Here is a 288,358-nt window from a genome sequence, read left to right on the forward strand (position 1 = left end):
CTTAAAATATGCTTGTGTGTGGATGGAGCTTAAACAGCATCAATTTGATAAATAATAGAACCTCAGTGTGTCAGAAATATGGGGGGAACAGAATCCGACGGCAAAAAAACAGCTGTCGGAATCCGTTCCCCCACTCCCATTATGAGAGGTGTTGATGTAATGGCTTAAAAAATGCTGATTTTAATTTTGTGTGAGGATGGAGCTTAACTTGCATCAGTTTAGAGAATTTTATTTTTTTGCCTTTTATTATGATAGGACAGTATAGTATCAAGACAGTTTGACAAAGCGGGACTTGAACTCGGGTCGCAATAAGCTGAAAAGCATCTAATGTCAGTGCAGAGTGTACTGCCCACTAGGCTATTGGGTATAGTAACTTGCTGCAATGTGATACTTATTAGAACCTCATTGTGTAAGAAACATAGGGGGAACAGAATCCGACGGCAAATAGTTCAGCTGTCGAAATCCGTTCCCCCACCCCAATGATGAGAGATGTTGATGTATCGGCTTAAAATATGCTTATTCTATTCTGTGTGTGGATGGAGCTTAAACAGCATCAATTTGATAAATATTAGAACCTCAGTCTGTCAGAAATATGGGGGGAACAGAATCCGACGGCAAAAAAACAGCTGTCGGAATCCATTCCCCCACTCTCATTATGAGAGGTGTTGATGTAATGGCTTAAAAAATGCTGATTTTAATTTTGTGTGAGGATGGAGCTTAACTTGCATCAGTTTAGAGAATTTTATTTTTTTGCCTTTAATTATGATAGGACAGTATAGTATCAAGACAGTTTGACAAAGCGGGACTTGAACTCGGGTCGCAATAAGCTGAAAAGCATCTAATGTCAGTGCAGAGTGTACTGACCACTAGGCTATTGGGTATAGTAACTTGCTGCAATGTGATACATATTAGAACCTCATTGTGTAAGAAACATAGGGGGAACAGAATCCGACGGCAAATAGTTCAGCTGTCGAAATCCGTTCCCCCACCCCAATGATGAGAGATGTTGATGTATCGGCTTAAAATATGCTTATTCTATTCTGTGTGTGGATGGAGCTTAAACAGCATCAATTTGATAAATATTAGAACCTCAGTCTGTCAGAAATATGGGGGGAACAGAATCCGACGGCAAAAAAAACAGCTGTCGGAATCCGTTCCCCCACTCCCATTATGAGAGGTGTTGATGTAATGGCTTAAAAAATGCTGATTTTATTATTGTGTGTGGATGGAGCTTAACTTGCATCAGTTTAAAGAATTTTTTTTTTTTTTCCTTTTATTATGATAGGACCGTATAGTATAAAGAAAGTTTGACGAACCGGGACTTGAACTCGGGTCGCAATAAGCTGAAAAACATCTATTGTCAGTGTAGAGTGTACTGACTACTAGGCTATTGGGTACAGTAAATAGCTGCAATGTGATACATATTAGAACCTCATTGTCTAAGAAACATAGGGGGAACAGAATCCGACGGCAAATAGTTCAGCTGTCGAAATCCGTTCCCCCACCCCAATGATGAGAGATGTTGATGTATCGGCTTAAAATATGCTTGTGTGTGGATGGAGCTTAAACAGCATCAATTTGATAAATATTAGAACCTCAGTGTGTCAGAAATATGGGGGGAACAGAATCCGACGGCAAAAAAACAGCTGTCGGAATCCGTTCCCCCACTCCCATTATGAGAGGTGTTGATATAATGGCTTAAAAAATGCTGATTTTAATTTTGTGTGAGGATGGAGCTTAACTTGCATCAGTTTAGAGAATTTTATTTTTTTGCCTTTAATTATGATAGGACAGTATAGTATCAAGACAGTTTGACAAAGCGGGACTTGAATTCGGGTCGCAATAAGCTGAAAAGCATCTAATGTCAGTGCAGAGTGTACTGACCACTAGGCTATTGGGTATAGTAACTCGCTGCAATGTGATACATATTAGAACCTCATTGTGTAAGAAACATAGGGGGAACAGAATCCGACGGCAAATAGTTCAGCTGTCGAAATCCGTTCCCCCACCCCAATGATGAGAGATGTTGATGTATCGGCTTAAAATATGCTTATTCTATTCTGTGTGTGGATGGAGCTTAAACAGCATCAATTTGATAAATATTAGAACCTCAGTCTGTCAGAAATATGGGGGGAACAGAATCCGACGGCAAAAAAACAGCTGTCGGAATCCGTTCCCCCACTCTCATTATGAGAGGTGTTGATGTAATGGCTTAAAAAATGCTGATTTTAATTTTGTGTGAGGATGGAGCTTAACTTGCATCAGTTTAGAGAATTTTTTTTTTTGCCTTTTATTATGATAGGACCGTATAGTATAAAGAAAGTTTGACGAACCGGGACTTGAACTCGGGTCGCAATAAGCTGAAAAACATCTATTGTCAGTGTAGAGTGTACTGACTACTAGGCTATTGGGTACAGTAAATAGCTGCAATGTGATACATATTAGAACCTCATTGTCTAAGAAACATAGGGGGAACAGAATCCGACGGCAAATAGTTCAGCTGTCGAAATCCGTTCCCCCACCCCAATGATGAGAGATGTTGATGTATCGGCTTAAAATATGCTTATTCTATTCTGTGTGTGGATGGAGCTTAAACAGCATCAATTTGATAAATATTAGAACCTCAGTGTGTCAGAAATATGGGGGGAACAGAATCCGACGGCAAAAAAACAGCTGTCGGAATCCGTTCCCCCACTCCCATTATGAGAGGTGTTGATGTAATGGCTTAAAAAATGCTGATTTTAATTTTGTGTGAGGATGGAGCTTAACTTGCATCAGTTTAGAGAATATATATTTTTTGACTTTAATTATGATAGGACAGTATAGTATCAAGACAGTTTGACAAAGCGGGACTTGAACTCGGGTCGCAATAAGCTGAAAAGCATCTAATGTCAGTGCAGAGTGTAGTGACCACTAGGCTATTGGGTATAGTAACTTGCTGCAATGTGATACATATTAGAACCTCATTGTGTAAGAAACATAGGGGGAACAGAATCCGACGGCAAATAGTTCAGCTGTCGAAATCCGTTCCCCCACCCCAATGATGAGAGATGTTGATGTATCGGCTTAAAATATGCTTATTCTATTCTGTGTGTGGATGGAGCTTAAACAGCATCAATTTGATAAATATTAGAACCTCAGTCTGTCAGAAATATGGGGGGAACAGAATCCGACGGCAAAAAAAACAGCTGTCAGAATCCGTTCCCCCACTCCCATTATGAGAGGTGTTGATGTAATGGCTTAAAAAATGCTGATTTTATTATTGTGTGTGGATGGAGCTTAACTTGCATCAGTTTAAAGAATTTTTTTTTTTTTGCCTTTTATTATGATAGGACCGTATAGTATAAAGAAAGTTTGACGAACCGGGACTTGAACTCGGGTCGCAAAAAGCTGAAAAGCAATGAATGTCAGTCCAGAGTGTACTGACCACTATGCTATTGGGTACAATAATTAGCTGCAATGTGATACATATTAGAACCTCATTGTCTAAGAAACATAGGGGGAACAGAATCCGACGGCAAATAGTTCAGCTGTCGAAATCCGTTCCCCCACCCCAATGATGAGAGATGTTGATGTATCGGCTTAAAATATGCTTATTCTATTCTGTGTGTGGATGGAGCTTAAACAGCATCAATTTGATAAATATTAGAACCTCAGTGTGTCAGAAATATGGGGGGAACAGAATCCGACGGCAAAAAACAGCTGTCGGAATCCGTTCCCCCACTCTCATTATGAGAGGTGTTGATGTAATGGCTTAAAAAATGCTGATTTTAATTTTGTGTGAGGATGGAGCTTAACTTGCATCAGTTTAGAGAATTTTTTTTTTGCCTTTTATTATGATAGGACCGTATAGTATAAAGAAAGTTTGACGAACCGGGACTTGAACTCGGGTCGCAATAAGCTGAAAATCATCTATTGTCAGTGTAGAGTGTACTGACTACTAGGCTATTGGGTACAGTAAATAGCTGCAATGTGATACATATTAGAACCTCATTGTCTAAGAAACATAGGGGGAACAGAATCCGACGGCAAATAGTTCAGCTGTCGAAATCCGTTCCCCCACCCCAATGATGAGAGATGTTGATGTATCGGCTTAAAATATGCTTTTTCTATTCTGTGTGTGGATGGAGCTTAAACAGCATCAATTTGATAAATATTAGAACCTCAGTGTGTCAGAAATATGGGGGGAACAGAATCCGACGGCAAAAAAACAGCTGTCGGAATCCGTTCCCCCACTCCCATTATGAGAGGTGTTGATGTAATGGCTTAAAAAATGCTGATTTTAATTTTGTGTGAGGATGGAGCTTAACTTGCATCAGTTTAGAGAATATATATTTTTTGCCTTTGATTATGATAGGACAGTATAGTATCAAGACAGTTTGACAAAGCGGGACTTGAACTCGGGTCGCAATAAGCTGAAAAGCATCTAATGTCAGTGTAGAGTGTACTGACCACTAGGCTATTGGGTTTTGTAACTAATTGCAATGTGATACATATTAGAACCTCATTGTCTAAGAAACATAGGGGGAACAGAATCCGACGGCAAATAGTTCAGCTGTCGAAATCCGTTCCCCCACCCCAATGATGAGAGATGTTGATGTATCGGCTTAAAATATGCTTATTCTATTCTGTGTGTGGATGGAGCTTAAACAGCATCAATTTGATAAATATTAGAACCTCAGTGTGTCAGAAATATGGGGGGAACAGAATCCGACGGCAAAAAAAACAGCTGTCGGAATCCGTTCCCCCACTCCCATTATGAGAGGTGTTGATGTAATGGCTTAAAAAGTGCTGATTTTAATTTTGTGTGAGGATGGAGCTTAACTTGCATCAGTTTAGAGAATATTTTGTTTTGCCTTTTATTATGATAGGACCGTATAGTATAAAGAAAGTTTGACGAACCGGGACTTGAACTCGGGTCGCAATAAGCTGAAAAGCATCTATTGTCAGTGTAGAGTGTACTGACCACTAGGCTATTGGGTACAGTAACTAGATGCAATGTGATACATATTATAACCTCATTGTCTAAGAAACATAGGGGGAACAGAATCCGACGGCAAATAGTTCAGCTGTCGAAATCCGTTCCCCCACCCCAATGATGAGAGATGTTGATGTATCGGCTTAAAATATGCTTGTGTGTGGATGGAGCTTAAACAGCATCAATTTGATAAATAATAGAACCTCAGTGTGTCAGAAATATGGGGGGAACAGAATCCGACGGCAAAAAAACAGCTGTCGGAATCCGTTCCCCCACTCCCATTATGAGAGGTGTTGATGTAATGGCTTAAAAAATGCTGATTTTAATTTTGTGTGAGGATGGAGCTTAACTTGCATCAGTTTAGAGAATTTTATTTTTTTGCCTTTTATTATGATAGGACAGTATAGTATCAAGACAGTTTGACAAAGCGGGACTTGAACTCGGGTCGCAATAAGCTGAAAAGCATCTAATGTCAGTGCAGAGTGTACTGCCCACTAGGCTATTGGGTATAGTAACTTGCTGCAATGTGATACTTATTAGAACCTCATTGTGTAAGAAACATAGGGGGAACAGAATCCGACGGCAAATAGTTCAGCTGTCGAAATCCGTTCCCCCACCCCAATGATGAGAGATGTTGATGTATCGGCTTAAAATATGCTTATTCTATTCTGTGTGTGGATGGAGCTTAAACAGCATCAATTTGATAAATATTAGAACCTCAGTCTGTCAGAAATATGGGGGGAACAGAATCCGACGGCAAAAAAACAGCTGTCGGAATCCATTCCCCCACTCTCATTATGAGAGGTGTTGATGTAATGGCTTAAAAAATGCTGATTTTAATTTTGTGTGAGGATGGAGCTTAACTTGCATCAGTTTAGAGAATTTTATTTTTTTGCCTTTAATTATGATAGGACAGTATAGTATCAAGACAGTTTGACAAAGCGGGACTTGAACTCGGGTCGCAATAAGCTGAAAAGCATCTAATGTCAGTGCAGAGTGTACTGACCACTAGGCTATTGGGTATAGTAACTTGCTGCAATGTGATACATATTAGAACCTCATTGTGTAAGAAACATAGGGGGAACAGAATCCGACGGCAAATAGTTCAGCTGTCGAAATCCGTTCCCCCACCCCAATGATGAGAGATGTTGATGTATCGGCTTAAAATATGCTTATTCTATTCTGTGTGTGGATGGAGCTTAAACAGCATCAATTTGATAAATATTAGAACCTCAGTCTGTCAGAAATATGGGGGGAACAGAATCCGACGGCAAAAAAAACAGCTGTCGGAATCCGTTCCCCCACTCCCATTATGAGAGGTGTTGATGTAATGGCTTAAAAAATGCTGATTTTATTATTGTGTGTGGATGGAGCTTAACTTGCATCAGTTTAAAGAATTTTTTTTTTTTTTCCTTTTATTATGATAGGACCGTATAGTATAAAGAAAGTTTGACGAACCGGGACTTGAACTCGGGTCGCAATAAGCTAAAAAGCAATGAATGTCAGTCCAGAGTGTACTGACCACTATGCTATTGGGTACAATAATTAGCTGCAATGTGATACATATTAGAACCTCATTGTCTAAGAAACATAGGGGGAACAGAATCCGACGGCAAATAGTTCAGCTGTCGAAATCCTTTCCCCCACCCCAATGATGAGAGATGTTGATGTATCGGCTTAAAATATGCTTATTCTATTCTGTGTGTGGATGGAGCTTAAACAGCATCAATTTGATAAATATTAGAACCTCAGTGTGTCAGAAATATGGGGGGAACAGAATCCGACGGCAAAAAAACAGCTGTCGGAATCCGTTCCCCCACTCTCATTATGAGAGGTGTTGATGTAATGGCTTAAAAAATGCTGATTTTAATTTTGTGTGAGGATGGAGCTTAACTTGCATCAGTTTAGAGAATTTTTTTTTTGCCTTTTATTATGATAGGACCGTATAGTATAAAGAAAGTTTGACGAACCGGGACTTGAACTCGGGTCGCAATAAGCTGAAAAGCATCTATTGTCAGTGTAGAGTGTACTGACTACTAGGCTATTGGGTACAGTAAATAGCTGCAATGTGATACATATTAGAACCTCATTGTCTAAGAAACATAGGGGGAACAGAATCCGACGGCAAATAGTTCAGCTGTCGAAATCCGTTCCCCCACCCCAATGATGAGAGATGTTGATGTATCGGCTTAAAATATGCTTTTTCTATTCTGTGTGTGGATGGAGCTTAAACAGCATCAATTTGATAAATATTAGAACCTCAGTGTGTCAGAAATATGGGGGGAACAGAATCCGACGGCAAAAAAACAGCTGTCGGAATCCTTTCCCCCACTCCCATTATGAGAGGTGTTGATGTAATGGCTTAAAAAATGCTGATTTTAATTTTGTTTGAGGATGGAGCTTAACTTGCATCAGTTTAGAGAATATATATTTTTTGCCTTTAATTATGATAGGACAGTATAGTATCAAGACAGTTTGACAAAGCGGGACTTGAACTCGGGTCGCAATAAGCTGAAAAGCATCTAATGTCAGTGTAGAGTGTACTGACCACTAGGCTATTGGGTACAGTAACTAGTTGCAATGTGATACATATTAGAACCTCATTGTCTAAGAAACATAGGGGGAACAGAATCCGACGGCAAATAGTTCAGCTGTCGAAATCCGTTCCCCCACCCCAATGATGAGAGATGTTGATGTATCGGCTTAAAATATGCTTATTCTATTCTGTGTGTGGATGGAGCTTAAACAGCATCAATTTGATAAATATTAGAACCTCAGTGTGTCAGAAATATGGGGGGAACAGAATCCGACGGCAAAAAAACAGCTGTCGGAATCCTTTCCCCCACTCCCATTATGAGAGGTGTTGATGTAATGGCTTAAAAAATGCTGATTTTAATTTTGTTTGAGGATGGAGCTTAACTTGCATCAGTTTAGAGAATATATATTTTTTGCCTTTAATTATGATAGGACAGTATAGTATCAAGACAGTTTGACAAAGCGGGACTTGAACTCGGGTCGCAATAAGCTGAAAAGCATCTAATGTCAGTGTAGAGTGTACTGACCACTAGGCTATTGGGTACAGTAACTAGTTGCAATGTGATACATATTAGAACCTCATTGTCTAAGAAACATAGGGGGAACAGAATCCGACGGCAAATAGTTCAGCTGTCGAAATCCGTTCCCCCACCCCAATGATGAGAGATGTTGATGTATCGGCTTAAAATATGCTTATTCTATTCTGTGTGTGGATGGAGCTTAAACAGCATCAATTTGATAAATATTAGAACCTCAGTGTGTCAGAAATATGGGGGGAACAGAATCCGACGGCAAAAAAACAGCTGTCGGAATCCGTTCCCCCACTCCCATTATGAGAGGTGTTGATGTAATGGCTTAAAAAGTGCTGATTTTAATTTTGTGTGAGGATGGAGCTTAACTTGCATCAGTTTAGAGAATATTTTGTTTTGCCTTTTATTATGATAGGACCGTATAGTATAAAGAAAGTTTGACGAACCGGGACTTGAACTGGGGTCGCAATAAGCTGAAAAGCATCTATTGTCAGTGTAGAGTGTACTGACCACTAGGCTATTGGGTACAGTAACTAAATGCAATGTGATACATATTAGAACCTCATTGTCTAAGAAACATAGGGGGAACAGAATCCGACGGCAAATAGTTCAGCTGTCGAAATCCGTTCCCCCACCCCAATGATGAAAGATGTTGATGTATCGGCTTAAAATATGCTTATTTTATTCTGTGTGTGGATGGAGCTTAAACAGCATCAATTTGATAAATATTAGAACCTCAGTCTGTCAGAAATATGGGGGGAACAGAATCCGACGGCAAAAAAAACAGCTGTCGGAATCCGTTCCCCCACTCCCATTATGAGAGGTGTTGATGTAATGGCTTAAAAAATGCTGATTTTATTATTGTGTGTGGATGGAGCTTAACTTGCATCAGTTTAAAGAATTTTTTTTTTTCCTTTTATTATTATAGGACCGTATAGTATAAAGAAAGTTTGACGAACCGGGACTTGAACTCGGGTCGCAATAAGCTGAAAAGCAATGAATGTCAGTGCAGAGTGTACTGACCACTATGCTATTGGGTACAATTATTAGCTGCAATGTGATACATATTAGAACCTCATTGTCTAAGAAACATAGGGGGAACAGAATCCGACGGCAAATAGTTCAGCTGTCGAAATCCGTTCCCCCACCCCAATGATGAAAGATGTTGATGTATCGGCTTAAAATATGCTTATTTTATTCTGTGTGTGGATGGAGCTTAAACAGCATCAATTTGATAAATATTAGAACCTCAGTCTGTCAGAAATATGGGGGGAACAGAATCCGACGGCAAAAAAAACAGCTGTCGGAATCCGTTCCCCCACTCCCATTATGAGAGGTGTTGATGTAATGGCTTAAAAAATGCTGATTTTATTATTGTGTGTGGATGGAGCTTAACTTGCATCAGTTTAAAGAATTTTTTTTTTTTCCTTTTATTATTATAGGACCGTATAGTATAAAGAAAGTTTGACGAACCGGGACTTGAACTCGGGTCGCAATAAGCTGAAAAGCAATGAATGTCAGTGCAGAGTGTACTGACCACTATGCTATTGGGTACAATTATTAGCTGCAATGTGATACATATTAGAACCTCATTGTCTAAGAAACATGGGGGAACAGAATCCGACGGCAAATAGTTCAGCTGTCGAAATCCGTTCCCCCACCCCAATGATGAGAGATGTTGATGTATCGGCTTAAAATATGCTTATTCTATTCTGTGTGTGGATGGAGCTTAAACAGCATCAATTTGATAAATATTAGAACCTCAGTGTGTCAGAAATATGGGGGGAACAGAATCCGACGGCAAAAAAACAGCTGTCGGAATCCGTTCCCCCACTCCCATTATGAGAGATGTTGATTTATTGGCTTAAAATATGCTTGTGTGTGGATGGAGCTTAAACAGCATCAATTTGATAAATAGTAGAACCTCAGTGTGTCAGAAATATGGGGGGAACAGAATCCGACGGCAAAAACAAAACAGCTGTTGGAATCCGTTCCCCCACTCCCATTAAGAGAGGTGTTGATGTAATGGCTTAAAAAATGCTGATTTTATTTTTGTGTGAGGATGGAGCTTAACTTGCATCAGTTTAGAAAATATATTTATTTTGCCTTTAATTATGATAGGACAGTATAGTATCAAGACAGTTTGACGAAGCGGGACTTGAACTCGGGTCGCAATAAGCTGAAAAGCATCTAATGTCAGTGCAGAGTGTACTGACCACTAGGCTATTGGGTTTTGTAACTCACTGCAATGTGATAAATATTAGAACCCCATTGTGTAAGAAACATAGGGGGAACAGAATCCGACGGCAAATAGTTCAGCTGTCGAAATCCGTTCCCCCACCCCAATGATGAGAGATGTTGATGTATCGGCTTAAAATATGCTTATTCAATTCTGTGTGTGGATGGAGCTTAAAAAGCATCAATTTGATAAATATTAGAACCTCAGTGTGTCAGAAATATGGGGGGAACAGAATCCGACGGCAAAAAAAACAGCTGTCGGAATCCGTTCCCCCACTCCCATTATGAGAGGTGTTGATGTAATGGCTTAAAAAATGCTGATTTTATTTTTGTGTGAGGATGGAGCTTTACTTGCATCAGTTTAAAGAATTTTTTTTTTTTTTTGCCTTTAATTATGATAGGACAGTATAGCATCAAGACAGTTTGACGAACCGGGACTTGAACTCGGGTCGCAATAAGCTGAAAAGCATCTAATGTCAGTGCAGAGTGTACTGACCACTAGGCTATTGGGTATAGTAACTTGCTGCAATGTGATACATATTAGAACCTCATTGTGTAAGAAACATAGGGGGAACAGAATCCGACGGCAAATAGTTCAGCTGTCGAAATCCGTTCCCCCACCCCAATGATGAGAGATGTTGATGTATCGGCTTAAAATATGCTTATTCTATTCTGTGTGTGGATGGAGCTTAAACAGCATCAATTTGATAAATATTAGAACCTCAGTCTGTCAGAAATATGGGGGGAACAGAATCCGACGGCAAAAAAAAAAAAACAGCTGCAATAATTAGCTGCAATGTGATACATATTAGAACCTCATTGTCTAAGAAACATAGGGGGAACAGAATCCGACGGCAAATAGTTCAGCTGTCGAAATCCGTTCCCCCACCCCAATGATGAGAGATGTTGATGTATCGGCTTAAAATATGCTTATTCTATTCTGTGTGTGGCTGGAGCTTAAACAGCATCAATTTGATAAATATTAGAACCTCAGTGTGTCAGAAATATGGGGGGAACAGAATCCGACGGCCAAAAAACAGCTGTCGGAATCCGTTCCCCCACTCTCATTATGAGAGGTGTTGATGTAATGGCTTAAAAAATGCTGATTTTAATTTTGTGTGAGTATGGAGCTTAACTTGCATCAGTTTAGAGAATTGTATTTTTTTGCCTTTAATTATGATAGGACAGTATAGTATCAAGACAGTTTGACAAAGCGGGACTTGAACTCGGGTCGCAATAAGCTGAAAAGCATCTAATGTCAGTGCAGAGTGTACTGACCACTAGGCTATTGGGTATAATAACTTGCTGCAATGTGATACATATTAGAACCTCATTGTGTAAGAAACATAGGGGGAACAGAATCCGACGGCAAATAGTTCAGCTGTCGAAATCCGTTCCCCCACCCCAATGATGAGAGATGTTGATGTATCGGCTTAAAATATGCTTATTCAATTCTGTGTGTGGATGGAGCTTAAAAAGCATCAATTTGATAAATATTAGAACCTCAGTGTGTCAGAAATATGGGGGGAACAGAATCCGACGGCAAAAAAAACAGCTGTCGGAATCCGTTCCCCCACTCCCATTATGAGAGGTGTTGATGTAATGGCTTAAAAAATGCTGATTTTATTTTTGTGTGAGGATGGAGCTTTACTTGCATCAGTTTAAAGAATTTTTTTTTTTTTTTTGCCTTTAATTATGATAGGACAGTATAGCATCAAGACAGTTTGACGAACCGGGACTTGAACTCGGGTCGCAATAAGCTGAAAAGCAATGAATGTCTGTGCAGAGTGTACTGACCATATGCACCCAGGATTGAATATAAATGTACGATTAGTCCTAATTGCTTAAATGAATGACTACTAGTCTAGAAAAATCTTTAGTCTATGGCAACTCTAATCAATAGCCTACATTTCATATTTGACATTATTTAATTAGTAATTAGTATCCAGCTCATTGCATTAAATTAGTTGAGTTAGCATTAATAGTTAATGAACTAATAAAATAATAAAATACATTTTAAATTAAGATACTAACCATATATTTCTATATAGCATTGCTTATTCCACCACACAAAGGACTGTTTATAAGGTGACAATCCGTTGTGAAGAATGTGAAGATTGTAGGCTTTATCTTAAAGATTTTTGTATTGTATTGTATCTTCTGTTATAAAGACGAAGATTGACATTTCGTTAATTAAACAAAATAAGAACACAATGTTGTAAAAAATAAACAACTTAGGCTATGTTCTGTTAGATGTGTTTTGACCACTTTTTGTTTAATTATATCTCTAGGTAATGAAGATATAGCCTATTAACAAAAATCATACAATATATAATATATTATATGTAAAAAAAAAACGTATAGGCCTATATAAAATATATTTTAAAAAAAGGGCCTCATTGATTAATTTTTCCTGATTGGGGGCTGCTACTATTTGCTTAAGCTTTTTGAATGTAGAAGTGTGATAAAGGCGTGATAGGCTATCAATTTTATGTGGATAAAGGCAAATTTTGTACATGACTGCACATGTCCTTATAAGGCCAAGAAAATATGTCGTTTTAACGACATAACATCTCGTTATAACGATAAAAAGATGTCGTTCTAACGACATAAGATCATGTTATTACGAGAAAATATGTCGTTTTAACGACATAAGATCTCGTTATTACGACATAATTGAGGGGAAAAAAATAATATGTATGTAGCAGCAATGCGTCACCGTACTTCTGTAAGTTGTGCAGAAAAAAAGAAGAAAAAGAAACCTTTTTTTATTTTTTAATGCTGAAAATAGCTACTGTCACAGTTGTTAGTTGTAATACGTCACTTTGAGAGGTATGGAAAATTAAATTTAAAGCACTTTGGGAATGATGTCACAAGGGGAATTATGTCAGTAACTACACCCCTGTCATCAGTAATCCAAACTCAGGATGTGTTTTTTTGTTTTGTTTTGTTTTTTAACTACACCACATTTGACAATCAAATGTGATCCATGGCATCTTGTTACACCACTGAGGTAAATAAGGCACATTTGTCTGTCTCACATAATAGATGTCCATACAGCCTGACACTGTCAGTGATTAATCATATATATTCATTTACAAAGTCATCTTTATTACTGTCCATTAAGTGCAACAAAATTCAGCAAAACACATTCAACTTAGTCTGTTAGTTTAGACCCCAGTATCAAACAGATTCATAAGTGCAGCAAACTTTACATTCAGATGCTCAACATATGCTGAGATATCACAAGATGAGATCCTTTATACCAGCATTCATCAGTATTCAGATGCTGCACAACATCCCATTTCAATTCTGCTTCCTCTCAAAGCCAAAGTAACAATCATCATCCAAGTCAGCCACATAATTACATACAACGTCCAACTGTAGGCCATAAATATAACAAACCAAACCCAACTCCTATAACAACCTGCATTTACAGGCCTAAAGCATTGACGTACTGCACGTTTTGCCTGACATTGTATTGCACAGTATGGACAGATATGTTTGTATATGGTTATATAACTTTGTTTGGTTCTATGTGTTGCATTAAAGCATGTGATCTTATGCCTGTTGCAGTACTGATGGTTCTCTCAGTCGTGGTGAAGCTGCTGGGTTTGTTTGGAGAAGAGAGGCAGAGGTGCAGCTATTGACGGGTTTACTTCTGTGCTGGTGGCTTCTCATCACAGGTGATGTCCTGCACGCGGCGAGATGTGCTGACGGTCAGAAAGCCATCAGAGGACAGAGAGGAGGTGATGGACCCTGGATCCACACCGGATGGGATCTTAAACTTCCGGTAAAACACCTCTGCCACAACGCCATGTTCATCCTGTAACAGATACAGTTTCTTTGAAGTGATGTAAATCAGTCATTGCACAATGACACGTCACTGAGAATAAAGTTGAATTGACTTTAAGTTGAGGTAGCAAACAAAAAACTAGAATTGACATTCAAAATTTTTAATTTTAGAGAAGGACACAATAAATAGATCAAAAGTCACAGTAAAGACATTTATAATGTTACAAATGATTTCTGTTCCAAATAAATGCGGCTCTTTTGAACATTCTATTCAACAAAGAATCTTAGTTGATCATAAGGATCATAATTTCTACAAAAAATATGAACTGTTTTCAACATTGATAATAATAAGAAATGTTTCTTGAGCAGCAAATCAGCATATTAATTATTTCTGATGAATCATGTGACACTGAAGACTGGAGTAAGACAATTATGAAATTAAATTATAATAAAATATATTTAAAAATGGGGAAATTTGACTTTTAAAAATATATTTAACACATTAAAACAGTATATATTGTAATAATATTTCTTATGTTACTGTGTATTTTTGATCATATAAATGCAGCATCGGTGAGAAGAAAGAAAGAGATTTCTTTCAAAAATATTTAAACGTCTTTCCAACCCCAAACTTTTGAATGATAGTGTGAATGATAGTGCCATTTTAATAAGAAAAGGGAAAGTTTGTCAAGAAAAACATTGGATGTTGATTGAAAGTTTAAAAAGGTTTTTAAAGTCTTTAGTCTTTCACTTCCTGTCCTCCCCAACAACCAGTGAGTGTGACCAGTTCAGTTTAATTGAAATTCATGAACTGAAAGTGAGAAAGTTCTTCACATGTTGCCTTTGGAATATGTCTTGAATATGTCTAACCTTGCTTTTTATAACACAATACTACAATAAACTTAATTTATGCAATTAATTAATCCAGAACAGCCAAGTTCAAAATGGTGAATAAAATGAAGGTGAGTTTGAATACTTGTTTTGTTACCTGCCCTTCTTCATCACGTTTCGCATGAACCTCAATATAATCATCATTGGCCTTGACAGTCAGTTCGTCTGGAGAGTAGTGCCTCACATCCAGGATGACTACAAAGCGATCTCTGTCCATTCTCACCTGTGTAAGGGAAAATGGCAAACTGAATACTGCAAAAGACTGAAAACCTGCAGTTCTAATAATGTGACTAGCTCATAAAGAACATTCTGTTAATCTAATTTAAGGGAACGTCTTTACTATGAATCAATTTGTTAGCAATAATTAATGCATCATCATGCTGTAACAAAAGCAATACTTTTACAGTAGTTGTTCATTTAATAATCTAATTGTTAATTATAAATACACTACCATCAATAGTTTGAGCTCTGTAAGATTTTTCAGTGTTTCAGAGACTCTTATGCTCACCAAGACTATATTTATTTAATTGAAAATACAGTAAAAAACAGTAATATTGTAAAATATTATTACAATTGAAAATAACAGGTTTCTTTGTTAATATATTTTAGAATGTAATTCATTCATGTGATGCAAAGCTGGATTTTCAGAAGCATTACTCCAGTCTTTAGTGTCACATGATCCTTCAGAAATCATTCTCTGCTGATTTGCTGCTCAAGATACGTTTCTTATTATTATCAATGTTGAAAATGTTGGTGCTGCTTAATGTTTTTGTGGAAACTTTAAAGCATTTTCACAGTATGTGTTTGATAGAACAGCATGTTTGAAATAGAAATCTTTTGTAACATTAAAAGTCTTTACTGTTACTTTTTTATCAAGTTAAGGTGTCCTTGCTAAAAAAAAAATCCGGTAGTGTATGCTGATACATTTTTAACATTAATCATATAGCCTAAATTAACATTATTATTAACTAACATGGGGTCATATAATGGTACATGCACTTTTACAAGTTGATTATACTGAAATGTGTGTTGGCAGTGCCTATACACAACCATCATAAAATGATAAAAATACATCCAGTGTTTTTTTTTTTAATCTTCTTATATGTTTTCCCCTCTCTCAAATCAAGCCGTTCGACCATGTGACGTCACACGGTCGGACGCCCCTCCCACGATTGTTGATTGACAGCAGCGTTTCAACACAGACCCGCCCTCGCTCGTGAGCGAGCTGTCAATCATAGTCCGCACATCATTGTTGATACGCTGAAGCACTGTCTATGAGCAGAATGGCTTCTAAGCGATTGTGGTGTTCTGTTCTTGGGTGTAATAACGAACACAGCATAATTTTGATGTTCCTTAATCCGAACCGCTGAAGACGCAGTGGCTGAGTTTGTTTTCGAAGGGAATATTCCCCACGATCAACGTCAATGCTTTCATGTTTGCGCAAATCATTTCACACACCAGACAGCTTTACAAACGAGGGTCAGTAACGTTATAAAGCTGGTTTTGCTAAGAAGCTGCTCCTGAAATAAGTATCGGTACCAACTATTCGTGTTCCTGCTGCACCTCCAGAAGAAGAAGTGAGTGTAACGTTTTATTAATCTTTATATTAAACTTTGAAAATCGCTAGCACGCTTCACGATGAATGCGTCTAAGGTTTACACTCAGGGTACATTACGGCATGTTTTCTATGTACGACGTTCTCAATATAATTCATAATCCCACGTTTATAATGAACAACGCGTTATGGTTATTGTGTTATTATTACAAACGATTTAAAAACGAATTGAATCTTTAAAAAAGTAAAGTAGCTATTTGGGTAATGGCTAATTTGTAGCAACATCAGAAGTTTAACTCACCTCTGACATGTCACCCTCCCACCAGTTTGGAAAGCGCCAGAAATAAGGACGATAGTAAACCGGCTTAGATAGCGTGATCGGCTCAATAAAAGGTATTGGCAACCGGCAGATAACCGGATCAATAAAACGACAAGATGGCCTAAAGTCCATTGTCTTAGCGAAGCGGCTGGAGTTGACAGCGGATCTGCTGCATGTTCTACTGTGGCCCTGTATTTATGGCCCATCCATAAACCTTACATCAGCCGCTGATCTGTCTCCAATTATGAGGTAAAGTGTTTTTTGCTGCCCTCTTCCCGCTCTGGCTCATTCAAACAAAAAACCTATTTAATCACCCTTCACTCATTCAGTCTCAAACACTGGGGTCTGAATAGTGTTAATGCTGCTCTGCTCACAAGCCTGGAAAAATATTTGCCTGGCTAAGTTAGAATGGTTCTGAGTGAAGCCTCCATGTCAGCTGGCCACATCCCAGTAAGCTCTTGTGCCAGGAAAGGGTTTGTGGATTGTGACGCCAGATACTATCTGCTCCCTCCTGGCTGCTATCAGAGGAGAACTCAGGCAGAAAGATAATATTATGCCCTAAAATGACGGGACTGGACGAATCAGCAAGATTGGTGATCTGCTGTAAATCAGACGTGATAAATGAGCTGCTGTCCCATCTGAGAGAGTTGGACAGGTGTTGTGGAATGGGGCTGGAAACATAATGTCAGATGTGGTGCTCCATGCATGTGAAGTCAAGCCTGTGGAGGTATCATCTACCAAGTGTGATTCAAATATATAGGCTACACCGTACACATAGTTGCATTCATGTGCTGGTTTGGGACCAGTTACACCAGCTCGGTTTTGCTTGAGAAGAGCATGACTATGTTGTATGTCTTGGAACTGCTATGGTGTATGGAACTGCTCCCTCTGGAGCGGGCTCTGGAATTTCATTTAATGGAACAGACTTTGGGATTTCTTTCACTGGAACGGACTCAGAAATGTCAATGTTGGTCCACCATTAGACTAGCACTATGTCACACCTGCTGACTGGTTGATCCAGAATGATGAGGCTTGAAGAGCAGTTAAGTAGGACTAGTATTTTAATAGAAACCAAAAAAAAAAAAAACAGGGATAATCCAGTAAACAAATGAGGCTAACATCCAGGTAATGCTAACACAAGACAAAGACCAGCAGCTAACAGGTGAGACTCTAATCAATTAGACAATGAAACTATGGCTGAATCCGAAATCGCCCCCTAAACCATCTATCGCTATTCCCTTGTAGCCTACGTTAGTCCACTATACAGTTCACTCAAAGGAGTGAATGAAAACGAGTGAGCGAATTCGTACAGCTGTTGAGCGTACATCGGTACATCGTAACAAAACAAATGGCTGTCCCCTCAAATGATCAACGCCACAACACTGCATGTTCAACTTGGTTTTATATTATATTTACATGTATCATATTCATGTACACCTTTATCTGAATGTATTGGCAAGATGGAGGAAATTCAAATGTAAATAGTCAGACAATGAACAAAATGGTGTACTTGTATATTTTGACTCACAATTGCAGTTTGACTTTGGCTTAACTTCTTTGAATTATAAGTAGCTTGTAGCTTTACTAAGCTTCATTTAGATACATTGTAGCTTTCCCAACGCTGTCCTTGACTGTCTGAGTAATCTCTTCCAGTAATACTGAGGTTTTTCTAATTCCATTCCAAATCCACTGCCAATATCACCCTGCTCTGCACAAATTGGGAATGTAGCCATTATGGGATATGGGTTGTTCATGCATAACATATCCATGGACCATTATTTTTGTTTAAGTAATGTATAATGTAAAAATAAAACAAAGATAATTGGAAAATTATTATGTTTTAAATACCATTTCAGTTTTTCACTTTAAAATTGGATGTTAAATTCAGTGTGTTAATTGCTGTTTCTTTGTAATTATTTGCGAATTTCTGAGTGAACATTGCTTCAAAGTAAATGCACCAATTTCTTTGTCAGTGTTCCCGAATATCATTGACAGCTCTATTAACACATTCTCCACTGATCACTAATAAAAATGTAACACAAATAAAAAACAAACCAAAACAGCTAACTAGTGTCATAACATATTGTCAATAAAATTCCACAAAAAAAGAAAGAAGGCTGATCTGCGGTATACGTTTTTGCAAAAATATGGCCATTCCCTTTCAGAATGTCAGAAAAATAAAATAGGTTTATTATTTATAAAAGTCTGGCTTGATTTCAATGATTTCATCAATGGAGACAGAGTTGTTGAACAGTATGCTTTTCTCTGATTTTAAGCTGACGTGGTCTTACTCAAAGTCCTCTTTCTCCCTCGCTCTCCCTCTCTCTCACGCATGCACACACACAAATTCGCTCTCTCATTTCGACATAATACGACAATATAAGATTGTGTGTAATTCACACAGTGAAATCAAACACTTATCAGAACCTACATGCTTTTAGTTTAACGGAGCTGGTTATTTAAAGCGTGTCATCCTCACACAGACACAACCATTTTTTCATCCTGTCCACACCCACCAACCCCCCTCCATTCTGGAGCCCACCGCTGAAAGGGAGGGGTGAAGATGGAGGAGGGGAGGGTAAACAGAGCCGGGCTGAACCATGTCTGACTCCTAAAAAAGGAACAAGGGAGGGGGAAGACAAGGAGCGAAGAGAAACAGAAAGGCAGAGGAAAAATCCCTCAGAACTGCCTCGAGAGAGGCACAAAAACAGGGAGAATGAGAAACAGGAGTCGTACAAGTCGCAGAAGACAACGTGGACATTCAAGAAGGGGGACTGCAGCCCATTCAAAAGCCTTTTTCTCCACTGTTATGGCTCAGAACTGATAAACAGGATTACCTCATGCTTATCATAGAAACACATGCTGCCTCTGATTGGGATTTTCAATGCTGAATCTATGGGAATAGCCAAAAGGTCATTTAACCTGGGTTTACAGCACGAGTGTTAAGGATGTCCAAAGGAAGACCTGCCAGACAAGCAGGTAGGTAGGGTACGCACGGACCGGGACATTTGCATGGTCTGGGATCTGTTCTTTATCATCATCTCCAACAGACTAGACTGGTAGCTACGTGGATACTGGGATTTGTGTGGTGCGGTTTCTGATGTGCACACCCTTTGGACCGGCGCTGTGCCGTCTGCTATGTTGATGACACACTGATGCTTCCTCGAACCCCAGGGGATGGGCTGGATCAGAATGGGAGGTTAGAAGGGCAAATAGCATCATGGGAGCCAAACAAATGAAATGGTATGAATGAAATTCTACAGCTCCCTCTATAATTATTTCCTTCCTGTTTCCATCTTCCATTCCATTTCGGATATCCCAGGATATAAGAGCCATACTGCTTATTGTCTAAGTTGGACAGCAATACTGTGATATTGTGTACTGTATATGCTGAGGTTTAATAATGAGTGAAAGTGGCTGGCACATCACTGTTTTCTCACTCTGAATGTATGTCAATTGTGAACATAAGAGATTGATGTGTGGGTGTTGCCTGCTATTGTGAAATCACCTAGCAACCGGGAATCACGGGCTTCAATATTGTGAGTGCCATCTGTGTGCTTGGTAAATGCTCAGGTAAATGAATCCACTATTTGGTCCATAAATGTGTTGACAGTTATGGGATTTTGATACACAATAAAGAGGTCATAAAAGTGGAGCAAATGACTAGGGAGAATATTTGTCCTCGCATGCAAATGTTTCATTATGTTAGACTCATAAATCTGTTATGCAACAGGCTACTTGGTCTGTCTGGACCAGCCTTGAAAAGACAGAATATGGAATGTGTGATTTATTGTATAGTAGCAGTTATTTAAGCAATATCACACAAGCAAGTTCATATCAGCATGGCTAAGACGCTATTCATACAGAATGCGTTTTTGATTTGAAAAAAACGCACGGTCTGGAGTTGAGCGCCGTGTTATTAGAACAGCGTGTTGTGTGAAAAATGCAAAAGACATAAGATGTGAGCACAACAGTTAAACACGTCAGTCTGGTGCATGTTAACATAGAAAAACTATTAAAAAGCAACTCAGTGGAACAGAAAAACAACCCTTAAGTGCTGACACATTTAACTTTGTTCATACAATTTTCAATAGCTAAATCCAGTCATTTCAATAGGAAACCACCCGATCAGGAACTTCGAGTGGTGAGTAATTCTGGTTACACTTTATTTTAAGATGACGTAGTTACATTGTACATTACAATGATGACATTAATGACATGTACTTACTAGAGTTACGGTTAGGGTTTGGTTTAGGCGGGTTAGTTACTTATAATTATGCTTAATTTACTGTTATTACTATGGTAAGGACATGTAGTAACCTGTAACTACGTCACTTTAAAATAGTGTTACCAATTCTTTGTAAGCTAATGTAACCGCACCTAAACACTACTGCTAATCAAGCGCTGATATCGAGAATCGGACTAACAGCACATGATATTGCTTTTATGTCAGTTCAATAAATATAACTTACATTTTAAATACAGTATTGCCTATTGATTTGTCTATGTTTGCACCGCCAATGAAAATAGTTCCAAATGAAGTAACAATGTCTCGTAGCAAAACACACAATACTGGCCTTACTGAAAAAATCGGTAAATGAAGAGGTTGAGTGAATGATTCAATGATACACTCATAAAGATATTCGGCAGTTTAGTTCCTAAACGAAACAGTGTTTTAAACGAATCAGTTGAGTAAATGATTCAATGACTCACCCGTAAAGATATTTAGCCGTTTTGTTCCTTAATGAATCAATGTTTTGAATGATTCAGTTGAGTGAATAATATAATATTTTTCTCCACAAAGGCAGTAGCTTGTCACTTCCCTACTGGCGTATAATCACTTTTTTTTTTTACCCCTACAGCTTGGAAGGAAATAGATATAAAATTGGTTATGAAACATGTCCATTAAATAGCGTCTGTTGCAAATAAACAAAACAACCCTATTGTTCATAATGCATTAGAGTAAATAATGTACAGTGAAATATAAATGGTCTTAGATGAGCCGATCAGATTATGTTTTGTATCTGGAGTGGCATGTTCCTCTTTGTAAATATAATCAACATTCAGTAATATGACACCTCTCAGAGAAGCATTCTGCTGTAATTTCATGCATGTGTACACAACGCTTTATGTAATCATTCTCAAAAGCTTAATCAAGATGTAATCCTGACTAATAGTCCTTATCAAAATGATGATGCTAATCAACTGGGAGAGCTGCTTTGTCTTTTATTCAGTGCGACAGACTTCATTCTGTCTTTATTTCTTTGTTAGAGAGATCTCAATTTCGATATCATATTCCCGTGCCAGAGGAACAGCTATAGGGGTGTTTGAAATAGAGTCTCTCATTTCATCTTTACTAAAAACGGATGAATGACTTAGGAATGCTCGGGAACTTTGTATTAGTGTGGTTTGAAACGGAAAACCTGGGTTAGAAAGATAACGTCTATTGTAACAGGAATTTCCCTAGATTTTTAGCTCAGTTATGTAATTAAAGTGAACACATTAGACCTTATGTACACAAAAGGCTTTCATTGTCATCAAATTACTCCAGCTGGTTACATATGACTGAAAATTAGGACCATACAAATACATGGTTATCTTGCTCACTGATTCTTTGCAACATCTCCCCAGCCTCAGTTCATCCAGTCCAGCACACACACCTAAGGAGGAGTATATTATTGCCAAATCTGAAGATTCGGGAGAGCTATTGGGGAACCATACGGAGCAACCACAAAGCCTAGGTAGGATGTATCCCCTGCTTGGTCCTACACAACATATTTTTCTATACTTTTCTTATATTTTGTTGTTTGTTTCTTTTGAAGATGATGTAGTGAAATCCTCAGCCACCGAGCCGTCTCCTGGCCCAGAGCATGCTGGGAAAGAGGAAAGCAGCACATGGGAGGAACAGCTATGTGCCCAACAGGAACAGCTGGAGAAGGAGATGCAGGAGACCAGGAAAATGGTGTCAAGGCTTCAGGCGAGTTATTATTCATACACATTTATAAATGGTTGTTTCTTCAACATCTTTTATGTCAAATTTTGCAAAAAGATAATAATACCTTTCAAAAGTAAGTATTTAATCAATTTATTCAGCAAGGATGCATTCAAATTGATAAATAGAATGATTTCCGAAGGATCATGTGACTGAAGACTATGTAACGATGCTGAAAATTCACCTTTGCCATCACAGGAATAAAAAAAAAAAAAGCAGTTTCTTAAATTGTCATAACACTACAATATTACTGTATTTTTTAAAAATAAATGCAGGTAAGCAAAAGTGACTTTTTTCAAAAATCTTACAGACCCCAAACTTTTGATTGGTGTATATCATGTGAAAATATTAGGATGCTTGTGAATTTAGGATACATAAAATGCCATAGCTTTAGCAAGACAAAGTCAGCCATTTTTTTGCAAAATATTTAAAAACTGTATTTCCACCAATATCATTTGAGATGTGGTGGAAAGGATCATGACATCTTTCACAAATAAAAAATATATAATATGAAAAAATGATTAAAAATGATTAAAAATGACAGAATGCTACAGTTAATTAGTGAGTCCACAGGGTCAACATTTTGGAAACACCCATGTGTAATACCTTCACTACTACATTTTAAGCAAAGAATTAGTGCTTGTAAAAGTAAAGCAGTTCGTTCAGTCGGATTAAGATTATTACTTTGTACAGATTGGCAGACTTTCCTAATCCATCATGATTAATGTCACTCTTCTAAACAGAACCAATGACCAAGCATTTCAAGCTCATCAATCCAGCATTTCAAAGCCTCTTTTTATTTGCCGGGTATCAGCATTACTGTAGAAGGCATCTTTAATTCTCTAATGCAAGAGTTATACGAGAGAAATACAGCTTTAATTGAGAAGCTGCTAGTCTTATCAATAAACAGCATCCAAGGTTGATCACGTGATGACTGTTGTTAGGAACACTGTTGGTGAAATAGCATGACTAGTTTTACTCACATTACCTCAGTGCTTTAGAAACCTCATGCTCACATGTCTTCATTCAGGCCTTACTGCTGCATGGGTCACTACCTGAGGACGAGCAGACATCTACTCTGAGCTTTGGAGAAAGTACCAGCTCAGAGCAGCAGCTGGTAACACTTAATTATGCTTTTGTGCATGTCTCATATACAGTCTATTATGGTAATGACATATCCTTTTTATTCTGCCATTGAAGATTTTAATCCGCAGTCGCCTGGACCAGAGTATGGAGGAGTCTTTAGATCTGAAGGTAACTTAAATTGCTGAAAAGAAACACTGGCTGATGTGCAGTATACTGTATATATAAGCTGAATATACTACAATTTGTATATTGAATGAGGGTTTTAATGTGTTTTTCAGAGAGAACTTTTAAGATACAAGCAGGAGGCACGTAATCTGCAGGCTATTAAGGTGAGACCAGGTGAAATTAAGTGTAGAACGTGTACAGTTAATATAAAATACAATATATAATAACAAATTGTGTGTTAATTTCTAATATTATAAATTGCAGAAGTATGAATAATTATTCAATTCTTTAATTTTAACATTATCTTTTGCACTGTACAATAGATTTGTTGCCATTTGGTATAATTAGGGGTTGCTTCTGTGTCCATCTGTTTACCCAGGATGCCTTGCAGCAGAGAATGTCTGTGCAGGAGGACTCAGTTCTGCAGCTCAAACAGGAGCTCCTCAGATCCAGCATGACCAGAGAGGAACTGGAGGGACATAATGTGAGTCTGACAACAACACTAATAAAAAAAAATAAATAAATAATAATTGTAATTGCATTATGTTCTTCCTTGTATCAGATATATAAAGGTTTATTTGCAAACTTTTGCTTTATTTTGTTCTTTAGGTGGAACTGGAAAGAAAGTTGAGCGAACGGAACAGATTGCTGAGTGAATACAAAGTAGGCAAATTCATCCTACCAATATACTTGAATCCTTTCTAGTGTTCTTTAATCATCTTTAGTGTTTTAATTAATTGTATAGGGCTGTGTTGGTTCTTCTTTTGGAGGGGGAGGGGGAGGGGGAGGGGGGGGGGGTGGTGTAGACGCTCCTGTCGTCATTGAACGGTCTGGATAGTAAATCCATAAAAATCCCATTTGTCACATGCACTTATCTTTGTAGAAAGAAATTGGGCAGAAAGACAGACTTCTTCAGCAGCAGCAAGCAAAACTGGACGATGCCCTGCACAGGATCAGTGAAAGCTATCATAGGGTAACTAAAACTACCATGGCAAAATGGACCCATTTCTGCAGTAATTGTATGTCCTATTAAAGGGATAGTTGTTTTGAACACAAAATAAGATATTTAGAAGAATGTTGGTAACCAGACAGTTGAGGTAGCCATTGACTTCTATAGTATTTTTTTACCTACTATATGGAAGTCAATGGCTACCGTCAGCTGTCGGGTTACTGACATTCTTCTAAATATATTTTGTGTCCAACATAAGAAAGAAACTCATACAGGTTTGGAACAACTTCAGTGTGTGTACATGCTGACAAAATTTTCATTTTTGGGTGAACTATCCCTTTAACATTTATATTATGATATTGTTTAAACTCTCTGTAGCTCTCATTTATTACACTAGAGGGAGCCATAGCACACAATAATCTCAGACGGACATTTACTTCCAAATTGTTTTAGCTTTGTATCACACAGATATTCCCATAAGATGCAGATACAAATAGCATATAAATAAAAACAGCTTTAATATAAACTATAATATGACTTTTACGCAAATGTGTGATGCTCTCCATTAATACAAAATTGTTTGCTCCAGTTGTCAGGCTGTGAGAATAATGGCTACAGTCACATGATGGACACATCGTCCACTGTTTTCCAGCACAGATTGGTGAGTCATGTCATTCTTCACTTAAGAAAAGTATTCGCGTAATTTCTACTAAATGTGTGTATTTTGTGGTCTTTGGTTCTGGCTGAATGTGTGCATCAGGGGGACGAGCTACATCTGGTGCGAGATGCTCTGCGCAGCCTGAGGGACAGTTTCAGCGGTCATGACCCACAGCATCATATGCTGGACACGCTGGAGCAGGGGGTGGCCAGTCTGGTGGACCGCCTTCACACCACAGAATTCAAGAAAAGGCAGGAGAGAAAGGCAAGGTCAACCATTAACTGTATCCAATATTCTGGATAATAGGAAATGTGGGGAGAAGTAGGGCAGGGATTTGGTTCAATGTATCGGTTGTTGATTGGGTTTTGAGATGTAGGGTGAATTCATGTTAATTTGGGACACTTTTCCCTAGTCGTCTCAATGGCAAAAAGTGTCCCGATCAACCTGAATTCACCCCTAGATGCAGGGGCGGAGTTTAAGTAGACCAAATGATTGGAGAAGTCCTGCATACATCACCAGAGAGAAGTCTGCCGTTTTCTCCAAAAGGTCTAGTTAGTATTTATGTGAGAAACAAAGCTTTTGGATACTTTGAATCAACTGAACAGCAAAATGATTCGAAGTGCTTGAATTCCAGATGTTGATGGTAAGAATGGTGTAAATGCAACGAAAACTCAGCAATTGGTTTGTAAAAGGTGTTTTTATGCTGAGTTTTCTTGAGTTTAGCAAATCATCTGTCTGTATAATGTTATTTAGTTTATTTAATGGAGAGCTTGGCTAATTAGGCCAATAAGAGACTATTAACCACATCTCTTCCTTTTTATTAGCTATGACAAATGCGTCATTAAAAATGTCTACAAATTTATGAAGTTGATTCAATATCAGGTAAACCGTATAAACACTGGTTAATGGGTTCACAGAGATCACAGCCTAGCAGCGAACCATTGAAATTCTGAAACATTTACTTGAAATCCGTGACTTTGGCAGTTTAATACGGGTTTTGAAGCTTCACGAACCATGCGTTTCGAAAGTGCCCATATCTACCGGTTATGATGTTTTGATTTAACATTATGAGGTTAAAATATAACAAATGAAACATGCACAAATGAAAAGTTCACAGTAAGATCTATAACAGGCATTTAGAAAGTAGACAGTGAATTTTCATTTCATGCCGACTTTAAAACGATTTGTTGCACCACCACAGGGTTCAACCAGGTCTCCTGGACGAAAAGCCAATCACACGGACCGAGAATCATGGCCATCAAGCTCAAGTAGGTCACTTCAATGCTATTCAGCAAGAAATTCATGCAGGGTTGCCACTTTTTTGACCAATGAATGCATTTTTTATAAGCTTCCAAGTCATTTGTGATTGACGTAAAAATCATTCAAATTCCAACCTATTTATTTAGATCTATCTGTGAAACGATTCATTGAAAAGAACCAACTCAAAAGAACGGTCTGCTCACAAATTTAACATGCAAGTTTTAACCTATACAAGATCAATATCTAACAATTGAAATATTTTAGAGCAAAAGCGTAACTAGAAAAAAAGAATACAGGCTATACATGTTTTCTTTTTTCCAGAGATGGCTCATTCTCACAGTAGCCCTGTTCTTAGTGCGGCTGCCTCAACCAAAGTACTCTACTACACAGATCGCTCTCTCACGCCCTTCCTAGTCAACATCCCTAAGAGGTGACTGCAAGAGTGACATCATATCATCGTCATATAGTAGTCTCGTGATCTAAATATAAACTATTTTTTGGTAGGCTGGGGGAGGTCACGCTACAGGACTTCAAGGCAGCTGTGGATAGACATGGCTGTTTCCGATATCACTTCAAATCGCTGGATCCAGAGTTTGGAACGGTGAAGGAAGAGGTGAACATCACACCCCATGTTCTGAATTAGTGAATGCTCAGTGTCTTTCTCTAAATGTGTTTTGAGTATTTGAGAAGTAACACCGAATGCCGTCTTTCAGGTGTTTCAGGACGATGCTGTTATACCTGGCTGGGAAGGGAAAATCGTTGCATGGGTGGAAGAGGATCGTGGAGAGGGGAGATAGAACATGAGGGTTCCGATCCGTTCAGAATGTATGTTTGACCCCACATATACCTCATCATCCCAGCAACCCTGTGCTAACTGTGAATCTCACCTGTTCACTATGTCATTACATCAGGAAAGTGTTTGTAAAATAGAGTATATGCATTTTGAAGACTGAAAGAAAAATGAAATTGTAATATTATTAAAAAACAGTTTACAAGTAAATACTGATTTAAAGTGTATTAAAGTTATGGTACATTTTGTTTTCCAATAAACTAGTGTTTCAGCAATGCCATTGTGATAAGTTAGCAAGAAAAGATTATTTACTGAGTTTTTGTCTTGTGCAGTGACAAATATGTCGCGTTAGTTGCCAAACTGTGACAAGGACATCACACATTGTGTGCATGTATTGTCCTGCCAGAAAAATGCCATTTCAAGAGAACATATCATATTAACATATGCACACATTCTCTGTAATATATTTTTCACTTACAGTAATGTATGTCAACCTTTCTTGACTATCCTTCAAAAATAAAGGGTGGTAAAAGCAGGGACCACTTTGTTTGTAAAAAATTTGTAACATTTGAACATATTGAAGTATTCCCTTTGAAAATGATTGTACTTTTCCTATCAAGTTTGCATGTCTGTTCATAGTGTTTGTGTTGTAAATGCAAATGCAGTTGACACTTGTCCACCCTTTTATTAAAGACATTCTGTGCACTGGTGAAGGCTTATTGTATATGCAATTATCTAAAATCACGGCGATGCACAATATATCATTGGTTATCTGCCAATATTAGAGTTTTTTTTTTTTTTTCTCTTTCTTGGTATTGGGCATTTAATTGTTTATGCTCATTTTCCATACTTAAACATTTCAATTACATTTGCAGTCATGTAACATTCACTTAAAGTTAAATAATTGAATAACAGTTAAATGTAATCTTCAGCAAATCTCAAAATGAGCTTCCAATTTTCATACTATACTTTCTAATGTTGTGATGCCTAAATTCACTTTTTAAAAAAAATAAAATATATTTAAAAATATACTTATAAAACCACTCATTTTAGTGTTCTATTTATTTATTTAATCATCAAACAATCAGGTAACTGTAATAACAAAATAATTATTGTCTTTTAAGGTTCTTATACATTTAAGAATAGATGGTTCTGTCTGAATAGAATATGCCTCTTGAGATGGGCCTGAAATTGGGACAACAAATAATAATACAACAATATATTTCTCAGAAAATGATTCGGAAGGTGTTTATATCCTCGGTTTATTGATTAATAAGAGTGAAAAGTTTTCATAACACAGTCACTAAAACATTTAAAGTCTGTTTCTTCTTACTAAACGTTGCAATGCATGTCTCCTCTTTGACCAACTCAGGAAATGGAAGATGGAGATAATAAATGTCCTCAACTTCCAGGAGAATATCATCCTAAAGAATAAAAACCAACCCTTTATTGAGTCAACATCATGAATAAAAACCTATAAAAATATGTACAATATTAGGGCTGTAGAAAGGTTAAATCAGAACTATGGGAAATTTAATTTAGTCCCAACAGAATAACAGAAAAACTGATAATGAAACATTATATAAGATAAAAATAAACTTGACCCCACACAGCTGCCATACCGGGACTACTGACCTGAGAGATGCTGAGCTGGCACTGTGACACAGATCTCACTCCAGGAAGCTCAACACTCAGCTTCAGGCTCCTAGTTGAGCCGCTGCTGTCAGGACAGACTGTGAGATGATGCCGGGGTTGTTGTGGCTGAGACTGGTCTGATTCTGTGCTGGAGATCACCTCAATGAGACCTGATCGGGCTGGTTTTTCCTCCCGCTCCATGCTCAGTTGGATGGATGAATCCTCATTACTCTCAGCGATTCGCAGTGAGGAGATCTGCTGCAGGAGTGATGGGGCTATAAAAAAGCGGTAGAATCACTTAAAGGGTTAATTCACTTAAAAATGAAAATTCTGTTATTAATTACTCACCCTCATGTCATTTCAAACCCTTAAGACTCTAGTTCATCTTCTTAAGACAACATAAAAGTAATCCATGTGACCCGAGTGGTTTAACCTCAATTTTATGAAGCGACACAAGTGCTTTGTTTGCACAAAACACTTAATTTACCACTTTATTTACAAAATATTAATCTCCCACGCACATTCACGAGAGCATCTTTTGTGAATGGTTGTTGCGCATACAAGAACAGATGCTGTTGTATGAACTAATGTTTTAGTAAATAAACTGGTAAATTATGTTTTTCTGCACAAACAAAGCACTCGCATCGCTTCATAAAATTATAGGGTTAAACCACTTGGGTCACATGAATTACTTTTATGATGTCTTTTACTACCTTTCTGGGGCCCGAAAGTGGTAGATGCGTTCGCTGTCAATGGCGGGACAGAAAGCTCTCAGATTTCATTAAAAAGATCTTCATTTCTGTTCTGAAGAGAGTTTGGAATGACATGAGGGTGAGTAATCAGTGACAGAATTAACTCTTTAATATTGCAAAATCACATAATTTGCATTCCAGCATGTTCATAATGAGGTTCTATACAATTAGTTAGTTAACCTCTGTAGCTCTTAAAACCTGTAAGATGAAGCTCAAACATTTCTAAAGCATGTGCATTTAACCTGGTTCAGATTGTGGGTTATTGGATTCGGATGTATGTGGTGACATGAGACGCTGCTTCATATCCTGAATGCTGCCTTTGATTTTGTCTTTGGTGAGTTTGTAGCGTTGGGACAGACTCAGATTGTGCTGTTGTTGGATGAAGTTCACAGCAAGCAGATGGAGCTGCTCTTTCTCATGTTTCTCTTTCTCTGTCGTTTCCAGAATCTCAGGGTTGAAGGCCACATCAACAACACTGTATCGCTCTGCAAAACACAAAGGAAATCAGACTCTCTCAAGATAAAAAGGTGTTTAAGAATCCAGTCTAAGGAGATAGGAAGTTAATCAAGGACAAAATAAAGTAGGTTAACAAGCAAGTTACTTGGAATACAAGACTACGAACCGATGCAAAACGGAACAAATGCCACCTAAAAGTGAGTCTTTTGGTTAAAGAAAATCTTTTGAAAGCAGCAATGAGATGGAGTTTTTGTACCTTTCTCCTCTGTTACTTTCTCCATTTGTCCTCCAAACACAGGAACAGGATCACTGTAAGAAGTGGACGCTGGTATGCGTTTCCAACCGCAAATGTTAATGTACAATACATCCTCCTTTGGTCCCTGAAAAGTAATCAGACATAAATTCTTTCTCATTTCACTTCATAATTTAATGATTATTTGTAAAGTTACATGCCATCCATTTTTAACTTTTACAGTGGCACCATGATTCAATAAAGGTATCAGATGCAAATGCCATACTAAATTATTATCACATTCATAGCGTTTGATGAAATTAAATAAAGTTACAACTTCTTTATTGACAGTAACGTCCAAAAACATGGTAATACCATGTATGCATGTTTACACCATCAATCAAATCAAATGATAAGGCCTCTAAACTGCTCTCATATAACTGCAGTGGTATATTTGTTTGACAAGATCTATAAAATCAGACAAAGCAGAGTTTCGTTAAAGGTTAATGGTGGTTTACCAGTACATAAGTGCGGATGCAGGCGTGCGGCTCCGGCGGGGAGTGAAACTGCTCTCCCTCCCGTAAGTGGCGTTCGATGAAGGTCCTGTAGGCCTCCGGATCATTCTGAGACATGTCATCTAACATCGACCAAAACTGATTCACCTGCTGCAGAGCTCCTTTATTATCATAGCCAGGAATTGCCATACTTAAAATGTATCAAAGCTCTACTGTAACAACTAAAAGAAAAGTTAATATGACTAATAGCCAACGAAAACTGTTTGGAACAAAACGGACGTTTCGCAGATAATATATTTAGAAACAAATACTTGGAAAAACGATAATATTTTGAAGAAGAGCTAGCAAATTATCAGTCCCGGACAGTTTTTTTTTTTTTTCTTCACCTTGTTGGAACTCAAATGTTACCATAGAAACTAATCTAACAGATACACTGTTCTTCCGATAGATGGCGTTGTTTAGTCAAAATAACTGTTTCCATTCAGGGGCGCAGGGGACACCAGTAAGCCGAATCCCCAACTGAAGCTCCTTTAAATAGCCTAGGGTTTTGTCTTATTAAAGATGTTTGTACTCTAAATTGTTTTTTTTACAAAAATATTATTAAGTTACCACAAGAAACTGTGATTGGACGAGGCTTAACAGTTACAGTTGACGTTCTCTCTTTTCTTGATGAAATCAATAGACCTTATTCACAGCAGCGCCATCTTTGAACTAAGCGAGGCTGTGAGGGATACACATACATCTCTTCAGTGGGTTGTATTGTTCTGCAGACGAAACACTGCAACAAATATATTTCCGAGAAATCGGAGGACAAACTCGGTGGACAAAAGTTCTCTGTTGTAAATATCAAACGTTTATTTTAAAACCACAATTTTCTTAATAAGGCTAACACAACATTAAACATGTAATGTACAAACATCTAAATGTAATCTTTACCTTGTTGTGTAAATGTTGAGGCTTTACATAATAAAAATATAATAAATAAAATAAAAAGGCCACAGGATATTCTTCTCTTCTCTTCTCCTATCAAACATCAGTCTTTAGTAGCTCTAGGACAGGAATCAGGATGCAAGAGCACAAAAGAAAGTTAATGGCAGAGTTTGTATTTCAAGTGTCATTGTCTCTTCATTTACTTACCTCTATAATCTCATATATCCACCCTAAAAACTCAGCCACTTTGGTATAAACCCCTGGATGGTTTGGCTCAGCACAGCCTGTTCCCCAGCTAACAACACCAACCAGCCTCCAAACATTTTCATCCTGGCAAACCAGAGGGCCTCCACTGTCCCCCTAAGAAAATGAAGATCCATAATAATTTCAATATCATATATTTGTGAAAAACATTCTACACATGGCATGTATTTTGAGTAACATACATGGAGCTCACCTGACATGCATCCACTTTTCCCTCTGTATACCCTGCACAAAGCATTCGAGGAGTGATCTCTCCATTGTACATGCAAGAGCTATTGCATTTCTTTGTACTTATTAAAGGTACAGGTGCCTCTTTGAGAACCTCTGGTATATGAACTTCAAAAAAGAATGGACATAATTTACATTTACAAACAGTACAATGTCTTATGACAGCTTTTAAATCCTAAATCATAAAATTAACTTAAATAGGAAGTATTTATGTCAGGATTATGGACTTGTTTTGGCCGCTAGAGGCCCTCATTGAGTTTCATTTGAAGAATAACAGTACCGTCATCTGGCTGTGTATATCCCCAACCAGAGATCCAGCACTGGGTCCCACCTGGGAGATCATGGTCATACTGCGGTAGACACACAGGTCTGATGGTGTCTAAATGTGTAAAGAAAAAAATAGCAGATATGCATAATGAGATGCATGACATACAGTAGACATACACTATACATGAGATTAATAAAGTATCGGTCACCTGAGAAGTTCAAAGGAGTTCTTAATTTAACCAAAGCGATATCATTGTCATGTGTCCTGTGGTTGTAATTCTTGTTGTAGATGATCCTCTCCACAGCAAAGCCTTGGTATTCAGCCAGTTTAGCTGAATTACTGGTTATAATACCAGCATAAACCACCCAACTGGACACTTGAGGTAGCCTGTAGCTTCAATAAGCAAATCAGACCATAAACACACTTAAAGGGTTAGTTCACTCAAGAATGAAAATTCTGTCATCATTTACTCACCCTCATGTCGTTCCAAACCCGTAAAACTTTCATCCATATTCGCTACACAAATGAAGATCTTTTTAATGAAATCTGAGGGATTTCTGTCCCTCCATTGACAGCCTACGCAACTACCACTCTGACGCTTCAAAAAGTTCATAAAGAGATTGTAAAACTAATCCTTATGAATTGAGCAGTTTAGTCCAAATTATCTGAAGAGACATGATCGCTTTATGAACAGATTGAATTTACACTTTTATTCACATAAACATTGATCAGCGAACATAAACAGAATCTCAACCGAACCAGCTTGACAGGCAGAAACAAACCTCATTGGCTCTTGCTGAAGCTCAAGCGTGCTGCGTAACATGAGAATGAACCTCATTGGTTCTTGCACGTCAAGCGAACATGTTTGAGCTTCCGTTTACCACAACTGATGTGTGAGTTGCTGAATGTTTTTATGTGAATAAAAGCCTAAATTCAATCTGTTCATCATATAAAGTGATCGAATCTCTTTAGAAAATGTGGACTAAACCACTCAATTCATATAGATTATCTCTTTAAGAACTTTTTGAAACGTCAAAGAGGCAGTTGTGTAGCTGTCAATGGAGGGACAGAAATCTCTCAAATTTCATCAAAAAGATCTTCATTTGTGTTCCGAAGATGAATGAAAGTCTTATGGCTTTGGAACGACATGAGGGTGAGTAATTAATGACAGAATTTTCATTTTTGGGTGAACTATTTGCTCATAATAAATTCCTTTGCAGAGCCCTACATGTAACTGTTAAAACACTTTCCTGGCATTATGTATTATGTTGCAGTGCCTGTCATCTATTTAATCCTGTACCTTTTGTATTCACTGCACCACATTCCAACACTACTGTCAACAACTACATTGTTCCAGTGGGCGAGTCTCACAAAAAAACATGTCCTTTTGGGGTTTAAACATACTTAACCCAAATATTAAAACTTTTTTCATGTTTTTATTTTTATTTTTTATTTTTTTCTTTTGGTTTTGGGGTTCTTGTTTAGGTTTATGACAGGTTTTGTGAGATTCACCAAAACAATCATGAAATCAAAATTGATCATTTTATTATAGATTTATTATAAAATATTTATCCGTCCACATCATTATTAAAAAAAAAACAGTTCCCTTTAATCATCAATCAAAATAACTTATCGTCCCTCTTGCAGCAACATCTCTTCTCTGATGACGTTTACACTGGGGTGAGGGTGGAACAACCTGTCCCTCATTAGTGCAGCAATGGTAACCTAAACAATCCATTCCCAATGGACAAAATCAAGTCCCGTCCTAAATTCTTTTTTTGTTTTGTTCGAGAAGCCGTTTGACTTTGATATACCTCGTAATAGGGAAGAAAAGACTATTGAAACTTCCATTTCATGCCGATTTTAATGTAAATGTAGAATCTTACTTGTGGACACAATGAGCAGCTGTAACTATCCACTGGTGGGTGATGATGGATCCTCCACAGATGTGGCGGTTGCTGTAGTAGAGACTCACTTGCCAGGGCCATCTGCCCAGAGTGGCTTCCACTCCTCCAATAATCCTGGGTAACTTTGCTCTGGTCCCACACTCTATAATGAAACAAATTACGAGCAAACAGACTCAGACAGATAGCGTATGTGGATAGTATTATTTCAGACTTATGTATTAAGTTAAGACTCACCAAAACATTTTAATGCTATAACCTTTCCTGTATTACAGCTTCCTCTAGAGTAAAAAAAGAAAAATACTTATTAAATTTATGACAGTTGTTGTTCTGGAAACTCATCCATTAAAAGGATTTCTTGATCACCTGAAACGCCATAAACTCTCCAAATTGCTTTGGTGTTCTGAGGTGATTTGTACAAATCCATCCGTGTAGTTCGGCCCAATATCAGTCAGATTCACCCCTTTGTGCTTCGATAATCTGAAAGAAGAGGTTGTTTGACAAAACTCAGATTGCCACATTCCATCATCAACATCATTAACTAATTCTAATGTCATTCCAAATGTCTTGCTGTTCACTGTAGCCATCAGATCATGATTACGTTTATGCATATTTAAACAGTTGTATGCTCTACTACATTACAGAACTTTCATTGTGCTTTTTTATCCTTTTTGGAACACTTTTCACTTTCATTACAGATTCTACTAAATATTTCCTATTGGCTTAGATTAAGACAGGAGTAGGCCTTGGTTAAATTAGGATATTTATGTAACTTTTATAAAAATGCCTTAGAAAAAAAAAACATTACTGGTGTGCATATTGAGACAAAACAATGCAGCACTGATAAATGTCAGTGAAAAGATATTTCAGTGCAAGTTGACTGCTCAAACATGCATTTTAGTCTGAGGTTAGGCTTAAGCCTCGTCTGTGGAACCGGGCAATTGAGTTCCACAGAAGTAGTAAAGTCATACATCTCTGGAGTGACATAAAGGTGAGCAAATGATGACAGAATTTTCATTTGTAGGTGAACTATCTCTTTAATATTCTTTGAAATGCCTGTACTCGGCACATGTCATGCTTTGAATTAGAACGGACTTCAAAGTACATTTCAACACTGCTGTCACTGTATGAATGGTTGACCTACAGAAAACATCCACAGCTGGCACTCAAGTGAAAGGTGCTGAGAGCTGTAAGTGTGTGTGTGTGTGATTCAGCTGTCAGCACGCTCACCTTAGATAGCCCAGCTGTCGACATACGAGCGTTCCCAGAGAAGAGTTCCACCTCTCGTAACATACGGGCAGCCACGTCTGTAGCTTCTCCAGCTGGATCTCCAGAAGAGAGTTCTCCACACTAATCCTGTAAAACACTGAGCCCCATTCAGTCAAAATCACTCCTAAAACAACAAACTGTAGCGCTGCGGATGGGACTGCTGTCATGAGATATGATGTTTTAATTGAATTTGTTTAAAGGATATATTTCAAATAAAAAGGATTGTGTTGAAATTTTTGTATTTGGAAACCTCATTAAGGTACATCAGACTTGAACAGGTACATTTATATTAAATACAACAAAAACACCATAATTTATATTTATTTTCGATTCTTTTCTTCCCTCTCTCTAGCACTCCAGACACAAATAACCATCCACAGCAACACCAGCAGGGTTATTATAGTTAACTAAAACTAAACGTAAAACCATTAAAAAAGATGTGTGATGATGACTTAAAATAAAAGGAACATTAACTGAAATAAAATATGAAAAAACAAAAACGTTTTCTATTACGGCTAGTTGCTACAGCAACATTTTCCATTTACATTTGGAAAAGTAAATTATTAAAACATTACAAAAAATAATAAAAAATGACAAAAACTCACTAAATTGAACTGAAAACGAAAAATATAAAAATAAAAAAAAGAATGATTTTTATTTTTTAAACAAAAATCATTCAATCCACAGTGTTACACAGGCGACTGGAATGGGTGGATATTTTTTTCTAATCTGTTCATTTACATGAACTGTGATCAGAGGTGTAAAGTCCAGGGGTCAGAAAGTAAAAGTCCTGCCATATGTTTATTCCACCCATGAACTCAGACAGCTGATTTCACTAATTAGTTCAATCTCCTGGCTGAAAAACTGCTAATTAGCAAATCCAGGTGATTGGAACAAAATACTGAGGAGGACTTTTACTTTCTGAACCTGGACTTTACAACTCTGACTGTGATGAACATGAACTGTTATCACTTACACCAAAATTTTCACTAGAATAAATTGTACATTCCAACACTCACTACAGAGTGTTTAGGATAGAAGTTTCACTATGAATCACATTTTTGAAGGATTTCATATTAAGGAGAGGGTCAATTTAGGACTATCCATCGCTATTTATGGGAGTACCGTTTTAAGATAAACCAATTTACTAAAGCATCAGACTTTTCAGGGCTTTCATATAAAAGCATACTGTAAAAGTTACACTGAACCACTGAACTATCACTCTACAATGAACTCATAGTTATTAGCGTTGCTTCTTTCAGTTAGTTACAACACTAGTTGGATAGCCCACTTATTTTTCACTTCCTCTCCCTTTAGTGTGCTTCTCTTGTTTATGTGTTTGTTACAGCTTTCACAGGGCATTGTTTATGTCACTTTGTTTGTAATGCCAGTGAGTATGGATGAACGCCCACTGTGCTGTTTACCTGCTTTATCTCTGTTGTTGTCATAAAAAGCATGGGACAAATACCTTTCCTGGGGTCTGTCACAGAGATGTCCTCGGTTATGTTGCAGAAGGACGTGTCTTTGGTGTCTCCCAGGCTTGCAGGGCTCTGAGCTGAATTAGGCCTTAAGAGAAATTTCACTGGACAAAGACATTAAATGTTCACTGCAGAAATATTTCATTTACCCCTGGTTTCACAGACAAGGCTTAAGCCTAGTCCCAGACTAAAATGCATTATTGAGCTGTTTTAACTGACATGACATCACATGTAAGCTGAATAAATAAGCTTTCCATTGATGTATGGTTTGTTAGGATAGGACAATATTTGGCCGAGATACAACTATTGGAAAATCTGGAATCTGAGGGTACAAAAAAATCAAAACATTGAGCAAATCGCCTTTGAAGTTGTCCATTTATGTTCGTGATTGTGCTGCATTCACTCACAGAATAAATATTTTATATATTTACGGTAGGTAACTAACAAAATATCTTCATGGAACATGATCTTTACTTAATATCCTAATGATTTTTGGCATAAAAGAAAAATCGATAATTTTGACCATATGGCTACTGCCACAAATATACCTGTGCGACTTGTGACTGGTTTTGTGATCCAGGGTCATATTCATTAAACTATGTCAGTGCCATTGTTTTGGAACTAAGGCCTAATCCTGGCTAAATCTAAACCCTGTCTGTGAAACCAAGCCTTGATTGCACAACATTTGAACAATGCTTTTAAATAATTTAACTTCTTACCTATAAACCAAACTCCAATGACAACACCTCCCAGCAGACACAGTACACACAGAGCTGCAAACACTTTCACCAGTTTATGGGCCGACACTTTGCCAGACACTGAATGAAATAATAGCCATAAATGCTCATATGATGTCCAAAAGCAAATGACAATACTGAAAACCATGCAGTTATATGATTTTATGAAGAGCATTTTTTTTTTTTTAATAAATAAAGTAACAGATGCCTGTGTGTTAGTAACAGACTTGCCTGGATGGAGAAACCAGGTGGGATTATTCTGTCCCGTCTCAATCCTGTCCACCTGCAGATGTTCTGTATGGAAAGACTGACTGACCACCACAGGGTTCTCAATCACTGCCACAGCATCTCTACTGAGACTCTGTAAGATATGATCAATCGCAGTGTCAATATACATACATACATACAGTACATACATACAGTTATATGTATAAGGCAGCCAATAAAAGAGATCTGGTGTCACATTGACTTGTGTTCAGAATAAAACCTCTGTTTGTACTGCTTTTCTAAATGCAAATTAAATCCTGATGACATACTTTGTCAAAATCTGTACAGTACTACAGCAACAACAACAAAAAAAAACTACTCAAAGCTAAAGTCCCATTTCTCATAATGTAATGCAACATTTCATCCATCCCAGCTTTTGGAAAAATCATGGACATTTTTGTCTAATTGTATGTCTTCTGAAAATAGATTTCAATAGATTTCTTTATGAATATACTGTGTACTTTATATTTCAGAACCGTTTAAAGAATAAACTATCGAGGAGCACAAGACATTACATGCAAATGTTTTGTTCTGATTTAGTGCGCTGATTTTGTGATCTTATAATTAGAAGTGTTAGAAATACATTAGAAGAAGGATGGTAAGTGTTAGATGAGCATGTCAAATCGATAATTTTCCTTTAAGTCATCCCATGTTACTGAAAAAGATAGGAACAGTAGAAATGCATTGATAACATTATGAAGTTTGTAGTGTTTTTTCAGCTGATAGGCCTACAGTATTAATGAAACAACAACAAACACAATTTGTTTTTCTAGGTAGCAATATTGTAAATATAATCAGTAATGTTATTTGACACTATCCAACATCACTAAATTAAATTAACTTAATTCACTAAAATAATATAGCTAGTTATTTTAAGTAAACAGCAAACAAATTAATGTATATATTTACATAATTATAAAAAATGAAATTCTATAAATTACAATACATTATTTTCTTCATAAAATGGCACCGTTTTCATAAAGCATAAAAAAAAAAAAACTTTTTAGAAAGACTTTCACTTTTAATATTGCACAAAAATCAAACAGATACTACACAATCTCATACTGACGCACCAAATAAACATCATCTTTCCAAATAATAGAATAAACATATGCCTGTGAATTTCAGTACACTGGGACTCACCATGTTTTGGTTGTTTGGATCCAGGGGTTTCCTGGCGGCAGCTGCTCGGACTCTCTCTCATCCACTCACCTCCATCACAGCAGAGATGCTACACACACCAGCAGCTGTCTGACCATTGAGCAGAATGCAACTCTGGATTTTCACTTCACAAAGAGACAATGAGGTCAGCAGCGGAGTAAATAATGAACCCGTTGTTTTACCAAGGGGGTCATGGGGCCTATGACTGCCTGAACCAGCCAAACATCTCCAAAGATATCCCCCCGTCACTGATAGGATACAGGCTGCTTAGCACCTCCCAGACCTGTGCCAGTGGAGTGTGTACGGTGTCACAGACCTGATACTTCTGGGGAAAGGGTTGTAATTACAATATGTTGAAAAGTCTCACTGTAGCAAATTTGGTGTCTCTGATTTGGAGGTCTCAGTTATCTCAGTTATCAACATTAGGTTAACAGTTTGAATGGAAAACATTACTGCCGTTATTTTGTTTAACACTTCGGTTGTGGAAGAATGCATTTATATCTTTCCCAATATGTTCAATAAACTTCTTTATAAAATGTCCTTAAGTTAGAAACAAACATAGCTCTTTATTTAGATGTTTGTTCAGATAAGATATTTTACATGTAATTTCACTTTCACAGGTAAAAAAAAGAAAAAAGAAAATGGACTGAGCAAACATTTTAGCCTTCAGAAAACAACAACAATTTATTAACATAATAATCCTTTACACAAATTAAGCACACTTTTATCAAGAGTTTCAGCAGATTTTCAAAGTTGGAAAACAAATACTAAAAGAAAAATGTATGCAATATCTCATCATTTGAAAACAGCAAATATACATTGCAATAAAACCTTATTTTCTGACATGTGAGATGATCAGGGGTGCTGCATTTTTACCTTTTTTAAAACCAGGGCTAAAGAATGGAAGGAGTTTCTCAGTGAAAGACTGACCAGTGAAAGAATAAATATGAGATCTGGACTTCACATCATAAAAGGAAACCAGACCCTCCTCATAATCCACAAACACACCCACTACCTGAGGCTTCACTCTCAGAGACAGAGAGACAGAAGGAGATTCAGGAGCCTGATAGTGATTCCGGTTCCTCAGGACTATAATCCAGTATCCATCCTCAGGAGCTCCTGTGATCATTCCCTTCCTGTTACTGGATTCTCTGGCCACTCCTAAATCCCACTCAGTCTTTCCCTTGACCTGCACCTCAAAATAAAATCTCCCTGAGCCGAATCCTTCTTTTGCCAGGACACATGTAGCAGCGTCAAACCTCTTTGGGTTGTGTGGGAGTTTAAGCATAATGTCTCCATGCTTCACTTGTTTTCTGTCATCAGACAAGACGAGTAATGGATAAGCTGTATCAGGATCCAGAGTCACATCCACTGAGAGAGAGATCAGATATGATATGCTATGATTTGGATGTGTATAATGTCAAAAAGAAAGTATTGTGTAGATTTTGGGACATGACTTTAAATTATGACTAATTTATTGAGTGATATGAACATGGACATCACAGATTACCTGTATATCGCTGCATCCTCTTTAGCACTGTGGGAACAAACAACAATAAAACAACTGTTCTCTGATGGATATGAAAATGGATTTTGAGACATTGTGAATTTTATATATTTACATTGCATGCTTGATTATTGATCTCCTTAAACTGAAGATGCCCTATTTTTCTAATAAGAGCATTCCTGACAAAATTCTGTTACCAGTTTTGCTGAGTTTCTCATCTAGAGTCTCCTGCAGCTGAGTCAAAGCTTTCCTCAGATTCGTCTCACTGATAGTGATCTCAGTCCAGCTGCTGGTGTGTGCAGGTCTGCTCATCGACGGGTAAATCTACAGCAGGAGAGAGCAGAAATCTCTCAGCATGGGGAGTGTTGTGCTGTGAGCAGACAGAAGGATCTACACTGACCTGTAGGAGGTGCAGGTGATCCTCAGTGTGTGAGAGATGCTCCAGCTCAGTGTCTCTCCTCTTCAGCTCAGTGATCTCCTGCTCCAGCTCTTTAATAAACTCTTCAGTCTGCTTCTCTGTTGCTCTCTGCTTCTGGTCCATCATCTCCAGCAACTCAGACTGACATCTCTCAATGGAGCGGATCAGATCAGTGAAGACCTCAATACTCTCTGCTTTCTCTTTCTCTGATGTTTCCTGATAAATCAAGGAATAAATTATATTTTATAGCTACTTCAGCACCTTTTTTACAAAGCAAATTATAACATGATAATACACAGAATATTTAACTTCATCAATTTTATTTTCACAAATGCAATTGTTTATTTCCAATGTCCCCTAGACAGCAATAAAAATAAAATAAAGACTTAAATAATTTGCTTCTCTGATATATTTTCCCTTAAAGGTGACATATTATGCCCCTTTTCACAAGATGTAATGTAAATCTATGGTATCCCTACAATGTGTCTGTGAAATGTCAGCTCAAAATACCCCCCGGATGATTTATTATAGCTTCTCAAAGTTGCCCCTTTTTGGGTGTGAGCAAAACGCGTGTCCCTTTAAATGCGAATGAGCTGCTGAAACCCACCCCCATTCAAAAGACGGACGATCCTTTACAGGAGCTAAATTCGGATGCAATAACAAAACACACAAATAATCTCACTCATCCAAAATCTGAGAAATAACCAGTAGCGGACTGCAGCCTTACAGAAAGACTCAGGAAGAGGTTGCAACTTTTAGATGCACCAGGACGTTTCTGAATGCTTAGTGGATACATTTATGTAGTTGTTGTGGAGTTACATTGATTCACTTGGTACACTTTTTTGGTAGTACCAGTTTGCAACAATTATTAGTTACATCATAGGATACAAGATACATCATAGGATCCATTAGCGTCTGCACTAAGCCATCCAGCTGAAATCTCTAAAAAAGCTCTAACTTTAATAATGTTGAACCAAGGGAAAAAAGGCTTCTGGGGGGGGGGGGGGGGGGGGGGGGGTGCAAGGTGCAAAGGACCCTAGGTTGATTTTACTCCGAACTATCCCTTTAAACACGGGAAAAAGTCCGCTTTTCATGATATGTCACCTTTAAAAAACACCCCAGTAATCTCACATTTATATCCTTTCAGAAAAGATCTCAACAATGTCTCAATTGTACTCAGATTAGCCAAGAAAACAAAGTCTGCAATAAAAAGTTAGAGATTTTTATATAAGAACTCATTGGTTAACATTGGTTAATCTTGGATAACAATATTCTGGTCACCAATGTTTTTGTTTTTATTTTTCTAAAGAAACTGAAGATTTATCCAAAAGAATTTCACAAAACACATCATGAGATTTTTTTTTTAATTAAAACATTCTGGTAAGTACTCACTTTTCTGAGTTCTTCTAAGTGTTTGAGGTCTTGAATCCTCTTCATTCTGTCCTGGATCATCTGCTGCATGTCAGTATGCATCTTCATCAGCTGAGACTACAGACAGAACAGAAAAACACAGACACTCGACAGATTTAACACCATCTAACACAAATGTCATGTTACAGTACATTGTGTATTTATGTTGTTACCTTCATTTCTTTGCTCTCCTCCTCTATAGAAACAGTGTTGTGATTCCTGTGGTCTGTTACAGCACAGAGGAAACACACACATGTCTGATCATCTCTACAGAACAGCTCCAGAGGTTTCTCATGTTTCTGACAGATATAGACTTCAAGATTCTCCACAGGATCGATCAGTTTGTGTTTCTTTAGCTTTGGGACTCTCTGATGAGGCTCCAGGTGAGTGTGACAGTAAGAGCTCTGACACACCAGGCACATCTTCAGAGCTTTCATCTTTATATCATCACAGATGTCACAGAGAACCTCAGATTTACTCTGGCCAGACTTTTCCTTAATGAGCAGCACAACCTCTCTGAGTGTCGTGTTGATCTTGAGGTCGGGTCTTTTACTGAAAGTTTCTTTACATAATGGACAGTTGTAGGTCTGACTGTTGTCCCAGCACTGGTTAAGGCAGCTCTTACAGAAGTTGTGTCCACATGGAGTGCTGACTGGATCAGTGAACGCATCCAGACAGATCGAGCACTGGAGCTCCTCTGCTAGAGGACCACTTGAGGATGAAGGAGCTGGAGACAAAGATGAAAAACACCATTAAACACCAACATTTAGAACTGATTTATACATGAAAATTGTTTGCAAAAAAAAAAATTAACTCATCAACAATCAACAGTTAGCGATTAGCATTTCATTAAGGGAAGAATAAAGCATAGATCTGGTTCATTAGATGTGAGTTATTTTAATTACTGACTTGTTAGAGGTCTATCCAGACTCCTGGCCTCGCTTTGTTTTGGTGATGTTGGTAAAGCTTCTGCCATTGCCCTTTTCTACTTCTAAGCATGTGTAGGGCAAAATCACAACACACAACACACGATCAGCACTTTTATCTTATACAACAGTTGTAATATGAAGTTTAATATGTATCTTCTTTTTTAAAGTTATAAGAATGTTCACCTTCAGATTTCACTTCTGTTTCTTCGACTGCAGACTGCAGAACATGTACTTCCTGGTTCCTTAGTCTTGACGAGACACGCCACTTTTCTTTACAACCAATCAAATGACACTCTCACTCTTAATACAATTCTAAATAATTTCAGTTAAACAATCTATTTAATAATAATAATAATAATAATTAGCAAACTAGTTGTGCATTTGACTAATGCATAAACCTGGTTAAACTTATTCCATGAAGATCAATAACATTAAAAACTTTTTCAGTAAAATCTTAAATAGGTTACTACTATAACTTACCTATTAGTGAGTATCAGCTTTGGTGTGATCATAGATTATCTGAATAAATCGTCTGTTGTTTAAGAGTAAAATAGGTTTCAGGCTGTTGTCGATCAGTTTAGTTTCACTTTCACTAAAGCTCTCACTCGATGATATCATATAGTACCTCTCATCAATGTTAGATAGAAAAACCTTATAAGAAAAATATAAGTCCTTAATTTAAATTAAAAAAATCATTTGGTGGGCATAACTTTTTTGACATTATTATGACTCACCACAAGTGTGTCGCAAATCACTACATTGTTTCCTGCATTCAGTAGCACCACTACACACAAAAACAAACAGACAAATCGACCCGTAGCAAGCATACGATTCACAAACAAATAACTCTATTCTTTAAACGAATATTGAATTCGTGAGTTTTAATGGTTTGATATATATCTTGAATGAATGAACTCTCTAAAATTCATCAGAGCAGTTTCTGCAGCAACATATAGCATCTTATTTATCAAACGATAAGTTTCACTATACATCAGTATAAGATATCTTATTTCATGTCATGTCACAGGCCATTAGAATTCTTAACTCTCATTAACAATACACAGATATGCTGGCTGATGGACTGCCGATATGTGTAACTGACTGAATCACATTTGCTATTATTCCTTTGAGCAACAATTCAGTGCCTTCACCAATGAGCACCTTTCACCATCCACTGGTGCCTGTTTACATTAATGTTTACATCAATGTTACATCCAGTGCCTGTTGACATGAAATGTTACATTGAGAAATACACTTACAGTGTAACTATGTGCAATAACACTTGACTTAGGGCTACACTGTAAAAAATAAAAACAGAAAATGTACTGGTAATTTAATTCAAAATACAGGTAAAACACCTGTAAAAAACAACAACAGAAAATTCCTTCAAATTAATACAGTACATTATTATTTTTTTACAGTGTACTATGTGCACTACACCCATGTATAGTAAATAGTTCTTGTATAGTTTCAGTATATACAGGTATTTAGTTTTTACTGTTGTATATGCTGATATGTTAGTTTGTCTGTCGTGTCAATGGTATATTACGTTCACTTGTTGTTGTCCTGCTCGTATAGTTTTATGTTCCAAGAAAGTTGCCTTAATTCTGAATTACAGTATTGTTTATGTCATGTACAGAGATCGCATGACAATGGAGAATTGAACAAAAACAGTTTATTCAAAAATCCAACAATAGAGCACACAGGAGAAAGCTTAATAAAACAACCATGTATAACCTAGATGACAATCAGTAACCAAGGAAACTAACTAGGGGAAGATGGGAAACAAAAAAGAAGAGAACATATGCGTGACAGTTAACAGATGCTTAAGCTTAATAAAATGGGTCAAGCATTTATGATACTTTATTAATTTTATTATGTTGTTGATTAAAGAAATACAAAGTGCTAAAACTATTTACATAGGCATACAGATGAATCAGATATAAAGCAGATGGCTTGAGCAAAATTTCTGACCACTCTTTTTTGTTATTGAATAACATAAAAACTGAAAAGCAGGTTTTTAAAGGGGTGGTTGATTATGATTTCACTTTTCTAACTTTAGTTAGTGTGTAATGTTGCTGTTTGAGCATAAAAAACATCTGCAAAGTTACAATGCTCAAAGTTCAAAGTTCAAAGTTAAAGAAATAACTTTTTAAGGACTACAACAAACGGCTGGTAGGGACTACACGACATTCCTCCCGGGTTAGTGACATCACCAACCCTAAAATTTACATAAACCCCACCCCCGGAACACCATTTATAGATTATCAAGACAGAATATGCTAATCAATGATTAGAAGATAACTACACACAAGTAAATTCATCAACTAACCATTCAAAAACGTCCTGTTGCATTCTTCACTTCACTTCTTTTTGAGTCTCTCTATCTTTGTCTGAATCCGGTTTGAACATAAAAGGCTAAAAGTTTTTGAAATTTTCAGTGCATGTCTGTGTGAGTGCAAGCTGTTGTAGCTCCACCCCCTTTGCTGGGAGCAGCAGCTCATTTGCATTTAAAGGAACAGACACAAAACGGTGCGTTTTTGCTCACCCTCAAAAAGTGACAATTTTAACATGCTATATAAAAATATCTGTGGGGTATTTTGAGCTAAAACTTCACATACACCCTCTGGGGACATCAAAAACTTATTTTACATCTTGTGAAAAGGGTATTATACCACTCCTTTAAAAGGAACACGCAGACTTTTTGGGACTTTAGCTTATTCACCGTATCCCCCAGAGTTAGATATGTATGGACTTATCTAACTCTGCGGGATACGGTGAATAAGCTAAAGTCCCAAAAAGTCAGTGTGTTCCTTTAATAGTCAAAAACAATAGGCTACTAAAGGACAAAATGTGATGATGATGATGATGATGATGATGACATATCCGATCATTTAAAAACAGCAAGTTTGCATACAGTAGCACTAAAACTTAAAGGGATAGTTCAGCCAAAAATGAAAATTAGCCCATGATTTATACCCTGAAGCCATCCTAGGTCCATATGACATAGGTGTCTTCTTTCAAACAAACACAATCAGAGTTATATTAAAAAATGTCCTGGCTCTTCCAAGCTTTATTATGGCAGTGAATAGCTGTTTGTCTTTGGAAGTCCATCAAAGCGCATCTATTCATGATTAAAGTGCTCCACGCATCTCCAGGGGATTAATAAAGGCCTTCTGAAGTGAAGCGATGTGTTCGTGTAAGAACAATATCCATATTTAAAACTTAGGTTGACAAAAACACCTATGATGGCTTCAGTGTGAGTAAATCATGGGTTAACTTTCATTTTTGGGTGAACTATCCCTTTAAGCCCCGTCCAGACTGTTAGTCCAAATCGGCAAACAACGCCTGAACCAAGGCTTTCAGTCCAAATCCGATTTTTGTGCATATCCGAATTAAATCCGATCAGATTTAGCAAGTGTGGCAAAAAAAAAAAAAAAAATTCACATGAAATGCTATTTTTACAACTCCGTGCCTCTGAGCTACATTTATGTGGTTTGAAATCCTATTTAAAATCGCATGAAAATCCACTTCAGTCTGACCGCTCTGATCGGATTTTTCGTGGTTTATGTTAATCACTTTCTCACGCCACGTAGCCTAGAAATCATAAACATCAGATGTTGTTATAGGAAACATACTGAAAGTCGCTGCAGAAACAAGGATGTGTCGTTGCAAAGTGCTGGACGAGCAGAAAATGTCAATAGCCTATATAAAGGAGACGTGTTTTGAAAACTGCGGAGACGATAGCACGGAATAGCTAAGCCACGCATAGGCTACCAGCCTCACTACGTTTCTGCCACTGCCACAGAAGATGCATTATCATGTTGTAACACATTGCTATGTTGTAAATAAGACAACATCTATATTGCAAACCCCTCCATGCTGCGGTTGTTGTTATTTTTGGCGTAGGGCCTATAGGGCATAGTTACAACTACCAACGCTACATCATAGAAACCAATTCAGAAATCACGGAAAATGAGCGGCATGGGAGATAGATCAGATTCCAATTGGATACACAAATAATCGGATTTGTACTGACAGTGTGAATAGCCTTATTTTATATTTGGGATGTAAATTCATTCACTGATCTGATGATCAGTGGTGCTACATTTCTACCTTCTTTTTTAATATTAGGGCTAAAGTATGGAAAGAGTTTCTCAGTGAAAGACTGACCAGCAAAAGAATACATTTGAGACCTGGACTCCTCGTCATAAAAGGAAACCAGACCCTCCTCATAATCCACAAACACACCCACTACCTGAGGCTTCACTCTCAGAGACAGAGAGACAGGAGTAGACTCTAATGCAAGATACTGATTCTCATTACTTAAGACTATAATCCAGTATCCATTCTCAGGAGCTGCTGTGATCATTCCCTTCCTGTTAATGGATTCTCTGGCCACTCCTAAATCCCAATCCGTCTTTCCCTTTACCTCCACCTCAAAATAAAATCTCCCTGAGCCGAATCCTTCTTTTGCCAGGACACAGGGACAAAAATCAAACCTCTTTGGATTGTCTGGGAGTTCAAGCATAATGTCTCTATATTCCACTTGTTTTCTGTCATCCGACAGGAAGAGATGCGGATGAGCTGTATCAGGATCCAGAGTCACATCCACTAAAAGAGAGATCAGATTTGTATCACAACTTACAACATTTTCGTGCGTTTAATATAAAAATATTATACAGACTTTGTCATATGAATTTGAACAAACAGTAAATACAAACAGCACATAGAACGTAGCACGTGTTTTAAACTTTAAAATGATTCCTTTTCTTTATTTTGAACACTATAATTTGTCATTGACCCTTGTACCTGCATATTGCTGCTTTGTCTTCTGAACTGTGGAGACAAACAACAGTTAAAGATTACATGAGGCATATTATATATGGTAGACTTGTAGGTTTAGGATGGAAATAATGTTGTGTACAGCACTGTAAATATAAACTTACTAATAACTGAAAAACTCAAAGATAAACTGTCACATAATAAAGTGTTGTATAAAGGTATTGATATCCCCCTAGTGTTGTTGAGTTTCTCATCTATTCCACTACTAGTTTTGTTGAGTTTCTCATCTATTCCACTACTAGTTTTGTTGAATTTCTCATCTATTCCACTACCAGTTTTGCTGAGTTTCTCATCTAGAGTCTCCTGCAGCTGAATCAAAGCTTTCCTCAGATTCGTCTCACTCTCATGCAGTGGCGGCGCCAGGGGGGAGCTAGGTGGTGCTGTAGCTCCCCCTATAATAGCCATAGCACCTGCCCAGCACCCCCAAGAAATGTCTGTAATTTTTTTATATTTATATTTTTATGTCATGTTTGAATAGTCTTTTTCATGTTGTTAAAAATAGGAATTAAATAATCATTTAAAAATCGCGAGCGGACGCGCGCGGGCGGGCACGGGCGCGGTCGCCATGAGCGCTGAGCGAGCAGGAACGAGTAACGTTAGTGAGTTGTCGTCGAAAAAGATGGATAAAGCAAAAAAGCTGTCGGGGACTAAAAATAAAAAAAGAAAGAGGAAAAGGAGATGGCATGTCAATTGATGTGACAGCAGCTACTGTAAATAAGTGGATTATTTACAGCAACAGGTAGGATTTAAAGTGTGACGTCCAGGCATGTAGGCTACTTGCCATCGGTACTACCGGGAGATTCCCGGTGGGCCGACGTGCTTTTTGGGCCGATACATCTCATACTTTTTTTTTTGTCTTAACGGCCCATAAAACTAGTAGGCTACATCGGCGGCCCATTCGTTTTGTTTTGCTTAATTGGCGGCGCATGGGTTTGTGCCGGTGTAATGCATTGGTTAAAAAAAGTCAGCGTTAGTTTTTTTTTTTTTTCTGACACCCCATGAAACACATAGCTCAGCGGCCCATTGGTTCTTTTCTTGATTGACACTGGGCTGGCCCAATCACATCTTTAATGTGAAGTATAGAAATATACTCTTTCAAATATATAAATTAGTACAAAATTAATTATGGAAGTTTCCTTTATTTTTCAGTGCATTTACAATATATGGCTATTACTATCATGGGATTAATATTATAACTATTATTATGTAGTAGTGTAATGTAGACACTGTAACTAAAAGAGGTTTGAATTTTTCTTTGTTTAATTTGCACACTGAATATGGGTTGGAGCTTTTAATTTTTAACTCTCAAAGTGCACCAGATTGATGATTGCCAAAATTGTTGCTGCATACCCCTCTGGGTAGTTGCGTCCCTGTTTATATCCCTTGCGTTTAATACTTTTACATATATATACAGTATATATATATATACTACTTATAGTCGCAGAACGAGTACAGTTAATGCGGGCATGTACGCATGTGTATACTTTCATTATGGTGTTGTTCATGATGGCGTTTCATTATGGTGGTCCAATGCGACCTCCAAAATGAAACGCCCCAAAATTCAAAGCACCTTCTTTTAAGTGTTGAGCATCCCCATAGCACCTGCAACAGAAAATCTCTGGAGCCGCCACTGCTCTCATGAGTGTCACTGATACTGATCTCAGTCCAGCTGCTGGTGTGTGCAGGTCTGCTCATCGACGGGTAAATCTACAGCAGGAGTGAGCAGAAATCTCTCAGCATGGGGAGTGTTGTGCTGTGAGCAGACAGAAGGATCTACACTGACCTGTAGGAGGTGCAGGTGATCCTCAGTGTGTGAGAGACGCTCCAGCTCAGTGTCTCTCTTCTTTAGCTCAGTGATCTCCTGCTCCAGCTCTTTAATAAACTCTTCAGTCTGCTTCTCTGCTGCTCTCTGCTTCTGCTCCATCATCTCCAGCAGCTCAGACTGACATCTCTCAATGGAGCGGATCAGATCAGTGAAGAGCTCAATACTCTCTGCTTTCTCTTTCTCTGATGTTTCATGATAAATCAATAACCAAACACTATTTGTTATATTCTATATTTTCAAAAATAGCTCACCCAAAAATGGTAATTAAGTCATCATGTACTGTAAGTAGTCAGACGATTGGGGCATTATTTCAAGTTTTCCAAGGACATGCATGAGTGAGAAGAAACATATCAAAACCTTTAATGGGATTTGAAAAATTTAACTTGATTTCATTCTGTTCCTCACAAAAAGCTATTTTATGACTCAAGACTTGAAAAAAGTGCATATGGATCCCTTTTATCAACAAAAAAAAAATTAGTAGCCTGTACTTTTGGAGGTTTACAGCCCCATTTTTAGATATTTTTGTTGTTTGGAAAAGAGCAGATGATGAAAAAATAAAATGACAAAATTTAGCACCTTTACCAAAGGTGAATCATTAAACAATCTAGACTCACTTTTCTGAGTTCTTCTAAGTGTTTGAGGTCTTGAATCCTCTTCATTCTGTCCTGGATCATCTGCTTCATGCCTGCCTGTATCTTCATCAGTTGAGGCTACAGACAGAACAGAACAAACAGACAATAAACACCATCTAACTCAAATGTATTGTTAAATACTTACAACATGGTCATGTATAAAATATATGTGTATAAAATTCACTGCAGTTTACAGCAGGAATAAACGCTATTGTGCAAACTCATTCCTTTCCTTTAATGATTACACACATAAGACAAGCAATAAAGCCATAGCTACTACTACACACGCTGAGACACAACAATACTATCATGACCTCAAATTACCTTGACCTTTATAGTGCATGATTTGTAAGCTAACACATCTTAACATTTGCAAAACATAACATACAACACTAGTTATGTCCAGTAACCTAGTTTAGTCCTGTAAAACAGTTTACTCAGCATGAGCTCTAAGCAGTCTTTTGTTGTTGTTTATTCAATCTCACATGTGCTTTAGCTCGATAGAGCATTAACTTTATGTTTATTAATATTAATGTAGCCTATTGTTTATCGACATTCAACTTTTTTTCGACAGTCTATGCAATACACGTCCCTTATCTCAGGGAACCGAGGTTACGTTAGTAACCGAGTCGTTCCCTTTCAAACGGTCACTTCGTATTGCATCTGCTAGATGCGATGGGGTGTTCAAGCAGAACGACATATGGCCCCAGCCTGGGATACATGGACAAGGGCCTCGAGGGCAGAAGGGTTAATGGGGCAATCGTGCCCTGATGAGAGTTAAGAGATTAGTCAGACCCTCCAAGAGCAATAGTGGGCCAGGCTAGTTCAGAGGCTAGCTCCAACTATACAGAGAGGATATGTGCCTGCAGCGCAAGGACTTCCATGTTATAAAATCTTGCGAAGGTGTACGGCCAGCTGCCGCACATATATCACCAATAGACACCCCACTGGAGCGAGGAAGGCTCTCAGGAGTTATCTACGAAGTCCGAAGATCGTCACTGAAGGAGATTCAATCCTAATCATATGCCGAAATGAGCTGTTTTTATAAGGCAGATGCCCCGCCCCTTTTGGCGCCTCTGCGCTCGGATCGGCGGGCTGTGCACCGATTGGCTCGCGCAGTTGCTCCGCTAGGTTCGTGCAGTTCCCACTGACCAGCCAATAAGCGTGCGTGTATCACTGCACTGTTATGGCTGTGCAGTAGCACTGTAGCCTTTTATAAAAGGCTTCAGTAATCGGAGAAAAAGGAGTTTCCCCCCATCGCGTCTAGCAGATGTAAGTGACCGTTCGAAAGGGAACGCCACAATCACGTTCTGTTTAGGAGAAAATTGAACTCGCTTTTAGCGCCACCCATTGGACGTTGCACTGCAAAACTGACGCGTCACCTGCAAGATGCAAAGACGTGATTTTATTTTCCAAAATCATATGGTAACTTTGTTGTTACCTTCCTCTCTCTACTCTCCTCCTCTATAGAAACAGTGTTGTGAGTCTTGTGGTCTGTCATAGCGCACTGGAAGCACACACATGTCTGATCATCTCTACAGAACAGCTCCAGAGGTTTCTCATGTTTCTGACAGATATAGACTTCAAGATTCTCCACAGGATCGATCAGTTTGTGTTTCTTTAGCTTTGGGACTCTCTGATGAGGCTCCAGGTGAGTTTGACAGTAAGAGCTCTGACACACCACGCACATCTTCAGAGCTTTCATCTTTATATCATCACAGATGTCACAGAGAACCTCAGATTTACTCTGGCCAGACTTTCTTTTAATGAGCAGCACAACCTCTCTGAGTGCTGTGTTGATCTTGAGGTCGGGTCTTTTACTGAAAGGTTCTTTACATAATGGACATTTGTAGGTCTGACTGATGTCCCAGCTCTGGTTCAGGCAGCTCTTACAGAAGTTGTGTCCACATGGAGTGCTGACTGGATCAGTGAACGGATCCAGACAGATCGAGCACTGGAGCTCGGATGACAGAGCTGAAGATGGGAAAACACCATTTATCATATAGAACTGATTTATAAATTTCAAAGTAAATCAACAATCAGCAATTAGTATTTTAGAAGAATAAAGCCTATATCAATGTCATCTGATGTGCTTTTATAACACTTTTCACATTGTTATTGTTCTTTCTTTCATTCTTTCCTTAGTGTACTGACATAATGGAGGTGCGTCCAGACTCCCTCTCCTGGTCCTAGTTGGTTTTGGTGATGATGATGAAGATTCTGCCATCACTCTTTCCCTCTTTAAGTTTATTCACTGCAAACACAAAAACACATCTCATTTCACAGCATGAAATGACGATTTCATGTGAAACTGGTTTGATTCATCTGTTAGCCGTTAAACATGTTCAGGTACAAAGTACACACGAGTACAAAGTACACATATTTATGTTACCACATAAAGGACTAGTTTTCAGAGTGTAGACTGAAATTGATCTCAAACCTGGAATCATTTTACTGATGAACTGTTCATACAAAAGTTTACAGATTATTGCAAACTGGGGGAAAAAAAATCAAGTAACAAAACCACAAAATTAATATCAGATCATTGAAAAATATTACGCAAAGAATATCTTTTCATTCAAAACAGTTGTAACTAAGACCACATGGAAAGTAAAGTTTTACCTTCAGCTTTCAGTTTGCCTGCAGTTCATTTACTTTCTGTTTCTGACGTGTGATACAATTTCAGCTCACATCAAACTTTGATTCGCAATCCATCAAATGACATTCTCTTAATAAAATGTTTATATCATTTCAGTGAAGCAAACCCAAAAATACTGAACATTTGACTAACACTTAAACCTGCTTTTACCCAACTTTACTCCAGTTAAATATGGCAAATAGAGACGGACCAATAACTTGTTCAGTAAAATATCTTTAATATTTCCATCACTTACCTGTGTATGAGTTTTCAGCGGTGCATACATGCCCTATTCGGACGGGATTAAATATACAATGGTAGATGGAGTAATGTAATTTTACCACAGGACGTCTGTAATATTAATGGCCAATTTGCACAGGATATCTCAGTAAAACTATAGCAGAAGTGGGAGGCGTAACTCGATTTGCGCATTACCCGTAGTATATGGCAAGCCATTTTAACTTTTATTAATTTCCAGGATATGAATCCTTGATATCAACAATTCAGTATTCACAAGTTAAAATTATAGTTATTGATATCAGGAATTAGATTTCTACTAGTAACAATGGCAATTTTTGATTTCAGAAATTACATTTCCACTAGTAACAATGCTAATTCTTGATATCCACAATTAAATTTTCACTAGTTAAAATGATAATTCTTGGTTATCAACAATTGAATTTCAACTAGTAAATACTATAATTCTTGATATCTGTAATTGTAATTGTATTTTCACTAGTGAAATGTCACCATAGGCTGCCATTCAAAATCAATTGTTGATATCAAGAATTGATTTCTTATAGTTGAAATTCCAATTTCACATATCAAAAATACAATTCTTACTAGAACAGAACAATTGTTGTTGTGCTATCAAGAACAGACATTTCAACTAGTGACAATTGAATTCTTGATATCAAAAATAAAGGTGTTTACCTTTATTTTTGATATCAAGAATTCAATTGTCACTAGTTGAAATGTCTGTTCTTGATATCAACAATTGAATTGCTACTAGTAATATGTTTACTATGTTCATTTTTGATATCAATAATTCCATTTTCACTAGTGACAATGTTAATTTCTGATATCATGAAGTGATTGTTACTAGTAAGAAAGCCATTTTAGATATCTGAAATTATACTGATATCAGAAATACATGTTCAGATATCAAACATTTACATTTTTACTTAATTGTTGATATCTAGAATAGACTTTTTTTACTAGTAACCACGTAACTCTTGATATCAACATATATATTGTTGTATATATAATTAACTTATAGGATCATTTATTTAAAAACTGTGGCAAAAATCTGCTTTATATTTATCAGAACTTTTCAGAACTTTTTTTTTTTCTGAAATCACAAACTCCACCTCTTCGGGCTTGTGGTAAATATTGACACAAAATGTATGTAATGTATGTATGCATACTTCAAAACTATAATCATCATAAATTCACTGGAAACAGACCGTATACAATCCAGGCTAATTTAATCCTATTTCATCAAGTTGGGATGCAATAATCTTCATCTTGTATATTGCATGGGACAGATATTATAGAAATTGTGATGCATGTATGTCCTGAATCTAAATATTACATATACTGTAGTTATATTTCCTCCAACAAAACATGTTACACTGTTTCAGTGCTCTCCAGCAATGAAGTCAAATTTGAAGTCTGTCTCACTCTGAAATTTCCACAGTTTTATAAAAGATGCTTAAAGCAATATACAAATCATCAACAAAAAATAAAAATTAAAAATTAAATAAAATCACGTTTAGTTAAATATTACTGATAGTTTTATGTCTGACACCTGTAAAAGAATATATTTTATGTCCTTCCTGTTACATTGAATTAACTCCTGGAACTTAGTCAATGTACACAACAACTTTTTTTAATAGACATCCAATCTTTTGAGTTATAATTTATCTTTGCTGTCAGTCATTGAAAATGTCTTTCCAAAACAATTCCTGGTGAAAAGAACAGGGAAGACAGTAAAACCCTTTGAACAGACTGTGAATCGATATCGTAGTCTTGTTTTCATACTATTTATTGTTTATAAAATGACCTTCCTGTGTGATGGTTCCTTCATCAGTTATAGAAATAAGCACAGGACTTTATTCAGGCTTAACATGTAATTTAAATTTCACAGCGACAGGAGAAAGAAAATGGTTTGACGAATGTTTTAACATTCAGAAAAACAATTAAAAAAAAGTAAAAATTGGAATAAAAAAAGACTTTACATGTCTCATCATTTAATAACAGCAGGTATTCATAGAACTAAAAATATATTATTTTGTATGCTATTGGTGTCAATTTATTCATTGTATCTGACATGTGAGATGATCAGTGGTGCTGTATTTTTACCTTCTTCATTATTGCAAGGGCAAAAGTATGGGAAGAGTTTCTCAGTGAAAGACTGACCAGTGAAAGAATAAATATGAGATCTGGACTCCACGTCATAAAAGGAAACCAGACCCTCCTCATAATCCACAAACACACCCACTACCTGAGGCTTCACTCTCAGAGACAGAGAGACAGGAGGACATTCATAAGCCTGATAGTGATTCCCATCCCTCAGAAATACAATCCAGTATCCATCCTCAGGAGCTGCTGTGATCATTCCCTTCCTGTTAATGGATTCTCTGGCCACTCCTAAATCCCAATCCGTCTTTCCCTTTACCTGCACCTCAAAATAAAATCTCCCTGAGCTGAATCCCTCTTTTGCCAAAACACAGCAACAATAATCAAACCTTTTTGGGTTGTGTGGGAGTTCAAGCTCAATGTCTCTATATTCCACTTGTTTACCATCATCAGACAGGGTGAGTTTTGGATGAGATGTGTCAGGATCCAGAGTCACATCCACTGAAAGAGATCATATAAATCACAACTTCTCAAGAAAGCAATTTTCATGTCTTTAATATCTTGAAAAAAGTATTGTTTAGACTTTGGTATATAAATTTAAACTCTTATTTTATGTCAGTTTGAACATAGACATCACAAGTTTTACCTGCATGTTGCTGCATCCTCTTCAGCACTTTGGAGACAAAAGACAATAAATGATTATGACTCAAGAACATTGTGGGAGTTCAACTGTTTTACGAGTAAAATGATGATAATATATAATACTATATAATAACATTTTATTATAAGTTTACATATGTAAAAGAATTAAGCATAAGAAAAGTGTGTAGGACAGTCAAAGTTGTATTGGTCAGAAATAAGCTATATATGTCACAAAAAGTTCTGACATTTTGTTACCAGTTTTGCTGAGTTTCTCATCTAGAGTCTCCTGCAGCTGAATCAAAGCTTTCCTCAGATTCCCCACACTCTCATGAGTGTCACTGATACTGATCTCAGTCCAGCTGCTGGTGTGTGCAGGTCTGCTCATCGACGGGTAAATCTACAGCAGGAGAGAGCAGAAATCTCTCAGCATGGGGAGTGTTGTGCTGTGAGCAGACAGAAGGATCTACACTGACCTGTAGGAGGTGCAGGTGATCCTCAGTGTGTGAGAGATGCTCCAGCTCAGTGTCTCTCCTCTTCAGCTCAGTGATCTCCTGCTCCAGCTCTTTAATAAACTCTTCAGTCTGCTTCTCTGCTGCTCTCTGCTTCTGCTCCATCATCTCCAGCAACTCAGACTGACATCTCTCAATGGAGCGGATCAGATCGGTGAAGAGCTCAATACTCTCTGCTTTCTCTTTCTCTGATGTTTCCTGAGACATCAACAAACAAACTTTCAGGTTTTATTTTTAATGTGTTTTTACTCGTCCTAAATTTTGTTTAAAAAAAAGTTAGTGAATACTGCCATGAAACACAACTGCATAAAGCCTCCTGCAATGATGAAAGTAATTGATCTTCTCGGTGAGCCGAGCCTCTAGTGGCCCACAGGAATCCCTATATTTGAAACAATGAAATCCAAAACTCTGGGCACAACTAACTCACGTTATTTGGTCTTGGTTTATGTGATGCATGAAACAGGCATTTAGTAGCCATGTGCATCTATATATGTCACATGAGCAGTAATATTTTCCTGAACTCACTTTTTTGAGTTTTGCTGAGCGTTTGAGGTCTTGAATCCTCTTCATTCTGTCCTGGATCATCTGCTGCACATCTGATTGTATCTTCATCAGCTGAGGCTACATATTCAAATCAATTTCATCAATGAACATTGAATTTATATATCAGACTTGACAAATATTTATTTGTTTATTGTTTGAATAAAGTTAAAGCATGTGCCCTACCCTTCTCTCTCTACTCTCCTCCTCTAAAGCAACAGTGTTGTGATTCCTGTGGTCTGTTACAGCACAGAGGAAACACACACATGTCTGATCATCTCTACAGAACAGCTCCAGAGGTTTATCATGTTTCTGACAGATATGGTCTACAAGATTCTCCACAGGATCGATCAGTTTGTGTTTCTTTAGCTTTGGGACTCTCTGATGAGGCTCCAGGTGAGTGTGACAGTAAGAGCTCTGACACACCAGGCACATCTTCAGAGCTTTCATCTTTATATCATCACAGATGTCACAGAGAACCTCAGATTTACTCTGGCCAGACTTTTCCTTAATGAGCAGCACAACCTCTCTGAGTGCCGTGTTGATCTTGAGGTCGGGTCTTCTTCTGAAAGTTTCTTTACATAATGGACATTTGTAGGTCAGACTGATGTCCCAGCTCTGGTTCAGGCAGCTCTTACAGAAGTTGTGTCCACATGGAGTGCTGACTGGATCAGTGAACGCATCCAGACAGATCGAGCACTGGAGCTCCTCTGCTAGAGGACCACTGGAGGATGACGGAGCTGGAGACGATGATGAAAAACACCATTAAACACCAACATTTAGATCTGATTTGTACATGAAAATGATTTGCAAAAAAACAACAACAACAATAAGCAATTAGTATTTCACGAAATCAAGAATAAAGCCTAGATCTGGTCCATTAGATGTGAGTTCTTATAAGTCGGTCACGTTCAGCATTAACGTCAGTGACTGACGAATTGGGATCCCTATAGAAAGACGCCACAACTGCTGCCCCTTCCAGCACCCTGAGCAAGCCATCAGGTTGCCCAGCACCAGGGGACGGAAGTAGGACAGGGCAGTGCACAGAGAATGTCAATCACTTATGCTCCATTCACCTTGAACAGTGAGACTAGGATAACACTGGAAAAGCATGGCTTTTCCAACTGGAAAGGAACGCTACGGAGACCACATCCTGGAGGAATAGCAGAGGAGACTCCACCTGTTTCCAGGCATCTTGATCTCAACATCGTGATGATCGTCTTCCCGCAGTGGGTGCATGACTCATCAGCGAACGCCACTTCAGCATGCTTACGGCCCAGACATGTGAGGCAGACATCGTGGCTGTCAGACGGGGGAACGACCGAATCCAGAAACACACATTGAATTGCATCTTTAAAAGATGCAACGTCACACCCGGTGTTTACTCTTTTAGGGAAACTGCTCTTTAGATTTTGAAGCGCCAAGGGGAACAGCCACTGCTCCAGACTGTGCACTCTCAGCAACCGCAACCTCCACTGGAATGCGCCGACACACCAACACCGGAACAGGAACAGTCTCTCGTTCTGATACTCTCTAGAGCGATGATTGAAGAGCAGAGTGAAAACCAGGTCTGCTCAGCTCCGAAGCGAAAGCTTATTGTGAGTATTTGCACGTTGCCTTTTATACCTGGAAGCGGGGGAGCGCGGCTTGCAATGCAAATCTCACTCGCCAATGTGCATTGGCTTGCTCTCTTACCAGTTGACGGTGATTGGGCTGTCAGGCGAGATCCCAATTCGACAGCCATGTTCAACGTGACTGACTGATAGGGAACACCATTTATCGCCTATTTTAAAATGATGTATGCATAAACTGGAATATTACTAAATCAAGAAAAAAACTCTCTCATAAGCAATCAGCTATGTGTTACATGTTAGAAAGAATGAAGCCTATATCAGTATCACTTTGCTTTTGTTCTTTCTTTATTTCAATTACTGAATTACTGGAGGTTCTTCCATACTTTTTCTCCTGTCCTCACTTTGTTTTCGTGATGTTGATGAAGCCATTGCTCGTCCCCTCTTTAAACCTGTTCAGGAGAAATTCACCGCAACACATTTCTCATTAGTTGCATGAAATAAGACCGGTGTCTAACATAGAGTTAGAGTTATAGGGCCCTATTTCAACGATCTGAAACGCAAGTATCAAGCGCGAAACGCAAGTAACTTTGTGGGCGGGTCTTGGGCGCTGTTGCTATTATACCGGCGGGATAAATGACTCTTGCGCCCGACGCAAATCTAAAATGGGTTGGTCTGAAGTAGCTTCATTATTCATAGGTGTGGTTTGGGTGTAACGTGAAATAAACCAATCAGAGCGACATCTCACATTCCCTTTAAGAGCAGGCACGCTTGTTCCATGGAGGATTGCTATTATAACGGCGGATTTGCCCAATATTAACCCCAGGAGCGGTTCACAGCCGAGGAGACCGACGTTCTCGTCAGGGCCGTAAAAGACAGAGAAGTTACATTGGGGATGGGAGAAACCCACCCAAATTAGCTCCGGTTAAACAGGCAGATAATAATTTGGGTAAATGTGTAAGCTAGATTTATGCCTATTTTTTCACATCTTCATGGACACCACAATGATTTCCCTCGTGTGTTAATATTTTTCCTTGTAATAATGTATGGTTTTCTAAAAATGAGAACTGCTGCGTCTGTGTGTAGATGAGAGAAGCAAAGTGTATGCGCGTTGTGCGCACGCTACATTGATTATGGCCAAGCATGCGCCCTTAAAATAGCATAAGAATAACATGCGCAACGCGCCACTGACTTTAAACTAGGTTTTTCCTGGTCTGTGGCGGAATTGTTTTCTAAACCTGCAAAATAGCACCAGGGAACGTTTGCGCCAGAACACGCCTCCTCTTTGCGCTGAACCTCCCCCGGGAGCGCAAGTTCATTTCCTAACTTACCGACGTGCGTCTGTGGAGGGAAAAGTCCGCTGTGCGGCGGGTGCAAAATAGGAATGATACATGCGTCGGTGGACTAAGTCAATTGCGCTGGGTGCAAGATAGGGCCCATAGAGTTTAAAGGTGAATTATGTAATATTGGCCATGTTAAAATACTTTTACATATCTAATAATGTATGAAGATGGAGTCTACCAGCCTGACAACAGCAACTCTGACTCAACCAGTTATGCAGGTTTGGAGTGTGACGATCTGGGCCAATGGTATATATAGAAAAAGTTCATCAAATAAACACATCTTAAACAAGTCTAAGTTGGTTTACTGGTCTAAACTGGTCTCCCAACCTGGCAAGGTTGGTCTGTTTCTGGTTTTGGAGCTAGGGGTCTGAGCACAAATCTTCCAGCCAGGTTGGTAGACCAGCTAGACCAGGAAGCCAGTCTACCAAGCAAGTTGTGTATTTGGCTTTTGCAAAAACCTGGTTTTGCCGAACTTATTCCAGTTAATTACACAGTGCACTAACATTTAAAACCTGTTTAGTAAAATCTCTTACAGTAGCCTACATCACTTACCTGTGAGAGAATATCAGCTGTGACTTTAGATCACCTGAAGACTATCACCTTATAGCTTCTGTGGCTTAACAAGAAAATTCTGCAGTTTTCAGAGTGATAGTCATCAGTTTTGTTTCTCTTTCACTGCAAGGTTTCACTCACCAGCAGTGATGTCAAAGCTCCTCCCATCTTGGAATGCAACAGAATTCCTATACATTCTGTTGTGAAGGAAACTGACAGAACATGTGTTGACATTAAACTTGCGTAACAGAATAGTAATGAAAGTTTGTTCTACAACATATTAAAATGTGACTATATCACATACTGAATGAGTATTAACTGAATAAGTGTTTAACTTGTTTTTAACTTTTAAAGTGTTTCAGGGGTGTGTACAGATATTCTTGGGGGCAGGGGCCATACAGGCCACCCATCTCATAGTTATTTATAAAAATAAAAATAAACTAAAATTTACATCGTGTAGAACATATTTTAATTAATTACACTTATTAACACTAGAAAAAAATAAAATAAAATAATGCTAAAACCATTAGTCTTTCATTTTACAGATTAAATCACTAATTTAACAGATTTGTTTAAACCGGTTGATCATTTATAAATGGGTCATTGAATCATCGACTCACCCAAGTCATCCAGTCAAAAACACTCAAGAACAAAACACATTTTTGAAAGATGCAACTATTCTGCTTTGTTTGGAACTATTCACATTGGCAAAATAGAGCAAAAACAGTCAAAATTGAAAATATTATGTCTAAAAATGAACTTATAGAGAATGTGAAGTTGATGTCACGCTGCATTGAATTTTGGGTGTTTTGTTTACGAGCGAAATGATTAACAACGCAGATTAATTTTTACAGCCCTCTTTGATCATATTAATCAGGGGTGTCAATAATTCTGACCAATTATGGCTTTACATCTAAAAAAAACAAACAAACAAAAAAAAAAAGGTCTTAATTCCTGAGGTGGAAAAATATGACTTGTTGGAGGTTTGAGGCTGAGAACCACAGGAGTAGAAGAGATCAGAAACATTTAGTATAGTTATTTAGACGGTGGACCGTGACATCTTGTGGTGAGTAAGAGATACTGCAGGAGCAGATATGACACTAACTACTGATGCTGGTGACCGCGTTGTAATCTACTACTTGGTCACTGGTTCCCCATCTAACTATGGAGTTACTTTAGAACAATTATAGTTTCCTTTATTTTCCTCATTTAGATAAATTATTTCCTTAATGCACGCATTTAATGTGCATATCTAAGATCATATTCAATAGGAACAGGAATTCGGAAAGGCAGTTTAAAAGTTACCTGAGTATTTTATTATTTTAAAACCTTGTGGTCGAACAAGATAAAAGATATATATACAATTTGTCTTATAATAGCAGGTTCATTCTGAACAGATACAAAGTTAATAAATAACTCTTGGGTTATCACAAAAAAAAAAAAAAAAAAAAAATTGATTCCAAGCACAACTATGCAATATGCTTACAAAATTGACACATTTTTAATAATAAAGTTTGAATAAAGGGTGAAAATGTAAGTTTTCCTAGGCTGGACATCAATTTTGTATTTGTCAATAACATTTGACAGGTTTATTTAAAGTAAGATTATTAAATATTACAAAGTTAAACTTTAAACATTAAATTATATAATTATATTTATACATTAGATGTAAACATCAAATATATTTTGACATAAATAGCATACCCACTGCCAGCCAAAATATTTTATAAATAAGTTATTTTATATGATTGTTAAACATTGGTGCAGTTTATTTTAATGAAACAATCCACTATATGGTGTGAGGTTTAATTGTGTATAGAAATGCTTAGGACACCTCTAACAGTTTTACCACCATCTCTTATTTTGCGCTGATTACCAACCAAACAAATGCTAAAGAGCATTATAAAACTTTTTGTCTCGTAATCCATAGATGAAGGGACTCATACCTCGAGGCAAGATCACAAATAAGAGGAAATTTGAGTACCTTACATTCACAAATATCATGACATCTACTTTCCATAAAGGCATTTCTAAAGGGTTATAAGCTGCGCCATACACAGAAGCAGCTGAATGCCAAATCGACGTGAACGTCACTTCAGGTTCCAGACTCACAACGAATGTGTGTTGTGCTTGGGCCAAACACACGCCGAAGCAGTGCTAGGGCCCACTGGCTTCTGCGCCTCCCCCTCCCGCCGCTGTTGAGCCACGGGCAGAGAAGCCGCGAACAACTACACCCTCAGACCTTGAAACTGATATGGAGCTTCTTCAGCAAAGCGGAGGTCGACCTCTTCGCCTCGGAGAAGAATGTGCACTGCCTGTGCCTGCTATTTTTCTGTCGGACGAGCGCTCTCCTTTCGGGGGATGTGCTGTCGAGCCACTGACCCAAGAAGCAAAAAACAAATGTTCCCCCAGTCAAAATAATCCCACTAGTGCTAAAGAAAATCAGGAAGGAGAGAGGCAAGGAGTGCGGAGACAGGAGCCCCATCAAAAAGATGTCTTTACACTTTTAAGTGGAAGGTGTTCGCAAACAGCTTGCACTCTACGCTGAAAGTTTATGTAGTCGCTATTGCTGCTTTTCATAACACTTTAGAGAAGAGGTCACTAAACTCGGTCCTGGAGGGCCGTTGTGTCAGGGTTCTGTCACTTCTGTCTAGTTTTTATCTTGGTTTGGCGGCGACAGAGCTTTGACACTCCCGGTTTGTCATGTGCTTGTGTTATAGTCCTGTTTGTTGTGAGCACATGGCTTGTCATGCGTTTCCTTGTGCCCTGTGCTCTCCTGACGATTGTCTAGCCCCTCCCATCTTGTTACCTGATTATTGATTCATTTGCCCCACCTGCCTTCCCTCGTTACCCTCTTTTGTTTGCTTCCCTATTTAGTCTCCCTGTGTTTGCAGTCCTGCGCTGGTTCGTCGTCTATGTTCCCTGCCGTAGTTCTGTTGATTTTGATGCTGGCCTTGTTTTCCCCCACGGGGAGTTTTTGGTTTGTATTTTTGTTTTATTTTTACCACTTAATAAATACCCATTGTTCCTGCACTTGAGTCCTCGCTCCTTTCATCAACCCAGACCATGACACGTTGTCCTGCAGAGTTTAGCTCCGAAACAGCTGCTTGAAAGTTTCTAGTATGCCTAGTCAGACCTTGATTAGCTGGTTCAGGTGTGTTTAATTGGGGTTGGAGCTAAACTCTGAAGGACAGCGGCCCTCCAGGACCGAGTTTGGTGACCCCTGCTTTAGAGGGTCGCGCAGTAGGTAAACACCCCCTAATAATGAGCTTTATTTGAGGCATGAGATGATTGAATCCTCCCTGCCGTCGTCTAATGCCAGTATGGGACTTATCATTAGTGCTCAGTGCGCTGCCAAACCCCCCCCCCTTTGAGCCAGCTAAGATGAGTGGCTTGAGAGTGCTCTCAATCAAGGCGGTGCTACTGCTCGCTTTAACATGTTGGAAGCGAGTCGGGGATTTGCAAGCTCTCGCCGTCAATAGTGCTTGTATGCAATTTGGACCAAACGATTGTATGGTGAGGCTTACGTCTAGGCTTAGTTATACATCTAAAGTGCTCTCAATGCCATTCAGAGCCTGGCTTATAAAGCTGGAAGCATTTCATTCCCCTGACCCAACTTCTGACGAGGAGTCTCAGAGGTGCGCCCTTTGCCCTGTTCATGCATTGCATAGGCCTACTTGCGCTACCTATATAACGGCTGAGCCCACCCACAGAGTGAGCACTCGAGCGCCATTGGCTATAGCAAGTGCAATAGCGTGATTCAATCAGGCTTCAGGAATTTCGAAGAAAGGAGGTAAGCTATTACGCAATGTCTCTTTTCTTCCTCTCAACCATTACGTTGAGTAAACCGAGAATACTCCGTCCATTGCACATAGATGTGCGGATGCAGAGAGAACTTAGTAAAACTGAGATGATAAATTGTTTTAAATAATACAATTTTGTTAAATGCCCGACATAGCTTAAAAGAATTTGGGTCTTCTTGGGTCCATTCAGAAATAAACACAATTTATTTTTAACTAGCAAAGACCCGACCCGTATCCAAGGCACTCGTCGAAGTTTTGGACCCGAACCCACTCGAGTCTCAGGTCGGACCTTGGGTTTTCTGATCCAAGTGGACCCGTGAAGACCTCTAATGCTTGTAGACAGTAACCGAGCACCGCAAACAAACAGCAGCCACCTTTTGCAGTTCCTCCCGAACCAAAACAAGCGTTCATGCCATGTCGTATTTATAATAATTAAGAGATGGCAACCCGTGATGTTCTGCTCGGAGCTGTTCGCATCCTCAGAATTAAGCGTTTTTATGGCAACACGATCAATGGCGAAATGAGTCAGTCAGGTGGTACAAGTCAGAGCTCTTTAAGTTGTTTACATTCATTATTGTGTTATGTAAAGTACATTACACAAGGTAATTTAACGCCATCATAGTAACGCTTTGCAGACTCTGCTCTGGCTGTTCGCGTTCATGTTTTAAAGGAGCCGTGGCTTTGGAGACTCTGAAGGGAGGGTGGGATCTTATGCTTTCAATGCTAGTTTGTTATTGCTAACCTCTCTGAAATCGCCTAGTAACTTATCTTTTAGAAATCAAACAATGTGCTATTAATATTGTAGTTTAGCTTTATATAGGCCCTACTGTAAATAAAAATTCAGCCCTTAAATATGTCATAGAAAATAAAAGGCTGAAATGTTGTAGCCTGGCTGATGTATTTTTGTAGGCTAAAACCTGGAAACTAGTTAGGACATTTTACCACCTCCGGTCAGTGTCAAACGAGTCAGTGTTTTTTTTTTTTTTTTTATGGGTTTTTGGTTAAATGCCTGAAATAATGTGGACCGTTGAAAAAAAAAAAAAGGTGTAATCAATGGGACTGCAGAGGTTGTCCTAGACATTAAACATCATTAGACCGAACAAGAAATCTCACTGTAGTCTGCTTTTACAGCCTCAGTATTTATAATCGCTCTTGCAAACCATTCTAACTCAAATTTTAGGATCAAGCCCTCGGTTCACACATGCTCGTAGTAGTAGCTGCCAAGTGGTTCTTCACAGACATTTGAGTTCTAACCGTATTCTAACCTATAACTGATTCGAGACCCATTAACCCGACAGCTCCTGTCACAACAGTGTACTACTGTTGATTCGAGAACTACAGGCATCATATATTTCCAATACAGTGACTGTCAGGCACATCCAAACGTGAGTTTTGATTGAGTAACATGTGGATCAGTGCTATCTTAAGCCTGAAAAACTGGTTCATCCAGCTCACTAAAAAGAACCAGTTCAAAACAACAACTTGTTCACTAATCGAACATCACTAAGCTGATCCAGACCTGGTGGATGAAAGCTTTTTCAAAGGTCGCCTTGCACAAAAGCAAAGTATTCTGTGACGAAGGAAAAGCAGGTACAAGTGAAACACTGTCTTTCGGGACTAATCATCTGTTTTCACTGTAGACCTCATTACAGCTCACAGGTCATTACAACATGTCATTTGTTCAGTCTTTCTCCTGTTAACAGTTAGCAGTTAGTTAATGCCTCAGTCACACTGATTGCTTTCCAAACAAACATGCTTATTAGCAATTAAAAGGCTAAATAGGGTCTGTTTAAATAATTAATGACAGTTTTAATTACTTTCATCAAACCTAATGAGCCACTAAGGATTTAAAGCCATTCCACAGGTAAACAGCAAAGTGAATCACATGGGATGAGGTTGCAATTTGATTGGCGTGTTAAAAAAAACCAATACTTTGTAGAGTTGTTCTGAGTGTTTTCTTTTCATACTTCAACAGTCAATATCGTATTTGTATCAGTCTAAAACTTTTAATGCATTTACAAACATCAATACAAACACAGATGAACACTGATTAACAGAACACAGGTGATACAAATGACGATGATGACTAAACAGGTGACAAAACTGATATGATGACAGTAACCATGGATACAAAGGAGTGGCGGGAAAACAGAACAAAGGAAGACATGTGACTAATGAAAACAAGACTCATACAGAAACACAACTGTGACAGTAGGTAGCTACATTTTATATAAATGTGACCCTGGATCACAAAACCAGTCATAAGTAGCACATGTTTTTGTGGCAATAGCCAGCAATACATTGTATGGGTCAAAATTATCGTTTTTTTCTTTTATGCCAAAAATCATTAGGATATTAAGTAAAGATCATGTTCCATTAAGAAGTTTCCTACCGTAAATATATAAAACATTTATTTTTGTGAGTGAATGCAGCACAATCGCAAACGTAAATGGACAACTTTAAAGGCGATTTTCTCAATGTTTCGATTTTTTTTGCACCCTCAGATTCCAGATATTCAAATATCTCGGCCAAATACTTACTTATCATAACATATCATATCATAGCTTTCAGATGATGTATAAATCTCAATTTCATAAAATTTACCCATGTGACTGGTTTTGTCGCCCAGGGTCATAAATCTGTAAGTTGAATTTTTTATTTATCTAACATGTATAATAGTTCTTACAATACAAAACAAAAAATTAGCCTATTAATACTTTAAAAAAATATATTTATGGGACAACACAATGTTCCATATTTATAAGTGTCACTTGCACTTTCAGGTCCTTCATTTAATTTCTTTATCTATCATCTTATAGGTCACATTTGTGTTATTTGAATGATCTTGCTTTCTATTGACAAATTGCTTTAGATGGGCAAGTCTACGTTAATGTTGGTTTCTGCCACTAGAGGACTCAATCGCCAAATACAAACCCAACATTCCTGAACTAGCGCTCAAGTCAAACAAAAATGATCATATCATCCCCCTCACACAATTCTCACACAGACAGCTTAGAACGGTGGGAAAAAAAAAAACCTCTCAATCGCATGGCATTTCTGTTACAAGTTTATTTTAGAACACTGACGTATACAGAGATGTGTCTGAACCCACATAGAGAAGGGGAAAGGAATCTACACCTCTATCTGCAGCATCAAAAACACCACACAGTGCTTCAAAACAGCATCTCTATGCTGAAATAAAGAGAAGAACAAAAACCCTACAAGGCTATAATACAAAATTTATGCACAAAACAAAGTAACAATAATTGGGCACCTTTTAAAAGTTACACAAAGAACTGGTGCTGAGGTAGACAATACAAAAAAGTAAAACATGACGAATGTAAAACCATTTCGACACCAAGAACACGGTCTTGTCACTGGAACAAGGCAAATGGAGCGAAATGGCCGTTTGGTCCCACGTGGATCCTCAGTCCGAGTATTAATTTGTGTAACAATGGCACAAATATGGGAGCACTGAGTGACATGGCTACTTCCTGTCTGAAAGCAAAGTAAAACACAGTGATACAGTGGCAGGGATGCCAAGTTTTCACTTACATGCTGACCTGTAGATTTATTGCTTGCAATGACTGAAAAAGGTAGCTGAAAGGGGTTACAAACCTAAACACAGTATCCATAAAGACGGAGAAAGTAGGGTGTTTATCCTGAAATCTATATTTCTGATGTTCTGTGGGTAAAACGAAGGCATCCCTGATTGCCTAAGAGCACAGTTCATATCAAGGTGACTTTGCATAAAGACACAAATACAAAGGGCAGAAGATGTTTCAAATCATTTACAGGGTGTCTGTGACAGCACCTCTCGGTGCATGTATTTAACACTGAATAAATCGACCACATTGACTCACACTGCACACACGAGGACCAGTACAGACCTTATAGGTGACTCTAATCTTACAGTGATCGGTGAACACAATACAAACACACAGATACAGCTTTACTTTTCATGTCTTACATGTTGCTTGTGCTCCTTGACGCTGTCGTAGACCTACAGCTCTTGGCATTAGTTCACTCAATGTCATTTTATACTTAAAATGTGGAATCATCATCATCATCATCATCATTATCATCATATGAACTGACACCCAGCAGCAATGACTACAATATGTTTTTACAAACATCTACTACTTGTATGTTTAACATTGTAAAATAAGCACAAGAAAACAATTTTCCACTCAAATCAAGAACAAGCACAGATGCAAAAGATACTGTAAAAATATTCGCCTCACTAAAAACGAACAAAAGAACAAGGGTCGCACGATACCCCGTACAAAAATACAACATATTCCCTTATCAAAGTGCCGCGTTTGGCTCTTGTCGAGAGATTTATTTTCACAGAAAATCACCTATTCGTTTGTTTTCTCTAGCGAATATCCCCACGTAACTGCACGCATCAGTACCGCATCTCTGATGACTTACCGCTTGAATAATTTTCACATAAAAAGATCATTTTTATTCACATTGTTTCAAGTTTATCCCCTCAAGTATCTAATAACTAAACATTTTTTCAATGCTATTCTAAAATTATCTAGAATGTATGCGTCTACTCTTTTAGTCTGATTATGTTTCATCATAAGGAGTGTAAATATAATGACGAATGAACCGGGATTTTTTAGCGAATTGAAATATGAGAGTGGGTGTAAATGAAAATGCTAGTTACAAGCAAAACAAAAGTGTGCTTTTGCTTTAGTGCAAAACTGAGAAGGTAGTCCTGAAACAGATGGCCGAGAGACAAGATATGCACACTTGTACTACGCTTAACGCTAAAATACCACTGAATAATGCACAGACCCAGACGGAACCCGCATGTAAGGTGTGGTCACATTAGTGAATTTTTTTTTTTTTTTTTTTAGGGGGGAAGCTTGTCCATTGTCAATACTGTGGCGATGAAGCACCACTCACAAAAAAACACTTTCGAACGCAGCGAATTTGCATGTCCAACTTGCGTTGCGAAATCTGCTTTGGTGAAAAATGTTCGTCCTCACATGAAAATCGGAATTACGTTGATTCCTATTTTACGAGATGGTGATTACGTATGAATTCGTACGATGTGTTTTGTAATGAAATGTAATTTTTTTTTAAACAAAGTAAGCATGAAGCTCAAACCCCACCCCTAAACATAACCGTCACTGGTAAGCAGATCGTACGAAACCATGCAAATGTTATAACGAATTAAACATAAAATAGTTGCCATGGGATTGTGTTGGTATTTCCAACCCGAACTAATGAGAAAACGTAACTATTTTATGAGGTGGCGATTTTGTATGAATTCGTACAATGTGATTTGTAAGGAAACGTACAATTTGTAGAAAAAAGTAAGCACGAAGCCCAAACCCCACCCCTAAACATAACCTGGGGTGTAAGCAGATCGTACGAAAACGTACAAATGAGATTACGAATTAAATGTAAAATAGTTACGAATTGTCATGAGATTGTGTTGGTATTTCCAACCCGAACTAATGAGAAAACGTAACTATTTTATGAGGTGGTGATTTTGTATAAATTCGTACGATGTGATTCGTACGGTCGATTACATAAGAATTTGTACAATGTGATTTGTAAGGAAACATAAAATTTGTAGAAAAAAGTGAGAAGAAGCCCTAACCCCACCCCTAAACATAACCATCTCTGGGGTGTAAGAAGATCGTACAAAAAAACACAAATGAGATTACGAATTAAATGAAAGTAGTCGAATTGTCATGAGATTGTGATGGTATTTCCAACCCGACCTCATGGGAAAACATAACTATTTTATGAAGTGGTGATTTTGTATGAATTCGTACAATGTGATTCGTACAGTAAAGTACGATTTGTAGAAAAACTTAAGCATGAAGGTCCACCCTGAAATCTAACCGTCAGTTGGCCGTAAACAGGTCGTACTAAAACATACAAATGAGATCTTTCAAATTAATACGAATTAGCCATCAATTCAATATTGCCACGAGAGTGTATTAGGAAATTTCCTGAACACCACCTTTATTCCACAGATTTTTTGGAGAATACTCCAATAGTGTGGAATACATTTAAACATAGTAAAACGCTTTAAATGTAAAGAGCTACAGTTTTAACTCCAACTAAATCATTTGCCAATTAATCAAAACATAAACACATACGGGACGACAGAAATATATACTGTACTGATATAATGTATGCCTTGAATACAATGTAAGTCACTTTGGATAAAAGCGTCTGCTAAACGTATATGCAACGCAAATGTAACGCAAATGTATAGAACGTTGTGAATGGCCATTCCAATTCTGCTTAAATGTCTCGGATCTCTTGGCTTCCGTGTGGGTCTGATGATGTGTTTTTCTGATACCGATGAATTCTGTTGCATTGTGCGGTTTTTAGCAGCTCAGCAGGAAATGAGAAACAAAGACTAGTACAAAAAAAAAAGTAGCATGTGAGGTAACAAAATTAGGCAATTCAAGTAAAACGTTTGAACAGAGATGCCAGAATTCAAAAAATAACGGCTAGCTAACTAGCTAAGTATCTTAAGCAAAACATATATTGACATGTCCACAGAAACATATACTGCATTTCGGTATTTGATTCTAAAAAATAATCTCTTTTTAATTCATAAACTGATTTATGGGTACGATAGTAACAATTCATTAGACTAAAATGCCTGCAATAGCAAAATGTTGCCGTGTGAACGTAAAAATGCAATCAACTCTCATACTGTTTTATTTGGTGTGCAAGAGACTGAAATGAAAGCAAATTACATAGAATAACCTCTCTGTAGTGCTGAAAACAACAACAAAAAAGGGCCTCTGAAACTCTGAAAGTGCACAGTGTAGTTATTTAAGGTTGAATACATGTCCCTGAACATCCACTACGGTTGCTTGGCAGCATAATTTGGATGTACCTCTGAGAAAAGCTGTTTTGTTAAGCACTTTATTACGCTTTAAAGAAAATGACTAATGGGTCCAACCCTGTGCATTTCCTCACACTTACTTATAATAAAAAAATCACTAAAATTGAGGCCTAGAAAGCCTAAAAATGACCTTAAGGGAGCAATTTACTAAAAAGGGTATAATTTCATCCGCTAATGTGTTTAGCTCCTCTGTTTGATCATGTATGCGAGTTTTAAGCTTTGGTCCATGTTTTTATTTGACTCAGAATAGCTCTGTTAAGACCACCAGAAATCTAAATTTGAGGCTTTGAGTTTGTCTGTTAGCTTTGAGAGGTTGCTAGCGTAGCCCCAAACGTTGACATTTAAAGCCCAAAGTATACTTCGGCCGCCTGCGTTCTGTGATTTGAGCACTTGGAGTCAAAATCAACTAGTGCGCATGCGACGAACGTGTCTTTCTGCGCTCACGGCCAAAGGAGTATACTTTGAAAGGCTTGCGCGCACAACTGTGCGTGAGACGGAGCGGAACGCAGAAAATAAGTATACCTGGGCCTTAGCAGACCATGACCATTTAAAATCATGCTTTCGATGTAACTAAAGCCTATTGGATGATCCCTATGATACGCCCCACCTCTAAACGTCAACACAAGTGATTTTTTAGGGTCTTGAAAATCTATGGCTTATGGGTTTCATCCATGGAGGAAAAGTGCAGGAATCCTTATTTGAATAAAACAAGTATGATCATGCAGTGAATTTTTCCAATCAACAGGGTGGAATGCAGACAAACGGATTCTCGTCATAGTGGTGGACTGTACTAACACTTTCTGATAATTCACATCCCTTTATCGCATATCACATTTCCATTTCATAAACATTTTTGAGTGCAGTTACATCCTAAAAATGTGCACAAATGCATATCACAAACAAAACGTCAAAAAAAATTCCACATCACATTTCATCAGTTTGACCACGCGCCCTACTGTCTTTGGCCTGGACCAAAAGCAAACCTTCAGGTGAATTGTCCTTGGGCGCATCTTGCCATTTTCCGTTCCTTTTTGTGGCTCCGTCTCACACGTAGCAGAGGTACAGGTACGTCTTCTCTATCCTCCAGTCTGGGGGCACGTCCTCGGGCTTGTGGGCCTTCATGTGCTTCTGCATGGATGAGAGGCTGGGGCAGTACTCCTGGCAGATGGTGCACTGGTAGGGCGAAGCGCCGTTGTGGGTACGCAGGTGTTTGATCATGGCGGAGTAGTCCCTTGAGCGCTGGTGGCATAGCTTGCACTCAAACGGCTTCTCACCTGTGGAGAACAAGCACAGAACGTTTCAAACCACCAATAATGTGTAAATGACAGAAACAGCTGTGTTGATTAAAGTCAGCATTAAATGGGAATCACAATGCATTTTACCTCCATAATGTGATAGATGTCTGGATCTATGAATGTATTCCAGGGTAATTATCATTCAAATATAACAAGACCTTAAAGGTATAGCGGAGGATTTTCCCGAATTTTAGAAAAGAACCGCCCTCTCCACTTTTTGAAAAAATGCACATGCGCAACACTCTACCTGCTTCCGAGAGGAAACGCCTATTAAACGTATGCACGAGCTAATCATAGCTTACATTAACTTTTACTAGCAGTGATTTTAAATGGATTTCTCCAAATAGCATGCCAAACTTTACCTGTCAAGTAGAAACTTCGCGACTGAGGCATCAGTGGGAAGCCCAACCTGTGTTTTGAGCGCACGCCATCGTGTGAATCGTGTGCATGAGCACGTACAACGGCCTTACGTAAACATATCACCAGAATGATTGACACTTAGGAGGACCAATAGTCTTGATGATCCACCCGGAAAAAGAAAATCCTCCGCTATACCTTTAAACTTACTTCATTTCAGCATTTCTCATTCTCATTACTCTTTTTATTTAAAATAATTGATGATATTTCTAATGCATACTTTTTTTATCCTGAAAAACATATTTAAAAACTTTTTTGGAAAATAATCACGTTCACTGGAAAAGAAAATGATGGCTGGGACTTTAGATGAAAGGTTATCAAGACAGCAACAGGCACCAGATTTCCCACACTAGCTCTGCTTCCTGGCTAGTAAGGTGGAGTTAAGATGCCACCTGGTGTCCAGGACGGGAACAACAGATCTGTGGGTGTGCTGCCTGTCACTGAGCAGAGCAAACAGAGTATTGATCCGCCACTGACAGCAAGGGTAAATGTCAGTGATTCTCCGGCTGGTTGTGTGAAGGAGCAGTGGCCTTTCAGCTGAGAGTTTCTGCTCTTGTTATCTTCACCTGTCCAGTCCCGTGTCTGCAGCCCCGCTTGACACAAAGACAGCAATTATTTGACGGGCCTCCTGATAGGTTAGCTTAGCAGCTGCCTTATTGAGGGCCAGAGAGCAACAGCAATCAGCCTGTAATTCCAGCTCAGCTGAAAGATTTAATATGCCACCATAGTGAGACCATGACCGAACAAAATAGATACAAGGAATTTAATCTAGCGTGGACCCGAAAATGTCAAGATCTGAATTCTTCAGCGTAAAACTGGGGCCTTAAAATGTAATACAATTCATTTATCATTTTACAAAGCTGTTGTCTTGTTTTATTATATCATATTTGCTTGAAGGCACCACGCTGGGTCAAATATCTCCAACTGCAAAGCATGCTGGAAGAGCAGGTCAGTGTGTTCCCAGTGTGTGACTATTAACCTGTGAGCTTCTATGGCTTTTGAAATCACTTGTAAAGTAAAGCAGTCATCAGCTGGACCGCAGGGCTGGGAAGATGAGGTGAATTGCTCTAAAACCTTTGGAATGAAAGTGTCTGACCTGTGTGGACACGGTAGTGGGTCTCCAGCTGGTGCTTCAGGCTGAACCTCTTTCCGCAGCCGTTACATTCATAAGGCTTCTCTCCGGTGTGGATGCGCTTGTGACCCTTCAGCGTGCTCTCGTCACGGAAGCAGCTCCCGCAGAACTCGCACTCGAACGGGTGGTCACCTGTCGTGCAGAGAGACAACGATTAAGTCTTTCACCTGTTTTAATTAAGGAAAGTGGCTTTTTTTAAATTCATTTTACACATTTTTTTCATGGTTTCTAGCACCACTTTTCAGCAGTGCTGCAGGGAATAAATAACACATAAAACACGAGACCAGTGTAGTGTTATGACTCTATTGACTAATGAGCCAGATCTTTTTAGTGAGTCAAAGCCTTAGGCTGTGTCCAAAATCGCATACTCTCTTGAGTGGGTACCCTATTACTTCAAGACCGTTAAAAATGTATGTTCTATATAGTATGTATGTGTGTAGTATGAATGTCATCAGTTGCGTCGCTTCACTGGCATTCACAAATCCTCTCCCCGTGGCCTCATGGGATAGTAAAGTGTCCATCAAACACACACACACAGAATCTCGACACGAAGAGGTTGGCTCCGTAAAGTGCATTGTAATCATTTAATGCACAGTTAGCCGTGGATTATCGCACTTATACCAGGGTAATTTGCTAGCTTAAAGCTGTTATAGCTGAAGGGTAAAATTGACGGTTATTTTCATCAGTTACAGCTTATAGATCTAGCATTCTGTTTGCTTTGAATCAGACACAGACATAAAGTAGTGCGGTAAGATTACATTTATTTGAATGGATGAATTATAGCATTTATTTGAATTAATTAGAGAGAGAGAGAGAGAGAGAGAGAGAGATGAGAGATTTGTACCTGTGTCTTTTCATAGTCTCTCTCTCTATTCACATTGAAGCTGTGAGCTTAAAGGAGAACTCCGGTCAATTTTAACATTGAGCTCATTTTTTTGTACATTTGGAGTGTTGTCAATACAGAGAACAACGACAAAAATCGGTGTTGCCTACACCGTGTTATCCTCTTTTTAAAATTTGCACCCTGTTGACTTCAATGGGGCAAGTTTTAAACCTGCTTTTAGCCTCTTAACATCCTTGATGTGTCATTACAAGTGCACAGGTCATGTGAGTGATTCCTTCGGAGTGAACGCGGGTCAATCTGACTGCAGTAGATGTGAAAGATATGAATAAAAATGATGTTTATTCAGCCAGCGCACATACCTGTATTTACATCCTGTTTTCGGTCAAAGTCCATAGTAATCGATTGTCGAGTTCACGCGCATTGGTTTAGTACCTATGATCATGCGCGTGAACTCAACAATCGATTACTGAGAGACAGGAGAGACAGGTCGCTGTCTCAGACTGAGTACAGAAGCGAAATGAAATTGAGCGGAAGTACGAAGTCTGACGTCGTCAGGCTAATGTAACCCCTTCGTTGCTGAGAAATATAATGTAGCGATTCAGTAGCGAAGCTATTTTAATAGTAAAAGTCGCGGGGCAGCGTTGATAAGTTTCTGTGCTCTTGAATGTTGACTCGCTGTGTGCGAGTGACGTATGTGTATGTGCGCTTCAATAAAAACAGCGCATTAATATAGAACGGTGATTAAACTGACATGGAACTATCTGTGCATAAAACGGTTATATTACACCTTCCAGCCAATCAGAATCGAGTATTCAGAAAGACCATGCAATAAACGTAAATAATACCCACATGAATCGGAACTTATCAAATCAAATTAGCGTTATTTTAACATTATTTACATGCTATTATAGTGTTTATTAATATTTTGAATTAGCTTTTATTTTTCATTTAAATTGTATTAATTGTATGTGATTTGATCATTTTTATTAGCTTTTTAATATTTCTATTTAGCTTACATTTATTTTTATTTCAATTTCAGTTTTTGTTTTAATCATTTTAGTACTTCAAATTCAACTTATTTTATTTCAGTTATTTATTTCATTTAAGTTTTTTAAGTTTAAGGTTTTTATATGAAAACTATTTTTTATAATGAATATTACCAACACTGAATTGAATAGGAATCAAATTAAACTGAATCAACTCAAGAGCTTCATATGAACTAGAATTTAATCAAATATCAATACCCGGCTCTCTTTGTACATGGTTTCTACGCTGGTTGAAGATGGTCATCAGTTCTTCCAAACTGGTTTAGTCGACAGACAGAGGACTAAGGCTGACCTGTTAGAGCTGGTTAACAATGCTTCAAAACATAGCTTGAACTAGCTGACCACCTTAGGCTAGTATGACCTGGATTTTTCAGTCAATCTATATTAAACAACAAGACTAACATTTCCTTAGTGATCACAAAGAACTGTTATTTTTATACATTTTTTTCACATGTATTGATGCAGCTTGCAAAGTTATTAATATCGAGTAAGGTGTTGAAAGGGAATTATCCAGCACATTTCTCTCCGCTGGCTTTTCTAATGTCAGTGATCAGTACGAGTCTGATATGTGGTGATTTCGAACGTCGGCCGATTACTAATTGCTTTCCCGTTCTGACTAACAGCCCCTCATATCATTTCCTCAGACAGCAGCGGCATATAACGCTCGTAATATTTAATACATTTCAGCCCGGGCGGCATGGATTTAAAGTCATCGGCGGCGACCTATGCTCTTCATTATCTCCCTGTCCAAGTGTTAGCCGTGCGCAGGAATAAATTGCATCTCTTGTTATGTTCCGTCATGCTCTGACTTAAACCCTCCTCTTAAGAGACAATGCAGAAATTCCCAGAGCACGTTCTCTAAGCCAATCACGGCCCGCCATTCACATTTAAATACACTTCTGGCTGAGATGAATGGGTTTCTATCTGGGTTGAGAGAAAAAAAAACAGGCTGGGACAGATGAGATCCCTAGTGAACAGATATGAGATGATAGATAGAGTGGCAGTCTTTATGCATCTGTATCAACTTATCCGATGCACCTTCTGAAAGCCCTTCAGCCTGTCTGTCATTAAAGTTAATTGCCCAGAGGCGGGCAGCAGGCAGGCCAGACTCACAACACCACAGGCATGCTAATGCGCTAACCCCATCTACTGTGTGCGCATTCTGAACAAGTCACTGGCATCAACTACCCATTGGAGGAAATATCCACAGGTATCAGCTTCAGTGTGTTTCCAAGTCTATTGTTGTGCTGACAATGTCATACAAGTTAAATGCGGCGTCAATACACATTAAAGTGTTTTATTGATGCCGGCACGTTTTAGGTTATTCACTACTGGTGCATAATAAATAAAAAGGAGTGCATTTTACATTCTTAAATATTGAATAAGCTTTGCCCTGCCTGACAAAATGGCTTGAAAGTCATGGCCGACCGACCTGAAGAGACTGTCTGTGCCATGAGCAATGTGAGCTTTGTGCTCTGTACCATCAAACACAGCTGTGAACATAGACAGCCGCCACTGTCTGCAAATGGTCTGGCAGTGAAATGGAGAGCGAACAGGAATGGCATATTAATGAGAACAGGCTGCATGTTCAGAATAAAGAGAGGAGCAACTGGAGATGCACGGAGCCCATTGTTTGATTTGCCCCTCGCATTGTAAATACAATGCGGATCATATGAAATATACAGGTGGATGTTGTCAAATGTCCACCTACCTGTTATGTTGTGAGTAATTTTGTATTTGTTGGTTATGATTTTGTTATTGCATCCTAAAAACATGCTACTATACTATATTACTATAAGACAGGATTTATGAAAAGACCAGATGATTTATTCTGGTTAGTGTTGGTGGACCAATATCTCTCGTTGTTCATTAGCAAAAATGCTGGTTAACCAGCATGCTTTTTTTTATGACAATGGTTGACCAAGGCAGGCTTGCTGATTTAACTAGTTAGGAGGCCTGGTAGTGACACTACCATAGCATCCAAAACACAACATATACTGGTGACCATGTAGCCTAGTGGGCAAAGATGTGAATTCAGATCTCTTATAGACCCCCAAAGGAAAGACTAATTTCTTGGTTGTTTCCTGTAGATACATTAGCATGATTGATTTAATAAAGATGAAATTGAGTCTTAAAAAATGTCCAAGTCAGCAATTAAAAGTCAGAGATTTCAACAGAAATTATCCATAATCCTCCATTTATCCATAATTAAACACAAAAAAAAAAACAGAAAGAAATGAGAAAACTGATTTGATTTTGAAGAAGAAAGAATTTAGTTATGTCCTGAGACTACATTTGTTTAATCAAGTGCACCTGAGACCTAGATAAGTCTCCTTAGTTTTGAAAGTGCAACCTTTAAAAAAAAAAAAAAAAACAATCCTCCAATTTTGTGAACAGCTACTGACCGCTTATTATACCCTTGATATGTGGTATAAAACACAAAAAAATCTGAATTAATTACGCTTAGCACAGTTTATGTTGTTTAAAAATGCTGCAATTCCACTAAAGAAAAACAGATTTTGCTTGGTGAAATATCTATAGTAGTTGACATTTACTCAGACTCCGTTAGGAGTGTCGAAATGTCCTTTCAGATGTTGTTCTGGAAAAACCATGTACCCGGCGGTCTGTGGCGAGATGGAGCGCATACTTAATGCCTCTTTAAAAAAACAACCTCGCTTCATTTCTGGCCTGTCTTATCAAAAATTTACATGTTGAGTCTAGACTTCAACTGTCTCTGACAATCTTACTGGTATTTCAGGTCAGACAGAGAGAGCGAAAGCAAGAGAAAGATGCACTCTTGCAAGCAAATGGAGTAGGTCCTTTCTGTTCACTGTTAAACCTTACAGATCTGCTCGTTGTTTTGAAGGAAAGAACAGAGATAACTGTATAAATCTGTTTAAAGTCTGTTCTAACTAAATTTAAAGGATGCTGATTTATATTTACTGAGTTTCTAACTAATGTTTGAAGGAGCATATTTACACTCACCTAAAGGATTATTAGGAACACCTGTTCAATTTCTCATTAATGCAATTATCTAATCAACCAATCACATGGCAGTTGCTTCAATGCATTTAGGGGTGTGGCCCTGGTCAAGACAATCTCCTGAACTCCAAACTGAATGTCAGAATGGGAAAGAAAGGTGATTTAAGCAATTTTGAGCACGGCATGGTTGTTGGTGCCAGACGGGCCGGTCTGAGTATTTCACACTCTGCTCAGTTACTGGGATTTTCATGCACAACCATTTCTAGGGTTTACAAAGAATGGTGTGAAAAGGGAAAAACATCCAGTATGCGGCAGTCCTGTGGGCGAAAATGCCTTGTTGATGCTAGAGGTCAGAGGAGAATGGGCCGACTGATTCAAGCTGATAGAAGAGCAACTTTGACTGAAATAACCACTCGTTACAACCGAGGTATGCAGCAAAGCATTTGTGAAGCCACAACACGCACAACCTTGAGGCGGATGGGCTACAACAGCAGAAGACCCCACTGGGTACCACTCATCTCCACTACAAATAGGAAAAAGAGGCAATTTGCACGAGCAATTTGCACGAGCTCACCAAAATTGGACAGTTGAAGACTGAAAAAATGTTGCCTGGTCTGATGAGTCTCGATTTCTGTTGAGACATTCAGATGGTAGAGTCAGAATTTGGCGTAAACAGAATGAGAACATGGATCCATCATGCCTTGTTACCACTGTGCAGGCTGGTGGTGGTGGTGTAATGGTGTGGGGGATGTTTTCTTGGCACACTTTAGGCCCCTTAGTGCCAATTGGGCATCGTTTAAATGCCACGGCCTACCTGAGCATTGTTTCTGACCATGTCCATCCCTTTATGACCACCATGTACCCATCCTCTGATGGCTACTTCCAGCAGAATAATGCACCATGTCACAAAGCTCGAATCATTTCAAATTGGTTTCTTGAACATGACAATGAGTTCACTGTACTAAAATGGCCCCCACAGTCACCAGATCTCAACCCAATAGAGCATCTTTGGGATATGGTGGAACGGGAGCTTCGTGCCCTGGATGTGCATCCCACAAATCTCCATCAACTGCAAGATGCTATCCTATCAATATGGGCCAACATTTCTAAAGAATGCTTTCAGCACCTTGTTGAATCAATGCCACGTAGAATTAAGGCAGTTCTGAAGGCGAAAGGGGGTCAAACACAGTATTAGTATGGTGTTCCTAATAATCCTTTAGGTGAGTGTATATTCATATATTGCAATCCTACCTGTTGCAATGACAAGAGTTTCTCAACGCTTCTCCCTACCTCATTATAATTCAATTACAATTTTTGTTGTCAATTTCGGGTCATTTGATAATGTAGAATGGTAAAAAAAAATGGAGGGGTTTGACTTAAGCGTCGAGGTACCCTGAAGGAAACTGTCGAGAGAAAGGGGGATGTGAGGTAGAGTGAGAGACAAAAGGCTGTCAGAAAACAGTCTAAGCCTCAGATGGGCCGCCCACAGACTGTAGGGAGATAAAGTTTTGTTTACAATTTCCATTGCTGGAAGAAGTCACTGGATGATAAAGTTCGATATGTTCTTGGCATTGAATCTTTATTCAAAAAAGGTTTGACATACTAGCCATTATTAGAGTAAGTTTTCACTCAGTTTGTTGCATAACGGTCATGATAGCATTGCCTTCAGTGTTAGCATTAACTTTTTTTGTTGTTGCAGAAATTAAGCTGCTTCCTGCCTAGGTGGGTGGTTGGTTCTTGGGCATAAATGTGATAACATGTACCTGACTCTGTCGATACTCACCTGGCTTGTCTGAGGACAAGTAAGAGGTTTATATAACCTTAGCAAGACTATATGAACATGCTCCTTCTGAACTCTTTTTAAAACTTTGCCACATATCAGCTAGTGGCCCGCTTGCCCTTTTCTGCATTACACAGAGGTGTGAAGTTATTAATGTGCTTTTAGATGACTCAGATATCGGCAGTGTGAGTGATGTTCAGGTAAAGCTCACCTGTGTGCGAGCGGAGATGGCGTTTGAGCGCCGTGTGGCTCGGGAAAGTGCGTTCACACTCGCTGCAGATGTAGCTGCGCATGCCGGCGTGAATCTCCATGTGCTGCTGCAAAGCCTTCTGGGTCTGGAAACGCTTCCCACACAGAAGACAAAACACTGCCATATCTGAGCCTTAAGAAAAAAGACAAAACAGGAGGGGGTTTAGGAGTAATGCAGAGAATGCAGAATTTGGACTTCATCCATTTTGTAGCTAAGTACAATGTGGCAAAATGAATGAATAAGTCTATATGTTTAGTAATGGATGGGGTAAAAGAGACTTAGACGTATTGCCTTAGTTTCTCTTCTCTCCACAACAGAAACAGTGCTTTCAGTATCTATGGCCAATCAATAATGTATCTTTCAAGTAAAGCTGTCCCTAATTTAAAATCTTTGTGAATGCCCAGTGGTGGGTTCGTGAACAGCAGGCTGGGATTGACTTCTCACTCAATCAATCAGCATTTACAAAAGAGCTCAGAGTTAAAAAAAAAGAAAAAAAAAGCATTAGTGCTTCAGACACATAAAAATGAACCTCTACACTTCACTGACAGCTCGTCTGTAATGCGAGTTTTGTGTAAATGTACTCAGAGAAGTTGCCCGATGTCTGCTATTTCCATTCTTTAAAAGTTTAAGGGCCGACATTGATTACGAAGGGCCATTTAGGGGCCGGGAGTGGATATTCACCCATGAAAACTTTGTTGTCTAAGGTCAAAGATCTAAAAGTAGAAAGTTTTTAAACAAAGAAGAAATATGAAAAAAATTTAAAATGTTTAAGAACCATTTAGGTAATCAAATCAAATCCAATGTATTGTCATTGATCAGGAATAAAATAAAATAAATGGTATTATTACAAATATTTATTAATATTTTAATATTAGAAATTCATGAAAATTTTTCAGGTCAGTTGTCCTTTCAGACTGTTATGCTGAAAACAAAAGTTCTTTTGGAAGCCACCGTAGCTCCGAGGCTCACAAAAAAAGCAGAAGAAAAAACATTCAAGGCAAATCTCGCTGTGAATGCTGCAGAAACACAAATGATGACACATTCTTGAGCTTCATTATATCAGACACATAACAGATATTTGTGTTGTCAGCCCTTTTCAGAAAAAGAAGGGGAAAAAAACGAGGCAATCCAGCACAGGCATAAATATACGAGGTGACTGTGGTAAAGAAAAAGAAAGCACGAGGGGAAGAGAGAGAGGGAGCTTAGCTTCACTACTGTTTAATGTCTTTAGGAATAATTTACCTCTACAACTCCAACTATTTATACCATCACTCAGTTCCACTGAGAGCATCCCCTGCTTCTATTTTTCCTCATTCTTCTCTCCTTCTGTCTCCCTCGTTCGTCTGTGTCTAGCTCCCAGCAGAGCTTTAATGGTTCTGAAGTGGCTGACAGAGTAGCTTAAGCCGAGTGAATAGGGCTGTTAATGGAGCCAGCTCCTCTCTCAGAGTGAGTGTCAGAGACTCGGCTCTCCTCAGCAGCTGCTGTTAGTGGCGCTCCAGAGCTGCCCATTACCCACAGTACACCTCACTGAGACATACAACAGCAGAAAGAGGTGTGTCACCAGCTACTCCTGCAAAAAAATGTGTTTCCTAACACAAAGGGCAAAATATAGAATTTAAGATTTTCAATTCAGTTGGAATATGAATTGCAATGCTCACAAGCTACAAGGCACTGAATTGGAATCTGCATTGGAATTATTAATGAATTGCAATTAAAACAATCATACAGTCACAACAGAGGAATTTAGTCTTAACATAAGTGTTGTGATAAAACAAAATAAACTATTTAATGATATAATTTTCTGTTCATCAAAGAATCTTGAAAAAAATCTATCACGGTTTCCACAATAAAATTTAGCAGCACAACTGTGTTCAACACTCATAATTATAAGACATATTTTTGAGCTGCAAATCAGCATATTAGAATGATTTCTGAAGGATCGTGCGACAATGAAGACTGTAATTATGCTGAGAGTTTAACTTTGCCATCACAGGAATAAATTAGTTAAACATATATTCAAATATTAAACAGCTATTTTGAATTGTAATAATATTTTACAATATTACTGTTTGTTTCTGTATTTTAATTAAATAAATGCATGCGGCTTTTGTGAGACACCTCTTTAAATAATAATAATAATAATAATAATAATAATAATAATAATCAAGTATTCCAGAATTCAATCTGAGTAATAATTCATGAAACTATTTTTATATCTCTGTCTTAGTATTTAAATCAAAAACATAAGCTTAGTAAAACATATAATTAAGACAAATATATTGAATGCTATCACATGACACATGGGCTATCATCAGAGATGAAGAAGGGATGGAATAGAGAGGAAAAGTTGAATTTGGGTGGTTTGGCTCATTGTATGGTATGCATAAGTGGGGACAAAGATCAGGATCGCAGGAGGCAGATGTGGGAATAATTAATAAATATGAATAAGAAAACAAAAATATCACTGAACACAGTAAAATAATCTCCAGAAGGGAGTGAGTTAAGATGCTTCTTAAAGGAGAACTCCTTTGACCTGTGATCTTTGATCACTCACATGACCTGTGCACTTGTAATGACACATCAAGGATGTTAAGAGGCTAAAAGCAGGTTTAAAACTTGCCCCATTGAAGTCAACAGGGTGCAAATTTTAAAAAGAGGATAACACGGTGTAGGCAACACCGATTTTTGTCGTTGTTCTCTGTATTGACAGCACTCCAAATGTACAAAAAAATGAGCTCAATGTTAAAATTGACCGGAGTTCTCCTTTAAATAAATAAAATGTTTGTTTGGATGTAAATCATATCATAACCAGTGAAAACATGTTTAATTTTGTTTGCCATGACGATAGGGTGTTCTGGATGGTTGTCAGGGTGTTGCTAGGTGGTTATTCTTTGGCCAGTCACCAAGCTTCTATGATATTTTGGTTCATAGACATGGTTCAGATCACTCTTTTACATAATTCTATATTGGAAATGTTGCCAGTTCGCCGAAAAATGAATTCAAATGCTCCAGGATGAGTTAGTTTAATACTTAGGGTTAACCTTAAACATGAACATTTGTAATGGTGATGCAAGCAAACACCAATAATGAAAGAAAAACTCGAGCAAACCATCTATTAATCATTTGGATTAGACATGGAGCTTTTTTATGTGGTGTCTAGGATATTCCTTTAGCCCTACTTATATAGAATTAATGAAGATACACTCTCTTGAAGATAACACATTAATCATAAAGCACGCTTTAAAAATTCAAACATAGTACCGGGTCATATTTCACATGCAGAGCCAGAGCCATCTTCACATCACACCTGCACTTTAATGTCAAAACTTCGTTTAAACAGATTAAACGGCGTTATCCAGCGTAGAACATCTTCGCCTCTTAAAACGAAAATGCACAAGAAGCCGAGACCGCCTGTTCTGGCCCATATCATTTACAATGGAGAGAGAGGCTGCTTGCATCTCGCCGATTCGTACAAATCCCCTTTAATCAGATATGAGAGGAACAGAGACGAGGAGCGCGGGGGGAGGACGAGCATTAGTAAACACGAGGCTGTTCGGTGCCTTCATTGGCATTCGAGTGGGGTTAGAGTGCTGCATTTAAAATGCTGCCTGATGAGGACTACAAAATCAAACCATTTGTTACCACTATTGAGGAGCCTGCAGGCAACAGGCAATTAAATTGGAATTAGCGCAGGGAGATCAGATACAGATGATTCACACACAGAGAGGGGGGAGCTGTCAAAGCGGGAGTTTCATTTCGTTTGGAGGGGACAAATACTTCAAGAGTAAATACATTTATCCCTCTGGCTTGCAAGCTCACCAGCCGCAGCGAATATAACTCTGCCATGATTCTGAACTGAAGGCGATTTACTAACATGGATTGCAAATACAAGAAACAAACAGGATAACAGGATAAACACATCATCCTTGGAATGACTCTCTTGGCTCCAAATGAACGCTGCAGTGTAGCATTTTTACGCCAAATGCAAAAATAATGTCCCCTCTCTGGCACAGTCCGGCCTAAGCCAGTCTAGTATTCCTGGTACTGGCATTCCCATCATTTCAATGGCAGTTGCTATACAGATCCAGAAGTATGTGACCAGATTTCTGACGTCTTTACTTCATGGACACTCATTGACAGATGACTCTATATTACAACCCCTTACAACAGATGGGGGAAAGCAAGTTTATATATATACTTGTTATTTTATTTTTTAAAGATAATTATGTTTTATGTGTCCGAAAATGCAGAACTGTTATTAAACCCTAACCCTTCTGCCTGAATGACAAAGTGATAACTAATTATATGTAATACTAATAAATATTGATATTTATTCAAGCATTCAAAAGTTTGTGGATGGTAATATATATATTTATATATATATTTTCAGCATCATTACTCCAGTCTTTAGTGTCACATGATCTTTCAGAAATCATTCTAATATGCTGATTTCATGCTTAAGAAACATTTCTTCTTATTATCAATGTTGAAAACAGTTGAGCTGCTTAATATTTTTGTTGAGTCCGTGATGCATTTTTTTAGGGATTATTTGATGAATTACAGAAAAGTTCAAAAGATTTGAATTTAATAGATTTGTGCAACATTATAAATGTCTTCTTTGCTGTCTCTTTTAATTAATTAAATCCATTCTTGCTAAACAAAATAATTAATTTCTCATTTTTTACTGGCCTCAAACATTTGAATGGTAGCATATGTAATATCTAATAATTCAGCTTACAATGCTACGTGTCAAGCCGTAACTCTTGTAATTTCTGGGCTGTCATGTAAAAAGTAATTGATGCATTTTAAAATAAATCAGATTTAAAATATATAAAAATGATGGCAGAAAACTAGAAATCTCCAACACCAATCAGTTTCTAATGTACCTTGCTGTGTGCATCCCGTATTCACGTGACCATTCGTCTGTCATTACATGACCGCTCGTACTTGTTAATAATCGTTAGGACAGGGAAAAAAGCCCTGTGTGACTCTACAAACAGTTGTGCCTAAAGCCCCTCACTGGAATGCATTGTACATACTGGTATAATTTATTCGGCAGGCCATCTGGACAGTGAGGGGACAATCAGGCTTAGAGTATGAATGACCCGCTCTATTGTTTCCACGTCCACAGGTCCACCTCTTACTCGGCTAATCTGTGTGACTCTGGCTTTTAAAGCACACTGCTGCTGAGGTGGCTTTTCCACAGCACAAAAGACTCTCAGTGGTCCCTCATTAAGACATGACCGCTGGATTGTGTCTTACCTTTTTCTGCTGTCAGAGGTGCCCGGTTAATCATTAAAGAGTTGAATCGCACACAATTACTGGACAATTAATAAATAGCTGGAGGAAAACGATCTGAATATTGACGAGAGAGAATTGCATGGAAATACCTGCAGGACCACATTACAGTTCACTCTGCCTGAATGTGAATTTCCTTCACATGTGTTTTATCATCAATAAAGTTGAATGAATGAATGAAAGTTGAAAAATCTTGAATGTATGGGATTCAGCGAATGGAGCTATATTGAAGAGGTTTGAGAAAGAGAAAGAAAACAAAAACAGGTGGTATAGGGAACTATATAAACATACAAAGAAACAATCATAACCTTGTTTAATGTAAAGGTGAAAGAACCTCCTAAAATCCATTACAGAGGTAAAGGTCTCTGAAGGTCTCTCAGACAGAGAGGTTTAGAAAAAATACATTTGTATAGAGAGAGAGAAGTGTACAGCACTATAGAATGCCAGTATTCATTCAGAACAAGCCTCTCCTTTCACAACACTTAATGATGGTCAGAGCACAGAAAAGTTTCAAACCTGTGAGGGACTGAACATTTTGGTTTATACACTTTGAAAGCAGGGTGACCAATGTAGGCCTCAACAGCTGGATGATCTTGGTTTAGTTTTTTTCACTTGCCCTGCCAACAATTCACTGGCTTTACAACAAAAATTACACTTACATTTTTATAAACTAACAACACATTATAGAAACAAATGCACAAGATCAACAAATGCACTGTAATAATGTCAGGGCGAGTGACAGGCACATTGACTGTCTTGAAACTCTCTCACTCTGGCCCAGGCTGAAATGTATGAAAACATCAAGCTAAAAAAAATCATCTAATATTTTTTATGCATTTATTTGTTTTGTACGATGGCATATTTATTAAGGAATGCTTCTCTGTTTTGTTTAAGAGGTGGCATTTGTTACGTGTCACGGACCCAATGCCAGCAGGGGGCGCACTCTGTAACAACAACTCATGACGCAGAAGGAATCCTCAAATGACCCCATCCCTCAGCACGGTTCACATACATAAACCCGTAGCTGTGAGTCACGCTTCTGTCTGAACCATCTTAATGAGCAACATTTATACATTTTTGCAACTGACCTCATTACTGTTTCTGTCTAATGAGAATCAAGAATGCTTTATATTGCTCTCCACATTAAGACAGAATTTAATGATATTGCAGGATGATTTACATACAGCATTTTAACACTATGGCTAATTAAAGAAGTACATCAAAAATAAAACTACTGGAGTGGATAATGCAGCCTATTAAACTACAGAGGAGTGTACAAAAGGCCATATGTATTTGTCTTTTATCAGTCTAAAAATCAATACACCTCAAAGCTGATGTATTGACACAACTGACTGTTTCTCACCCCTAATTTGATCGTCCTGCCAATTAAGCCTTGTTTTAAAAGTTGCATGAGATCGTTTCAGAGAAGGGTAGAAAATTAATTCCTAATTGACAAGCTGCCTCCCCCATTTTTCCCAGGCTGAAGAGGGACGGCAGCTGAAGGGAAACTCTTCTCCGGCCCCTCACTGTACAATGGAGAGTGGATTTGCCTTTCACACTGGTCAGTTGACCCCCTGACATCCGATGACTACAAAGTTCTGAATTAGAATAAAGGCCAGAGACTTAATCCAATTCCCACAGTGCTAGTAAGCAGAGAGCGAGAACACCCAACTTTTCTTGGAATCAGGAGCAGGTTTGTGTAACATTCTAGGAAGAGGAAGGAATTTAAAACTCTGCTATTGGAAAAATTCAGTCCTCAAATACAATTCCAAGAGAAACGGCGTGTTGAAAGTATGAAATGACACTGTTGAAACTAATTCTGAAAATCACATTCCATATCAAGACAACACCACATTGGCGGATCTTATGAAACCTTTTAATGACACAGACAGTATTTCATCTGTATTTCAAGTCACAGTTTGCAATCCTTTCATGACAGTTACGTACATGTGACTCCCAATTGTCAACACAGTAATGTAACGGAAAGATTCGTATTACTGTAATGCAAAATGTACATAATTTTATAATTATTATGCATATATTGGCCCCTAATTTAAGTAGTATCAAACACTGCATTATTATTACAATATAGCATTAGTAATAGTAAAAGTAATAATAATACTTAATATTATAATATAATATTAGTAATAACATTTTTATTATTTATAACAATAATAATAACTATAATAATAATAAATAAACTGTATACATAAATCATGGTAATATTTGTTTACTGCCTTTAAAAATAATTGTATTACTACAATATATAAATCTAATGAGAATAATGGGAATTAAATGAAGACTTTTTACACAGAAATGATCTATTTTAGTCTAATGTGACCTGGATATGCTCCTTTAGTGGGTTATTTCATGAAGGCACATGACAAAAAAGTGCATTCTTTTCAAAGTCAGTGAATAGAAAGCATCTTCACAGCAATGTTTGCTAAAAAGGGCCACTGTGAGAAGGAGATGCAAACATGACAGTTATGCAAACAGGCACAACAAATACATCTAATCTCTTTATCTCAGAACAAACTGGGTAGATTCACCTGTTCTGGGCTAATTCAGTGAACAGTAGGTTCTTTCTGATAAAGACACAGAGACATATTGTGAAATCCTGTGTCTTTTGTAGCCATTAGGAAGGAGTCTGGTTGGTTTTTGAGAGTGAGACAGATAAAAAGGTTGCATCTCAGGTATCTATATCAAGATGGATCAGTGAAATATTCATTTTAATAGAACTTGAAAATGAGACTTAAGATGATTCATTACGCAAAAATCAAATACCCACATCTCCAAGCAACTAGAAGAGAGTTGAAGTGTTTCAGGATAATCCCAGCATTCACAAACAAGTCACTTCTTTTTGTTTCCCCACCCTTCAGTCTATCAAAAAAAAAATTCCCACACTGAGATTCAGCCTATTTACATTGTAAACGACACAAAAAGACAGCAATTTATTTAATTCAGCTCTTCTTAAAGGTCTCTGCAAACATCTCCAGAATCTAATTACATGCTAACTACTTCATCTACTAGCACTAACTTTTGAATAGAGACACAGACGATATAGAAATCCTGCTGCTCTGACTCTCTCGGCTTGTGGAATCTCACGGAGAGAGGAATCACAGCCGGAGCGATGCACGTGAATATGTGCTTTTCCAAACAATGAGCGACTTAGGAAAAAACTGTGGACACCCCGTGATGCCAGTAGCATTTCATTCTGCCTCCTGACGGGCAGAAAGAACTTCATCTCCTTTCATTGAAGTTATAGGACAATAGGAATTAGTCACTGTGTGATGAAGGGGCATGCTGGGAAATCTGCAGCACCACTGAGACAATCAGTCTTATCTGAGCCGATGGGGGGGGGGGGTGCAACCTGTTTAGCTGGTCACCGTGATTTTGCCAAGTAAGACATGTTCCTGTCCTGGGTCAACATATTTTGTTGTTCCTGGAACAACATTCCGGTCTGAAAATGTAGTCCTAACCCCTAAACCTAACCCAACCCATAAAATTTCCCTAAAATCATAGGGAAATGAAATGAGAATAACACTGATGTAGAAGCACCTAACCCTGGTTGTAAGCCTAAATTTGACATGAACTGTAAACTTTTCTCTCAAATATGATTGGTTGATTGGAATGTTGTTCCAGGATCAGCAAAGATATTGATCCAGGAACATGTTGAACTTGGTGAAATCAACTGTTTGGTTACAGCCGGGTCACGGTAGAAAGAAGGTGGTCTGTATCAATGAAAATATAATCAATATTGGCACAAAATCATTTTTTTAAGTTTACTAAGGCCACATAAAAACGTGACAACTTTAGCATTGTTTTGATGTCTCACGGCACTAAACGAAAGAAAGATGCCTTGGATATTTCAATTGTTTGGTTTTTATATATTTTTACGGAATTGTTGAGTCAGTAAGTCAGAGAACTCAAGAACTGAATCAGTCTGATTAACAAACCATTCAGGTTTTCTGAACTATATCAACTGATTCATTGAAAAGATTCAACTCGGAAGAATGATTTGACAAATGACAAAAACATTTTAGACAATAATCTATCAAAAATAACAGAGGCCCGCACATGACAAACAGAAAAATATACTTATGGTGGTCACAAATTAAGAATGCGTTCCCTCATTTTAGGTAAATCGTGGCCATGTTGAAGTGATTTGTTCCCAACTCAATAAATTGAGGGAACAAATTATTAAGTCGTTCTTCAAATTCCTAATTTGTGGCCACAATATCTTGCTTTTTCCCCTCAGATGTCGTGCTGCTTTCAGACTGCTTTGATTCTTGTGTTCTCGGACTCAGTGATTCGCTTACCAACTCAACGGTGGGGAAGATTTTCAGGGAATTACAAATGAATTTCTTATCTTCCCACAAAGCTACCATATGACTTCAGAAGCGTTGGAACATAATTTAACGCTTTTGTGCCCTATATGAAGGTTAAAAGCTCCACTCTCCATTGATTTTCATTACTTGGAAAAGAGCGACCAGGATATTCTTCAAAAATTCACATTTCATATTTTTCAAAAGAAAGGTCATATGTGTTTGAAACGAGCCGTGGTGTGCACGTGTCCGAGGAGAAAACGCTCGTTATCATATGAAGCCGCTGTAAACGATTCCTTTAAAATGTATCAGAGGCACATGAGCTCAAAAGTATTTGCCTAAATATAACCCAGTCATTCCAGATTGCTCTGTGGGGATGACTTTGACACATCAACTATACCTCAGATGACCCCTGAAATTCAATCGGCTGCAAAGTGAGAGACAGACGGGCCAATCTAGCAAAGTAAGGAACGGTCTGCTTAATAATTAACGCAACAAGAGATACATTGCTCTTGTTTAACCACTGTTTATTCTGTGGGCCAGATCGCTGAAGTCACAACGTGTTCCCGGTGAGTAATTCTCAGTGTGCCCTCGCCCTAACTGTAGATGCAAGTCACTTCCTGTGCAGCGAGATGAGCGTGATGGAAGAGTTTTAGGAAATCTGACGTCATAAGCACATAAGACAGATGGACGAGCGGTCGCCCCTTAGGCCAAAATCGTTTAAAGGCAAATCGCTTCTATTCCGGTCTCAAATAAAACCCCTTTAATAACATTTTTATTTCTGCTCTGCGAAGGATGCGATAAAGCGCTTCTCCGTCGGGAGGGGAGAAGAGGAAAAGAAAGCTGTGATGTGCTGGCCTGCTTTTCCAGCCTGCCCGCCAGTGTATCGGTCCAGAGACACAAGTGAGTTTTATTTTAGGAGGCTTTTAAGTAGGTCAGCTCTCTAGTAGGTCTCGTCTATGACAGCACAGCGGCTGAGTGTAAACAACAGCACATGATGTTGTTTGTCTCTCGCTCTGTCCTGGCACCAAATGCCACCAGCTTCCCCCCCTTCAGCCGGCCCCTGTCCCACGGGTCTCACACAATCCTCTTTTCCATTTGCAACCCTAAAAACCTCAAAGAAGCAGACCGTTCACCTCTGACATTCTCACATATGCTGGCATTTGAGGACAAATGTCCTGCTTAAAGGCTGAGTCAGAATTAACACTCAAATGCATGTAAAAACAGGCTATTAAAAATAATGTTACTCACCAGTTGGCTTCTTTGTGCAAAGAGGAACTGACAAGAGTGATTCAAATCAAAGACGTACAAACAAGCTCATAAAAAAAAAACTAGGGATGCACAATATATCAGTCCTATAAAGGTTGTCCGCAGATATAAGAGATTTTTTTTATTTATTGTATTGTACTATTTTCATCTTTAAATTACATTTAGCTGTAATCTAACAAGCAAAGTTAATCCATAATTTAATGGCAGCATTAAATATAAAAATAAATATCCATTTTTATGCTGAAGATTACATTTTTTATGTATTAAGAAAACAGTATAAAATGTTAATATTGGAGACATAGTATTTATTGGCAATAAAATATTTTTTTTAAAAGAATGAAAAGGATCAGTATTATATAATATTATATAATTAACCATTATAAGTTTTTAGATGTTCGTTTTTTTAATTTTCTTCAGAACTCTGAAGCTGAACTTCAGAACCATCAAAACAAAATATAAGGGAAAGAAATGGACACAACAGAACGCAGGGATCTAGAGACACATTTTCACTTCACAACTGAACTACTTTTAATCATGTTATTGATTTGATTCAAAAATTCCAAAACGATTGACAGCCCTAAATATTTAAAGTTATATTTTTTTTTGGAGAGGACAGTCAAAGGGAGAGAGGAAATGATAGGGGAGGAGAGAGGGGCAAAGGACCACGAGTCGGGACGCAAACTTGGGTGCCCCGAAGCGCTGTTTCGCTATATTTTAGAGCGTTGCCCACAAGGAAAACAGTTTCATGGCCAGTAAAAAAACACTTCTGGTTGGTCTTAATGCATTGAAAAGAAATGGCTGCTTCAAATGGAAACAAGGTCCTAGTTTTGGGTCTTCACATAGGAAGGCTATCTTGACTCCATGGCGTATTTAAAATTTAAAATGTAAAATTCTAGCTTGGTTAAATCCAGAAAATGTATGCAAGTGATGAAAACATCTCTCACTTCAGTGAGTGGTGGCTGGTGCCCAGCAGTAAAAAGGTTTTTTAAAATGGATGAGCTATGTCCTCCCCTCCTCTTGACTAAATGTGCTGCCAAACTGAAACAGAGAGCGGGATGTTTACAAGTTTGGGAGAGAAGGTATAAAATTCTGGGCATCATTAACACCACCTCTATGTCGACTTGCATTAAGAATTTATACAGTGTGTGCCACAGCGAGTTACAGTTACATGCCAACGTTTTAGAGAGGGTTATCGTCTTTCTCCCTGTGGAACACAGGCGACAGATATTGCACCCTCATTGTAGTAGCATCGATGTACACTACTGTAAAAAAATAATAGAAACATACTAATTCTGATCCATCAGAAATTCAGAGATTTTATGAGCTGGCTGCCATGGAAACATTTAGCACTTCAAATCCACGCAGATGACAAAAGTATGGCACCTTGTTTTAATTAGGACTCAACCTTTATATAGACTCAACATGTGGATCATTAGCCCCATGAAACGCTTTTATACCCAGAGAGCAAATTAATTAGTGCAGTCTGGAATACCTGTGACAGACTGTATCCTCGGATGGTAGTCTGATATGCCAATAAGTAACAAAAGTACAGGTGGAAATGATGGTTATACAAGGAATAGAGATTAGAGTGCTGTTATTGGACTAAAGGCCCCCCCTGAAAGTGTTTGGACACTTAAGGCCCTGATATAGGCCCTGACGCCGCCTACGCTGTTGGGAGCAGCGTTTAAATTAATATGTAAATATGTGATGCACGCTTTCCTCTCAATAACAAAATAAACACAACAAAAATGACAGCATCATTGTCATGTCACGTTTACTTATATGGCACTTTAAAGCAAGCCGTTTCACAGTATTACATAAAAAGAAAGTGTCAGTACCTCTTTCAAAAAGAAACGTCAGTTTCTACCATAAAGCAGCTCTCCAGTGTGTCTGAACTCGATGGACCACACAGAAGAATTGATTAAAGAGGGCGGTGCCTCAGAGCCACACCGACCTATTACGTAATCGCCATGGACCAATGTTAGTTCGAAGGCATTTAACAGCCAGAGCGAACTTTTCTGGAAAGTTCCCTGCTTCAAACTTCATTTCAACCTGATTTTGTTCGAAATGACGTCACACCAATTCGTTCTTTGATTTAGCTGGAAGTGTGTAAAAACAAATGATGTAATAATGTTTCTCAAAACTAATTACATTACAGTATGGCTTTTTTATCATTTAAAATCTAATCAACTTCTTTTTTCTTTTTTTTAAATGTTTTTATTGAAAAGTGTGCTTGAGTTATCTCTGATAAATAAATGCCAATTTTTTTAAACTTTTTTTGTTATTTAAGCAGTGACATTTAGACATTTTAAATAATGGATTAGTGTTCTTTCTGGGAGCGCTGTATATAGATTCAGAGACATTTGAGGCATTTTCTCACTTTTGTTTTATCGATATAAATAGTGCAGTGAGGACAAGAAAAGATGTGGGAATGGGATCAGGAAATGTCACAAGCTGCACTCAAACTGGCATTTCATACGACTATGGCAGTTAAACAACAAAAATGCCACACACACACACACAAAATGTATAATTACACATCAGTCACACATTCTAATTGAGTCTAAATAACTTTCTGTGATGAACAGACTGAAATTTCTGTCGATGAGCTGTTAGCTTACTCCAGTGAGCTGTTAACTCAAGAACTGCTGTGACTGGATCATTGATTCAGTGAGCTGAAGTCATGAACGAATCAGTTCAATCAATAAATGAATCATTCAGCCTGATTTGTGGCTCATTCATTCAGTCCAATTGGATCACTGAAACTGGATCAAAAGAACGATTTGTTTAGATGATCCAGTTCTTGAGTTCAACTCACTGAATCAAAGATCCAGTTGCAATGGTTCTCGAGTTAACAGCTCACTGGAGGGGAAGATGACTTGGATCATTTCTGGCTGTTCCTCACATAAAGCTATCATATTGCTTCTGAAGACTTCGAGTGTGACATGTGAAAAAATAACAGGGTAAAAACAAAGTAAATAATGACAGAATTTTCATTTTCATTAGACTAGTTGTACGCATATGTACTGTACATGCTTCAATGTGTCCTGACAGAGTACACTCAGGTATGCAGCAGCAAAAACAAGTTTACACAATATATCATCCAATGCCAACCCCTATCAGAGCACACTATTTACCTCACCTAAAATATGATTATTAAAATGTCTGTAGTACAACTGAAACCCAACCTTGCAGTCATCAGATGTCAGTAAATATGAATATTTGACAGGAGGGTGGCAGCTGAGCGCTGTTGGCGTGTTAATGAACGTGCCAGAGCGCCGATGACTCACAGGCTCTGGTAACTCAGTACAGTCGCTCTAATAAATGTACGTGCCATGTTTAGACAAAGTGATGGAGATGGTGAAACATGGCACTACTGCTGTGCCAAAGCGGTGTGCCGCCCTGCCCTGTAACAGCACATATTATTGGCTGAAATTTTAGAGGGCATCGAAACCGTCCCTGCTGAATTATAGAAGACCATTTTTGATAGGGTCATAAACATGATTGCAACTGGTACATGCATGACGCATCTCCATTTTACTGGTGTTTTTTCCATTGTTGTGAACTAGTGTTATTTAAAGAAGTGGCTTGTGGTTAGATGAGGCAAGAAGACGTACCTGTGTGAGTCTGTCGATGTGCTTCCAGGGCATCTTCCTTGGAAAATTGAGCCCCACACTGATCACATACTAATGCTTTTGGTCCAGCTGAAAGGAAGCAGAATACAATAAAAGTAATCAGTTGGCCAATAGCTTTATTACGGATGGCAACATTACACGGTGTCATTTTAGTATTATATATGTATATTATATATTACATATAATGTGTGTGTGTCACAACTGACGTGGTAGTTCACAGAATGATGACGATGAAGATTAAATATGAACTTGTTTAATGAACACGAAGAGAATACATAGATGAAGGCATATACTGTACTAGCAACGCAACAAACTACTCACATAAGACGAGAAACGACAATGAACTGAATGAGACAGGGAGTATAAATACACAGGGAACCTAAATGACAGACAGCTGAATGTTCTTTCCCCGTTTATCATAATGTATGTGAAATATAAACACATGTTCTTCACAGGAAACTTGTACATGGCAGTAGGGTTGATCAGTTTTTTAAGCTCATGTTTAAAACAATCAAACCATAAGATGAACTGAAAAGAAAACAGAAACGATGCCAAAGGCTGAAATTGTGTTATTTCAAAGTACGAGTTGTTTATGACATTAAACATCATTCATCTCCCCCCCCACACACACACACATCAACAGAGTAACATACTGCCCCTTGACAGAATCAAAGAGATGTTCTTATCAACAAGGGCTGGCAGCTTTCTCTTGTCTTGTCTTGATAAAAGTCTGTAAACCATAAGCTGAGGCAGAACAGACAGCAACATGTCCTAAAGGATATTAAAACCCTTTGTATCTTCAGACTGATTTATGACATGTACAATGAGTCTCTTCTTACAAACAAAACACTATATCCATTTATTATGTGTTCGCAGAGATAACAGTAATAAATGATAATCATATAATAGTGAGGGTCATATGAGGTTGACGCACCCTCAGGCAGGTACTGCTCATGTCTTCCTGTAAAAGCAGATGATTTTGATCAACCATCATTATTTATCAAAGCTAAGGTTGGTTTCTTCAGGGTGAATCTCACAAAGCCTGTCAAGCCAGTTATATTGCATACTCCCCTTTAAAAGTTTTGGGTCAAAAAAATATTTTTTTTTGAAAGAAGCCTCTGCTCATCAATGGTGCATTTGTTTGATAAAAAAATAAACCCACTAAAAACAGACATATTGTGAAATATTATTACAAGTTATAGGGACTGTTTTCTATTTTAATATATTTTCAAATTTAATTTAATTTTCAGCAGCCATTATTTCAGTTTTCAGTGTGAAAAAAAGAAAGGTTAAAAGAAATTACTTCTGTAATTTAACGTTGTAAAAAATACCTTACTGAGCCAAAACATAATGTGTGTGTGTGTGTATGTTTGTTTCTAATTATATATATAATATATAATGAATACAATATAATACAAAAATATAAATACAATGTAAACAAATACTCACATTTCCCCACCAATTCTAATTGCTATAATGCATGTTTTACTTTTGAATTTGTTTGTAATTAGCATTATTCTCATTATTCTAATCACTGTACTACAAGGTTATCTTGTCTGGGGAAAATGAAGACCGTGCATCATGTACAGTACATAACTTATACATTAATTTAAATAGTATAATTTTAATTTTTTACATATTACGTTAATGGGAATGAGAATTTTTCACATTAAGATAATGCGAATGGGTGTGGGCTGCTTAATTATCATGAAAATAATGTCAAAATGCAAAAAAATCTTAATGGTCCTAAAAATAGGCGATGCAAAAATCACCCCATTAAGACATCATTAAACATGAATCACCTACACAGATGAAAATACATTTACTAGGTGTATAAATGCACACACATACACTCACTCACACACATACAAAGAAAGAAAAGAATCATTTAACCCAGTTGCAACCACAGATCCTTAATAACTGGACTAAATAACTTGTTCTGATGGCCATCAACCGCCTGAGGGAATCCATCTATTATTAGTATTAGATCCACCTGTGGAGCCGCTGGCCCATTATGAAGTAGGCCAGGATGTTTCCATCACTTTAGAAACACTTTCAATAAACTACACACACACTCACCGAACAAGGAGAAATGGACGGCTGACGTTGCTTTTTCTGAACAATTCATGAGGGACAAGACCTCAAAAAGAGAAGTGAACAATGTCTTCCATTCACCACACATGGCTTGGACACAACACAACTATGGGTTCTGCAAGCAGGGTTTCACCATTTCCTGCAGACTTTATATCTCAGACTCACAGGAAAAAAGAAAATAAATCAATAAAATCCAAATGTATAATGACCATTGGCTCATCAAGTATCTATTTTGACTCAGCTGGCCCAAAATGGCTTTATTATGACTCATTAAAGCACCCACAAGCTTCATGAAGTCAGCCAGCTAGCACCTAAAATTAGCCTCTTTCCACATACACTTTCTTCTCGTTCCTTCTGGACGACAACCAAAGCCCTTTAAAGTTTAAAAATGCTCTCATTTACAGAATCATTAACAAACCACGCTCAAAAATACTTTGATGGTGTGACTCATCAGAGCCAGCGTAAATTGCGCCTGTGAGAACATTTCTGGTGTGCGTGAATTAAAATGCTCTGTGTTTTCAGTTTATTATTGTCTTATTACTGAAGGATAGTAGCTATGCTCTTAAATTCTAGTGAGCTATCTATAGAAAGCATTTCAGCATATCTTATTTGTTCTGTTGTGATGCTGACAGGCAAGGTGATTCTCTCATATGTCTCTCCTCGCACATGTTTCCAAACGCTCAGCACACATTTAGAAACCACAAAGCAGATCCCACATTCAATCGGCTTGTGTTGTGTTTCAGACGGCACGTTGTGCACTGTACTGCCCATGATAAACAGCCCAAACAGCCTCCAGACTGGCTGCAATCACCCTCCATCAAAACACTTTGCCTGGCATACAAAAATAAGATTCAATCTCGTGCTGAATACCAAATTAGAGCATTAGAAAACAAGGGCTTCTGCTACTTGGCAACCGTTGGGATGTAAAGCAGCAAAATCCAATGACGGGCCAGAAGATCTAGGGCTTTGATGCGCTATAAAGACTGAATTAGATTTTTACTTTTATTTTCCTTCCATTTTACTGGCTTGCAAATTAAAGACTCATAAATTGTAAGGGTTTGGATGTCAACACTGAAACACTGAACGTTATTTATCTTGTAATTTGTGAGAGTCAGTCGAATAATAGGTCACAATGGAAAACAATCATTAAATAATAGAGGCATAAATGTCATAATATTAAAGCAGCTCTATATACTGTATAAACACAACAGGGTGGTTTAATGCCTTTCAAAAACAGCCTTCTGTCAATCTCTGTGACAAAGTACAAAGAAAGGTAATTTATTAGTATGTGACATCTTCAGGTCTGTGAGGTATGAGTGGTTAAATCCACATGATAGAAGCCTGAACAATGCACGTCCATGAATAAGGCATCAGATAGGGTCTGAAACACTTACAAAAGATTTTTCAACAAATAAGTCAGCAAAATGAGCTTCCTAACCATGGTAAAATAATAATAATAATAATACTAATAATAATTTATATTAAAATTTGTATTTATACAAACTTTATTTTCTTTGAGGTTGCAATTTTTTCAACTCTGTTATCAAAATCTAGGATATGAATTTAAAGCAATAAGCATTAAACATCAAATATAGACAAAACGTATTGAAATAAAATAAATAAAAAAGATAAGTATATATATATATATATATATATATATATATATATATAAACAGATACCGCTTTGAAAATTCCATAAAAGTACAGTATATAATATAAAAATACAGCATTCCAGTAAAATACAGTAACAGGGTTGAAAATGTTGCCTACATTTGTGTAAAATTTAAGGAAATTAAGTCAGTTTATTTACCTGGGTGTGACAATTTTGGGAAAAGTCAAGACCCTTTTAGGCTGGACAGGCTAAAATCCCCATTTGCACGGGGAGGACGTAGACATGGTTATTTTTCATGCTAGGTTAATTCTATGGTAGCACTTTAGGGTTGTGTTCACACTTGATGTTCAGTTAGCATGGTTTGTTTGGTCTGGGCCAAACAAACAAACAAAAAAATATATATATTTTGTCCTGGTCCGCTTGGCGTTCACATTAGCATTTTAACACCAAACATAAAGATACCGAACCTAAAGGCATCGGGTTCACAACCTGATTGGTCGGCTTTTATTATGTATAGTTCACGACGGAACTTAAAGAATATCCAAAACTGTGCTGTGTGCTGTTATAAATGTGCTTGTTGTATGTGCGTAGCCTACATATGATGGTATTTTGACCAGCTGAGAACTTGTGAAGAGCTTATAAAATGTGTAAAGGAGTCAAAACAGCGGCAGGAATCCCTCCGTCACACACAAACAAAAATCTGCTGCGAGTAGAAGCGGTTCTGATGCCTGTACCATGACTATGACTATGAGAAAAAAACAGATAATTTTGAGCATTATGTTCTTTTTAGGGTCGCATCTTGTGACATCACATCCTGTTTTTGTTTTGTTTACATGTCTTTGGTCCATGCTGCGTTCATATTTCATTTAAACCGCACCAGAGTCCATTTGGAAGCGGACCGAGACCCTCCTTTTCGGGGTTCTCGGTCCGCTTGTTTTGTGCGCACGAAGGTTCAGATGGCAGCATTCACACTTTTACAGAGCAATCACAGTAGGGTTCGTTTTAACTCAACCAAACATACCAAGTTTGAACACACCTTTATTTTACAGTCCTGTTCCCCATGCACATTCTATTATAGTACAGGTAATTACAATAACTAGGTACTTAACCCTGAACCTACCCCTAAACCTAACCTTAACCCATGCGGTTCCCTTGTATTACCCAGTACTTTCTTTGGTAAGTGCATGTTCTGTAAAATAAATTGCAAACAATTTTATATTTATCGAACATATCTTGAACATAATAAGTGACAGGATACTGTATTGATGGAAAGTGTCAGAAACTGGCATGGAGGCACATGTACTGTACATGCCCTCGGACGTAACCTTTGAACACTTTGACCACAGTGCAGACGTCTGCTCCATCCTGTCGAGTCGGCCTCTAAGGGCCCGCAGTCAACATTTCTGTTTTCTTTCTGCATTTTTGTTTTATTTAGGACTCCACCAGCGTCCTCCCTCCACCCCAGCGCTGACGCTATTTTGGAGAGCAGTGGCTTGGAGAGCAGTCAAGTTTGATTAATTTTGGGATTTGGGTACAGTATGTTCCTGGACACACATCTGCGAACAATCATAAATGCTCCAGAATGCTGGCAGAACATCCAGACCTGCCGGCAGCTGATGATGTCATCAGTGCGAGGGAAGAGCTGGCGTGTCGCCAAGCACAGAGTGCAGGGCTTCTCCCAGACAGAGAGAGAAAAACAGAAAAAAGAGAAAGAGACATTAAGAGAAAACATCTTGACAGGGCTTTTCAGCCCGAATGTCGCACATGTTGAAGATTCGCTCTCGTTCATGTCGTGCGTGAACAGGTGCGACACTGGATTACGAGCAGATTAAATGTGGGAGTAACTGAATATTGTTGCCAGGGTTTATTGCCGGGGGGGGGGGGGGGGGGGGGGGGGGGGGGGGGGGAAGATACACACCTTTTCCTCTCGCTTTCATAAACACACAAAAAAGAGACAGATAGAGAACAAGACATAATAGAGAAGGAATGTTTCAGTTCATTTGGAGAAGAGCACTGTCAGAATCTTGACAAAAATGTGAGCTGAGTAAGTCAAGTGAGGTGGGCTTCACAAACCCTCCAGAGACGACTATAGACTTAATCAGACAGATGGACAAACACACACACACACACACACACACACACACACACACACACACAAACACACACACTCTGCTGCCAGTTTGAGTGTATTTCCTCTCCACTTGAAACAGGACATTCCCCTCTAAAGCAGAATTTAGTGTGGGCAACTACTGAATTCAATAAGCTTCAATCACGTTCTAGGATTCCTGATACTGAACCCGGAGCCTTGGCTTGAAGAAGCAGGTTTGAATCCTGCCTGCAACTTGTTTCAATGTCATTCCTCCATTTTACCCCAAAAATGTCCCTTCTCTGCCATCATAAAGGAGACAAAAACGCTTCCTGACATTTTAAATCAGTCATTGAACCAATAGTTATAGGCCAATATATATTGTCCCGGCTGATTTTTAAAAAAAATGTTTTGAGTAAATATTGTGTTAAATAAGTGTTCTTTTATTGTTGACATATATCTTTTCCAGGCTGATTTATTGGCTGATATTTTATTTATTTATTTTTCAAGTAAATATTGTGTTTAATAAGTGTTCTTTTAATGTTGGCATATTGGTGTTCATCTAATTTTCTAAACTGTAATCATACGATTAAAATTAGCCTGTATCATATATAAAGTGAAGTCAAATTATCACTAAAATTGTTATGCTGATAATATCATTTGTAATTAACCACAAATGTTTAAATTTTTAAGTAAATTTTGTTATAGAAATAAGTTGTATTAAATGGCAGCATTTTCACTAGAGACATTTTTTTCTGAAAAACCAATGTTGGTACACCACATAACACACTCTGTAAAGCAAAGACTGAAAGGGAAAGGAGCTTTAAAAAGGAGCTACGATAAAAAACAGGATGACAGCTGGACAACATAAGCCAAAACACAGAGTTTCAGCACTAAACTTCATTTTGAAGTCTGTGTCTGGTTTATTTTATGTCTACGGTTATGCAACAGACCCTTTTGATAACCAAAATCTGACGGCAAAAGTTCGAGCTTAATAGCACACATCGGCCCCAAACAATACCACAGACTTACATAACATGTAACAGCATCATTTCAACATGATCGCTTAATTAAGGGTTGGGATGTGTATAAACAACTGGATACGTCCCCTCCCTTAAGTGAGTTTCTGTCCAACACCTCCTCAAAACAATGAGGAAAAAAAACAAGCTGGCAAGATTCACTGTACATACTGTACTAATAATGTGGCAGAGTGCCCAGATTGGATCTCTGCCAGGCTTGAAATGTAACTGTTGAGACACATATGAGACTGGAAAGGGAAGTGTGAAGACGGGGATAACCAAACACTGCGTCACTAATAGAAGTGCAATGTTCCATCTGTTAGAGCAGGTTAAGTGTGCGGTACATGGTGGACAAACACAGGGCAACAGGGGGCTGACACTTGTTGCACAACACCGATCACGTATCACTTGTGCAATGACACTGTAACCTATGTTTTCATCCTTATCGGGACTTCATTTGCGTGTGATCATGGTGTTTACGGGGTTGGGGGAGGGGGTGGATGAGGTTACCTGAATGAGACAGCATGTGCATCCTCAGTCGTAAACTATCCAGGAACTGCTTTCCACAGAACTCACAGCCAAAAGTCTTCACTCCACCGTGCAACTTCCTGTGGATTCAAGACATTGAGAGATCAAACAGGTGTAGCTACACACAGTAACTACACACTTCGACCATTGACCAGCACCAAGTCCAAGCCTATTCATTTCCACCCCCAATGTAATCCCAAATATAGCATTTTAATCAACGGTACATTTTTTGTTAACATGTTACCATATGTCTTGGAGTATCGCAATAATTTCATATTGTGAGTTCAGTATTGTGAAATGTATCGAATCGTGACATGAGGGCATCGTTACACCCCCAGTATAACTGCTCATTTGGATTGGATATACAAGAGTTCATTCAAAAATGTAATTCTTTCATCATATGATGTGTGCCTACATGAATGAGAGATATGCTGCAAGAGGAAATTTGAGCATTCTCCAAAACAGTGGAAGTGGAAGAAAGAAAAGCATTTAGTTAAATGAACTTCCTTTAAAGTTAAAAATGCACTTTTATTAGGAACGCAGCTTCAAAAATCCACGCTTGATATTCTAAACACGCCTGCGTCTGTGGCTCATAGTTTATTTTGATGATACTCTCAACAGGGTGCTGTGAAAGGTTTAGGGCACATACTTCAAAGACTTCAGGCACTCCAAATATTCATCAAGCAGGTCTGAATCAATTAGGCCTAATACAGAAAAAGCTATTAATGAACTGAATAGCATACGCCATCATCTGATGCTTCAAATAAACCTAGACTTGGGTTCTAGAACACAACTAGCTTGTCTACAAACGAACATCCGTACAAGAACTAGCTTCAGCAGAGCTGTGAAATATTTACAGTCCAGACGTAGTGACCTGGTGGCTTGAGAGAAAACATTTATGGCTTTGTTTTATCAAAAATTAAACACGCCTCAGAGAAAGGGTACACAGAGAACCTGAGCAAATATATACACTCCATTTCAATGAAGTAGCCAGGCCGGGAGTGAACCATAAGGCCAAAAACCATGCGTCAAACCCAAGTTAAACATGCCGATTGTCCATTTAATCTGTCCTCTCGCTCTGAATATTTGTTTTAATTGAAACGTATTAAATGCTTCTGAAATACCCCAGCGGTTCTGTATGTTTAACTGAGTCACGCTGTACATATCAACGACTCGTCCCCCGCCCACTCCTGTTCCCTTCTCTCGCCCGAGTCCTTTCATGTGAATTCCAGCCACACACACACACACACAAACAGACAGACGCACCGTCGGCGCGTGCGCTGCATCAACGAGCAGTCGAGCGAGCCCGCCGCAGACGTAACCTTTATTCCTGCTATAGAGCCCTTAATTATCACCGCTCCGCAACCGGGGCGCTGCCAGACATGCACGGGCTCATTATGAACAGGGGCATATTATTTCACCTTGAAAAAAGCTATTAAAGCCAACCAGGAACGGCCGTGCTAAAATATTAATTCCAGGACATTCTGTTGAAGATCATTCAGAGTAATGGAAGCGAATTAGCTTTCTATTCGGATTCAAAGACTAGAGTCAACACCCTCAGGTACGGTCATTTTATTTGACCAAGGATGTTTGCTCAGGTCATGTGCCCTTCGGCTGAGGGCGCGGACAGAATGCGTGTTAGCCGCATTTCACAATCTGTAGCATCTGCTGCGTCGTCCCCCTTTGCAGCCACAACACAGGGTCTGAAATAGACCGCCTGACAGAGCCCAGCATCCCATAAACAATATCCACTCAACCGCAGTGGACACGCTGAGCACCGCTGTCGGCAGCCAGCAGACGTTATCTACAGATTTGTGTGTTTGCTGGAAAAATACTAGAGTTATCTTTCTGAAAGGTGCCTTTTGGCTTGATATTATTGAGCAACCAAAGGTTTTTGACAGTCCCACATCAATGCAGACGTACAACACAATGGATTACTAGCTGTTTATTGAGGTTGACTAGTTCATCTAGATTTTTCTCTTTGTCTAGCTGAGATGCTGTTTTTAAGGAGATGTATTAAGGAACACACCTTCCCTAATGGGGTTTAGCATGCTAGTAGTTTGCTTTGCTTTAGTGTGCCAACAGTCATAGTAACTGTTACAGTATCTCTCTTCATCCAGTTTACAACATCGCTGCCATAGCCATCAAAACACCTCTTTTGTAATGAATCTACTACAGTATTGAACACAATATTTGAAGACTTTTCAAGTTAAAAAGTTATCACAATATTTTTTTCCATATACCGACGTCGCTATTTATCACAATATTAATTTACTATTAATGGGGAAGGACATGCTTTCCACATATTTGTTAGACCTAGAGAATCAATGTAAATATGTAAACAATTGTTTGTTCACAATTAAACTCCACAGAGTTGCTACCATTTCATTTGGGGCCCATAAAATCCATTTTATTTTTTCCCTAAATTCTGTGTTTTGGGATTCAGTGATTTATGATTTAATACAAATTTATATAAGCTTTAACAATTTAATCAAGCTTTTAAAATGTAATCAAATCAAATTTGACAATTCATTTTACAACAAAACATGGATGAAAAATATCTTGGTTGTATGATATTCCTTAGAAATAATAATATTATTATTAGTAGTACATTGTAGTATAGAGTAGTGTTACATTTCATAATATTGTCATAATTTCTTGAAGTTAAACCGAACTTTTATTTTGACGTTTTTTGTGAAGATCTTTTAGTTTCAATTTCACTGTGTATTTGAAAATATCCAGAGCTTATCATCGTCATCAACGCAAATTTTATCACGATCTCAATATGATATCGTCCAGCCCACATCTTAATGCTTTTTTTGGAACAGTTACTTTAACATATGCTGTGTGAAAGTTCTTTAGAAAAAGTGTCTGGTGGATGTCCTTATGGGGACAGTTTACCAAAAAATGATTTAAGTCATTCCAAACCTGAATGACTTTCTTTCTTCTGTGGAACACGAATGATAAATATTTTAATATAAAAAAAAAGGTTTTTTTTTTCTAAATATTTTATTTTGTGTTTAACAGAAGAAAGAAGTGGTTTGGTAAGGGAGAGTAAATTATGACAGAATTTTCTGTCAGAATTTTTGGGTGAACTACACACTAGTCAACCCTTCAAAAATCATTTGAAACCTGTCAAAACCCTTACTAAAGAGTTCAAAACAGTTTACTATACTGTATGTGAATGCTTCTAAAAATACGCAATTGAGCATTTTACTTTTCATCTAAACAAAGTTAACTGCGAGTTGGGTAACACTTTATTTTACAGTGTCCTTTTTACATATGTTACATGTACTTACCGTAGTAATAACAGTAAATTATGCATAATTACATGCAACTAACCCTAAACCACATCCTAATCCTACCCTAACCCTATAGTAAGTACATGTAGTTGCTTAATATTACTCAGTCCTTAAATGTATACACTTAAAATAAAGTGTAACCGCAAATTGCTATTATTATTAATTGTACCGTCAAATCTGCCCAACAATTTAATTGCTCAGCAAAAGAGCACCTTTCAGAAACCCCTATTAATCTCATTCGCTCAGTCCCCTTGAAAGACACGAAAGATTGAACAACACCGATCTGAGATGTGGAGAAATACCTGGTAAATGGAACAATAAGAGGAAAATCAATACTTCTCATCTTGATCCCAGTCACTGTCAAAGCAAATCCAAATAGACACAGACAAATAAAATCATAACAACTCACTGCATTATTCAAATAGAATAGTTTGTGCTCCAGTATCTGGCACTGATATGCAGACAGTAACAAAAGAACATTAAATAATCCTGAAGTCAGATCAATGTTAAATCAACGTTAAACATGGAAATCGAACCTTTGAAAGAACAAAGTGTTAAAACTCAATCTTCTGGTCGATTTAAGTACACCTGCCCTGAACAAAACAGTTCAGACGAGGTTAGAGGAGCAAAACCAATCTGTAAAGATGATGGTCCATTTGTCTCTACAGACCGCTGTTATACATTCCTATTAAAATGCAGGCATTAAAATGTCGACTTTCTCTAAGGAGACAAATTGTCGAGCTGTCTGTTTGAGACAGGGCAAGCGCTTGTGTTTCTGGAGTGGGCCACTGGAAGTGGCTTTGATTAATGGCAGGCCAGAGCAGAGCTGCTAGAGTACCTTTCCCACTGAGAGAGCAATTCAGGGGCTGATGTGTGCAATCGGATACTAGAGCACTGCCAAATTACCAATGAGGCGGCTTTAAAGGAAGTCTTCCCCGATGCAGTATGAGAAAACCCTATGAAGCATGAATGAGAAAACAGAATCACTTCACACAAACCCACAAACAAATGTCCATTTATCAAGATAGCTGGGGTGGTCTGGGTGGTTGCCAAGTAAAAAAAAAAAAAAAAAAAAATTATATATATATATATATATATATATATATATATATATATATGATATTCTATGGCCAGATTCACAAACTATTCTTAAGAATAAAATTATTCTTAACAGCTAATTTCTAACTTTAAAATAAAGATGACAATATTCTTAAAAAAATTTCTTATCTTTTTTTCTTAAAGGGATAGTTCACTTTGAAATTAAATTTTGGTATGTTTTAGCTTACCTCAAGGGCATCCAAGATGTAGGTGTCTTTTTTTCCGCAGTAGTTTCAATTTTGATATTTTTAGGTCAAACCGTTCTTGTCTGTTAGTCATATCATGCAGGTATGTGGTCACTGTCTCAAAGAGCATGCACAGAGTCCAAATTAAAACAATTCCCCATCGTCCAAATTAAACAATTCCCCATCGTAAGTACACACTGATGGCCTAAGACACAAAACGAGCGGTTTGTGTGAGAAAACGAACAGTATTTATATCGTTTTTACCTCTTGTAACACAGCCACGTCCAAGTGATCTGAGGGCGCGAGCGCATCCTGGTGTGTGACGTGTGCGCAGACTGGTGCATAGATATATACACTAGATGTCGCCTTAAAGACATTCGTTCCAATGAACTGCCGTAGCCAAGGCGACATCTAGTGTATATATCTATGCACCAGTCTGTGTACACGTCACACACCAGAATGCGCTCGCGCCTGCATGATATGACTGTCAGACAAGAACGGTTTGACCTAAAAATATCAAAATTGAAACTACTGCGGAAAAAAAGACACCTACATCTTGGATGCCCTTGAGGTAAGCTAAAACATACCAAAATTTAATTTCAAAGTGAACTATCTCTTTACGACTGTTCTGAAGACAACACTTAAGAATTCCTAAAAAAAAAAAAATCTTACAAATCATTGTAAATAACATGTGAAATTCAGTAACAACTCTCAACTCAAAACCGTCAAATATATAGACCTTGAATAACCTCTTAAGAATTTCTCAAGATTTGTACTTAGGAACATTCTTATGAACTTCATCTTAAGAAATTCATTAGCTTATTTCTCTAAAGTTTTCATGAATCCTGCCCTTGGTCTCTCAAGGCTTGTGCCTCCTATTAATGTAAGACTTTGTGATTTTGCTTTATCATCCACCAGTCGAAAATTGTTTGTTAATGACTTTTTGAGTAATAGCACAACTCTACTCATGATTTGAGGCATCATTAATGTCTGTATAACAAACAGAGAGGGATAAGTTGCACACAGATGTTTAATACTTTAGGTTGGAATTTGCTGTTTTTGTTAAGATACCAAACAGACCACAACAAAATAACTCAACGTAATGTGGCACAGGCTGTATATATAGCATTAAAACCATGTTTGGCAGCGGCTTCAGTGACATTCTTCCTTGCAAGGCTAGAGAGGGAAACTGGAAAGATTCTCAGCAAATTGGGAAGTGTTCAATTTACCCGTGCATTGGATGCTCAATGACCTTACGGCATTGTGCGAGCGAGGCCAGTGCCATTATGACAGCACGAGTACATCCTCACAGCTGACTGTGCTTCCCTCAGGGTCTATTGAAAGATTGCCGCTGGTAATTTCACAGAGTTCTGTCTAGAAAGCTTCTAACGCTGTTATGGAGGTTGGAAATGCTGCCAAATGTTGTCTGGGAACATGGTGTAACAACAGTGTGGTGATCTACTATCATTTTGAACTGAAAATGTGGATACTTAGTGGAGCAACAAGCACCACGGCCTCTCAAACAACATTATTATTCTATTAAACTCAGGTTCCAGGTAAGGTTATGTGTCTCACTCGAGGTCAATGTGACACTGCACAAACAAGTACTATGGCAGCAATACCCAGGTTTTTTTTTTTTTACACAACTGCTCAGATTTGACTCAGTGGCCTTGATAGTATGCTGAATCCCTGGCCTTTAAACTTATCTGAGTATTTTTCTAATCTTTAAACATTAAACATTTAATTTTAGGGTTCACTCAGTGTACTGGAGTATCTCTCATATGTTATTAGTTTAAATGGGTAATTCATTACAACAATTTGAGCCTAATGACACTAATCTATCTATCTATCTAGAAATAAGAGAATGATTCAATTGCAGTGTTTACATCAAATGTGTAGTCATCAATCTCAAATTGTTGTAATGAATTACCCATTCCTAGATAGATAGATAGATAGATAGATAGATAGATAGATAGATAGATAGATAGATAGATAGACTGATAGACTGATAGATAGATAGATAGACTGATAGATAGATAGATAGATAGATAGATAGATAGATAGATAGATAGATAGATAGATAGATAGATAGATAGATAGATAGATAGATAGATATGATTTTAGTCATTTTACTGGAAAACAAGACAAAAATACTGATTAACAAAATGTTTTTTGACAGTTTAAGTATTACAATATTGTGTAACTATTAAAATACCGAATGGCTTAAGTTTTACAGTAGTTACATTAAACGAACAGCAGTCATTTCTGACATCTTTATAAGACTATGAATGATTCAAAGCCCATCTTTAGACAGATTACTGTGTATTTTTGCATTTTCTTCAAGCTTACATACTCTATAATGAGCATGCAGGTATATTTGTGTAAGCCCAAGACTAAAGCGGCTACTATAAACACTTTCAAAGGGAAAGGGCTGGATGTAAACTTTGACTCTTTCTCTCAGTGAGCCAACAAGAGCTCTGGCACAAAGGCCACATTACGCTAACTGTGTGGAATTAGTGTGAAATGCAGGCTACCGGTCATCATCCGAGGATTAAACTAACCTTTTACTTTGATCAGGGTTTGGGTTACAAGGGCACAGACAGCAAAACATGTGGCCGAGCCAACAAAATCAAAGTTGTTTGTATTTTGGCATATTACGCTAGCGTTTAGGAACTGTGACTAAAGTCACTGTTTTCAGCTGAATCTCAGAGTCGCCAATCAATAAGTCACCCAACCCCCAAGGCTACGGCCAGAGCTACGAAAACAGGCGCGCACACACTCAAACACACAAAAGAGGGTCTGAACACAAGAACAATGCGCGAAAGAGAAGAAAAAACACCCTCAGGGCGCCAAAGGTCAGAAGTTTGACCCGACCCTAAAGAGTTGACCTGTATAGCAGTGATAAGGGCTGAAAGAGTCCTGTCTTTGCCTGATAGCAGGCTTTGGGGTGAAAAGATACTAAAGGGCTTAAAGTCTTGACCAACTGGATTCCAGAGGTCTGCGGAGAAGACAGAAGTTTAAAGATCACTGGGTGGCCATAGTCTTGTGGGACAGGAAGGGCTTGAAGCGCTAATGAAGCTTGACCAGGGCAATGCTCTCTGAAAACATATCTTCTCCGGAGGCTGGGTTATCCATTAATGGGCTCAGTGTGTTTTCTTTGGCCCCTTCTACACTGTGGATCCTTATAAATGTCATGCTAATCTTTCAGTAGATTCATGATCTATCACTAGAGCTATCTTTACAAATCTAAAATAATTTGGGGAACACATGCACCATTAACTATGACTTTTGCCTCAATGAACTCCTAGTTAACTGCTTATTATTTAGTTGTTAATTTAACGAATTAGGTAGGATTAAGGGATGTAGAATATGGTTATGCAGAATAAGGCATTAATATGTGATTTATAAGTACTAATAAACAGCCAATACTAGTAATATGCAAGCTAATAAGCAACTAGTTATTAGTGAGAATTGGTCCCCAAACTAAAGTGTTATCAATATTTAATTTATTACAGGCATTAATAGACAAAACTGAGTGAGGTTAATTCTTAAAACACTATTTGCCACACAATTCCGCTTCTCAAGTAAATTGATATTTTAATAAAAATACATAATTAAACCTAAAATACACCTATTGTAACCTAAAATGGGTTGTTAAATGTGTTATTCTATTATATTTAAAAAACTAAACATGACTTGAAGAGGTTCAGATCAGAAATAGCTTTTCACATTGTCTAGTCCATTTTGTTTCTTTATCTTGCTGCTCAGATCCCAACATAGATAAAATAAACTGCAGCGTATGATTACCTGTGATAATCTTAATCAGGTCAACCAAACTTCCTGTTAAGAGGACATATACAGTGTCCTCTCAGGAGACTACTGGTATGTAAGTTAGGGCTGCTGCTGTGGTTAACAGAGGATAAAGGGAGAGGCTGAGTAAACAAAAGGTCATCTGAAGCAACAGTTGAGAAGACAATAGATGAGCTCTGAAGCCTGGTGTGTGAAAGACACTCATTATCTCTGTGCTTTAGTTTCTTTACTATTGAACCGCCGTATGTGTACATTACTGTTCATAAGTTTGGGATTGGACTTTTTTGAAAGAAGTCTCTTATGCTCACTGAGGCTTCATTTATTTGATCAAAAATACAGTAAAGCACAGTAATATTGTGAAATATTTTTACAATTTAAAATAACAGTTATGTATTTTAATATATTTCAAAATGGATGTTATACCTGTGAAACCAAAGCTGCATTTTCAGAAGTCATTACTCCAGTCTTCAGTGTCACATGATCCTTCAGAAATCATTCTTAAAGCGCTGCTTAATATTTTTGTGGACGTAATGATAGACTGGAATAATTCAGCTTTGCCATTACAGGAATAAATTACATTTTAACATCATAAAACAGAAAGATTATTTTTAATTATATTATTACTTCACATATTACTGTTGTTACTGTATTTTATTAAATAAATGCAGCCTTGGTGACCATAAGATAAATCTGTTGAAAACATTATATATATATATATATATATATATATATATATATGGCGTGCAGAGAGTGGTGTTCTGAAATAAGGAGGCAAAGTCCTCACAGCTTTTTTTAAATGTTAGGACAACAACATTTAAGTAAAAATACAAATAGATTTTCTTTGTTTTGATGTATTGTTTATTTAACCAGAAATATGTGACAACATTAAGTGTAATTATTATTTTTTTGGACAGAATTCTCTTATGCTCACCAAGGCTGCATTTAATAAAAGAAAAATGCATTAACAACAGTAAAATTAAATTATATATATATATATATATATATATATATATATATATATAATTATATTTTGTATGTTTACATTAACAATGTTATTAATGTTCTATTTATTTAAAACCATGTATGAATCTTATCAAGTTAGTGTTTATAAGTGTTTTAATTTCCCCTCTGGGATTAATAAAGGAAGTCTAAGTCTAAGCATTTTTGCATTTATTCCAAAATAATAACTAAATGCAATAATAATTTAAACAATATATTTAGTTTGTGAACTGATGTTCACGTTCAGCTGTAAGTTTTTATTAGTCAACTTATTTTCGGATCATCAGTCATCACTCTCGGTAAACACTGGTCACAGACACAAAGACGTATTTTTATTTTCACCAAGCTGATTGCTCTCTAAAACCACGAGTCATCGTGTTTTCAGGCCATTTCAAAGTTGATTTGGATGTGACTTACCGGTGATATCTAAGTGGGTGAGTTGTTTACTTATTTTTTAAGTAGTCTTCCCAATAATAACGCCATCATTTTGTTCATTCAGACTGATTTGTGAACATGGAATGCGTGAAAACAAGAGGGGGAATTTATCGTACGAACCAATCGTATCCAATCATTACAATAATATCAAATCCTCTCACATGACTTTTCCCCATTCATTCTCAATCACCCCCCAGCAAACCCAGTGAGTAGGCACTGCCTCCCTTGCCTCCTATATATCTATATTTCATCTGTCTTTCTTGACCTCTCTCTGTCTCTCAATCTCACTCTGTTTGCTCTATAACAAAAGATCTAATTAGAGCTGTGAGCGCCGAGGCCAATGCGAGTGCTCAAGGATCTCCCACTTCCAGGGATTCCTAAGCAGCCGAGCTGATCTGTGTCCCTAGAGCCCCTGCTCACATCACTCGCCTCCCTGCCGCCCACGGTAGATTGTGAGTACACATCAGCGGCAGATCAAATCCACTCAGTGGAAGCAGCACATTCCTCGGCTCGACCACGGGGCAGAAATGACATGCATGACAGGAGCGAGACCAAGCACAGCGGCTTGCACAGGTCTCAATCCAGAGGAGAGTGTGTTTTTTGCACGACTGTTGTGATGTCCACTGCTATCGCATTTATGTCAAATGGCTGGCTGTGTTTAGACTCGTTCCAGAGGACTGGGAAGGCTTTGGCGGTTGCATCTGGGTTAAGATTCACGACTTTGAGGGCCTCTCGCAATTGGGGCAAAAGTTTAACTGTTATTGGTATTGGGTCGCCTCACCATGACCACAATGACCCTGTGGGGCCCCGGGGCTTTCATAACGTCCTGTGTGCAAGTCAGATGTCGGCGGATCTTAACATCTGTCACTGTTCACAAACCAGAAAGAGGGCAAGTTGAGTTTATGCACAAATATTAGCGACTGACTAACCTACTGACCTACTGTCTGGATGTGATTACTGTACTGCCATCTTAACCTTGTTACTGACTTTGATTTGGCGAACATTTAAATATACGAATATTATTGGCGAACACTTAATTCAACCATATAATAAAATATTATGCGGTAACACTTTAGTTTAGGGTCCAATTCTCACTATTATCTAGTTGCTTATTAGCATGCATATTACTAGGATATTGGCTGTTTATTAGTACTTATAAAGCACATATTAATGCCTTATTCTGCATAACCATACTCTACATCCCTAATCCAACCCAATTCATAAACTTAACTACCTTACTAACTATTAGTAAGCAGTAATTAAGAGTTTATTGAGGCAAAAGTCATCGTTAATAGTTAGTAATAGTTAAACTTGTGACCGATTATGCCAAACTACTAGATTTTCTTTAAATAGTTTTTTTTTTATTATTATAACAAAACACAGTAGAAAATGTGTTTTCAAGTCATTGTATGTACTAGTTGATCTTTGTATGTATTTCTAAATGCATTAGACCGGACAAAGAAGGAGCACCATGGGCCCTATTTTAACGATCTGAAACGCAAGTGTCAAAGCGCAAAGCGCAAGTAACTTTGTGGGCGGGTCTTGGCGCTGTTGCTGTTTTCCCAGCGGGATAAATGACTCTTGCGCCAGGCGCAAATCTAAAATGGGTTGGTCTGAAGTAGCTTCATTATTCATAGGTGTGGTTTGGGTGTAACGTGAAATAAACCAATCAGAGCGTCATCTCACATTCCCTTTAAGAGCAGGCGCGCTTTGTTCTAAAGCGGATTCCTATTATAACGGCGGATTTGCCAGGCGCGCGCCAGGAGCGGTTCACAGCCAAGGAGAGCAACGCTCTCGTCAGGGACGTTGGGGATGGAGAAACCCACCCAAATTAACTTCGGTTACAAAGGCGTATGATAATTTGGGTAAATGTGTAAGCTAGATGTATGCTTTTATAATAAATTGTCTATCTATCTATCTATCTATCTATCTATCTATCTATCTATCTATCTATCGTAATAATGTATGATTTGCAAAAATGAAAACTGCTGCTTCTGTGTAGATGAGAGAATCAAAGTGTATGCACGTTGTGCACACGCTACATTGATTATGGTATCTCATATGATTATTGAAATAGCATATGAATAACATGTGCAACGCGCCACTGACTTTAAACTGTTTTTTCCTGGTTAGTGGCGCAATTGTTTTCTAAACCTGCAAAATAGCATGAAGGAACGTTTGCGCCGGAACACGCCTCCTTTTTTGCGCTGAACCGCCCAGGGAGCGCAAGTTCATTCCCTAGTTTAGCGACGTGCTTCTGTGGAGGGAAAAGCGCGCTTTGCGCGGGTGCAAAATAGGAATGAAACATGCGTCGGTGTACAAAGTCAATTGCGCTGGGTGCAAGATAGGGCCCCATGTGTTTTAGCGCCACACTGGAATGGAGAAAATCTGATAGGACGTGTTCGTCAGGTCTCAGACAGGAAACCCGGGTCAGTGTCACTGGGTTCAGCTCAGCATTTGTGGGAATGAATGAAAGAGTATCAGGTGCACTGCAATACACACAACGTGTGGCCACTTTATCTGTGTCTGACAGAAGGCTAAAGTCACTATCAGACCATCTTCACCACAGAGACTAAGGAGAGCGGTGCAGGGTTATCTTCCACTCTGATAAATACAGATAAAGCACAACCTACTGTTTGAGAGTCCAAGTTTAAACTGCACGGCCATCAGTCAAGCCCAAACCAATAAAACTGCAATAAGGATGGGCTTTGCTTGACGAGTAATGGGTTTCATATGTCAACTACGGCAATAAATATTTGATTTTGACATATGGCATGACACCATTTGGATGTCCACCAAGTGAAAGCGTGAGGACGTTCTGCGCAAAAACAAAAATGGACTGATTTTATGAATACGTATTGGTCGTTTTAGTTTAGAAAAATAGTGCTTCTAATCCATCTGTCCATCTGAGCAAAGCTGCTCCTGGCTGATCATTTTGACAGAGACAAGCCACAGGTTATGGAGGAAAGGTCACGGTCAAGCTGTACTAAACAGCACTTCTTTTCTGCACAGGAAGACCTCGCTCTTTCTTTTGTGAAAAGACAAGGTCTTCCTGTGCAGATCTGGCAGACATTTCTATCCTGCGCAGCACTGCTTTCAACAAGCCTGAAGAAGTACATTAAAGGGACAGTTCACCCCAAAATGAAAATTCTGTAGTCATTTACTCAACCTCATGTTGTTTTATACAGTAGACCTGTATGACTTACTTTCTTCTGAAGACCACAAAAGCACAACATTTTGTTCAGTAAGTCTTTTCCACACTATATACATGTAAACATGCACTAATTGGAAGTCTTCCAATATCGTGCTCACGTCTTTTGCTACTTCACGTGAAAATGAGACTTTGCATTTTTTCGCATTCCACTGTTCGAATCTCACGTTTTTCAACGTAAAAACGCCTTCGCTAGATGGATGACCTTCTTCCGTGTGTTCGCATCACGCAGTGCTCAAGTTAAGTTCAACTTTTAAAAAAACATGTCTTCAGGACCTTTTTTTTTTTTTCATTTCATTGCTCACGTTTCGTGTTTTTCCAACGCAAATATCTTTCTTGTTTTTTGGCGCAAAAAAAAAAAAATTAATAATTTTTGGTCACCATTCACTTTGATTGTATGGAAAAGAGCAGTGTGAACATTCTGCTTATTTTCTCTTTTTGGGTTCCACGGGACGAAGAATGTCAATATAAATAACATGACAAGCCAACAGGAAAGCCTCAAATAACTTCACTCACCTGTGTTGTTCAGCAGCTTCATTATCAGGCAGCTCCATATCACACACCTCGCATCGTTCTTTCTGGGTTTGGACCTCCTGCTTCACACTGGCTGTGAAATCCCCGAGCTTGCTCAAGAACTCCCTCTGAATCAAGCTCTGATGGAAAAGCCCCCCATATGCACTGAAATCCATCGACATGGCCAGGGAGGATGGCACATGTAGCGACGAGGCCATGGATACAGGCAAGGGCAGCATGCTTTCGCTCTTATGGTTGGACGGGATAGAGCACAGCGAAGCGAAATGTCTATCAGCCAGATTGGCCATATTGACCAGAGCCGCTTGGCTGTTGTCTCCTTGGGAATCAGCAGAACTATCTGCGGAGTGGAGCTCGCGGGCGCTGGTGATGACGCTGCCTCTGGTCGGGGTTCCAGGAGTGTCCCGGTGCTGCCTGGAGTCTCCGCCGCCCTCCCCGTTCCTGGGGAAGCCGCCTTCGTGTTGGTAGTCCTCGTCTACCTGCATCATCTCAGTTTTGATCTTATCTAGCAATGGAGATGCCTTCCCAAGGTTATGGGAGAAACTCTGGGCCATGTTGCCTTGGAGGACAGACTGACCCATGCTCATCAGGCCCTCTACGGCTGCTTTAGTCGGACTGCTGGTTGAAAGACCCAGCTGGGCGGACTCTGAAGATCTCGTATCGACCATGCTAACCAGGGCCAGGCGATGGCGGGCGGCAGCACCATAGCCGGCGTCCTGTATGGAATGCTTTTTAGAGATAAATGTGCTCTTAAGGTACTTGATCCTACGGTCATCGACGTTTTCTGCACTGTTCTCATTCATGTTCACATCTGTGTCGTTCTCTTCGGATGCCTGGATGGTTTCCAAGATCCTCAGGCATTGCTCCTCCAAGTACTCTATCTCTAAGATCTCTGCGGCGTACAGCAGGTCGTCCAGGTCTTCCAGCCTGGCTTGGAGCGTGGCGGTGTAGGCGTACTCCAGAATCTGCTGGAAGGTCTTTGGTGAGAGGAAGTCCAGAGTGTAATGTTGGCTGTTGCGATGGAACAGGATCTCAAACATCTTACTAGCACATGCAAGCACGGTTCTGTGGGCATGGAACTCCTGGCTGTCGACCATGATGACCACATCACACAATGTCCCAGAGAGGCGCATCTGGTTGGCCTTCTGCAGGAGCGATGCGGGGTGGCCGGGGTTCTGGAGGTGGATCGCACCCATTTTAGTCAAATCCATTACATCGACATTTACCGAACCATCTCACAGATTTGCTTCTCTCCTTGAGTGCTCCTGTAAACGTCAATCAGTTATGTCACAAAAACAAGAATGAGCACAAAATACACTACGTGATATGTGCAATGCTCAGTTCATTCATCTCAGTTACACAGGTCATGTTAATAATCACTCAAACAGGTTAACTCAGTGTTTTGAGAAAAAGACAAAGGGGCGTTGTTGTTGTTGAACCTCCTAACAGAGGCACTAGCCAATCATCACAAAATGTACTTAATATTATGCAATCGCAGTGATAGTATTGGAAAGCTGCCAGGTGAAAATGAACTGACGGCATTCGACATATGCCTGAGGGGAACTTGCGATTGCAATGTTGCTCTTTTGGCAAGAAGCAAAATTCGTTTTAACTGTGCCTTTAATTTTGTAGTAACAATGAGTGACATTCCTGCGGTAGAAAAGAATAAAAACTCACCGCAGGAGTGACATTTTAATCGCACATCTGTTGTGACTCTGCTCTATAAAAACCGATAAGGCTAATTGTCTAAGCAGTTACATATATTACTTAAAGATCATCTAATCCTAATGCAGATTTTTTGGTGATAAAGTGTTCAATAACCAATTCAGATTTTTTTCTGACACAATGAAAACTAATAATGATGAGAATGTTTTGTAAGTTTCACATAAGCATGAATGTACGAAGCCAAATAATTTATAATAAAAAAGTAAAAAAAAAAAAAAAAGATGAATACAATTATTTTGTTGTTGTTATTAATTGCCATTTATTGTTAGTCCTAATATTAAGGAAGTGTTAATAACTGATAGGAAAAAAGTGTGTCAATCAAAAGATTATCTGAAATATACATATTCTAATGTATTTATTTATTATTGTATTATTTCAGAATATCAACAAGTAGTTTGAAAATGAAAATATATAAAACGTAAAAAGGCAATTTCCTAAAGTATTGCATTTCGCTTTTATATCAAACCTCAAGATTAGATTATTAATGTTTTTTTTTTTTTTTTTTTTTTTTTTTGCGCGCGCGCGTGAGTGAATTGCATTCGAGACATTATGGGCATCTGACATGGTATTAAAAAGCTGTCGTTGGTACTAAACACTTTATTTAAGAACAACGACTTGAACGACATGAAGGGGGAAAAGGTACGGATGCACCTTGTCCTTCATGACAATCCCGAATAGGTTGAACACTCATACCACACAAATAGCCTATACCGACACCGTGAGTTATGTTTATTGAACTCACATATCTATCTATCTATCTTTTGACTATATTACATTTACGATTATATTAGGCTTGCAAATTATGCCTACAAGCAACAGATCTGAGGCAGCGAAGACAGTCGTGTTTCCTCGGTGCAACAGTCTGCTTATGTTTAAAATGTATCTTTACTGTATGCACCTGATTGACAAGTTTTTTTAAAGCAACATTTACAACTGTTTGTTAATAAATGTAATCATTTTATAACACGTGTCCTGAAAGCATAAATGAGCATGCAGGAGACAAGAGCACTTGGCGCGTGCTGTATCTTAAAAAGACAAGAAACAAGTTGCATCCTCAAAGCAATATTAACTGATTCTCGCGGCACTTTAACCAACTAATAAGCATTTATATCGTCGGATTCAGCATCTGGAAGAACACATAAGGCTTAACCGGTGAAGTTATTGTCACTTACCTGCAATTGGCGCGCAAATTGAACACTTGTTATTAAGGTATCAACATACTGACGTTCACAGGAGACGCTTCACGCGCACTACACTCGCCGTTTGGATTCCAATCATCATCATCAGCGTGACGTCAAAGCAATGGCTCGCCGTTCACTGAGGCGCGCCAAGACGCCGCGCGCAGGAACCCTATGATTATTAAGGCTTTTAGGATGGTGCTGGTGGGGGGGAAAAACATCACTGTGGTGTTCCGTTCACTGGAATTAACCCAAAACTTCAAGTGATTTACATATGACTGATGTTAAAGTATTAGGACCAAGTTACAGCGAAATACAGCCTGTCACGCAGTCCACTTACACTTCTCTCAGAGGATGTTTAACTTTAAAGGGCATGACTGCATTGAAAGAGATTAGCTTGACCATGAATGAAGATCAAAAAAAGAATGCATGAGAAGGATAAGACCACAAACGAAAGCACCGTATCATATCAGAGCAGTGAATGTAAAGACCTCATCTTCATTTCCCAGTCTTATCTGAAGACACGCAGCTTCATTCCCTAAACGTGCAATAACAGTGATGGATAACCTAGAAAACATTAGAGAACCTCAGTGTTATCCTGTCTACTTAATTGGGAAGTTCGCTCCAAACCTGTATGATTTTATTTATTCTGTTAAAAGAAGATATTCGGAAGAATGTTTGTAACCAGACAGTTGACGGCACCCATTGACTTCCATAGTATTTTTTTTTTCCTACTATGGAAGTCAATGGCTACAGTCAACCTTCTGGTTACAAACATTCTTCAAATTCAATTCTTTTCAGTTCAACAGAAGTAAGAAACTCATACAGGTTTGGAACAACTTAAGGGTAAGTAATGACAAAATTTTTATTTTTTGGGTGAACTATCCCTTTTAAAATGGAAACCCCTTATGATTACAGTATGTTGTTGTCTTTAGTTTTTGCAAAAACAATGAAACCACAAAAAAGTATGATCTTCATCTTCAGCCAGCTACACATGATTTTACTTTAAGCACCACAAAAACAAGTTTTAAATCAGAAAATGATTTAATTTATTGACATAATCTATGAAAAACCTATGAGATTATTACAAAAATAGATGAATTGTTCCACGTTAAGCATGTTAGTGTTAAGTATGTTTATGTGAAAGCACGTGTGTAGTGACCTCGTCTACTAATATCTGAGGCTGATGAAATAGCGCCACCTGCTGGCAAGTTAAATAATTTATACGCTCTTAAAAATAAAGGTTCCTTATTATTGGTTCCATGACTTGGTTCCTTTAACATTCATGGAAACCTTTTCATTGCCCAAAAAAAATAAAATAAAAATTGGAAAAAGTTTTTTACATTGTTCTTTATATTAATATTTTTTTTCAAAGGTTATAGTGGAATGCTCTATGACCACTTTACGAACCTTTATCTTCAAGTGTATGTGGGTATTTTCTCAGTGTCAAGGGAGGGAATATTAAATATAATACAAACAATAATAAATAAATAAATATTAGTAGTGAAAAATAAATAACCCATATTCCACTACTATCGTCAAAATGGGATCTCTTCCAAACAATGGAACAAGTCTACATAACCTTTCTGCCCTTTTAATTTTATTTTTGATGTGTTGGCCAATACTTATTGCCATTTTATTGTAGTAACAATAACTATAGTAGAATATTTTATGGTATCCATGATAATTGTGTACAAACACATATAAATACTTATATTTGTTTATAATGCTTAAAATGAAAACTAGAGTTTAACACATTTTAAAACATTCTTAAATCCCCTAAATGGAAACATAGATTTGCTGTTAGATGACAAGCATCTGCTAGCCTATTCCACAAACACAACAAACTATTAAGAGAATCTTTAATGTTTTAATGAGTTTAATCAAAATGTGTTAGAACAACACAATTTACAACATGTTCTTTGCTTATCATTGTAAAGCTCACCCATAATTCTATGTCACGGGTCAAATCCCCATAGGCTATACATGGAACGATTTACATTTATGGGGAAAACTGGCAGTGAACAACTTGTGTACAGTGGGCAAACAAAATTATCTTCCATTCTCCCCAAAACATTATAGAAAGCATAGAAATCATGAAAGCACCCAGAACAGACTCCATTTCTCTACCAGACTGCCATGAACTGGCTCAAGTGAGGTCGCACAATTCGGGCCAGAGATGGGCAAGCAGACGGTCATGCAATGAGTGATTTCATAAGAACTCTTGTCAGAGTCACGTGTCCTATCAGTCCTGTTAACATACGTCATGTAATAAAAGGACAATCGGTGGTTACTGCAAAGCTATGTAAACTTTCTTGAAAAAAGAAAAAAAGAAAAGAAAAGACAACAACAGCAAAAAAACAAACACAATCACAGTGCACAAGCTTGCAGGTGACAGTGTGAAACATTTCTTCAGAGGTGCACGCTATAAAAATGAGCAAATATTTAGTTTAAGTTGATGCTTTTTTAGAAGCATGTTGGAAGAATGATTTAATGTATAAATCCCAAATATTAGAAACACACGATAACTGTAAAAACTGATCTAATAAAGACTCCAGTAGAGAATCAAATGGATAATTTAAAATCTTTATCAGACTTTCGGTCATATAACAGTATTTTTAAATATCTTACGATATTTTTGCCTTTACATAACGGCCATTGTGAGAAATCATCATCCAAGAGGCATCCAAAACAGTTAAGTGTCAATAAAATATAATGATAATAAAATACAAAACTAACAACGAATCAAACCTAGCCCTCAAACACTCAAGATACAAAAATAAGAGAAATCATTTACATTTTAACAATGTACTATGCAAATAAAACGTTCATACTGAATAGATAATTCTCCTGAATAACGTGAATAACTTGATGCCCTGTTGTAATAATCATCTTTTTGACGGAAACATGAATGAAGAAACACAAGAACATTTTTGAATTATATGAATTTGATATCCGTTTAACTCCTCAAACAGAAATTTCTGAAAGTGTAGTCTACTCAAATCAACGAAAATGAAAGGAAATGCATACATGACTTCTGTCTGTAGAATATACACCGTTTTGTTCAGAAATTCATTAAGGGCACTATTAAACAAACACGTTCCTGGTCACCACGACGCTTCTACTCCTCCATTCTTCTTTTCATGCTTTACTTTCAGCGTTGTTTGTTTGCGAGAGGGCGTTGGGTTCTGCTCCTCTGCCGGGCGCAACTTTCTTCAGCTCTGTTTTTTCGGTCGTCCTCCTCTCATCATCCAGAATTTTCCTGGGATTGAGACATTAAAGGGACAGTTCAGCCAAAAAACAACAACATTTTGTCATTGTTTATTCACCCTCTTGTCGCTCCAAACCTGTGACTTACTCTCTTTTGTCCGTTTCATGAATTAATTGGTTAATCGGGTAAGGTCTGAAGGATTCGTTTACGAATTGAACATCCATTTGTCAAGTTCAACTCATGCACTGACTCGAGTGTTTTGCGGAGGTTCACAGCTCGTGTTACGCAGCACGTTTGAGCTTCTGCAGGAACCAATGAGGTTAATTCTCGTGTTACGCAGCACGTTAGAGCTTCAGCAAGAACCAATGAGATTCATTCTCGTGTTACGCAGCACATTTGAGCTTCTGCAAGAACCAATGAGGATCATTCTCGTGTTACGCAGCACGTTTGAGCTTCTGCAGGAACCAATGAGGTTCATTCTCGTGTTACGCAGCACGTTTGAGCTTCTGCAAGAACCAATGAGGATCATTCTCGTGTTACGCAGCACGTTTGAGCTTCTGCAAGAACCAATGAGGTTCATTCTCGTGTTACGCAGCACGTTTGAGCTTCTGCAGGAACCAATGAGGTTAATTCTCGTGTTACGCAGCACGTTTGAGCTTCTGCAGGAACCAATGAGGTTCATTCTCGTGTTACGCAGCACGTTTGAGCTTCTGCAAGAACCAATGAGGATCATTCTCGTGTTACGCAGCACGTTTGAGCTTCTGCAAGAACCAATGAGGTTCATTCTCGTGTTACGCAGCACGTTTGAGCTTCTGCAGGAACCAATGAGGTTCATTCTCGTGTTACGCAGCACGTTTGAGCTTCTGCAGGAACCAATGAGGTTCATTCTCGTGTTACGCAGCACGTTTGAGCTTCTGCAAGAACCAATGAGGATCATTCTCGTGTTACGCAGCACGTTTGAGCTTCAGCAAGAACCAATGAGGTTCATTCTCGTGTTACGCAGCACGTTTGAGCTTCTGCAGGAACCAATGAGGTTCATTCTCGTGTTACGCAGCACGTTTGAGCTTCAGCAAGAACCAATGAGGATCATTCTCGTGTTACGCAGCACGTTTGAGCTTCTGCAAGAACCAATGAGATTCATTCTCGTGTTACGCAGCACGTTTGAGCTTCTGCAAGAACCAATGAGGATCATTCTCGTGTTACGCAGCACGTTTGAGCTTCTGCAGGAACCAATGAGGTTCATTCTCGTGTTACGCAGCACGTTTGAGCTTCTGCAAGAACCAATGAGGATCATTCTCGTGTTACGCAGCACGTTTGAGCTTCTGCAAGAACCAATGAGGTTCATTCTCGTGTTACGCAGCACGTTTGAGCTTCAGCAAGAACCAATGAGATTCATTCTCGTGTTACGCAGCACGTTTGAGCTTCTGCAAGAACCAATGAGGATCATTCTCGTGTTACGCAGCACGTTTGAGCTTCTGCAAGAACCAATGAGGTTCATTCTCGTGTTACGCAGCACGTTTGAGCTTCTGCAAGAACCAATGAGATTCATTCTCGTGTTACGCAGCACGTTTGAGCTTCTGCAAGAACCAATGAGATTCATTCTCGTGTTACGCAGCACGTTTGAGCTTCTGCAAGAACCAATGAGGTTCATTCTCGTGTTACGCAGCACGTTTGAGCTTCTGCAGGAACCAATGAGGTTCATTCTCGTGTTACGCAGCACGCTTGAGCTTCAGCAATGAACCAATGAGGCTCATTCTCGTGTTACGCAGCACGTTTGAGCTTCTGCAAGAACCAATGAGATTCATTCTCGTGTTACGCAGCACGTTTGAGCTTCTGCAAGAACCAATGAGGATCATTCTCGTGTTACGCAGCACGTTTGAGCTTCTGCAAGAACCAATGAGATTCATTCTCGTGTTACGCAGCACGTTTGAGCTTCTGCAAGAACCAATGAGGTTCATTCTCGTGTTACGCAGCACGCTTGAGCTTCTGCAAGAACCAATGAGATTCATTCTCGTGTTACGCAGCACGTTTGAGCTTCAGCAAGAACCAATGAGGTTCATTCTCGTGTTACGCAGCACGTTTGAACTTCAGCAAGAACCAATGAGGTTCATTCTCGTGTTACGCAGCACGTTTGAGCTTCTGCAGGAACCAATGAGGTTCATTCTCGTGTTACGCAGCACGTTTGAGCTTCTGCAAGAACCAATGAGGTTCATTCTCGTGTTACGCAGCACGTTTGAGCTTCCGCAAGAACCAATGAGGTTCATTCTCGTGTTACGCAGCACGTTTGAGCTTCCGCAAGGACCAATGAGGTTCATTCTCGTGTTACGCAGCACGTTTGAGCTTCCGCAAGAACCAATGAGGTTCATTCTCGTGTTACGCAGCACGTTTGAGCTCAGCAAGAACCAATGAGGTTCATTCTCGTGTTACGCAGCACGTTTGAGCTTCCGCAAGAACCAATGAAGTTCATTCTCATGTTACGCAGCACGTTTGAGCTTCCGCAAGAACCAATGAAGTTCATTCTCGTGTTACGCAACATGTTTGAGCTTCCGCAAGAACCAATGAAGTTCATTCTCGTGTTACGCAACATGTTTGAGCTTCTGCAAGAACCAATGAGGATCATTCTCGTGTTACGCAACATGTTTGAGCTTCCGCAAGAACCAATGAAGTTCATTCTCGTGTTACGCAACATGTTTGAGCTTCTGCAAGAACCAATGAAGTTCATTCTCGTGTTACGCAACATGTTTGAGCTTCCGCAAGAACCAATGAAGTTCATTCTCATGTTACGCAGCACGCTTGAACTTCTGCAAGAACCAATGAGGTTTGTTTTCACGCATCAAGCAGCTTCGGTTGAGCTTTTGTTTATGTTCACTGATCAATGTTTATATGTGAATAAAAGCCTAAATTTAATCTGTTCATCATATAAAATGATCAACAATTTGGACTAAACCGCTCAATTCATATGGATTAATTTGATGATCTCTATGAACTTTTTGAAGCCTCAAAGTATCAGTATGTGTCAATGGAAGGACACAAATCTCTCAGACTTCATTTACATATCATCATTTGTGTTTCGAAGATGAACGAAAGGCTTATGGGTTTAGAACGAAAACAGAGTGAGTAAATAATGACAATTTTCATTTCTGGGTGAATGATCCCTTTAATAAAGAGATTTCTAGCCATTATTTTGCAGTATGCAGTATTTTTATTATACACACAGCAAACTCACAATTTCCACACAGTTTGAGTTTCCACACAGATTGAGCAGAGGCGTTTCTAGGCTTTCATCAGTAGTGGGGCACAGGTCTCCTATCAAAAAGTGTGCCCATATTTTTATATCCTTATTTTATACTTTTATGGATATAAATTGTTTTTACCTGCAGTAAAGTGTTGTTTGCACGTTGCTTTGTCGTTGACAAAAACATTTGCAAGTTTTGTGTCCTACAATAGATTGTAGATATCAGATCAGTTCTCTCTGTGTTTTGTCTTATAAAATATCCTCTTACTCTTTTGGTGTGAGAAATTGATGCGCGAGTGAACTGTCCGGGTCAATCAAACTGAATTGTGAACAATTTCTGGCCTCTTTGCAAACCCGTTTCACCAATTAGATTAAACGATTGATTCGTTCGCAAATCTGGCATCACTAGTTCGGATTTTAAATGGCTGATAGAAAAAGAAAATGATTATCCGGTCAGTATACTGTAATCTCCATTGACAGAATGATTTATCAGTAACATTTTACTTGGGCACAGAGGTATTTCACTGGGACGCGTGTCCCAATATAAAGGCTCCATCGATACCCCTGGAATTAAGTAAAAGATTGATTCTAGGATTTTAAGAAATATTCTTAAATTTGGAACGACATGAGTGAGTAAATGACAGTTTTCATTTTTGACCACTTTTAAATGACTAAAACTATATAAATGCATGCACATTCACCGATTCAAATGAACACATGCAGCGAAATTAAAACAAACAAATAATGGCTACAACAAACACACACACAAACTAAGAGAACATCTAGAGAGCATCTAGAGATCCATACTCGTTCTGTGCTGGAGCAGATGGGCCACTGGAGCCAGCTGTCCCCACAGCATGTGACCCATCCTGCGGGACGTCTGTGTCTGGAGCCAGTGGAAGTTCTCCATCAATCTCAAGTTCATGATTCACTAAGGGGATAGCGACACTGCCCTGTGGGCTGATGGGATTTAAAGTGGCATGAGATGCACTCTGAACAGACTCGGGCGACTCTAATTCGTTTTCTGTGACTTTTGAGTTTACAACGCTGGGAAGGGAAGAGGGTCCTTCTGACAGGACCACTGGAGGAACCTCAGCTTGTGTTTTTGGGGCATCACCCAGGTCAACCAGGAGAGTTACATTAGCCGGGTCGAAGGATGAGGGAGATGAGATGGAGGGTTTGGTGTGAGTTTTTGGTGTGCTGCTGTTGGGTGGTGTCATATGGATGGGATTAGGAGGGTCAGAAGGGGGTGCTGTGATGCTGGAGGTGAGAGTGGTGCTCTCGCTAACTGGGCTGCTCTGGCTAAGGTCAAAGGTGTCAGTGTTTGTGTCTGAGTTAGTGGGCACGGAAAGAGGCAAGTCCACCACTGCGGCGGCAGTTCTTGTCCCTTGCCTGTAAGAACAGGAAACAGAGACACAGACGAGTGATGTCGACACTGAGGGGACATGCTGAGGGAGAGACACCAAACCATTGCAGGTGCAGAATGAGGTTACAACACATATGCAATACTGATTTGACATACGGTATTGCATGTATTGCAAGAGAGGTGATACCATCAGTGGTCACTAGAGGGAGTACTTGATTTAAAATATGAAATATGGGGAAAAGAGTGTAGGAAAATCCAGGATGATGTCAAAAACAACATGAAAACAAAATTGATTCTATTTACTTGCCTGTGCACATAAGTACAGAACTTTTTTAAAAGTTTGTTTTCATAGTTTTTCCATTAAAGGGATACTCCACTTTTTTCGGAAATATACTCATTTTACAACTCCCCCAGAGTTAAACAGTTGAGTTTTACCGTTTTAGAATCCATTCAGCCAAACTCCGGTTCTGACGGTACCACTTTTAGCATAGCTTAGCATAGTTCATTGATTCTGATGAGTCCAATAGCATTTCTTTCAAAATGACCAAAGAGTTTCAATATTTTTCCTATTTAAAACTTGACTCCTCTGTAGTTAAACCGTGTACTAAGATCGACGGAAAATGAAAAGTTGCGATTTTCTAAGCCTATATGGCTAGGAACTACTCTCATTCCGGCGTAATAATCAAGGAACTTTGCTGCCGTACCATGGGTGCAGCAGGCGTAATGATATGACGCAGCGCCTGAAAATAGTCCCCAGCTCGGTAACTTCTTCCAACGTGACCGGGACTAAGTTTGTCTAACCTATTAGAACTATTTTCAGGCGCTGCGTCATATCATTACGCCTGCTGCACCCATGGTACGGCAGCAAAGTTCCTTGATTATTACGCCGGAATGAGAGTAGTTCCTAGCCATATAGGCTTAGAAAATCGCAACTTTTCATTTTCCGTCGATCTTAGTACACGGTTTAACTACAGAGGAGTCAAGTTTTAAATAGGAAAAATATTGAAACTCTTTGGTCATTTTGAAAGAAATGCTATTGGACTCATCAGAATCAATGAACTATGCTAAGCTATGCTAAAAGTGGTACCGTCAGAACCGGAGTTCGGCTGAATGGATTCTAAAACGGTAAAACTCAACTGTTTAACTCTGGGGGAGTTGTAAAATGAGTATATTTCCGAAAAAAGTGGAGTATCCCTTTAATATATAGGTCTTTCTGCACATTCAAAATGGCTTTTTTCTGCTGACACAACAAAAAAAGATTTTTTAAAAATGTTTTTTGCCTTTATTTAATAGAAAAGTGGAGAGGTGACAGGAAAATGCACTGATAGAGAGGGGGAACAGGACGTATATGACCCCAGATCAGACTCGGATTCGGGTCTCCACAAGTACAAAAGCTGTCTGGAGCCACTTTTCATGACTCAATGAATGTTTGATAGACATTACTAGTCCCATTTCAGATCATTTTCCACCGATTATTTCATTTAGCTAAAAAATACATCAGATTACGGATGTTAAAGCTGCAGTGTATAATGTTTTACAATTATTAAAATGCTTTACACAAAGAAATAATAGTTCAGAATATTTTAAATCATATATACTACAATTCAAAAGTTGGGGTAGAGAAAGAAGTCTCTTTTGCTCAGCAAGGCTAAACAGTAATATTGTGAAATATTATTACAATTTAAAATAACTGTTTTCAATTTTATTATATATTTGAACAAAAATATATTCCTGTGATGGCAAAGCTGAATTTTCAGCATCATTACTCCAGTCTTCAATGTCAGAAATCATTCTAATATGCTGCTCAAGAAAAAATATCTTATTTTTAATGTTAAAAACAGTTCTGCAATCTAATATTTTTGTGGACACCCTGTTCAAAAGAGCAGCATTCATCATTTGAACAATTTTTAATGCATCCTTGCTGAGTAAAAAACAAACCAAACCAAAAAAATCTCTCACTGACCCAATACTTTTGAAAGGTAGTCTAATAAAAACTGTTGAAATCACCAGACCAGGACACCTTTTTCTTGTTTAAAGAACTAATAATGGCACAGGAATTAGACACTGCAGCTTTAAAAATGCACTACAAATGTGGTTTCATGTTGTCTTTAAGTGTGAGAACTAACAAAGTGAGGTGGTTTGGAATGGGTATACTCAGGGTGTAAGAAACACTGCTTTAAAGGCATTGAAGAGGTTCTGTGATAATGCCGATCAATAGCATCACTTCAAAGTGGTTAAGCACAGTACAATCACATAACATTGAGCTTACTCTGGTTCGGTCAGTGGGGTGGTCTCATTGGGCTCAGGATGTCCTTCTGCGTCGTGATTGGCTGTGGCCTCTTCCTCTATCCTAACTTCCACAATGGGTTCTTTAGACACATCTTGACTGCATGCAGAGAGAAAGCACACACATCTGCTCATTATACAGCAATGAGTAGAGTTTGATGAGGTCACTATAGTCGTGGCATAAGAGGAGCTCTTTCATGCTGGTTTGATAATAGAAGCTTCTGTGACTGAAAATAATTCATGCTCAACATCCATATGCTTTACAATGCAGGGCCCTTGACTGCTCTCGATGAGTGGTATGAGCTTATTTGAGTGGATTAAATATAGTATTGTGGATACTCACACAAAGGCAGCTTTGCCCGTCTCTATGTCCTTGCCCTTGGTGCCTTGCCCGGGTTTACCGCAGATGCACATGAGGATGCCACACTTGTTGAGGAAGCAGCAGGTGGCGTCCACGATCAGCAACAGCAGCACACACACCAATATAAGAATACCGACAATTACTCCAGTGTTCATGCCCGTTCCATCTTCCATGGAGTCTTGAGGAGAAAGAGGAGAAATACAGAGACACAGACAGAGCAGGAGGGATCATCAACCCAAACTGGAGATGCACAAAATGCATGAAATGTAACAGTCAAGCAAGCAAGAGTTATTTTCAGACCACAAGACTATCAGGATTCAGCAAAGCAAAGACAATTGGTGAAGCCAACAAGGCAAAGCTAACAACTCCCCCTTCAGTTGAAATTGTGCACTCACTGAATATAATGCACATGTTTGGACTTAAAGGGACAGTTCACCCAATAATTCTGAATTTATTTACTCACACTCAGGTCGAGTTTTTGGAGAATGTCCTGGCTACTCTTTAGTATAATGCAAGTGGAATGGGGACTGAGGCTGTTGAGCTCCAAAATAACAAAACAATAACTCATGTGAATGAGTCCGACCATGAATCTACTGAAAACTGAGTGATTCTTACTCAAATCAAGCTTGATTTCCCAAGTCAGGTCTGAACGTTTCCGGAGTTAACAGCTCACTAGAGGGGAAGATTGTCAGTGAATGACTTACATTTCAATGTATTAACGTTACTCACACATGACTTCACACAGTATATATTTGTTTTTTAAGCTTCAATCCCCATTCACTTTAATTGTAGGGAAAAGAGTGGCAAGCATGTTAATTAAACATTTACCTTTTGTGTTCCACAGAAGAAAGCAAGTCACTCAGATTTGGAACAACATGAGCGTGAGTAAATGATGAGAGAATCTTTGTCTACATCTTTGCAACGTTATGCTTTCGTTTGACCACCAGTAGTAAAACAAAATATACTTACCAATAAACACCAGTGACAGTTAAGATGATGATGATAAGATGACAACTGGCACAACAAACACTTTTTATGACATTATAATCTTAGTGTATCATTTCAAATTACAAATACACTATTGTTAAAAAGTTTTAAAACCAGTAACACTTTTATTCAGCATGGACACATGAAATTGATCAAAAGTGACAGTAAAGACATTTGTAATGTTACAAAAAAACTTCAATTTAAAATAAATGCTTTTCTTTTGAACTTTCTATTCATCAAACAATCCTGAAAAAAAAAAATTCTACAAAAATATTAAGCAGCACAAGCTGTTTTCAACATTGATAATAATTAGAAATGGTTCTTGAGCACTAAATCAGCATATTAGAATGATTTCTGAAGGATCATGTGACACTGAAGACTGCAAATTCAGCTTTAACATCACAGGAATAAATTACAGTTTACATTTTAAAATATATTCAAATAGAAAACAGTTCTCTTGCAATCATTTTCCAGATATTACCGGTTTTACTCTATTTTTAATCAAACAAATGCAGTCTTGGTGAAAATAAGAGACTTTAATGTTAATGTTTCAAAAACTTAAATCTCACCAACCCCAAACTTTTAAAGATATCAAAAAAGACACTACAACATTATATAAAAAAAATGAATTTAATAAATGCCACATGTGAACAATAGCCCCAGTGATGACTAAAATACATTGGGTCTCATTCACTAATAATTTTGTGGATGAAATGAAATTGAATTATTTATGAATTTATAATATAATATAAATAGTCGTGATAAGATGAAATGTAACTTTTTAACATGATTATAAGGCTGCACTGAGTAAGTGCTTTTTGCGTACGTGTTGTTCTTATACGTTTTTGGTGAATCATCATCTGTTCGTGAAAACATTAGTATGCAGCAGATTTCACGCACAAATTTGTACGTACGCATGCTTAGTGAATAAGACCCATTGCTATTTTTTTCAAACTATTACAGTAAGTAATTCATGTAGAAGCCTCAAAAAGTCTTTTAAGTAATAAAATAACATCTGAAAGTTGTGTTACAAAGTTTGTTCCCAAAGGACTGGTACAGTTTTAGTTAAAACATCCACAGAGCAAAAGAATACTGAATATCAGACAGACAAGACAGTTTCTCTCTGCTTTTAATTTAGTGTTTCTCTCATTATTTAAGATGAAATGTGTCATTTCTGCATCATAAGCAGCACTACATGGAATTGCAAAAGTAATTGTTGTTTCCAAACATATAGAACAATAGAGGCCATACATTATTATAATACTGTCTCTAAAAACTTATTTTATGACTTCTATGGCCTTCAGTTTCATGATTTCTTCACTGTTTTTGCAACTGACAAAGCTCTGCCCTCTAGGTTATTGATAAATTGCATTTAAAACTACCCCAAAAAAACAGATCCTCCATAACCTTGCATTTAGAAAAACCAAAAAGGTATGATTAATAAGCACTGTTTTATGGCGAGGCTAAGTGTCTAGTCAATTCCTTCACTTAAGCAAAATACAGTGCAAATGTCTATAGACTGTATGTGATCGATTTTAAAAAAACTTTTATTGACAAAAACTAAAAAGCACAGTCATTTTAAGCATTTGGTCATCTAAAACTGAATATATATTTTGTATTTTTCAGAGTTACTTTGTCTATGAGGCTCAGTGTTCCCAGCACATTAGAGAGATACAGAAACAAATCATGCAGAGGATCCTCAACATGAGGAGAAGACATTTCCTCAACTCTATCAAAGCAAAAGCAGCAATAACGGAGAGAGCAGGAGAGACACTAGAGTGCAGGAGACTGAAGAACCACTCAGAGTGACTACAAAACACAAAGACGGACACAAGATCACAGGCAGAACAAGCATTAACACAATAACAACAACAACAACAACAAAGGGAAGGAGGAAGATATTGGCACCAGGACGTTTGCGTTATGAGTGCATGTGATGGTCCGTCCATATCCAAGCCCAGGAACAACGACAGGTCAACAGAGAAACAAGGTAAAAGGGAAATGGGAAGAAAGAGAGAGAAAGAGAAAAACAAGAGGCAGAAAAATAAGTCAAACACAGAAACAAAGTTTCAAAATGAAAAAAGTAAGGTGGGGATAAAAAGGAAAATGAATGAAGGCATAAGCTGAGGGTGAAAGGGAATGTGTGACAATAGTTGGGTCATTCTCAGTACATGTGTATTCATAATTTACTGCTGTAGAGATGCAAGTGCCCCTATATTAAGCTATTTTTTAAGGTTCCTAATTTTGTTTTGGAGGTTTCCTACATAAATCCAAGGTCAAAGTTTGCTCGTAATATACACTGCAGCGTGAGCTCTCTTCTCAGTGTCTGAAACGGCTTGATCAAGGATCCGGTCTCTCTAAACCCCTCCTTTCTGAGAGCCTGCTCTGCTCTGATTGGTCAGATGGCGCAGTCTTTTACCCCTTACATTGTGTGTTGAAAATTTCCTATCTGAATTTCAGCTCCAGAGACTTACTCAGCACTTGTATACACAGTGATACGAACTATAAGTTAAAGGGATAGTTCACTTTGAAATAAAATTTTGGTATGTTTTAGCTTACCTGAAGGGCATCCAAGATGTAGGTGTCTTTTTTTCCGCAGTAGTTTCAATTTTGATATTTTTAGGTCAAACCGTTCTTGTCTGACAGTCATATCATGCAGGTCTATGGTCACGGTCTCAAAGAGCATGCACAGAGTCCAAATTAAAACAATTCCCCATCGTCCAAATTAAACAATTCCCCATCGTAAGTACACATTGATGGCCTAAGACACGAAACGAGCGGTTTGTGTGAGAAAACGAACAGTATTTATATCGTTTTTACCTCTTGTAACACAGCCACGTCCAAGTGATCTGAGGGCGCGAGCGCATCCTGCTGTGTGTCGTGTGCGCAGACTGGTGCATAGATATATACACTAGATGTTGCCTTGGCTACGGCAGTTCATTGGAACGAATGTCTTTAATGCGAAATGTATGTGTATATACATTTCGTGTGTGTGTGTGGGTGTGTTATAAGAGGTAAAAACGATATAAATACTGTTCGTTTTCTCACACAAACCGCTCGTTTCGTGTCTTAGGCCATCAATGTGTACTTACGATGGGGAATTGTTTAATTTGGACGATGGGGAATTGTTTTAATTTGGACTCTGTGCATGCTCTTTGAGACAGTGACCACAGACCTGCATTATATGACTGTCAGACAAGAACGGTTTGACCTAAAAATATCAAAATTGAAACTACTGCGGAAAAAAAGACACCTACATCTTGGATGCCCTTCAGGTAAGCTAAAACATACCAAAATTTAATTTCAAAGTGAACTATCCCTTTAAGATGGTGTCGGTTTTAAATACGGTCCCAAGTCCTCATCCTTCGAAAGTGCATGCAAAGTGGATTTGCTTTCGCAGAGCAGAAAACAGCGAACAATTTTGTTCTCTTCGACTCTCTTTATTCGCAAATGTTTTATGCGATATTCCAATTGTGTGCATAAGTTAAATTTGCAACTTTGGATGGAAACGTATCTAATGAAGACCATAGGCTGCCATTAAGCTTATATATAACTGACGACTCATTTCAGGCTCGCTTCTATCTTTTGGGGGACAATAAGAACATTTATAGTGCATTTTGATCTCTGAAACTTTGCAGTCCTTTTACATTAACAAATGGTTATATAACACACTGCATGAAAGATAATATCCAAAAAAGCATAATAAGGGCACTCTAAATAAAAAAAAAAAAAAAAAAAATAAAAAAATAAAAAAGATACTATCATCAATTAATGCCACTGAAAACCTGTATGACTTTTTTTTCATTTAACAAAAATAATTAAGCTAATTTATTTTCAGTGATTATAACCCCAAAACATTTAGAATATATTTTAATCTCTACTATCTATGGTGGTACATTATTATTCTGTCTCTAACAATTTATTTTATGACTTCTATGGCCTTCTGTTTCATGATTTCTTCACTGTTTTTGCAACTGAAAAAGCTCTGCCCTCTAGGTTATTGATAAATCGCATTTAAAACTACCCAAAAAACAGATCCTCCATAACCTTGCATTTATGGCAACCTTGGATTCACTGTCTATGGCAGTAACAGCCTTAGTACTTTGGACCTGAGGTGGGGAAATATGATTCTCAAAAGTAATTCAGAAGTAACTGAAAGGAAATTACGATCAATACAAAACACATTAAAATAAAATAGCATTAAAAAAGAAATTAAATAAGAAATAAATACAAAACGTTCCTGAAATGTTCTTGCATAAATGGCACCATGTCCTGAGGAATGACCCAGTTAACAAAAAAAACCATGCAATAGCCCAGCAAATGGTTATGATGGGACAGTAGGAGTTGTTTATTAAACCGTAACGAGGATAATAACAGGAAGATGTTACTGAAGATTATGCAAAACACACAGAATTAGCACTTCACTTTATAATGCGGTTCCTGCCACACAGCCCACACAGTTAGAAGCAAGCTATTCATTATATTTTAAGCTAATTAGAGAATACATTTACCTCACTGTACAACATTTTAACCTCAAAAATGGTCTGAAAAAAGTCCTTGAAGATTGCGAGGCGCTGCATTAAACAAACAGCGCGCTACTGACTCAGTAAGCAGTTAATGAATATGTCAGTACTGTGTCTCGTTGTGCATCATTAACAACTAGTTGTTCAGTTCGGTTCCGTACACGCCGCGTACATTTTTCTTGAAAATGCTGTTTATTCGGTTGTAGAATGTGGCTGTCACTCCCGTAAAGTACTGAACTGTACAGAACAGGATTAAGCACTAAAAGGTGACGACAACCGAATTTAGCTGCAGAGTGTAAAGACTTGTTGAACAATTACACATTATATATTCATTAATAACGGTTCCTTAAGTAAAATGATGCTATTTGATGATGTCTGGGCTGAAAAAGACCCACTGTGCCCAAAAACGTCACGCAAAAACTATTCGTATGGCAGACAGGAACAAAAAGTCTGTATTGCAATCAATTATTTCCCACAAGTTTTTCATAAGCAGGGAACAGATTCGTCGTGAAAGATGTGCAAAGTGGGCCCACATTAAACAAATCTCCATTGTAATTTGGAGCAGTTGTGAAATATGCCTATACTAGCATTGTAGCTCCAAGATGTACACAGTTCATTAACAAACAGCAGAATAATGCATGAGTTCTCATAAAATATTCAGTTAAGAAGTTATGAAATGCCAAATATGATTAAATAAACAGAAAACTTGCACACAAGTTGCTCAAATTGTTATTTCAAGCAAGTATGTGCTTAAATGTTCCTCAAAAAAAAAAAAAAAAAAAAAAAAAAAAATATATATATATATATGAATTGTAGTGGCTAACCACCACTACATTAAATCACTGCAATACTGCAAGACTTCTATTACGCCAACATCCAAGCTGTTCTCGGCTTTAACGGGAGTAATCACAGTAAAAAATAAAAACACTTGAGACATGTTAGTGCCAGCAACTTTAGTAAAGTTCTAGTCAGGAGGTGATGTGGTCTCATTAGTATGCAGCAAGGAGTGCGCTTCTGTACTCGGAGGTGTGAGTAAGACAAACAGCCTTTGGATGTGGGCCATTCACAGCCTAGTATGCCAAAGAGAGCCGCGATTCAGCCCTCCTACGTCCAGAGGGCCGTCTCAGAGTGTTAATGAGGGAGAGAGACAACGAGGGACAGACAAAGTCTCTCTGCATTAAGAAGCACCAGATGCTTGTTACATTACAAGTGAAGCAGTGAAGCCCAGCTGTGGCCCTGGCACGCTTGACCAGAGCGCAACCCTCTCGTCTAAACTGCTGCCGCACACTACGCAGGGTTCGTAAACAGGAAGTGATTCTCCATCAGGAGCTACTGCCCTGCTGCTAATGCTGAGGGTTAGCCTGGTCACAGGTGGATGGAGGCCAAGGCAATAACATTAAACAGACAGAGACTCAGAGTGTACCTGCATGTGAATGCAAGGGGTCTGTTGATTCGGTAACTTGGTTAGTGAAACAAAACTCGTTTTGCAAAGTGACCATAAAAGCTTAAATTTAAGATGAAACGTTTTTATTTTTCAATAATCAATGCTGATTTATTTAAACATTCAAAATGCTAAATAATTAGATTAAAGAGGGAACATACAGGTACAATATCCGTTACTGGCCCATATTAGAAAAAAAAAGTGATTGTTTTTCTTTGTGATTTTTTGAATGTCCATTATTTAATAATAATAAAAAATAAGTTAAAATGTATATACAATAATCGATCAAATATTTATCATACACTATATATAATAATCTAATCTATCTACACACACACATATACACACACACATATATACATACATACACAGTCATACACAGTATGTATACATAATACTATGTCACAGTGCTGTCAAAGTTTGTTTGTGTGTATACATATACATATGTTTGTTTGTGTGTGTGTGTGTGTGTGTATGTATGTATATATATATATATATATATATATATATATATATATATATATATATATATATATATATATATATATATATATATATATATATATATTTATTATATATATATATTTATTATATATATATATATATATATATATATATATATGTTTGTTACACACACACACTACAAACACATATTATATAAACACAAACTTTTGTTAGATGCATTTAATCATGATTAATTGATTTGACAGCACTAATAATACTATTACAAATCCATCCATCCATCTATCATTCATATATATATATATGGGTTTGGGTAAGTAGAATAAGTTGACATGTAACTCTTAACAGTTACTTATAGTTAGTAGAATGTTTAATGTGGAACACTGACATAAAATGTTATCAAGTATTATGTACTTTTAAAAATAATAAATATAACAGCAAAATTCACAAAGTAAAACAAATTACACTTTTTGTCAGGCAGAAACAGAATTCTCTAGTGAGCGTTTACTGAATAAGTGTCAACACACTTGTTTGTGATCAAAATTGCCCCTCTGTCTCCCCACTTTATGCATATGGCTAAACCTAAAACAGCTCAAATGGCCAGCTCGAGGAATGCTATCAGCATCTCACACTATCTTATGTTATACAAACATGGCATCAAGAATCCCATAAGAACAAGCCAAATGTTTTGTCCGTGTGCTTCGTGATCTGCCGTGTAGCATGACTCACTGTTTATCATGCAGTGTAAGTGAAGGCACAGACTGCATTCGCATGTTTGGTGTCATTACAGCTCTGAGTCATCTGTTAAAATCAGTGTGCTTGATATTGGCAGCGAGGGTGAACACAGAGAAGGAGGGATGGAAGGAGAGACTGAGGGAGGGATGGTGGTTACCTGTGGTAGCTGCAGGCTCAGGTGAGGTTTTGAAGGTCAGGGTGCCTGGCTTGGACTTGCCCTGCTGGTTCTCTGCCACCACAAACACGTCATACTCAGTGTCCCATTCCAGACCGGTCAGCATTATGTACTCGCTCACGTTGGGAAGACGGATCTCAGGCTTCCAGTCGGGGTCTTCCCTCTGTGTACCAAAAAGCAGCCATGAAACGATCACAAAGTTGCAAAAACAAAAAGAAGGAAAATATTAAATATAAGCTATTTATTTATTTTGAACACTCACAGCTTTGTATCTGACCAAGTAATGGGTGATTGGCGACCCTCCATCGTCTTGTTTGATCCATTTTACTTTGAGAGCATTGCCTTTGGAGTGCAGAGTTCCCTCGAGTATAGGAGGACTGGGTTCTCCTACAACAACAAACCAGTTACAATGACGTGAGAAAAAAGCGCCATAACTTAAAGGGATATTTCACCTAAAAATTAAAATACTTAATTTACTCATCCTCATGTCGTTCTAACCAATGAGACCAAACTATTCAAGACCAAAATCACCCCCCAAATCATCTGTGTATCAACTATCAAGCAAGCTTCTGTTTACCATATTTGACGTGCTCTATGTATGAGCGTTGATCAATGTTTATACGTGAATAAAATCCTAAATCTGTTCGTAATATAAAGGGATTGGGTCTTTCAGAACACTTGGAATATATGGATTGATTTTACAATGTCTTTATGAACTTATTAAAGCATCAAAGTTTTGGTGGAATGGACTTTAAATGGAGGGACAGAAATCTTTCAGGTTTCAATACACTATATTAGTGAAAGTCTAATGGGTTTGGAACGACATGAGGATGACTAAACGACATAAGACAGAATTTTCAGTTTTGCATGAACTATTCCTTTAATAAGAAGATGTGGAAAAGGAGGAAAGTTCTAAACAAGAAAGCAAAATCAGCATTAATCCTTGGTATTATGTGTAGTGACAGGCTGATACATGTGCGATATTTGGCTATTTTGAGATTACCAGCACTGACCAATAACAATGTCAATCACGTTGTTAAATGTCAAAAGCAGTGTTCAAAATGAATTCAATCTGTCTTGACAATTGTTTAAAAAAATTATTTAACATCTTCCTATAGTTTCATTTCAGCCGTTTCATTTTAATCATTTCTGTGTACATCTCTTTTGCTGTTAATGAAGCAGCAATGTGTAATTTCCCTGCCAGTAACAACACCAAAAATAAATAATTAGGTATCTTAAAGAGTCCTCCATATGTTATAGTTCAAAAACTCAGATAGTCGATCCACAATTCAACTCATAATAACATTAATAATGCAATAATATTATCAATAATTGCTGATTGCTATTTTCTAATTAATTAAACTATCAACAGATTAATCGTCAAAATGGTTGCAGTGCAACTGCAAACTCATGCCATTGACGTTTGAGTCAGAAGTTGACATATGAGGCCAACATCGAACAATTGACATGCCGCAGCTTTAAACTGTATCATGCATACATCAGCATTATACCAGCTATTGGCCACCCAGGTCTGTAGACATCAATTCTGGACAATGAAAAGCCAGTCGACCACTAATTACAGGTATTAAAAGGTGGCAATTTTCTAACTCTCATAAATCTTAGCATCCTACACACCAATGATTCCATTTAGGCAAGTAATAGAATAATATGACACATGGTGCTTGGCTGGGCCTCCTTAGATGAGTAGGCTGATATTTGGAGGTCACGGTGAACTGTGAACATCCCTATAGAGCATTCATGTGTACAGTATGAGTGCACTGTGAATTGGGAATATTTCAATGGTGCTGTTCACTGAGGCCTCTCCTTCACGGGCCATCATGATCCATTTCATTTTAATGACCAGCGAATGCTCGTTTGATTCACTACATTAGTTTGACGCCGCAGAGTGACACGTAACAACACTGCAGGCAGAAGCTACGTGTGTTCATGGTGGATTGAAAAATGAAGGCATTTTACTCTCATTAAGGGAGTAATTAGCTATTAGCCTGTACGAGGAAGACACTTTCATTCACACAACCTTTCTTTTCAGGTCTTTTTTCTTTCATTTTGTTCGGCCTACTCAGTCACCGGTCACCCTGATTTTAACGATCAGCACTTAATTTTGTCTATGCTGTCATCAATCAGTTGCTTTACCTCTCCAATGGAGGAGGATACATATTTTCAGAGAGGTATACTACACATCTAATTGTCTTTGGATCTGCTACCAAGCACCATAACCGCAAAAACTAAACGAGATGCAATAAAAATGCAGTAATTAATCTTAATGTGTTACGAGGTTATAAAAGTGCACATCAAATGGTAGAAGCACCACTAAACTGGTGTGAGAAGTCACAATCCCAAACTATCAGCTCAGTTAACAAGCAGATATTCTACTCGACTGACAGTTTAAAGGGTCATCAATAAACACTCATCTCTTTAATAATGAAAGCGCAGCATTGCATGATTAATTCCATCCTCCTTAGCTATCTGTCCCTACAGGATACAGTTAATGAAATAATCATATACACAAGGGAGCAAACAGCAGCAAATTAAATGAGACTAAAAATAAAAGTTTTACACGTTTGCAAATCCACTTTTAATGATATTCTTGGGGGAATTCACCAAGAATTAATTGAGCCGTTTATTTGCACATGCTGCCTGTGTTGTTTTAGCACCTGATTTGGGAAAGGCATTATGTAAATTGGGTAATGAGCAAACACGCCCTAAAATGACCCAGTTTGCAGAGTGCTAGGTTGCAGAATTGGGCAAAATTCACATTTGAAAAATGTTGGCATTTGAATTGGCCACACTCACAGGAAGTTGAATTGGAATGACAGGAACTGCAATTCAAAGATGGTTGGTTGGTGTGCTCTTATGTATGCGTGTTAATGTTTATATTAGGGCTGTCAAATGATTAATCGCGATTAATCGCATCCAAAATAAAAGTTTGTGTTTACATAATATATGTGTGTGTATGGAGTATAATTATTTTCTATATATAAATACACACACATGCATATATATTTAAGAAAAATGTGTTATTTATATATAAAATATTTATATATAATATAAATTATATATAATATAAATATATATACACAGTATATACATGCAAATATTTCTTAAATATATACATGCATGTGTGTGTATTTATATATAGAAAATAATTATACACCGTACACACACATATATTATGTAAAAACAAACTTTTATTTTGGATGCGATTAATCGCGATTAATCGTTTGACAGCCCTAGTTTATATGTGAATAAAAGCCTAAATTAAATCCAATCATCATTGCAACCATGTCTTAAAGAATATAAGTCTTATGATGGTGACAGAATTACGTGACATAATTAATGACAGAATATTCATTTATAGGTGAACTATCCCTAGTGAACCTATACCAAAATGTAATTAAAATACATTTATTTCATACTAAGATTACTAAAAATCCATTCAAATATTTTACTGACATATTGCTTGAGACTTACTGATATAAATATTACAATTAATCTTTATTTGGAGTACTTCTTTATGGACAATGCACATTTTTGCAATGCACAAGGATATAAAAACAATGTGTTTTAATATCACTATTAGTAAGGATAGTATGATCTCTGTACAGTATAATATCAGTCTTTAAATGCATAAAGTGTACCAAAAGTATACTTGCAAAATAGTTACACTTTAGCACAATCAAATATAATTAAGTGTATCTTTAGTTGGACCTCATAACTACTTCTGGATAACTAAAGTGCATGTAGTATAAAATTAGTTGTTCCAATTTAGCAGACTTTTGGTATACTAAACAGATATACTTAAAGTACAATTGCAGGGTATTTATTTTAAGTACATAAATACAGTATTTAAAAGTATTTGTAGTATACTTAGCATAAAATAAATGTTTTTCAAATACATTTTAGTATATTTATTTTTCACTAGATTCATTTAATTATGCATGGCACTACTTCAGTGCATCACCTGGTTAAACTGGATTGCACATGGTTCGTGAATAAAATGCAAAGTGGTGTAACTGTTAAATAAATTTGCCTCTTTTACTCATAAAAAGACAAGCAAAATGCAGCCCAACATACTCCAATCATTGAAACATCGTAAAACCTATATAAATAATCAAGGTGTGTATGCTAAATAAGCAACTGTGCAATGAAAAGAAAGTCGCAAGAGTTTTCTGTATCAGAGTCATCGTGAAATTTACATGCAGGTAAAAACATCCAGAACATCAAAGGACATAGTTTGGAGAGGAGGGGAGGAGCCCTGTAAAAGGTTCAAAGGTATGTTGAAAGGAAATGTGGTACTGCGAAAGTTACTGAAACATGCTTGAAACTGGAGAATAAATAAACCATTGAACTCAACCACTGCTGCAGCATTTTTAGGGATTTCCTAATTTGGATATAATTGTACAGTGGTAGCAGCATATCCAAAGATGAAAGGATGTCAGTCTAGAGAGTGTGTAAACTCGCTGCTTGTCAAAATGTTTAGACTGAACATAAAAGACTGAGATTGTCGTACCCAGCGATCACCCGGGGGAAATGTTTTTCAGCTCCAGAGCTTTTGATGTCATTTCCATGGTTGGCAGGACACGGCATCAACTTTTTTTAATTTTTTTTTTTTTTTAACTCCATATTCACCACGGAAGATAATTTGTGCAGTCAGAGCGCAGTGGTTGCTCAAGGGTAACAGTCTCCGTTAAAAATTGGGAATGGATGAATTTTCATGACCTGTCTGAGGGGATTTAATTCTAGAAATGTGACAGGAGTGAGTTATAATGGCTGGTTAGGGATGAATGCAGTGATCCTGATGTGAGTGAGGGATAATCCTGTACATGAGAGGATGAAGCTAGGCCAGAGTGTTTACCTTCTGCTCATCAGTGTGGATGACATCACCAGCACCATGCAAGCCACATGACACAGTCACATCATATGCACGCACATGATTGGTTGAAAGGAAATTGGAAGAGGTTGCATGAAAGATACAAAAATACAGACACAAATGTAACTATGTAAAAAAAAAAAGTCAAGGGTTAGAACAAACTGCAGAGAAACATAAAACCAAGCAACTTAAAATGGTTTTAAATCACAAAGATCACAACATTGAGCACAGAAGCAGAAACACACTGAGCAGGATTTCCTCTGAGAGATTGAGCATATGGTCTGCGTTTAAACAACTGAAAAGCTAAAACTAGTATACATTTACATATTCTAAAGATAATGTGAGTGGTACTTGCTTTTACAAAACATGCAACATAAGGGTGTTCTGCTATGTGGCTGTTATATTGTTCCTATTGGTTGTCAGCATGTTGCCATGTTCTTGGTGGTTGCTAAGTGGCCCTTCTAGATGGTTTCTCAACTCAAAAAGGGCCCACTTCAAAATTACATTCTTTTCTTTAGATATGGCTTGGTTCCCTTTCTTAAAAGGTTAGTTCAGCCAAAAATGAAAATTTACTCACCTTCACGTTGTTCCAAACCCGTAAGATCTTCGTTCATCTTCGAAACACAACTGAAGATTTTTTTTTTAATATAAAATCTGAGTCATTTCTGTCCCTCCATTGACAGCTAAAAAAAGTTCATAGAGATTGTAAAACTAATCCATTTGAATTGAGTGATTTAGTCCAGATATTCTGGAGAAAACTCACTTTATTTGTTGAAAAAATGTAATTTAGGCTTTTATTCACATATAAACATTGACAGAAGCTCAACCGAACCTGCTTGACACGCGAGAACAAACCTCACTGGTTCTTGCGGAAGCTCAAACGTGCTACAAAACACGAATATGAACCTCACTGGTTCTTGCACGTCAAGCGAACATGCATGAGCTTCCATTTACCACAACTGACGTGTGCTCTGATCAATTTTTAAATGTGAATAAAAAGTCTATATGTTCATCATATAAAGTGATCGAGTCTCCTTAGAAAATTCAGACTAAACCACTCAATTCATAAGGATTAGTTTTACAATCTCTTTATGAACTTTTTGAAGCGTCAAAGTGGTAGTTGCGTAGCTGTCAATGGAGGGACAGAAAGCTCTCAGATTTCATCAAAAAGATCTTCATTTGTGTTCCAAAGATGAACAAAAGTCTTACGGTTTGGAACGACATGAGGGTGAGTAATTAATGACAGAATTGACATCTTTGGGTGAACTATCCTTTTAAGGATAAGTCCTTATGGGACATATGCACCACCATGCGAAAAAAAACCGTATTGCTTATTAAAGTAATAACACTCTTTTTGCCACATGATTTGAGGTATTATTCATGTGCTCAGCAAAAACTTGTTCAAATTCTATATGTGCAACTGTGATAGTGATGCTTGCTTTAGAAAACACTACTAAAAAGTTGTCAAATCATATTTCTCAATGAAAAACAGAGGAAACACTTAAGTATTCATACAATACTGGGGGATCGTGCATTAGTTTTTGGACAAAGCAGGTGATACATTAAGCACATAACAACATATTAAGAAATATTCAAAGTTGATCAACTTCAAATACTTCACGTGTACTAATAATTTGATTTACTGTGTGTTGCCTAAAGATAAAGACATGTGGAGGCATATTTGCAGCCACAAAACCACATAATGATGTAATATAACTCTTTATATTACATACAGAAGGATCTTTATGGTTTCTGGTTTAATATAATACAATAATAATGAAGAGCATCATTCAGCTGCATAACAAACCTGTGTCCTCAGTATGAAAATGAAAAATCCCATCTAGGGAGCATATGAAAAAAGAAAATGTTCACTTTTATTTAGTTTGATAACTGTATCTGAGGAAACAACTAGCATATTAACTTAAAGACCCCATGAGAACATATGACGAGTTTTCTTTAATACCTTTCGCTTACAACACAGTCATGTAGGTTTGATACTTGGGAGGGACAATCTCATTCTAAAGAGCATTTGACTGGACAAAAATGTATATATGTTAATTTGCTCAACTTTTACAATAACATACATATGCTCTCATCCTAAACAAGCCACTCAACTCTCATTTTGATTTCATGGGGTCTTTAAATCCTACAACTACTAGAAATTCTATTAACAAATAATAAAATGTAAAAAAATATAAAAAATTATAAAATGAATATGATGATCATAAGGATCACAGGGTAAACACTTACTTGTGTAAGAATAACCTAAAGGATTCCGTGTGAAAAAAACAACAACACACAAATGGGAAACAAAATAGGAGAAAATCACATATAATGACAGGATGAAAAAAAGAAAAGTCTGAAAATGTCAAAGGGTAAAAGCCGGTAACAAGATCTGACAGAAATACTTTCTCATCACTCATACATTACCTGAATTAGAGTCATTACTCTCTCACACTAAATGGGTTTTGTTTCATGTACTGACAGGAAATAAATCCCAGTGTACAATGTGTTGAGTGCATTATGTGGTCCGGCATCTCTGGAAGTCCAAAACATCCCGCTAATCACACAAACAACCACCAGGAGGAGTAAGAGCGTAGATGTGTGTGGTGTGTGAATGTGATGAGAATATCAACACAAATCACAGAAATATTCTCACTCAGGACATAAAATTCTGCCAACATTCCACAAAACATCAATAAAGATCAATCATAACAAATGTAGTGTGCGTTGTTATGATTTTTATTGATGTTTTGTGGAATGTTAGCAGAATTCTATGTCCTGAGTGAGAAGATGATGTTCTGTTCTTACCAGTCAGATTACAGATGAATCCATTATTGATGTAAGAAATCATTTATGTAAGGTGTGACCAGTATATATATATGTACGAGTATATATACAGCATGAATATGCTTAGCAGCAGTAAAACTGCCAAGCATATATTATTTATATGCAGTGATTTGCAAATGCATCACGACCATTAACCAATGTTCTCAATGCGCTGAATTACAAATCTTACATTATTTTTAGTCCTCTGTGATCTTTATTTCTATCCACCGGAGGTCATAATTGGCTATTTTTAATATGTCCATTTATTTTATTTTTTTAAATAATCTTGTCAAAAATAATAGAAATGTGCTGAAGAAGTTCTTAGCTTCCATTAATAGTACATCCATAAGCTTCGACCAATAAATTATTAAAATAACCACCTGGTTTCTCTTGATGAATAATAACCTGCATAAGGTGCAAAACAATGGATAGAAAAGTGGGAACAGTTTATTGGCTGTCAAAAAGATGCAGATATATTAAACCACCCAGGTATCGCCTAGAAAAGGTTGTCCTTCAGAACTCAGAGAGACGCCACAGAGAGGCTAACAATTACTCTGAAGGAGTGACAGTGTTCAGTTCAGCTGAGAACAGAGTAAAGGTGAGCCAGTCAACCATATCAAGAGCTCTACACAACACTGTCCTGTAGGGGAGGCAGGCACAAAAGAAGGCATTGCTCAAAAAGATGTTTCATGCTGTGCTTCGCTGGATTTGTAATTCAGTAAAATGAGAGAATTGTTCAAGGGACTGAAATGTTAATATTCAAACTACTTAAATCATTAGGGCCTACTCTTTAGCACCATCAGCACAAACTGAATCTTTTAGCAACTGCGCCAGCCAAAGACATCACACTAGCTGGTTGATAAGGTTTGTGGGCCGTCACACCACGCTGCACTGCTGTTGTGCTCCTGAGAGAGAGAGAGAGAAGCGTGATACTCACGGACTTGCTCGGTTTTGAAGACCAATGACGGGCTGCTGTCGCCTTCGCCCTTGCCGTTGATGGCAGACATCTTGACTTCGTAATCGTTTTCGGGTTTAAGGCCGGTGACTGTGACTGAATTCAGTCCTGCTGGGAAGCAGCGAGAAGCAGATTAAATCAAAAACCCATTCATTAATTCAGAAACAACAGAATGCAAGTTAAATGGGCAACGCAAAACCTTGCCACAGAACATGGCGGAAATACAGTTGAAGCTATGGGCAGTGATGCTGACATTCAATATCATGGTGGTAAAAACTAAACAAAAAACACATTACTTAAAAGGATATTTCATTTAAGAATGAAAAGTCTGTCCTCATTTACTCACCCTCATCATTCCAAACCTGTATGAATTACTTTATTTTGAGGAAAAAAATATATTTTGAAAAATTTTGGTAACCAAATAGTTTTTGATCATTGACTTCCACATTTACATTCCTCAAAATATCACCTTCTATGTTACACAGAATAAATAAAGTCACACAGGTTTGGAATGACACGAGGGTGACATTTGATCACAATTTTCATTTTTGTTGATCTATCCCTTTAATATATTACATGGTCCATGTTATCACTACTGGAGCATTCATGAAACATGAGCAGAATGCATTTCTAACAAATTGAATGTAAAACCATTTGGTTTCCTTCCACGTGTCCTTGCTACAGTGTAATTAACTGTAAAAAAAAAAAATCACGGTAACACTTTATTTTACAGTGTCCTTGTTACATATGTTACATGTGTACTTACCATAGTAATAACAGTAAATTATGCATAATTACATGCAACTAACCCTCAACCAAATCCTAATCCTACCCTAAACCTAAAGTAAGTACATGTAGCCTACTCAGTACTTAAATATATAATTACACTGTAACAATAACACCTTAAAATAAAGGGTTACACTTTATTTTAAGGTGTCATTGTTACAGTGTAATTATATACTCAAAGTACTGAGTAATAATAATTAACAACATGTACTTACTATAGGGTTAGGGTAGGATAAGGTTTTGGTTTAGGATTAATTGCATGTAATTATGCATAATTTACTCTTATTACTATGGTAAGTACATGTAACATATGTAACAAGGACACTGTAAAATAAAGTGTTACCAAATAAAGTATAACCAAAATCACTGAGTGAAATTGTGAAATAGTGAAATGTACTTACTATAGGGGTAAAGGTTCGGATTAGAGTTTGGTTTCAGGGTTGAATGTAATTATGCATAATTTACTGTTACTACTATTATAAGTATATGTGACATCTAAAGAGGACAGTAGCTAGGTTTCCATCCACCTATTTATATGCGCATTTTGGGATATTGCATAAAAAAATTCTGAATGGAAATGACAAAATGAGCATAAATTCTAAAAATGTGGATAAAAAAAAAACCCATACGCACTCAATTGAGGCGGATATATATTTTTTTATCCAAAACGACATGCCCATACTGTAAACTATGACGGAAACTCATTTACCAAATAAATCCTTCAACGCAACACAAAACTTACTTTGCCTCAACAGTGGATGTGATTGGATGTTGGTTTGATCATTCTGCAATGCCTGAGCCACAGTCTGTCATCAAAACGATTTGATAAAAATGACCTCCCAGAAGCGTCTCGCATGATTGCGTTCCCAAACACCAGGCATAACAACGCAAGATAGCATGACAGCGTTTATTGTTATTCATCTATTTGCTCTGAGATGCAAAAAAGAGCAACAATGGCTTCCACGATTACAGCAATTTACATTTCTATTAAAGATATTTTGCACCAATTTCATAGGAAGTGACGATTTTGTTCTCTTGAACACATAGGATAGAACATTTCTTTATTCACAAATGTTTTATGCAATTTTGCCCATAAGTTTGGATGGAAACATAGCAACTGTAAAATAAAGTGTTACCAACCATTATTTTATCAACTGTTTATTTTCTGCCTGTGTTTCATGAATAAACCCCATTACATGCAAACCTCATTCATTACAACAGAAATAACAGATTCTGTCAACAGGTTCTTGAAATAATTGCATAAATACTGTACACTTTTATAGCAAGTAGATTTTTCCCTTCAATCCAGTTATAATGTCAAGGTTCTGGCACCCAAAAAAGACAATTTAGTTTATGATCATTTTACTCGAGTAATGGTTGCTGAAAATTCAGCTTTGCCATTACAGGAACAAATTACATTCTTAAAATATATTACTGCATTAATATTTATTTTTTATCAAATAAACACAGCCTTAGTGAGCATTTTTAAAAGAGATTTCTTTCAAAACATAAAGAAAATATATTACCGACCCCAAATTTTTTAACGGTAGTGTGTTAAAGGTGCATTGTGTAATATTTAGGAGGATCTGTTGACAGAAATGCAATATCATATGCATAACTATGTTTTCAGTGGTTTATAAAGACCTTACTTAATGAACCGTTATGTTTTTATTACCTTAGAATGAGCCATTTCTATCTACATACACCACGGGACATGTTTCTACAGTGGCCCTAAATGGACAAAAGCGTTTCATCACTATGTTGTTCTTTGTGCAAAGAAGCTAGCTAAAGTCAGCGAATAAAACACTGACATAATGATGAACAAGTAACAATAATATTCGCAATAACATATCGTTTTACTGAATAATTAAGTAAACCTAATTTTTTAATGTATCTTTGTAAAGAAACCTCATTGCTTAACTGGCTACTCTCTGCTGTCTCAGACGACGACATATTTTCTTGTCGGCCACCGTAACTTCTGTTGGGTGCAATTCACAACCTCACCACCAGATGGCAGTAAAAATTACACACTGCACTTTTAATGTAATGTGATGTAATGTGATGTAATGTGATGTAATGTAAATACCATAATTTCTGAATGAATCATCTTATTTTAAAAGTGCTGTTTTCCACCATATAAATCCACTATTAAAGTCTACAAAAACATATAATACAGATGGCTAACTGCTTCAGTTCATGTGACAGACTTACCGTCTTTCACCTCATAGACTCGCTGCACCCATTTTCCTCGACCCACGGCTCTCCACTCGGCTCGGTACTTGAGCACAGGAACTCCTCCAGTGGACACGGGCTCTTCGAAAAGCACCTGAGCCGTGCTGGAGTACGGTTGCACTTGAGTGATGGCCGGCGCCGAGGGCACATCTGCACCACAAGGGAGACACTTTACAATACGCAGTGGGAAAACATCACTTTATCAGCTTATGCCTGATAATACGGCTGATTGTGCCGCTTTGTGCCGAGCAAAAGTTTACACAAGGAAAATTTGAGCTATTGTATTGCACTTTATCGAACAAAGGTGAAAATTGCAGGCAATTACAAAAATACAGTACCTGGAAAGCAAAAATCATCCAAACACTCAATGTCAATGTGATATTCTACCACCATAAATGATTATCTTGTGTACATTTTGAGATCAATACAGAGAAACAGACCAGCTGGTATCATGATGAACTCTCTGGATTCGGTCCCAATCTCATTGGAGGCAGTACAGTTGTAGTTGCCAAAGTCGCTCTGAGACTCTGGACTGACCTGGGACAGATCAAATGAATGCATTAACCTCTAGTCTCCATCTCATCATTTATCTTTTAAACGTGCATTTTACCACTGTCGTTCCATTAGATGTGTATTTACTCCTGACAGTGTGCTCACTGTGCTAAAATAAAATATAAAGACGCATAGGCTGCAGTAGTGCCCTACAGCAACCCTACCCCTTCCTGGATAAAGCTCAGAAAACAGGTCCAGGTCACATTTCACCCCAAAACCAAAATAAATAAACTAGGTGTAACATTGCAAACCCAGAAAATTAAGCTCGTTTTTAAAACCATTAAGAAAGTAGATAACGAATGAATCATTATATTTGAAGAAATATTTTAAATGAACCTGAGAATGTCATTCAGTTCCATTAGAATTAATATTATTTACATCAAAGAGCAATAGGTTGATAATAACTATTGTGGTTAAGCACACAAAATTTGGCGTAATAATGTAGCCTGCAAAAAAAAAAAGTCACTGGGCAAATCAGTGTATAAATCAAAACAAATCTGTTTCGTAAAAAGATTCAAAAGATTTAAGTCACTAGGATGAATGTGATGAATAGTGACAATGAAAAAAAAAAAACAAGTCCCAAGGCTTCATTAATAATATAATATAATATAATTAGGGCTGTCAAACGATTAATCGCATCCAAAATAAAAGTTTGTTTTTACATAATATATGTGTGTGTACGGTGTATAATTATTTTCTATATATAAATACACACACATGCATGTATATATTTAAGAAATATTTGCATGTATATACTGTGTATATATATTTATATTATATATAATTTATATTATATATAAATATTTTATATATAAATAACACATTTTTCTTAAATATATATGCATGTGTGTGTATTTATATATAGAAAATAATTATACTCCTTACACACACATATATTATGTAAACACAAACTTTTATTTTGGATGCGATTAATCGGAATTAATCGTTTGACAGCCCTAAATATAATATAATATAATATAATATAATATAATATAATATAATATAATATAATATAATATAATATAATATAATATAATATAATATAATATAATATAATATAATATAATATAATATAATATAAAAATATTTCTTTCTTTTGATTTAGGGGTGATATATAACCAGCACATGTTCTTTGTCCAGTTTTGTTAGATTCCCCCTCTGGGTTCATGTGTACAGTATTTGGAATGATTATGTTCTTAGGAGGGCGTCTGTGTGGGCCGTACCTCCAGGTAGCTGGCGGAAGGCCTGTTGTAGATCTTGATATTGGAGGTGTTAGCGTTAGGAAGCTGGAGGCCGTCTCTCAGCCACGTAATAGACACATCGCTGGGGTGAGCCAGCACTTCACAGCTGATGTTGGCTGGGTTGCCCTCCCACGTGTAAACAGCTACTGGTCCCAAGATTTTGGGGGAGTCTGTGATGAAAGGCAAAGCATATACAACTGAAAAACAAACAAACCTGCTGGTAGCACTGGCCCATTATCTACCTACCGCCCGTCTCCATCCGCTAAGGGAGAACAAAGCCTGCGTTCTCATTATCTTTGAAGCCTTAATTCTGAGGATAAGGTGGTAAAAGATCAAAATGTCCATGGCTTAAACATAGAGCTGAGAGCTGAGTGCTGAAAACACAGCGCTTTGTGATGTTGAACACATCTGTTCGTGGCAGTACATAAAAGCCAATCATGCTTCACTGGCTTTAAAAAGGCCCCTCCTCCAAGTATTGTCCCTGAATAGCACGCTGGGGGCCGACTGCAGGCTCCCGTGACGTATGTGGTCGGGCCCGCGTTCCCTCACAGACTGTGTGCGAAATAACTGCCAGCCCGCTGAGATACTGTTCTCACATTCATCAGAGCTTCAGATGTCATTAGTCCCATTACAGCAATACACGGCTGGTACAAATGCACAAAACATGCGAAGAGGGAGGCTTGTAATTTCACAGCATACGTCGCTGCTAATTCGAAAACAAATACAAACAGGCGCAGTGGGGGGAGCACAATGAGAGAGAAATTGGGAGGTAATGTTTTGCTTGCTACTGATTGCAATTGATAACACTGAGGGAAGGAGAGTGCTTCGTTTTTGATGTTACAGCAATATATGAATCGTAGAAACAAGTAAATTAGTGCATTTTTGGTCGCCTTAGAAACAAAAACACCTTAGGATTTTTATTTTTGGTTCACTACAAATATATGCACAGTACTGTATGTACTGATTTGACCAAACTTCTTACACTAACAGCCTAGATTTTAATCAAATGAAATATGCTATCTGCTCTGAAGCCATTGTGCTAACCAGGCATGACTCAACAAAAAAAGAAACAATAAATCCGTCTCTTCCATGTAAATCCTAAACATTATTTTTACTAACCAGCCTTAATGAGCAACAGGACATTTATGTCCATCAATAGGTTTGATAATGTATTGGAATAACATCAATATTAGTTTATATAATTTATTAGGGACAATATATTGATAAAATATTGGTTATCGGCCGATATTAAAAGATTTTTTATAATTTATTTACCGGTATCATACTCCATATTGGATATATATTGGCCGATATTGGATATTCAACTGTATATGCTTATTTCTTTTGATTTGTAATATTCACTGAAAGTTAAAAACCATAATTATTACTGAAATTAATATTAGCCATTAGTTATCATGTTATTGGCCATAACATCAAAACATATTGGCATCTGCAAGAATTTTAATATGCATGTGCATCCCTAATATCCCTTTAATGATTTAAAAGTTCTCCACGTTTTTTGTGGTATGAACAATAAAACGATTATTCGATCAATCACTTTAATGACAATAATGAAAATTCTTCAAAATTGACATCCCTAGATGTCATGTAGAATTTTCACACTCAATGTGGACACACAAAACCTTGAAAAAACACTGTTTTCGAATCATGCGTGTCCTGTAGCGGGGGAGGGGGTGATGATGTTGGGGGGTGGCTGTAGTTTTGATACATTAACTACCATTCTCTACTGAGTTGCCTTATGCTCTCTGGACTGCAGCCGAGCAGCAGTGCTGCTGTGAATTAAACATATGCCTCTGAGGCAAATCAGTGTGGTATCCAACAGTACGTGTGAGTGATAGAAGCTAATGAGGCTACAGATACTATAGACTCACAGCGCACTTCCAGATACACGGGCAGCGACGTCTCTCCGATGGCGTTGCGGGCAGTGCAGAGATACTCCCCGGCGTCTGTGTACTGAGCGTACTTCAGGGTGAGAGAAGACACGCGGGCGTCACTGCGGACCAACACTTCACCATCAGGACTCTGAACACAGAGACAAGAAGGGAAAATTCACTGCAAAATTCATACTTCCTTCAGCCAACTAATAGTTTTCCCTCAAAAGAATATTCTGTCATCGGTTACTCACCATCATGCCATTCTAAACCAGCATGGCTTTCTTTATTTCCAGCACCACAGGCTGTCAAACTCCAAAAAAAGCACCATAAAAGTGGTTTTATGGCTTCAGAAGAATCAAAATGTACAAGACACATATGAACAATTTTTGGGTACTTTTATGGTGCTTTTATACTTTATATTTTTTGAGCTTTTGGTCATATCATGCTGTCATTTTACAGAGAAAAGCAACTAGTATTTCGTTTTCACAAGAATGGAAAAAGTCAGATGAATAAATGATGACAGAATGTTAATTATGGGTTAACTATTCCTTTAAATTAATAAACACGTTTGCTATTATCTTCCTAAATGCACTATATAGTTTGCAAGTCCATTTCTAAAAAAAAAAAAAAAAAAAAAACATTCTCAGAGTCTAAAAATCTTCATTTTTAAGTATGTAAGACCTGAAACATAACAGAGAAGCAAACCTGGTAAAAAAGGAGGTTTGGTGAACGGCAGACATAAATAAGAGGCTTTTATGTGCTGAGTCTTTGGAGAGAAGATGTGAGGAGGAACATAAATAATGCAGACCATAAGGTAGGGGGAAGCCATTTCTTCAGCGCTGTTACTTCATCAAAAGCTACGTCACATGATCTCAGCTGGCTTGGACCATTTTACCACGTCCCAGTGCTCATTTTAAAGACAAGCATAGATCTTAACAAGCCACGCTCGCATCTTCTTTTAGCTTGCTGTTCCACTTAACCTTGTGGATCTTATGAAGATAAGTGGGATCTATAACCAACGTTTCCTCAATGACTGCACAATTTGCATATAGCAGGGGTGTCAAACACATGGATACAGCCTGTGGAGGAGACTAATCTTGGAGGAGACTAACCTAAATGTTGTAAACAATTTTGCTTTATACATACATTTACAATTTTACAAATGTAAAATGTTTAAATATATTTACTGGAAAACGGAAAAGTATAGATTATATACAGTACTGTTCAAAAGTTTGGGCTCTGTACGTGCCTCTTATTCTCACCATGGATGCAATTATTTATTTAAAAACAATACAGTAAAATGGTAATATTGTGAAATGTTATTATGATTTAAAAAATGTATTTTAATTTTAAAATTAAATTTTTTCCTGAGATGGCAAAGCTGAATTTTCAGCATCATTACTCTTCAGTGTCACATTATCCTTCAGAAATCACTCTAATATGCTGATTTGCTGCACAAGAAACATTTCTTAATAATAGAAATAATAGAATAGAATTTTTAGAATTGTTTTTGTATTTTGATCATTGTAGGACAAAAAATATTATTTGCTTTCAATTAATCAAACAATAAATAAATAAATCTTACTGACCCAAAACTTCTTGTAAACGTTAGTATTTTTTATATATAATATATAGTGATTATTGGGAAAAAAAGAAAAATGAAGAAGTAATTTGTTCCAGCTATTCAAATATTGTGCAGTAAAGAGAAAAAACTATTTGCTGTCCATTAAACTGAATACTTGGGCTGAACAGATCTCAGAATGAACTCACTTTCTCTTTCAAACACACACACACACACACAGGACTGTAACGAGGACAGGAAATGCACTGAAGTTTCGAAGACTTCATCAAGCACAAAATTAGTATTCCCCGCTCCACTTGGAAAAAAAAAAAAAAAAAAAAAAACTCCTCTCTCTATACATTTCTGGTCAGGCGCTGCCCCTCACACAAACTTTGCTATGAATGAACTCGGCAGAAGCGTCGTGTCAGAGACAATAATTATGCCGGTGTTGTCCCAGGACTGAGTCACGCTTACATAATGCTGTGCCTTTTCATCCAAAAAACATCCAACAGCCACCCAGCAGAGCTGACTGGGCTAATTGAATAACCCCCTAATGGGAGTGCTGAGACCCGTCCTGCCCACTTCCGGCCTTCTTTCCCACAGTTTTCCCTGTCTGCTGCGGTCAAATGGCCAGGCCGTGACCCCATGTGCCACGGGACGTGCTCTCATCACTGGACTCTGGTTACTATGTGTTACTGGGGTCAGATCGCGGCCTGTATCTTTCAATCTCTATGGCAAACAGCTATACATTTCAATCAGCACATTCAACTGACTTTATCTTCTAAGATAAAGCTCTATTTATTCATTTGCAACGTGAGAACGCTATATCATTAAAGTTTTAGAGCCATAGTTTTCAGCAGAAAGGTCTTTTTAATAATGCATGCCAGCCTTCTGCAAAGCTTGGATGGAGGTGGTTTGCTCAAATGTCTATTTTTGTCAGGGCGGGAAAGGAAAAGTCTCGGTGTGAACAACAACAAAAGGCATTTTGTGCAACATTAAATACTTAAAGGAAAAATCCATCAAATCACAATAACACCTAGGGGAAAAAAGGAACAACATGATCAGATATTATAACGTTTTTTTTTTTTTTTTTTTTAATATGAATCCTTGAGAATGCAGCCTTATGATGGCATAATGTAATAAAACAATGTCATAATGACTTAATTGATTAGACAGAATGAAAAAACAGCATGCACTGAATAGAAAGTGAAAACTACTACTACATCATTTCACTCTCAGGTGAAACAAAGACGACATCATAATTCAGTTGATGGATCTGATGAGATTTCAGAGATTTGATCGGATAGGAAAGAGGAGGTTTATGGAGTTGATGGCTATCTTCATAATTTAGTTTATGGAGTCATGGATATGGAATCTCTACCTTGTGCTGTTCGGGCCGAGTCCAAGAGGCCTGCAAAGAACAGACAAAACAACACAAAGAGGCAAAGCAGTCCTTTAGAAGGAATCCTCTGTTATTGACAACAAAAGCACTGCACAATAAAGACATGTTTACTGATTTAGCATATGGGATAAAAAAGAGCAGTAAGTAATGCATATTACAAAAATCTTTATTCAATTAAATTAAGAAGCAGATTAAATGTTCAATTCTTTTGCTCTTTTATTAGCATTACTCATTCAGTTAAATATATGGTCATTTATTCTGGTTAATTCAAATGAGCTTACACAATCATATTTATTGTCCATAAAATAATAAATATAAAAATTCTTGTTGCTTTATGAAAAAGCATATGAAAAAAAAAGAAAAAAAAAAGTGAAAGCCTTGAATTTGAAATAAAAACAAAAACATTTAAACATCCCTAAAACAAGATAAACTTAATTGAAAAGCAAAACTGTGCAAGATAAGACGACACTTTTTATTTTAAGAGAATAAATCTTTTAATCAAGTGTGTGTGTTTTTATTACCCCATGGGAAAAAAATGTTTTTGGGGGTTGTTTTTTTTCACAAACAAAATGTAGTGTGGTTTAAACAACTCTTACCATCTATAATATTGCCTCTCAAGAAAATACATTTTGTTTATATGAGATATTTACTAGAAAACAAGATAAAAATGATTTTTTTTTACTTAAAAAGCAGTTATTTATCTAATAACACAAAAACAAAATGCTGTATGTAATAACTTCCTTTTCAATTTGCAGAGAACTGCAGAATGCACTGCATTTCTTGGGATACACTGAACACTTTCATTAAACACAGATAAACACTTCATGCAACACTTTCCCAATGAAAGTGGCTGAAGTTCTCTGTGGACTCACGTCACTTCACGTGGAGGCTGAGCGTGCACATGCTTAGCAACACGATGAAATGGACAGGAAATCACTTGACATGCTAGAACACATTGAGATTATCACCAGACAAAACACAAGAAGAACAGTATAACACAGCGCTAACCGAACGATGCCTGAAATGGTCTATGCCCCGTTCACGCCGCGAGCGACATCGTCTCGTCTCTGTACTATTGTAAAGACACTTCTGGGCGTTCCTAATGCTGTCGCTCTGTTCTTGGTAGATTGCATGTCTGGCCATATCTTTAGAAAATACGATCACATATGATATATAAAACTAAGATATTCTAATTTGACTAGGAATTAGACTTAAAAGAATAAGTAGCATTCTGCTGTTGGAGAGCTTTGTGATCTAAACTACAGTACGCTGTGCATTAAATCATTAACCAGATTAACGATCGATCAATCAACTAATTAAAGGACAAGTTCGGTATTTTACACTTAAAGCCCTGTTTTCAGATCGTTTCTGATGAAATAGAACGGTTAAGATTGAAATTTGGACACATGCTGCTGGCCCGAGAATTTTCGTTTTTTGTGGTAGCACCCCCCCCCCCCCCCACAATGGCTGCATAGGTGCACTGGAACAATCCTTCCTAAAACGCATTAAACTTTCGTTTACAAAGACGTGAAACTCACCGAGTGGTCAGGGGTGTTCACTGATATGCTCACACAAAAATCGCTGCAAAAGATGCTTTCCAACAGGTGTTTTACCATTCGTTGTAAAACCGTGGACCTATTTTTCCAAACGCCTCACACCCGTACATTCTTCCGTTGAGAGCTTGAATAATAGACAGTCCTACAGAAAGAATACAAACAACCCCACTTCCGGCGGAGTAATACCGTACCTCACAGCACATCCAATACAAGTCAATGGAGTTGGACAAAAACTACGATAAAACCTGTTGGAAAGCATCTTTTGCAGCGATTTTTGCGTGAGCATATCAGTGAGCATATCATCTGAAAACAGGGCTTTAAGTGTAAAATACCGAACTTGTCCTTTAAACTCATTAATTCTTACGTCCTAGGGCGTAATTGTTTTTTTTTTTTTTGTTCTCTCTCTTTCTCCTCAATGTAAAGCTTAATGGTGACCAGCTGACACTAGTTCCCATCATCTCCTGGTTTCCACTGATTGGCTGCTGGGCGGGAGAGCTTGTGGATAAAGCTGGAGAGGAAACTCCATTTGGAGAAGTCTTTTTGTCTCCAGGCTGCTAAGACTGTCTTCTCCTGCCCCAGGCCTTAGCATGTGTGCTAAGATTGACTTTATATCTCCTTGTTGGTTGTTGCACAATTTATTGTTAACCTAAGCAGACTTGGCTAATTTTTGCTAATCAATTTTCTTAATTTCATTGACGTTCTTAAAAGAGCTTTAAGTTGAAACGGTTTCTAATTATTATTTTTTTGTTTATTCAGTTTATTTAAGAAGCAGAATGGAGGTGGATGCCATTCTGTTTGTGTTTAGCTAGAGAGGGAGTAAGGTAAGAACTTTGTTGTTCATTTTGAAATGCTAGAAAGTGTTCCCCCTCAAAGTCAGAACTTTCTTTATTATTTTGGCCTGATCCCCTCCTGAAGCCTTTTGAGGCCTTTTTTGGACCAACCAAATAAAATGTCACTTCTGAGTCTTTCAAAAATATGTGTGATTTCTTTTTTTTTTTTTTTGGAATTCTGGGACAGGAGAGGAGAGCTCTTGGTTATCTGTTAATGGTAATTGTCACAAACTTCCTTGTTACTGCTTCCCTGACCCCTAGACCGGGTAGGCATGTTACAATTGGGGGCTCGTCCGGGACCTCGCTTTTCTTGTCTCTAATAATCAACATAATGCAGGGGAAGCTGTAATTATGAACTGCAGCACTGCTAAACTGCTCACTGCATCATATAATTAACAACACAAACTATCAATGTGTGAATCAAATTCACTAAGGCTACGTTCAGACTGCAGGGAAATGTGGCCCAAATCTGATTATTTTGCTCACATTTGAGATCTGTTTTTGTCATGTCTGTACAGCACAAACCACATCTGATCTTTTCAATTCCGATTTGGGCCACTTCCATTTGTGCTCCTAAATCCGAAACAGGTCTGATGTTTTGCAATGCAACTTCAGTCTGAACAGTCATATACATCCGTCACTCTACATTCGTCACAATTCTGTGCTCATGGAAGTCACTTCAAAGATTTAACATACCCAATGTTATAAAGACAGTTGTGAAACGCAGTCAGTCATGTGTCAGAACTTATAAGCATTACAGTGACAGCTCTATATACAGTACAAGCAAAACACAAGGGCTCGTATCATAAATGTTAAACTCTGCTCTCTTTTTTCTCATCCTCCTCCTCATTTTTTATATTGCATGCACCTAAATTTTCTGGCTTTGGCGGCAGATCACACTATAAATAAACAAGTAATCGATTACTTTAATGTCATCCGTGTTTACTTCCGTATGACAGCTGCTGCGTGATGTCTTTTATCGTTCTTTTGAGCATGCAGGTCAGTCCAGGACCATGATCTATTCACACTGGAATCTGATATTGGCCACATTTAAAACAACAATGTGAACATTATATAAAACATCTATACAAAAAAAATAAAAATAATAATAATCAAGCAGCGGATCGGAGCAATAAACCGGAATTGATCACTAATGCTCGCAGTGTGAACGTAGCCTAAGACGGCAGACAATTTGTTTTTCACGCATCATTTTATTATGATAGTCGTCTTATTATGACTCATATTGGTTATCGCTTGCAAAATTCTGATCATTTGCAAAAAGTTAAAATTTCTGAACTTTTGTCACATGACTCGCGTCGCTTGACACACCTACATTCTTTCGCCAATGGTCACTGTCACTTGTGTCACCAGAAATCGCCAGCCCTCCATTACAAATGAATGGGATCTTGTCACTGGCGTTGTGAACGGAGCTTTAGTGCACTTGAGCAGAACAATCTGTCTCTGTACTGTGCTTGCAACAACAAAAAAAAGCCAAGAACTGAACAGCGCAAGTCATTTTGCTAGAACATCAGGAAAAAAAGCGAAACCCTTGCAGGGTTGTTATGATGACAGCAGGCTGAGTCTGCTAGCCTTGCAGCTTTCATTTGGCTAACTACGTCCCTGGAGACCCGCATGGGATAAACAGTTATGATCAATGCCTTTTATTCTGCAACGCCGTGTAATTGCTACTAATTAAAGTTAATATCTTAGTATAAACTAGAGCCCTAGGCTAATGACGAATGCTTGAATGATATTTTCAAGCTTGATAAAGTACCAGAACAAAATGAACAAGCTGCTTATGTAAATGAAATGTTCAGATTATTGTTGACATTATTACATGACGATCATTCTGATTACATCAGGTGCACGACGCCTTAGGCCTGCTCTGCTCTTGCAGGTATGCATCTAGCGGATCTAGACCTTGGCAGCTTATTCAAACAAGAGTTTATGAACTCCTCAATAACGCACATTAAACCGGAGCTAATTCGAGAATCACATTGTGCTTCGGCGATACCATGAGGGTATTTCCAAATGCATGAGGTGTTAATTATAAAATGCAAAAGAACACTTGGAAAAGTTTTGTGCAGTGGAGTTAAGGAGTCTGGAGCACACGTGGGACAGCGGCATTAAAGTGCCTAAAGTGACAAAATTCATTACTTTCTTAATGGGGTCATTCTTTTTTTAGTAAAGGTTTTTAGGCAAAACACAATTTACACATAATGCTGCACAAAACATTCAGATCAGATTGAAATGATCAGAAATCTTGCTTGTTGGGATCATTTGGGAGAATAGTACACTACTGTTCAAAAGTTTGGAATCATTAAGATTTTTTAATGTTTTTGAAATGTCTCTTTTGCTTGCCAAGGCTGTATTTATTTGATCAAAAAAATACAGTAAAAACAGTAACATTGTGAAATATTATACATTTTTATTTTATTTTAAAGATCTTAAAGGGGTCATATAATGGTACATGCACTTTTACAAGTTGATTGTACTGAAATGTGTGTTGGTAGTGCCTGTACACAACCATCATAAAATGATAAAAATCCATCCAGTGTTTTTTTTTAATCTTCTTATATGTTTTCCCCTGTCTCAAATCAAGCTGTTCGATTTTGTGACGTCACAAAATCGACGCCCCTCCCACAATTGTTGATTGACAGCAGCGTTTCAACACAGACCCGCCCTCGCTCGGGAGCGAGCTGTCAATCATAGTCCGCGCGGACCGGCGCGGTCATTGTTGATACGCTGGAGCACTGTCTATGAGCAGAATGGCGTCTAAGCGATTGTGGTGTTCTGTTCTTGGGTGTAATAACGAACACAGCAGTCATTTTGATGTTCCTAAATCCGAACCGCTGAAGACACAGTGGCTGAGTTTGTTTTCGAAGGGAATATTCCCCAAGATTAACGTCAATGCTTTTATGTTTGCGCGAATCATTTCACACACCAGACTGCTTTACAAACGAGGGTCAGTAACGTTATAAAGCTGGTTTTGCTTAGAAGCTGCTCCTGAAAAAAGGATTGGTACCAACTATTCGTGTTCCTGCTGCACCTCCAGAAGAAGTGAGTGTAACATTTTATTAACCTTTATATTAATATTTATATTAATCTTTGCAAATCGCTTGCTGCACGCTTCACAATGAATGCGGCTGTTTATACTCAGGGTATATTACGGCATGTTTTCTATATACGACGTTCTCAATATAATTCATAATCCCACGTTTATAATGAACAACGCGTTATGGTTATTGTGTTACGGTGTTCTTACAATACTAATGAGAATTTTTAATTAAAGTATATTACAAACTTTTAATTTAGACCCTAAAGAATCATATTAGCTTGTACAAAAATGGCATTATATGACCCCTTTAAATGTAATTTATTTCTGAGATTGCAAAGCTGAATTTTCTGCATCATTACTCTTCAGTGTCACATGATCCTTCAGAAATCATTCTAATATGCTGATTTGCTGCTCAAGAAACATTTCTAAATAATAGAGATAATAGAATGGCAAAGCTGAATTCTCAGCATCATTACTCCAGGCTTCAGTGTCGAAAAACATATATACATATATATATGATACATTTATTTTTAGGATTTTATGATGAACAGAGTTCAAAAGAACAGCATTTATTTGAAATAGAAATCTTTTGTAACAATATACATGTCTTTACTGTCACTTTTGACCAATTTAATGCATGCTTGCTAAATAAAAAAGTTTTACAATTTGTAATAAATCTTACTGACACCAAACTTTTGAAAAGTATTGTATACATATATCAAATTATATTTTTGATAGTTTTCTTACCAATAGTATTGTGCATTGTCTTTCTTTTATTTTGACTACTAACTAATATATATATATACACAAAACAAATTAAGCTCTCACACTTGTGATGGAGCGGCAACAGGGTGTTCTTTAGGCAAGAGAAAATACTGCAGCTCTGAAAAAACGCTTCAAGCTAAATCTTGGAACTCTGCTTCCACTCCACACTGCTCACTTCATTTATTTGGGAGGACATGCAGAGCAACATCTGCTGCGCAGCCAGAAACAAAACAAGTTTTCAGCTGCTGATTTTACTCTTATAGTTAGTGTTTTGTTGTTAGAAAGAGAATAACAACATCTATTCTGCTTTCTCCTGATAATCGTGACTGGGCATACTAAATTTCTGAATCTGTCTCTTTGTCAGAAACCTGATGATTTCAGAACGAGACATTTTTGCAACTTGGTTCTTGAAGTTACTGTATTTTCATAGAACAATGAATTCGTTAATTTCAACAGATCAAAGAGAAATGGACTTCTCATTTTAAGTGAACCCTTTAATACATTTCTTAGTTATCAAAATCTTTCATCAGAAATGCAATAATCAGCTACGTGCCACAGACACTGATAATAGCGCAAAAGTTGTATTTAACCTGGAAGATTGCTTTAATCTATTCCCTCTTGCAAGACATTAAATATCAACAAGGCCGATGTGAAAATCTTAGGCTCCAGTGGAAGTACCATGAGAGGGACAGTGTCCATATCTCGGTTTCATCAGATCAGCCACAGTTTGCCAGGAAAAGCGGTTTACCAAGCTCAGGGAATAGGTCACTTTTCTCTCGCTATGGGGTCACTGGTACGAATGGAAAAGGCTATCAAAGACGGCACTACCAGAGGGCATTGATCTGAAAGAGCATTGTGTCTGAAAACAAGAGCTGCCCTACACATGCACTCTGGAGTGTGTCTGTGGGGTTTAGGAATGAAACTGCTCTTGTACTGTGTGATCTTACCACACTCTGTGTCTGTTTTACTACTGGGCTTCATTTATGTTAAAGGGACAGTTCAGCCAATAATAAATTATTCTGATTATTTACTCATGACATTACAAACCTATATGACTTTCATTATTCTGCTGTGGAACACTATCTAGCGGTTTAAGTGGTTCTTTTGCATTAGTGAAAAAGTGAAAGAAGAGGGGGCTAAAATACAGTAAAAACAATAATGTTGTAAAATATTATTACAATTTAAAATACATTTTTAAATGTCATTTATAACTGTGATGGTAAAGCTGATTTTTCAGCATAATTACTCCAGTCTTCAGTGTCACATGATCATTCAGAAATCATTCTAATATGCTGATTTGCTGCTCAAGAAACATTTCTTATTATTACCAATATTGAAAACAGTTGTGCTGCTTGTTTATTTAGGAAACTGTGATTCATTTTTTCAGGATTCTTTGATGAAGAACAGTCAAATGATCAGCATTTATTTCTAAGTTTTTAGTTTCACTTTTGCTCAAAATGTCTAACTTCTCCATTAAAAAAAACTAATCCTTAAACATAAAAAATAGATTGAGAAAAAATTGTGAATTAATAAATTAATAAAACTAATAAAATAGTATATTAGATTAGATATATAGCATATACAATACATAAACAAATATTAAGTTTAATTCTATTTTTCTTAAACACATTGGCAAATATATATATATTAATTATTTGCAGTGTTTCATTGTATGCAAAGCAGCAGATTGAACAGTCTGCTTAATAGCCAAACAGCCATATAAAAAAGTCATACAGGTTTGGCAAAACACAGGGGTAAGTAAAAGAAGAACAGAAGTTTCATTTTTGATTCCCGATCCCTTTAATATGCTCTACAGATTCCTCAAAGGAGACCCAGAAAGGGATGCACAACTGAGAAAAGACAAGAGAAAAAGTGCCTGATGTATTGGCTCTTATTCAGAGGTTGAATTCTCCTCTTGTCTTTCAACCGGATTGTGATAAGCTGTGGTCCGTGGCCAATTCTTTATCGCCCTGCGGCGATTCTACCCTGCCATTTTTATGACCCGCTCATTTGTCTGGCACCTTGGCAAGTGGCCCAGAGACTACAATATATGACAGTCCTCAACTCATTTTTTATTGACCCAACTATTACAATCAGAAGATAAGATATGAGCTGGGTCTTTCTGAGGGAAAAAACATTCATTTTAAAATGACAGGAAGCTCAAGACACTGAACTAATCCAATGCACATACTGTATACACAGTTGTAATACATGACACACAGCTGTGTAAAAGAAGGCACGGAGAAGGTAGAAACATGCATCATGCAGAGCAAGAAGATCTAAAGGTCTAGTAAATATTTTCAATAAACCGTTCTCACATCCTCGAGCAAAGAAATTATAGCATGACATTGAGTTATTAAAAAGGAATTGCTCATCTGAAGCACCCAGTAAAATAATGTTTTGCGAAAAAAAGGTTGTGCACACAAAAAAATGAAAAAGTCCCACTTCAAGCAATGTGATGTTCTGTGTAGCACTGTTGAAACAAAGAAACAGCAAAGTGACACATCCAAAAATAATTAGCAGTGTTAAGGCAATTTGCTTTTCACAAGAGACTATTAGAAACATTAACTGCTGATTGTCTTTTTTCAGACTGCTTAGGTACAGTCAGAATAAAACCGTATTCGCATTTAACTTCAGTAATGTGACATTTCTGAGCGATATTGATTTGCAACTAGGAAAAGAATAGTGTAGAGTGGGATTTGATTTCACCCCAAACATTTTTGTTGTGTATTTAATACACTGTTTAGTTGTAAATGCAAACACGCTCAAATCCTGATAGCTATTTGGTAATTGATTAATATTTTCTTATATATATATATATATATATATATACATAAACTCACCTAAAGGATTATTAGGAACACCATACTAATACTGTGTTTGACCCCCTTTCGCCTTCAGAACTGCCTTAATTCTACGTGGCATTGATTCAACAAGGTGCTGAAAGCATTCTTTAGAAATGTTGGCCCATATTGATAGGATAGCATCTTGCAGTTGATGGAGATTTGTGGGATGCACATCCAGGGCACGAAGCTCCCGTTCCACCACATCCCAAAGATGCTCTATTGGGTTGAGATCTGGTGATTGTGGGGGCCAAATTAGTACAGTGAACTCATTGTCATGTTCAAGAAACCAATTTGAAATGATTCGAGCTTTGTGACATGGTGCATTATCCTGCTGGAAGTAGCCATCAAGAGGATGGGTACATGGTGGTCATAAAGGGATGGACATGGTCAGAAACAATGCTCAGGTAGGCCGTGGCATTTAAACGATGCCCAATTGGCACTAAGGGGCCTAAAGTGTGCCAAGAAAACATCCCCCACACCATTACACCACCACCACCAGCAGGCACAGTGGTAACAAGGCATGATGGATCCATGTTCTCATTCTGTTTACGCCAAATTCTGACTCTACCATCTGAATGTCTCAACAGAAATCGAGACTCATCAGACCAGGCAACATTTTTCCAGTCTTCAACTGTCCAAATTTGGTGAGCTCGTGCAAATTGTAGCCTCTTTTTCCTATTTGTAGTGGAGATGAGTGGTACCCGGTGGGGTCTTCTGCTGTTGTAGCCCATCCGCCTCAAGGTTGTGCGTGTTGTGGCTTCACAAATGCTTTGCTGCATACCTCGGTTGTAACGAGTGGTTATTTCAGTCAAAGTTGCTCTTCTATCAGCTTGAATCAGTCGGCCCATTCTCCTCTGACCTCTAGCATCAACAAGGCATTTTCGCCCACAGGACTGCCGCATACTGGATGTTTTTCCCTTTTCACACCATTCTTTGTAAACCCTAGAAATGGTTGTGCGTGAAAATCCCAGTAACTGAGCAGATTGTGAAATACTCAGACCGGCCTGTCTGGCACCAACAACCATGCCACGCTCAAAATTGCTTGAATCACCTTTCTTTCCCATTCTGACATTCAGTTTGGAGTTCAGGAGATTGTCTTGACCAGGACCACACCCCTAAATGCATTGAAGCAACTGACATGTGATTGGTTGATTAGATAATTGCATTAATGAGAAATTGAACAGGTGTTCCTAATAATCCTTTAGGTGAGTGTATATATATATACATACATACATACATATGCTGTTCTATTTTACACTGATGATTTTTTTCCCCTTCTGGAATAACATGCTCTGCTGAATCATACACAGTAAAACCAGGAAGGTTTATTGAGAAAGTAAATCTGATAAATTTTGATTTCATGAAAGAAAATCAAGAGATGTAGAAATTCTGTTATTGTTTATATAGTACATCACTGTTTGGTTGTACTGTAAATATAAACACACTCAAGCCAGTTAACTATTTCATTATTTATTTATATTTTCCTGATGGACAAAAAAAAAGCAATATACCAAAACTAACTGAATATTTTAAGCAGAGGAAGGTTTCAATTTTAATGCATTTTTAACCCTCTGAAATAACGTGCACTGATAAATCATGCCTAATAAAACCAGGAATGTTTATTAAATCAAGTCTGATTTCATGTTGACTGAAAGACAATCAACAGAGACAGCTGGTCATACTTGATGCTAACAAATAAAATATTATACAGCCAAAGAAACCTGCTAATCATTTTTGTAACCATGAAAAAAATCCATGGTGATCAACACAGGTCAGTGAAGAGATGCTGGCAATCGTGACAGCCCAACACCCACATGAGATGAGCAAGACTGGACAAGAAGACACAGGAAATGACAAAGCGATCCAACAAAGAGCTTATATAAAAAAATGCTCCTTCAGGAACCCTGTGATGACGGTGACTCGGCAAGACTGAAATCAAGCATATTTTTGAGGCTACAAAGAAATCCTTTATTTTGTATTTACCTCAAGGATAGAAGACAATGACTCCGTTCCAAAATCTAGTGGGCTGATTCACTGTTAACTTAAAAAAAAATAAAAAAAATAAAATATACTAAATGGAATAACTAAATAAAAATTTGAGTTAAATTTAAGTTGAAGCGCTTAAATTGCCAACAAAAAATAAACTAAACCTGAATAAACTAAATTTGAAATAAAAATAAATGAAGCCTAAATGTTAATAAATAGAAAAGCACATAAAATTACTATAAATAAAATAACTTAAAAAGAAAATTGAAAATAAAAGCTAATTCTAAACATTAATGAAAACTATAATAGTATATAAATAATAATACAATAACACTGCTCATAAGTAATTATTGTGAACGGTCTATCCATCCATCTATCCTTGCACACAAATATCACTTCTCCACTGATTTTCATATATCTTTACATTAGCATGTTGATAAGCTAATGGTGTGATACTCTTACAAGTATAAAAAGACAGCACACATAAATATTGAATAAAAAAATGTTTTAGTTGTTCTCATTTTTAAAAGGTCATGACATGAGAAATCAAATTTTCCTTGATATTTTGAGAAGCAAGAGGTCTTTGTAAAACAACCTGTATATATTTGAAATATATTTATAATTAACCTTTTCTCTGCAATCTTGGATTTGCAAATCTGAGCTCATTGCAATGCCTTCTCTGCAAAGTAGAAATGCTGTATTGCCTTAGAATCAGGTTAAATCAAGGTATCTTAGGCAGCAGCATAATTCATTTACCTAGCGTTTGAAATAGCCTAAGCATCGGGAGCGGGCCTACTGTATGCTGCCAAAAAAAACACAAAGCAGCCTCTGTAGCCATTACACTAGGTTGTGGAACAGAGCAAATGTAAGGCAATTTTTAGAGCTCATCCATCATCACTTTTCCTGTCTGGAACCGTTGCAATAGTATTGCAATTCCCCCACCATGCACGTCTTTTTCACATATCAACAACTGCAGATAGTATCATGACTTGAAGAACTTCAGGAAATCGAAACACCAGACGGTCGAATAGCAAACGTCTTAAGAATGCAGACAACATCAGAGCCATTTTCTGAAAAATTGGAATTAAGGAACAGATCTAAGTGGCTCGTTACTATACCTGACCTTCTGATCTCATACCTGATAAATCCTCTTTTGTTGCTCCTGCAGACAAAAAGAATTGTATGCATGAAACAGCCAGAGGCAGGTGCACCACGACTCCATCATTGAACTGCCTGTCTGTCTGTCTGTCAGTTCGACCATGATGAACATGCTACACTTCTAGCCCCTGAGGAGACCCCATGCCAGTGCGTTTGGTGTTACCTGCTCTCCCTCTGTGAAGACTCGGGTGCCGAAGCTCCAGGTAATGGTGGGAGTGGGATCTCCGGTGGCCTCACATGTTAACGTGACCCGTTCGTCCATTTCTGTGGTAGTCTGGCTTTCCAAATATGTGATTTTGGGTTGCACTGAGAGGACACATTTTAAAAGGTTAGATGACTCCAAAACTATATTCAGTCTAATGTTGAAAACCTATGACTTTCTTTGTGGAACAGAAAAGATTTTCTGCAGAATGATAATTCAAAAATGGCATGTCAAGTCATGAAGTCAATGTGATTTGAGACTTGTTTCAGTCTGTCTCTAACTCAAACTTTCGTTTGACTTTAAAAGACATGGAATATGATCATACGACTACTTCTAAGGTGAATTTTTGTCATTTTTAGACCTCTGCCGCATCCTTCTCTATTCACTTTCATAGTATGAAGGATATAAATATCTCCCTTGTGTTCCACAGAAGAAAGTAAAATTTACTTAATGTTTGATAGAAAAAAAAAAGAAAAAAAAAAACTCTTTAAAAATACCTTTCACAGAAGAAAGAAAACAGTCAGTGGACTGTTTCTTAAGGTAAAAACAATATAGCCATGCAACTACACTTTTTTTTCTCTGCAGAATAAAACTGAATTCTTTTTTATTTATTTTTTGTCACTGCTGAATTTTCAACATCGACAAAGTGCTGTCAAACCTCTAGGATCCTGTGAGACTCCATCTCTCATGGATTCTTACCAAAGACTTTAAGGCTAAGTTCTTGTTCGCTCTTCCCAGCTTTATTCAATGCAATGCATGTGTAATCTCCCTCGTCCAGCTTTGTCACATCTTGTATTGTCATCTCTGAGCCGTCTTCATTGAAGTTGTATTTATCCCCGTTCTCCAGTGGAATGTTGTTCCTGAGAGGAAAAAAAAAAAGATAACTCGAAACAATAGAGCAATGTGGAAGACAAATCTGAATATTTTTTCCCTTCAAAGAGCCTATTCTGTTAGGCATGCAAAATTATAAGAATTATTATTAATAATAATAGTGCTGTCAAATTGATTAAATCGCAATTAATCACATCTAACATAAAAGTTTTTCTTTATATAATTTGTGTGTGTGTGTTAGGCATGTATATATAGAATATATGAAGAGTGCAATCTGAAATTTTCTTCTAGAATGATCATTTTTATCAAGCTCGAATATTTAAGTTCAGTAATTTCACTTAAATGGCAGTGCAAATTACCTATTAATTGTCATTTAAGTCAAATTGCTGAACTTAAATATACAGGCTTGATAAAAATGATCATTCTAGAAGAAAATTTCAGATGGCACTTAGAGGCTTTTGCATCTGAACTCTTCATATACATACTGTATATTATATAAACAAAAACTTTTATGTTAGATACGATTAATCGGTTTGACAGCACTAAATAATCATAATAAATTATTAATATACCCTGGGCCTGAAAACCAATGGATGACTAAATTCCATTTAGATCCTGTATTGTCAATACACACACACTTTTCCTCGCTGCTCTATTTTCAATATTCACCTACTGAGATTTTACTGATGAAAAACTGTATAAAAGAAAATCGGAAACAGTGTTAGCCAACCACTTTCAGCTGCATGACTTTCATTCTACTTCTATTTGCCCCTCTATTAGCGGTCTTTGTGCAGACGTTCTTGAATTCATTGGATTCTTGACCATGGAGTCGATCCCTTGATTTAAGGTCAAACAGGTAATAAATATACCATAACCCTTGTCAGAGGAGAGGACCCAAGTTATTCTGAGTCAAATAAACACCTCCTTCACCCCATCCCCCCCCCCAGCACGACCGAACAAAAGATCCTTGAGGCGTGCTGTATCATCCCGAGGGATTTGTGTCTCACGTTCTCTCCTCCATGAGCAGAGAGAGACCGCACACCCGCTGAGAACACAATGATGGTTGAGAAAAGACTCATACTTTAAAAGTACTAATGGTGTGCTTCACTATTCCATGTCATCCACAAAAAAAGTTCTTCATTTATTCAGAGGCCTTTTTGTCTTGCTTTAAACTCACAAAAAGTGGTGCAGCAAAACCAGTGTTTCGGTAGTGCTTTGTTTCTACTGGGGTGATTTTGCTTACCGCACCCAGGTCACCATCGGCTCAGGAAATCCATCAGCATCACAGGCCAGTAGGGTTGAGAAGCCAGTGTCAGCGGTGGCATTCGTTTCAGCTTGACGGATTCTTATAGTGGGCAGGACTGAGCAGAAAAGAAGATTGCAGGTTTGAAATGTGAAAGACTTAACCTCTTAACACTCCATAACACTTTTTATTCTGCTTAAAATAGAACACTAATATACATTTTCAAATAATTTCTGCCTTAAGGAGATATTGTACCATTCTCAAAAAGACAAAAAGATGTTTTCCTACAAAATAAGAAATATAATATATAATATTATTTCACACATTGATAGTCAAATCAGTTTAATTAAATATAATTAACATTTAATCAGAAATCAAGTTTTTACGTGCTGCCTTCAGGAAACACCGTACCATTGCAAAACAAGAAATTAGCACTTTACAGAAACCTCCTTTGGAATACTAATATAAATATGTGCATAATAAGCACAAAAAAGAAAGACAAAGTATGGAATGTGCAGCTTTGACTACATTATGGTACAATTTTTCTTCAAGCCTGTATGTACATTTTCATGCATTTTCAATTATTCTTATCACATAAACTTATTCAAAATACATCTTTACTCTAGCATTAATGTGGATCAAATTTTGATTTAATGAAAGACAGCCACACTGTTCAAAGGATCGCTTTGATCGCATTCACAAAGAGAATATAGCACTGCAGCACATCTAACACCTGCTGACAAAGGAATCAAATTGGCTTCCAATGGATAATATAACCAGTTTTTGCATTTCTGCTAGTAAATATTTGTTCCTCCTCTCTTGACAAAAAAGGAGTTGCAAATTAAGTGCTGCATTTTGTGTCTGTGATCTGCACTGTGGTCGCTCAAGCAGGACTAAACGACAACATAACGTTAACCCAAAAATTAGACTCATACAAGAAAACAGAAATGCAAACATAAGACAGGAAACTATATTACCAGGTTTACCGCAGGAAGGAAAAAGAAATCAAAAGGAGATGGGAGAAAATATCAGTGGAGCAGCTTGACAACAGCTACTTCAAAAACCGTCTGATCCTCAACACAAAACACTGAGCTTTAAACTCAACCTCAACACCAACACAGCTGCCGATCAAATACGCAGCTCAATATTGATATCTTGTTTTAGCTAATCAAAAGAGCTAGTTAACCCTATGGTGAGCTAGTAGGCAAAACTGTTGGCATGCAAACTGAAAAGACAAAGAGAGAGAAATATCTCATTTGATGTAATGTAATCAGCATTTATTGATTTTTCATAAAAATAAAAACCAAAAACAGTGTAAAGCATACAGTATGTCATTTGGGACAAGTTGAAATGCCCAAACCCAGTGCACTACAGGTACAGTAAGGCAAATAAGAGCTCACCGTTAACAACCACTTTAATGCTGCGGAAGTCAACTTCTCCACGGGCTTTGATGCGGCCCTCGCAAGTGTACACCCCCTCGTCTGTCTTCCTGATCCCTCGGATTTCGAGATGGTTGTTATTCAAAGTCCTGAAACGAACTGTAGAGCAGAACAAGGGTGAATTCATTTCTTGCAGGTTTGAACAGATGTCTCCGAAATTGTAAATTAAAATCAAACGCAGATTAATCAATTCTTTAACACTTTTTTCATCTGTTATCACACGGATTAATAAAATGCCACATTCCTGAGAAAGAAGCATTAGGCTGCACTAACGATCTCATCAATTTATTACTGAGCACAAACAGTGAGAGTTAAGCGAAATAAATCAGCCTTCTTATGTAATACATCATTTGTTTTACATTTAAACTGGAAGATAATAACTTTGACTTACCATCTTTTTCAAACTGGATCTTTGCACCTTTGAATTTCCAGAGGACCGTGGGTGGGGGTGAGCTTATGACATCACACACAAGAATGGCATTGTCTCCTTCACTGAACTCTTGAGGTGATGGGACATTTGTAAAGGTGATTTTTTCTAGAGGGAAAAAAGCCAGTTCAGCAACAACTTCAATTTATCGAGCAATGATTCATTTTGTATTGTTGTAGTCGACAGCAGAAATGTAAGTGCAAATTTAAACTGCTGATGGCACTAGAGAGATTGAGACCACACAATTGGCACCAATAATATTTAGACACTCAAACTAGTGTGCCAAATGTGCTTGCCATACAGCTACATAAATTGGCACAGTTAAATTTGTGATGTCAACTTTTAAATAAGCGTTTTCTATATATTGTCAACACAGATGAATCATAAACGGGGATCTTACGGTATATCTTCAGATTGACTGTAGCTTCAGCGTCCTGATCACCGCTGCTGGCCACACATCTATATGTCCCGGCATTGTCAACCTTTGCATTGTAGATGGTGAGAGTGGAAGACGTCTCGTCGTTGCGAATAACACTGACGTCTTGTTTGCCGGGCTCGATTTTCTCCCCGGTTGGAGCGAACCAATCGATTTCCTTGGCCCCACCGATAACTACAACCCAGACCAAATGAACACATCAGAATTCGTAGGCTGATGTTGTGCATTAAATGTGTCACCATATAAATCATTCTGTCAAAAATAAAGCTGGTTTAACATCCACAGAGCAGAGATGAATCAATCAAAAATGAATCAGGCCTGATGCGATTGAATTATTTGCGTAAATCAGTTGGGATTAGGTGTCGCTGGCTCAACAGCTGTCAGAAGAAACAACCTAAAACTTCAACCGATTCTCAGGTTACCAGTCTATTACCCAAATCAGTGGACCGTAAGACACAGCACTGGTGAAGACTCCAGTGTTGAGAGCAATTATCAGAGCCGCTGTTCCACGCCTTTGGGTCTTCAAATGAAACCCAGGAGAGCGTAACCACGAAAAACGGTTTTCAAAGTGAGATATATGCAGCACACAAAGGTTTAACGTATTCCTCTTGTAAGCCTTATTCACATGGGTCTCATTTATTGGGTCCTCACTCATTGATATTTGCTGACACAGAACACCATCAGTCACATTAAAGTTGAATTCAAAGTAGTGTACTGTTTCAGTAAAAGAATCATCTAGAAGATTACTGCTTTTTAGGTCACAAAAAACAAACAAACTCCCATATAACCTTTTAGGATCAGACATCAGGCAACTAAAACGGTGTCCCAGATTTTTGGAAGGTAACATAGGAAGAATTATGAAGAGGGGACACACATCTTTAAATACTGTAACAACAGTAGCAACAGGCATTAGAAACAGGCAATCAACAAGTGAACAGCTAATGTGATATGAATCATGAATATGATATTTTATATTCCTGAAATATAAAGCTGCTTTACAGAGAATATTGGCTTAAAAACCCCAGTAAACAAGATAAGGCAGCAGTGGGCGAGGACGAACTTCCAAGAAAGATGCCTAGATTAAAAAAAAAATGTTGTATTTGTGCTATTTTTTAAATATAGCCTATTACTGTTTTATTGTATTTTTGATCAAATTCTTAATATTAAAAATCATAAGAATGAAACATGGTTAAATTCAACAAATTACACTTTATTACTACCTTCTTTTCTCTTCATATTTTTCACAAACCCACAACAACCTGTTTCCTAGCTTGACCCGTTCTAAACTAAATTTGCCTTTCCTGAAGGAAACACATTTGCTCATAAAGCATAAAATGAGCAGTGTTAATGTTTTTGGTTAAATGACAGCAGGAGAGAAAGAAAGATTGACAGTAATATGCAATACAGATGGAAAAACAGACCTATCACAGTTGGTAGGCAAAGAACACAATGACATGCTTGTTTGAATGCCAAATATTTTATCAATATCTGTATCTGAACCAGATGTAACCTGGTTGCCCGCCACTCGCCTCGCCCACACCGGACTCATTGGAACAAAATCTTGGACCTTGTTTACAAAAACCAAGACCATATGGCATAACTAAGGCTGAAATTATCTATAAAACAAAGCCCTGCGGTAATCGGTAGGTGCTGAATTAATGGCAGTAACTCCTAAAAGCGCTGTAATAAGGGCCAGAAGGTTCCTGGTCAATATGAAAACTTACCTTCACACAAAAAGAACCGAGACTCTCCAACACTGATCTCGCTCTGTGCAGGTGTAATATCGACCTGCAGAGAAACTGAAGAGAGAGAAAAGTATTAGGATTAAAAGAACACATCAAACAAACCTGCTATAATAGAGCTAAAGTTAGCCAAAAAAAAAACAAAAAACCCATACAACTCATAACTGAGAAACTTCTCAAACTGTATTTCTCCACATGGCATGCATAATTCAGCAGTCTCTGAGAGCACTTTTCATTAATTCCACACAAGCAGCTGATCTCTTCACTTTTACAGCCGCGCAAGTAACTATGGAAACCCCTCTGACATAGGCTCTTCAGATAAACAACGACACGTCATTTTGATCCGACTAAACGAGAGGCGACAACAGACAGTGAAGCTAACAAGCTCATTGTCAACTCGGCCATTTCACCTCCTTAGAGTTTTGCAGGTTCATTTATTGCCTTATTGCCGCTGCATCTGACAGTGGCATCAGCGCATTCAGCACTATGTCACAAATGCATCCCATTACGCAGAGATTTATTTAGGAGAAACTCTCAATCCCCACTTAAACCCTTTCTTAGCTATGTCTAAAAGTATGTTTGGTTTTAAAAACGATACATCTGTCTATTTTGTCCCCAGAAACTCTAGGAATGGAAAGAGTAAAACAGATCGATATGTTTCAATTGAAGAAACGTAAAACCCAGAGCTTGGGCGTTAACTTTAGTGAGACCGTTACTCATTTCTCATTCATATGTCGGAACATGGGGGATGTTTGGGAAATGAGTAAAGACAAAGAGAGCCGACTGAAGACAAAATTGATCCGCTCACAGATGGTGGCCTTTAGTCTTCCAGGTAATTTAATAAATGGACAAAGCCGGACGAGGGCAAACCTCAATTAAATCAGCATATTCAATCAATACAATTGGATGTTTGTTGTTCTTAGTGGAAGGGCCATTTATTTCATGTGTCTTCACACATTTATAGTCTTTATTTAGATAAAAGAAAAACTTTAATCTGTGAACTTGGCAAAGCAGTCAACTTTGGGAATGACACAAAAAGGCTGAAGTTCTGCTGAGGACAGGATTTTAAATTAATTAGCCTCTCATTAGCAGGGCATGCTGGGAGATGCATGGTGACACTGGAGTCGTCTATGTAAGGGCCACAGACCTCTAATCTCTCTAAAAAGAATTACAAGAGCAATGCTGCCTACAGTGAACAGTTTTGTTCTACTAAAGACATATTTGACTTCTACATTATGTGTGTATGCTGTGTGAAAGCTATTACAAACAAATTACCAAAAAATTATGAGAACTACTTATCTGTATGGCGTATTAATCTGTATGGCGTACTAATTATCAGTTTTCCCCATGGTATTAAACACGGTATCAAATATCGATGTTTCTAACGCCCACATTCATGTGTCAACAAAGCCTATTTGGTGATCAGAAATTTGGGTTGCCCAGTTAAAAGTGGAAGCAGATGAACACGAGCCTCCAGGGGTGGAGTTTAAAGGGGTCCTATTATACTTTTCCACCTTAGTTAATATGTAATGTTGCTGTTGGAGCATAAAAAACAAATATCTGTAAGGTTACAAATCTCAAAGTCCAGTCCAAAGGGAGATATTTAATTTAACAGAATCCACTTTCCAAGAGCTACAACCAACTACAAGTTTGGACTACAACGCGTTATCCTAGAAGTCACAATGTTCCTCATTTAAATAATCCCCGCCCATGGAACACGCAAAAAGGGGACGAGACCTGGCTGAGCTGCAGAATACAGTGCTGTTGCTATGTCAAATAATACATTTCCAAAACTCATTTGTCTGACCTTCCTAAGACTGACAAACGTAGAGTGGTAAAAAACTGATTTTAAACACTGTTCCTGAACAGTATAACCCCAACTTTTATCTGTGGCCCTGCACATTTTATGGAGAACAGCTTGTTTTCTGTTTCTTTTGTCAGCTCTCGCTTTTGTAAGACAGTCCACCCCTCCTTAGGAAAATTAAACGTGTTTTTGAGAAAATTACCCCAAAAAATATACCACTCTGAAACATCCTGTGAAATCCGGGCTTGCAAAGTCTGTGCATGAAATCCATTCTGCATGATCCTCTCGCTTGTTAACACTGTCAGGGTCTGAATCGGGCTCGAATTGGTTTGAAATTTATGCCATCTGTAATATTTACATTAGACAAGAACTTGCAGTTATGGGGGGGGGGGGGGGGGGGGTACAAACACGCGCTAAGCGGTGCCAATCACAACACATTTTGTATTTCGGAAGGAGGGGCTATATCAAAATTGGCGTGTTTGAACTTCGTAAAAGGGTTAGAGAAGTCCTGCATACTTCACCACAGAGAGGTCTGTCATTTTTACAGGAAGGTCCAGTTATGGCATTTTGATTAAACATGACATGCTATTCTGAAAATGTAACGCTGCACAGATGAATTGGTCAAAAGAAGTTCAATAACAAGCATTGAGAAAATAGAGTGAATTTTCATTTCATGTCGACTTTCAAACTCTGCTGGGCTTCAAGGAACCACTTGAAAACCACTTGAGTTGGCGGAACAGAATATTTCATAACTGGTATGAAAGCAATCCATTTTACTTTGTGAAAGTGAACAGCTATTGATGGCATATCATTTGCCTGTTATAGTATTATAATGCATTTTTCATTGCTGCTGACCTCCGCAGAAATTGGCTTACAAATCAATTGAACCAAGTGAACAACCTTAGTGACAGCAAAAAAAAATTTAAAAAATACATTTGTACACAGACACTTCCACCTCACTTTCTGTTTTATGTTTAAAGGATTAGTTCTGAAAATTCTGTCTTCATTTACTCACCCTCACATCATTCCATATGAACACATAAATGATTATGGCAAAAAAAAGTCAATATAATAAAAGTGAATGAAGCCTGTGATGGTCAAGCACCATAAAAGTGGTCCATATGATGTGTGAACTAAATTCGCCTTTATGGGAGAAACAGACTGAAATCAGCTGAAAATCTTGACATTTAATTTTGCTCAGATCTTTAACAAATTGACTTAAGCAGTTCACAAAATCGGTCTAAATGATTTGTTCATGAATCAGTCTGTTTAAATTCTTGAGTTCAGTTCATTGATTCAAACCGGTTACAGTGATCAACAGCTCACTGGAAGAAAAGAAACTCTGTGATAGATTTCAATAGATTAGTGTGATGAACAGTGAGCAGGTTTATGGTAGTTTTATGACACTTTTATAGTGCTTTTGCATCATTTTTGAAGCTTGAGAGTTCCAGTGTCCATTCATTGTAAAAAGTAACCAGTACACTTTAGAAAAAAAAAAAATCTTCTTTCGTGTCACACTGATGGAAGAAACACAGAGGATGAAATGACACGAGTGCGAGTAAATGACAGTCTTCATCTGAGAAATCAATGGATGTGTGAATAATGTTTCATGCACTATTTTTCAGTGAGTCGTGAGTATGTGCTGTTGTGATGAGGGAGCTGTGTGTGTGTGTGTGTATTCGTGACTGCAGCTGGATGTGTCTCTGTCCTCACAGTCCCACCCTCCCAGACACACATCATCTCACCTCATCAGTTTATCACATCCAAAATGACGCAAATGCAAAAAAAATTTGAACATTGTTGACAGGATTATTTTGTGTATGCCATGTTTTCTATGCAAATATTTGAATGAATCATCTTAAATTTTAGCATTTGGCTTCCCATATTATTTGAAATCATCTTTCATATATTCCTCTGGGAAATCAAATGGCCCTGCGGAACTGTCAGACTGAATCTTAAAGTAAGAGATAAAGAGATTCACAGGCATTTCTTCCTCAGCATCGCTGCTGGAGACTGGGAATACCTGAGTTTGTGCTATTTTCTACAAAACAACTGAACTGCATGTGTAACCAGCTGGGTTAGTGCTAGACGTCAATTTCAAATGCACTGCCTGCAGTCTGACGGTGGTATCATAGGTTACCATCCCTCAAGGAAGAGTTTATTCATCACAAAGGGGAAAACACCATGAGAAAAGCGGTGGTGGGGGGGGACCACATCTGAGTGAAACCAACCGATTATTAGCACTGAAATCAGAAGCAAAAGAGACCAAATTAAATTCTGACTCTGACCCATTATGCAGAGATGCTGCATTCACACTGAAAGCTTTTACTAGAATTAAAGGTGCAGTAACCGTTTTCTGAGAAACGCTACTGAAAGTCTATCGGACCGAGCACCACAACAAACTTGTAGACCATCAGCAGTAGGGGGAGCAGTGGCGGAAACAAACTGAACTTTTTAATGCAGAACTGAATGTAGGCTAATTGTTAAATAACCATTTAACAGTGATAATAATGTATCATTACTGTTTAGCTAAAAATGGAAAATTCAGCATTTAAAGCATGCCATAAGGTAGGGTTGGGCAATAGCCAATGGCCCAAAAAATCTGAATTTTTGGGCTAAATGGCGATGTATGGTATAATCTCAGTATTTACATTTTTTCAATTTGAATTCAAATAAAATCTGTATTTAATAAAAAAAAAAAAAAAATGTATATCCTGATCAATATTGTGGCAGTCTATCCAAAAAAGGGGTTAATTCATATCATATTCTAACATTGCAACAATACAATCTAAACTAAACAAAATACACTAAACTTAAAATGAAAACAAATAAGCAAAACTGATATCATAAAAATACACTTGTAGGTTTGAAATTCTATAGCACATTTATGTTCACCAACAATAACAAATACTCAACAACAAATATTTTAACAAAATATGTTCAGAATTTAGTGTTAATGTATATTTTAGTCAGAATTATTGCACTGCTATCCGTCTGTTCGGTGCGCATGCGCGGCGCCGCTCGTTTGCGGAAGTTTAGCCTGCAGAAGGCTCGTCCACTCCTGACAGCAAAATGGAAATATTTGCTTGACTTTCTAACATTTACAGATGGAGAATATGTCTGTGAAATGTAAGTTATGCACTGAGGAAATGATTAGATATCACTTCAGCTTAAAGATTATTAATAGAGGTATATCTGTTTCCACCAATACACTTTTTTTTTTTTTGAGCTGAGCACTAAATCAGCTTATTAGAATGATTTCTGAAGGATCATGTGACCCTGAAGACTGGAGTAATGATGCTGAAAATTCAGCTTTGACACAATCAATTTATTTATTATTTAATCATGTACACTGTCGGGTGTTGCTAAGATATTTTATTTTTTGAAAGATGTCTTGCAATCACCAAGAAACAAAAAACAAAAAAAATAATACAGTAAAAACTAATTCAAAATAACTGTTTTCTATTGTAAATAAATAAATAAATAATTTGTAATAATACTTCACAATATTACAGTTTTTACTGTATTTTAACCCTTGTGTTATGTACTTGCGGGTCAATTTGACCCGTTTAGATTTTCTAGTTGTTGGAAATACTGGTTAACCTATGTTTTTTTTCTTGATATTTTGTGACTTTTTCTCATTTATCATCATGAACATGCATGCAAAGTTTCAACATGCTGGTGTTTTTTGACATATACAAACAAAATTACTGTTACTTTCGTGATGTTCGCGGGTCAATTTGACCCGCATATTTTAACGCTCTAAGGCAATGTACGGACCCAAAATAATAACATTTCTTGGTTATATTTTGTTATTTTATTTTTATACTACCTTATGAAGCTAAAAAATTAGGTTTTCCACACTTATTTCAATACAGAAAAATATTTTGTCAGCCACAGATGGTAAAAATTCCCCATCATTTATTTTTTCAAGCTACCTGAAATAATATTAAACCTTTTTCTTGATATTTTGTGACTTTTTCACATTTATCATCATGAACATGCATGCAAAGTTTCAACATGCTGGTGTTTTTTTTTTGGACATATACAAACAAAATTACTATTACGTTTGTGATGTTCGCAGGTCAATTTGACCATCATAGGCAGCTATTCAAAAGCAACTGTACAGACACAAAATAAAAACATTTATTTTATGTATGTCAGGGCATCAACCCCAGTTCTAAAGTGTAAGTGTATCTAAAAGTGCTCTAACTCAAACCAAACACACTTGAAAAAGCTAAATCATGGTGTTCAGAATTAATTGCAAATTACAAATGAAAATCTTTGACAGACACAGATAGTAAAATAAGCTCTCATTTATATATTCAAGATATCTGAAATATTTTGAGACTTCGACATAGACAGCAGGAAAAATGAGCTCAGATTAATTGATTAATTGTTCAGTTATGATGCTCTAAGCAAAAAAAAAAAAAAAAAAAAGTTAAATTTTATATGCAAATATATATAAATATAATGTATATTCAAAATTTGTCAAAACAAAACAGTTTTAAAAAATGGTTAAAAAACATTTTCATTAAATCATATCTTCAGATATATATTTTTTGGAATATTTGACAAATGTTGATATTAAAAGTTTACAGTTTGTACCTGAATCTTTGTTGTTTTTCATAGTGTGATTTTTGAGGAATTGTATTGAATCCAATTAGGGTCAATTTGACCCGAACAATAAGGGACAACACAGAATTCCAACATAACACAAGGGTTAAATGCAGCCTTGGTGATTGCAAGACATCTTTCAAAAAATAGGCTAAAAAATCTTAGCAACACCCGACAGAGTACATGATTAAATAATAAAGCGACCAAATGAAAGCTAAATTGGAAATGTCATTAGTAAAAATATGCAGAATCTGTTCTAAAAGTGATTTCCCTTGACCCGTTTAAAAAGTAACGAAAATAAAATGACACCATGATCAAAAATTTCCCAAGACAGGTTTTGTCATAACAATTTTTAATAAGACAAGAATTTTAACACAATAGCCCAAAGTTGAACAAACTCCTAAGGCGACAAAGGAATGTAAATGTTAACCCTCTGGGATCTAAGAGGGTTTTGGGGCCCTGGAGAAGTTAAACATTAGCTATTTAAAACAGTAACTTCAATATTATCAAGATTATAACTAGCAGAGTGCAAAATCCAAATTCAAATCCACATTATATATCTTCTGATTGGCTGAAATTGCATCACGTTATGCAGCAGTTTCAGTCTTGCTATTGCAAACACGCCTGATTAGGATACAATCAATGACTTCACTTGAGGTTTATTTTTAGTCAAGACAAAGTGGGGGGAAGATTTACAATCCAAGACTCAGACATTAATTGAAAATGACATGTTTAAAAAAAAAAAACAAAAAAAAAAAACTCTTTGTAGCTTGATTAATTGTCTAATTCTGAAGCTTTGGTACTGTGTCTGAGAGCACTCCTCATCTCAGCCGAACACAAATTTACATTGTTCAAATGCAAATGTGTTAATCATTTTAACAAGTTGTCCGAGATCTCAGTTCTGATTTAACCTAGATTCACCACGAGTGGCTTCTGTTTTTCCATGCTTCAATGATAAATGCTCAAAAAAAAAAAAGGAGGCAGGAAGAGCTCTAAAATGCATTCAGAAACCTTTTAATCTCAGGCTGCACAAAAGGGCCATGATAAAAGTGATAATGGGGAGAGAGGGGACTCAATTATGAGGCAATTTATTTGGTGCAGCAAATTCATCTGCTTTTATTCACACTTCTACACTCTGTTTCAGCTTTTAAGGTGCATTTGTGTGCAAGTAAACAAGGATAATATAAACCGTTACCGAACCAATAAGACATGTTTGCTGAACTGGATGCTCCTCAGATCTCGTACCTTTTTCCACGAGAGCAATTCTTTAAAAAAAAAAAAAAAAAACAGCTCCCAACATTCTCTATGTGATGTGGCGCTGTTGCTTGGCAACATGACATCCCGTGTGTGTGCAGAGTATGTTAATGAGCGGAGTGGCAGGGGTGTCCGGCGATCCACCGGAGCAGAGCTGCGGGCTATGTAACATATGTAATGAGAACGCAGAGACGATGACATTTCCGTGCACAGCGCTGCGTCGAATTCTACAGTGTTGTATTATTTTCAAAGCTGTAGGGCCGTTGTTTTACATAGTGGCATTTTAAGACGCAGCCAGATTCTGAGCCCCATGGGTACCACGCTGTTGTTTACACCCCGCTGTTCTATTCACCTGAGCAGACTTATTTCTGCAAAAGCCACAAACAACTAAAAGTCATCTGAAAAGGTTACAGAATGGTCCATTTGTTCTGAATCAGGCCAACTCTGTGAAAGAACAGGGCTGTTGGAGAAAGAAACCAATCAGCTTGGCTCAATAAACGACTGGTCAATTGTTCAATCCAGGGGTTTTCAGACTTTTCAGTGCCAAGGACCTCTAAATATGATGATCCCCTGTGAGGGTCTTCCTTTATTTTGAAATTATAAAGACAGGTATTTATTTTCATGTATAAAAACTTGTTGATAGTGTGTGAGAAAAATTGCAATACTAACGCAAATACTAAAATATAAACTATTATATTAATATATTACAAATAACATTAGTTTTGTGGAGGGAAAAATATATTCTAACTACAGTATTACTTACCTTTTAAAACTAGTGATATCAATAGAATAAAGTAACCACAATCAATATTTTTCTTAAGACAACAGTCTATGCAAGCACAATGAAAAAGAAATATTAAATGATTTTTAATTAATTAAAAATGATTAAAACATGTTTCATACATGAGAATTCAAATTTGCCTTGATCTTTTGACATATGAGGTCTTTGTTTGTACCACTAAAACGTCCTGCAAGTTTCAGGGCTTAAAACAACCTCCTCATTATAAGCAAAGCATTTATTCAATCAAGCTCCAAAAACAGCTTGTTTGTGATGACACATAAATACATTTGCATATGACTGCCTCAAGAGCAAGACATCAACGAATAGTTATACAGCATCGCAACATAGGCCCCGCCTACTGGCGTTCATTCGCTTAACGGCAGACATTTGTATACACTGGATATGAGCGTTGCGTTGTGACGCGTCAAAAGCTAAGAGAACCCATTACAATCACTAATGCTGTCTACACTGGATACAGCAGGGGTCACCAAACTCGGTCCTGGAGGGCCGCTGTCCTGCAGAGTTTAGCTCCAACCAGGTCCAACACACCTGCCTGAAAGTTTCTAGTATGCCTATTGAGACCTTGATTAGCTGGTTCAGGTGTGTTTAATTGGGGTTGGAGCTAAACTCTACAGGACAGCGGCCCTCCAGGACAGAGTTTGGTGACCCCTGGGATACAGTATACAGATTGAGTCTGCTGACAGGAGGACAAATGGAAGAGTAAATAGAATTGTAAAGGAATGTTCGCTTTGACAGCTCATTTGCATCTCTGTACAGACTTTAGAAGGATACCATTTATTTTTAATGGCGTCCTGGATCACGTCGGATGATTATATGTTTGTTCAGAGACTTGGACGGCACCGCAGATAATTTTGTATACGAGGCACAGTGTAATGGAGAGCTCACAAAGAAACTTTAGTTGACAGATGAAGCAGCCAGATGTATTGGATCTGACAGCAGCTGCATCAGAAACCATAAGTCAATTATTTCATAATGATTTGTCTGTAAATTATGGTTTTAAATGGATAATGTTTTCAAAACACTCATGTGCAATAGTGAGTAGGGCTGAACGATTTTGGAAAATAATCTAATTGCGATTAGTTTTACCAATATTGCGATTGCGATTTAATATGCGATTATTTTTTAAGCTCTTTATCTTTTCTATTATTTCAACAAAAACAAGCAATACATCATTGTAAAATAGGATGGGAATCTTTAGGCACCTCATGAGCCGATCAACTTTTTTTCTTATTAATTAATCTTATTAATAAAACTTAAAATATTTATAATTATAAGTACTTTTAAAAAGAAATACACATTAAAAAACTAAATGTTCATCTCTTTTGAAATATAAGATGTGGTTTGTCCTGTCTGTTAAAATAACTGACTGCGTTTACATTAATTTCGCGTCATAAAAGCATTTGCAAGTAGCCTACATTTAACCACGTAGACGGAGTCGCTCACAGCCGCATGCTCAAGTGCTCTTCGCAAAGCGCGTGTGACTATTTGAAACTGAATGCAGCTTCTGTCGGTGATTTTCATATTTTTAATATATAAGCCAACTGCATTCCAAAAGACATATGATGCCTTCGTAGAGCATTTGTAAGGAAAATACCGGCGCCGGCGGGCGAGACTACAAGAGTAACATCAAGCAAAGCATCTTATAGCGCATCTTGTGCAATGCAGCCCGCGAATGTCCTTGTAATTCGCTTCAACTTCTCCGAACTTTATGAAAGATTATTTTTCGGAAGGTTCGAGTGGTGTTGTGTGTGCGTGTGCGTGTGTGAGACAGAGGAATTAGAAGCAAGCAGAATAGGGTTGTTTATAAAGCACACGCAGCGTAATCACGTCTGTGTTTAAAACTAAGCTCAGACTCTATTCTGAAATTATCTGAATAGATACAAAATCGTTGGAGAGAATCTATAACACAATATCACATAAATTAAACACAAACTGTTCTTTCCTGTAGCCTATGCCAGGTCTATAATAGCGTGCCAAGTTGATGCTTCCTCCGTTAGTGCAGACTGCGTTACTCTCGCGTGTCACGTGACCAAAGTTTAATCGCAGCTTTTGCGGTTAGAAAATCGCGTTTCATCATATCGCGATATTATCGAAAATGCAATTAATCGTTCAGCCCTAATAGTGAGTGGGCGTTGATATTGTTTCCTTTGCAATAATGTTAGCCAATCATAACAGTGGGCGTTTACTGACAACACTGTAAAAAAAATGTGATCAGTAGAGGGTATGCATTGATGTCACTTTCCTGCCAGAACACGCCCCTCAACCGGACTGAGTGGCAAAAGAGCCCGCTGCGAAACTGGACTTAATAGGGTGATCACATATATCAATGTCATATATATTGTCTATATATATATATATACTTTTTGTGCGCAAAAACAAACCAAAATAACGACTTTATTCCACTTTTCATTTCCTTCTCTCTGGGCCTCGGGTCTTTTCACGTAGTGTTTAAGCGTAGCGCGTCTGTGTTGCACGTCACCACTTATCACACATGACCAGCGTCGGCCAATAGTGAGCCTACGTGGTGACGTGCAACACAGACGCGCTACGCTTAAACACTATGTGCAAAGACCCGAGGCCCAGAGAGAAGGAAATGAAAAGTGGAATAAAGTCGTTATTTTGGTTTGTTTTTGCGCACAAAAAGTATTCTCGTCGCTTTATAAACTTAAGATCGAGCCACTGGAGTCACTTGGACTATATTAACGATGTCTTTAATACATTTTCTGGGCCAGCAAGTTTCAGTCCCTTAGAAGCCTATGGAGGAGTGAGACAACTCTCAGATTTAATCAAAAATATCTTAATTTGTGTTCCGAAGATGAACGAAGGTCTTACGGGGTTGGAACAACATGAGGGTGAGTAATTACTGACAGAATTTTCATTTTTGGGTGAACTATCCCTTTAAGCTGTGCGGCGTTATTGTGATATGCAAGTAATATTAAAAGTTGCTGCAAATGAACTACATTTTATTGAAATCAGAGCAACACTGACATGACAACAATGACAACAATCTCAAAAAAGCACAAAGTTTTCAACAATCCCTCATTTCTGATGCTCAGCAGCCAGTGTTGACTTTTTGCAGTCTGGATAGATCCGTCTGTGATCTTCCACCACATGAAGGAGAAACTACAATTGTTCTTCAGAGTGTGTGAGATAGCCATTGTATTCTTGAATCAGAGCCACTCCTCTCTCGGCGTGATCATTGACTACTTTCATTGCATGGTTGCCTGTGCCTCCTGATAATCTGCTTGATTCGGCCAAAGTTCCGGGTCAATTTCAAGGAACATAATGTAATTTTTTAAACCAAAAAATGTGTTCTAAACCCAAACAATAACCAAGGTGATCATCAAAATATGTATTGATTCCACCAGGAAAGGTAAATCTGCTAAACCAGGTCATGGATGGATTAATTTGGATTTAGTTTCTACAATAAGTAAACTGAGATATGCATCTAAAATACATATGTAGGAATATATGGTGCATTAGATGCTTTTATGGAGATTTTTTGGGAATTTTACTAGCCAGGTACAATACCAAATCAAATGATCTGTTTTTACGAAAATCATCAAAATCTCAGAAAGTTTAAAGCTATTGAGCTACCAGTAATTATTATGTTACCGCCATAAAAATTGGCATGCTGTATTTTCTTATATAAAGGAACAATTTGAAGGGTTAAGAGCATGACAATTGGATACTTTAAAAATAAGGACCACCCTAGTCCAGCCCTAAAACTTATTTAAAAACATCCAATTATGAAGAATATAAGATGGTAAATTTATAATTGATAAATTGGTATAATACTATAAAAATACAATATAAAGAGTATAATTTTACACCAAAATTCAACATATTGACAAAATGATAACTGCAAATCCACGTTTTGCTGCCTGGAGTCTAGTTGTTTCTATGAATTGCAGAGGTCCATTTGCTTCTCTTTTCTGTAGCTTTCAGCAGTCTGTAAAAATATACCCCAGGTTTCTTGTCAAATCTATACAGTCAAATCTCAAAGCGCTTTCCCGTTTAAGATGTGTTTTGAGTGTTTTTCACGGCATTCACGCTAAAAACCTGTCACTTTTTTTTGTTTCTTACATGTTTTTTTAATGTTTTACATGCTTTAACTCATCGAAATAAGATAAGCAACTTGTTTATAAGTTACACAAGATTCAACAAATTTTTTAAGTCAGTTTAATGTAATTTAAGTTGAAATTACTTAAACATCCAAGTTAATTGTACTTAAATTTAAAAACTTTTTTTTTCTTTTTTTTTTTTTACACAGTAAAGACTTAAAAACATAATTTCAGACAGTGGGTCAGAATGAAGGTTGAAAATAATGTTTTTTCCACATATATATTTGTTTTCTTTTTTTTGTGCAAAAAGCTTTATTAACATTTTAAGTGAACCTCAAGGAACATATTAAAATATGAAAAAAAAAAGAAAAATAAATTCCATGTCATGATTCCTTTAATATCTTAAATGAATGCTAACTAATATTTGCAGTGGTGCATATTGATCCCCCCCCCCCAAAAAAGCAGTTTTTAGTCTAATTAAATGATTAAAATCCTTTTCCTTTTCGGTTGACATCACCAAGGCCACTTACATTTAACCAATGCATTTTGACAAAGTTTTAGAAGATTCTTTCATGATTCAATCAATTCCTGATGGATAAAATACTTTCCTTATTTCACTTTTTTCTCATTGAAAATAATGTTATGAATGTCATTTCATATTACCTATATAGTCTATGAGATTTTGTGATAATCCTTCTGAAAACAAATTCAATTGCAGTTATTACCAAAGTGTATCATTTTGCACAAACTCCTCAAGTTACCTCACTTAACTAAATGCTATGTCATTTTGCGACTCTAGCTGGGAAAATATAAGTACTGTAGCAGTGTTTTCATTCCACATAATTAAGCTGATTTCAGTCACACCATTGCTCGGTTTAAAGTGCTGACGCGACAAGTTAATACTGTACAACAAGCTTTACAGTTTCTATCACAGTTTGAATTGTCGAGCTGCTATTTTTGCAGGAGCTACTGTATGTGTAGTAAGACACCTGTCACACTGCACTGGCTCATGGGCCAGCTTAAGCAGATTACCGCTGTGTATTTACAGTCGGCACTGCACCCAGAGAGATGCCACTGTGTGGAGAATATGATGAGCTACTTATCCGCAGCCCTGGGGTGGGAGAAACCCTTTCCCAAACGAGGGCGCCATCGGCAATCTGCTGAGCTACGGGTATTTCAAGCTCTGACTTTTTTTTTTTTTAATGAGATAAAAATGATACACAAGCCTCACACACCGGCTGTGTGAAACAGCATGCGATAAATCCAGTGACGTTACATAATACGGTCAGTCGCTTGCATATGGGGGACTATCTGGGGTAAAGCTTCAGGCTGCGAGTGAGTGTTTGGTAAGTCAGGCTTGCATTTGCTTGCTGATCATGCCACAACCACAGTGATCGTCCCTGCTACCCGTTGCTATGGAAACCACGCCCCCCCCCCAAACCCCATCCCTCTCTGCTCGTAAAATCCATGTGAATAGGATGCAATAGACCACCACTGGAAAAGTCCACCATGGGCAGAGCCTGAGCAGGGTCTAAGGAGGACAACATACACTTAGCCAAAAGCTAGTGGTCCTTATGACCAAAATTTTGGATACTTTAAGGATTTCATTTATTATTAATAACTATTATAAATGACTATATACAATAAAATATATATTATTTACAACAAAATATTTTTTATTAAAGAAATGCCTAGTGGAAATCCAGTGAGAGTATTATCTTTTTGTGCTTTATGCTAAATATAACCCTACCCACATCTTGACATTATATAATAAAAGTGCCTCTGAAGTACAGCGTGTACTGTTTACAATGCAAAAAGCAGACAAAAATTCTGACATTTTGAAATAATCACCCTTTTAATGTATTTTAATAGAAACAGTTTGTCTTTTCCATTAAACTATAATATACTTAAACATAATATAAATTCACATCATTTGTTTAAGTGGTAAAACACATTTGCATACTAGCTGAAATACCATGATTTTACTTCACCCGTTGCTATATGGTTGCTATGGTGGCTGTTCACTGGCCCAAGTCACAAAATCCTACACCCAAGTCTCCATGATATTCTGGTCTCTAGATCCCTCCTTCAAATGTAAGTCTATTCTTTCTACCCTTCTCCAGTCATATATTGTTAGTCCGATTGCTTAGAAAAGTAATTGTCTACAGCTTTCCTTAAAGGTGCAGTAAGCGATTTCTTGAGAAACGCTGTTAAAAGTTCTAATCAACACCTAGATATAGATTTTGTGTGGGAATTATGCAAATGTCTAATTTAAAATTTTAGCATCTGGCAACCATCGATCAAAAGCTTGTAGAGGTTTGTCAAAACAGTGTGAAATATTTTGTCTCCTCTCTCTCCCCCCCCCCCCCCCACCGGCAAAAACAGAGAGATTATAGTAAAGATATGTTTTAACTACTGTTATGGCAATTCATTTTACTTCATGTAATGTATGTGCTTGCATGACAACAGACAATAGTTTAGTGGAAAATTACTGTGTACTGTGTGTAACTCCAAATATCAGCTCATACGAGCTGAAGATGTCTTTGCAACAAAAGGTGTTTCATGTCTACTCAATATCCTGCTATTTCTTAGGGTAGGCCTACCTCTGTCTTGACTTTTGAGCCTAGAAAATAAGAGATGTTTTATCTCCTTATATGGTATAGATCTTCAATTAATTCAAGATAACAAGAAACCAACAGGGTCAGGGGTAAATGATGTATAAAAGGCAGCCCGCACTTTGCAGAAGAACTCTGTCTGTATGTGAATGACTATTCTTGCAAGAACAAAATACTTAGAGGCCTTTCCTGAGTGATTGATTCATTACAGTCTCACTAATAAGTAAGTAATTTTCCACAACACTACATTTTAGTCTTGCATTTTTACGTTAATGATATTTCATGTTGATATGGTCACAGTTACCGTTTAATGATGTTGGTGTCGTCTTGTCATCATTTTGTCTAAGTCATGGAAAAAAAGGTCACTGACAAACATTTCTTGTCATAGATTTCGTTAACGAACATAATATAGCTTGAGCCAACTGATGCGCTAGCTGTTGGTGGTTGCCTGCTGTTTTGCATAGACTGTTTGTAATTTTGGGGACGGAGCAATGAAGGAAGGGGTGTGTTTGTTTGGGTGTCGGTTTCAAATATCAATAGTGTTTCTCAGAAATAGCTAACTACACCTTTAACAAGACACAAATTTAAGTATAATTCATGCACTTAATAACCTGGGTCAAGTAAAAGCTTAAGTTTGGGGTTGAGGGATCAAAAATGTAAAAATGTAAACACTTCAGTCTGAAATCATACCAGCAGGTTTTCTGTAAAGTTGTACAGACTTAAGTTGCAACATGTATTCAATACTTCAAATATTAGAGAACAGATTGTCACTAAATGATTGAAACAGATTCAAATTAATACTTTTATTTAGCGAGGACATTGAATGAAGACATTTATTATGTTACAAAAGATTTCTATTTCAAATAAATGCTTTTGAACTTACTATTCATTAAAGAATCTAAAAGAATTACCATGGTTTCCTAGCCTGGCTAACGTCAGACCTCTTTCTCATATGTTCGTTTTCTCGTATTTGAGGCGTGGTTTACGAATGCCCAGAGCCGTTTATTGGGCGCTACGAATGTCTATCAAATGCGCCTGTACGTAGCTCATAGCCAATCGTTTCAATTATACCAGATGACGTATATGTAGAGCGACAGAAATTCGACGAGGAAGAAGACGAAATAAACTTGTGTTCTAAACTACTTCGAACACTATCTAAGGCTGCATCGAAAGGTAACTTCACGTCTGCTGCCATGTTGGATCCATAGATATAAACAAACTGCTTCTGTGTGTCGCATAGGCGTCGTCATCGTCTTGCTGCTCCCTTCCCGTTCTGTGATTGGTCCCCTTGCTGAGGCGAAAATCTGGTCCATGGTATCCAGGCTGCCTAGCAGCGTGAATAAAATCGCGCTGCTCTCAAGGCAGCATGGGGAAACCCAGGCTAATGGTTTCCACAAATATATTATATTATAAATAAAAAAATTAAAAAATAAATAAAAACAGCAGGTACGATTTCAGTCAGATTAAAGTGTTTTTTGTTTTTTTTCCAATTATTGTTTTAGTCACCAGGTAGAAAATATATGCAATCAATAATTAGTCGCAATTATAATTGAGGAGCAAGTTGGTCCAAATAAACTGGGTACTGACTCATGTTTCCAGAGCAAGCGTTTTGCGAATCTCACGTTGAACTCACATTGAATTTGAGAAGCAGTCGTCAGTAAAATGAGGTGTTTGAGGGCGGGTCAAGTTATTCGTGGGAGGACAACATACAACATAGGCGGGCATTATGCAAATGTCTTTTCTAGTGATGTAGAACTGTAACGCAGTGGGATTCGAATTTGAACAGACGACTCATTTAGGCGGTTCAGAGTGTATTCTTTCTTTTGGGAGACAATAACTTTATTTATTGTGCACTTTTGACTTTTACAACTTTGTAGAATGCTTACATTCGCAAACAGCTGTATTACACAATGCATGAAAGGGAATATTTGAAAAACCATAATAGGAGCACTTTAATGGTAGTGTTCGTCACAATGTGGAAGAAAAGAGCTGTCACATACAGTTTGATCATAATTTACAACAAAAAAAAAAAAAAAAAAAAAAATTTGTCTGCCTGAAATCATACCTGCTGTTTTTTTTAAGTTGGTCTAACAGACTTAGACATGCAACATGTATTTAATCCTTCAAATATTCAATTAAAGATTGTGTCATATATACTTAGAGTGATAAAGACTGTACTTTGCAAAAACCTGAATATAACTGCATGTAAACGTACCGAGTTCTGATTGCCTTAGCAAGCATCTCTAATTAATTTATCTTAGCGTTGGCAATTATAAAACATAAATCACAGCCATTATCAAAGGCTTAATGTGTCTAATCACAACACCGCACTTCAAACGCATGCAAAAATTGCTTTCCCCAGCCTGTTGAAAATGATCAGTGAGTCAGAGCGCAGAGGCAGCGCAGATCTGAGAGTTACTCGAGGCAGATGAGATCTGACCATATTCAGGCAATTTGCGGTGAGTGCCCATCAACATCTGCGCATAACTTTACAGAAGCTCTCCAATGCAGCGGAGGCCAGAGGATAATTCCCTCTCCCTGCCCGTAATGAGACTTTATTTAAGTGGCAGACTAAAGAGAGTAGGGAAGGCAGATATTCGTAGGTACTTTAAAAAGGCTGGATAACAGCATCAGGCCCCTCCTCCAGCCTCTTCAATCGCAGCTGCTGCCTGTGAAGGCAGGACTGTTTGTGCTAAATTCAAGGCTCTCATGTTGCATTCTGGTAACAAGAGGAAAACATCAGCCATTGAAAGACTAGGCTTAGGCTCAATAATTTGATAAGGCCTCTGGCGCACGAGAGGCTCAATAATTTGATAAGGCCTCTGGCGCACGAGGCTATTATGATATCAAGCATTCATGCCTGTAAATGACGAGGGGGGTTCATGACCGGACCCCAGAACGGGGGAGTGGACAGAACCTTGTGCTTTCCCATAATCCTCAGTTGATCATATAACTATTTACCTGTTGCAATTCCTAGTTGATAAACAGTATGATGTTGTCTGCAGCATTTCAGCAAACATTTTATAACAAATATATTAAATTATTTACTATAAAATATGATTTAGTAAATTTGTGAAAATGAGTAATTAATCCACACAGAAAAACAAATAAAAAAATAATAATACCTTTCTAGAACACATTAATTTTGTCTTAGTATTTGCTTTCCTGGACACTGGAGTCTGTTTTTTGCATTTGTTTTGTTGAGATCAAATCATAGTTTGCTCTCAAAACACTGTGCTTTGCATAAATCATTTCATGTTTTTTTGTTGTTGTTGTTTTGAGCTGCTTAAAAACTCAGATGCACAACCCATGCCTACTTCAGTGTGTAAAATGTGTAGATCCCTTTCCGTAGTGAGCTGCCAATACAGCAATTTAAGACATCATATCCAAAGTGAAGGCTGTTCCAAATAGATAAGATGCAAGATGCAATCCCAGAGTGCACTGCAGCTAGCGCAGTAGAAAAAAAAATTATCATCCAAGGCGGAAAATGTCAAACTAAAAATATACTAACATTCAAATCAATACTAAAAAGTACACATAATAGTTCAATCTAGCTAAAATGGATTTTACCTCGTGTGTGTGTGTGTGTGTGTGTGTGTGTGTGTGTGTGTATCAATTCAGCATCTTGTGCACTTCACACCATCAGAGTTTCTGCCTATAGAATGTAAAGCGTTTCAAATCAGTCACTTATGAAGTTCCTTCTAAAGTCCCCATGAAATCAAAATTTAAAGTCTCCCTGCTGTGAAAATCAATGTCTTTTAAATGTTGTTTATATGTCTATGTGGTGTTTTTAAAAGGCTTTGATACAAACCATGTGCCTCGGCCCAGAATTTTCATTTCGTTGCCTCCCTAGCTCGACATGTCCTTCCCCGTCTTCCTGTTTCAGTGAACATTACGTCAACACATTAAATAATGCTGTGCGATTCAAGTCACTTCAGTGGGCCTTTAAGTTAGGATGCTGTCTTAGAAGACAGCTGCATATAGGTATTATACAGCGAAGCAGCTCATTAGGTTTGGAACAGAGCTCATTTCACACATTTTATCACCTGCTAGTAATCAGGACGTAATTGAGCCATCAAGTGCAACCGCTGATGAGATATCATATCACCGTAGCATTTTTCATTCAGAACACAAAGCATTTCAGGGAAATAGACCTTGTACGATCTTAAAATGTATAGGCTCTATATAAAACTCCTTTCTACCTTAAAATGACGGTGCTCCTTTATAACAGCTGCAGCACAATAGAAGATAAATGTACTGTCGACACTGTGAAATAAAGATTTAGTACCAAACCAACAGCTAATGCTTGTTATAATCTTTGAGGCTTATGGGCACAAACAGTCATGTGAGTAAGTTAATTACGACAAAGACAATACGGAGAGACAAAGAAAAATACAAATGGTCATGTAGAATACAAATCATCTTTTAGCAACTGCTCTCTTCAGTAATTTTCTCCATTAATATAATGCAGCAACAGTGGTGATAAAGATATATTAAGCTGCACAACAAATAAACACTTCAGAGCCCCTCCCCCTCATGCTAACAGCCGGTCGCCCACTGAGAGAAATGTGTGGAGCTCTGGCCATACTTTGTTTCTGAAGAAAACACTGCGAGTTTGAAAGCCCAGCACACACCTGCATTTCATCTTTTGCTCACAACCCACTTTGTTGGCTCTAAATGGCACAGCCAGACACCTACGACTCGCCTATAACCACCCTGACGAAATAACACTTTTACACAGTGCTGGTAAACAGTAACTATGACTATGAATGTTACTTCAGTTGAATTTAAAGTGATAACTCGCACAGAAATGAAAAATGTGCCATCATTCTCTCCCCTTTTATGTCCCCAAACTTGTATGACTTCATCTTCTGTGGAGCACAAAACAAGACAATCTGAAAAATGTCTCAGTGTTATTTTCCCACAACAAAGAAACTCAATGGGCTCCAATGTCGTTTCGACGCCATTAACTTTCATTGTTCAGACATAAAGAAGAAAGAAAGTGTATTTTCACCACTTAATAAATCTTGAAATTCACCTTAACTCATGCTTTGTATAGTTCAAGGCAAATACAATAGGATTTAAAGTCGGTTTGAAATGGATAATCCATTTTTAAATCACTTATTGAACGATTCATTCATGCAAGTGTTAATTGTTGTTAAATTCTTTTGAGCCCGTAATTTTTTATCAAAATGTCATAACTCGGTCTTCCAGAGAAACGATAGACTTCTCTCTGGTGATGTCAATCATTTAGTCTGCATAAACTCCACCCCTTTTGGTACTATTGACCTCAAGCTTGCATTCAGATCTGCCTCCGTCCAATCAGCAACCGTGGATAGAACCAAGTCTCCGCCCAACCTTTTTTTTCTCCATAATCTGTTTCACTCAAATGTATGTCACAATATTAAAGAAACTATCTGTCACCACTTTCATAACTTTAAGACACATATAATATAAAAAAAGATAAAGATTCTTTTGAGTATGATTTATTCATTAAATCAGTTCACTATAATGGTCTGAAATATTCATTCATAAATGGACTGATCCAATTCTTGAGTTCAATAATCCCATTGCAGCAGTTAATAAAAGTCCACTTGAGAGAAAGATAATCAGTGAAAAATATTTGCTTCATTCTTCATATAAACTATATGAGTTCAGAAGACTTGGAATAAAGTGCATGAGTTGTGAGAACTACATTCAATAATTTCATGGCGCTGCCAATCATCTATACAATCTGTGATTTTCGCCCCCATGTTTTAGCGCTGAGACTAGTTGGAGACTGCTTCGCTGACCAAAAATGTGGCTCAAATCACATATAATACTCAGAGTTGGGTTTTCAGACTGTCATTGTACCTGCACAGTGTACACGAAGGGTGAGCCTCGTCAAGCTTGGACATGACCAGTAAGGGGATCAGCTAGAGGTAAATAACTGATCCAAATCCGAAGAGACACTGGATTGACTGTGAGAGGATTCCTTTAAAGCGAGTTGTGAGTGGGCAGACACTGCATGTGGGATACTGTGAGAGCCTCTTAAGCAGAAAATCACATTTGGGCCAATTTGTTTTACAAGGTGGTATGGCAAATAACCCAGGGCATTTTCTCAAACACCTGGGTAACAGTGGATAAAGATTAGGACTGGACAATAAGTCAAATATTCACAATGGACTCAATACTTTTTAAAACACATTGTGAATATTGCAGTGATTGTATTTAGTCATTTAGTTTTCAGTTTTACCCCCTCTCCTTTAATGTTTTTGATTCTTATGCACAAATCAGTTCTTTTTTGTATTTTAATGACTTTTTAACAGTGAATGTAAAACATTAATTTGGGTCACAGCTCAAACATATTAGTATTTGTGAGGCATTAAACATGCTTATAAATATTTTAGTTAAAAAAAAAAAGAAGGTATGTGTATTCTCCTCCTTTGTACTTAACAACAAAAAAGATTTTATACGTTTTTTATTCTTTTAACATAATTTATTAAAATAAGACATTTTAATATAATTTAGTATATTTTGATTACTTCTAGCACTAAACATATTTGAACAAAAATAAATATTGAGATATTTAATCTTGTGACAAATTTCTTGCCATCGCCAAGCCCTAGTAAAACCTACAGTGGTAAATCTAACTAGTAGGATGTCTAAACGATATGACTCATATTTTGAGTCAGCACTGAATCTATATTGGTATTTGAACTCAGAGAGGGGGCAACCCCTGTGCGTAGAAAATTTCCAAACCCTCTTATATCACTGTTATTTTCCAAAAAGATAGGGATTTTCTCTTCCAATAATTTCCATTTCATCTAGGCATTTGCAAATAATACCAAGCTCTGACATTTAAGAGGGCGTAAAGGCCTATTATGCAACATTTTTGAGCACTTCTTTACAATCAACTCAAAAATACTTTAATAAGTGAATGAAATGTCAACACAGAGGTTGCTGCCTGCAGTATCTTACCACTGAAATACTACTGTTAATATATTTAACTGCTCAAATGTAACCACATAAACAGCTTTCCTTAATGTGCAGATTTCCATCTGTCAAATTTATGCTGAACTATAGTGTATATACTATGAGCCAAATTAGGAGACTGGAGTCACAAATTTGGAATATAGCTTCACACACAGCAACAAAAAATAACAAAAACAAAATCCCAAGTAAGTTTGATTAATGCACTGAATAGCCAGTAAGACAGGCAGTACAGGGGGAGAAGACAGATCACCAGTAGAAAACTGAATGTAATGTAAGGCTGTAGAAATGGAAATACTGTCTTTCCGTTAAAAAGGCCAATCATATTTTTGATAGTTTGTTTATGTGCGGAAACTGTAAAAAGACAGTTTTGCACATTTCCAGCTGCTAGTAGGTGCTCTTACTGCTGGTGATGTTTATTAGTGGGCAGTAGAAATGTTTATTAATGGGTGGAATCCGTTTGTACATAAATGTCTATATGCAGTATGCATCATATCATATTAGATGAAGGAGAATCAGTATGTGCTCTTTGTCATTGCTGCAGTCTACTTGAGGCGAAAATGCAAGCACCAGACTATCTGGGTCGTTGCAAAGCCATCGGCTGGTGCAGAATCTGCGGCTGGATGAGGTCAGATTCCTGTAGTAGTTCAGACAGGAAACAGTTTGGTTTGATGAGATTTGGTTTGAAGGTCAAAATTCTCTGCAAAGCAATTCAGTTCACTTGTTACCAACGTTATGCCCCGGACAGGCATTTTTCCATGTACTATACTGTAAGTAACATGCAAGTAAAGCAACAACCTACTTGAATAGGCCAAGACCGAAAACAAAAATTGTTTGTCAAAATTACGTTTCAATTACATTAATTTAAATACAGTATAAAAATGTTGAATTCAACATATTTTTAAAATCAACTAGTCGTAAAGAAAAATCGTAAAGAAAGTAGCGATAGATCTTTTCTTCCCAATTATGAGGTTGGCTATAGGCTACATCTGAGTGAAACTGATTGACAAAAAAGGATTAACAAAAAAGGAAATAAAATGTAGGCTGGGATCTTGGTTGGAGCCCATTGGTTGTTGATTGGATTTTGAGATGTGCGTTACACTCAAAAATGAATTCAAGCTTGAATTGGATTGTGGAGGTACGAAATTTAGGCAGACTACATAACTGGAGAAGTCCGGTATGTGTCAGTTTTAACCAGTTATGATGATCTTTTTATTAAAGGGGTGGTATAATGCCCCTTTTTACAGTATGTAATAAGTCTCTGTTGTCCCCATTGTATGTATGTGAAGTTTTAGTTTAAAATACCCCACAGATAATTTTTTACAGCATGTTAAAATTGTCCTTTTTTGAGGGTCAGTAAAAACGTTGCGTTTCGGGCGTGTCCCTTTAAATGCAAATGAGCTGCTGCTCCCGGCACAGAGGGCGGAGCTTCAACAGCTTGTGTGTGTTAGCAGGTCTGTTACTTCACGCAGGCACACACTAAAATGTCAGAAACTTTTCTGCCTTTTATGTTTAAATTGGAGTCGGACAATGATGGAGTAACAACATGAATAATGCAACAGGACGTTTATGAATGGTTCGGCTAGTTGATGAATTTATGCAGCTGATGTGGAGTTAACTATCTTCAAGTCTTTGATTAGCATATTCTGTCATGATAATCTATAAATCGCTAGTGTGGGAACTGTTGTAAGATGCCTACTGAGTGACATCCTATTGCATGTGTGTATACGAACTGTAGGCCTATTGCATGTGAAAAGATGGATGCGACAGCTTGAGCAGACTCACAAATGTGCTCTACTACAACTCTTCCTCTTCTCAACATGGACTGAGTGTTCCTGGGGGCGGGGTTTATGTAAATTTAGGGTTTGTGATGTCACTAACAGGGGAGGAATGTTGTGTAGTCCCTGCCAGCCGTTTGTTGTAGTCCTTAAAAAACGATTTCTTTAAAAGCAACTATCTTCCTTTGCTTTGAACTTTGAGCGTTGTAACTTTGCTGTTTATGAAAATAAATGACATAAATAAAACAATTAAAGCAATAAAAAAAAACATACATGGATAAATTGTTCACAATAACATCTATAACTTTAGACCTATATACATTAGGAGTGTAAAAATACACTCATGTCACAATTCGATAAAAATCACAATACTGAACTCACAATACGATATCGCGATATAGCCTATTAAGCCAAAATAAAGAAGAGAGTTTTTTTTATTATTAATAGTTTATAATCATTAAAATAATAATTTTATTTATCAGGACCCACAAATATTCCCCCACTGCATTATTACACATTATATTCAACATTATATATAATAGTTTAATGTAGTAATGTCACTGAAACTCCGTAAACGTAAAAAAATCTCACGCAGTACTCGCACTTTAAATGCACGCATTCGTTGGATCTCACAAGCCGCGCACAAGTAGACTCTCCCGGTGCTCACTATGTCCTGCCTCTCCCACTATTAATGCACTACAAATAATAATAAACCATCTAAAACACTTTGAATAATCACACTACTAAAGCTAAATGTGATATGATGATTTTTAAATTATGTTTGCGCTTTCACTTTGAGGAGTGCCATTCCGGGACGGGAACAGACACAGACAAAACAGGGAAGTACAAACTCAAAGACCAAGGAATAGAAACTGAACGTGGCAAGACATGTGCCAGTATTCAGTAATTCGATATATCACAATAATGAACATGCACGATATTATTATCATGGGCACTTCAGAATACTGTGAATAATTTTTTTTGTTTACGAATTATTCCTATTTTTAGACTAACCGTTTAAAATGCAAAACACAGCTGTATGCTGCGTCAAAGAGGCACATGCACTGATGTACAAGCCTAACACACATGAGAAGCGCATGATGAAAGGAGTGAAGGAGATGCGCTGAATGAAAATGCATTCGCTCTCTGAAAGATGGCTCTGAATAAGGATCCATTTTTTTATTAATTTATTAGTTAACATATCCTGACAATGAAAAATACTTCTAAAGCATTTATTAATTAATTTCAACATTTAATATTAAAATCAAAAGTTGTAACTGTATTATTACAGTTACATGAACTAACAGTTGTATTTTTGAACTAACTTTAACAAAGAATAATAATTTCTGTAACAAATGTAGCGGTTTCTCATTATGTTAATGTGTTAATGCATTAACTAACGTTAACTAATAAGACCTTTGCAAAGTGTTACATATTATTCTTTATCATTCTTTTGCACTTTAATCTGTCTGAAACGTGTTTACTTACATTGTGTATTGCTTTACTGTATTTAAATGTTCAGTTATTTTAGTTACAAGAAAAAGTTATTAAACCTATTATAGTATGAAAACACTTTTTTTGCAACATTTCAATATCGTGATAATCCCGTATACCATGATAAAAGCTTCAACAATGAATCGCAACATGAACATTTGATTGAAAAACATGACTACGACATAAACAGCAATGAAAAACATGACTATGGTTTTTAAAAACTACCTGAAGTTGACATGCAACGCTAAATTCATGGGACACAACGGCCAAAGGCCTCCACCAAGGTGCTCACTTTGCAAAATCCACTGCTGCATAAAGCATCAAGCATAAAATGTTATATAAAGTGCTATAGTTCAAATTAAATGCACTGATGCTTTCATCGCTAATTGGTAGTTGGTAGTTCAATGACTAGTCTGCCATCTAGGCCCACTAGTGACTAAGCAGTACTGGTGATCTGCGGTGATAAAACTCCCTGTGAACTCACCTTGTGAGCTGAATGAGAATTTTTAAATGTCTCACACAGTATTCAAGGTTGGTTGGCTGCTTTGATGAACCAATGCATCTCAATATGCTGCTATCTGCCGTTTGCCATAACAAATGAAATTAATGTGCAAATTAGCTCATGAGCTGGGGAAATGAAAACTGCCAAAATGAGTCTGAAACCATTTGAGAACTGAGTCTGAAAGGTTTGAGAACACGGCCGGGGCGTAAGGCACTGACCCCACTGACCCTGAGTGGGAGTTCACATGAACAGTCTTCATGAGTTACTTAATGTGATGTTTGAATCCAAGCCCACACATCTACTTTCCCAAGGCACATTTTTAAATATCATGGAAAACAAACTGGTGGGCGTCTATTCAAAAGAGGTGATGACTTGAGTTTGTGCCGTCTGGCTCAAAATAACCATACGTCTGCGTTCAGATGTCCTGTGCACCGGCACGGAGGAGATGCTGAGGAGATGTGGGAGGAAAATTCACAAAGTAATTTACGAAAATGTAATTTCAACCAGTGAAAACTGTTCAATGTCACGAGGCTCGTTCCATTTCCTCCGCTGCTCATTTCTTTGTCACCTGAGACGCTATTTCAAGATGATTAAGTGGCATATTTAAAAGGGGAGGAAGGAGCGAATTGTTATCAGATAGGATGTAGAGGGAGGGGGGGAATAACCAGCAGCCAAGGAATTACAAAACTGTGTATTAAACAGTGTCATTTTTTCCATCCTCAAAGTGTCTTTGAGGAATTTTGGCAATCTAGAATGTTTATGGCTTAGCTTCAGCGTAACACCGTACTGTGAGAGTTAATGTTGTCTGAGAATGAATGAATCCTACTTCTGATACAGTTCCATATTTCTGAAAAGAAATTAGATCATGATCATGGTGGGAAATGCTAAATGTGGATCCCCCAGTCACCATAAGTTTTATTAATCAGATTTTTGGGAATCAGGAGTTTTGATGAGAGTCCAGAACTCAGTAACCGATAAACTCACACTGTGTGATTGACAGCTCCAGCTAATATAAAGGGAGGGTTCATTGATCGCTGTATATAAATGTATATAAATTAATCAAAACTTAATTCAAATATATTTTCATTCTACTAAGAGAAACAATGTGAAGTTGACCATTTAGGCACTGCCATTTTTCAAAAATATTGTATTCGAATATTCAGGCTCATAAAAATCGAATATTCGTTTAATTAAATGAAGTTTAACGAGAAAGACGTTTTTTTTTTTTAAGTAATTTTTTTTTTTTGGGTCACCATTTCTGAACAACCTTACAATTAGGCAATATACACAACAAGCTTACGATATATCTTAAGGTTTTCTTATAGTTGAAAACATTAATATGTGTAAACAAAATAAAGAACAAAAGCATTCAAGCTCAAGGAGACCGTATAAAAAACACTAATAAAGCAGATTGCGCCAGTTATGTTATAGAACGTACATATACACTCGAGTCAGCATATGGTTATCGTGTTTATATTGTTTCACATTCATGTTGAGAAAAACAATAATACCCACATGCTCGAATGAGAAAACGCGCTGCGCTGCTGACAGACGTAGCAGAGACATTAATTAATGTCTAAGTAATTTCATTAATTAATTTGATTAAAAGTAATTCCATTTTTTTTTCATATCATTTAGTAAGATCATTTTCATCTAAGTAGGCCTAATTCCAAACTTCGTGAGGCAGACGACGACATTATGTGATCAAATGCAATCAACTTGTTCCACAAGCTCCACAGCGCCAAACAGTGCATTCAATTAGAACTGGCATTTACGGCCAGCAAAACAACATAGTAAAATTCGAATAGTATTTTATTTTTCAAATAATAATTACAATTTGAATATTCGTGCACACCCCTAATTAAAGGAGAACTCCGGTCAATTTTAACATTGAGCTCATTTTTTTGTACATTTGGAGTGCTGTCAATACAGAGAACAACGACAAAAATCGGTGTTGCCTACACCGAGTTATTCTATTTTTAAAATTTGCACCCTGTTGACTTCAATGGGGCAAGTACTAAACCTGCTTTTAGCCTCTTAACATCCTTGATGTGTCATTACAAGTGCACAGAGAATGTGAGTGATTCCTTCTGAGTGAACACGAGTGAGTCTGACTGCAGTAGATGTGAAAGATATGTATACAAATGATGTTATTTAAGCCAGCGCAAATACCTTTGTTTACATCCTGTTTTTCGGTTGAAGTCCAAAGTAGTCGATTGCCGAGTTCACGCGCGTGATCATAGGTATTAAACCTATGCGTGTGAACTCTGCAATCGACTACTTTGGACTTCAACCGAAAAACAGGATGTAAACAAAGGTATTTGCGCTGGCTTAAATAACATCATTTGTATACATATCTTTCACATCTACTGCAGTCAGACTCACTCGTGTTCACTCAGAAGGAATCACTCACATTCTCTGTGCACTTGTAATGACACATCAAGGATGTTAAGAGGCTAAAAGCAGGTTTAGTACTTGCCCCATTGAAGTCAACAGGGTGCAAATTTTAAAAATAGAATAACTCGGTGTAGGCAACACCGATTTTTGTCGTTGTTCTCTGTATTGACAGCACTCCAAATGTACAAAAAAATGAGCTCAATGTTAAAATTGACCGGAGTTCTCCTTTAACACAGTTACTGACATGTTGTGGCATTACTGTCAGGTCCATATCTTAAAGTAAAAGTCTGTTTGCAAAGCCTGCACCGAAATTGTGACTGATTTATCAAATAATTCACAGTGAAATGTACCGAATATGTCTCCGAAACAAACACAAATGTCATGGTGATTTAAACTAATTTAAAGCCAGATGAAACCAGTGTTGACATTCTCAACAACACTGACACAGAGAACAGGAGAACATTGTGAGACAACAATCCAGATAGAATACTTTTCAATCCATGAATCACAAACATGTAGGATTTGCTGTAGTAATACTAACTGTAAACTAGGGGTGGGGAAAAAAATCGATTCTTAGATGCATCGCGATGCGGACGTGGACGATTCTGAATCGATTCACAAATGTCAAAAATCAATTTCTAAAAAAAAAAAAAAATTCTTTCTAATAACGTAATATTGACGGAACGCAAAAGGCGGAACTCTAAAGCCGACGTGCAGTGCGCGGACAGTCTGTGGCGTGCACATAACAGAGTCGTGCACATAACAGAGACGCATGATGGCTGAGCGCCAAATTCAAACGGCACCCTCTTTGTTAAAAGCTAACGTATGGAAAATTGGCAATTTCATTGTTACCTAATTAGTATTTTTTTTTTGTATGATAGCTGCTTTCTGTATTGTTTAGTTTTCACATCAATATACTGTAAACCGATCTGTTATACATACATTATACTGCCCTGCAATATGTGCAATGCCAGTCACAAAAAGTTACATTTTGACTGTGATGTTTATTCACTTTTTTTGTATAAGCTGCAGATGTTCATTCACTTTTTTTTTCTACTGCAGATGTTCATTCACTTTTTTTGTATTAGCTGTTTTTTATTGTGGTATACAGCAAACATTTCAAGTCATAACTCTTTATTATTTAGTTGTGAATAAGAGCGGCTTTGTATGTTACTAATTATTCAGAATATGCAAGTCCACAAGCATTATATGAGAGCAGCTGGTATTCTATATTTTTGAACGAAAACTGTTTGTGATTTTGCTACAGCAAAATGTTTTTTTTGGAAGTAAATTCGTTATGGGTCATCATAAATACTTTGCTTTAAAAGTACCAAGTAAGTAAGTAAAAAAAAAAAAAAAATCGTTAAATAATCGATAATCGTTACCCTCTGAATCATAATCGAATCGAATCGTGAGGTGCCTAGAGATTCCCACCCCTACTGTAAACATGGTATTGTGGCAGAAATGTGGGACATAAATGTTTTTTTTTTTTATATAGGCTAATATTTTTTAAATATGCTAAGCTCATGTATACCAGCAATTCCAGCAAAGTATACTGGCTAATGAAGCCAGTGATCAATATCAATATTCTTTGGCTCTAGGTTCTTCCAGAAACCTACAAACAATTGGCAGCACAGAGCTGTTTTTCATACATCAAGTGCGTCAGGGACATCTCTCATTAATCCATGCCATTCCTAATTATGCTAATCCACCACAGTCTGTCTTCTCAGCTCTCGGGCATCTCAGCGTGTACCAAGCAATAGGCTACCCACAACTACTCTTAAATCAGACCTACTGTAAAAATGCACAACAAACCACAGAAACGTAAGTAACAGCAGAACGAGGACCTGATAGAAACCCCAGAACAGTGACAAATGAGTCAGTAGATACGTGCAGTTATTCAGTTTTATATCTGTTGTAACCTCATTTTCTCTTGCTGTAGTCGTGGGAGTAACAAGGCCCCTAATCTCATTGTAAGAGCACAAAATGGCAGCATTCAGAATCTGCAACTATTGTAGACTTCTGTGTTCAGTTTTAGCAACAGATGGCCCTGTCTCCATCTCTTAGCCAGAAGACCTTTCCTGAGGAAGAAAAAAAAAAAAAAAAAGAACAACTTGGCCATTCATATCCAATGAACTTTTCAATACATTCCCAAACTGAACTGAGGTCAACTTGGCACTCAGAAATTGAATTACTGTATGAATTAAGTGTTGTCAAGTACAATGCTGGTCACGCCATCCAGGAACGGAATTGAACCTCTGGAAAACATCAAGAACAGCCAAATCCTAGGGTCAATAACATGATGATCTTTGTTTTTTCACAAATAGTCAAAAACATCAGGGTGATTCAACTGTCCTGATATCATAATGTAGAAGAAAAACATAATTAAAATAATAAAATTCATTTAAAAACCCTAATAATCATATTTATGCCCATTCATAAAGGGAGAAGCTTATCAAATGGATAGTTCACCCAAATATGAAAATGCTGTCATCATATAGGCTACTCACTCTCAAGTTGTTCCAAACCTGTATGAATTTCTTTCTTCTGCTGAACACAAAAGAAGATATTTAGAAGAACATGGGTAACCAAACAGTTAATGGGCCCCATTGACTTACAATTGTGCCCATCAACTGTTTGGTTACCGTCATTCTTTAAAATAGCTTCTTTTGTGTTCACTTCAGCAGAATAAAAAAAAAAAATCATACAGGTTTGGAATAACGTGAGGATGAGTAAATGATGACAGAATTTCCATTTTTGGGTGAACTATCCATTTATTATTTGAAAAACTAGGACAGAGTTGTCCACGTTAAGAAATGTGTGCGAACATGCTTCCTTTTCACACAGCTCACTGCGCGCATGTGCGTGAGAGAGAGAGAGAGAGAGAGAGAGAGAGAGAGAGAGAGAGAGAGAGAGAGAGAGAGAGAGAGAGAGAGAGAGAGAGAGAGAGAGAGAGAGAGAGAGAGAGAGAGAGAGAGAGAGAGAGAGAGAGAGAGAGAGAGAGAGAGAGAGAGAGAGAGAGAGAGAGAGAGAGAGAGAGAGAGAGAGAGCAACACTTTCTCACCAGCTGTCCCAACTATGAGGACATTAGAGGGACTTTCTACACACAATTTGAAAAACTTTGCCCTAACTTCCTAAAATTGAACAATAAAACACAATTCCAACACCTATTAGGTGAAAAAAGAGATTGTATCACACTAGCGGCAAGATACATCGATGCCTGTCATAAAAAGAGAGAGTTGACGACTATTCAGTGATGCGCTCACACACACACACACGCTCGTACACAAAACAAACACACAAACACTTACACACTGAATTCTAAGTTGTTCACAGAATTTTGAAATGTTCATAAACTGTTTTACTATTTTTATTTATTATTTTTATTTAATTGAATTATTATTATTATTTTCTGTACAAAATGTTGTAAATCATTTTATATGTTGTTTTCATGCTTTGGCAATACGAATGTATTTTTGTCATGCCAATAAAGCTTTATTGAATTGAATTGAATTGAATTGAGAGAGAGAGAGCGAGAGAGAGCTTTTTGATATTAGTCTGAAAGAAATAGGCTATCAAATTATTATTATAATTCCTTAGACTACATCTCTGGGAACCTGGTGCTTGCGTTTTAAACTAGATTTTCCTTTTATCATGGAAACTATTAATCAATAATGGATATTAATAACACTTCAGCTGACACTTTTATGTGTTCAATAACCAGCTTCAAGTGTAAACATAATGCCTACAAAGCCCAGAATTGATTTAGGCAAAAATCAATGCCCCACAAAAAAAGAATGCAACAAGATCTGCCAAAAACCTGCTGTTATTTGGTGAAAAAGCTGCTGGAAGAAGCGTGTGTCATCTTAGTGACAGGGCAACAGATGGCGGAGAGACACCTCCTCCCCGTACACCAGCCGTAGGCATCCACAATACTTAACAGTCATGCCAACATTACAGCAGCACGCTCAAATGCACGGGTCAACTTCATTCTTGGACATCTTGAGATATACAGTGTCTTACGACAAAGGAGAATCAAGGATTCCCTTCTCTCGTCTGGTCCAGGTCTGTGAGACTCTGGGCTTGACTCCTTGAGCTGAGGGAGCTTATCAGAGCTCTCATTACAGAGAACAGAGATGATCAGAGAGAACAGATCCATGGCTGGGAGCGATGCTCACATCCAACCCATTCCTCTTGTTCTAATTATAGAATAACAAGCGGTGTGTCTGCTGAAACATTCACATGCTAAATGGAGACTGTTGTATGAAAGAAGATGAGCTACCAACTAAATAAACAATTTATTAAACAACTGTTTGGATATTTAAACATTTAGCATTGGAGTGAGTCATGCCTGCCAATGCCAAACTCAACGTCATCACACTGGGGTGTTATGGTTGATAGGATGTTCTGGGTGATTTTAGGGCATTCCTATGTGGTTGCTAAGTGACCCTCTCAAAATAAAGGATTCCTTTAGAATTCAAGTTCTCAAGCTCCCAATGTGATTTCGATTTCAATTAATTTGGGTATACTTTTAATTATAATATCCATTTTATAAATAAATTATTTTATTTATTTATTTATATAAATAAAATAATTTCTTACTCTGCTAATGCTGAATTGCCAAATTTGTGGAATTGAATCACATTGGTTATTTGTTCGTGAATTACAGTATAAATACATTTCTAACAAAAGACTGATCTTAGGATTTTAGGACAATTTAAATTAAAATCACAATTGAAATTATTTGATGAGTGACCAATGGCAATGCCAATATCATGGAGAGCAGGGTGGCCAAAAACCCCACATACTGTATTATATTACACTTATTAAAACATGTTTCAATGAATTTTAGATTTATTTTACACAACATTTTCTAAATTAGGAATAATTTGAAAATGAATCAATATATATATATAAAAAAAGATCTGAACATGATACAAAAAAAAATAAACCTATAAAATAAACAGATTCAAACTTTAGTTAGCAATAATTAAAGTTAGCAGCAATTCATAATTTAAATTAAACATACATATTTAAATACTTGTTTAAATTATATAAAGCCATTTTTGCTGAATGTCAACAGTAGAAAGTATTATGATGGTTGCCTTCATATTACTAATAATAACAGTATAATTTCAAATGCTATTTAATTCCTTTAGGTACTATACGGTTATCCGGACCACATGTGATGACCTACCCCAACCCCGCCCCTAAACCTACCCGTCACTGGGGTCACGACCAACCAAGAGCGGTTGTGGTCACGTGTGGTCAGGATAACCGTATAGTACCTTCCTTTATTTAACATTTCTATCTGTCTAATAATTTATTATTTTGACAGAACAGTTAAAAAAAAGACTAAACTTAAGTAAACTAACCAAGACAGAGAATGAGAGTTCCTCACTCAGCGCTGTCAAAATAAAAGCCCCACTTCCGACACTTAAAGGGATAGTTCGGCCAAAAATGATATTTAACCCATGATTTACTCACCCTCAAGCCATTCGAGATGCATATGTCAATCTTTTTTCAGATGAACACATTTTCAGTTATTTTAGAAAATGTCTTAGATCTTTCAGTGGTTATAATGTGAAGCTATGGGGTCCACCTTCTTCAAGTCCCAAAATGTGCATGCATCCTTCACAAAAGTAATCCATCCGGCTCCAGGGGGATAAACGAAGGCCTTCTGAGGGTAATCCGTGCGGTTTTGTCGTAAAAATATACATATTTTAAACTTTATAAACGAAAATAACTGGCTTCCGGTAGCGGTCGACACAGAGATGGATGCTGGTGTATGACGTAGGACGTAGCGTAGGAAGCGTCGTGACGTAGAACGTACGTAGAGTTTTGTTTTGCTCTGCTCTCTGGCTGCGCTGTCACGTTTGTTCTACGTCACGACGCTTCCTAAATCATGGGTTAAATATCATTTTTGGGCGAACTATCCCTTTAATGAGGCAAACTGAAAATCCGATCATTCCAAAAAAAAAAAAAGTGCCACACATTGGCCAATATATCAGCCATGGCAATATATTGGTCAACAACTATTGTATTGTTCATATCTGTAGCACAAGATGAGTGACACATTTCAAGTATGAGCAATAGTAATAGTGATGCTTACACAAGCACGACTAAACACATAGGCTATGCAAGATTGTATGTTTTTGTAACCTAAAAGCATCATTCTTGAGGTTTCATGGCTGCTCTGTGCAACTATATTTGATGATGGAGCTCAGAATGAAAAAAAGAGGTAGTGACCCTGTTCCGTCATCATGTATTTACAGAGCGGTGGACAGAGGCAGTGAAGTAGAAAGACTAATGCATGTTCTCGTCAAGCTGTGGGGTCTTGGATGACGCACTCGCTCCAGCCTGACGTAGCAAATTTTCTGCCATCAGACCAGAAGGGACATTCCTGATTGAGTGCCTCGTAATGCTGCCTGCTGGTCCACATAGCCACCCATTAAAAAAATAAAATAACTATCCCTAAAATAAACCACTCTCTATTCACAAGTACTCTTTGAGATGCAACATGAGCATGAAGGAAGCCCCACAAAAGCAGCTTGGTTAGTAATAATACTGGTATCTGCATTAGCACTAGTAATAGGGAGCTTCTTGACAAAAAGCGAGATTGTTTGTTTGCCTTATTCATTGCGTTTCGACTGTCTCTGATGGTCTGACTGCTTGTGGACTTTTTTTTAATCAAACTCCACATGGAACATCCAGTAGAAAAAAAGACAACACGGCAGGGGTCATGGCACATCCTGATTCTGTTGGCCAAGTAAGTGTGAGGCATTTCAGGCAGGGGAGGTCACCCAGACACACTGGACTCTCCATCTGTGTGTTCGTGCTCGTAAGTGAGAGAGAGGGGGGGGGAGGAATACAGACAGAAGGGGAGACAGCAAGAAAGAGGCAGAGAGGGGATGTGTGTGTGTGTGTGTCTGTGAGTCAGAGAAAGAAAGAATGAGTGAGAAAAAGAGATGAGAAAGTAAAAATAAAAAATAAATAAAAAAATAAAATAAAAAAACTGTGAGACACATGAGTAGACACTCATCTTTTCAGCGTTACATGGAAAGTGCCACTCTCTACAAATAGACAAAATGGGACTTAATGTTCTTCAGAAAGCCGACACGAAAACTGCCGCAAATGAAACTGAAAGTTCAGCATTGCAGACGCTCATCATGCAATCATCATCTTTAAAATCAGTGAGACTAAATTATCTTACCAGTGCTGATGCCGCTCTCTCTCCTAACTCTGATGAATTTGCATATAGCACGATAATTGAAGATCGGATTTGTATTCGTTTTGCAGACACACATTTATGTGGCCAAATGTAAATGGAACAGTTTTAACAATTCAGATAGTTATCCGATTAGTAAAAACGCATGACATGACCAGTTGTGAAAAAGACCCATATGTATCATAAAAAAAAAAAAAAACATTATCATCATTTCACAATAAATAGGATAACAGGAGTCAGGGCTGAAGTTTGGGATTATATTCATGTCAAAAAATGTAAAACATTTTAGTAATCAGTAATTAAAACAGATCTTAGTAAAGTGATTTGATTATGCTGTAAAATGTTATTTCTTGGATACAGAGGAGATCAAGTCCTCAAAAAGTGGCAAATGCAGGCCAACCACACACTATTTTGCAAGTGAGTTTAATTTTGTTAAAAAATAAAAAAACAAAAATAAAAAAAAACATTAAGACACCAAAGTGTACCGTATTTATGACAAGTGCCACATACTGTCTGGTTTTGAGACGCAATGCAAATAATAATAAAATAGTAATAAAAAAGCAAACAATACTGAGGTTAACTATGGTTTTAGAAATAGCTGTAAATGCCTGCAAGGACAAATAACTTTGTAAATGCTTCAGAAAGAATTAGGCAAATGCAAAGAAAAGAAAACAGAAGGCTCAAGTGACCCTTGAAACACAAACTCAATGTTGCTCATTCCACATGCGAATCGTGTAGCTATGTGATAGTTAGCCATTTTTCACTTACAAAATACAACCTCTAATTGCATTTCTTAATTCAGTTTCTCAATATTTTTCAGCAGTAGACAGATGCTATAAAGACATCAAGCACTGTGGAAGAATTAAAACCAACCCTGCAAAGAGAGAACATGCCCTCGGGAAAAAAGAAGCAAGTGAATAAATCAGAACCATTAATGAAGAAAAGAATACTGCCAGAACTGACGTTTTTGACTGCAATGTGTGCAATACATTTGGATCATCATGTATTGTGATTCATTTAACTTGATATTATTCATATTTTGGTTGAATTCTTACATCCTTAGTGTTTTAATTATATTTAATTTTATACCATGGTCTGTTTGAATGTTCGATTCAAATTGGCTGGAACGGTGTAAAACCGTTTAATGCACAGGTAGTTCCAGTCAGTTTAAAATCACTGCTCTGTATCAATGTATGCTTTTATTGAAGCACACACACACAGATATTTTAGTAACACTTTATTTTACAGTGTCATTGTTACACTTTACATCTAGTCACTGTAGAAATAACTGTAAATTATGCATGTAATATTTGCATGTAATTAACCCTAAACTAAACCCTCATCCTAACAGTAAGTACAAGTTAATTATTATAACTCAGTACTTAAATGTATAATTTCACTGTAACACAGACACAGCCAGTGTGCACGCACTACTATTGTATGTTTCTGTCAATGGATACGCACCACATGCGTTTCACGTGAGAGTAGCTGTCCAATCAGCTGTTAGTATGTAAATCTGTTGCTGACATCACAGTTCTTCACGTGCTGGTGTGTGGGCTGGAGACACGCCGCTGATAGAGACTCTGCCTGCATCAAAGCCTATTTATCTCCTGTCTGGGAACATTCTGGCTTCCCAATACATTACAGCAGCTATGGTGAAAAAAAGTGGACAAAACAGTCACTCTTTCTAAACTTTGTTCGATGCGAGTGCCAAAAGCTCCATTTACGCCGTCATCACCCGGGTGTTGATAGTGCGCGAGCACAGGTGAGACCAAAACAGCACACATTACCTTCTGTGTGGAAGCAGACACTCAGTGTTAATTCAGACAGGCACAATACAATGATGAAAGCCCTGGGCAGGGCTTGACAATAAGGGGTGCCCGATGGCCCGGGGCCAGCATGAAAGACACTCGGGACAGTGATGCATCGTCACAAAAGTTTATCATTTGCGCGTTTAAGCTTTTCCAATTTTTCCAATTGAATCATTCACGTGCATGATAACTTGCGAAAGATGCTAAAGAGACTCTCAAGCATTGTGTGAGAAGTTTTGTCAGCCAATACGAAGTTGAGTTTGCTTTCAAGTTTTACTAAACTTTTACTAAACAAAAATTGTGTCAACATGCCCATCTTGGCAAGTATCCTAGTAAACAGTCGGTTATGCCTTAAGTGAACAGTCGAAAAAGATAACGCATGTGTACAGCATCAGTATATTGGATACGTGCATTGGTCTTAAAGTGACAGCAGCCTAATATCCCCGCCGCTGTCTGTGTTTTTAACGTTAAAGTCCCTGTGAACCGGAAGTTGCAAACGACTTTTCTCCAGTGTTGTGACGTATTTCCAAGTGAAACGGAATATTGAACAGGGGGCAGGGTTTTACTTTAGCGCTCCTCCTCTCCATCTCTCCTCATAGACTAACGGTTTGAGGGGAGTCGTTAAGCGGTTTCAACCCAAGCCGTCAAACTGACGTCATCAGAAAAGGAACGCCATTCCAGAGCGTAAACTTTTCAGATTTTGATTAAAGATTACCACGGCAAACAATTTCTGCGTATTAACTTGCACGGATTAATTGTTCACCACAAGACTAGTAATATGCGCTAACAAAGTAAATAGGGTCAATTTTGATTTCATGTCGGCTTTAAAGGACAAGTTCGGTATTTTACACTTAAAGCCCTGTTTACAGATCGTTTCTGATGAAATAGAACGGTTAAGATTAAAATTTTGACACATGCTGCTGTCCCGAGAATTTTAGGGTTATTTCGCTTTCCCCCCCACCTACAGAATGGCTGCATAGGTGCACTCAAACATATCCTTCCTAAAACGCATTAAACTTTCGTTTACAAAGAGATGAAACTCACCGAGTGGTCAGGGGTGTTCACTGATATGCTCATACAAAAATCGCTGCAAAAGATGCTTTCCAACAGGTGTTTTACCATTCGTTGTAAAACTGTGGATCTATTTTTCCAAACGTCTCACACCCGTAGATTCTTCCGTTGAGAGCTTGAATAATAGACACTCCAGCCCAGTTGGTGGCGATAATGCACCTTTGCCAATTGCAAGCAAACCACTGGCATTTCATTGAATACACAGAAGAAGCAGAAGAAGAAGCGGTGGAGTAATACCGTACCCCACACAGCTCTTTCAATACAAGTCAATGGAGTTGGACAAAAACTACGATAAAACCTGTTGGAAAGCATATTTTGCAGCGATTTTTGTATGAGCATATCAGTGAACACCCCTGACCACTCGGTGAGTTTCATCTCTTTGTAAACGAAAGTTTAATGTGTTTTATGAAGGAGTGTTCGAGTGCACCTATACACCCAGTCTACTGGTGGGGGGGAAAGCGAAATAAACCTAAAATTCTCGGGACAGCAGCATGTGTCAAAATTTTAATCTTAACCGTTCTATTTCATCAGAAACAATCTGTAAACAGGGCTTTAAGTGTAAAATACCGAACTTGTCCTTTAAATCAAACAGAAGACAACAAACAAAACCAAAAATCATTCACGGCTCTTGACTGAATAACTTTAGTAACTTTAATAAGGGTTCATCTTTATTTAAGATTATATAGTCATTTTATATTTGATTACTTTATTCAATTTCTGTACCTGAAAACTACCGTTAGACCTATCTGAAAAACCTGAAAAGCATTGTTTATTTTATTTGTATTTTTGCTCTGTTGTATTTATTTGTGCAATTGCTTGTAGTTAGATTTTGTTGTTCTTATTTTATTTTTCTTTATTTTGTATTTGACAGAAGTCCTTTTTTCCTGAACACAGCACCGAACCGTACCGAAACCCTAAAACCGTGATACAAACCGAACCGTGAGTAATTTGAACCTTTACACACCTAATTCAAATAGGAAAGAGATATTTTAAATTGCAATAATATTTAATAAAACTAATGTTTTTAACTTTGATCAAACAAATCCAGCATTGGTATACAAAAATATTCTTTCAAAAACATGTTACGGATCCCAAACTTTTGAACAGAAGTACATATCATTATGGACAAGTGTCATTATGGACAAATACAGAATAATTTCGTTTCTAATCTGTTTTTACTAATTGTGCTTTTCAAAGCATTGCATTTATCAGTGGTTTTAATCCATATAACACTCTGAAACACCTCTGAGTTGAAGGATAGCATATACCACTGAACCGAAGAGCTTGACAGTAATTATTTGCCAGTGTTCAGGCCAACACTATTAGACCAGGTGCAAAACAAATGTACACTATCCTTGACAGAGGCTACATTTCAACAATCTCTTACTGAATAAAAACAACAGCCACATCACTGAAGCCACCCATTTGTTTGGAAACCTTTAGAGAAATGACAGCACATCGAAAAACAGAAGTCATAAATAATATTCATTACAGGTGATGTGTTAAGGTAAAGGGTTGGTCTCATTAAGCAAGAATATGCTGCTGTTCCTCCAGCATTCTGCAGGCCTAAATCTGCCAGCTATACTCATAATCAAAGGTGAGGCCAAGCAGAAGAGCTACATCCCAGGGAGCCATTTAGTCAAACAGGATGTCCCGCAAAACTCAGGGCTCATTCCCAGACATTGCCATTTACTACTGGCCACGCAACTCCCATCCAACATCACTGTGAGAGGCACATCCATCCCTATTCCATCACAGACACTAGCTCATTTAATAAAGCCATCATTGTATAGCATTGGCATCAGTGATATGTCATATGCTTTTAAAACAACATCTGCAGCTCTCTGGGAAATACTGTAATCTTGGAAGTTTAAAACCATCTACTAGGACACAACATGTCAGACAGGATAAGTATGTGACCTCTGTTGTACCACACAATCCCGGCTGAAGGCTTTACGGTTTCAATGATTCAGTTGCACATGGGTAAGCCCTGTACAGGAACTCACCACCAAATGGTGTAGAAACGCTGAATGTAACACACTTTTGCCCCTGAAGGCCTTCCCGGATTATCCAGTTTATGACATATGCTATTGCTACACTATTTGAACCTTGAAATAGAAACAGGCGACCAAGAAAGACCTCTTGGGGAGAAAAAAAATTGTTAGACAGTTCACAAGACAACATGCCAGGACGACACGTATCATGATATGATACAACAAAATCAATGATGAACCTTGTCCTTATGAGCAATGAGCATGTTAAAATTAATCATTTGATTGGTTTATTTTATTTTAATGTTTTTTTTTATATTATTTATATTTTTATATATTTATATTTTATATATATATATATTATATATATATATATATATATATATATATATATATATAAGCCAAACAACTTCACTGCTTCATAATATTAAAAAAATAAATAACGGCAAGTCAAAGCCATGTGGTTTATCAATACAGAAAAACGCAGGCAAATTATTTTTATAAGATACAACAGGATCAATGACCCTCGATTGTGTGGATGTATTAATTTATTAATAAAAGTATTAGAAATTACAAATGAAATGCAATTTATACTTTGGTCAATGACTTATTTGAGCATGTTTTGAATTTCTGAATTAAAATTCATTTTGATGATCTTTTATCAATATTTCTTACAAAAAAGTTCTGAAAAAAACAATGATTAAGATGTTTACACACAGGCATTCTGGTTTAAGGAAAATATGTTATTACACTTCTAGTTTATGGTTACACCACATGACGTTTTTAAAAACATTAAATTGAAACGTTTCTTGAAAACATTTTTAAAAGCCATAGAAAAACAACATGAACACAAAAAAGTGAATTTCTAAGAACTCTGCACGTGTTTTAAACTAGATTTTTGGACACTCATATGCCATTGACCTAACACTGGATTATGGTTGAAGGCTAACTGCAAACAGAAATCTAGGCTACTTTTTGGGACATACTGCAAATACAGACACAAAATATTTGACGTTGCTATTAAACGTCAAACAGATGCACAAATCTCATCAGCGATGAAACAGATTCCCACTGTGTCACACTTTATGCATGACATCCCTCTGCGCGCATTTGTGTGGGTGTACGGTGGTAATGATCAAGGGAAATTGATCTGTCAGCACAACATCTGTCCTGTTATATCCTATTTTCTTTAGGCCACATCCCCTCAAATTCAGATTCGAGGATGTGAGATCAGCCTGCCGTGTTTCCGGATCAGTGGTGGCGCTGTGGGTTACATCATATTTATTGTTTTTGTCTTGCTCGGGCCCTCAGAGTCAGGGCAGGCTATCTCTAGCACAGCTAATTAAAAGCCCAATAAGAGCTTAACTGCATATCAGGAGATTACATCACAAAGATGACTCATGCCCACAGCCTGGGGGAGTGCATCATGTGACCGCAGGGCTCCGCCCATCTAGTCTCTCAGATGACACTGATGAGGTCCCAGGGCATCTCCAGAAGAACAGCCTTGCGTTTTTCTCTCATCATCAAAACAATGACATAAGAGGAGGGGATGCACGGCGGCAAGCATCACTATTGCTCATTTAGCTTTATCAAATTTCCTCACATAGAATTCAACTTTGTGCGTAATTTACCCTACGCTAAGGATGTGATGATACCTGAAATCTCGCATTTTCATCTGGCTCACAATAAAACAGAAAAAAAAGAATTGTAAACCTTATGCGCCAGAAAAACAAGCACACAGCCATCTTTAAATTTTTGTCTTTGAACTTCCGTTTTAGCGGTAGCTCTGTATATTTCTACGGCATCACTGTCGAAGAGTATTTAGCTGGTGAAATGGATTTACTAATTGTAGAGCTAACTAAAGTTATCATGGCCACTGTAATGTTTGAAGCGGATGTCATAAATGTCAGTAGAACAGAGGACCGGGAAGATTTTAAAATGAGCGGTTCATTCATAAATCTGTAAGATCTTAACTTAACCACATGCTGCGAAAATAAAAACCGGAAGACAGAACACTGAGTGCAGAGCTGAAAAGGGGCGGGGCTACATAATGACTACAGAGAGAAGAATATCATAGAGATTTTGGAGTGGGCTTCCGTTTTGACTTGAACTAAACAACCACATAGCAACCACCCAGAACAGGGATGGGCAACTTCGGTCCTGGAGGGCCAATGTCCTACAGAGTTTAGCTCCAACCCTAATCAAACACACCTGAACAAGCTAATCAAGGTCCTCAGGATTACTAGAAAGTTACAGGCAGGTGATTTTTTCAGGGTTGGAGCTAAACTCTGTAGGACAGTGGCCCTCCAGGACCGAAGTTGCCCATCGCTGACCCAGAATATCTAAACCACAAAGAAAGACACCCACAACACCCTGGCACTGTGGTTAGCTTATCGAACTGGCTATTTCTTAAAGGGATAGTTCACCCAAAAAAATTGCTCATTATTTACTCACCCTCATGTCATTCCAAACCCAAACATGCCATTCTGAGTTGATGCATTTAAGAAAAATAGACAAGCAGCCCAACATGGTGACAATTAAAGTGCATCCGTCATGTAAACAATACAAAACTTTTGCCTATGTGAACAATCTGCCCATACAAGCTATTTTGAACAAATGTGCATAAATAGGCTAGGTGGTTCCCAATCCTGGTCCTGGGGACCCACAGCTCTGCACAGTTTGTATGTCTCCCTCATTTAACACACCTGATTCAGATCATCATCTCGTTAGGAAAGAGCTCTATGAACTGAACTGGGTGTGTCAGATAAAGGAGACAAAATGTGCAGAGCTGTGGGTCCCCAGGACCAGGATTGGGAACCACTGGGCTAGGCTATACTGACACTTAAGAGATCTCCATAAATCAAGACAAATCAGCCTATATTGTCATAATATTATATTAGGGATATTTTAGCGGATTCACTCTGCATTTAAATGTGGTTTTAGCGGATTCACTCTGTATTTAAATGTGGTTGTCTCTCCTGAAGCTCAGCAGTGACATGGCCCTTGGTCCTCTTAGCAGCATAAAAAATAAAACTTTTATTCTAATTGCAAATAGAATAGAGTAAGCAAGCAAAAAGTGATTCCCGAGTCCCGACCTGCATTAAGTCCACACAACCAAAACGTAATCAAAATCTGAAAATTTGCTTCCGCTCTGGAATGGTGTTCCCTCTCTGTCAGTTTGACTGCTTGAGTGGAATATTCTTAACCACTTCCCTCTAATCGTCAGTATGCTATGAGCAGAGATGGAGAGGAGGAGCGCTAAAGTAAAACCCTGCCCTCTGTTCAATATTCCATTTCACTTGGAAATGTGTCACAACACTGAAGTAAAGTCGGTTGCAACTTCCGGTTCACGCGGACTAAGTATTTAGATCAACTCGATGGTATCATTCACGATGCTTCATGTGAGTGGGCGGAGCTAAAGAGTGTTGCTTTTGTCTACTCTCTGATTGGTGGAATTTTCTGTACAGCATCACGGGGTAATGTGGATTCCATTATTTTAAAAAATAAGATGAACTATTATGAACTATGGCTTTAGCATAAGCAAATACAATGGAATAACAACCTGTAGCTCAAAGTAGGTCTGTCTTTAAAAGTTTGTAAGTTATTGTTCAAAATCAATTTCCTTATGAAAATTAATAGAATGAATAGAGTTTTTACTTCCGGATCCCACTGTTGCACTCTGCAGCTGTTTGTAGGCCAATGTAGGCTAGTTAGTAGTCTTATAAGCCAAGTGTTTCTGCGGAATTTAGGCTAAAACTTTCACATTACTTTAAGAGATTTTCCTGTTGTTGTTTCTTTCAATACCATAATATAGCCTACAGTTATACATCAAACATGGACTTTCAAACCAATTAAAAACATATAAGGACTACAACTACCACAAAGATGTGAGTTTACATGTTTGACAAATCAGACAACTGTTAGTACTGACATAGCCTAGCCTAGAAATCTAGACGCACCCTAGCGGCAGCAAAATGTATTTTGCAGCCAGGGTAGTCTAGCAACTCTCCATTGACTTTCAAGCTGCAAAAACCTAAATTGGGTCAGGCCAATCACATCGTGTATAGAGTAGGCGGGGCGGGCTTAACATAATGACGACAGAGTTGCGACGGTTCCCTGCTAACGTTACTTGAAAACAAAGAATGGCGGCTGCTGCTGGAGAACAGTCTTTCGAATCAGCTTTGGCCGCGACTCTGTCTGGAGGACTTGGAGTTTTTCTTTGAGAAAAGAGCAAAGAACGGCATTTAAGTCATTCTTAAATAAAGGAAGATGTGTTCGTAGTTTTGCCGTCCAGATTCAAAAGTTGAATCTATCATCTAATGTTAGCTCCGCTGTTAGGAAAACGCTCTGGTTGGTTGAAGCGCTGTCCTATTGCGTGCAGAGGGAATTTGAAAGACAGCCGTTTATCCCGCCCCTCGGATTGAGCCGTGTCTATGGTGAGTTGCCAGACCTAACATCTTGATGTAGGTCTGACTTGCCAGGCTAGACATAGCCTACGTTTTGTAGAAACACAATTGCTTCAAAATTCACATTTGATGTATGAAATCAATGTATGGAGCCCTATATAGGAAAGAATATATATTAAAAAAAAAAGTGTCAAAGCTTTTGCGTTCTCTCGCAAATGTTTTATGTTCCCCGAGAAACTTTTGTGTTCTTTGCAAGCAAACGCAAAGTTACTTGGGGGTGGGGGGGTGGAATGGGGGCACACAAAAGTTTAGAGACGGAACACAAAGTTTCTCTAGGGAACGCAAACCTTTTGCAAGATGAGGCAAAAGCATTATATTTTGGTTACCGCCCATTCATATATTATTTTTTCTATCACCATGTCCCTTCAGGGGCTCTGTAGAAATGTAATTTATGTTGTAGAACAATATGAGGAAGTCTCTCTAAGGTAATGTTAACCACTTATTTTATTTCGCTCATAAACACCAAACACTAAAAGCCCATAGGAAATTCCAGAAGGAATCTATTGTGAATTAGGGCCCATCCCAATACCCACACTTGTGGTCTTGGCCACTTGAAAGCATGTGCATGGCACACCACAGAAAGAAAGTGTGCAAGACTGTCCTAGGTCTGAAAAATGCCACAGCTCAGTGCCCTTAACACACACTAAATCCACTCCAATCCACACAACCTCTCAGCGCGGTTTTTGAGGCTATGCATATCCCATCATTCACCATGTTCAGGAACTCATGTGGACACTTTCCAGTGTAAGTTAAATTAATCATACATTGCATAAAATTTGGCAGTAAAATGTAGAGATGCTCATAAATAAATAATAAAACCTCAAATAGAAACCTAACAGTGAAATAAAATAATGTATAATTTAGCATAATTACTATAACTTAATGGATATAAGATGTATTAGTAAAATGAATAAATGAAATCATTTATAGACAAAAGCAATGCAAATTAGCCATACATTTATATCAAATGACTTCTGAAGAACAGTGATAACACACTTCATAACTTTAATGTATTTGGGATTCCTTGTTGCATGATGTAATACACAAAACAGGTTAATTACATCATTTACAGTTCCCGCCCAAACTCGCTGATTGGATCCTTCTCGACTCGTGCAGCAGGTGGATTGCCAAGAAATTCATCCCACCACAGTCCCATAAGGATTTAGAAAGGATCAATTCAAATCAGTGCGATTCTTTCGAATCCTTCTGCTATCCTATAGACGCTTTAACACAGAGCACAAAGTACAGGACTGCTTATAATATTAGATCAGATAATCCTGTCTTCTTAAAGGACAGGTTCCATTGTCAAAGCCAATGGGGTAGCCTAGCAAATTAGCTCATAACAAACAGTCCCTATAAACTGTATTATAATAATACCTGCGTTAGCAAGCATGCAAAGTAAACAACACATTGCCTCTCTCACATACTGTTACAGAAACATACGCAACAGTGCTGATCAATGAATGAGCACGGGAGGATTCAAACAGGTCCACAGATGCACCTGCCACCGACACTACATCACTGACCATAAAAGTAGAATGCAAATCAGAAATATGCACAAAACCCAAGCTATTTATTATATAACAGTTTGTATTTTGTGTACGGTTATTGCATAACACTTGAACGCGGTCTTACCTGCGCTGCCAAAGAAAAGAAGCACCAAGATTATCGCCTTGGTCGGAAACATTTCAATCCCTTTATGAAACACAGTGTGTTTACTGTTTATTATTGTCTTCCGATTCTTGAAATGAAGAATTCGTAATCCGTAAAATTAAGCCTGCGAAGTTCCCACGAAGTTTTCTGGATGGGACGCGAATATGTACGAGGATTCTGACCGTTGGACAGTATTGATATTTTTGCGGTTTAAATTCGCGTGCCCATATGTCGCGCGCTGAGAATGAGAGCCTAGAGCGCGTGCACACGCAGCTTCAAGATGCACGCGAAATAATCCGCCCAATCAGCGGCGCCTCTGAGGAAAGACAACGATATCATCAAATAATGCACTGAACCCAGCCTGGAAACTAAATACGACTACCACATACACCTAGACTGCCCAGAGAAATTAATGGGAAAGGGATCGATTTATAAACAAATATTTTTCACATACAGTATCTATTTCGGGTAAATTTAATAGACACGAATATTTAAAGTGAGTTCACGCACAAATGAAAATCCATATACTCTCATGTGTTGCTGTATAATATTCTTTCTCCTGCGCATAAAAGCGGAGATATTACGCAGATTCAGAATGTCAATTTCGGTCACATTCGCTGCTGATGTATGGAGAAAGATGCATGGTGACTCAGTCATTTGGCTATTCACTGTAACAACATGATGAAGGAAATTACGACAGTTTATTATTGGGATAACTGTTCTTTTAAGACACCTTTTGGTAAGGAAATATAAAATGTGGCATTCATCTTTTCTCGATAGATAATCGTGTAGATAATGTGCAGGCGGTGCCCCATTTTGTCATTCTGGAAATAATGATCTCCCTCATGCATCAGTTCACTGATGTTTCCTTTATCTCTCTATATCCCGACCCATGCAGTGCTAAAGAGGAACTGCTTTTCACTGTGGCTTTTGAAATGGATCCATGGACTTTAGAGAACAATGATCATTTAAAAGTAGAAAACAAGTAGCCAATTTAAAGCCTTGCTTAGGAGCTGGCCAAGTGTTTTAACTGCAGTATTGTCCTCATGCATTGCACATTATTTGCAATGATGATATTTGATTCCCCCAATCACACACACACATCTTTGAGGTATAGGCAGACCTACAGTAAACTGTCACTTTCAGAGCATATTAGGCTACATATTCATATTTATTTCACATTTATAAAGTCATGATGTCATATATAATGTTATACTTTTATAACAATTATGTTTTTCCAATATGTATAGCTACTGCCTTTTTTGTGGTGTAAAGACACCAACAGAAACAATGTATGGGAAAAAAGCAAACTGAAAGGAGCGAGGTGAAACAAAATAGTGGTTCATCATCATTATCTTAATCTTCTTCATTTGGCTATCATCACTATAGAACAATTTGAGTACAATTCCTGGACAATGTTACTTTGTTAGTAAAGATCTCAAAGGCTATCAGATTACCACCACGAGCAATCACGTCATTAAAAGTGGGTGTCATTGTCATTTGAGACATCTTGCATGGTATAGTAACCTTCTTTGTGTGTTTTCCGTGCAATTGTGATTGTTTCTTTGTACACCATAGAATTCAATAGGTGTGCCTTTTCTGCCTCCCAAATTTTCCTTTGCCTGAAAATAAGCGGATATAGGCCTACTCTTTCTGTCATCCGGTTCTAGTAATAACCTTCAGAACTGTCACATGCAGTTCACATGCACAGCATATATTTGGCTTATATGTAATTGTATTTTGCAGTTACAGCCGAACAAGCATTTGGTATGTTAGCAATAAACATTTTCACATGGCAGCAGATTAGATATGCATTGGATTTGCTTGCATTATGTATTTTATAGTAACGTAAAATTAAAAATATATATATATTGCATACTGATACAACAGCCTGAGAGATGGGGGGGGGGGGGACAATTGTAGTGCTTTAAAACAGTCAGTTTGGAAACTCTCTTATTTGCATTTCCACAGAGGAGCTGGCAAGAGTTGTACAGATGGCACTAACTGCAAAAGGAAATGTGTTTCTGCCAAAGTTTTGTTTGATGAGTCCTCAAGTAAGAGAATAGCTAGCTTTCATGCTTGGGCAAGAGAATTAGTGTTAACAATAGCATTCATCAATGTCACGCTTAATATGGCTGTTCCTACAGTGATCATTTCATTTCTGTGTGTGACAGTTATTCTAACACAAATAGTCTATTCCTTCTCCTGTGAGAAATGTTCTAACTTTATTAATCGTGCAATTGGCTTGGAGAGAATGGGTGAAAGCGCTGAATGATGAATTGTTTGTATCTGCTGACATCTGCTGGTCGGGTCATATAGGCTACCCCAACACGATCCTGCCATTTGGTATGTTTTCATGTAGAGGGCAGGCTTGTAACGTAGGACTATTTAAAAAAAAAAAAAAAAAAAAAGAAGAAGTGAAAAGTGACGTGACGTGTAGCCAAGTATGGTGTCCCATTCTCGAAATTTGTGCTCTGCATTTCACCCATCCAAGTGCACACATAGCAGTGAGTATTGAACACAGACACACACACACACACACACACACACACACACACACACACACACACACACACATCGGATTGGCTCCTTTACAAGAACACAAGAAGAACTGAAAGATATGGGCAACAGTATTGATTTTAAATTTTGCTACAGATTCTTATGTTCCAGATAAACAGTCTTTCAATATAGCCTACTGAACAGTGAATCAACAGTTCCTCTTGGGTTGTGCTTGGCAGTAATAATATAAACGTTAATTAACTTTTAACATTAATTTTAAGGGATTTTACTGGTATAGTAGCCTATAAGTGTAACTGTCACAAAATAAAGGCAGCTTGCAATCCCTTAAATTAGGCTAATGGACCACTTGCACTTCCGTTTGGAAATAGTAGGCTACATCTCACTTATTTCCGGTTGTGTTTACTTTCAATGTACTGTGGTCAATGAGTTGAACAAACTCCACCTAAAACGAGTGTCTGCAATAAGATTAAAAAAATTGGGCATTTTTATTGACAGGAGAAGGGATCTTATGATGTTTACTGTGTCCAAACCATAGACTGTAAAAAAAAAAAAAAAAAATAGGTCCAAACTCATCAGAACATGAAGTTTTAATCCAAACCAAGCCGATCTGAGAGAGCTGCGGCTGTTAAAAATACGCCATTATTTCACCACAGGGTGTCAGTGTTCGTCTAAACCAGTGACCAGTGTATGAGAACAGATGAATAACATAAGTACGAACCACGAACATTTATTTATTTGGATGAAATATTTGAGTAATTCTGTGTCATATTTCAATGTCAATCTTTTTACTATTTACATGTTTATGCCCAAAATGCTTATTAATATTCAAAGTAGTTGACTGCCATTCTCCTCTACGCTGTTAACCTTACTGTTGAAGATGAATTAAATAGACTATAGCCTATTTAACATCGTTACAGGCACCTCGCGAGCATTCATTCATTCATTCATTCATTCATTCATTCAACTATTTTAAAAGACTGGAATAAAGCATCAGTGCACTCAAGCAATACTTTTTATTAGTCAAATTAATTTAAAAATGTAAACTCAACAGGTATAAAATATAAGTAAGAGAAAAACACTATTACTGAGAAGACGAGCATATTGCTGCAGGTTAGTGGATAAATAGGCTATATTTAGCCTATTTATTATTCAGAATGCACAGTTGGAAAGAAAATATATTTATAGGAACATTTCAGCAGGCTCAAGATAATTAATACAGAGATCATTATTCATTGTTTTAATCAATTGGCATCCATAAAACGTAGTAATAATCTGCATTCTCATGTATGTAGGTGCGCTGAATGCTCTAACCGGAAACTCCCGATATAGGCCTACTAAGTAGAACGCGGAAGTAGTTGTGCTGGTAGTCCGTTATGACAAATGTCTGTGTTTTTCTTCAATTTCACTCCTCAGACTTTTAATATAATGCATTTTGTTTGTTTGTTTGCCATTTGTTTAGCTCTCATAAACTCCTTTCTAGGATACTCCCTCATCACACATACATTAGCATTTCAGACATGTACGCAATTTATGATAATCATAATTGGAGCTACTTTTAATTGTAAACAGTTTCAAGATTCTTTGGATTTTCTGTATGTTCTGAGCACAAATATCTTGCAGTCATTTTCATTTTCAAGCTAATAAATTCCCCTGTTTGTAGAGATAAACGCCTAATGTAATGATGTTTTCCGGAGAAGAATCGCCCCACTGTGACAAATGAGAGAGCTGAATTACTGCCATTGGATGTAGCTGCAATAGGACTGTCTAATAAAAAATGAACCAAACAACAGAATCCATTACATGCCTCTAAATGCCTTGATTCAAAAAAGCAAATTGGAATAAACAATTTTAGTTTGATTATGGTTTCTTGATTTCTACTTTCTTGATAATGCAAATTAAAGTCTGAAGTGTAGGCTGGTTGACAATAGAAAGTGACATAAAAGCCTTGTGATTCTTAGTTTGGATTTATATACAATAGACACAGTTTTCCATGACAAAAGGTTTAACGCGCACAAACACACGTTATCAATATCTATCTGCTATATCTATCATGGTATCTGCTCTTTGTTTGCACAATCATAGCGTTTCATTACAATCCAGGATAATACTGAAATGTGATGTTTTAGGTCAGATGTTCTTATGGGATTAGGCCTAATCTGTAGCATTGATATTAAATGTTTTTTGTTTTTGCTTTTGTTTAGTTTTTTTTTTATATATATATATATATGTTTTTTTTTTTGGGTGATTTTTACCTTTATTGTGACAGGACAGTATAGAGTGAACAGGAAGCGAGGTGGGAGAGAGACGGGGGATGGGAAAGGTCCACGAGCCGGGACTCAAACTCGGGCCGCCCAACTGCGCTACATGTCGGCGCACTGACCACAAGGCCATCGGTGCCGACAGTAAAAAAAAAAATTTATGTCCAATTTGTCCAAGAGTCCAATTTGAATGCTGCTGTTAAAGGTTGTATCAGCGATTTCAGGCCCAAACATAAATGATCACATTCATCTAATCTTTCCTAACGATCCGCTAGCTGCACGCCCCATAAGCAGGCCGTCAAAAAAACGCGTCTCTGTAGGCAGCCTAGGCTCTGAGATCTGCACACAAAAACAGTTGGTTTCACCAACCACTCAAAACCAAAATAAATAGTGTTCCAACCAATCACCGACAGGGGTGGGTGTTGTGAGGTTTTCGCGTGCAGCCGTCATAGGCAGCCGTGCACGAGCGCAAAATCTCACAACACCCACCCCTGTCGGTGATTGGTTGGAACACTATTTATTTTGGTTTTGAGTGGTGGTGAAACCAATTGTTTTTGTGTCGCTGATACAACCTTTAAATGCATGGCGAGGAGATAAACATGGCTGACTGTGTGCAGCTCACTGAGGGCGGGGTCTATGCTAATAGGGCAGAGTAATGGGGCGAGGCCTTTGCAATGTGACGTCACATTACATAGAAACTGCAAACGGCTTATTCTGAGACACACACTGCTTATGATTTATGGGGATTTATAAAAAAGGAGTGGGTGGATTTTTACCATTCTAGGGTGGTTGTGTACACACACTGCCGACACACAGTTATGTTCAAACACCATGTAAAAGTGAATTTTGCATGATAGATCCCCTTTGAAAAGATGGGATAACATCACATCACATCCACTACTGTGGTGGTCTAAGTGTATGATGATATATTCATGAGCCGTATCAAACTTTTCCCGAGCCCAATAACGTCAATGTTCAACGGAAATAAGCCATATATACTTGATATATCCAAGAATGATGTTTTTTGTATTCTTTGTTATTGATTGTGTGGTACACTATATGAAAGCAACAGAGAGGTAGATGGAACATTCACCTTTCATTTCCAGCACTTTAGTCTCTATTCTCATTCCCACACAGAAAGAGCAATTTTTTGCCCAATAGATGTTGCTTTGAGCAAAATCAAAATAACAAACACCAAAAAGAAAAGAAAAGACTATAATAGAAACCACACCATTCTCACATTTGTACTCAAAGCTGAAATAGACCTTTACGTTGAACCTGATAGTGTTCAATTTCAGACAGAGTAAACAACAAGGCATACTGTAGCCTACTTCCATTTCACTCGCTGGCATTGCTTTCTGACATACTGTGTGGAGAACTCCACCTTATTATTATTATTTTATTTCAAATTATCCCTGAATATGAATCTTTTATTTGCCGTGTCCTTCTGTTTTATACCCTGCATAACACCAAGCTATTTGACTAATTTCTTCCAGAACAGTGCTGAAAAGAGAAATTCTCATACACACATACATGTTGATTTTTATAAAGCATATTTTCATGGCCTGGCAGGACCATATGTATGTGCTGGACCCACCTGAGTTTCTCTTTTTCTCACTCTCACTTTGTTTCTCCTAATTTGTCATCAACACAACCCCGTAACCGCTCCTTTTACTTTTTAAGAAATAGGCCTATTCATAATAAAAAAAGATTATGCCAAACCACAAGATACACTTTAAAAAAAAAGAAAAAAAATCACCTTGACATTTTGACAGCCTCACAAGAATATACAAATAAATTTGAATTCAAACTGTTTATTCATATGTTGCAACACTACTTCCTGTGTATGCACTTACATATTGGATGTTTATTTGTAAGCAACCTTGAGCTTTGGAAAGGTAATATAAATGGGTTCATATATTATAGTCACAGTTTGGTTGACAAAGAGACAGTAGAGGATCTACTTGCAAGTAGTAGCTTAAATAAAAAGTGAAACTAAAAACCGAACCACAGACAAAAAATATTGAGGTGTAAAATAAGTCAAGTCAAGTCAAAGTTTATTTATATAGCACGTGCTTTAAAACATCATGAAACATGAACACGACAGACATGAGGAAAAAAAATAAAATTGAAAATTAAAACAGACAACATTCATAAAATAAATACCTAAAAAAAAAGAGAAAAAGATACAAATTACTCATTATTAAAAGCAAGTGAATAAAAGTAGGTTTTCAGCCGTGACTTGAAAATTGACAAATCAGGTGCAGATCAAACCTGAAAAGGCTAACTATTCCATAATGTAGGTCCCGCAATAGCAAAGGCACGATGACCTCTTTGTTTTAGTCTGAAACGTGGGATAGATAAAAGTTTCTGTGTCCCTGATCTAAGACCTCTGGAAGGATTGTATTGCACTAAAATCTCAGAGAGGTAGGGTGGAGCCAGGTTATAGGCACTTGTAAACAAATAAGAGAATTTTAAAATCAACCCTAAAGCAAACTGGCAGCCAGTGAAGTGATGCTAGGATTGGTGTAATATGATCACGTTTGCGGAGACCTTTTAAAAGTCTCGCTGCAGCATTTTGAACTACCTGAAGACTTGCTAAAGTAGTGGAATTTATTCCATAGTATAAGGAATTACAGTAATCTTATCGAGATGATAAAAATGCATGGATCACCAATTCAAAGGCTTGGGGATGCATGGGGACAAAGAAAATGCTTAACTTTGGTCAGCAGACGAAGATGGAAAAAACACGATCTGACAACAGAATTTACTTGCTTATCAAGTTTCAAGTCACTATCTAGAAAAACACCAAGATTTTTCACACAGGTGTTCACTGATGAGGTAAGTGTATGTACTTGAGGATGGTGCCTTAAACTACAATTAGAAGGGCCAAAGAGTATTAGCTCAGTTTTGTTTTCATTTCATTTTAAAAAAGTTAGAGGACATCCACTTTTTAATGTCATCTTGGCGCGCCAACAGGGGCTCGAGTGAATTGTTGCCCGACCGCTTGATAGGAACGTAGATCTGAGTGTCATCTGCGTAACAATGAAACGACACATCATATTTCATAAAAATGGATCCCAAAGGGAGCATATACAGGGAAAAAAGAGTAGGGGCCAAAATGGAGCCCTGAGGGACCCCCCAGTGAAGGTGGGCAGCAGAGGACACAGAGGAGCCAAAACGGACAGAAAATTTTCGATCTTTCAAATAAGAACTAGACCAATTTAGGACTGTTCCTTTCAGCCCCACATCATGTTCAAGTCTAGATAAAAAAAATATCATGATCCATCATGTCAAAAGCCGAGCTAAGATCTAAAAGCATTGAACTAACAGAATCTCCAGCATCTATTGTCAGATAGATGTCATTGAGAACCTTCAGTAAAGCTGATTCAGTGCTGTGGAGGGCTCGGAAACCAGACTGAAACTTCTCATAAATAAAATGGAGGTTTAAATAAGAGTGGAGTTGCCTTGATACAACTTTTTCTAAAACTTTTGAAATAAAAGGCAATTTAGAGATGGGCCTGTAATTATTAAGAACAGCAGGATCGAGATTTGGTTTCTTGATTGAAGTGAATAACAGAGCATGTTTGAGGTCAGCTGGAAAAATCCCCAGACTAAGTGATTTATTGACAATGGTAAGTAAGCTTGGCCCTATTGTGTCAAAAAGTTGTATAAAAATACGAGGTGGAATAATGTGCAGTGAACAAAATATAGGCTTGAGATGGGCAATAATTTCTTGTATATATGAATAAGAAATATATTTAAATTCGTGACAAACAGAAGAGCATGGAGAAGATATTGTCAGAGTTGTGTTCTTGTTTAGTTTGTTTTCATTGAACTTGTCTGCCTGTCATCATGTCACGTGTCTTCACTGTCATTATTAGTTCAGTTGTATCACCTGTGTCTAGTGAATCATCTTCATCTACATCACCTGTGTTCAGTTAATCAGTGGTCATCTGTGTTAGTATATAAGTTCCTTCAGTTTAGTTAGTCTTTGTCCATTATCTGTTGTATAGTGTGTGATTATCTTGCCTGTCTGTACCCGTTGGAAATTCTAGTTTGTATTTTTTTGCCTTCGCCTTTTTGCCTTCGCCTTCTGCCTGCACCACACCCTGACAGATATAAACTGAGTGTTATTAGTTTCAACTGTGTGGCCTCTGATTTGCTATCTTATTAGAGAAATATTTAAGAAAGTCATTACCATTTAAGTGAGAGGACACCGGATAAGCTTTAGGAGAAGGATTTAAAGCTGAGTTTATGGTAGCAAAAAGTAGCTTTGGCTTTTGCCTAAATTTATCAGTGATTTGTGAAAAATATTGACACTTTGCTTAACTGCATTTTGAAAATTAGACAAGGCATCTCTCAGGACTTCATAGTGCACCTGAAGTCTATATTTTCTCCATCTTCGCTCAGCTTGTCTGTATAGCCATCTAAAAGTGTGTACAGTCTCATTTAACAATGGCTCAATTTTTTGTACAGTTCAAAAGTTTAGGTTTTAATGGGGCAAAATAATCTAAAACTAATACAGGTAGAACTAAAACGGTTGAAATGTTCATCCAAGGCAATATTAGGAAGAGGGCTTTCTAAGAATTCAATGTCACAGATGTTTTTATATATGAATATTTAAATCGCCAATGATTAACAGTCTGTCATATTTTGTAACTGGTTCACTTAAAAGTTCAGCAAATTCATCAATAAAATCTGTTGTAGATTTTGGAGGGCGGTGAATAAGTGCCACCACAACTGTATTTTCAGCAGTTAATTTGAATAGCTGTTATTCAAAGCTTTTAAATGCATTGGCGGATAGTAACTGGCAGGAGAGTTTGTTTTTAAAGACAGAAGCTTGTCCACCGCCCCGTCCAGAAGTCCGAGGAGAGTTTACAAATAAATAGTCCTGAGGTAACAGTTCAGTCAATGGCGCTAAATCTCCAGGTTTCAGACATGTTTCAGTAACTAATAACACGTCTAAATCATTTAAAACAACAAAGTGGGACTATTCAGTCAACTAATAAGAAACCATAGCAACCATGGACACAGGGACTAAAAAAACTAAGGTCAAAGAACCACGACACAAACAATTTGTGAAATTTAACAACCACAGAGATCCACAGTGGAGCTCGCTGGACTACTGACCATGGCGTAGCCGACGAATCGGAAGACTAAGGCGGAGCCAGAAAAAATGGAGACCAAGTTGGAACAAGAAGGACAGAGGACCAATGTGACGTCACAGCCGTGGAAGACCAAGTTGGAGCCAGAGAATCAGAGGACCGAGGTGGAGCTGGGGGCTGGAGGTGGAGACGATCGGATTAAGAACTGGAGGTAGTCAGAACCCTGGTGAAGCCGAAGGAGTGGAGGGTCAGGTGCAGCCTCAGGCTCTGATGTCTGCTGTAAAGCCAGATAGACCAAGGTGGAGTCAAAAGGACAAGGGACCCACGTGAGGGATGACAGGCCACAATGGATCCGAAGGAGCAAGGAGCCATGGTGGAATTGATGGGTCGAAGGGCCGAGGTTGAGTCATGGGCTCGGATGGATGTGGCAGAGCCGTAGGTTCGAAAGCCAGAGGCCACCCCTAGTAAGACCACGGTGGATCTGGGTGACCAGGAGAACGTGGTCACGCTGGTGGAGCTGGTGGGGTGCTAAGGAGAGCTGGTGGATTAGAAGGGGCCAGGGAACTGGACAGAACCAGCCGGTCTAACAAGCCAGACAAGACAGGCAGAGGATGAAGAAATTCCAGGGTGGGAGGTGACTCCAGGATTGACAGGGCAGCTGACACAAACTCAGGGACGGACATTGTGGCAGGCTCTGGGACAGACAGAGCCTCTGACTAGGGTTTGTGGTGGGTGGGGGAGCAGGCTCAGGGTCCACAGTCTCTGTGGCCGTGCTGATGTGATTGCCCTCCAGATCGAGATGAGTGGTCGAGGAATGGCTTCCGTGGCTGAGACAAAGGAGAGCAGGGCGGCCTCTGTGGGTGAGACAAGGAAGCGAGGAACGAGAGTGGGCTGGGAAGGCTGTAGTTGAATGGTCATGTAATCTTCCACTTCACCTACGGTAAGGGAGGATCCGCGCAGCCACAGATAATACTCAATGTACTGAACCAGGGTACAGGTAGTCTCGCGTATCCAGACCTTCAGACTGACTGCAGAAGGTCTGGACTCCATAACAGCTTTCATTAACCAAGGACTGTGCAGAGGCTGTCTGACTGTCACAGTAACCAGTCACAGTTTGTTTTGTTCCCGCCTTTACCCATTACAGATTTACCACACTCCAACTCCCACACCTGTGTTCTCATTATCGTAGAGCACTTCTCGGACGCTTGCAAGTTAATTCCACTGAAAGGTCTCCCTACTGCCCTGGAAACAGCCGCAACCCTCTTCCAACAACTCTATCGGCATTTTGGGATACCTGAGGGCATCGTCTCAAACCGCGGTCCCCAATTCATCTCCTGTGTTTGGCACGCCTTCCTCCAACTTCTCGGAGTTACAGTAAGCCTGTCATCTAGGTACCATCAACAGTCCAATGTCCAGACTGAGCGGAAGATCCAAGAGATCGGGAGATACCTGCGGTCATATTGCCATGATCACAGAGACAGCTGGAGTTGTTTTCTCCCATGGGCCGAATATACACAGAACTCTCTCCGTCAATCCACAACAGGACTAACACCCTTTCACTGCATACTCGGCTACCAACCGCCCCTGTTTCCCTGGTCAGGTGAGCCTTCCGACATTCCAGCTGTCCATCATTGGTTTCAGGAGATCAAGAGGGTCAAGGACTCAGCTCACATCCATCTACAGAGGGCAATTTGAAGACAAAAGAGCCAGGCCGACATTAGAGGAGCTGAGATACCCCAATACCATCCTGGGCAGAAGGTCTGGCTTTCGATCAGGGACATCCGTCTTCGACTGCCCTGTAGCAAGCTGAGTCCTCACCATGTTGGTCCCTTCACCATCCAGAGGCAGATCAACAAAGTCACCTACAGGCTAAACCTTCCTCCTCACTACCACATTGCACCTTTATTCCATGAGTCTCTACTCAAGCCCTTCACTAACCCTCTGACTCCTTCTTCCCCAGGGTCTGTTGCTGATGACATGTTGTTGATGACATGACACTGTTGCTCCTCCTCCTCCTCCAGTGGACGCTGCAGATCAGAACATTTACAAGGTTAACACCATTCTGGACTCCTGATCTCTACACTCCACCCACTCGTTCCCAATCACCAGAGTTCTGATCAGCAGCACAGCAGTCACTCATCACCCATGCACTACATAAGCAGTCACATATCAGTTCACTTTTGTCTTGGCTCATCGTTCCTACCAAGAACTACGTACCTTTGATATACTTACCTGTGCAATCCTTTCTTCAGTCTTCAGTCATCCATCTTCTTCAGCGATCCAGTCATCTATCATCTTAACCTACACAGAGATAAGAACTGTCATTCACCGTCAGCATCGCAGCATTGATCATTTAATTCAGTACTCACCTGTTCACGTCATTAGTTTCCTGCAATAAAACTCTGTTTGGATTTTACCTGTACTTCTCTGTTCCATGACAATATTTATATTAAAAGTAAAGTTTACTTAAAATTAAGAGGCTTTGAGAGACCAGCATAACATAACAGTTGGTCATAATATTTCACAATGACAGAATTATATAGCTGTTTGTCCTTGAGAAATATTCTGATTTTTGAAGAAAAAAATAACAAAGGGCCTTTATTGAAGTTGTCAGTTGTCCTTTCAAATATCCCCCACCATGTTGTAATTCCAGGCTTGTCAGTGACGGAATACTGTATTTGATTCAACTCTAGTCAGCTTGAGCTGTCTGCCAAGAATTCATTTGTATTCACAACCCTTTTACTATGCACATCTCTTTTTGTCATGAGCTTCTTATCAATTTTCAATTCTATGCTTGACTTCTTTGCACACACAAACATTTCATTACCGTGATAGCTCACTCCGAGATCAATCTGGCAATTCAAGTGACCCTGGTATACCAAACAGCTCATGTAACCCTTTTAAGTGTCATCTGTCAGAAACCGACGAATGCCTGTTTGAGTCGTCCTACCTGTTGAATACAAAGAGCAATCAAGGATGGGGGCATAGGGACAATGCACATAATTGGAGGGTATCAGATTCAATTTGCTGCAGATCATTTAAATGGCAATTAGGTGATTTTTCAGCGAGAGATGTGCGCTTGCTAAGAGCAAGGGAGAAGTGTTAGAGCAATCACACCAAGGGCTCACACAGAGTCCTTTAGTTTTGTGTCATTGAAGTTGGATCATTTGCATGTCAATGTGATGCGATGAAAATATGGAGAATTAAGCCAATCACAAAGCAGCTTGTTAGCGTAGTGATTACACAGACGGAACGGTGAAAGCATCAAAGGAACGTCTTTTGGTAACATGGTACAGAATTTAGTCACTTTGTAATAAAAAAAAAAGAATAATACAAACATGTTAAGGTCACAGATATGCATGACCTTTATGCTTCAGTGTTCCGTAGGAATCCAAGCGCTGCGAGATTTGTGCTCAGCGACACAAGGACAAACGGAGAAATATGCATGACTCACACCTCCCTGGCGTACTACTTCAATAACACTGAATATTGATGTGATTGTTGATTTGTTCTGTGGGCACTGAAAATGCCCTCTCTGATGGTTTTCAGAACAAGAACACAGAGGAACAGGACAAAAAAGGAATTCAGGTGCATATGATGGCAGACTTCTTCCATAAAGGATGTTTTGTTTAAAATGCCGTTATACATCGTAGAACTTTTTATTTTGTTATTTTATTCTATCTGAGCATTGTGGTACAGTTCACTTCTTGTTTCACGTTTATCTAGACTCTATCATAGTTCTATATCAGTTGCTCTTTATTTGGAAGCCCTAAAAGGTTCCATATGGAACCATTTTAAAGGGTTAAATCAACATAGGGATAGTGAAAAGATTCGATATAGAACGTTTCAGGGTTTCCAACATGAGAATATAACATTTGAACTTTTGGACATTTGAACACTTAAAAAGTACATGAAGTAAATGTTTAAAAGAGCCTAAAATATTATTTTATTTATTTATTATTTATATAGACTAAAGATAAAGATATTTTTATAAATACTTTTAATTGTATAAAACCTTTTAATTGATACAATATATATATACAATGTTTTTTTTACAGATATTAATACAATTAAATACAATTAATTAAAGAAATTAATAAAAACTTTAACTTAAAAAATAATTTTTAAATTAAACAACCACGAATGCCGTAATACTTTATAGTAACTGTCTCAGAGCTTAAAATATTTTTTATTAATTAATTTAATTACTTAAGAACTTTTATATTTTTTATATGTAACATTTAAAATCTTAATAACAATAATAATATATGTATATGAATTTTTTTATATATCATCTTTTTAGTAAAGGTTTCTTTGGAGCTTAGTAAAGAGCTGTAGGGAACCCGAATACTTCTTTTTCTTCTCTGAGTGTATACATAACTGCAAAACTATCCATCCATAAGTATAACAGTATAGTAATATGCTACTCTGCAATGTAACCAGTAAGGAGACGAATGCTAATGAGAATCAGCAGGAAGTTATTTTATAGAGATAATGCACATGTGCCAACTGGGACAGCTCATCAAACAATATAGCTATTAAAACTGAAACATATGAAACCACAACTGAGAAAAATGCATGACAGACAGAGATGGTGGTATTATCAAAGGGAATTATTTATATCCGTCCCAGCTTTTATCTGGTGGAAAAGGTGGTCATCTGCTGAACACTCAATCCATCACAATTGGTTTGGGCATGTTGTTTGAATGCAAGGACGACCATACTGAGTATCAAGAGTGCACAGAGATGTTTCAGTGTTTGTACAGTAGGCTATCACTCCTGTTTTCACTCCTATCTATCCATCCATCCATCCATCCATCCATCCATCCATCCATCCATCCATCCATCTATCTAATACTTTGTTTAGCCTAGCAACTTTTGATCAGAAGGCGTTCTCTCTGAATCGTTGAATTGTGAATCGTCGGTTCATTTGATTCCATGATTCAGAAAGCTTTATTTCTTATTTAAGTTAAGGAACATACGGGCCACAGTACAATACAAATGTGGCGGATGTTCATAGAACGTCACATTGTCATCTCATAATCACAGTAATTACAACATTGTGTGAACCAGTGTTGGGTGTAATGCATTACTAAGTATGTAATTATAGTAATTTAATTACTTTTCCCTTGAAAAAGTATTAGGGGATTATACTCTTAATTTTTCTCAAATTTAATTACATGTACTAATTGCATATACTGTATAGACTAGAACAATTCTGCATAAAACAATAGTGGATTTAACATCAAAATGTTACGTCTGATGTTAAAATGTATGTTTAAATAGGGAGAAGAATAATTTCAAGAATGATTTATGTAATTTTATATTATTTATTTAAAAGCCTTAAAAAGCAGTTTCATGTCCTTGTTTTGGTTCCTTTCACTGTCACCTTTGGCTTTTGGCTTGCTTAGTTGGGGACACTTAATATTCAACAATATTACTGATATGCCTGCATTGACACCATTATATGAGAACTGAACTGAGCTGGACGATAACAATGTTTTCTAAATTAATTTCTAAACTAAATTAACAACTTTTTTACAACAAAAATGAACCATCACTGAACATACTTAAGCTGGATGCTATTTTCTTCTTGATCTGCTGTACAGGCGAAACAAACTTTGTTGCATTATTTTCCTGTTATCACTGTAAAGCTGCTTTGAAACATACAGCAAGGTGACTTGACTTGACTTGTATTGACACTTTAGAATTGAGTAATACAATACTTTTTAGAGAGAGTAATTGCTATCAGTACAGTTATCTAATTATATTGTTGACATTGTAATTAGTAGCTAGTAATTAATTCTATTTTAGAGTAACTTACCCAACACTGGTGTGAACACAGCAATAGTATGATAGAGCCATTAACACCAATGGTCTCTATCCGTTCAACTTAGCTCACAATGCTTTTGAGAAACGCAGCGCTGATCTACAAATAGCTACGAGTGCAAATATTATGAACAAATGACAGAAGTAAGCCATATTAGTGCATAATTAAATTCCACCTCCATTGAAATTCACTTCTGAACACAGTGCGCCCACCCATCCAAATACCAAAACCATTCAGATGCCTTAGAAACCTGTTTGCACAGAACAGAACTTGTACATTGCGGTCTAATTATGCAATTTCTCACAAAATGTCATGGTTGCCCATTTCATAAAGTTTGACAGCTCTTAGATAATTACAAAATGTGACAAATTTGATCATTACCAAGAGAAAATTAAATTCTGTGCTTGGGCGCATTAAGCATGGCAGCCTCACACGGCCTATTCGAACATTTGCTGATCTGTCATGCAGTCCCCTAATGCTCAACATTGTACCAAATTGAAAATGACAGCGGGGCTGAGATTCCCCCAGTGAATTTTAAAACCACAAGTATCCCGGTGGAGACGAAAGGAAAACTCTTTCTGTCTACTTGTCTTCATTTGTTTAAAATAACCCAGAGCATTTGACTTTTAGAGCGAAGCAGAAGCGTGATCTAGCCCACTGTGTGCTCTTACCTTTTGTCCAACATGTTTTGATTGCCTTGAGCACTGAATAAGAACCATTTTAAACATTTCTTTCAACATTTGCAGGCATGTTTTCTTTCCTTCATAGTAAACGACCTTCAGTAAAATTCAACAAGAGTGTTTTGAGGATTATGTACTATTATAAGAATCACTACTATTCAGTAGCAGCTTCTGACTGTATAGGTAGAGCTACTAGGGCAGATTCTGGGTCTTAGCACTAGTAAATGATAAAAATTCTAATCGCTGAACACAAGCAGACACACTTTTGGCAGAGGTCTAATGTCCTTGCGTTATCCAGCCTGAGGGTGGCGCGATAATGTTGATTGACAGGCACGCATAGATTACTATCTTAGTATTGCTTTAATGTAGTAGCCTATTTATTGCCTCCGAATGTTGTTTTAGGTTAAAAGTTGAAGAGATATTCCGGTGTGGAAAAGAAAGTCATTTCTATTCTTAGAACAAACAAAACAGAACTATAAAGGCTATTAAACTAATACGAAAAACAGACATGCCAACTTGTAACTGGCCTGATCCAGACTAATATACACATTGAAGCAGATTGATATAGTCTTGTTCTGGAGCAAGGTTTACATAAGATAGCCAAACTTGAAAATAAGCGGGGCAGTCTGAAACCTGTAGCCTGGTAATACCAAACTCTGCTACTTCGCTTTGCTTCGTAGACAGAGTCTGGCATGGCATAATTGAAAAGCGCTTGTCTGAAGTTTAAAATCATTGGTTACCCGTAAGCCAATCACATAACGTTTGGTTATGACGTGTGTTATGCGCATGCTCAGCCGCATCTAACTTCCACTCTAAACACATGTATGATGCGAAAACAAAACCATCGAGCGAAATACCGGAGTGAACATGGCTGTGAACGACTTTTGCAGATTATGTGAAGTAAATCTACGCATCCACGGTACAATCAGCGTCTACGTCACGGCTCTCAGCCCGCCCTCTGTTCGTTGATTGGCCGGCTGTTTTCAGGCCGGAGGAAAACGGGGAAAACAGTCGCTATCTCAGACTAATGCTGCCTTCATGTGCTCTGGAAAAGATGATATTTTCCACTTGTGAACTGGTATTTACCAGTGTGTTGTGTTCAAGTACTTTTGTTGTCGTAATGTAGTACCCGAAAGGTCTGTGTCAGTAGAGTATCTTTTTTATCTTATACAAAAAAACAAAACAAAACAAAAAACGTAAATGTGGTGCTTTCTGATGATTAAAACATAATTAATAATAAAAAATAATAAAACGACATAAAATGATTAAATATGAACCAAGGAAATTGCAGCAAAGTTGAAAATTGAGTGTTAACGCATTATATTACAATTGTTAATGACACAACATTGTATAGGCTACAAAAACTATCTGCTAACAGTATTCACGATTCTTGCGTTGCTCTCCGCCATTTTGAAAAGGTCAAAGGTTATCTCATCTCGGCAACTCGTGCATCAAAATATTCTACGAGTTGCCCAGTGGAAAATACCACATGAGGGGGTGTTCATGTGCATTTTCCAGGTCGGCTTTTGGAATTTACCATAATTACCATAGCACGTGAAGGCACCATAAGTACAGAAGCGAAATGAAATTGAGCGGAAGTACGAAGTCTGATGTAGTCAGGCTATGAAATCTGCCCCAATGGCTCTCAATTAGAGCATGCTGCAGTTCCAATTTTCACCACAGATTTACATTGGAAAATTGTGGGGCGCTGTAGAGCTGAGGAGGACTCAGGCACCCGCTATGCCTTCCGACAAAATGCGCTAAATTTTAATATATCTTGCTCACTTTATGACTTAAAGAAAATCCGAAAATATTTGTTACAGAATGCTGAGCACATGTACAATTTATTATTATGTACGATTCAGTTTATACAAACATCTATGTTTTTGGATTAATATTTATTAATTGGGGCTCTGCCCCATCTACCCTTACAGACTAGCCCCGGCTGGTACCATTCATTTACTTTATCTTTGCCATCTTGCTTTAGTGCAAGATGCAAAAATGATATACAATAATAGATTTAGGACAATATTTGTGAAGCTGTAACACTCTACCTTTTTACTTAAATTAGGCAAATGCACAAATTGTTATTAGAGGATTAGAATAATTAAGGTCACTGTTAATAAAGCCCTCTGGTTCAATACTGCATTATGAATAATCCACAGGGAAGACACTATGTTACATTAAGCACGCTGTGCTCCAACAGTGACTTAATGCATTCATCTTCTCTAGTAACACCCTGGCTTTTGTCATTCAATGGCATTTTGAACCAAGGGTAATGACGGCTTTTAAATTACAAACTATTTGCTCTTTTATATCAGACTTAGTTTTAACGCTAAAAGAACTTGAGTCAATAACATGATATTCATTATTTTGTCTGGATACCTTATTCAGAAATACATAAAAAATACATAAAAAATCTTCTGTTTGTGTTTGTGTGTGTGTGCGTTTTCTTTTGCATAGTCATTGACCCATTTGTCTTCTAGTAAACTTTATTCACTTTCTCACTGACTTTTGTTAATGCATAGAACATAAATGTAATCAGAAAATACACTTTCATGGAATGGAAAATAGAAACAAGGACATTCCACTAAATATCTTCTTTAGTGTTCAACACGAGAACAAAAGTCAATTGATTTCATAATTAAGGTTATACTACAGGGCTGTTGAATGCTTGAATCTGATTGTTTGATGAACATTCTAAGGTGTGTAATTATTTTCAAGGGAAGCACACGGCTAAAGTTGTTCCAGGCAGGTCTTGACCACATTACGTGTCCATATCACTTCGCCAAACATTTCAGTTATTTCAAAGGTCCGCAGCCAACAACAGCAAAATAACCAAAATCCGAAACAACATTGTCCAAGCAAATAAATATAGTAAACAATAAGATAAAAACAACTAATTATTTCCATGTTTTTTGCCTAAAAATTTCATTTTATCTTGTACGGAAAGCATATACTCTTTCTCCCGCTCTCTCTCCCACTCAAACGCACATACACAGGGCTACAGTACGTACACACACTCGCACATAAACGTGTTGTCAGCGCTGCTCTGACAATTTTATCAGTAAAATAGTTTAGCAACTTGAAAGCTACATGACATTTCTCACTAGCGAGGTAAAATCGGTGCTGTTCTTGAAGCAGATAAACTTACAGTTTCGCTGTTAGAGATACTGCTGCTGAAAACTGTTGAAAGATGAGCAGACTCAGGTAAGTGAAACACGTGTTCGGCTCGGAATGCATTCTCAATTTGCACATTGAATTTTGCTACATTCATTGTGGGACATTTAATGAAAATGCAATCGCAAGTGTCTTAAAGGGATAGTTCACTTTGAAATTAAATGTTGGTATGTTTTAGCTTACCTCAAGGGCATCCAAGATGTAGGTGTCTTTGTTTCCGCAGTAGTTTCAATTTTGATATTTTTAGGTCAAACCGTTCTTGTCTGTCAGTCATATAATGCAGGTCTATGGTCACCACCTCAAAGAGCATGCACAGAGTCCAAATTAAACAATTCCCCATCATAAGTACACATTGATGGCCTAAGACACGAAACGAGCGGTTTGTGTGAGAAAATTAACAGTATTTATATCGTTTTTACCTCTTGTACACAACCACGTCCAAGTGATCTGAGGGCGCGCGCGCTTCCTGGTGTGTGACGTGTGCGCGCGTTCTGGCTTAGTCTGCGCAAGCGCCGGAAAGCGCCGGAAGTGATCTCTCGTGCGTGTACGTCACTCATTGTTTACACAGAACAGAGATTGTAGGTAAGACGGCTAATAGAAATGGTACTAATTTGCGCTTATCCGGGATGTATAAGCCCGGATAAGCCCGACGTAAAAGAAAACAATTACGTATGCTCGCGCGAACTCATCCGGGTTCACATCACACATCACACATCACACACCAGGAAGCGCGCGCGCCCTCAGATCACTTGGACGTGGTTGTGTACAAGAGGTAAAAACGATATAAATACTGTTAATTTTCTCACACAAACCGCTCGTTTCGTGTCTTAGGCCATCAATGTGTACCATGGGGAATTGTTTAATTTGGACTCTGTGCATGCTCTTTGAGGTGGTGACCATAGACCTGCATTATATGACTGACAGACAAGAACGGTTTGACCTAAAAATATCAAAATTGAAACTACTGCGGAAACAAAGACACCTACATCTTGGATGCCCTTGAGGTAAGCTAAAACATACCAACATTTAATTTCAAAGTGAACTATCCCTTTAACTGTGAGTGTAAATGCAATTAAGAAAAATAACAATTAAATGATCATTTTGCAACAGTTTTTGCTTGAACAAGTTAAAATATCTAATCATTTCTGTAATACAATTTTAATTTCGCAACTTATAAAGCGTTAAAAATGTATTCAATTTACATATTAAAACTATGAAATGGCAAATAATTGATTTTTCATTTTCATTTTGCACCAACGTTGCACAAATGTAATGGAAAATGTAAATTTAAATACAGAAATGCATTGTCATTTTACATATTGCATTGTCATTTTGCATATTACATTTCAAATTGAAAATTGCTACCCATATGCTTCCACATGTTACTAGCTCTAAAATTATGTTTTGCAATATGGAGGCGTAGATGCGCAAGAAATTAGTATACAGACAAAAGTGTTTTAAGGACAAAAACCTGACAAGAAAACCTGTCTTGAAATACAACATCTGAACAATGTCTTGAGGTGTGGTAATCATAGTATAAACAAAATAATTGACTCAGGTCCATTGAATTATTAGAAAATAATGCACAGCCGAGGTGGGCCCGTCGTCAGTTATTCCTTACATAAGGATGTCAGGATGATAAACTTAAGGATAATACAAGGATGACAAAATGTTGACTTTTTAATTTTTTATTCCTTCAATTATTAGCAAATGCTTAAACATGCCCCAACTACACAATGCAATAACAATAAACAACATCTTCACCTCTAACGAGGCATTCACACAGATGCTCCCCACTGATTACTGGAGTGTATCCTTTAAATGTGCCATATCCAATAATCCTTTCCTATTAATGTTTGAAGAGCTCCATGCTCAATATTTTGCAGTGCATTGTTACACTTTGTGATCTTTATAAGAAAAAACAATCCAAGGCACTATTAGTGCCTTGTAATTAGTTTTTAGAAAAATATAAAAAGCCTTTATTCTTTAATGGCTTAGATATTAAAAACAGGTGACAGGCAACGGCACGCCTACACCTAACGGTGAGATATATTTTCTTTGTAATATTTGAACTTTCTCTCTTCTGTTTGTTCTGTGCCGCAACTGTGATCTTTATCTGAGCAACATTTTTTTAAATTCTTTGTGAAAAAACACATTTCATGTATTTTTTAATCCACTACATATGGCCTTGCTGACAAACACCAAATAGAAAATACTGTATGTGGTATTGGTTTTATCATGACATTTATAAGGCTTGACTCTCTTTAACTGTCAATGCCATTAGGTTTGAATGTTTTGTTAGGAGTTAGACATTGAGTCTCTATTAGGATCCAGCTGCTCTATAAAATTTCTTTGGAGTGGCCTATAATATATGGCTGAAAAACAGTTTCCTTACACTTTTTGGAAGGCTGGATACTCTCACCCTGATACCAGCCTAATATCTTCCTTTCAAAGCTCTTATAAAGGTGCAGTCCATGAATGACTCGCACATTTCTGCCTGATTATTGGATAGATTCTGCTGCAAATAGATTAATAGTAGACCTATCCACAGTTCCCTCTGCAGTATATGATTGGCAGGTTGGTGTAGAAAAACCCAGTTAAAATGGTCTCGAGGGTATGAAGAGGAACTTGTTACATCCAAATTGCCAGAGGACTGCAGTTCTGCTTTGTGAGCCATGAAGCTAATGTTTATCTCTGGGCCAGACACAGTCAGCACAGTGTAATGAGCCACACAGCATTGAAATGCCCCAGAGACTTGAACCTTAGTAATCTGATTTGATAGTTAAAAAATAGCGTTTAATTTGAGTATTTTACATGCTCTATAAATTGTCTTAGAATTAGTAATGGAATGGAAAGAGATGTTCTTGTCATACAAGTCAAAAGCATTTTTATATATTAAAATTCACAGATAATTTCAAGTTTGTTTTGATTTGGTCGATACCCATTCGGGATAATTTGCAGAACATTAGTAAACATAATAGATGGGCATAATCAAATTGGCAGGGGAATCAGTCAGTGTTGCATGGTCACTAACTTTTTGTAGACTTTTTAGGCTCTTGTACTACAAAACATATTTTTTCTTAAACATATTTTCTTAAGTAGTAGTAGGCTAGTAAGTAGTTTTAGCAAAATTACATTAAGTAGTTTGTATACTATATATATATATATATATATATATATATAGGGTGAATTGCCCTAATGTGGGACATTTTTTGCACTTCTGTGACATATTGTGATGTGTAACCAAAACATTAAATCCACACCCAATACCATTTTTTAAAAAAAAACCAGGATGTGTCCTAATCAAATCAAAAGAGAAAATTCAGATAACCCATTCATAAGAGGCATTATAGACATATTAGTGCTCTTATTGAAAGTCATCTGAGAAAATCTGCAGCTTCCTAATGTGGGACAGTTGTGTCCCCAATGTGGGACACTGAAAAATCTATGATAAAAGACCAAAAATCACATTGACACATGTAGAATAGTAAAATCTTATTTTGTTTTAGATTCACTGGAGAGTAGATTTAGGGACATTCCTTACAGTCTCAGCTGAGGGACCCCACCATCCTCAACAATCTGCCTATACTCCTCTATGGGTCTTTTCATCCTGTCCTGCCTCCACTGATTAAGTTTCTTTCTCTTATCCTTTCCCTGTTTCTGCCTCTCTTTCTGCATCTGACAATCTGTCCCTGTCTTTCTTACCTTTGCCATTGTGATCTGAAATACATTTCATTGAATTAATCAGATGCATAAAATAAAGTGGAATGGCTTTATTGGTTTTCTGCGTTTTAAAATTCAGAGCTATTTTGCATTTTAAGTCAACTACTGTACCTACCTTTTACACACACACACACACACACACACACACACACACACACACACACACACACACACACACACACACACACACACACACACACACACACACACACACACACACACACACAAAGAGCCTTCAAACCGCCCTCCAAGAATAAAAAATTCACATGACTGTAAAAATCTGCATTAACAGTATTCCTAATATTGCATTACAAGACTAAAACCATGTAAATAACCATGTTTGTCCCACAAACCATGCCCCACCACACATTTTTGACTCATTTAAGTACTGTCCCACATTAGGCTGATCATGCTGTCCCGGATTTGGAAACCACATTTCCTAATGTGGGACACTAGGAAATTGTATAAAAATATAAAATATATAGTTTATACACAAAAAGTTAGACAATTTTTTGATGGACAAACATTTAATAAGCATATTAGGCTAAAAAGTAGCAGGATTGCTTTGTTTAAAATGTATTTAACTCCTTAATATCAAATTTGTTAAAACTCTATGTCACTGGCCTTCGGATGGTCTTCACACAAGGTGCCTCCTGTTTGATGATTGCTCCACCCTCAAATATTATTGGACATTTGATAGGTCATGTGATTTTGATCACATGACACCACAGCTTTGTCTAACCCATAGTTTCACTGTCATTCATGTATTTATGGGGGACCTACAAACACTAGACCTTAGGTGTCCCACATTAGGCAGTGTCCCCTATATATATATATATATATATATATATATATATATATATACGTAACTCCGCAACGTTGCTTATTGTATGTTAAAATATGCGTAGAACAAGAACATATTCTTAAAGAAGTACTTTTTTTTTTAAAGGGATTAGATTAATAAGTATTTAGTCTTGATATTACATTTTCTGAGAATATATCATCCCCACATTGACAAATAATGTTTCTTTTTTTAATCGGAAACCTCTTGTTTTAAGATGCTTATATATTTTTTACAAGGAAATATGACAAAATACTGATGTAGCAAAGAGGATGTTTTAAAAAGTATGATTTCAGGCTGCACTGCTGCCCAGGGAATGCATTTCAAACCCTGTTGTGCTCTCTTTGATGGTAGACACACCTTTTGATGGACATTGGATTGATGGGTCCACTCTCTGAATGTTATCTGCTTTGACCAAATCTGTTGAGCAGACTGGAAAGTGCACTTTCAATTCCTCAGAACCATTGTTCCTTATCCCACAAAAATGTTGCAATTGCAGTCTCGTTTTGAAGCAGAATCTTGACTCGAATCAAAAAGATTTTTTATATATATAACGGTTTATTCAGGTACAATCTCCACTGCGGACAAGCCAGGGCATTTACTGACTTTACTTTCCATGAACCGAGAATGGAGTATCGTTGCGCTAAACTTCTTTATTTACTCATCACTGTCACTACTGGCCTAAAAAAACAGTGCCAAACTTCATAATGTGTGTAGAACCTTTTGCCACAGGTCTAGACTTCAGATCATAATATTGTTTTTTTTCTTTTTTCTTCTTCTTAAAAATAGTCATTGACCATTGAGCAATAGGTAATTATCCTACTATTCAAATGACAAGAAGCTCAACAATGTTCATTTAAAATGACCCTTTGTGACAGAACACTTCTCTAATTAATATTATGCAAATACAAGAGTACATATGGCATTGGAAAGAATGGTAAAGTAATTATGGATTATGATGTTTGAAGATACATAAAACTAATTTCCTTATGCAAATTAATCCAATTAAAAATACCTAACCTTCCTTACAATCTCACTCTTTAATTTGAATATGAATACTCAATACTTCACTCCTAAAATTAGTTAATGAACTCCGAAACAGTAACTTAGAGTTTGGAATTGGCAGTACAGTGGGAAAAAAAAAAAAAAGCTTGAAAGATTTTATTGCAATGCTGCCATGGCACACTCTTTTGAATCTTACTTTATGAAACTAGGCTTTATGAAACTTGCAGTAGATACTGAAAATGCAACTATGGTTATATATGTATCAAGGGAAACACTAAGTGTGCTCTGTGAACCCTCTTCTTCCGCTGCCTGACTCTGAAATATCCTGTTTATGATTACCTCGAAAGCCCTTCAACCAGTGTACATTGTTACTTGGTCATCAGTTAAAAAAATACAAATAAAAAAACTCTCAAGTACAACCAACACTTCGGTCCACCCCAGTATGACACAGTTCAAAAATACAAATATAATTAGTACACTCATTAGTCCAGCATAAAAAAGACCAAAATCACAAGCTAAAAATGTTTGTTTGTTATCGCCGACCCTTATGCTGATTGCAGATGTCACTTATGGATATTGATTTCAATCAAGTTCGTTTAGGTTATCTAACTTTTGACATGAACAGGTCAGCTGGTTTTACTTTTGGACTAAAAGTTTTACACGGTGGAACCAAAATGATTTATCATTCAAAAGTTTTTTTTTAATTTATTTGTAGGGAAGCCTCAGAGTAAAAACAATAAAAAGAGGTAATTGTGACTTTATTTCTTGTAATTTTGAGTTTGGTAAAACTTTATAATAAGTTCCCCTTAGTTAATGCATTAACTAACATTAAAGGCCTGTTCACACCAAGGATGATAACAATAACAATAAAGATGTGGTTCTATGTATCGTTCTAAATGTAAAAGAATAGCAGAGTCCACTCCACAATAACCACTATAATGATAACGGCACAGAGAATCGATATCGTTGGAATCACTTTCAGAACAATTTTTTTTCCAGCTGATGAACAATAAAAACATTGACAGCTAATCAGAATCCAATCAGAGCTTGAGTATTTAAAGCTGCAGACGACAAAACGGCACACACTTAGGGTACGTTTACACAACAACGATTTGCTAAAAGCGGAGAAGTTTTTCCCTTGAGATTTCCACGTAGGACGACACCATTGTCAAAACGATCCTCATTCACACGGATCCACGAAAACGACTAAAAACGCTGTATTCTGCTGTCTGGCCAGTAGATGGCGATGAAACATTATAGACTGAACACGTGATACGCATGAGCATGATACCATCGTCTTCAGAGATTCGCGTTTTTTGTTGTTTACACTGAGATCGTTTTCAAAAACTTGCACTTTGAAACCCGTTTTCACAAGTTTGCGTTTTCAGGCTCCGAAAACAGCGTTGTCGTGTAAACGAACGACCAAAACGCATAAAAAGTTTTACGTTTTTAGTTGAAAACGGTGTCGTGTAAACAGCCCCTTAGGCTGTTTACACTAACTGTTACTACATTAATCCGGATACATTTGAAAACGGCGTTTTCGTTCATAAACGCTCTCTGTCCACACTAGCGTTTTCAGGCGTTTTCGGTTGTTTCAGTGTGGATGAGAAACTTTTGAAAAAAATGCCTGAAAACGCTAAATTCACCTTACTGCGCATGGGTAAAACCCCACAAAAGATCACTGATATGATTCAGATGGAAAAATAAATAATGAAGTTTTTGTACAATTCTTCTGACAGGATAATTTTATTTAGTAAATATCTCACCATTCACTGATGCGGTCCAGGTCGCACGCAGTCACCATATGTTTGGTCTAAAACGCAACTGCTTTTGGGAAACGCAGCCCAGAATGATATCGCAAGCTGGTGTGGTTTAATATAGTTATTATATTATATATTATTATTATATAATAACTAATATAGTTATTGTTATTGTTATAGTTATCGTTCTTGGTGTGAACGGGCCTTAAAGGCACACTATGTAATTTTTCGCCGCTAGAGGTCGCTTATTCAAAACAAAGGCGTAGCTTGATGACGCTGTGATTTCGGCTAGAGAGCAGTGGAGCTTTTATTATGCCGCAGACGACCTCTTCCGTTTCTTCCTGTCATATATGTGTGGTAACAGTTTAGATACATGTGAGTGTGTTGAAAGTTATGTGATAATGCTACTCTGTGCGTTCGCTACTATGAGACACTTGTTACACACTGCAGTGAGCTAGATCGATAGATATGGTAAAACATGGTACCCGCGGTAAATCAAGAAAACGAGATTTAAACAATAAGACTAACTGTGTTGAGCTATATAAGAACGATTAGTTTTCTGTCGATGAATGTATCCAAACAGTTGCTCACCTGTCTAATAAAATACATAATATATTAAAGCGTCTTTGGTGTTTCCATGTTTTATGAGAATAAAATGAAAATCAAGGTTAACACGGGTATGATTGCATTGATGGGCGTGGTCCGTGTCCGGGTTAAAATTGCTTATTTCTCTGGATTTAAAGGGGTGGTATAATGCTCTTCTCCCAAGATGTAAAATAAGTCTCTGATGTCCCCAGAGTGTATATGTGAAGTTTTAGCTCAAAATACCCCACAGATATTTTTATACAGAATGTTAAAATTGTCCCTTTTTGAGGGTGAGCAAAAACGCACCGTTTTGTGTCTGTTCCTTTAAATGCAAATGAGCTGCTGCTGGAGGCACAGAGGGCGGAGCTTCAACAGCTTGCACTCACACAGACATGCACTGAAAATTTCAAACACTTTTAGCCTTTAATGTTCAAACTGGATTCAGACAAAGATGGAGAGACTCAAGAAGAACATGTAGAAGCAACAGGACATTTCTGAATGGTTAGTTGATGAATTTATGTAGTGTATGTGTAGTTATCTTCTAGTCATTGATTAGCATATTCTGTCATGATAATCTACACATCGTGTTCGGGGGCAGGGTTTATGTAAATATAAGGGTTTATGATGTCACTAACCTGGGAGGAAGCTCGTGTAGTCCCTACCAGCCGTTTGTTGTAGTCCTTAAAAAGCGATTTCTTTAAAAGCAAATATCTTCCTTTTCTTTGAACTTTAAGCATCGTCACTTTGCAGATGTTGTTTATGCTCAAACAGCAACATTACACACTAACTAAAGTTAAAAAAGTGAAATCATAATCAACTACCCCTTTAATCCAAAAATCTTAGTGTGCCTTCAACTAACAATTATTAACATTAATGAGCAACACATTTGTTACAGTATTTATTCATCTTTGTTATCATTATTTATTAAAAATACATATTTTCATTGTTAGTTCATGTTAGCTCAGGTCCATTAAGTAATATTTACAGATAGAACATTTGATTTTAATAATTAAGCGTAGCGTCAGTTCTGGCAGGTCACGTTAGTCAAGCTCGCATCAGATAACTCTCAGCTGATCCACATCTACCTATATGAAAACGACGCCTATCACTGTATACATATATAAGCTCCTTCAGTATTATCAGCAGCTATCGCGTTTCTCCGGAGCGAATTACCCTCCTCCATCCCCAGCTCCTCCTCTCGCCCAGTCAGGATTTGGCATTCTGATTCCCCTCGAATTAGAATAAATTCTCAAATTATGCTGTACTTTAAAATCTTGAATTAATGATATCTGCAATACATTCATGTTGGTTCTGTTCTGTTTACCCTAAGGGGGTTATTGCTGCTCTCTTCTCGCCCAGAATGGAACCATACCGCCAATCCCAACTGTATGCTAATTGTCAATCGTATTTGACGATATAGTGGTCCTGACAGAAATTAGTAAAAGTTGGAATTAACAAATTATTAAATGCTTTTGAAGTATTTTTCATTGTTAGTTCATAATGTAGTTAGATAATGTTAGCAAATGGAAACTTGTTGTAAAGTGTTACCGTGAGATTATATCCCATTATTGTAATAATTGCAAATCTCACAATTTAGATTTTTGTTGTTGTTGCAATTTTAACTTTTATTTTTCACAATTGTGAATAATTCATTTTTCATAATGTCACTGGATCATAATGTTGTTTACCTTGTGTAGTTTTGTTCATGCTTTTTTGAGGATGAGGTTTTTGCGTAGAGTTTGATTGGCCGCTCATTCCTTTCCTTCCTACAAATAATTAAACCTTTTTATTCTGCTGTCAGAATAAAATGTAAGTTTTGAATCTGGTCAGTTGAAAGGACAGGGATATCCTTCAGTGTGTATTTTGAGAATTTTTTAAATATTAACAGATTAGAACCATTAGATCAATACTCACAGCAAGAACATTTGCGTATTTCTTGTGCTTGCCTCTTCAGCACTGAGAAGACTGCAGCACCAGCATTCAATAGATCATTCTTCGCACATCCATAAAAATACCCCTATGGCGAAACCCATTTAGAAGCATCATATAAATTAAACAAAAGCTAATTAGCAAAGCAGTAAATAAAATGCATTATGTATTATGTTATAAAACTGTGCTGTTTTATATCTACACGAGTTGGACAACTGCTTTCCATTTCCACATGTATAACTGCCAGGGCTATGCTCAAATATAACAGTCTTGTACAGCAAGGAAACACAAATAAAGGCAATAAATACCACGATGCCTTTGATGTTGACAGATTTCTTAAAATATATAACAGATATTACATTCAGTCAATCTTGAAAGAGAAGCTGACAGGATCATAAAGGATCATCACGATCAGGCACGGAGGTTTATTTTATTCCAACAGACAATGACTCACTGTATCTACCAGAGTGCTGCGCTTTAATACAACACTGCAGTTAGCAGGGGAAAAAAAAACATGGGTAAATTGTTGCGCGTCACTAAGCAATGAATAGGTGGTGTAGTTTATCATTGAGACTGTCATCATGACTGAAGCAAATGCATTCCTAGAACACACACATACACATTTGTTCTGTTCTGTATGCCATAGTTGTACAAAAACAAAATGCTTTTTCACCAATGTGACTTACAGGAAATGACATACAATGACAATAGTCACACACCTAATGAAATCATACTGTCTTCCAAAATGTAGTTATTCCTTCTAAGAAATCTTTGAACCATGGAAACTCATAAGTGAACCTCAATGTGAGTCCAAACCACAATTTGGACTCACAATTTATTTCAGTAGAAGAGAATGATGTTAGCTTGTTGCTATAAATTAACAGAATAACACTGTGCTCAGGCTATGTTGTGATTATGAGACGACAACATGACGTTTCTCTGAGCACGTCCTCAGACTCAGAAGTATGTATTTCTATGGCAACACTATCAATGCCAAACTGAAGCTGCAGAGGTCAGGTACAACGGTCACGTGGTACAGTACAGTCATAGCTTGTAAATTTCCAGTTTACAAGTTGTAATTACGAGTTGTACGAGGATGTGAACACTTTTTACAAGTCGTAATTACAACATGGTGTGAATGCACCTTAGTCTTCCAATAAGCAAAAAAAAATAATTAGCAATTAAATGTGAAATTCTTGTATTTTTACCATTTCTTTGTACCGCCATTTTGCGTGGATAAAAAAATAAAAATAAAAAGGGAACAGGGAACGTTCCCATAACTTTAACTAATGTTATGTAACAGTTATGTAAATGTAAAAATGTACTTGAAATAATGTTTCTGGAACAGTCTTATAGGCTAATGTTTTCAAAACGTTAAGAGGAAACATTCTTAAAACAACATTGTTGAAACGTCCTTGTGATGTTATTTTTACTTGATGAACATTCTCATAACACTGAGAGAAAACGTTCTTAGAACAGCATTCTCGGAACGTCTATGATGTTATTAATATTTGCTAAATGCTTTTTGGAATGGTTTAGTTGGATGTTCACAACATTTTTTAAACGTTACTACTTGTTTGATCATTAAAACTCATCTTTGATCACCAAAAAATAAGAATGTAACTACATCCTTGCTTAATTTAGTATAGCGAATACCTGAATATGCTAATTAGCCCCGCCCCCACTCGCTCACACGCACGGCAGCTCAGAGATTCACTCGGCCAACTGAACTTACTGAGGTAAATGCTTCATAATGGTCTCGCTCTTTACAACGTCGAACACATAAAGGTAATTAATATGATTAGCCTTTTGCTTGACTGTGTTATTATCCAGCTAATAATGTTGTTAATGTTACTCAAACCATGCTCCCGTTCGCCTTCTCAGAGTCAGAAACGCTTTGAACAACTAAGAACGTCAGTGGAGAAAGGCATATAGGCATACAGAAAGGCATATAGTTCATCATACACCCACTATATTGCTTCATATCAACAGAAAAATATCCTAGCTTCTCCCGAGACTCCTATGCTAGTTCTCTGTTAATGATATGCTAAAGCCCATTGACACATATCACACATTGACGTGATTGGTTAACTTACAAGGTAGTTCGTGACGTCAGAAACACCATCGATTTGTTCTTTGTGTCACTGCAGTTTTAAAGAGAAAATACTCGGCAACGGTGTTGACTTATGAATGTGCACATGGTTTGTCTTAAAGCATAGCCAAATAAACAACATTAAAAAGTTGCTTTTCACCACAGGGGGACTTTAACACAGTTTTTGGTAACATTAGCCTACTTAAAAATGATGTTACCTTGAAATCCATACAGTACCTGTGGCTGCAAGACAATTCCCGGTTCGAGCCCCGGCTGAGCCAGAAGTTAGCAGGTTCTCCGTGTGTCAGTGTGGGTTTCCTCCAGGTAAGCCTACTCCAGTTTCCACCACAGTTCACAGACATGCAGCATAGGTAGATAAGCGATAATCAAGTGTCTGTGTGTGAGCCCGGTGATGGACTGGCCATCCGTTCAGGGTGTTTTGAACGTTCAGAGACATTTCCAAAATCTTAGAATGGGAATGTTCCTCTAACGGTCACATAAACCAAAACATTTCTTAATATGTTTTAAAAAACTGATGTTTTTAACGTTTAGAAAACTTTCAGAAATATCGTTTTCATAACATTTTCAAAATGATAGAAATTGAATGTTCTTCTAACGTTCACCTTAACCAAGAAAACCTTTAACGTTAAAAAACCTGGACATTTTCAATGTTTAAAAAAACACAAAAAAATGAAATAACATTTTCATAACTTAATGGGAATGTTAGCAAAACATTCTAAGAACATATTTTTGTTAGCTGGGTTGCTTTTCTGTTCACTGATCTGTATTGGTAAGGGATAATCCTGTGCGTAGTCTGTGCATTAAACGATTTGATAACACTTTTCATTACACTTTTAATTACAAGTTTCCCACTTGTAAATACAACTTTGCTTTGTGTTTCATGTGCTCCTAACTCTTAATTAGAATATTTCCGACTCCACTTGAGTTGAATTTTCAGCAACACAAGGCATTTGATTTGAGTTATACCAAATAATATTGAATTAAACCACTCACCTACCTTTTGGAAAAGCCTTTCAAGTGATCTATAAGTGATCTTATGTGTGTTTTACATTTATGCATTTAACATATGCTATTATCCAAAGGAACTTGTAAGTGTATTCAAAGCATTTTTTTTCTCTTCAGTTTTCATATTCCCTGGGATGCGAACCCATGACCTTGATGCAACTTTTCTGAAAAACCTGTTTATATGCACCGCAGAATCACATTTAATCAGGCTTGCCGACAGAGTATCTGAACAGAGAGGTCCCCAGACGGATTGAACTGTTCTTTCTACATAGCGATATTTTTGATAGAGAACTATAAGCAAGGATGATCTGAAGCGGTGATTTGAAACGGTCCAGAATGCTTTGTGATTCTTTTATGCATGCCTCCACATCTATCGTGGAGGCCTGATAAATTGCTTAATGCCTTTTAAATCTGCCACTGCCATTGCACTGATACCATTGGTCTAGAGGAAATGTGTGGCACCCCAGTATGAGGAATTTATGAGTTTTGTCAGCATTCATTACGGCCATAGCCTCAAGGCAAAACAAAGGGAATTCAACTGTCTTGGCTCTCTGTTCCTCCTGTGGTTCCCCGGAGAGTTCAATGGCACACAGCGGTCAACCAGCGCACACAAACACACACGCATACACAGTCTCACCAGTGGATAGGATTTGCGGTTCAGTGCTCTTATGTACTACAGGGATCAGGCTGAGCTGTGACCAGCCTGCTCTACAGGAAAGCTTCAATCATCCAATATACCATCTCTCACATTTTCTTGTTTTGTATGATTTATGTTGGACCTAGAAAGATGGAAAAATCCTTAGAAAACCAACTGTCTGAATGGACTCTTTTCTTAAAGAAATCTCAGGACATGTCTGCCTGAAGAGTTAGGGATGCACAATATAGTGGTACCATATCGTTTATCAACCAATATTAGAATTTTCTTTTTGTTGTAATTGATCAGTATCAGATTTACCGTACTGCCCTAATGAAAGCAAGATTTTGTGCACTTTTTACTGTATCAGTCTTTTTTATGAACTCTTGAACTTGGCAAATTCTACAATGCACACAGCCGTATTGCGCCATTTCTTGGCCGTCAGGATGCGCTCAAGCGGACATAAGGAAGTGATATTAAACTGTAAAAAAAGTTGCTGCCTTACATTTTTAAGTACAATAAACTTGGATTATATATGCATCTGATTACAGACGTGTGTTTGTATTTCAAAGAGAACCAGTTCTAAGGAACATTAATTTGTTGGTATGACAATTAGAAATTAGACTGCACAGAAATGGAAACTGAGCTACAGGTAGCCCTAATACACATTAAATGTAGTCACGCAATGCTGATGTTGTTAACATTAACAATTTGAGAACAAAGTATAATTTGCACGGTTTGACGTGATATGATAAGCGATCGTTAGATTTAATCAGTGCGATTTACTGCAATGCTTTTTTCCCCTTAGTTGGTCAGAACAAAAGTGGATTTTACTTTCTTGTTCAGACGACATTTTTTGGTGAAAATTCTTATGTTGGTCATACTTCCAAAAAGTAGAATCTGTGATTCCGAATGACAGTTTCCACACCGGCGCGGTGACTGACAGCCGCACATTCTCCTCAAAACATTGGATTCATCCACGCTGTGCCGTGCCGAGGCACAACTCATGTAAAGTTGATAATTTTGCCAATAACTGCAATTGCAGATTTCGAACAGAGATGGCGACAAAGAGGAAAAACTACTGCAGCTTTAAATTATATTAAACTGACTTAAAAAATTAGTTTAATCTTAAAAAGTTGAATTGACTTGAAAATTAAAAAAACTGCTTAACTTATTTTGATGAGTTAAAGCAATGTAAAAACATATTGTTATAACTTATTGATCACATAATTTTTTACAGTGTACACAGATAGCCTATATCGCCCTAACGAAAGCCAAATTATTTGTTAAATTTGAACAAATAGATCTTTATTAACTCATGCGCATCGCTACTCTCGTTTTCTTCATAGTAAAATGGCAGTGGCGTACAAAGAAATACATTATATATTTAAACCGGAAATTGCAACATGTTAGCTCGCAAAATTTCTCGTGCGCTATAGCAAACGTCTGTATATTTTTTTCTTTTTGCAAAGCTCCGTAGATATTTAATTGTAAAAAATTTTAAACAAAGAAACTTGCTGTGGTTTTCAGATATTCAACATAAGAAATATCGTGACAATGTTTCCAGTATTACAGGATGGTATATTGCTTTCCTGTATATTTTACAACTTATAACTGTATTATAATCAAGTGATGTAATGTTAACTACCAAAATCTACGGGATAAATTGAGTTCACCGCAAGTGGCCTGTTCATAAAAGTTGTCCAATATATAGACAGTGCCAGTGTCATACACACAATGACTAAACATCAGCAGGGAAATACACGCACTGAAATAATGCATGAATACTAACTAACATAAAATAATAACTAACATAATGACTAATATAACACAAAACATCCTATAATGTACATTACTGATAAAAAAATTGAGAAGAAATAAAATTGTTTGAATAAAATTATGCACAGGGACTTCTGGGATTGTCCTTTTATTGTTTTACACTGTAAATAATATGGTAATTTGCACTTTTTACTTGCAAAAAACACAACTTTGATGGTATTTTGCAGTAAAATACATAATGCAATGTTCAACCATTTACAATTTTTCACCATATAGGTAACACTTAAACAATTAACAGGCTACTGTAGCATTTAGATTTTTTTTTTTTTTTTTGGTAAACATTTAAAACATTTTTATACAACGCACCGTTGCTATCATCTAATTTTCATACTGTACATTATAATGTTCTGATGCCTAAATTCACTTTAAAATAAAGAGCATAGCAACTCTACACATATAGAATTCAGAGTCTGAACTATCCACTTCATAAACTAGACAGTCAGATCCTCAGCAAGCCTTTTACAGTGTCAGAAACAGATATTATTTATTAAAAATGAAGCCTGGGGATGCAGAAACACTGTGTCACATACAACAGCGCGGACAGATATTACCCAAAGCTTGTTATCATGCTGTTATACAATATCTCATTGCAGAATTCGCTACAGTACCTTTAAGAACGGTAAAGTTGGCAGCCTGCCATGGATAATGATATCAAAAGTGATTTTGATGCGTGGAAATCAATCGTTGCAAAGAAAACTGGCTGGGAGATTAAAATTAGGTTCTAAATGCTATCTGTGGCTGCCTTAGAATGAGGATTGACACGAAACACTCAGAAAAAAGATGCAAATAGATTGAGCAATTAGATGGCATTCTGTCTACTCGGTTACTGGTACTGCCATGGCAATACAGACAAGGCAGATAATGCACTGTTCCAATCCCTGCACTTCTCTGCTGTAATTTTCTGTTTATTTTTCACCAGTTTCCTTTTTTTTTTTTTTTTTTACACCGCCACAAGCACACAGTTATATGCTGCTATTCTTTAGTTAAGAATTCAATTACACTCAACATTTAAACAGAGAAGTCTAGGCTTTGGTCTCTCAGGTCCGCTATGAATAGGGCTATTGATATGGATAGCTTCACCTCTCTTTGGTGTTGCAGAGAAAAATGTGTATTTGTCAATGTAATTGATGAGTCTGCCTTTTCATAATTCTTGATAGTGACTGCTGGGTAAAAAAAAAGAAAAAAAGAAAAAAGAGATTGTTTTTGTTGTAAACTTGAGCTACGATTGATTCAATTGCATGTTTAGAACTGGATGTGGAACAAAAACATTTTGACTGGAATAGAGCTACAAATCACTAAAAGAACTTGCAAAGTTTTGGAGTTTTAACAAAAGTGTTTCCCTGTCCTCTTCAAAACTGTACCATGCTAATTGTCACACACTGCTCTGAAACACGGGTTGAGGTGTGTGAATGTAACGGATGTAGGCCAGTAAGAGCTCTATGTGTAAACCTCACTCCCCTGGCCTCAAGACGCGCACTAGCGACTGACGCTAGATGCAGCAGTGTTTAGCTTCCTTGTTAGTGCGCGTCGGAGCAGGTTGAGTTGGACTGATTACATTTTGTGCCCGGATGGAAGTGAGGTGTAGGGGGGGTGAATGTAATGGATGTAGGCCAGTAAGAGCTCTATGTGTAAACCTCACTCCCCTGGCCTCAAGAGGTGCTAGAGGCTGTAGTGTTTAGCGTTCTTGTTGGTGTGCCCGCCTCCCACGCTAGAGACCCCGGTTCGAGTCCCTCTCGGAGCAGGTTGAGTAGGACCAGTTACATTGTAATGACCGTATCTGATCAACATTTTCTTCTAGTTGTCATGATTCTGAATGATTAACATATGCACATAGTATACCATGCTATTTACATGGTACTCCAAAGTATATCAAGGAATACTATTATTTACCATAGGATATTACCATCCAACCATAACCATGTTACAAGTTAGAGGCTAAAAAAGCTGGTTTGGGTTTTGTTTACAGTTTGCTTCTAGTTATAAATACTGAGAGCCGGTGGTTCAGTAGGTTTTCTTTTTACAATAATATATTTTTTTATTATTTTGTGAGCCCTGTAGGGTAATGTTATAATTTTACAAAACAGTTACAAAATTGTAAAAAAGAAAAAGACATTTAAGTAGACCAAAGGTCAGCTCTAGCAAAGGATGTGAAAAGCAGGATGCTCAGAAGTTTATTTGCATTTTGCTACCTTAAGATGACTGACGGGTTAATGCAGTAGAATGCAACAAAATGATTGCACTCATAAATCACTACAAATACTCATGCACAGATGGATGAGTATTCGGTGTGATTTATGGGTGGGCAGCTGGACAACTGCAATGACACCGCTATATTTTGCTGTGTCACTTAGGCCTCTATATGTTGGTTATTATTCTTCTTTTAAAAAGGTTTCTGTTTTTATTGTGTCTGGATCTATTATTTCAAATACGTTTTTGTCTGAAACATGTCGTATGTAAGACATATTGGTGAGGAGGTAATGAAAAATAGTTTAAATCCTAGTCTCATCTGATATTGGCTTTGGTTGAGGCTGCTCTCCCTTTATTATGAACACAGGGGGCGCTGTTTGTGTGTCAAACACTGAAATTCTGCTTGCGCTAGAGACAGGCTTGATTCACAAAAAACATTTGACCAATTTATTCATTTTGTAAAAAATAAATAAAATAAAAAAATTGCACAAAAATTAAAATATTGTAAATCCTTTCTTTGAAAATTATTTTTTTTATGTGATTTACTCACCTTGGAGATTATGATGGGCACCAAAAGTGTTATTTTTTAAGGCAGATAGATAGATAGATAGATAGATAGAGAGATAGATAGATAGAAGAAAGAAAGAAAGAAAGAAAGAAAGAAAGAAAGAAAGAAAGAAAGAAAGAAAGAAAGAAAGAAAGAAAAACGTGTCAGGGTTTGTTTGGTTTTAACCGAATTACCGGCTGACTGTAGCCTACACCTTTACGTAAATGTATAGGCAGTTTAATGGGATAATTTAATTCCCCGAAATTTGAATAAAACTGACACGTTCTGTAGGCTAATTGACAGATACTTTGTCTGGTCACGCTCATTTGTTTGTGGGGTGTGTGTGCGTGCGCGGGCGCGCGCGCGCGTGTTTACTCCCTCCCAATTCTCCGCATCTCATGATCCTGTGAGCGCCTCTAGGTGATTTAGCGCCGCCAGTCCGAAGCAGGTGTTCAACATGGCGATCTCGGGACTCGGATCTCACTCTATTTCACTCTTTTTCTGCGTGATTTTAGCAACGTTTCTGCATAAAGGTAAGACAAGCGAAGCGTGAATGAAAGCTTGTGTTTAGTATCGAAGCGAGAGCAGTGTGTAAACAACATGTAACACTTGCGCACGTCCCTGATGCTGTGCAAAGCGCTCATAGTTTTCCTGCGATATTCTGCATGGAAAAAGCTTTCATATGAAGTGTTCTTTAGCACGTTTGACTGTTCTGAATTGTGTTTTTGTTTGTTTAGCTAGAGAAAAGTATTGTCAGATGCTGTACAGTTAGTGATGAGAGGGACGCAAGTCCGTATCACACAGCTCAGATGTCAGAATTACATGCTGGTGATCTGAAAACGAGTATTGGATGTCCATCTGTATTTAATGCACATTTTTTAAATATAGATTTTAAACGAGTAACGCGCAGTGCAGAATAACGCACACTTGCATCGACTTTATGGAGTGACAGCGGCATTGCGCGCACTTGTCTGTTTCTCTAAACACACCGGTCATCTTCAGTTCTTTGTGTGAACTTATAGGCTACGTACAGTTCGTGTATTGTCATTTTACCTAGTCAGCTATTGTTGCATTGGTGTTATTGAAAAGACTGTTTTCAGCTTAAAGTAGTTTTACAATGGAAACGCTCCTCCGTTAGATGGAGCACGCTGTGAGGTTCGCTTATGGCAAGCTGCATTAACATTGATCACTTTATACTGTAGCTACTAGCTATCTCCCACTTTCATGTAACTAGAATGGCTACTTATTTTTGATTTACTGCTAATCCAATTGTGACTACTATCTTTTTTTATTGACACAACTATTCATTGGATACTATCAGGGGTGTAGCTATCATTTTAGAAGTGGGGGACAGAAAAATGTGTAATGTCAGTTTATTCTGACCTTTATCTAATTAAAATAATTTTTTTACATTTTTTATTTCTTGCTTTTAATTGCACCTCTGAAAAACAACCATTTTAAAGTTCTGTAATATTTTTACTATATTTTCCTAATGACAATTTTATAATTGGTTTATGGAGACCTACGAGCACTTTTGGATTAAGTCATTATAGATTTTAGACAATGTTAAAAAAAAAATTAAAGCCACACTAACACTTAATGAGGCTTTTTATGACAGAACAAGGCAGAAAATATATTTTATAATTTTCAACTGTAATAAAGGCTATGTCAATTAATACTGCATAATTCAACTACTTTATTATTATGAAAATACCCTGAGATAACTTGAAAAACGCATAAACCATATTGTCGTGATTGTGTGTTTATTGTCTTTCCGTTTCATCAGTCAAAACTGGTTTTTATTCAGCGTAGTGATAGCTGGATGCCTTTGTCCATATAAGGGATTTCCTGGAGTTAATACTTCTATAAGTCTGTTTTGGACTTTCTGCTTCCAGCTTATACTTTGAATGAAACAGACTCTATAATGCTCACATAGCCTTGTTTTGAATAAGATTAAGAATTAAATGTCAGGTCATAAATTGACTATATCTTGTCTCTTTAAATTTAAATCGAGATTTTTTCACATTGGCCCATGAAAACCTCTACGTGAATACACTTGCCTTAAAAAGGGGGAAGGGGGGAGGGGGGAGGGGGAGGGGGGGTTCATTTAATTAAAAGTCCCCATGTATTCTGTGCCCATGGATACTATCCCAGTTGTGTCAAGTAGCCTTAACTATTTCATTATTATTGAGTCCTATAGAGATCTGTTATCAGCCTGTACCCAAAGACTGGTTGCCCACTAAAGCTAAGCAGGGTTGAGCAGGGTTGGTACCTGGATGGGAGTTCTCCAGGGAAAACCAGGTTGCTGCTGGTGATAGTGAGGCCTGCAGGGAGTGCTCACCCTGTGATCTGTGTGGATCCTAATGCCCCAGTATAGTAACAGGGACACTATACAACAAGCACAGTATAGTACTTTGAATGAGACGTTAAACCGAGGTTCTGACTTTCCTGTGGTCTTTAAAAATCCCATGGAACTTCTCGTAAAGACTAGAGGTGAAACAACAGTGTCCTGTCCAAATTGGCCTTTGGCCTTCATCAATCATGGCCTCCTAATAATCCCCATCCTTTGATTTGGCTCTATCACTCTCTCTCTCTCCTCTCCAGCTGTAGCTGGTGTGTGGTGAGCGCACTGGCGCTGTTGTTCAGTGGCTGCCGTCGCATCATCCTAGTGGATGGGTGAGGAGAGACCCCTGATATGATTGTAAAGTGCTTTGGTGCTTGTAATACATAGCAAAGTGCTATATAAATGCCTTTCATTCAGATATCAATTCACTTCTCACTAGGTTTTGTTAGTATTGGTGCTTGTTCCAGTTTTACTGTTAACTATTCATTGCGTACTACTATGTTTCTTACTAAGCTTACTGGTCTGTAGCTATCCAAATAGATACTAGCATATATTCTAGCTTTACTAGTATGCATTTAGATACTAGTAACAATTCTTATCTAGTTATAACTGCCTTTTTACTTGTCAATTGTGAGGACTGGTCACAGTGTTTTATTCAATCAAAATGTTACTAGTCTGAAATACACAATTTAGTCTAATAAGTAGGTAGTAGTGTCCATTAATTGTTTGACTAGGAAAACTGGAATACAAAATTGTAATGTAGCTATTTGAATAGTTAAAGTGACTAATACATATGTGAAAGTGCCCAATGAATAGTTAGTTGTTAAACTGGTCAAAAGTGTAAATACTAGTGAAAAACGTCACTATTGGGAAAGTGATTCGTGACAATAGAATAAGTGAAATTAAGAAAGATATTGTCACTGTTGTATTGCTTGCTAGTAATAATAGAATATTCTATTCTATACTAGTATACTATACTTGTTACAAAAAAATACACAAGTTAGGATTAGTTCACCTCAAAATGAAAATTTTCAGATAATTTACTCACCCCAATGCCATCCAAGATTTTCATGTCTTTCTTTCTTCAGTAGAAAAGAAATTAAAGGGATAGTTCACCCAAAAATGAAAATGCTGTCATCATTTACTCACCCTCATGTTGTTCCAAACCTGTATGATTTCCTTTCTTCTGCTGAAAACAAAAGAAGATATTTTAATTAAGGTTGGTAATTAAACAGTTGCTGGTCCCCATTGACTTCCATAGTATTTTTTTTTCCTACTATGGAAGTCAATGGGGTCCATCATTCGTTTGGTTACCGACTTTCTTCAAAATATCTTCTTTTGTGTTCAGCAGAAGAAAGAAAGTCATACAGGTTTGGAACAACTTGAGGGTGAGTAAATGAGGACAGCATTTTCATTTTTGGGTGAACTATCCCTTTAAGTTTTTTGAGGTTTTGAAGTTTTTTTGATTTCAGGATTTTTCTCCACACAATGGACTTCAACGGTAACCAAATTGTTGAAGTCCAAATCGATGCAGTTTCAAAGGGCTCTGAAGTGCTTCAAAGGGCTCTGCACGATCCCAGTCGAGAAATAAGGGTCTTATCTAGCGAAACGATCGGCCATTTTCTAAAAAAAAAAAAAAAAAGTATATACTTTTTAACCACAATTGTTCGTCTTGTGCTGGTCTGCGACGCCGTCTCCAGGCATTACGTAATCACATTGGAAAGGTCACGCGTCACGTCATCTATCTAAGTTATTTGTCTCTGTTCTCCGGTTCAAAAAGGTAGGGAAGGTTGAAAAATTCCATCTCATTTTCTCCTCCAACTTCAAAATCATCTGACATCTTTGTTTTAATTTATTATTATTTAATTTTTTTTCGTGACCTTTCCAACGTGATGACGTAATACGTGGCGCATCTCAGAGATGGTACAAGACGGGCATTTGTAGTTAAAAAGTATATTGTTTTTCGAAAATGGCCGATCGTTTCGCTAGATAAGACCCTTGTTTCTCGACTGGGATCGTGCAGAGCCCTTTGAAGCACTTCAGAGCCCTTTGAAACTGCATTGATTTGGACTTCAACAATTTGGTTACCGTTGAAGTCCATTGTCTGGAGAAAAATCCTGAAATGTGTTCCTCAAAAAAACTTAATTTCTTTGGGGTGAGTAAATTATCAGGAAATTTTCATTTTGAGGTGAACTAATCCTTTAAGGAATAAAGATTCAAATGGCTTGCCACAATAGCTCTTTCTGCCTCCCATCCATCAACAGGTTTTCCGCAAGATATTGGCTTTTTATTCTGTTCTGGGAATGAGATTGAAGTATTCTGTTAAAAACTGAAGTTTCTTTATATTCCTGATATTTTAGAATGATTATTTTGTGCGTTAACCAATTTATTCACTGCTAAAAACCCCTTTGTAATGGACGTTAGTTTGTAGACGCTGATGCCTGTATTAAAAGGGGCTTTTCAGTGTGTGAAAGATGCTTTTGTCTGAGGCCAGAGATATAGGTTTTCCTTTAGGAGGCTTCAAAGCCACTTTTTCTTCCTGTAAGTGCTCTTGAATCCTCATATAACCACCTAGGTTATTGTGTAATGCAAGGACATGCTATTTCCTGGGAATGGATTTCATTCATATGTCCTGCTATAACATGATACATTCAATCTAAAATGATTTTAAACAGCATGTTTGTTCGTACTTATGACCTTATATTCATTGCGTGACATGACATTTTTAAATGTGGAATCTTTACTTTTAAACCTAAAAAAATAACAGCTTCTCTTTTGCATAATTTTGAATCCTGATATAAACATTTAAACATTAAAATCTTGGTCTTGTTCTGCATCAGATACCCATACATAAATGCTAGAAAGCAGCTAGTCATCTTCGTTCAACAGGCAGACCGCAGTTAACAGCGTGAGCTGACAGGAGAACTGCATTACCTTGAGAGGGAATATATATTCCCTTAGAAGAAATAATAGAGATAATAATAATTCTGAAATGGGACAATTCTCACTGGCAAACAATACTTTTGTAATGAGATGGGATATTCATGTAAATTGCCTCATGTCAAGGGTAATTTTCAGTCTGCGTGACTCACAGGTAGAGTTTCCATCAGTGCGAGGGGCTCGAGTTGTAAATATTAGAAACACACTGCAGCTTTTGCATAATTCACGATGCCCTGTGATGAATGTTATGGAAGATGAATGTCCTGACACTCCCCACAACAATCAGCACTAATTTAAAACCCTCAAAAAATCAAACGAGAAACCTTGTAAAACATAACCGCAGAGAAAAGAAAAGAAAGCTCATATATGACACATGCTCATATGTGGCAGGGGAACTGCATTTAAAACCATTTGTGGGGAAATCTCTGCTGAGATTGTCACATTGTTGCTTCAAAATGGCCCGAATCCCAACAAACTGTCGATTGGCAGTGAATTAAAATGCTTTCCCTTGGTGCATTAAGTTTCTGAGATCGTTTGTTGGAATAATTTTCTTTTCTATTTAAAGCGAAGAATTTATAGCTCATTAGATTTACATTATCCCTGCTTAATAAGCCTTGTGCTGATTGCTAAATAATGCACAGCGCTACATTATGCTCCTACCAGATGCTAAAGTTGCAGAGATGGAAATGTGAGATAACTTTCAGTAGAAGCGAATATGATGATGTGCTGTGTGAAAATGATGTTGCCTAGCACAATTATGATTTTTTTTTTCTTTTTTGCCATGTCATTAAGGAACTTGAATCAGAATAACCGCATCTTGCATCAAAGGAGTCTTTTTACGATGAAGTTCAAATGAAGGCTTTACAGTTATGTAATTTTGAAAGCTCAACAATTCTGCTTCATTTTGTGTGTATTTCAGCAAATATACGGATCATATTTGAATATTAGTCCGCAATCTGTTAGTTGACTCCATTGGGGTTATTGCACATTGCTCATCCGCTTATGTAACTTCACAACAGAAGCCTCTCTAGTGAGTCAACACACAAGTACAGGGGATGATGTGAAGCACTACGAAGACCTTTCCCGTCTTAGTTTTCTGTTTATACCTCCATATTACTAAACATCAGAGCTGAAGTATCCTCTTGTCGGTACTAGACGGTGAGCAAAATGATGCTTGAAACCGATAGACTATCGTTTCTGTAGGACAGATACCAGTTGAGCGCTATGCAGCAGCACACAGTCAATTAGTGGTAACAGATTGAAGGAAGCCCCAGTGGAGAGAGAATGCTTCATTCATGACACTGCTGGAGTAATGAGAGTGGAATATGATGAGGGGAGGGGGCTCCTGTCTTCTGTGATAAATATTGTCATTGTTCTCATTCTGCCCTGTCTTTCATGGAGTGAGCTCATTGTCTGTCCTAGTTGGAAGAATTGTTTTGGCACAGACCATGAAAAAAAAAAAAAAATCAAATTATGTTGTTTTTCAGGGCACAAAGTGCACCGCTTGCTTGGTTTACCATCCGCTGAAGAGCTGCTGAAAGCTCTGTAGCATTGCAACGCTGCTGACACAATTGACAGGTTTTAAACTGTGCTTGTCATATTTGGAGAGATTTTGAATGATGCCACCCTTCAAATGCGTCAGGGTTTTGTGTCCTGTATAATATAATATTTCTATATATGTATTACAATTATGAATATACTTAACATTAATAATAATTCAATTATTAATAAATAATACAAATTGTGTTATTAAAATATTTTAGTATACTTTATATATACTGTATATAAAATATATATAGTATTGTATGCATCGTTTCACCCCTATTGTGTGATATTTTTCAAATATAATTAATAATAAATGAAGTTAAATACAAATCTACTCTGTTTGTCCTATAGTTGATAATTCAAGAAAAATGAAGAAAAAATATAGCATAGTAATTTTTCAACCACCTGTCATGTAGGGATCACTGTTTATTATCCTAACAGTCTATGATGGATAAAATCATGCCGATTCAGTTTTCTTTTTCTCATTAAATATCTTGTTTGGAAATATGTCACATTATGGAAGCAAAATAGGTTGCGATTCATGTTATCCTCATATAATAACTGAGTGCAATTCATCCTTGCACTCATTGTTCCCAAAAACCCATAAAAACAATTTACACTTACAGTTTCTTCCTATAGTGCACCGATGGGTGTTTAGAATCTGTTTACAGCTTGTGTGCTTGCATTAGACTTGTGAAACATATTTTTATACGTGAGTTGTTATGATGACCTACTTCGTCTCACCATGCTAAGAGAGTTGTCATGAAAAATGTTCAGAAACATACGAATGGTGACATGCCCCCAAAGCTCAACAAGATGTGACCCACTTACAAACAGAGCGGCTGATGGAACCTATAAGGTCTCAGCATCATCTCCAGAGACCCCTGCGTTTATTCAGTCCCTGTTTTTGTGTTGGTCTCATGAACGCTAGAGGATATGGCTTCTCTTCCTTTATTTTTCTTCCTCCAGAAATTGATCGCAGTTCCAGTGTTTTTAATATTTAAACCAGCGAGTTGCAAGCTAGTAAGAAACCACAGTGACATCGCCAATGCAGTCTCGACTGCTGATCGCTTCACCATCGATCAGTTGAGACGTAGAGTGGGACTCCAGCTGTCTGAGTAAGAGAGAGTGACCAATCAATAGAACGTACAGATGGCTGCTCAGAGGGGAGGTGCTATTCAATTGAGCTGCTAAATACTTAAGAATGTCAGGACGCTGGATACTCACAGTGGTTGATCTCATCACCTCGAGCAAAACGAGGTTCTGGGACAGCAACATCTGTCTGCACAGTCATGCTTACATCCGCTTGTGCTTTATTTGGGATCATTGCTGGAGAATGAGCGGCATTGATTTTGCACATTTCTTTTGGTGGTAAAATCGAAATATTCCAGTTTAATACACAGACAACTACAAGTGAGCCATTTGTATGTTAACCCCCTCCTGATAAATTCCAACACTGTGGCTCTAGTGCTTTCTGAATATTGCTTTGTTTGTTTAAGTATCCTGACACTGCAACAGTGGCTCAACCAATGGTGTGAGTTAGATGGCTTTATGCTGCCTAACTGCAGCAGGAATTGTTTTTGCAATTCTGTTTTTTACAGTTTTTTAATAGTATTAATAATATTTTGATATATTAAAATTTAAATTGTATTAATATTTTGAATTGCTTTTATTTTTTTATTATTATGTTTACTTTTAGTTTACTAGTTTTTAGTAATTTTGAAAGGTGCTTTTTTAAAATATTATTTAAAAATATTTTTATTTCAGTTTAAGTTTTACTTTAGTTTTAGTTGACTTTTTTTAAGTGATTCCAATCATATTACAAGCAATTCAAAACCATCATGGTGAACAGTGCACCTCTGAAGGGTCTCAGCTGAAGGAAATAATCCATTATTTATCAGCTTTAATATATCAGCCAAATTTTCTTATTACGATAACATTAAAATGAACTTATATCGGACAATACTGATATGGTGGCCGATATATCGTGCATCCCTAATTTACTTACAGATGTGAGTATCAAATGTCCCGTTCACACAGCAACTTACACTCACCTAAAGGATTATTAGGAACACCTGTTCAATTTCTCATTAATGCAATTATCTAATCAACCAATCACATGGCAGTTGCTTCAATGCATTTAGGGGTGTGGTCCTGGTCAAGACAATCTCCTGAACTCCAAACTGAATGTCAGAATGGGAAAGAAAGGTGATTTAAGCAATTTTGAGCGTGGCATGGTTGTTGGTGCCAGACGGGCCGGTCTGAGTATTTCACAATCTGCTCAGTTACTGGGATTTTCACGCACAACCATTTCTAGGGTTTACAAAGAATGGTGTGAAAAGGGAAAAACATCCAGTATGCGGCAGTCCTGTGGGCGAAAATGCCTTGTTGATGCTAGAGGTCAGAGGAGAATGGGCCGACTGATTCAAGCTGATAGAAGAGCAACTTTGACTGAAATAACCACTCGTTACAACCGAGGTATGCAGCAAAGCATTTGTGAAGCCACAACACGCACAACCTTGAGGCCGATGGGCTACAACAGCAGAAGACCCCACCGGGTACCACTCATCTCCACTACAAATAGGAAAAAGAGGCTACAGTTTGCACGAGCTCACCAAAATTGGAAAAATGTTGCCTGGTCTGATGAGTCTCGATTTCTGTTGAGACATTCAGATGGTAGAGTCAGAATTGGGCGTAAACAGAATGAGAACATGGATCCATCATGCCTTGTTACCACTGTGCAGGCTGGTGGTGGTGGTGTAATGGTGTGGGGGATGTTTTCTTGGCACACTTTAGGCCCCTTAGTGCCAATGGGGCATTGTTCAAATGCCACGGCCTACCTGAGCATTGTTTCTGACCATGTCCATCCCTTTATGACCACCATGTACCCATCCTCTGATGGCTACTTCCAGCAGGATAATGCACCATGTCACAAAGCTCGAATCATTTCAAATTGGTTTCTTGAACATGACAATGAGTTCACTGTACTAAAATGGCCCCCACAGTCACCAGATCTCAACCCAATAGAGCATCTTTGGGATGTGGTGGAACGGGAGCTTCGTGCCCTGGATGTGCATCCCACAAATCTCCATCAACTGCAAGATGCTATCCTATCAATATGGGCCAACATTTCTAAAGAATGCTTTCAGCACCTTGTTGAATCAATGCCACGTAGAATTAAGGCAGTTCTGAAGGCGAAAGGGGGTCAAACACAGTATTAGTATGGTGTTCCTAATAATCCTTTAGGTGAGTGTACAGTAGCATCTCAAACTGTGTGTATGAACGTGCAACGGGAGTCAAGCCTGTATTCTCTTAACTGTAACCATAGTGACAGTGAACAAAATAATATCAAAGATGGCAACGTCCATAAAACTGAAAAGTTTGACACGACAAGAGTCCAATCGAGTTCATCCATCAAATCTTCATTAACCGACAGCAGCTACTATATCTGGGTTTATATCTGACAGGAGCAGTGATCTAAAGCCTTCAGATGACACATATCTCCATTGCTGGAGTTATCACACAAAAAACGCAACACACGGTAGACACGTGTTTGTGCAGAGCAGAGCAGCTCTCTCATACTGTATGACGTGTGCAGTCCGGTTCCGGGTTTTCCGAGAATGCAGTCGTGAGTCCTGAAAGTTTACAGGTGTGAGTTCGGTTATAGAATGTGTTTGTCACTCCTGTAAATAACCGTACTGAGTGCGAACGTAACCATATTATGTATATTCTGCTTCTGTGTGAACGTGGCCCATATTTATATTATGTTATTGATACACTTTTAGTCAGTTTTACTCTGACATCTAAAAGACATCCAATTTCGTTTGGCTAAAATAACATTTGGGTTGATGAGAAAGTGCAAAATTAAACTAAACATGAAAACTTTCTATATTAATGTAGACATGTATCAACATTTAAGTCTTTGTTTTAAAAACCTGAGCTTCTAAAATTAATTGCACAGTTTTTGCCAAGATTCCTCAGTGGTGCATAAAAACAAAGGTTTTAAAAGGTTTAACTTTGCTCGAAAAGCTCTGCGCTTTCTTTATCCTTTTGAGACACACTATCTTAATTACTGTTGTACAATAGGACTTTAATTTATCATTTGTCACTGTTGAATCAGGACAATGCACCCCGAGCTATCATATTAATTCAGCCGAATCAACCATCTATTGATCGCTGGTCCAGTGGGAGAAATGTGTCCGTGTAATGAAGCCCCCTTTGTGGTTGATTGAGGAAAGGCACAGCATCAAATCTTTCAGATTGAATCACCATATACAGTATGTCCTCAGAATAGCATGATGGGAGTTTTTTTTCTTTCCTTCCCTCAGGTTTTCCTGTTGCACAGCCGTTTGTTAGGCACGACATGTTATTAATGTCACCTCAAAGCATTAAGAGCAAAGCTAAAACCTCACGCTTGCGGTTGCTATTAAAGCTCGTATATGAGGTGAGAGCCTTTTTCATCCATTTAAACAGATGTTAACATGATGTAGCATGTCTCCGTGAAGGTCTCTGAACAATATTCCAGCTCTTTTCACAGAGACGGGTTAATGCAAGAGAACCGCTCGGATAATAAGCACTGGAAGGTGTTGTTGATCAATGCTTCTCAGATGATTTCACTTCATAACCCAGATTTTTACATTTTACAAGGGATTCAGTGCAGTCAAATTGTTTTATTATAAATAAATGCTCTTAAACCATACAATGAAATGAATTAAAATGATCATTAAATTGCCTTCATAAATGATGATTACCATGACATTTTGTGAATTGGAAAATTGACCTGTTTTATTTGTATTTAATTTTTAATAAAAGCACAGTTTGATGTCAACAAAAGCATTTTTTTTTATTGTGTTTCTCCCAGATACCTTTAGAATAGACTTAAAATCTCAGTTAAGGACCATTGTTGTAGACCACAGAGGTGAAGCCTATCCCTCATTTGATGATGATGATAATAATAACAAAATAAATCAGTGTTACCTTCATTTTCTTTTTTTGATGTCTGTGATGGATTCAGAGACTCAGATGGGATTAAAAAGATAAACATCAGGATCTGAGCCATCATGCTTAGGCTCAAAATCTCTTTTTTCTTTTGTTGTGTGTTCATAGTAGTTTACTTCTATACAACAGGAATGTGATCTCTCTCTCCTCTACACATCAGCTGACAAGTTATTTTCTCATCTGGAGCTTTGATCACGCCACACAATAGCAGCATTTAATTTGATCTTAGCAAGCCCATTGATTTGTGTGATATATTTGTGTAATACAAGGACAGGAATGTTATACAGTGAAGGAGGCTTTCAGCAACAGTACAGTTTGAGTTCATTTTTAGTTTGGTTTGCAGCGTTGGATGTTCTTTTTTTTGCAACATTTTCATAGAAACTTGTAACTTAGCTTGAATTTAGTTGAACATGGAGCTATAGTAATAGATGTGGTAACCTGATGACGAGCTTGAGAAAAATCAGGAACTAAAGGAGAAGGTATGAGAGAACGCGACAAGCCAGAGCCAAAGTAGATCCACTGCTGATATGGGCTCTTGGCACTTGTGCTGGAAAATGGTTTTAACAGACACCAGGAAAACTCAATATCTCAATCTGGGAAAGTGCAACCTTAAGAACATCTAAGATACTGAATCCACTTGGTAGGATTGATGGAAAAAGCGCTGTGAAGCACTTTTTTCTGTGTTGCACATTTATGGAGCATATATACCTTTATATACTGTATATTGGTAGTGTGTGTGTGTGTGTGGCCTAGCAAACCCTACTTTATGGGGACAAAATGTCCCCACAAAGATTGTAATATCTGAAATCCTTGTCCTTGCGGGGACACTTTTTGGTCCCCATTAGGAAAACAGCTTATAAATCATACTAAGTGATGTTTTTTGAAAATATGCAAATGCAGAAAGTTTTCTGTGATGGGTAGGGTTAGTGTAAGGGGATTTAATACACAGTTTGTACAGTATAAAAATTATTACGCTTATGCAAAGTACCAACAAAGATGAAACCGTGTGTGTGTGTGTGTGTGTGTGTGTGCACGCATGTTTATATGATTTATGAGGACACAAATTTGTATAATGACATGGGTATTACACTGGTATTACAACGAAAACGTGGTTTATGAGGAAATTTCCTGAGTCCATGTAATTAAAATGGCTTTAAAAAAACAATGTTTTATTAAAATGTAAAAATGCAGAAAGTTTTCTGTGATGGGTAGCTTTAGGGGATAGGGTTTTATAGTATTGATTATTAATTAATTCAAAATTATTTTAATAAAGCATGGGAATTTCAGCACCTGGGCAAAAGTATTGGCTGGGGCTGTTTCTGAGCAAGATACTTAATTGATGGAATATGGAAATACAAACCTGAAAATTCCTAAAATATAAATATGTATTTTAGGGTAATGTGGCATTAGTGGAATAATTATCTCTGGGCAGTTATGCATTACCATTTTGAGTGAGCAGTAAATTTTCAATTATTCAGAGGTCCATCATCAATTATTCCTTACATTTGAAGCACAGATGCTTGTAGAAGTATTTTTAAACAATTAATTTGAATTAAGCAAAGAGTGCTACATTATGAATTGTTGATGTTTAATGATTTAGAAATAAGGCATACAGGTCTGAATTAGAATAGAGCAGGGATGGGCAACTTCAGTCCTGGAGGGCCACTGTCCTGCAGAGTTTAGCTCCAGCCCTACTCAAACACACCTGAACAAGCTAATCAGCTACTCAGGATAATTAGAAAGCTACAGGAGGGTGAGTTTTATCAGGGTTGGAGCTAAACACTGCAGGACAGTGGCCCTCCAGGACTGAAGTTGCCCATCCCTGGAATAGAGATTCAAAATATAGCCTACCTGAGGATGATGCTTGAGATGAATAAAGCAGTCAAAGTACATAAAAGTGCGACATTGTGAGAAAGTATTAAGCACTCTCTGTAAGTAAGGGACAACATTGATCCATTTGGTATTTCATTCAAAATAAGTAATAACTAAGTGTGTTGCATTGAGAATTGCGAATGATTCATGCCACATTAACGTTACATGGGCAACAAGTGTGACGCAGATGCTCAAGAGCCCTGACTGGCCTTGTGAAACAATGTTAATTCCTCCTGACAGGGAAGAGGTTATCTCAGCCTCAGTAATTGGTTTGCTGCCATGGAAGTTGGATTATTTGTAAAAACCTCATTCAGAACCTCACATTTTATCAGTTGTGTGGCACAGACAGAAGAAAAGTTACCCAAAAGGGGAAGGTGAATTAGTAAAGTGAAAAAAATAATGTCCGCAACACTGCTTTAAACTCCCATATTTAATATAAAGGCAACGTTTCGACCCTGCTGGGTCTTCTTCAGGCAAATGGTGGACACATTTGATGAAGGGGTATATATAGGCCTTACAATCAACTGAGCCACCATGTGATTTCAATTAGTTTGATTAGATCTAAAAAAGCCTAATAGCCCCACACATAACTCAATTAAGAGAACACTTAGGCTACATAAAGGTTTTTTACAAATTTATACATCTCAAAAGGGGGATTTTTAAATTTCAATATCCCCAAAAGAGCACATAACACAGCTATCCACAGAAAAGAAAAAAGAAAAGTAAAAAGAAAAACAATCAGTGGAAGAAACAGTTCCATAAAAAGTTCCACTTTTTAAAAAAAAGCAGATGAATTAGGACATTGAAAGTCTTGAAGTCTGCTTTTTTTTATAAATAGAATTTTCTTTATTTGATTTATTGATTCATTTTGTGAATTAGTTAAAGTGTTGTTCATATGTTTCTTATGACCATTGCTTGATTCGATAGAAAGTAAATCCTTGACATTTCCCTTGATGATTTCTAATGACATTTATTTTAAACATGTAGTTCTCAACAGCTCCTCATCTATCTTTGCTCATCTTGCAAGAAGAACATCTATCTTTTCTGCAAACCAGAAATTGCAACCGTCTGTCCATAAAGTGTTAAATAATTAAAGTTCAACGCACACGGTCATCCAATAACTGGTAATTAAATCATTTAATGAGATTTGTCGGCCGTCACAGCTAAAGCATATTTGTTTATTCATGGTCGGACAAGAGATTTGACATAGATAATTCATCGGGTGAATTTTAGATCTGATATTTAGATGTCTTTAGTCTAGTATTAACATCATAATATCCCTCTGACAGCTATTTGCTCCCACCTGAACTAGGTTTAAGTGCCCTGTTTTTAGTTTTAAGGAATAGCCATTATTTTTTATTTTATTTTATTTTTAGGGGACAAGCTTTGATGGTGCTTAGGCACCTATAGTCATTGATAGAGATAGAGGACAGAAGAAACCACAGCAAATTTGGAGTCTCTAACTCAATCCCTCCATCACCAACTGTCCAAAGGTTCACTCATATTTGCATTTATAACTTTTGAACCATAAGTGCTAAACAAAATGCCTATTTCCTCTGATTGGCTCAAGATGATTCGATTGCATTTTCCATCATGAAAGTTTTTCCACCATTTTGAATTTGCCGAAAAACTTCTGTTATCGGACTATTCCAAGATGGTTCGTCTAGTTTTCACAAAAATTGGCTCACATCATCTTCAGACAGTGCTGGCAAAAAAGTGTTCACAACTTTTTGATAAACCAAACCATTCTCGTTAATCCAATTTTCCAACATCAGCCATTTTGAATTTTGTCCAAAATTCCTGAATTTTACAAACACTTTAGCATATCATTACGAAACTCTGTATGGGCCATCGGCACCATGCCCTCAAGGTACTCAAAAAGTTTCTGAACAGTGCTTCCTTGTGGTCAAAATTTATAATGAAATCAAAAGTGATTAGCAATTACTAGTTATTATATTTATGATCTAAACATATCTTTTATTACTCATTGTTGCAGTTGGTCTGATGCTAGCTTGCATATCTCCTTATTATGCTTTTTTTGTGTGTGTGTTTGGCCCATTAATTGCTGCTTGTTATTTTATGTTCACTATACTAAATCCTGTGTCTTGATGAAAAGTATGCTATCTCTATAGAAAATATGCATTGTCAAAATAGGTGATAGCAGTGTGGGATGTGCACCTGTTTTTTATAATTGTCCTGAATGAAACATTTTCAATGTGCCTGTAGAGATTTTAGATTTTTAGGGTTTTGAGTTGGATTCAAATGAAGTTAATATGAGCATGGAATATGATCAATATGAAAAGAAAAAAAAATCCAGGAGGTATTTTTTTCACAGTAATAACATTTAATTTGTATAAAAGGTTCCTGTAATTGTCACCCGAATGATCTTCCACTTAAAGTTTAATGCACACGGCAGACCTTTGCCTCATTATTTATCGGCCTAAATTGGTTAGTTAGTATAGCTATTATTATGATGAATGACATGTTTTAGGTGGCGTGGGATTTGTGTGGTGCAAGGTATTCCTTGTTCAGTGATTAAGTATAATTATGCATGATGTTTCCAGAGACACATGGGGACATCAGCTGCAGACAAAATGTATGTTTGTTTTTGTCTCCTGCTATTTGTCTTGTACGAGTCAGTCACCTTCCTTTATTCATTATCTCTCTTAACTGACATCAATTCAATCTCTCTCAGCGAAACATCTCTGTCCTTTTGATCGCTTCGTTCGTCGCCGTTCGGGTGCTATCAGATTTTTACAGTGGTCTAATTATGGTGCATTAAGCCATCACAGTGACATATCAGCTTGTCACCGTATGCAAAGTGGTGTGACGGCGCCGTTCATTGTTTCTTTTAATAGTTGTCCGAAAAGGCTTGCGAGAGGGCTTGTGTTCTTTCGCAGATATAATTAGAGGCAGAATTTATGGGAGCTATCAGGCTTTCAGTCAAGCACAGCCTATTTGAAGGTGACATCAGGATGTATTGCTCTATGATGTAAACATCCTGTCAGAACCGAGCCGCTTGCCGGCGGGCTGTCACAACCCTTTTAGAGTGGCTTGTCTTCCCGAGCCTTTTAAATCATTATCAGTCCCGCTGGTTAGTTCACATGACGTATAATGTATACAAAAGCCCACCGCACCTAGAACCCTCAGAGTGACTTTGAATCTGCCGAGTGGGGTAAGTTGTGCCATTTTTTTTGCTGAACTCAGTAGTTAGTTAAACAAATATGTCTGGGCCGGGGCCATAGATATTTGTTAGGGGTAAGCCAACCCAATCTGACAGGATAACGCAACAATTTTACGAGGTGGTCGATTTTGTATGAAATGTGAGATATTTAGAAAAAAGCAAATAAGCAGGAAAGTCCTCTCCTAAAGCCACGTCTAAACCTAACCACCACTGGGGAGGGAGCAGGTCGTATGAAAAATTAGCCACCAATAATTATGAATTTCCATGAGATTTGTTGGGTAAGCTGTGTCATGTTGAGGGACATTATTGGGGAATATATGAACATCAGTGAGGGGTAACAAAATTGACTTTTGTACGATGCTATAGTTATTTTGCTGCATATTATTCACATTTTCATAAACCAATAGAAAATGGTTTAATATTCAGAATATTTTAATGCAGTCAGACAATTTTAAACATTTTGTAGAATTTGTAATAATATTAAAGTGTAAAAATATTAATTCTAATTTTAAATATATATCATGTATAATAATAAAAAATGCTTATTTAGCTCCAATTTAGCATATTAGAATGATATCTAAAGGATCATGTGACACTGACTGGTGTAAGGATGCTGAAAATTCAGCTTTAACATCACATTATTAAATGACATTTGAAAATATATTACTATAGAAAACAGTTATTTCAAAATGTAATATTATTTCACAGTGTTACTATGTTTTCATTGTATTTTTTTTAAATCAAATAATGCAGCCTTGGTGATCATAAGAGACCTTTAAAAAAACTTGCAAACCTCTGATTGTATATTGCATATTGTGTGTGTAGTTGTTATTTTTAGTCCTAAAAAATTTGCATCGCTAAAACTATTCAATAAAAAGCTGAAAATCATTATTAACTTGTTTTTGCTGTTACCTGCCATGTTATAAAAAAAAATGTGTATCATTTCGCTAAATTAAGGGGTGACACATCTTACCCCACTTTCCCCTACATTTCTACACCAAAGAAACACGATGAGATGCTTATTGTTGTAATTCTCATGTGTTCCTTTGAGGGGACGTGTTTTCCAGATTCATGGAACTGCATAATGATGCTTGAGCGGCCAATCTCTCCTTTCATGCGTGCTTTGTGTTTTCAGGTCGACCTTTTCGGGCCAACTCTTGTGAGTCCCACACAAATTATTCCATGCCAGCCTTTCTCTGTGACCCCTTGGTCTTTAGCCGCGTTGTTTCTCCGACAGCTCTTGGGCACAGAAAGACAGATAAAAACTGCTAAAATCACTTTCAAAATCCTGGGTGGCTCATAATGAATAACTTTTTTCCAAGTGTTTTGGCTTTCTTTACCCTGCCATGTTTGCTAGTGTTTCAAATAAACAGAATCATTCATGAAGCTGTGAAAAACTGTTCTCTGAACTCTCAGAGGGCTGTGTGAAATATTCACTAGTGGAATGTACATATATTTCACAAACATCTTATTTTACAGAGCTTTGTTGTTCAAGCATCCCTCTGCCTCTTAAAGATCGTTTGACTCTTGGCTTTATGGATTCTCAAATAAAGCCCATGCCCCAGCCTGACTTCCTTTTGCGGCAATGGCCCATTATGAGCTAAAACGATGGAGCTGTCCTTTAAGGTGGGAGCGCATCTCCCCAGGTGAACCCACTGTAGCTCAGCCAGATATTTCCTATCTGCAAGGACATGGAAGGATAAATTACATCCACAGAACCTTAGCTCTCTCCAAAGCTTTCATTTGCACCTGCAATTAATCAGCCATCACTAGAGAGCTCCTTAATGTCAGGCCAAGGATCTTATTAGGGATGTCCTTTATGAGACTTAATGAGACTTATGTCTTCCTTGAGTATTTCATTTTACTAACATTGGCTTCCTGTTTAAACCGTGGGGCGAGGGAAATGTCCCAGATCCCCAGGCTCCTAATGGTCTTCCTGTGGTCAAATATCATTGTATGTGTTTTGAATACACATACTTATACAAATTTTCAGAAATATATATATATATATATATATATATATATATATATATATATATATGGTTGGCAATAAAATACGAGACACTATCAAAAATATTTGATCTTTTATATTTATATTTAATTCGTTTTTATTTTAGTTTTTTTCTCTCAAGCTCTTGACCTGCATTACTTTTTCCTTGGTAAACAAGTACAAATTGTGAAAAATACAAAACATTTTTTCACTATTTGTTTAGATTATTCATATATTTTAAGATTGAAAATCTTGATGTAGACATGGTAAAACGTTTCCCAGACCTTCCAAGACAATAACAAAACGAAAACCGCTGAAGTCTGGTAGTTTTAATAAAAAGCAACCCCTGGGACATTAAAAAGTGCCCGAAGTTGAAGAAACTCCCACGTATTTGGCTTTCTGTCCACAATAGACAATGCTTGAGCTTGGAACTCTAAACAAATTGTCCCCTCAGGATCTTAGTATGGAAAGAAAGGCAGAAGATGGGGAGGGGGAGAAATGGCACATGAACCACTGAAACAAGTGCAAGATGCAGTTTATATATATTTTTGCAACATAATTGGTGGGATGTGGGATTATATGTATGGATTATATGGTTCTCTCACAATTTTAATCAAAATATTTAATATAAATGCTCTTTTTTTTAAGTCTTTTGTGATCACATAGGCTGCATCTATTTGGTCAAAAGTGCAGTAAAAACAGTAATATTGTTATTTAAATTTAAAATAACTCATTTATATTTCTGTTTGAATATATTTTAAATTGTAATTTATTCCTGTGATGCAAAGCTGAATTTTCAGCATAATTTTTCCAAAGTCACATGATCCTTCAGAAATCATTTTTTCAGTTTTTCAGGATTCTTTGATGAATTAAAAGTATAAGAACAGCATTTATTTGAAATAGAAATATTTTGTAACTTTATAAATGTCTTTACTGTCTCTTGATCAATTTAACCTAATTACCCCAAACTTTTGAATGTTAGAGTACTGTATATTAAAGCTGTTCTAATTGACAAAAATGATTTCAATTTTTGCTGACTAAAATGAACAATATTAAAAACAGGACAAAACTAAAATACAGTGTAATCAGATATGACGAAAACAAAAACACATTTAGTGGTTGAAAAAATGTGTAAACGAATAAAAGTGAAAGCCATGGATGAAAGCCACTGGTTCCTGTGGTGTTTAGTGCTGCGACTGTGCGATTTTAATTAAGAAGTGTCGAGTCACATTAGATACGACGATCTCTAATAGATACGTACAGTTTGACAAATGTGCCATTCCTCTGCATGCGTACCCAACATAAAGTTCCCAAACCGTTCCGTGCGCAGCATCCTCTTTTTAAAGCTGATGCTGAAAAAATTTCACCCTTAGAAACAGGAAAAATAACTCCAAAAATACTTCCAAATGGGTGGTTTTCTCGCTGAGTTCCCTTGTTACCACAAAGGCTGCCAGTGAAAAGGTTGAGGAGCCATCTGTCAGCATTTGTGGTGTGCTGTAGCAGTCTGCTTTGGTCTTGCAGAGACTGCCTCCTATCCGGTTACAGAGTGGGTCGTCACCGCCGAGGCTCACACCTCTGCTACTGGGAGGACTAATAACAGGCTGGATCACATCTGTTTACCAGCATTGAACTCCAGGGGGGCTTCTCTAGTTTTAGGCTGTTTAGTTAAGATGGCAGCATGGCTTAATTAGTTTATTCATGTTAGACGGAAAAGAAGTAATTAGGAAAAGGTGTCACAGAAATGGCCGTCATGCATCAATCAAATAGGGGTTTTTAAAGTGCTCCTGGAGTATTGATCTGGTAGGGTAAGGGCTTTAAGTTTTTATTCTTTCTCTTTCATTATCTGTGGAAAACACCAATATTTCTTTAAATCTGAAGGTGCATCAAGCTTTTTTTAATTCTCCACCCCCCTCCCAAAAATATCTGCTAATAAAGGACAAATGTTGAATGTACATTTCAATACAGATCATATATTTTCATACATATATTTAAGGGTTTTTCAAAAATGGCCTGATATTTTTACATAAATGTATATTTGAATTAGTTTTCCTTATGTATTTAGGTATATTTTTATATATTTTAAATATACGCACAACATATTATATACAATATATTTTTATTGTACAACATATTTTTTTGCATTTAAATCAAATATTGAAAATGTGTCAAAATCCCTTAAAGTATATTTTGATATTTCAAGGATTAAATGTAAATTTACACAGTTTGTGGTGTCTCATGCTCAACAATGCTGCATTTATATAATCAAAAATACAGTAATAAAACAATAATATTGAAATATTTTTGCAATTTAAAATAACTGGGTTCTATTTGAATTTTTTTAAAATGTAATTGGTAAAGCTGAATTTTCAGCATCATTACTCCAGTCTTCAGTCACATGATCCTTCAGAAATCATTCTAATATGCCGGTTTGCTGCTTAAGAAACATTTATTATTATAATCAATGCTTAAAGCTACAATATGTAAAAAAAATAACCGCTAGGGGTCGCTAACCTCTTAAAATAACAAAGGCGTAGGTTGATGACGCAGTGATAAGTGGAATGATGGGACTTGTTGTCATGCTGATGGATCAAATAATGTTTATGGATGTGTGAAAACATTGATGTTTTTAACATGACTGTGGTATGAAGCAGGACGCGATTGCTAATAAGAGACAGATATCAGCGTCACACGCGAGTCCCGTGGATATAAAGGAATAATGACATTTAATTCTACCGAACTACCCACAAGTGCTGAATCAATACTCACACAGGTCAGTTTCACTTAGTCTACACAATCACACTGAACTGCATTTAAGTGTGTTTAAAGTTATAATGTTATTCTATGTGTTACTTTGTTTGCTATATAAGACAAGCAGTAAGCTAGATCATCATTAGAATGATATACTGATCATATTCTAACATTTCATCATGTTGAGCTAAATAACATTGATTTGTTTTATGTACATTTGCTCATCTGTCTAATAAAGTACATGCTAGAGCCTCTGTCAAGTCGTGACTCGTGAAGCTCTGTCAAGTTCACGTTAGTCGCGGACATGAAGCTCTCGGCATCTCGAAAACGCCACGCTGATACTGATCCTCGTTTTAGTTCTCCTTTTGTCCCAAAGTCTGCTTGCCGTGGTCCATAATGTTTGAACGAACAACAGCATGCCGCTAAGCACTACGCAGTTGTCCACGTCTGTCGCCATGGTTACTATGGCAGTACAAGCGGAAACCAGGGATAACGCGGATATTACGTCATTGACAGGCGACAAGTGAACAGGGACAGGCACTTTTTAAAATTGTGAATTTCTCTGAATTTACTAATTCTTGGAAACATTTAGGATAATGGAAGTACACAATTGAAAGGAATATACACTGATAAAAATGATTTTGATAAAAATGAAGTAAATACTACAGAAAAAAACAATGTAATTTACATGAAAAAGTTAGTTCAGGCAAGAGTTAAAAAAAATTAAGTAAATTCTATATTAGTACTCAATTCAAGCGTGTAGAAATGAAAACGTAAATATCAACGTTATAAAATTAAGTAAAATTACTCAACTTTTCTGATACTGTTGTTCCCATCATGCACTGGACCTTGAATACGTAATGAGGTTGATTTTTCACTGTTTTCCAGCTGTATTTACACAGTTTCATCATTGCTTTTGTTGTTAGTATTAGTAATGTGCCATTTTGTGCCATTTGGAGTACATTTTCTACTCAAAATGACACATTCAAACACAAAAACGATCCATCAAATGTTACCGTCATTGTGTATTGTCTACCAAGTATTGAGGTCTCTGCGTTCACATGGCGCTGAACATCTGATATGTAGATATGCTGTTGTATACAATATCTATTGTATTAGTTACTTAGGTATTTTAAGTAAAGCATATACTTTAAAAGTGTGGCTTAATTCAATATTATATTGTTTAAGTGAAATGTATTGCAAAGGAAACTTCAACTAAATAAATATTACTCAACCTTTTACTAGCCAAGTTAAAATTACTTATTTTCTTTGTTACTTTCACTTAACTTAGTTAAGTAAAGTTTACTTAATTCCATTTGTGAAATTTACTTAAAAAATATTTGTGTGAAATTTACTTAAAAAATATTCGTGCAAAAACTTGCCAAAGAAAAATTAAGTAAATTTTACTTATTGTTTTTTTCAGTGTATAACACTGTGCACGTGGTTTTTGGATATTTTGATATAAAACTCACATATTGTCTATAAAACAGTTGTGCTGCTTAATATTTTTTTTGTGAAAACCATGCTACTTTTTTCAGGATTCTTTGATGAATAGAAAGTTCATGATGAAAAATTTGAACGGAAATATAAATTTGTGAAATATATGTATGGCATTTGATATTTTGGCCAGTTAGCTAATATACTGAGCACTTGTGCACATTCTGCTATATGGTAATGTTTCAGGCACAGCATGCGATTGGCTCGATACTGGGCTCATTTTAAAAGTTAAGAGACCTTGTAATGACACCTGAGCTCGAATAAATGTAGCGTCCCTACAAAATTCAATTCTACAGTCAGTTTGAAAATGAAGGGAGGAAAATTGGAGCGTAACTTATAATAACCTCCCATCTGCTGGTACCAAAATAGAAGGGTATTATTATGTCCCTGCCAGAGGGAAACGCCCTGTGTTTAGCCTGGTGTTGCGGCTCTGTGGTGATCAGAGGGGTGCGTTCTTGTGGTTTTTCATTTTGAAATAAAGCTCCATTTAGACTGTCATGGTCAGACCGTGAAAATCTATTCAAACTTATGCTATATCGACTCCTCTGACTGAAATGTATGGGTAAACAATTGTCCTCGGAACTAAACGGATTGTTTTTCATTTGTTGCTATCATTTGAACAATAACTTTTGTTTATGTTTACGTTGCAATGAGAAGATTGTTTGTTTGTGCATAAATATTCCGTAGTCCCTCTCCTTCTCCCTTTCTCTTGCATTGTTTGTCATCTAACTCGCGTCAGCCTGGATTAAACAAACCGTGATCAAGACCGTTTCTGAGGTTTTCATGGTCCTCTATTCATATCTGAGAGTCATATTCCTCAGGAACTGAATCTCTAGTGTCTCATATGATGCAATTCATTGTAATATGCTATCCCTTTGAACTTTGTCTTTCATGTCAGTCAGCCAAACAACCCATTTTCATTGTTTTATAATATCATTTTTTTGTCAGTTACTGAATATGAAAAACAAGGTCAGAAGACAAAAGCTCTGGTTATCGGTTATATTTTTAGTAGCGCTTTCAATTCATTAAAAATTTAATCAAATTTATTACATGATGTGCTCATGCTGATTAATTAATTGAAGTTAATCGCATATCAGTAAAGCTCCCATTATTGTTGCAGACAAATAAATAATTGAACTGTCAAGGGGTTTTCAAACTATCATTATTCAAAATGATTCAGTGTAATACAATTTTTATTTATTTTTCTTTGTAGTACTACTTTTCACTATGCACATACAATACTGTTTCAAAGTGTGTGTGTGTGTGTGTGTGTGTGTGTGTGTGTGTGTGTGGGGGGGGGGGGTCATTCTAAAATTAACATTCTGGTCTGGGATGGTCATGGCAGAAACTTAATTTTGTGCTCAGTAACCCATTTTTGTGTTGATTTTGATGTTTGATTTGGATTATTTTCCTGATGGAAGATCCAGACCCGGCCCATTATAGGATTTCTAGCAGAGGCCGTCAGGTCCTGATTTTTTTATCTGTTGGTATTTGATAGAATTCATGTATCTGATGTATCAAGATGTCCAGGACCTCCGGCAGAAAAACAGGTCCACAACATTAAGGATCCATCAATATGTTTAATACACATGGGGTACTTTTTTACCTGGTGGGTTTCCTGCCAAAAAGCTAGTTTCATCTGACCATAGAACCAGGTCCCGTTTGAAGTTCCAGTAGTGTCTGCAAACTGAATATGCTGGAGTTTGTTTTTGGACAAGAGCAGGGGATTTTTTCTTGAAACCCTACAAAACTACTTGTTGTGATGTGGGTGCTGTTTAATTATATTGTTTCGGTCTTTCTGAACCCAAGACTTAAATAATTTAGTTCTCCAGCTGTGATCTTTGGAAAGTCTTTGGCCACTCGAACTCTCCTCCTCACGGTCACCGTGCATTATGACGATATAGACACATGTCCTCTTCCAGGCAGATTCGTAACCTCTCCAGTTGATTGGAACTTCTTAATTATTACCCTGATGGTGAAAATGGGAAGTTTCAATCTTTTGCTGCACATCAGAACTATATTCTTTGGTTTTACCCATTGTGATGGATGATTAAGGGAATTTGGTCTTTGTGTTTCCTCATATTTATATTCTTGTGAATCAAGAAGTCATGGCTGGATAATTTCATGTTCCTAGTTACCCTGGTGTGCTATAAATGTACAAATGAATGGGAATAGATTTCAGAGATATTTTACTTATAAGAATTTCTAGGTGTGCCAACTCTGTTTTGGAGAAAAAAATGTATTTGATAATGTGATTTTCCTCACACTTTCAATCGTTTTACATAAATAAAAGTTTAAAAGGATAAACAATGCAGATTTATTTTCAAAGGCTTCTTTATTCATATTTACCAAGGGTGCCAATCATTTTGACCAGGACTGAATTTTATTCTGTATTTTATTCAACAAATCAGCATATTAGATTGATTTCTGAAGGATCGTGTGACACTGAAGATATTTACACACACACACACACACGCACACACTAAATTATAAAAATAATTTACAATATTAATGTTTTTTATGTGTTTTTCATTAAAAAAACAGCCTCGGTGAGCATAAAAGACTTCATACCAAAACATTTGAGCACTTTTCTCTACAGAAATACTTAATATGGATTTTGCATACCACCTAGGGCAATGATTTAATTGCATTCATTTTTTATTGCATTATTTTCTTGATAATTATTCACTCTAAATAAACATGTTAAATTGACAGCATTAATTTTTTGTGTTTGTCAGTGCTGCTTTAATAACACACTAATAAATCTGATTGCTGCTTATCACTCTGTTGAAAGCCTGTGTATATTGTGTTTGGGATGCTGGTTTCACCACCAGTCTTTTTAACCCGCTCAACAAGCTTCAGCAGAAACACTGTGCTAGTTGCCTATAGCATTTTCTGCCGATAAACAGCATAAACCAGCTTGTAGATTCATGCTGGTCTTGTCAGCCGGACAGACAGATGGATAAATGGAGTCTCCGTTGGTTTTGCGTCACCGCCATAGAGGTTCAGTTCTGCGGTGTGTGTTGGGCCTCATGTTGGCACTGGACTTATTAAGAGAGACCTCTGAATTCACCTCCAGCTGGAGGTGAGTCCCGCTCGGTGACCGTATGGGGGGGTGGGATGCATTCTTGGAGGAGGAGGGGCAGCAGATGGAGCGGCGACACAGATTCCAGGCCCCTGAGCCTGAGATCTATGAGGCAGGAGGTGCCGGAGCGCCGGCCTACATGGGCAGCAACATTAGTCATGGTTCAGCACCACTACACCGACAACGATTCAAACTCTTTTTCAGTGAGGCTTTATTGCCACACCAACACAGATGGACATTTCTAGTAGGGCTGCATGAATAAGCGAAATAAACCCGGTATCGTAATATGGCTTAATGCGATTATCAAATTCCAAAGGATTTGATTTAATCAAATAAATATATGCGCTGCGTGTTTCATTGTCTTACATGTGAGCAGCACATTATCCGCTCCAAATGCACTAAATGCTGCTCCATCCTTTCATCTGCTCTGAGTTTGGGTCGCTTTAAAGGTGTCATGACATGAGAAATCAAATTTGCCTCGATCTTTTGACACAGCATGCATTTTTTTTTCATTCGAATGCGCTACTTTTTCCATTGTTTTTCTATGTGAATTTTCTATGCATTCTGTGTGGACGAGCCCTAAGAGGTCCTTTGTACCATTGGAACTTCCTGCAAGTTTCATAGCTTAAAAGATCCTCCCAATTATAAACAAAGCATTTATTTAATCAAGCTCCCAAAACGGCTTGTTATGATATTGCGGGGTCTGTGACGTCACACAAGCAAATACATTTGCATGTGACAGTTTCCAGAGCAAGACTTAGATGAATAGTTATGCATCATTGCACCATAGGCCCCACCCACTGGCATTCAGTCATATTATAATATATAAAAAAAAAAATTTCTGTGCAAAAAAAAGAAAAAAAGAATTAACATTATAAGTGAACCTTAAGAAACATATTAAAATAATACAATAAAATCCGTGTCATGATTTAACATGAATCGGGAACACAACATGAGACAAGAAGCACTATAGACAAAAATGATGCTTTAAGGGCTCTCAGCTGTTTTCCGTCAAAACAAAAGTTTGATGGTAAGACATTTGAAAATGGAGAAATTAAGACAGCCAAAATACTTTTCTTATTTTTTATTTTACAATGAAACATTACAATAATAATATTTCTTAGTTATGTTAATTTTATGGCATGTTAATACCCCCCCCCCCCAAAAAAAAGGTTTTAAGTCAGTTATTTATATCTTTTGCTATAGTGTGTCATATCAGTTTACATTTCCAAACATTTTTTTTGCCATTAATTGTAATAATCCAGTGAGATTTCTGTATTGAAGGTTTCTTCAAGCATCTTGGAGACGTTCCCGCAGTTCTTCTGGATTTAGTCTGTCTCAGTTTTTCCGTTTCTTCATGTAATCACAGACGGACTCGATGATGGTGAGATCAGATCATCCTGGCTGCTGTCAGACTCCTTGTGCATACACAAAACTCACTGGATTATTACAATTAATGGCAAAAAGAATGTTTGGAAATGTAAACTGATATTTCCTACTGACACACTACAGCAAAAGATATAAATAACTGACTTAAAACATCTTTTGGGGGGACAGGGGGTATTAAAAGACTTTTGCACAGTACTGTATATTAATTATTAATAACTATAATAATTACTACACATTATTCACAAAATTTTTGCCAAATTGCCCCCCCCCCCCTTCCAAATTGTGCAGCCTTAATTTGTAGTGCTTGATTATTTGTATTTCATTTGTTTTTGCACCTTGATTTGAGATATAATGTGATGTGAAGCAGCCTCATAGGTCTGCTTAAAGCCAGTATGGAGGGTTAAGGATTTATAAGTCACTTTTGATCCTTAATTATTTTCAAGCTCTCCTGGTACTTGACTCATACAAGGAGGTCAAACTGTTAGGCCAAGGGAAAAACACACCATATTGCGTTCATC

The 288,358-nt window shown here is 37.5% G+C and overlaps 9 protein-coding genes across 24 annotated transcripts in view; 2 read left to right on the top strand and 7 right to left on the bottom strand.

Annotated features, from left to right (window-relative positions):
* Positions 1-13,058: 13,058 nt before the first annotated feature.
* On the bottom strand, positions 13,059-17,026 carry cryaba (crystallin, alpha B, a). The gene is made up of 3 exons (XM_079884971.1): positions 16,824-17,026; positions 15,065-15,190; positions 13,059-14,107 (listed from the first exon to the last, which is right to left on the bottom strand). The coding sequence occupies exons 1-3, from the start codon at positions 16,971-16,973 to the stop codon at positions 13,937-13,939; spliced, it is 447 nt and encodes a 148-aa protein (XP_079741097.1). The 5' UTR covers positions 16,974-17,026; the 3' UTR covers positions 13,059-13,936.
* A 2,442-nt stretch (positions 17,027-19,468) lies between these two features.
* Positions 19,469-28,459, top strand: dixdc1a (DIX domain containing 1a). The gene is made up of 15 exons (XM_079884972.1): positions 19,469-20,084; positions 22,473-22,582; positions 22,664-22,818; positions 23,864-23,950; positions 24,034-24,087; positions 24,198-24,248; positions 24,464-24,568; positions 24,694-24,747; positions 24,968-25,057; positions 25,623-25,694; positions 25,794-25,955; positions 26,893-26,959; positions 27,273-27,381; positions 27,456-27,564; positions 27,665-28,459. The coding sequence occupies exons 1-15, from the start codon at positions 20,062-20,064 to the stop codon at positions 27,746-27,748; spliced, it is 1,332 nt and encodes a 443-aa protein (XP_079741098.1). The 5' UTR covers positions 19,469-20,061; the 3' UTR covers positions 27,749-28,459.
* A 358-nt stretch (positions 28,460-28,817) lies between these two features.
* On the bottom strand, positions 28,818-31,702 carry pih1d2 (PIH1 domain containing 2). Of its 2 annotated transcripts, XM_079885253.1 has the most exons (6): positions 31,643-31,702; positions 31,335-31,492; positions 30,841-30,964; positions 30,371-30,613; positions 29,377-29,651; positions 28,818-29,165 (listed from the first exon to the last, which is right to left on the bottom strand). In XM_079885253.1, exons 2-6 carry the CDS (start codon positions 31,458-31,460, stop codon positions 29,031-29,033), a joined length of 903 nt encoding a protein of 300 aa, XP_079741379.1. In that variant the 5' UTR covers positions 31,461-31,492; positions 31,643-31,702; the 3' UTR covers positions 28,818-29,030. The 2 variants fall into 2 exon arrangements, with proteins under 2 accessions (XP_079741379.1, XP_079741378.1); XM_079885252.1 differs by lacking the exon at positions 31,643-31,702 and having other exon boundaries at positions 31,335-31,564.
* A 577-nt stretch (positions 31,703-32,279) lies between these two features.
* On the bottom strand, positions 32,280-40,260 carry tmprss5 (transmembrane serine protease 5; the record flags this gene model as incomplete). The annotated part of the gene is given in 16 exon segments (XM_079886274.1): positions 32,280-32,380; positions 32,469-32,621; positions 32,719-32,861; positions 33,034-33,132; positions 33,230-33,414; positions 34,908-35,070; positions 35,163-35,206; positions 35,292-35,405; positions 36,156-36,291; positions 37,663-37,776; positions 38,392-38,490; positions 38,641-38,770; positions 39,820-39,840; positions 39,842-39,907; positions 39,910-40,063; positions 40,205-40,260. Coding segments are annotated over 16 exon segments (1,686 nt in total). The 3' UTR covers positions 32,280-32,371.
* A 125-nt stretch (positions 40,261-40,385) lies between these two features.
* Positions 40,386-53,405, bottom strand: LOC307167812 (uncharacterized protein; the record flags this gene model as incomplete). The annotated part of the gene is made up of 13 exons (XM_079887117.1): positions 40,386-41,208; positions 41,348-41,374; positions 41,542-41,668; positions 41,745-41,978; positions 43,155-43,250; positions 43,346-43,899; positions 44,082-44,157; positions 48,186-48,715; positions 48,914-48,940; positions 50,596-50,653; positions 50,730-50,963; positions 51,386-51,481; positions 52,845-53,405. 13 exons carry the CDS (start codon positions 53,403-53,405, stop codon positions 40,670-40,672), a joined length of 3,159 nt encoding a protein of 1,052 aa, XP_079743243.1. The 3' UTR covers positions 40,386-40,669.
* Positions 53,406-55,513: 2,108 nt separating this feature from the next.
* LOC307166718 (E3 ubiquitin-protein ligase TRIM39-like) lies at positions 55,514-61,686 on the bottom strand. Of its 2 annotated transcripts, none has more exons than XM_079885266.1 (8): positions 61,560-61,686; positions 60,051-60,116; positions 58,280-58,833; positions 58,079-58,174; positions 57,518-57,751; positions 57,300-57,441; positions 57,049-57,075; positions 55,514-56,903 (listed from the first exon to the last, which is right to left on the bottom strand). In XM_079885266.1, the coding sequence occupies exons 2-8, from the start codon at positions 60,094-60,096 to the stop codon at positions 56,356-56,358; spliced, it is 1,647 nt and encodes a 548-aa protein (XP_079741392.1). In that variant the 5' UTR covers positions 60,097-60,116; positions 61,560-61,686; the 3' UTR covers positions 55,514-56,355. The 2 variants fall into 2 exon arrangements, with proteins under 2 accessions (XP_079741392.1, XP_079741393.1); XM_079885267.1 differs by having other exon boundaries at positions 60,069-60,116; positions 61,560-61,677.
* Positions 61,687-71,900: 10,214 nt separating this feature from the next.
* Positions 71,901-120,481, bottom strand: zbtb16b (zinc finger and BTB domain containing 16b). The gene is made up of 7 exons (XM_079885539.1): positions 120,335-120,481; positions 117,423-118,702; positions 103,849-103,946; positions 96,510-96,596; positions 81,962-82,132; positions 75,063-75,230; positions 71,901-73,528 (listed from the first exon to the last, which is right to left on the bottom strand). Exons 2-7 carry the CDS (start codon positions 118,646-118,648, stop codon positions 73,299-73,301), a joined length of 1,980 nt encoding a protein of 659 aa, XP_079741665.1. The 5' UTR covers positions 118,649-118,702; positions 120,335-120,481; the 3' UTR covers positions 71,901-73,298.
* Positions 120,482-122,201: 1,720 nt separating this feature from the next.
* On the bottom strand, positions 122,202-222,813 carry ncam1b (neural cell adhesion molecule 1b). Of its 11 annotated transcripts, XM_079885254.1 has the most exons (23): positions 222,487-222,750; positions 175,968-176,042; positions 174,208-174,417; positions 173,772-173,915; positions 173,342-173,479; positions 171,942-172,059; positions 170,567-170,727; positions 169,829-169,971; positions 169,646-169,669; positions 157,446-157,475; positions 154,501-154,651; positions 152,591-152,778; positions 151,256-151,352; positions 150,795-150,965; positions 147,780-147,905; positions 146,264-146,278; positions 145,821-145,853; positions 139,385-139,509; positions 139,105-139,285; positions 130,782-130,977; positions 130,422-130,538; positions 127,594-128,178; positions 122,202-123,602 (listed from the first exon to the last, which is right to left on the bottom strand). In XM_079885254.1, the coding sequence occupies exons 1-23, from the start codon at positions 222,536-222,538 to the stop codon at positions 123,482-123,484; spliced, it is 3,201 nt and encodes a 1,066-aa protein (XP_079741380.1). In that variant the 5' UTR covers positions 222,539-222,750; the 3' UTR covers positions 122,202-123,481. The 11 variants fall into 11 exon arrangements, with proteins under 11 accessions (XP_079741380.1, XP_079741384.1, XP_079741383.1 ...); XM_079885258.1 differs by lacking the exons at positions 145,821-145,853; positions 146,264-146,278 and having other exon boundaries at positions 222,487-222,802; XM_079885257.1 differs by lacking the exons at positions 145,821-145,853; positions 146,264-146,278 and having other exon boundaries at positions 147,780-147,908.
* A 37,821-nt stretch (positions 222,814-260,634) lies between these two features.
* cadm1b (cell adhesion molecule 1b) overlaps positions 260,635-288,358 on the top strand; it is a 175,494-nt gene continuing 147,770 nt past the window's right edge. For all 4 annotated transcript variants that reach the window (XM_079885268.1, XM_079885270.1, XM_079885269.1 and 1 more), the window contains exon 1: positions 260,635-260,781. In XM_079885268.1, the coding sequence (XP_079741394.1) occupies positions 260,706-260,781 (76 nt within the window). In that variant the 5' untranslated portion in view covers positions 260,635-260,705. The remainder of the gene's footprint in view (positions 260,782-288,358) is intronic.

The sequence above is a fragment of the Squalius cephalus genome (assembly GCF_949319135.1).
Source record: "Squalius cephalus genome assembly, chromosome: 11".
Classification (NCBI taxonomy): domain Eukaryota; kingdom Metazoa; phylum Chordata; class Actinopteri; order Cypriniformes; family Leuciscidae; genus Squalius; species Squalius cephalus.

Bases quoted from the DNA above. Each gene is read 5' to 3' on its own strand.
- cryaba (XM_079884971.1), bottom strand. From the start codon at position 16,973: ATGGACTTTAGGCCATCTTGTCGTTTTATTGATCCGGTTATCTGCCGG. The intron at 15,191-16,823 runs GTGAGTTAAACT...TCCCTTACACAG, and splicing joins GGGAGGGTGACATGTCAGAG to GTGAGAATGGACAGAGATCG. The intron at 14,108-15,064 runs GTAACAAAACAA...TATCTGTTACAG, and splicing joins AACGTGATGAAGAAGGGCAG to GATGAACATGGCGTTGTGGC.
- dixdc1a (XM_079884972.1), top strand. From the start codon at position 20,062: ATGGGAGCCAAACAAATGAAATG. The intron at 25,956-26,892 runs GCAAGGTCAACC...GCACCACCACAG, and splicing joins AGAAAAGGCAGGAGAGAAAG to GGTTCAACCAGGTCTCCTGG. The intron at 27,382-27,455 runs GTGACTGCAAGA...ATTTTTTGGTAG, and splicing joins CTAGTCAACATCCCTAAGAG to GCTGGGGGAGGTCACGCTAC.
- pih1d2 (XM_079885252.1), bottom strand. From the start codon at position 31,520: ATGGCAATTCCTGGCTATGATAATAAAGGAGCTCTGCAGCAGGTGAAT. The intron at 29,652-30,370 runs GTTAAATGCACA...GCTTTTTTATAG, and splicing joins TAACCCACAATCTGAACCAG to CCCCATCACTCCTGCAGCAG. The intron at 29,166-29,376 runs GTCAGTAGTCCC...TTTATTCTTTAG, and splicing joins GCCAGCTCAGCATCTCTCAG to GATGATATTCTCCTGGAAGT.
- LOC307166718 (XM_079885266.1), bottom strand. From the start codon at position 60,096: ATGGCTTCATCAACATCACGAAAACAAAGTGAGGACAGGAGAAAAA. The intron at 58,175-58,279 runs GTAGGGCACATG...TTGAATATGTAG, and splicing joins AGGAGAGTAGAGAGAGAAGG to CCTCAGCTGATGAAGATACA. The intron at 57,752-58,078 runs GTGAGTTCAGGA...TTGATGTCTCAG, and splicing joins GCTCAGCAAAACTCAAAAAA to GAAACATCAGAGAAAGAGAA.
- zbtb16b (XM_079885539.1), bottom strand. From the start codon at position 118,648: ATGGATTTGACTAAAATGGGTGCGATCCACCTCCAGAACCCCGGCCAC. The intron at 75,231-81,961 runs GTGAGCTTTACC...TCTGCACGACAG, and splicing joins CCATCTCCGCTCGCACACAG to GTGACCACCCGTTCGAGTGC. The intron at 73,529-75,062 runs GTCAGACACTTT...TGTTCTCCACAG, and splicing joins CCACTACCGTGTCCACACAG to GTGAGAAGCCGTTTGAGTGC.
- ncam1b (XM_079885254.1), bottom strand. From the start codon at position 222,538: ATGTTTCCGACCAAGGCGATAATCTTGGTGCTTCTTTTCTTTGGCAGC. The intron at 176,043-222,486 runs GTAAGACCGCGT...CTCTCTCTTCAG, and splicing joins TCTTTTCTTTGGCAGCGCAG to TTTCTCTGCAGGTCGATATT. The intron at 130,978-139,104 runs GTAACCACCATC...TTTCTCCTCAAG, and splicing joins TGAGCCTGCAGCTACCACAG to ACTCCATGGAAGATGGAACG.